The following is a 276578-nucleotide window of genomic DNA, read 5'->3' as shown; positions in this document are numbered from 1 at the left end:
AAGTGTTATTCTTCATAACTTACATAGAGGTCCAGTGTGTGGATGGGCCATAATTAATCATTCTCTAGTGCTGAAAGCATTAGTTATCTATTGCTGCATGAGGGATTACCTTAAAATTTAATGGCTTGACTGAGAGGGGTAAGATTCCTCAAGGGAGGAACAACCTAAGACAGGCACAGTCGCAGGGTGGCCATCAGGTGAGAAATTGGGGATCAACAGAGGTGAGGCTTAGAACCTCACCCACCCTGTTTTGAGAGAAATCTTCTGCATCCGTGGATGTTTTGTTGCCCTTGTCTAGCTTGGATTAATACCTAGTCTATAGGCACACACCTGATCATCTACATTTGCCCTCTTAACAGCACTAAACTATGCTTTTCTACCTTTATCTTGCATCTACCTACCACTTCAGCATTTTATTAAAAATAATAATAATAATAAGGGAGAAATGTGGGATTCACATATAAATCAAGTATAAAAATCAAACGAATATTCATATTTGACCTGATTGTTTATAGTTCATAATGCGTGATCAAAACCGAAAGTTTCTGTGATGACTGCCCTTGTACTGTTCACCATGTAAGAACTTATTCACTATGTAAGAACTTGTTCACCATGTAAGAACTTGTTCGTTATGCTTCAGAAGATTGGAGACTGTTGAGAACTAGGCTTGGGGTTGATTAATGATTGTGCATTGAGTTCCCTATACAGAATTTTATTGTTGTTAACAACCATTTGATCAATAAATATGAGAGATGCCCTCTCAAAAAAAAAAAAAAAAGAATAACCTGGACCAGGTTGAAGAAGAGGCTTGATGCCATGTTCAGGGTAGGAACTGCTGTGTAGTTCACCATTTAGTCACATGTAGCTATTTATATTTAAATTTTAATTAATTAAAATCAAATACAATTAAAAACAATTTAATGGCTTGAACAAAAAATATTAATTAAAATTCCTGTGGCACTGAAATTCAGGAGTGGCTTAGCTGGGTGGTTCTGGCTTAGGGTGGGTGTCTCATGAGGTTGCTTTAAGCTGGCAACCAGTGTTGTAGTCATCCTAAGATTTGGCTGCAGCCAGAGGATCTGCTTCCAAGATGGCAGATTCACATGGCTGTTGGCGGGAAGCCTCAGTTCCTTGTCACGTGGGCCTCTCCATAGGCTGCTTTAATGGCCAAGTCTTGATGACTTGGCAACTGACTTTCCCCAGCACAAGTGATTCCAACGGAGAGCAAGCCACAGTATCATTCATGACCCACCCTAGGAAGTCACTCTGACCAGTTTCACCATATTCTATTCATTAGAAATTGGTCACCAAGTACATCTCACACACAGGAAGGAGAATTACACCTCATGTCTTGAAAGGAGCAGCATAAGAATCATATATTTTAAAACTGCCACACTGGACATTTAAATTGCTCCCAATTTTTTCCTACTGTAAATACCTCTGTGATTATTATCCTTGATGCTAAATCTTTGTGCACATCTCTGATTCTTGTCTTACAATACCTGGTAGTGGAGTTGCTGGGTCAGATTTTGACACATGCTGCAAGGTTGTAACAATTTCCATTCAGGTTATAATGTATCAGAGCTCTTATTTTTCCACACCCACATCGACACTGGGTTTAAAAATTTTTTTTTTCATTGCCAGTGTAATACAAAGAAAGACTTCATTTGCATTTTTTTATTAGTAATGAGGTTACACATTTTGCTGTGACTGGTTGACTTTTTAGAGTGTGAACTATCAGGAGCACCCACCAGTAAGTAATAACCCGGTTTCATTCCTATCTGCATCAAGAACATTTCCCGGCTTTGACACACCTGTCCCAGTTCCCTGGATACTTGTCAACTATCTGAAGTTCAAGACTTAATGTGGTCCTGTCTACCCCTTTACCCTACCTTCTTACAGAAAACAAATCCTTGGGGAAGGAGTTGAGGCAAATAATCAAGGCTGAAGACTGTCCTGTTTTAGACCAGGAGGATTATGGCTCTTAGAAATAGGAGAGGGACGATGACTTGGCTAATCTTTTGAAACTATTTTGGAAATTTTTAAGCACATGAAAAAGTAGAGAGACCAGTCTCTTATACCTCTCATCCAGTCTACCAATACATGGCCAATCTTGTTACAACTATTTCCTCAGCCACTATATACCCTGACTTGCCACTGGATTATTTTAAATCAAATCTCATTACATCATACTATTTTGTCCAAAAATATTGCACTGTTGATTCTAAAACATAAGGACTTAAGAAATATATAACTACAAAATGCCATTTCCACACCTAAAAAAATACTAAAGTATCCCTTTATATCAAGTAGTCAGTCCCTGTTCAATTTCCTTGATTGTTTCACAAACGTTCTTACATAATTGGTCTGTTCTAATCTGGATGCAAACATGGTCATCATATGTCACTTGGCTGTATCTCTTCAGTCTCTTCTAATTTTTAAATTCCCTTTGCCTCTTACATTTCCTTTGCTGTTTATTAAAGTAATTGGTTTGTTCTGTGGGTCTTTCCATAGTCTAGCATTTGATGATTCTGTCCCCATGGTGTCATTTAATATGCTCCTCAGTCCCTTGTATTTCTTAAGAACTGGTAATTAGATCTGGGAATTTGATCAGATTCAGGTGGAATATTTTTTTGCAAGAGTACTGCCTAACTGGAGGCTGATAATGTTTGCCTATTTCTCTTGATGATGTTAAGATTGGTCCACAAATCCAGATGTTGTCTACTGCTTAACATGACCATTAAGTTTTTAATATCAATGACTATTTCTCATTTCTAAAGTTCTGTTTGGTTCTTTATAGAATCTGTATACTCATTTCTTGTCATATCCCATTTTGTTATTGTATCTTTTTCTCCTTTTTCATTAAAATCCAACCCTACATGGACAGACAAATCAATGGACCAGAATAGAAAATTCAGAAATAGACCCAAATAAATCAGGAACTTAATGGATAAAAAGGGTGACATTTCCATCAGAGAAATGCAAATTAAAACCATGAGATATCACCTCACACCAGTAAGGATCGCCACCATCCAAAAGACAAACAACAGATGTTGGCGAGTTTGTGGAGAAAGGGGAACCTCCCTACACTGCTGGTGGGAATGTAAATTAGTTTAACCATTGTGGAAAGCAGTATGGAGGTTCCTCAAAAAACTAAAAATAGAAATACCATTTGACCCAGGAATTCCACTCCTAGGAATTTACCCTAAGAATGCAGCAGCCCAGTTTGAAAAAGACAGATGCACCCCTATGTTTATCGCAGCACTATTCACAATAGCCAAGAAATGGAAGCAACCTAAGTGTCCATCGTAGACGAATGGATAAAGAAGATGTGGTACATATACAGAATGGAATATTATTCAGCCATAAGAAGTAAACAAATCCTACCATTTGCAACAATATGGATGGAGCTAGAGGGTATTATGCTCAGTGAAATAAGCCAGGCGGAAAAAGACAAGTATCAAATGATTTCACTCATCTGTGGAGTATAAGAACAAAGAAAAAAACTGAAGGAGCAAAACAGCAGCAGACTCTCAGAACCCAAGAATGGATAACAGTTGCCAAAGGGAAAGGGACTGGGGAGGATGGGTGGGAAGGGGGGGGATAAGGGGGTGGGGGGGAAGAAAGGGGGCATTATAGCATGTATAATGTTGGGGGGGCACAGGGAGAGCTGTACAACACAGAAGACAAGTAGCGATTCTACAGCATCTCACTATGCTGATGGACAGTGACTATAATGGGGTATGTGGGGGGGGACTCGGTGATGGGGGAGTCTAGTAAACATAATGTGCCTCATGTAATTGTAGATTAATGACACACACAAAAAAAGGGTGACATTTCAAAGCAGTGTAGGAAAGTTGGTTTTTCCCTATATGGTATATCTTAGAAATACACTGCCACATGTGCAAAGAGAACTGTTTAGCCACCTGGGAAAAAAAAATCGGATTCCTGCCACTCAACCCGAAATAAATTTCAGATAGAACAAAGTTTTAAGTGTACAAACAGAAACCTTAGTGTTAGAAGAAAAAATAAGTTTTTTAATATTCTCTGAGTGGAGAAAACCTTTCAAAGTCATAAGGAAGCCATAAAAGAAAGGACTGATAACTACATCATAAAACATCTGCATGCACAAAGGAAAAGTAAAGCCAAGTGTGGAGTCAGGAGATCTGGAAAGTCAGTATCTCAGTTCAGCTGTGCTGCCTCTAAAGCCCTGCTTCTCTGTAATGAGGAAGTTGCCCTCACAAGTTTGGTGAGGATCCAGTGAGAATGGATGCCAAGCACTTTGCTGTCTCTCCGGCATTACAATCGTTAGTGGTTGTGCTCTTGTTTAGAGGCGACTGCATGACTCCTGTAGCCTGGAGTGGGAGTGCATCAGGCAGTGGTTACTCATTACATCAGGAGCCTCTTCCATTAAAGACTTAAAGGACTGTATCCATCATTCTCCAGAAAGGGGCCCCTTTCCCGGGCTGTTTGGTCTAGCCATCGATGAGGCATTTTCCCTCAGGTGAGCCTACCCTCTGGGTAGCATAGGCCACGGTGTGATTTGGGGGTTTCTTTGAAGGCTCCTCACTTCCGAATAGCCTACCTTAACCACCTGCTTCTGGTGTCCCCAAGTCCACCTTACAGAGCCATAATGTGGGTAAAGATACCTTAAGTAAGAAAATACAAACCTAGGAGAAGTAATATATTGAGTGTTGTGAGTTTTAGTTTGTAGGAAATGAGCATTCTGGCAGAGAGCAGATGGAGCATGTGTCATTGCTATACGGGAAGCGTGCTGCCCTGTGGGGTCATCAGATCTGAGTGCTGGTCCCAGTTCTGGCACTGATTTCCTGTGTGACCTTGGAGATGTCACCTTTCTTCCTGGCCTCTTTTTTCCCTCAGGTGGTTGGACTAAATGCTCTATTTTGGCTAACTCATTCATTCTACAAATGTTTGTTGAGTACCTACTGCATTCTAGGTACTGTTGTGATTGCTTGGACACAGCAAAGAACAAACAGACAAAAAGCTCTGCCCTGTAGAACTTACATTTTAGTGGGAGGGGGGACTGTCAATAAACAAGAAATATAATCATTAACTAAATTATGTAATATTTGAAAAGTGTAAGTGACTTAGGAAAACACAAACAGTGTAAGGGATATCAGAGTGCGGGGTGGTTGGAATTTGAAATGATGCTGGGCTACACTGATGAGGTGACATTTGAACAAAGATTTGAAGTTAATGGAGTTAGCTAAGTGGATATCTTGGGAAAGAACATTCCAAAAGAGAGGAAACAGCCAGTGAAAAGGCCCTGAGGCAGGAATATGTTTGACAACCATGCAAAAAGCAAGGATGAGGGCAGAGAGGTAAGAGAATGGATGATGGGAAAGATCACAGAGGGCCTTATAGGCCCCTGCAGACACACATGAGATGCGTCGTTAATCTGCATGAGATGAAGAGCTGTTGGAGGGGGTTGCTTGTTTGTTCTAATACTGTATATCTTACAGCATTTTTAGGTTCATAGCAAAACTGAGCAGCAGGTACAGAGATTTCCTGGGTATTGCTGTCTCCAGACAGTCACAGCCTTTCCATTAACTGTATCCCCCACCAGAGGGTGGGTACATTTGTTACAACCAGTGAACTTACAGTGACACATAATCACCCAGCATCCACAGCTTACCTTAGAGTTCACTCTTGGTGTTGCACATCCTATGGGTTTGGACAAATATATAGTGATGTGAATCCACCATTCTGGTATCACACAAAATATTTTCATGGCCCTAAAAATCCTCAGTGCTGCTGGAGGGTTTTGAGCAGAGCAATGTCGTGTGATCTGCCTTTTGGGAATTCTGAGATCCTACTGAATTTGAGGAAAGAGTTAAATCGGCTCACATGTTGCCCATTTTGACTTCAGGCCTCCTGAATATCCCCAAGGCGGGTATAAAGCTCCCCTGCTTCCTCCTGGCCTCCATCTTTTCGCGCACACCCTGCGCTGGTTAGAATAGGCTGTAGAGTCCCATGCTTCCTCTAGATGGCAGTGCTGCCTCATGCACAAAGGGATACCTCCCTGTTGTGGAGTCAGCCAGCCCTTTCCCTGGAATCCTGTCAGTGATGTCTCTCAAGAACACAGAATCTTCCTATACACTAACAATGAACTAGCAGAAAGACAAATCAGGAAAACAATTCCATTCACGATTGCATCAAAAAGAATAAAATACCTAGGAATAAACCTAACCAACGAAGTGAAAGACCTATACCCTGAAAACTACAAGACACTCTTAAGAGAAATTAAAGAGGACACTAACAAATGGAAACTCATCCCATGCTCTTGGCTAGGAAGAATTAATATTGTCAAAACGGCCTCCTGCCTAAAGCAATCTACAGATTCAATGCAATGCCTATCAAAATACCAATAGCATTCTTCAAAGAGCTGGAACAAATAGTTTTAAAATTCATATGGAAGCACAAAAGACTCCGAATAGTCAAAGCAATCCTGAGAAGGAAGAATAAAGCAGGAGAGATCTCACTACCCAACTTCAAGCTCTACTACAAAGCCCCAGTAATAAAGACAATTTGGTAGTGGCAGAAGAACAGACCCACAGACCAGTGGAACAGAATAGAGAGTCCACAGATTACTCCAAACATATATGGTCAATTAATATATGATAAAGGAGCCATGGACATACAATGGGGAAATGACAGCTTCTTCAACAGATGATGTTGGGAAAACTGGACAGCTACATGTAAAAGAATGAAACTGGATCACCATACACAAAAGTAAACTCGAAATGGATCAAAGACCTGAACATAAGTCATGAAACCATAAAACTCTTAGAAAAACATCTCTTGGACGTAAACATGAGTGACTTCTTCATGAACATATCTCCCTGGGCAAGGGAAACTAAAGCAAAAATGAACAAGTGGGACTACATCAAACTGAAAAGCTTCTGTACAGCAAAGAACACCACCAAGAGAACAAAAAGGCATCCTACAGTATGGGAGAATATATTCATAAATGACAGATCCGATAAAGGGTTGCCATCCAAAATATACAAAGAGCTCATGCACCTCAACAAACAAAAAGCAAATAATCCAATCGAAAAATGGTCAGAGGAGCTGAACAGACAGTTTTCCAAAGAAGAAATTCAGATGACCAACAGACACATGAAAGGATGCTCCACATCGCAATCATCAGAGAAGTGGAAATTAAAACCACAATGAGATATCACCTCACACCAGTGAGGATCACCACTATCCAAAAGACAAACAACAACAAATGTTGGTGAGGATGTGGAGAAAGGGGAACCCTCCTACACTGCTGGTGGGAATGTAAATTAGTTCAACCATTGTGGAAAGTAGTATGGAGGTTCATCAAAAAACTAAAAATAAAAATACCATTTGACCCGGGAATTCCACTCCTAGGAATTTACCCTAAGAATGCAGCAGCCCAGTTTGAAAAAGACAGATGCACCCCTATGTTTATCGCAGCACTATTCACGATAGCCAAGAAATGGAAGCAACCTAAGTGTCCATCATAGATGAATGGATAAAGAAGATGTGGTACATATACAGAATGGAATATTATTCAGCCATAAGAAGTAAACAAATCCTACCATTTGCAACAATACGGATGGAGCTGGAGGGTATTATGCTCAGTGAAATAAGCCAGGCGGAAAAAGACAAGTATCAAATGATTTCACTCATCTGTGGAGTATAAGAACAAAGAAAAAAACTGAAGGAGCAAAACAGCAGCAGACTCTCAGAACCCAAGAATGGATAACAGTTGCCAAAGGGAAAGGGACTGGGGAGGATGGGTGGGAAGGGGGCGGATAAGGGGGTGGGGGGGAAGAAAGGGGGCATTATAGCATGTATAATGTTGGGGGGGCACAGGGAGGGCTATACAACACAGAAGACAAGTAGTGATTCTACAGCATCTCATTACGCTGATGGACAGTGACTATAATGGGGTATGTGGGGGGGACTCGGTGATGGGGGGAGTCTAGTAAACATAATGTTCCTCATGTAATCGTAGATTAATGATAAAAAAATAAAGAAAAGAAAAGAACAGAGAATGTTGGAGGGCCCCAATCACCAGGGACCCCCTCCAGCCTGCTTGCCCTTGCCTGGCAAGTTCTTCCTGCTTTCTCAGGCTCTCAGGGGTCGCCAAGGAAGGCTGACCCCAGGCCCATGGCTTGACACGCTCATCTTGCCACTTCTGGGAGGGAATGGGGTAAGGAATAAAGAAAGGCTGGGGCTGTCCCCATTTCTCCTATTTATGTTTCCCTGTATTTGTTCTTCAAATCTAAATTGATATTCATTTTAACATTTTAAATCTTTGATGATATTTGGTCCTGAATACAAACTGAGGAAGAGAGGAGAAAGGGTCAAACGTGTTCTCGTCCTACCCACTCCAGGGCAGCACTGGGCAGTGCGTGCTGCTGCTTCAGGCAGAGACCTGACTTCCAGTGCTTTTGGAAAATGGTTGGACCTGCTTCCCTTCTTGGACGTAACCACCTTTTCTTTCCAGCTAGAAACAATGTACCATCTTCCTTTCTCCCTCTGCCTCCCTCCCTTTCTCATCTCCCACACATGTCACCAAAAAGTGCCAATTTTACCTTACATAACCTGACAAATTTACCTTCCCCCTTTTATGCACACTTTCATTGCCTTTGTATACCCCAAGGTTAGCAAATACCAAAGGCTAAAAGGGTCAAACAAGTGATATAAATGAGCGCAGAAGGCCAGTATATAAGGCAACATGAAAGGGTGGGGACTGGTGAACTGAGAGTATCAGTGGAACCTAAGAAACTGCTTCTCTGCCCTACCCTGTGTGAAGGCAGGTCCAATTGTGGCCAATTTTTAAGAGCCAGAAATCTGTTGTTGTTTTTAATATGAAATGTACCAAGTTAATATTGGCAATTTATTTTTTTTATTAAGGTATCATTGATATACACTTTATGAAGGTTTCACATGAAAAACATGTGGTTACTGCATTCGCCCATATTATCAAGTCCCCTCATACCCCACTGAAGTCACTGTCCATCAGTGTAGTAAATGGCAATTGATTTTTTTTTTAATGTTTTAAACTACGTATGGCAAACAAAACACATCAGGGGTTTGAATTCAACATGCAGGCTGCCAAATTTTGACCACTGGCCTGAATCATCATCCTAGCTAAGACTTGTGATGTTGTTTCTTCTTTGGTCCCTGCCTCTACCCTCTCATTTCCATCATCTTTGCTCACAGTCTCGGGAGCATTTCCCCAATACCCAAATCACAGCAGCTCATTCATTCCACTGCTTGACATCTGCTCTCCCCACCCGCCAAAAGTTATCCACAAGATCCAGTGCAGTTCAGGCTGGCTGCCAGATTTACCACTCTGACTCCAGGCCCAATCCACTCCACTCCACCTTTGGTACTTCCCCTGGGGCCGCCTCCACGCACCTGCATTCATCCTTTGTAATGCCCACTTACACAGGCATCTCCCCACTAGACTATGATGGTCCTTGACACAAGTGACCACATTTTATTCATCTGTGCATGTGTGGGGCACCTGCTACTCAGAAGGTGGCTGGGAAACATTTTTTAAATGAATTTAAAAAAAGAATGAATGAATGATGACTATTAGTCAAGTAGAACTGTCTTAAGGATGTGTATTTGCTGCCCCATTTAAACATAATTAAGACCTCAGCATTCATTTGATAAAGACAATTTTCTTCTTTCTCTTCACTGGTCCCTATCCCACCAGGTGCAAGGTATGGGACGCAGACAAGCGCTCTGGGACCCCCCACCCCATGCCTGGCAAGCTGGCCTGTGTCCCAGCTGGGTCTTCTTATTGGGAGGCCTCTGGAGTTTCTGGGGCTTCCTTAATCCTCTTTCTCCTGGGTCTTGTTTTCTGCAGAAATGTCCTCAAAGAATCTGTAAAATGGAAGGTCAGAAGCAGTTCTGGTGACATCACGAATAGTAAGAAAATCTCAGTCCACGACATTTGCGAGGTGTGGTAGGGACTGAAAGGAAGAACAACAAAATCTTATCTTACTTCCAACCTACTTATGCCTCCTACTCTTTCTCACAGGAACCCTGTGGGATAGGGAGATGGTATCACCCCAGTTTACAGATGAGGGATCTCACCCAGGCACAGAGTGAGGAACTGGCCCATCCAAAACCTGAGGCAAGTCAGGAGCACAGTGAGGACCAGACCCCACGCTTCCTGACCTCTGGCTTCGGACTTGGATTCTTACCCGCTTGTCTCTCAGGTTTCACGCCCCAGTTCCCAGGACTTTGCTGGACTGTTTGCAAATACCATTGCCATCTTTTTACTTAAGAACTGACTTACATAGTGCCAAAGCAATGCCACTCAGGTTACTTTTGCTGTGATTAACCTTAGCCCATTCATGGTGGGTCCCCCAGATAGTATGTGTTTTCTCATATAACATGTAAAGAACACAACCTCATCTCTAGTGTATCCCAGGAAAAAAGGAAAAAAACTTAACATAAATTCATCCAGACTTTTGATCTAAAGTCCTGTTTATAGACAGAGGAACAAGGTTAAAGGATGCCAAAAGGAAAAAAACAGCAAATGGAATATTCTGCAGAAAAATAGCCTGATCACTTCAACAGGTCGGAGTATAAAAAAGGGGGACTTCTTTAGGATAAAAGAAACATAAAGACATAACCAGACAAAATGCATGGTTTGGGAAAACACTGCAAAATACATCTTTGACTACTCAGAAAATCTGAATATGGAGTATTTACTCCAACAGTTAGAAAAAATGAAAATGTTGACGTGGGAGGTTGACATAATTGAGAAAAGCAAATTCAAATCAAAACCATATATATAACATGATCTCATTTTGGTTAAAATACATGTATTTACATGCATAAATACCATGGAAAGTGCTAGCACAATGATGACAATGTGATGTTTATGTTTTCTTATTTTTGTTTACTTGTATTATCTAATTTTCTATGATATGCTTATGTTTATGGTAATAAAATGTTATTTTAAGAGTTGCATGAGAGCCAACCCTCTTAACTCACCATCCAAGGCTTTTTCCTGTTACACCCTGTCCTGTTCTTCTCCAGCCTGCCCTTCCATTCACCTCCAAGCCCAGCCTTTCTGCTCTTTGCCTCTCACCTCTGCTCACATTTTTCCTCCCACCTCTCTTTTCCTTCCCCTCTCTGTTGCCTGTTCCCTTTCTTTTAAGTCTATCCCAAACTTACCTCCTCCAGACAACCTGTCCTACCCTTTGCCCTGTGGTCTCAGATTGCTCAGTTGTAAAAGGGGGGGGAGTAATAATATTCATCTCACAGGGATGCTGCATCAGGAAGTGAAACTGTGAGATACAGAGCACCCAGTACAGGGAGTGGCTGGCCCAAAAGCCCACAGCTCACTTTCCTCATCTGATTATGGACTGCTTGGCCTAGATCATCTTGATGGGCTGGCCTTCATTCCGTTGTATGTTTTACTTCCTCAATTTAAAGTGTAGGCAACCAGGCCATGGGCCCTCACAGAGCCGGGACAGCGCTCTGGGCCCCAGGAGCTGCCTAACCTGTCCCCTCTGCACCTGATCTGTTCCTACTCGTGCTCTCCTGTTTGGCCCAGCTGCGACTGGTAGACGAGGCCCCACAGGCTGCTGGCCTGCATGAGCCCCAGCTGCCCAACCTTCACAGAAACACCTGGGTCCAAGTTAGGACCGTGCTTTGAGGTCTTAGGCTACCTGGTTTACCTTCATTTTCTCCCCCAGTAGCTAAGCAAGAACAGTGAACTGTGACCCCAGAAGCCAGTTCCAGAAGAGTGAGGAGTGGTGGCACCAACTCCATGCACAGGGGGCACCTTCCTAGGTTCCAGCCTTGGCTGGGACTGAAGGGTCTCTCTTCCCTAAAACCCCAGCCTATGTCCAGGGAGTCAGGCAGCGCGATCATCACAGAGGCCAAAGCCTCTGGGAAGGCCATTCCTAGGCCATCTGGCCAGACTTCCTCCTCTCTGTGGAATGAATGCCTCCCTCAGCCCGCACCCCAGCCAGCACTCAGTGAGCTCCTACAGCTGCTTGGACACCTCCTGGTCCCCACCCATGGCTGCTAGAAATGGTCTCTGCTCTGTTTCTAGTCATATGGGAAAGTGCCTTCATTTTAAATATTAAAGGAAAAATGCCGGATTCAAGACTGTGTGTATCATGAGGCCTCGGCATGGTGGGCTGGGGGCAGGTATACAGAACTCTGAAGGAAACACACCAAAATGTTAATAGTCAAGTCCTCTGGGTGATGTGTGATTTTCTATTTTTCCCCTCTTCTGTTTTATACTTATCTGTACATTTCAAACTTTCTATAATGAGCGTACCTGAGGGAGGGGCATGAAAAATTGAAAATAAGTGGAGAAGAGGAAGGAAAATGAATAGAAAGAGGAACACAGGGACAAAGAGACATGGGAAGGAACGCGTCAGGTGCTGCTGCAAAGCCCCTGCAGGAATCGCGCACCCAGTGGGCATTACCTCTCCCGACGTGGCCCTGGGCTCTTGGCTCCTCCGGCAGGGAGGCCCCACAGTTGGGGGCCTGCATCTCGGACAGCCTCGCCTTCATGCTGCTGAGGTTACCGTGCAGCCCCCAAGCATCGCAGAGCTTGGGCAGATTGTCCTCCTGGCCAGCCATCAAGCAGCTCTCCAAGGTGTCCAAGGGGCAGGACACCACCTGCAATGGGGCCACAGTGTTGAGGAGAGTGTGGAGAAGAGAGGGGGCTACATTCCGGAGGCCCAGCCCTGCCCTTGTTAGAAAACTGCACCTCACTCCTGCCCCGCTAGAAGGATGGCGTAAGACACAGGTGAAGGAGAGGAAGCACCACAGGGACGCCCAGGCCAGGCTGCCAATGGCCCCTTCATGGTTCTTTATGTTGATACAGCCTCCATCTCTTTTTTGGGTTATAGTATCTTATGTATTTGTAGTGAAACAATGGTATTTGTTTTAAAGTCCTTTGCAAAATTAAAATTGAGAGCCTAAAAATATCTTTTGAAATTTTCCTGGCCAGTGAAATCTAGGAATCACTAAAATGGCAGTTCCTCATATTCAGAGGAAGAATCACAGAAATGATCCACCCATTCATGTTCAGAGGAATAAACAGAGGCCCAGAGAGGGAGAGATTCTGGTTAAAGCTGCACAGCTAGATTGGAGGAGGGTGGAGGAAGCAGGGTGGTGTGGTTAGAGCAGGGCTGAGCCATGTTAAGTAAGAATCCAGCGCTTCCCTCCCATTTGCTATGTGGTCTGGGTCACATTACTTTACCTCTCTGTATTTGGCATCTTCATTTACACACTGTGGACAGTAATTCTAATTACCACGTAGGGTTACTTTTGAAGATTTCATGAGGGAACATAAAGTCCCTGGCATGTAGAAATTGTTACCTATGGTGATTATTTTGTGAGTTCGAAGTATGCTCTGTCAACCTCTGGGGGTCCCTGAAATAGTTTTTGACTTTGCAGACCCCCCTGAAAATTGGGATCCACTGAAGGTACAAGAGAGAAACCAATGGATTCAAATGTAACATAATGTGAAAAGTTCATATGAATGAAAAGGCTACATACCGTATGATTTCAACTACATGACATTCTGGAAAAGACAAACTATGGAGACAGTAGAATGGTTGGTGGTTGCCAGGGGCCTTGGAGGGAAGGAGGGAGGCATGAATAGTTGGAGCCCAGAGTTTTTAGGGCAGCAAAACTATTCTGTGTGGTACTACAATGGTGGGTATATGTCATTGTACATTCGTCAATGTGTGGTTCTACAATGGTGGGTATATGTCATTGTACATTCGTCAAAGCATATGGAATGTACAACACAGAGAGTGTACCCTAATATGAACTACAGACATTATTCAGTTAATAATGTATCAATATTGGCTCATCAATGGTAACAAATTACCTACTACAAGAAGTTAGTAATAAGGGAAACAGGAGGGGTTGGCATATGGGAACTCTGTATTTTCCACTCAGTTTTTCTATAAACCTAACACTGTTTTTATAAAAGCCTATTGAAAACGTTCATTAATGTAATTTCAGATTCCATATTGCAAGTAAGTAACGGCCGCTTACTGAATTTTGGTGTGATATCCAAAAAAAAAATCTGCTATTATCTGAAAACGCTAATAAAATACTCCTATTTTTCTAACATAATCTATCTGTATGAGTCTGGGTTTTCTTCATATACTTCAACCAAATCAATATATCCTAAGGGACGGGCTGCAGATGCAGGTTCAAGAGTCCAGCTGTCTTCAATTAAGCCAGACACTGAAGCAATTTGCAAAAATTATGTAAAACAATGCTGCTATTCTCAATAACTTTTTTGTTTTGGAAAATACTATTTCTCATAAAAATATGTTTATGTTAAAATGCAATGGACTTCTTGTTTTTATTTTTAAATGGATTAATAAATACATATTGTGAATATTTTTCTTTAGCTTTAATTTCTAATAGGGCAACTATCAATAGATATAACCTATATAAACAAATGCTTTTGGGGCTTCCCAGAGATTTTTAAGAAGTTAGAAATGACCTGATGCCAAAGCTTTTGAGAATCACTGTTTTGGAACAAAGCCAGGCCAGGCTCTGTCCACAGTGTTTGGAGCCTTCCTCCATGCTGGCTGTGCCCTTCTGCCTGGCCTCAACTGTCCCCACCCATGGCTCCCCAGGGATGTCCCTGCCCCTGCTAACATCAGGGGGTGTGTATGGAGGGTGAATAAATATTGAGAACCTGAAGCTGAGCTTCTGTAGGGAGAGGTAGGGGCAGAGGGGTCTTCCTCAGGCAGCGAGCCATGGGAAGGAGGAGGGGCACTGGTTATATCAGAGGGCCCTTCAGCTCCAGGTGCTCCCCCACCCCCAAATCCAGGAACACACCAGCCAGCCCCAAGCTGGGCCCGGAAGGGGCTCTCCCAAGAGCCTTACCAGAAACTTGGCCAGCTGGTTGCTCTTGGTGTGCTTGTAGAGCCTGCGGAGCTGCTTTGCCTCCAGTTCTGAAAAGAGGGAGACAAATCGCCAGAGCATCCTGCAGGGGAGAAACCCACAGCTGAGGAAGGCAGAGCACAACCCCTCTCCCTCCAGCATTTGTCCTGTGGCGGGCACCCACCCAGGAAGAATGGACCATGCACTGCTGCCTTCTTTGTGTTTTGTTGGAGGCATAAAGAAATGGAGTTTGCCAGGCCTGGAACATCCTGTCCTGGTGATGAGCACCCCCACCACCTGGTAGTTGTTCAATCAGAGGTTATTCTCCTCAGGGTCAGGAGAGCTCTTTGCACTGTGTGGACAGCCACAGTGCATCATTGCTGGAGTGACTAGAGGATCCTGTTCTCTCCACCCCTCTTTACCATGCTCACTTCAGGATCCTGACTCTTTCACAGAAAGATGAAGGACTAGCAGATCTTGACTGAGGTGTGGCCTCAAATCTAGAGGGAGGGGCCCAGGAGTGGATGTGATGGGAAGGGCCAGGAGGCTGCCCTACTTCCTCCAGTGCTTGATTTCCCAGGCTTGGCAGTAGTGCTGCAGAAAGGCACTGATGTGATCCCCTAGGACCACCAGGCTCTGCTTCATGTACTTTAGCTGCTTCTTCTTGGGAACGTCCTTGGGCAGGTGCAACTTTCGCAGGAACTTCTTCAGTGGCCTCAGATATTCTTTACACTGAGGAGGTAACAGGTGAAGTGAGAGGCCATTGGAGAAAAGAAGAGGCAGATGGACAGCCCCAAGGAACCAGCAGGTTGGCTCAGCTGCAGCCCTTGTGGCCTAGGAAGGGGCACACATGTTAGATGAGGAGGTTCTAGTCAACCTCTTACACACTTCCTTCCTGAGAGTGTGGCAAGTGGGGTGGTGAGCTATGGGCTGAGGTCCACCAATTGCTGACCCAGGTCTCCTGACCTGTGTGGAGCAGGGACCTGGGTCCTGAGCTGGCCTGTTACTCACAATTTTGAAGGCATCCTGGCTGAGGCCCATGGCATGGCACACCAGGGAGACTCTAGCAGGGATGGTGCTGAAGCTCTCCTCTAAGTAGGGTACAGCTGCCACCTGTGGGGAGGCAGGGGCAGCGGTTGGCTGGGGGGCTTAGGCTGCTGCTCCTGAAGGGCAGCAGTGCTGGGCAACCACTGGTCCAAATGCCAGTCAAAGTCCTTCTCCATTTTCCCTATGACGTATTCCTTGACCCAGCCCTGAGGTGAGTGAACTCTGGGCAAAGAAACCCATTTTTGAGAATCCCGGCTGAGAAATTCTAGAATGTTCCCCCCAATTTCTTTGATAATAATTATAGCATAGTATACTAACAAATTTTGCAATGCACTTGGTAAACATTCGTTTTATTCTACCATAAATTCTGTGAGGTTAGATATCATTATCCCTTTTTATAGATGAGAACACTGAGGCAGCAAGAGATTTAAGTAACTCCTTGGGAGAATGAGCAGGGATTCATTAACTCATCCACCAAGCAAACATTTATTGAGTATCCACTTCCCAGGCCCACCTCTTTGTATCCCTAACCTTTAGCATCGTGTCATGCTACCTACTGGGTACTCAGAAAAACATGTGATGGTGATGGTAATCACGAGAAGGAAATTTCTGGGGAAAAGTGGAGCAAAAAAGGCTGAAAATTAATGAAGATGGAGTGACCGAAATAATACTTGAAGTCAGAGTGCAGGGTTAGATTGACATGGCTGGGTTTGCACCTGACCTTTTAAAAGACTTTCAGAAAAATGGGCATTAATTCCTGCTTGTGTTCAGGGGAACAAGAAAGATCCAAGCCCAGACCACCCTGAAGGCAGAGACCAAGAAAAAAGATGGGGGTAGATAGAGAGGGTATGGGATACAGGCTTCTCTAGGCCCCCGAGAGAGGGGACTCTAGGTGATCACCTCCTTTAACACACCACCACACCACACAACCATGCACGCACACACACACACACGGGCCCTTGTCTCTTCATAACCAACCAACAGTCACGTCCAGGAATACATGTCCTTGATAAATATCTGAATGAATTCATCTTCTCTTGTTCCTTTAGTCTCTTGCTAACTCACGTACCTCATCATTGTTTTCCTTCTCTTCTTCCTTGACTTTCCTATTCTCTGCTTTCCAAAACCGGCCCTCAGAGACTCTCCTTTTTCCCCTCCCTCACATCCCCAGCCCCCTCACCTTCTCTAGAGGCTCGTCCCCTTCACCCTCTCGCCCATCTGAGGCCTCCATCTCAGTAGGTGCACTGGTGGGCTCCAGAGTGGCACTCCTCATGTCCCCTCAGGCTGCTGACCTGCTGCTTCTGTGACCCAGGTGACCCAGGGACCGGCCGGGTTGGCTCCAGAACGCGGAGGGAAACCGTGGCAGCTGTCACACAGAGCCCTTCCCGACCCACCCGTTCCTAGGGTGGTCGCCGGGCCGTTGCCTGCCAACTGTGAGCTGGACGGGGGGCGTGAAGATGTGTGAGGCAGAGCTGGGACTTTGTCAGAGCCCACGGCCGGTCGGGATGGGCTGTACCCCTTCTCCCAAGAGAACTGTCAGTTGCTGTTGATTTTGAACCCTGGTACGGCTTGTGAGGTAATTTTCTCGCGTGAGTACCATTCAGGCCTCCCCCCGCCCCCCCCCCCCCCCCCCCCCCCCCCCGTTACATCGTGCGCTTCCCGAGACGGCGGACCGGGGTTTGTAACTTTCCTCTCGGGATTTGGGACTAAGGGCTAGAGGGTGCATTGAGAAAATGGAATACAGTAAATCTCCCGAGATAGAGCTCTTCTACCCCCCTGTGGCCTCCAGGAAGTTAATAAGCCAGTTGTGGTGGGTGTTGGATGACGGTATTGGAGGTATTTTTGGGGAGTGGAAGGGTACAAAAATACTAGCCACCGTGTATTATGTCAACCCTCGCAACAGTCTTCCCTGAGGTAGGTACCGGTAGCGATCCCATTCCTTAGAAGAGGAGCCGAGATGCAGAGGCCCGCACGGTGTCCCAGGCCGGCGGCCACTAGGGGGGGTGAGGAAGTTTGGGCCGAACTGCGGTCCTGGAGACCGGGGGCGCCGCTGAGGCGCGCGGGGCCTCCGCGTCCGCTGAGGCGCGGGGGCGGGTCCCAGCCGCCGCCAGGCCCCCAGCGCGGCCCTGGCTGCCCCTCGCGTCCTTCAGCGCGCGCGGCCGGCGACGGCGCTGGGCGGGCGGCCCGCGTCCGCTCCCCGCGCTCGCGCCTGCCGCCCGGAGCGCCGCGGTCCTCGCCTCCGTGTGCTGTGGGCCCGGCGTCCCGTGTTTCCCACCCAGGTTGGCCGTCTTCCTACCCGGCCTTCGCAGGCGCAGGGTCGGGGCGCGGCAGGACGGTTGTGGCTCTGCCTCCAAACGGAAAGGTCTGTTCTCTGAGCATTAATTCAGGATTATTTTGCTACCGTTAAGAAGGATAATTAAATTGGCAAGAGTGAGGAGAAGGAGCTCTCTTATACTCTTCTGCTGGGAATGGGAATTGGTAAACAAGGTAATGCAAAATGTTAACTATGCATTCCCTTTGACACACAAATTATACCTCTGGGAATTTGTGCTAAGGAAAGAAGATGGATGTAGCAGGACTGTTACAATGGTGACAATTTGGAAAAAACTGAAGCGTCATCAATAGGATAAGGTAATTAAACTGTGGTACACCCATACTTAAAAGTACTATGCTGTGAAATACTAAAGTTAAAATTAATGTTTAAAAACACTCTACTACTAAAATAGGAATTATTAGAATACTACTCTATATAATACTAATTAAAATTTTAAACTTAAAATTACTACTCTATATGGAAAACTGTATGGTATTATCTATTTTTCTAAGTATGTATTTATATTTACACAGAAAAAAGTCTTTAAGGATACCTTTCAAAATTTCAAGGGCGACTTTTCACTTTCTTTGCATATTGTCTGCCGTTTTAAAAAAATATGTTTTACATTTACAGTCAGAAAGGGCAGCTATGTTTTTAAAAGTTACTTGTAAGGAATTAAAAACATACAACGCTAAGTTTAAAAACAGCATAAAAGTATTACATTGTAACTCATTACATAAGTGAACAAGAATATGGACCAAGACTGGAAAAAAACAGTAAAAAAAAACAAGGAATTGAATATATATATTCAATTCAAATATACTCTCCTGCCCCAAATAATACCTACAATTCAGAAGGGGGAAAAAAGCGTCAGAACCTCAAGGTTTATCCGTCCCTGCCCATTCCTTCACCCCGCTTCACCCCTTCTTTTCCTTCCCAGAGCCTTCAGCAAGTCCTAGACTCTGGTTGCCTGCCCTATTCCCATAACAGTTTCTTACCAACCTTAGGGAGTAACCTGAAGAGACAGTTGAACCTGTCAGCAGCCAGGAATTAATGGCTCCATATTCAACCATTAACTAAGACAAAACAAAAATCCATTGCCTTTAGGAAACATCCTTCAGAATTCAATTAGTCAGTGTAAAATGACTCTACAGGGCAAGTCAACTCATTCAACAGTTATTCCTCCAATGTTAAATTTGAAAACCCTATGTACCATGTACTTCAGGCAGGTGGGGTGGGGGTGGAGATGGTGGGGGTGTTAATTTGACCACCCTCCACTTTATGCAGGCTGGCATGTTCCTTGATGGGACCAGCCAGTTTCCTTCTCATCATGTCTCAGTCTTATCCCCAGTGCACATGGTAGAGCTCACAAAATTCTTGTTGTGTGCCCTGACTTCAGTGGATAAAGCCACTCCAAGGCCACTAGAGCTTGAATTACTGTGAAAGGCAGAATCTCTTAACACGGGACGGGCTTGAGGGAATCAACAACCCCTTTAAAATTCTTAACTAGCAAATTGCATTTGAGGACCATAGTCTTCATCAGATAATTGAAACATCTGTGGCCTCAAAGAAGTTAGGAACTGATAAGGGTGTGAACCTTCCCAACAGTGGCTTCTCAGATGGGTTTTTATATCTGATTTCATGGAAGCCTCAAATGGAAATAGTGTGAGAAATGCCAGGAAGACTAACGAGTCTGGAGAGAAACAAGTGGAGGAAGAAGGCCTGGGAGTATTAGGACTAACTAACCATATCCCAGACCCAACCCAAGAAACCAGGGACTAAGCAGAAGACCAATGAGATCCTTGACAATGCCCAGTACTTCTGAAGGACTGCATCCCTTGCCAACAGCCTACATCCAGCCCTCACCCAGCGGAAAGGACGCATTCTCCTAATAAAGGATAAGAGCTGTCAGGACAGGGCCTGCAGGTGGGAGGCCTTTCTCTTCCCTATCTGGCAGGACCCAGGCCCATTTCTACGTGCCGGAGCATCTCTTCAGCTCTTCTCCTCTTAAAATAGTTCTCAAAAATGTTTGGTATTTTTTCTTCACTCCTATCTGATATTTACTGTAGTTTTCTATTTAATGGAGGCTTGGTTTAATTTCACTTTTTTTTTTTAGCAATGTTTTAATTTGGGCCTCATGTACTCTAAAAATAACTTGTCAGGCTATCAAAATAACACTGCAGAATGGCATCCTCAGAACTTCAGAGCATGTTTCAAAACAGTTAAATATATGCAAGCTTCTGTGTTCCTGTCAAATTGCTGGGCCTAATGATTTCCACTCATCTGTCTCTGAAAGGTGTTCTTTCCTCAGATGGGATTCAGGCTGATGAGCAGGAGAGGATTGTACTGGCAATGAATATTGAAGCTAGGAAGGATTTTGGAGAGAAAAAAATGTCACCTCCAAATTTGTAACATATTCCCCTCAAAGGTCTTACTCTTGCCTCCTTTCTTCCAGGGCACCCTATTTGTCCTTGCCTTCATGCCTAGATTTGGTGGTGCTGGCGACTAATACCAGGTTTTGCAGACAGAAAAATCATCTCACCTCAGACATGCAGAATCAGAATCTCCCATGAGGGCATGGAATCAGCATTTTGATAGATGTCCCAGGCAATTCTTATCATCAGGCAAACTTGGAAGATGCTGGTATGGTAAGTTGAATTCCACACTGGCCCTTGTTTGAGTCCAGTTGGGTAAATTTTAGACTTTCCAGTGTTGTAGTAGAGCCAGCTCTAACAACAGGCTCACTAGAACTGATTATTATTACATTTTCAGGACTTTTGCCAGCTATTTGTTGAACACAGACATTATTAAATGATACTGCAAGCAGGGACTCAAACAGCTACTTGTGTACTAATGTTCATAGCAGCATTATTCCCAATAGCCAAAAGGTGAAAACAGCCCAAATGTCCATCAATGTAGGAATGGATAAACAAAATGTGGTGTATACATCCAATAGAATTTTATTCAGCCATAATGAAATAAGTCAGGTACAAAAGAACAAGTATTGCATTACTCCACTCATATTAAATATCTAGCATAGGAAAATTTACAGAGACCAAAGATAGAAGTTACTAGTGTCTGGGAGGAAGGAAGAATAGTTATAGAATTTCTGTTTGGGATGATGAAAAAGTTCTGGAAGTAGATAGTGGTGATGCCACTGAATTGTACACGTAAAAATGGTTAAAGTGGTAAATTTTATGTTACGCATATTTTACTACAATAAAAAGTTAAGTAAAAATAAAATATCAACATAATTAAAAAGTTAAATTGGAAAAAATAATAATACTCAAAACTCAACACTTCCTGATTATTTTTCTACCTTTTACAATTATCTTTGCTCTTGAGGTTATTCATGCCTATTGTCTCTTTATGGTGGAAACACTACGTGATGCTGTGCCACTGGGCATTTCTTCCCAGCTCCACATTCAGCAACGTCCTGCTGGTAGCTGGATATTGGCTGCAGTGGGAGTATTTACATAACAGAAATCAAACCCACTACAAATCAGGATCTTCTCCCCACCAAACTGTTTGTTCAGCATTTATGAGCACACCATTGTCTCTAAGCCATAATTTCCTCAGTGATAACAAGGAAGTAACAAAACCTACCTCACAGAGTTTCTTTGAGGATTAAATCAAGATAATTCACTATGTGAGGTAATGGACATTAACTAAACTTATTGTGGTAATCATTTCTCAAAATAGACATATATCAAATCATTATGTTGTACAACTTAGTCAATAAAAAAATAAAATAAAAATTTTAAAGACTGTTCAGGTGAAAGGGCTCATCAGTGTGCCTGCTACATAGTGTTTGACCAGTGTTCTCTTGTACTAGAGACCATGAGCTCCTCTAGGGCAGAATCCTGCTTAAGTTAGTCTTCTATCCTCCAAATCTTGGTTATAGGGGCTCAATACATGTTGAATTGAATAAATTAATGGGTGGAGAGAATGTTATGATCCTAACAGCTAGTACCAGTTACTTTTACTACTTTTACTAATTACTTTTAGGAAAGGAAATGACTTCATAAGCTGCTGGGGCAGATGATGAGATCTGAGGGCAAGGCAGGAATCTTATCACAAAAAGAGATAGCAAAGCTACTTTGAAAGAGAAAACAAGAGGAATTTGGCCTTTGTTTTTGTTTTTGATCTAAAAAAGGATGTCAGAAGGAAGGTTGGGGGGGCACTGCAGAGACAGAAACCAGCAAAATAGATGATGCAGGGCTGGGTCACCATGGAGGTGAGTTGGAGTTTGGGTAGGATGGAGCCTATACTTCCAGTAAGACATCCCTAGGAAAGGGTGGCTGAAAGGATAAATATGGATTATATTAGTTTGCTTTGAGGTATGGGATGCACCTCTTTATTATAACCCCATCATGTCTACTCTACTCAACAGTTTTGAATTTATGTTTGTCTTGCAGTGAGTTGAATGAAGAAAGAAATTGAGCTTTCCTATTTTGAGTCCAGGCTGCCAGTGAGAGAGAAAGGGACAGCAACAAGGTAAGTAAGGTACAGAAGAAAATATGTGGCAGAGGCAAGAGATTCAATCAAAAGGAAACACCATGGTGACAAAAGTTACTGGGAATTTGGAGAAACCTTGAGAAGCAGTTCGGACTTCCATGGTCTATAGATTGGAGATCTGGATACATTTTCTCTAGAATTTAAAGATCTGGAAGATTTCAGCTGTCAGTGGATTACATTTAATTATGTTGAAATTTTTAGAGCTATGTAATGTTCCATTGCTTGACTAGTGAGCATTGTACATTTTGGCCTATTTCTATAGTTCAGAGGATTAGACTTTGAGACAATTCTTTGTCTTTTTGGACTCTAAAGAAAATTCCTAAATCCTGCTGGAATTAGGAATGTTCTGGGTAAATTCATAACATCTAAGGCCCTTATAGTGTCAGATTACCCTGATCTCTTAGGAGATGGTTTTTGATACCCAATAAAATCTGAGCTATCCAAAGAATAAAGTAGGAAAAAGGAATGGTATGAACTTTACAGTGGAGAAGTCTGGTAGACACTACATTACCCTTGTGATGAAGGTCAGCATTATCAGTGATGTCTTGTGGGTATCACGTACCCCCAGATATGATGTGTGATGAGAAAGGCACTACATCTCTGCAGTATTCTTTCACAAAACCCATAACCTCAGTCTATCATGAGAAAAACATCAGACAAGCCCGGACTGGGAGACATGCCACAGGATTTGGCCAGTGCTCCTCAAGATTGTCAAGGTCATGAGAAACAAGGAAAGACCAAGAAATTGTCACAAACTAGAGAAAACTGGGGACATGTGACAACTGATGCAGTGTGGTACTCTGAGTTGGATCCTGGAGCAAAGAGTGCGCGTTAATGAAAAACGGGAAACCCAAGTAAAGCCTGGAGTTTAGATAATACTAATAGTACTAATACTAATACTAATAATATTCATATATGTTAATATTTGTTAATGTATCCTGTTAATAGAATATGTTAACAATGGTGGGAGTAAGGAGTATACAGGAACTCCCTATACAATCCGTGCACTTTTCTGTAAATCTAAAAGTATTTCCAAATAAAAACCTTGTTTTAAAAAAAAATCTGAATTACACAGCCTCTGGTTTGATCAGGGAACCTACATATCCTTATGTTCTGAGCTTTTCTGCTTAAGGAAATATAATTATATGGTATATTTAAGCCACTTGGCAGAATGTCCAAGGAATCCTCATTTATCCCCATTGGCAAAGAAACAATAACACTTTTTCTCTGGGTTCTGCTAGTCCACAAAAAAAAGATGCATTTGGGAACCTGGAATTCTCCCTTAAGCTGTTTGAGTGGCATTAAACCTGGCTTCATTTCCAGGCCTGCACTCTAGGATCAATTATCCATGGCTGCCTCATTGGTGCAACAGTAATATACTGAGATGGAGTGCACCTCAGTACAGAGCTCTGCCCTGAGTAGTTGCATAAGAAAGGAAAACAGATACAAGGGAAAGAAGCAAGCTTGTACCATCTGGAAGGAGTTTATAGTTAATGGAAAGTATCATAACTGCATTGAAAGCCATCAGGTTGTTAAAAGTAGGTGACATCTCCATAAATGCAAAGTCCTGCTTCAGGTTGAATCCAAAGGGTTGTGAGAAGCAGAGCATAGAGGTTGAGAAATGTTAGGCCTGAATGCTTTACTAAAGTAAATAATTTATAGGCCAAATTTGACAGATTGGCAAGGACAGATTAACATTTCTGTCTGTGGAAGGAATAGCGTTGGCAAAGTCATGGAGATGGTGAGAGGGAAAAATTGTGTGAAAGAAAGGGATCACAGATCTCACTAGCTTGACTGAAGTGGAGAAGCCAGATTAGACAGAAGAAATGAGAATGTCAAGGGCAGCATCTTTGGTTTTATCTACAGATAGTGAGCCACATGAGTTAGAGAAGAAAAATGGGCTAGGGAAGAAGAAGGGAACAGAATGAACACTCAAAAGGGCATGGCAACGTGGGGTGTTTGAATTTCTCCACCAGTTGGTTTCAGGGAAAGCAGTTTCTCACCTGTGAAAGAGAGCAAGACTGTGTTTATAGAATTAGCTTGTATACCTTGAACAAAGTAGAGAACTCATTTACCAAATACATACTGAGCACTGGCACTGTGCCAACTACTATGCTAAACCCTGGGGATATAGAAGTGAAGGAAACAGACCCAGTCTCTGCCCTTGGGGAGCTTACTGTCTAATGTCTAAAATTTGGAAATCGTAATTACATAATTATAATTTATAAAGAATTTACTTCAATAAAGTTGATTTTTGAAAACAAAAAAAATCCCATGAAACAGATATACATACCAAAATAATTATTGCTTTTTAAAATTAATCAAATTTGTTTTTTATTGAAATGTAATTGAGATACAACACTATTATTAGTTTCAGGTATGGTTATTGAATTTTATATAGGAGAAACTTCTTCCAGGATATATGATAATCTTGGTCCCTATTAAGGATTTAGCCCTTTGAAGATATTTTTGGTCAGCAGGTCCTCTTGTTATAGCTGTCCTTATACTTGATGTCACACTTGTCACTATAGATACAGATTTCTGGGAGTACTTGACTGTTGTCTTTATCCATCTGTAAAATGGAGATAATAATAACATATACCTCATAGGGCTCTTGTGATTAAATAATTTAATAATGTATGTGAAAGGGCCTAAAACCAGTGTCTGACATGTATGAGCTCAACAAATGGTAGCAATTATTATTAAACTGTTTAAAGTAAGAGGATTTTCCTTGATAGTATGTTTCATAAATGAAGTTTTTGTACATCTTTGGTATGGTTAATACTTTGTAGGTCACAACACTTTCAATGTAGGTCCAAGTATTTCAGAATAATCAACTCTGAATGAATAAAATGATATATGTGATGGCCATGAATAAATTTATTAAGTGAACAGCATGTGCCTTTTAAACTGGGAGTCTTACTAGTATTATTCTTTGTTTGGGAATTGTGATACTGTGACTAAAAAGACCCACTTTCTATTTAAGTGTTCTTTTCAGACTAGAAACATGAGAAGGTTATTTCTCAGCAGCCACTATTTTTAAAGTTGGTACTCTGAGAGTACAGTGGTGGTGCTTCAAGGGAGCTAATCCCAGTCTCTCTTGCTACTAGAAGGCTTCTTCTACAATTTCTCTAAATGCCAAGCCACACTTACAGATGCCTTTAGTGTGGTAGATAACACAAAGACCATTGAAAAGCTGACTTTCAGAACAGCCAAATCTCCTCTCTCAAAGAGGGATCTTTCCCAGATCTTTAAGGAAATCAGATATGGAGTCATGGAGGCTGAAGTGTGGGAGGTGATGGTCTCTTCTTTTAGGCATCTGGGCAAAAGAACTAAAGAGTCTTCTCTCAGCCCCCAAAAGTTATACAAAGGTCAAATTAGGGATTTACCCCTGGAATGAAAAGTATCAAACTATTAATGCTCAGCACCTCTTCCAAGTGCATCACATTTTTACAAACTTTTTACTTGGAAATAATTTCAGGCTTACAGAAAAGTTGCAAAAATAAGAATAGTACAAAGAGTACTCTCATATACTTTACTCAGATTTATATATTGTTAACATTTTAATCAAAGTGTTTTATCATTTGCATTTTCCCTTCCATTCTCTCTCTTTATAGATATATCAAGATATATATATGCACACACAAACATATACATATATGTGTACATACAATACACACACAAAATACACGTATGTATACATAAAATACATACATACATATATATATGTGTGTGTATATATATATATATATATCTTCTATTATATCTCATTCATTGAAACAGTCACAAAGTTCTTCTTAGACTCGAGTGGGGCAAGTTCCCAGAAATGTGTGTGTTATATATGTGTGTACACATATTTTTTTTTCTGAACCATTTAAAAGTGTTTCATATGTCATGTCCCTTCCCCCTAAATAACCTCAGTGTCTATTTAGTAAGAACATATGTTCCTGTCAAGAAATACTGTACAGCATTTGAGCCTCATTCACACCTGGACTTGATTTAGATGATGAGATCCTAGACTCTTAGCTTTAACCTAATGTCAAAATGGGAATTTTGGAGAAAAGGGTGAATGTGTATTGCATAAGGAAGGAATGCAAATTGTTGTCACTAGGGGGCAGACTGTAGCACTGCAATATTTCTGCAAACTGTTTCCTCTCAACTTGAACCTGGACAGAGCTTTGTAACCCCTTCAGTGACTGGAATGCAACAGAAGTGACATTGCATTCTGTCTAAGGTTAGGTCCTAAAAGGCAATACAGCTTAAGCTGCGCCCTCTCTCTCTCTCTCTCTCTCTCTCTCTCTCTGTCTCTCTCTCTTCCCCTTCACCTTTGGAACCTAGTCACAATGTTGTGAGGAAAGAGGAATCACATGTAATGTGTAGTTGTTTCAGCCAACAGCCAGCAACAACTGCCAGGCATGTGAGTGACTATGAGTGAGCCTTCAGAAGATTACAGTTTCTCACTTTCAAGCCATTGCAGATAACACTAAATGAAACAGGTTGGCTCTCTCCATGGAAGCTTGCCCAAAGTGCAGATTTGTGAGCAAAATAAATGTTTCATTGTTTTATGCCACTAAGTTTTGGGGGTAATTTCTTGTGTGGCAGTAATAACCAGTACCACATACAGTAGCATATGTACACTCACTTGTGTAAACAAAGATCTGTCTTCTAAAATGTAATTCCAATTAGTACTGTAGTGTAGTTCAGAAGAATGAAGAAGTAAATTTAAGATCAGTGAAGGATGTGTGTTGATCATTGAGAAAATTTTTATATTAATGTTTGTAATAATACAAGATTGGATGCAATTAATAAATGCAGAGTGACCTATTAACTAGAATTTAACCCTGCCCACTTTTATTTTTGTTCCATTTCCACAGAAACTAGAAGATCTGGGTTACTTTAGGACCCTTTTTTTTTAAAGGTTGCCTATGACACTAGTACATAGTCTGAGCTACTAATGAAGAGAGAGTCTGTCTGGGTGGGGGAAATTTGAAGACCTTTCCCTATGGATTTCTGGGGACAATCTTTGTATCTATTGGCTACTCCCTTAGACTTTTGCATGAATTAATTGGGATATCAGTATTATTTATTAATGTACACAAAAATGTGGGCCTCAGCAATCTCTTTTGAGTGACATTCAAGCTGACGTTCATGCATAGGTAGAAATCTACTATTAATGATCATACTTTAGCCTTAATCATTCTTTTAGAATAAATTTTAAGGGTGTCTAAATTCCCCAGCTCAAAGAAATCACAGCAAAATAGACATCTGACAAAAACCAACTACAATCTTAAAATCTACCTGAAAGCATTCCTCAAATGCTTATAATTCTTACCAAGTGTTAAAAGTGAGAACTATTACCTTGCTAGTTAATAATGGATTCTGATTTTCAGTTGTTTTAATAGCCAGATCTGTTTTGACAAAAGGCATTTCTGATGAGGCAGAGCTTCTTTAGATCTCTGTGCCTTTTTTACACACTTTTCTTTTTTCTTGGCATGCCCTTTCCTCTTCTTTACTTTACTGCCTGCTGGCTCCACCTTCTCAGTCTTCTTGCTAGTTCCTCATCTCAGAACTTTCAATGTCACAAGCCCCAGTTACTTTGGGAGTGGGTCGTGTCCTTAGAGATCTCATCCAATCTCATGACTTTAAATACCATCAGTCTCTAGTAACTTCTCAGTATTTCTCTCCAGCCTGAACCTTTCCTAACTTCAAATATTTAACTACTCAGCATTTTCACTTGAATGTCTAATAGGCATCACAAATGTAATAGGTACAAATCTGAGCTCCTTATGTTGTCCCCCAAACCTACTTCACCTCAATGAATAGCAGTTCCATCCTCCTAGTCACTTAGGCCACCAACTTTAGAGTCATCCTTGCATACTCCCTCAGATATCCCAATGCAATCTATCAATAAATCCTGGTTGAGTCTTCCTTCAAATATTATCCTGGGCCCAACCTCTCACCCGTTTACCCTCCCTGCCTAGCTATCTGCAGTAGCCTAATTTTGGTCTCCCTATGTTTACACTGTCGTCATCTCTTCTCACCCAAGTCCATGTTCAGCCATCAGAGAGATCCTTTTAAAATGTGTGACAGATCTCTTCTCTATTCAGAAACCTGCAGTGGCATCCCATTTTCCAAAAAAAGCTGAAATCTTTAGGGTGAAGCTGCCTCTATCTTCTTCCTTCACTGTTGAAGTCACACTTGCGTCCTCGTGCCTGCCAGGATGTGCTTCCCTCAGTGCCTGGGACGGTTTTCCACAAGGTTTGCTGTATTATCTCCTTCATATTTTTGCTCCTTTCTGACCACTCTTATTTTAAATTTCAACCTTCATCTCAGCACTTCCTGTCTCCTTTCCCTGCAGTTTTTCTTCATAGAACTTACTGACTTACCATTATTTATGTATTTTATTTATTATTTTTATTTTCTCACTAAAACATAAATTTCACAATACCAGGAATTTTTCTTTGTTCAATTCTGTACGTTCATTGCCTAGAGCAATGTCTGCCACAAAGTGGTAGGCACTTTGAATTTATTGAGGGAGTGAATGAATGGCTGATTTCTTACTTATCCTTCAAGATTCCTATTCCCCAGGGCTTCTCTCCCTCCCAACTCCTTGAGTTTAGACTATCCCTCTCCCTACTCTTGGTTCCCACACCATACTATATTTATCTTGATCATAATACTTTCCAACTTTAAAAAAAATTCATCTTTGTATTCCCTAGGATTTAGCACAGTCCCCTGCACACAGAAAATGCTTAATAAACATAAAATGAATTATTTTCAACATTCATATCAAATGTTGAGGCAGTGGGAAGATGTTAAATAGGCATGAGTGAGAAACTTGTCAACTTCCTTTTTTTAATATGAATTTCCTTCCTCTTTCAAAGAAACCCAGATTTGATTCCACCCACCCTCCACGCCCCCTAGAGAGCTAGTAATAGAACACAATTGCCAAAAACATTTTGACCAAATACTATTTTATCGCTTTTGAATCCTTTTGGAAGAAAATATAGGGATTTTTTAAAGATACTAATTGTCTGATCAGTATTACCAAGCAAAAAGCTTTACCTAAACTTAGAATCACAGTTCACATACTATATATCTAGCCTCACCTCCTAACTTCTTTTAAGACTAATGATTTCTTTCTTTCTCACTCCAACTGTAAATCCCCAAGAGTTTTCAAATTATAACTATTAGTTATTAAATACCTATATGTAGGCAAGTACATCTCTGTATCAGAATTTTTGATTATCAAACTTTACATTTTAGAACACTTTTAGGTACACAGCAAAATTGAGAGGAAGATACAGCGATTTCCCATATAGGCTTGTCCCCACACTTGCATTGCCTCACCCATCATAATAATAGTTATTGATCAAAAGCAAGTCCAAAGTCAAGAAAAGGAGGACAGTTAGACAAACACCATACTGTTAATTCATTAAAAGGTGGGAAACAGAATTTAAAAATTGCATTAATAGCCAGGTGAGAAAGAACAGCCTGAACTAAAAATAAAAACAGCTTTGGGCTGCCAAGAGAATGTACATTGCAAGAGACAATAAGATTATAGAATTTAAGAACTGGAAAAAGCCTGACAGCTTAAATTTCTCATCTAGTAGATGAAGAAATTGAAGTCAAAGGTACATAAGTAGAGTTGGCATTTCTCAAGTAGCTAAGAAAGCACATTAGAGTGATAAGCTGGACTTTAGATGACAAAGGTATTTAGAACCTGGATACTGAAGTAAGATATACTCTATCTGTTTAGAGCTGGATCTGTATTATTCTATATTTTAATTGCTGATTAGAACTCAGTTAATGTTCTTATTCTCAAACTTGTAGTTTCTACTTTTCTGGAAAAGACTGGCCTTAGAGTACCATGCAGTTGCCACATTAGAAAGAGTAAGGAAGCTAGAGGAGGACTAAAAAGAAGCTGCTTGATATTTTAGGACCTAACAAGAAAAAGTAGCCCCTGGTGGCACTGTCCATAAGACCCATTCCCTAACCTTCGTAAAGTATTAATTTGAAAGAAACGTAAATATAACTTTATTGCAATTGGGGTGGAGGAGAACACTATGGGAATATTTATAAAGAGTAAACATTTGCTTACAGGTTCAGTATACAGGGGGTAGTATAAATTGTTTGCCAAGCACAGACTGTGATAAGACAAAGAGAACTTCTAAAGTAGGTCTAAGTTATTAAAGTCCTTCACTCTGAATGTTTTACTTCTTTCTTAGTTTCAGCTTAGCTATCTTGTGAGTTGGAGGCTCTCAGGGGATGGGCCCTATTGAAATTTTGCCAATTATAGGCACCTTTTCAAGAATGATAAACAGAAAGGAGAAACATCTTTAATTGCAGAGCAGGGAATGACATCTCTTTAGTCATTCTTCAAGTATTTTGTCTAGGTTTAAAATGAAAATGAATTTCATGTCTGGAATTATGAATTTGTCATAGGTAAAGGGTAATGACAAAAAAAATCAGCTTACTGACTTATTAACATTAGCAAAGATGAAGAGAAATTGGTTTTCTCAGATACTCTTGATTAGAATGTAAATTGATCCAACTTTTTACACCAGCAATTTAGCAATATCTATTAAAACTTAAAGGGTGCATACTCTTAGAATCCATAGTTTCACTTCTGGAAATGCCATCTGCAGATACACTCACACATGTAAAGAAGGATATATGTACTAGGATGTTTATTACAACAACGTTTGTACAGTTGACACTTGAACAATGTGAGGATTAGGGGTGCCAATCCCCCCTCACAGTCAAAAATCCCCATATAAACTTTTGACTCCCCCAAACCTTAATTACAAGTAGCCTACTGTTGACTGGAAGCCTTACCAATAATATAAATAGTTGACTAATGCATATTTTGTATGTTATATGTACTATGTATACTGTACTCTTACAATAACATAAGTTAGAGAAAAGGAAATTTTTTTTGAATTGTTACAAATGTCTAAAAAATTTTCCAATATTTTTATTAAAAAATATCTGCATATAAGTGTACCCACACAATTCAAATCCATGTTGTTCAAGGTCAACTGTAATATTTAAACTTGAATAATCTAATGTTCATGATTAGGTGATGGGTTAATTGTACATTAAGTACACAAAAATTGGCATACTATGTATCTGCTAAAAAGAATATGGGTAGAGCTATATGCTGACATGAAAAAGTCTGGGATATATTACTGAGTGAAAAAATATCCGTATGCAGGTCAGTATGTATACTATGAAAAATGTGTGTACAAAGAGTGTATATATGTATATTTTATATGCATGGGAAATATGGTGGGTGTAGTCACAAAACTTGAAGGATATACACCTCTAGGGAATGAGATTGGGTGAAGCAGGAAATGTGATCTTTTCTTTATATACACTTTTGTACTAATGCAAAAAAGACTTTTTTTTACAATGAGTGTTTACTTTCATTAAAAAATAAAGTGTTTTAGAGTAAATGAAAATGTAATACGAGTGACCACATCCTCATATTGTGTTACAATAAGGTAGCTAGTCCATACTACTAGAAAATCAACTTTCTTATTGTATAGTCACACTTCATACACTGTTGGCTTCACTTTGTGGCCATCTAATTATATGTAAATCAGGTGCTGTTTAACCCCTTCTTTACTGTATCAGTCTTCCTGTCTGTGACCTAAGATTCTTTGACAAGTACTAAAATGACTTTGCCCTATTCCTATGTCATTCCTCTGGGAGTACAAACTAAGGAGCACTGTCATTTAGATTGCCCAACTGCAAGTAGAAATTACATACTAACCTCCCAAGCTTTAAACCTTTGTATGGACAACTCTTTCATAGGCATGTGATCATAGTTAAAGCAATTGCTCCCCAAGTGTAACCTAATGCTTAAAGTCAGGAGGATGGCCAACTCCTCAGTGGATTAAGTGAAATATAATGAAACTGAACAAACTAAATAATAGAATTCCTTTCAGCTTGACAAGTAGACTCTAGATTTTCCACGTCATCAAAATTAACGTCATCAAATTTAATAACATACTGTATCAATTTTAAGTTATAGAGGGATGCTTAACATTTGACTATTACTATGTAATACAAACCAAAAGGCAGGTTTTAATCCCAGTTTAGGGAACATAAAATTCTCATCAGACATAACTACCTGCTTCACTGCCTCCAATAATATGCTTAATTTATCTCAAAGGAGAAATAATATTTATTAGTATGCTATCTCAACCCATACTTTTGAGAAGTATTTAATCCATGGTAATCTCTGTGATGGGGTGAAAATTTTTATGTCCCTAGGGAAGCCAGACCTGACACCAAGGAGGAAATTTTGAAAGTTTCTGTGTGTGTTGGTACTGCTATAAATCTTTTATTATAAAGTTTATATTCTTTTCTTTCCTGAGTATTTTGTAATAATTTACTATTTCTTGAGATAGATTAATTCCAACTCTAGTCCGTTCTTTCAAGTGGGGCAAGCACTACAAAGAGATACAATTGGCTTCCAGTTCCACTGTATATCAAGTGGGTAAATAATCACCAAGCTCTACCTTTTGTACAGCAAGGTTGCCTGTAGTTATTTTTAGGACAGTAATAATGCCTAGGTATGTTGCAATTGAACTCCTGGAGGGTCTTTTCCCCCTGCAGCTGAGTCCTTAAGATTCACTTCCAAATGATTATATGGTCTAACTGCAGGTTGAAGATGACTGAGTTGTTTCGTCTGGAAACTTCTATCTATACCAAACTAATGACCTGGAAATTAAAGGCTTTGAGTACATTCCCAACACCCTTATTCATGGCCTTTCAGTAATCAATCTAATCTCAGGTCTTGAAATTAACTGCCTCACAGCAAACTGGAAAAGGCAGCACTGTGACTAATGCCACGCTGCTGGTCTGGTTGGCCAGGAAAGGTGAGTAGAGAAAGGAAAGAGTATTACCTTCTTTCTCTAGTAGGGCATATCATACATACTGGCTTTAGGAACTAAAATCCTTTTTCTGGCCCTGAATTACCTAACTGGAACATCTGGTCTAATCTAATACAATTGGTCATTTTTCAAAGTTGTTTCCTTATCCAGAAGCTTTATTCTTTGACTTTCACGATGAAGTCTAATGGAAGCAGGCTGAATAGAGTTAAAGAGCAAGGAACTGAATAGCATTCCATTGTATGTATATATCACAATTTATTTATCTATTTATCATTATCTGTGTTGGACACTTGGGTTGCTTCTGTCTTTTGGCTGTTGTGAATAATGTTCTATAAACGTTTGTATAAATATGTATCAGTGCCTGCAATTCTTTTTGGGTATATACTCAAAAGTGGAACTGCTGGATCATTGGTAAATCTGGGAAATTCTGGCATATGCCACATTGTGGATGAACCTCGAGAACATTATGCTAAGTGACATGTTAGTCACAAAAGGAGAAATACTGATTCCATTAGTAAGATACTTAAATGGTGAGTTAAAATGGTAGATTGTATATTTTACCACAACAACTTAAAAATAATATTTAAAAGCAAGGGACTCCCTTATGTCTTGTAACCTTCACATTTCTGGTGGGGAGCAACTCTTGGAGGGAGGGTAAGCCTTTTGCAGAGCAGTTGCCCAAGCATCTGTACAAGAGGCAGGCTCAGAGCGGTCGTGGGGCAGCTGGGCCTGAGGATGCAGGGAATTCTAAAGTCCGCTGGGATAGGGGCATGGGATTAACACGAAAACGAAGACATTCCAAACTTTGTCACAAGGTTCACTTTCCTTAGGGATCTCCCCATAGGATTAAGAACCCTCTCGTCACAGGAAATCCTTGAGTGTCCTTTCTTCTCACAACTCCCTCCCAGTCACAGATTTAACGTTAGTTCTTCGCCTGCGCGTTCCTTTCTCTCAGAAAGCGCAAGCCTCAGACCCCAGGTCCCTAAGATCCCACTACTAGGCCAAGAACGGGACGGGCCACGGCCACACCAACCGACTATTGCTCTGGCCCCAACCGTAAGAGCCAAAACGGGTTAGGCGGCGGGACGGCCCCGAGTGTCCCGGAAATCACCCCCCCTCCGGCCCCAGGAGGGCGGAGGCGCCCAGGCTTCCCAGCATCGGGTTGGCGGGGAGGTGCGGCTGATGCGTTATGCACGGTTGCGGCCCCGCCTCTACGTCCCTGCGCGCGGTTAGCGTGGGGCGGAGCGGAGTGAGTGGCCCCTGGCGGCCATTACCCGGAACAATCCCCTGCCTCGGGTCAGGTGACCCCCGGCGGGGTGGCGGGAGGAGGGCGTGAGGAGAGAAGGGAAGGCGGGGTAGAGAGCGCAGAAGGGCGGAGTAGGAGGGAGGGGCGGGTCAGTCACGTGACTCGGAATGGAGGTGGTGGCGGCGGCCGGGAGGAGCCGCTGGGGCAGAAGCCGCACTTGTTAGTGTTGGGGGAGGAGGGGCGTGGGGGACGCCACCAGTGTCACCCAGGGGCGCCAAGGAGAAGGCGGGACGGGGTTGGGGGCAAGATCAGGCTCCGACACCCGGCCGAGGGGATGAGGGAGCATGGGCGCCAAGGAGTCACGGATCGGATTCCTCAGCTACGAGGAGGCACTGAGGAGAGGTGAGGCGGGGGAGGGGGCTGGGCGAGCTGCTGGGAGGCCGGCGACGGGCTGCCCGGAGGGTGGGCGACCGGGTCGGGGAGGGGCGTGGGGGCGTCTGAAGCGGAAGGGAATGGAGGGCCGGAGATGGGAAAGATTATGGGGGAGAACGGTCGGGTGGGAGCAGTGCTTGGAAATTGGGACCGTTTGGAAAGGGGCGAAGCTTTCCCAGAAAGAGAGGTGTCTGGCGCTGGCAGGGAAATGCCTGTGCTCTTCTGTGGCGTTGTTTTCCTGATGCGTCCAGGGAAGTCCTCTCCTTCTGTTCTTGGGTGGCACCAGCCCTTCCAGCCCCCCTCATCTTTTACTGCCATTTTCTCATCACTCCATGAAAACCTCCAACAGCATCCTAACCTCGTACCTGACAGCCTTGGTTGGAAGGCAGAGGGGAGGCGGCTGCAAAGCTCTTTTCTCTCTGCTGGTAGAAGCTAGAAGCTTCTTCCAGTCTTGGAGTCTCTGCCTTTCCAACGGCCTTTGCCAGTCTCTTGGGGGCTATCACCATCCACTCCTTCCGCCCCCTCACCCTTTGAGCCGCAGGCTGATTAGAACGACCTGAAATTTAGTTGTGTGGGGTGAAATGAGACTGGACAGCTGGTGTTGCCCCAAGACCTTGTCTTTGGTTTCATCTCCTCAGACGTTAGCCAGAGCCTTCCTTTTATTGCACTTGATCCCCAGTTCTCACCCCTCCCTCCCCATAAAATGGCATTCGGAAATCCATCATTCTGATATTGTGTAGCTCCCTTTTGAGACCGGCCTTGCTACCAGTCCTAGCCTGCTGCTTATTGGCTCAGATGCACAGTATGTTGTTCATAGCCCCAACCCCCTACCAGTTACTCTGATACCACTGCCCAAGATCGCTAAAGCACGCGCTACCTGGAAGTGTCTATTGCAGTTTATGGCTGGAATGTGACTTTATTTTTCATATCTGGGATTTGAGTGTATGTATTTATGTATGTGTGTGGGCTTGTATTTCTTTTCTTTGTAAGAAGTGAAAAAACATGAAGTTAGGTGCAGGCATTACTGTTAACAGGTTTCCAAGTCAAGAAACCATCCATGCTCCAGGTGATGGTTCTGGTAGGTAAGGATAGAAAATAAAAATTAGTCACAAAGACAGACATTCAAAATGAGAATTTAGTAGTGAACTCTTGTTCATATGTAGAAAGGAAGGGTTAAGTTCAGTGGGCTCTCACCTGAAAATAGGTACAGAATTAGATGTATTTATTGTAGACTGACTAGAATAACAAAAATATGCTTTCTGTGTCTTTTTTCCTGTGGAACAGTATAATGATTATTCTTATGGACAATCTCGCTTAAACTTTTTTCCTTGTCTGCCTCAATATGAGAAATACTCCAAATTCTTGATGTGTTTCCAGCTCTAGTAGGCTAGTCATTTCCGGGATGCTGTTAAGCCTGACAGGTCTGGCCTCAATTAGGCAATGGCTTACATGGCATGAAAGAGGACATCAGTCAAATTGATTTACAGCTTCAGAGTTCAGAAGTGTTTAGTTTCTTAAGTTTGAGGATGATGTACCTGGCATTAAGGAATTCTGAAATTAAACTTTTATTCCACTCAAGCCTTTCTAATATCAAACTAAGATTTTAGTACCTTTTAAATATAAATAAATAGTTGCTGCAATTTAAACTGCTTTTGACTGAAGGTCTTTGTTCAGTTTGTAATGAAGTGTCTGCCTGTTGAATTTTAAAATGTTTGAAGAGGTAGCAAAATATGTGGTAAACCTTATTTAATTGTTGTTTGAGTGAATTTTTGTTTTATCAGTTTTGCTGCAGAGGAAAATTAAAGCAAAAGAGAAGCAAGTTGATAGCATTTCTAAATGTAAGCCAGGAGCTTTGTTTTAGTGGATAATTCTTTTGAACATGATACTATTTACTCTGTTAAATGTCAGACAACTGTAGGATTTATTTTAGTAAGGTTATAGAAAGAATTTATTAAACTTTTCATAGATAATGGTTTGAGAACTGTTTGGGGGCATGTGAGAAGTCTAAATAGGTACTAAAATCTCCATCAGTTTGTCTTATTTGCTTGTTTAGATTGTATATCTATGTTGGGGGGTACTGGACAAGCACACATAATGTGTGTTATATGAATCACTTTATAAATAAAAAGCCACCTTATAAACTACTGAAATACCCACCCACCGGCTTTGCTTAAAATTATTGAGCACTGAATAATGCCTAGCCATAATTAGGTAGTATTAAAAAATAGTCAATTATATATTGCCACATACAAACATGGCATTGCAGGCAGTTTATCTTGCAGATTGGGGCCTTGGAAATCAAGTGTTGTATTAATGACAGATAACACACACTGAACCTGAATAAAAGGCAGTCTCCTGACTTTTCATTTACATCTCAGAAGCTCTAGAAATTAGGAGGATTGATTTTGCATACCGTTTTAGCTAGTTTGCATGTCAGTTATATAAACATTAATTTTCTGAAAGTATACCTTAAATTTTGTTTTTGAGGGGTAAGTATTAGTGGTAACTTACATTTTTTGCTTGCATTTATCTTTGCTAAATATCTTGAATAGACCACAAATAAGCTTTCTCTTGAAGGCTTGATACTGGCTTAGAATGTATTTATTTATTTACTATTTTTTTGGAGTGTGTATTTTTAAACTTCATGGGTACTGAGAATTTTAGCAGCTGTGTTCTTCAGCTCTTCACTTCTTTATTGCATCTAAGTTTGTGGCTTGTGTATTCCTAAAAATGTATTCCAAATGCTTGGAACATAGCATTAAAAAAACATTGAATGAAAGGTGAGTTGCAGTTTAGAGCATTTAAGAACTTAAAAATCTTCAGTTCTTTTAATTATTTTTTCCTGCTCTCCTCTCCTTTTCATAATTCTGGAAACTGAGAATTATAGTTTTTTTGTTTTTTGTTTTGCAAGAATTGACTGAATTAAAATTGTCCTTAGCTTTTAAATTGTGTTAATAAAATATAATGGGTACATTTCTTCTAATCCCTTTCTTTAAGTAGAATATGGCACTTATATTGGACTAAGTAGCTGGGTGATGAGCTGTAGTATGTCAAAAAGTTATGTTGTGGATTCACATTTTCTAGTGTCTCATTTATTCAGCACATTTTTACTAAGCACCAGCTATGACTTAGGCACTGAAGAAACAAAGATAACTAAGACCTTCCCTCTAGAAGCATAGCCTCAGTCAGTGATCTCCACTGAAATGTACCACCTCAGGGTATATGCAGGACTGACTAAACATGGAGGAGGGAATAAAATATTAGAACTTCTATCCAGAGTTCTATTTTGTATAAGCTTGATAATGGACATAATATTTTCAATAAATAGTACATTAGTATATCATTCATAAATAATTAACATATAGTATGTCAGGTGCTACAATGCTAAAGAAGTGAGTGCTATAGGAATGCAGTGTGTGTGGGTGTATTTGATGGCCTGGAAAGATCCCGAAAATTGTACTCATTTCATAGTATGTGCTTAATAATTATGGGTTAAAAAATTTTATTTTCTAGTCACTTAAAGATGGTTGTGTTAATTAGTGGAGAAATTAACCATGTAATAGTTGAAGAGCCCAGTACTTTTCGTACTTATCTACCAACCCTGATATGCTTTTAGAACATTGACTCTCCAATCAAAATTTTAATTCACCAAGTTTGATAGTATTAATATTAAATTTTCATTAGTAATGTACTACCTGTGATAATATCATATTAACTGGTTTGTCATTGTATAAATGAAAATTGAGTTTCATGGGTAGTGGTTTCTGGGGTGCATTATTTTCTCTTATTAAAGCACTTGTTTGCCTTCATCTAAATTTGTTAAATTTACTGCTGAACTCTCCAGCATTAGTGTGGAATTGCAGGTTTTGTTCAGCGTTTTGCAAGTATACCACCTATACCAGTTATTAGATATAAAGGAAAAAAAAGTGGCAGTTTTAAATCAGTCTGCTTATATGTAGTCACTTAAGTAGTTACAAAGGTGCTGTTTTTCATTATCTCCAGTTTGACAATCAATATGGAGTGTCAGTGACAAGGGAGAGACAAATATGCTAATGAGTCATGGATTTTTGGGGTGGGGGGAATGAAGTGACATCAGTTCATGGTTAATGGCCTCCCATTTACTAAACTGGAGAGCTGTTGTTTGTTTTTTCTTGTTCATTGTTTGTCTTTGTGCATGGTTAGTGAGACTTCACAGTGACACCATTCAGGGTTACTTTCTAGAAATAACGTGTAAGTAACCTAGAGTTCGGAATGTGGCAACCAACCAGTAGCCAGGTGTTTTCTCAGGAGAAAGAGAAGTTTTTAGCACTTGTTTATATGCTAGGTCATAGGAAATGTTAGGGAAGTGATTTACAGGCATATCTTGGAGGTACTGCACCTTTTGTTCCAGACCATTGCAATAAAGCAAATATCGAAATGAAATGTGTTTATAGAGCACAGGCAGAGTAGATATACAATAATTCTTAAATTAGGATTTTTGAAATGGGCAATGAGCATTGGCTCCAACTTAAAGTCACCAGCTGCATTAGCCCGTAACAAGAGAGTCATCCTGTCCTTTGAAACTTTGAAGTCAGACGTTGACTTCTGTCTAGAAATGAAAGTCCTGAATGACATCTTCTTCCAATAGAAAGTCATTTCATCGACATTGAAAATCTGTTGTTTAGCGTAGCTACTTTCATGAATTATCTTAGCTAGATCTTCTGGATAACTTATTGCAGTTTAAACACCAGCACTTCTGCCTGCCTTGCACTTTTTTTTTTTTTGGTATTATTAATGTACAATTACATGAGCAACATTATGGTTACTAGACTCCCCCTGTTATCAAGTCCCCACCACATACCCCATTACAGTCACTGTCCATCAGCATAATAAGATGCTACAGAATCTGCCTTGCACTTTTATGTTACAGAGACAGCATCTTTCCTTAAACTTCATGAATCAGTGTCTGCTAGCTTCAGGAGTTTCTTCAGCAGCTTCCTCACTTCAACCAGCCTTCATAGAATTAGAGGGTTAGGACCTTGCTCTGGTTTAGGCTTTTGACTTAAGGGAATGTTTTCGCTGGTTTGATCTATCCAGACTATTCAAACTTTCTCTATATGAGCAATAAGGCTGTTTCACTTTCTTATCATTCATGTGTTCACTGGAATAGCGCTTTAATTTCCTCCAAGAACTGTTCCTTTCTATTCACAACTTGTTTAAACTGTTTGGTGCAGGAGACCTAGCTTTTGGCTGTTTCAGCTTTGGACATGCCTTCCTCACCAAGTTTAATAATCTGGCTCTTGATTTAAAGTAAGAGATGTGTGACTCTTCTTTTCATATGAACACTTACAGGACATGTAGGATTATCAATTGGCCTTAATTTCAGTATTGTTCTCTTTCAGAAACTAGGGAGGCCCACGAAAGAGAGTGAGAAGGGGAATGGCTAGTAGGTGGAGCTGTTAGAACACACATATTTGTTGATTAAGTTCACTATTGTGTGGGCATGGTTCCCCAAAACAATTAGAATAAATATATCAAAGATCACTGGTCACAGAGCACCATAACAAATATAATGATAGTGGAAAGTTCGAACTTTTGTGAGAATTACCAAAATGTGACACAGACACGAATGAGCAAGTGCTGTTGGAGAACTGATGCCAGTAGACTTGCTTGATGCAGGGTTGGGACAACCTTCAATCTGTTAAACATGCAGTACCTCTGAAGCGTAATGAAATGAGGTATGCCTGTGTTATTCTTGCAATGGCTGTAGAAATTCTGTGTTTGGAGCACTAGAGATTAATGCTGAGAGTTTGGATTAGAAGCTTTAATGTTAAACAGTTGCAGAGGTAGGGGGATTTTATTTATGAATTAAAAGTTGGTGGTTTGATAATGGTAACGGAGAAGACTATGATGGGACTGACAATTCTTTTCATATTGTATCCATAAAGCATGGCTTCTCTTTTTGGGTCTTGTTTGTACTTCTGCTTTTACGTTTTGGCCTTTGTGATATTTGTGTTTAAATCAAGCCACTCCACCTCTTTCTGCATGCTAATAAATTCTCTTGTTCCTCTCATCTGTAAATAAAGAGCTCTTGGAGGTTAGAGGTGGACAGTTAATTACAAAAAAGCCTGATAAAACTAGCTTTTTAATACTTCCTATTTTAGTCAGAGACCTATATATTAGATCTAGCTTCAAAGATGAAGGTCTTCCCTTACGATACCCCATTCTATTAGAGATATAACATTCATTAATATAAAGCTCTCTTTATTTTAGGGAAATCCTAAGTTCATCACTTTCCTGTGAACAAGGTTCAGGAAAATTGATATTTTGAAACCTTGATATAATATGGTTCTTGTAGTCCTTGATACTGGACTGCATTAAAAGCAAAACTGTGCTGAAATGAGGATTTACAGAGGAAGTTCTCCAGCTTCTCTTTCATTTCTATAAAGAAGTTAGATTTTCTCAGCATCTTACCCCTTGCGAAAAAAATCTTTTAAGCTTTGCTATGGTTTCTTGCCTTTTCCTAATGACTTGTGAGTCTAGAGATTCCATTATGAAAGGACCCATCTATTAATGTAGGGTTCCCCTAGTCTTTCTCATGATAGTAAATGGCACCACTATTCAACACAGTTAATAAATCTAAGAATCTATAGACATTCTCAGTTATTCCTTTGATTTCACTGTCTGACTTACCCTCTTTTTCCCAGTTTGAGTCTTTCAACGAGCCCTGTTACTTTGGTATCCAGTCCAGTCTGTTAACTTCTGCTCATCTTCACTGCCTCTACTCCAGTCCTGTTGCTGTCATCTCTTGCTAAGATACCTGTTGTAATCTTTAAATTCAAATAATCCTGTCATTCCTTTCCTCTCAGCCTGTTTTCCTTTCAGCGTCTAAAAGCTATTTTCAAATTTTCATGTCTGGCTCATTCTTCATAACTGAAGTCCCAGCTCTGATGGCCTCAGTGAGGACTTCTCTTATCACCTAATTTGAGGTGATCTTCTGTCACTATTGCACCACTCTGTATAGTTCATTACTGCCTCCGTCATAATAATGTAATTATCATGTTTATTCTCAGGCATGATGTTGAATCCCCAGTGCTAGTATAGGTGCCATGTTTGGTGTACTGTAAGTGTTCAGTAAATATTGGATGGCTGAGAAATGTTTAAATGTATAAATTATGGAGAGATTTGGAGAACTTCCTTAATGTAAGTAAGGTTGCAAGGTAAAGAATGGAGTGCTGACAGGGATTGAGTATACTAAGCAATGTGTCCATCTCAAAATTTTTTTCTTTTATCAACTCTGGGAAATTTTTTGTGCTAAATGTTTGGAATATAGTTAAAAATGTAAGAGCCTGAACTTTAATATGTGATTTTGTCTGTTTGGTTCAAATATTTAAGTTGATACCTAATAATGTAAATTCTTGAATGGCAGCAAGTAATTGTGTTATGAACACTTGAGAATATCTTTTGGTTAAATATAATACTTAATAATTTTGTGCATGAAATGACTTAATATAATAATCTTCATGTACTTTTTATCCGTAATGACAAATACCATCTTACTGCCAAATGTGAGGTTTGAGTTGGAAACTTTTTGCTTAAAGTGTTGTACAGTGTTACTTTGGAAGGTGAGAATAAAATTCACCTCCACATACATTATCTTATTGGTTCTAGATAATCCAGGGATTTTAAACTATAAATTTATGAGTAGTCTTTTTTTGGGGGGGTGGGGGCTAAGATTCTGTTTCTCTTACATTCCATTGTTAATGCTTTTTCCCCCCTTAATCTTTCAGTTTTGATTTTTATCACAGTATGATATGTGCACATAATTTAGAATCAAATGATTCTACAGGGCATGGTTTGAAAACAATAGTACTATTACCCTCCCTCGCCAGTTTTCCTCTACCCATTGGCCAATACTTTTAACACTATAAATTTATTAATTTGGTCTTTATCTTTATATTTTGAAATAATATACTCATATTGCTACTCCTTCCCACTCCCACCCCCAAGTTAGCTCTTTATTACATTGCTACCAATCCCTCAAACATACACATGTGTTCCTCTTTTCCTCTTATTTCCTCATCTTGGTAAATACTTCTTATTTTGGTCAGGTCATTGTTTAGAGTTTATATAATTGGACCTTTATTAGTACTGTTCATAGCCATTTAATATACTAGGATTACTTTTCCTTTCCTTATACATTTGATTTCCTCCAATAATTGCCTTGTGTTTTATTTGCTTAGGTTTCTGTTTACTGTAATTAAACCCCCAAAGTTCCACCCAATTGTTAACTCTGATCCATACATGTTCATATGTATCAGATGTTCATGCAGTTCATCATATTGGAAAAAACTTTTCCTGAGCCTTTTGGCCTGCTCCAGTCTTACCTGTTGCCCCTTGTGCTGAAAGCATAGCTGCCATTCCTTGGATTCTCCTTGACATTATTCAGGAGATTTCCTTCACTGTTATATGTTGGATCCCCTGTATTTTTACCAAGTTATTATTCTGAAGTTCCTAATTATCATTATACTTATTTTGGTCATGTGTGTCTTAATTTAAGCCACAAGGCAGATTTAATGTAGTGATCATTTAGAGATCAGAGTAAGAGGAAGGCTTTGCTCTAGAATGCAATTTTCATGATCAGGTACACTAGACTAAAAGATTTCATAAGGATGGGAACATATTTGTGTTGTTCACTGCTGTATCCCTAGCAGCATTTGTACAGTGCCTGCCACATATTTAGCTAGTCAATACATATTTGTTGAGTGAGTGAATTGTATATCACAGCTGTCTTTTCTAAAAACCAGATTGAACTTTTAGAGGAAACTTGGTTCAGGATAAGTGTGTGTGCTCAGTGTGTGTGTGTCCTGAGGCTTAAAACTCACATTTTTCTATGTGTATCTGTATAAGTGCATCCTTTGCTTTTAAAAAATGTTTAGTTGTATTAAACATGTTACATCATTTTTGGCTCTGTTCTAAAGTTGATTTTGGCGTGTTGGTGAACAGCTGTGGTAGGAAGCTGTGGTGGGTTTAGTACAGTTGTTTAATTAATAAATTTGTTTTAGAGATTCTTTATATGAGCTCCATAAATGAACTCTTTCACTGTATGTTTTATAGATCAGAAGTTATTCTTTGTCAGATATGCTGACTTGAGAATACCTCTTCACAGCTGATTACGGAAGGACAAAGAATTGCTTATTCTTTATGATTTAAAGGTATAATAAGCAATTACCTAATGTTGGAAGCATTTTATATTGTCATATCACTGGTACCATAGAGATTCAAATTGAACTTGACAGAAGACTGCCAAGCAAGTATATTTAAATAATAAAAGAAATAGGACATCACCTGAATGAGCACTTGACACTAAATAACATCTTATATAAAATGTTCCATTTTTAGTAGAGCATATTTTTTGTATTATTTCAGTAGAGTCCGAAATGTAATGTTATTTCTTTTTCCACAGATCTGCTTATGTATTGCATGTCTTAATGATTTACCCACTGGCCCAAGCCAGAAAGCTGGTCATCAGTTGAGACCCTTTCTTTCTTCTGTTCACATTTAATCTATTGTAGTGTTCCTTTGGTGCTGCCTTCTTAATATGTTTCTTCTCTATCTTTAAAGTCATTGCCAGAGGAAGGGCTTTCATCTGTTCCCTGAACTACTAGTCTTCCACCCCTTCAATCCATTCTTTATTTTTCTACTAGAATAATCTTTCTGAAATACACATGTGTTCATTTTACTCAGGTGCCCTTCAGTGGAAGGTACCTATACCTTATGGTTTGAAGTCAGTCTTTTTAGTGTGGGCTAGTTTCTGGGATTTGGTCCCCGCCTGAACATTTAGTGCTTTTGAAAATGTGGCTTCCTAAATCTGGAATGCTGCCCCCCTTTATTACTTATGTAGAGTAAAGTGCATAAATCCTATTGTATACCTTAATGAACTTTTAGGTATGTACCCAGGTAACCACCATGCAAAACCAACATAGAGAACATTTCCAGTACTTCAGTAGGCTACCTTCTGCCGTCTCCCAGTCGATACTGCCCCTCAGAGGTAACCAGTGTTCTGATTTCTATCACTATAGATAAGTTGTGCCTGTTTCTGAGTCTCATATAAATAGAATCTTAACTTTATTTACTTTTCTGTGTATGTTTATGGTGAGCTCATTTTTAAAAATGAGATGTGAATTCATTTTTAAGACCAATTTATAAGCCTTTTTTCTATGAAGTAAATTCCTAAAAATACTACTAGTGCCTTGAAATTAGGGCCAGTGTGTTATTTTTTTTTTTCCAGAAGTGGGTGGCAAGAAGTATGTGCTCATTGACATGCACCTTTCTCCCTGAACTATCTGCCTCATCAGATCCTCATTCATCAAACACCAGCCATCAGGTCCTGTCAGAAGCCTTGCTTGGTATTGCTCTCTCCTTTGCTGCTCTAACGCACTTGTAGTTATCCCACTGCATTCCCACTACTAGTTTAATTGACTGTTTTCCTTTACTTTATATGATTTCTGAAGTCCTTGAGAATAAGATTTCTGGAGCCTAAAAGGTACCTGGCAGGGCTTATTAAAACATTGACTAAAAGAGTGGGACAACTTAGTGCCCTTTGAATTAAAGGAGAAAGCTGACAGAATAAAACTAATAATCTGGTAAATTGTGTTTTTACAGAATAAATTATGGTTGTTTCATGACATTTATGTAAATGTCAAAATGTTTCAGGGATATAAACATTTAAAATTTGGGTTAAAAAGAATGTCTCCTACTCTCAAATTATCTGAATCCATGAAGCACTCAAAAAATGTGGAGGAAAAAGAAAATACAAATTATATGCAAGGACTAGTAAATTTCTAATTTCTGTTATAATTAGCACCTTTGATTAAGTTTGAGTATCTACTTTTTGGAGGTGAGCCTTGGTTTGATTGATCAGAGACACATTTCTCATAAACAGCATATACTTACTGGTGTGAATAGGAAACACAGCAAAGTCATGTCAAAATTTCATGCAATTTCTGGAACCTTTTTTAGCCATATAATTTAAGTGTTGAACAAGCAAGATGAAGCTAGATTATGAAGGGTTCGTTTTCATTTGATTCTACCAAAATGTCTAGATTTTAAGACCTTGCTAAATCTTAGCTTCTTTGGAATATTCCTTGATAATCCAGCACTTACCTTCTGTAAATTGTTTTGGCTCTTACTGTATATCCTTGGTATTTGAATATTTTTATATACATATAGTATTGTTTATATTTATTAACTTAATCTCCACACTAGATTGCAAGTTTCTTGAGGAAGAATCTTTTTTAAAACCACTTTGCTGTGTTTAACAGGTTAGGTGTTCAGCAAATGCTTGATGATGGAAAGGAACTGGATGGTTACAGGCGTTCTTGTCTATATGTGATCGTGATATGATGTTTTTAAAAATAAATTATCTTATTTCATTTTCTTTTAATATATACCTTTTAACTTTCACTTCCATGTCTTCTTCTGAATGTTTAAATAACATGTGGCTCAAACTCCCAGTTTGCAAGTTTTTAGGAAGTGACAGAGTTACAGTTGTAGGTCCAAGAGAACTGCACTGCATTAGCAGTTCTACATGTGTTAGAAGAATTCATTCAAAGATAGACAATTGTGTGATGCATTAGAATTTAGAAGAGTTTGCTCATCTTATATACTTCTGTCTGTCTTGAGGTTTGAAAATGCACCCAAGACATCTACTTCTCATCAGTGCTTCTTGTGATCCTGTCAGGGATAAGCTAAGCTGAAAGGGTGGACTTTTCTGCTTATCTTAGTATCTTGAGTCCTTATACCTGGTATAATAGATGTTTATGCATTTCTCTGTGCAAGTAAAAACACTAGAAGTGGATTTTTCAGCTTTTCAGAGTTTTCACATTTATAAAGTCCTTCACAGTTATCTTCTAATAGTTAAAAAAGTCTATTTTCCTTAACTTACACCAGAGCTAATTTGACATTTTCATTTCTGTAAAACCCTTTCTAAAAACTACACATATATTAATATATATCCTAATCCCAATATATACTCTAATCTTAATACGTGTCCTTATGTTAATACGTAAATATATTTTTTCTCACATATATGAGAAAAAACAAAATTACACTGAGTTATGATTTCTGATTGTAATAGGAATATGGCTTTATGATCAGGATTGTATTTTCAACTATATGTTTTAGGATTGTTGTAAGGGACTTCTGACATATTTCATGTGAGTTTTCATCTGACTGGCACTCAAGTGTGTACATAGATGTTTTTATTTTTGTTTTCTCCTGGATTTAGCAATTTATTATTATGTAAGCTATACATAATATGAAATTTACTGTTTAAACCATATTCATAAGGTACAGCCATCACCAATACCATTTTCAGAACTTGTTCGTCACCCTAAACAGAAACTCTGTATTCATTAGATAAGTTCCTATTCCCTCTTCCCCCAAGTTCCTGGTTACCTTTATTCTACTGAATTTGCCTGTTCGTGGTACCTTGTATAAGTGGAATCGTACAATGTTTATTCTTTCAGTCTTACTTCATTTAGCATATTTTCAAAATATATCCATGTTGTAACATGGAGCAGAATTTCAGTCCTTTTTGTGGCTGAGTAATATGTATATTCCACATTTTGTTTATCCATTCATCTGTTGATAGGCATTTGAATTGTTTTCACCTTTTTGCTGTGTGAATAATGGTGCTGTGAACATTGGATTGATACAAAGATCTGTTTGAGTGCCTGTTTTCAGTTCTTTGGAATATATATATAACTAGGCATGGAATTGCTGGGTCGTAGAGTAACTTGATGTTTAACAGTTTGAGGAATAGTCAAACTGTTCTTTAAAGTGGCTGCACTATTTTACCCACCAATTATGAGGGTTACGATTTTTCCATACCCTGTCTGCACTTGTTATTTGTCTTTCTTAGCCTCCTAATCAGTGTGAAGTAGCAACTCATTGTAGTTTTGATTTGTTTTTCCTTAATGGCTGGTGATGTGGATCATTGTTTCCTGTGCTTGGTCATTTGTATATATTTTTTGTTTATTTTTGGAATTGAGTTGTTTGCTTTTTTGCTGTTCAGTTGTAGGAGTTCTTTATATATTCTGGATATTAATCCCTTATCTGATACATGATTTGCAAATATTTTCTCCCTTTCTTGGGGGTGTTTTTCCCGCTCTTAATAATGGCTTTTGATGCTCAGAAATTTTTAATTTTGATTATGTCAGGTATTTAGTTTTTATTTTTTATTTTGGTATCATTAATCTACAATTACATGAGGAACATTATGTTTACTAAACTCCCCCCTTCACCAAGTCCCTCCACATACCCCATTAGTCACTGTTCATCAGCATAGTAAGATGCTGTAAAATCACTGCTTGTCTTCTCTGTGTTGCACAGCCCTCCCCATGTGCCCCCCCCTGCACACACATTATACATACTAATTGTAAGGCCCCCTTTTTTCTTCCCCCACCTTCTCCCTCCCTTCCCACCCATCCTCCCCAGTCCCTTTCCCTTTGGTAACTGTTAGTCCTTTCTTGGGTTCTGTGATTCTGCTGCTGTTTTGTTCCTTCAGTTTTTCCTTTGTTCTTATACTCCACAGATGAGTGAAATCATTTGGTACTTGTGTTTCTCCGCCTGGCTTATTTCACTGAGCATAATACTCTCTAGCTGGCATCCAAAAGACAACCAACCATAAATGTGGAGAAAGGGGAACCCTCCTACACTGTTTGTGGGAAAATAAATTAGTTCAACCACTGTGGAAGGCAGTATGGAGGTTCCTCCAAAAACTAAAAATAGAAGTACCATTTGACCCAGGAATTCCACTCCTAGGAATTAACCTAAAGAAGACAAGTTCTCAAATTCAAAAAGACATATGTACCTCTATGTTTATCACAGCACTATTTACAATAGTGAAGATATGGAAGCAACAACTTAAGTGTCCATCAGTAGATGAATGGATAAAGAAGAGGTACATACACCAAATGGAATACTCCTCAGCCATAAGAAGAAAATGAATCCTGTTTGTAGCAACGTGGATGCAGCTAGAGGGTAGTATGCTCAGTGAAATAAGCTAGGCAGAGAAAGACAAATACCAAATGATTTCCCTCATTTGTGGAGTATAAGAATGAAGCAAAACTGAAGGAACGAAACAGCAGATTTAGAGACTCCAAGAAGGGACTAGCCATTACCAAATCGGATGGGTGGGGGAGGGAGGGAGGGAGAAGGAGATTGAGGGGTATTATGATTAGTAAACATGGTGTAGAGGTGGTCACAGGGAGGACAGTGTAGCACAGAGAAGACAAGTAGTGACTCGTTGGCATCTTTAGACTATACCGCTGGAGAGTGACTTCAGTGGGGCATGGGGGGCACTTGATAATATGGGTGAGTGTAGTAACCACAATGGAAACCTTCAGAACAGTGTATATATCAGTGATACCTAAATAAAAAAAATTATAAACGTAGTATAACAATATTACAGAAAAATTGTAAAAGGCAGAAAATTCCACTAATGATCCTCTCACTTAACAGGTAATTATTTGCTTTTACTCTTCTTTTGAATAAATGTTTTGTATTCTCTTAACCATAGCACACATGCAATTTTGTATCTTGTTTTTCTGAGTTGTCTATTTTTATCAGTTTCATATATGCATATAGTTTAAAGTGTTAGTTTGTGTATGATTTGTTGAATAAGTAGCAGTTGCCTATTCATCCTTGGCATTTCCCCTTCCCAGAAAGACCACTTTATATTCTTTTCGTTGATCTTTGGTATTTGTTACTGATTTTTTAGTTTTGAGCATTATGTGTTGACTTCCCACTTCTGAGCATGAGAATTTAGCTTTCTTCCCCTACTTCTCCCTTAGCCACTTCCCCTTTCCCTGTCCCTATTACTTCATTCTTCTACTATAGTTACAGTAATTTTGATCAGATATTTAGTGTTTACATTATAACCATGTACTTCCTATTCATAGCTGAAGTTATATAGTAAACTGTGATTAGTTTGCAGCACAATTTTTTGTTTTCTCTAAAACTAATTGTTGTGGTTTTGTTTGTTTAGTATTCTAAGTATTTATCACTAATTCAACCCTACACTCTGTCACTTGCCCAAGTCTCTTCAAGATTATAGATGTCAATTTCTTCTAATGCTTTCTTGTAGCCTTGGGACTGGCTTCAAATTGAACTGGCTGTTCTTTGGGCTGTGCAGTTAACCTGGGAACTCTCTTCAACCTTTATTCTGGGGATTCTCCTGTACTAGATGGTTTGTTACCTCTATCTCCTATCTTCCACTTTCTAGATCTTTCTCTTGTTTTAGTGAATGGAATTTTTGAGAAAGTTAATGTGAGGTGAATTGTATGAGATTCATAAGTCTGAAAATACTTTATATCTGCCCTTATGCTTGACTGAAAGTTTGTCCGAGTTAGAATTTTAAGTTAGAAATCATTTTTCTTCAGATTTTGAAAAAATATTGCTGCATTTTTAGGCTGGCTTCCCAGGTTTCTCTTGAGATATCCAGTGCCATTCTAATTCTTGGACCAGTGTATTTGTTTCTATTTCTGGAAGCTTGTAGGATCTTTATTCAAACCGTTGTGAAATTTCACAGTGATGTTGTTTAGTTTGGCTCTTTTTTCACGAAAGAAGTGAAGTGGGCTTGTAAAAATGGGCTCCTTGAATTTGAAGGCTGATGGGAAATTTAAAAAAATTATATCGTAAATTATTTCCTCCCTCAGATTTTCTTTCTTCTGAAAGTCTTCTGTTTGAGTGTTGGACCTCCTGTACTGATCAGATTTTCTTAACCTTTTTTACTTCTTCATATTTTTACTGCTTTTTGGGAGACCTTTTAACCTCACATTCCAGTCTTTCAATTGATCTTTGTCTTTTTGCTTTATGTTTTTTAATTTTTAAGAGCTCTTAATTTTTTTCTTTATTGAAAATATTCATGTGATAAATTTACATGTGGTAAAATGCACAAATCTTAAGTGTACTCATCAGTGAATTTAAAAATGCATATACCCATGTAACATACACCCCTATTAAGATAGATCTTAAATGTTTAATGAATTTTGACATGTTTTAAACTTACATTATTATCAAATTCAAGTATAGAATATTTCTATCACCCCAGAAAGATCCTTCATTCCTCTTACCAGTCAACCATCCTACCCACCAGAGTCAACTGCTGATCTGATTTCTGTCACCATATATTAGTTTTGTTTGTTCTTGTACTTAATATAAATGTAATCACATAGTATATATCCTATTGTGTCGGACTTTCTTTGCTCAGCATGGCTTCTGAGAGATGTGATAATCATCTATGTTGTTGCTGAGTATTTAACTATATGAATATAACATGATTATTGTAATCTATTCTTCAGTTGGACATTTGAATTTCCTGGTTTTGGCTATTATGAATAAAACTACTTTAAACATTTTTGTGAAAGTCTTCACGCATTTTATGTACCTAGGAGGTAGTGAAATGATTATATCGTAGGGTAAATACATGTTTTACTTTACTAGAAACCACCGAATAGTTTTCAAATGTGGTTATAAATTTTTTTTACTTCAACCAGTTTCAGTTGCTCTAGTTCCTCACCAACACTTCATGTTGTCTTTTTAATTTTAGATGTTCAGATTGGTGGGGAGTAGTATAGTATCTCAGTGTGGTTTTAGTTTGTATTTCCTTGATGATTAATGATGTTGAACACTCTTACTTGTGCACTGGCTATTTGAATGCCTCTTAAGAGCCTTTTTTTGTTACATGGATTTTGCTTACTAGCATCTTGTTCTTTCTTCATCTTTGTTGTGTCTTTTCTCTTTGAGGATATTAATAATACATTTTTTAAAGTTTTTTTCCCTCTCTCTATACACCGTTTCCTCACCTTTTTTCCTGTCTGTATTTTCCTTCTTTCATACGAGAGGCTTTTTGCAGATGCCTAATCAACTTGTTTCTCTGCTCTTAATGCTGATTAGAAATTGTTATGGGGCTTGTTTCTGAGCATTTTCATTGAGAAACCCCCTCTTTCCAACTCCCAAGTCAGTATATTTAAGTATTTACTCAGAAATCTCAAGTCTTCTTTCGGGAGGGTAAAAAATGTGTCTACATTCTCATTCATGTGTTTACTCAGTACCTCTGATTTTAGAATGGGTTATTTAACCTCATTTTTGTCTGGTTTCCAGAGAGATTTTCTGGTGTCCAGAGAAGTATTTCATATCTTCCAGGTAATAAACTTGTAGTCTTTTGTCATTGTTAAGGAGGCTTGATAGTCAGGCTGTGTGGAATGGGGTTCGGGAATCACTGTAATATCACTGCTGCTTAAATAGCTTTGAGCCCAGTAGCGCACCACCCTCCTACACCTTCAAGAGGTGCTCTGGTCCCAGTAATTCTGAGCCTTTATCGGATTTTATGCTGTTCTTTGGCTATTGTTTTTAATGTGCATGATTTTAAAATGTGTATATAGTCAGATTTGCCAGCTGTTGTGTTTTCTATCACTTCTGAAGTTTCACATTTTTACTCTAACATAATGGCTGAAAAAAAATTGATTCTAATTTATGACTTTACTTTTTTTTTTTTTTAATTTACCTGAAATTTATTTTGCAGTATGGTAAAAGCTAAGATCTAAATTTATGTTTTTTTTTTAAGTTGCTAAGCAGCTAATCTAATACGAGCTAGGGAATCATTTCTATCCTCATTTTTAAAAAACCCTTTAAAAATAATTTTATCTGTTTAATTACTACTGTTTTGCCTCATGAATTCTGTTCTACTTATTCCTTAATGTAGTCTTGCATTAGAAACTTGTGTATTGTCTCAGAGAACTTGTATTGCATCTTATGAAGTCTAGACTTCCTTATTTTAAATGATTTTGTTCTGCTTTGGTTGTTTGGGAAGTATTTGTGTACTTTTACTTTTATGTAATAAAACTTAAGAATGTTGCCATCTTGAGGTGGTTTATAAAACCATATATGGTTACCAGGAAATTGCTTACAACTATGAAGTGCTTACTATGTGCAATAAGGAAAGTAAACTCCTAAACTTATTTAATGTTTATTTTTTGATGGCCAGATTCAATTCTTGGTTTTAGCAGTTTTTTGTTTGTTTTTTGTTTTTTTGTTTTTATTAAGGTATTATTGATATGCAATCTTATGCTCAGATTTCACAAGAGCAACATTGTGGTTACTACATTCTCCCTATTATCAAGCCCCCACCATATACTCCTTTACAGTCACTCTCCGTTAGCATAGTAAGCTTCTCTGTGCTATACTTCCTTCCTCGTGCCTCCCCTATATTGTGTGTGCTAATCATAATGCCCCTTAATCCTCTTTTTCCTCCCTTTTCACCAACCCTCCCCAGTTCCTTTCCCTTTGGTAACTGTTAGTCCATTCCTGGCTTCTGTGGCCATCTGTTGTTTTGCTCCTTCAGTTTGTGCTTTGTTGTTACACTCCACAGATGAGTGAAATCATTTGGTACTTGTCTTTCTCCGCCTGGCTTATTTTGCTGAGCATAATACCCTCCAGCTCCATCCATGTTGTTGCAAATGGTAGGGTTTATTTTCTTCTTATGGCTGAATAATATTCCATTGTGTATATGTACCACATCTTCTTTATCCATTCATCTACTGATGGACACTTAGGTTGCTTCCATTTCTTGGCTATTGTAAACAGTGCTGCAATAAACATAGGGGTGCATATGTCTTTTTGAAACTGTGATCCTGTTTTCTTAGGGTAAATTCCTAGGAGTGGAATTCCTGGGTCAAAAGGTATTTCTATTTTGAGCTTTTTGAGGAACCTCCATACTGCTTTCCACAATGGTTGAACTAACTTACATTCCCACCAGCAGTGTAGGAGGGTTCCCCTTTCTCTGCTTCCTCACCAGCATTTGTTGTTGTTTGTCTTTTGGATGTTGGCCATCCTAACTAGTGTGAGGTGATATCTCATTGTGGTTTTAATTTGCATTTCTCTGATAATTAGCGATGTGGAGCATCTTTTCATGTGCCTGTTGGCCATCTGAATTTCTTCTTTGGAGAAGTGTCTGTTCAGCTCCTCTGCCCATTTTTTAATTGGATTATTTGCTTTTTGGTTGTTGAGGTGTGTGAGTTCCCCCTAAATACTGCATGTATTTTGTAGTAGGGAGGATGCAGTTGTGTTTTATGAAACACAGTGAACTTGCCTAGGTAACATTTCTACTTATTGTCAGGAGTTGCATTTCAATTTGTTTGTTTATTGCTTGTTAACATATATGGTTCTTTGAGACGTGGGTTTCTTTTAAAAGTGGGCTTAAATCCACTTTAATAATAGTGTGTTTCCATTTCTGGAAGAAAAGCACAACCATAATTTTTCAACATTAGATATATTAGAATATTTTTAGAATTATAGAAATCAAGAATCAATAGGTGACTTTTATCAATCTAATTTAATTCTATTTGTTTTCCTAAAAGTACATTGAAATACAGAACTATTACTATTAAAAATATGAATTAATTTCTTGTGTCATTTTGCAGCCTATCCTTTGTGAAGCTCTTTTTGGTAGCTTGTCCTAGTTATTCTCTTACATATTTATTCTGTGGCAGTGTTTTTGATATTTTAATAAAATAACATAAGAATTTTATTTTGAAAAATTCATTATCTGAATGAATCCTTATTACTTTGTTTCTTCACAACTTCATAACCACTAGCATGAAATCCCAATGTACAGTAATGAAGAAAGTAATAAAATTTTTGTACATAAGTAGGACAAGAATTCCTTCGGGAAATATCAAGTTGAATGATTACAGGGATGGTAATTCTTTAGTTACCGATTAATTGCCTCAAAAGTTAAATTCAACCTTAAAATACAGTCATTTTTAAAGAAATAACCTCATTTATGAAACTAGATTAACTGAATAGAGTTTGGTTGATTAAAGAAGCTGGAAAACAATGAGCATTTTCCTCATTTAACAAACTAACTTTGACCTGTTGAAGTGACTTTCTTTTCATTTTCTTCATACCATAATCTGATAATGCTTTTGTCTGTTTCTCCCTGAAGTTTATTTAGTATTACAGTAGTAACTTTTTCCCCCATGCTTGTGAGTGAACTGTTAATATGTTTCCATCTATGTCAATAGTTTTATAGTTACCTATCTGTCTGAAAGTTGTGATTGAGATTTAGGATAGAAAAAATATATATCATTGCTGTTAGAAAATCTGAGATCAGAGAACTGGTAAGGAACAATATCTAAAATACTCATGAAAATTAAATATCTATGGACCATGAATCCTTCCTACAAAAATTTGAAGCTGTTAGATTTTATTATAATTTTAATTTAAAAATTTCAGATTAAAACATTTGTCATTAGCAGGTTGATATGCATCTTCTAATTGTAAAGTATTGATAAAACATTCTCGGGAAAATATAAAGCAAGAACTCATTTTAACAGTGTAAATATGCAAATTTCTTTAATTCAGAATTGTCTGCATCTCTTATCCATCGATACAACTTTTTCAGAATTGCTTTTGGTATCTGAAGGAATGATATACAAAGTTTTGTCAGATGTTACATGTTACCATTAAGAGTACTGAAAATGACATTTTTCCTATCACTTATATATCACTAGGTATTAGTGGTTGTCAGAACATCAGTTTCTTTTAAATGATATTTTTTCCCAAATGACAGAATAGAGGCACATAGTGTGTTCTTTTTTACCAGTTTGCCAAGGGTGTTAAAAAATTCCAGTTATTTCCATTCTGTATGGAAAGCAGAAAAATTCTAAATTTCATGAATGTTTTCTTCTGACTAATAAATTGTTTTTTTGTTTCCAGATTTCATTAATCTGTTCTCTTATAAGGTGGTTTTTTTGTAGTGCTTTTCAGCAAAGATATCACTGACATATAAGGATGGGTAGATTCTCAGAGAATTGTAGGAAAATTATCATGATTTCTTAATTAAGAGGCACAAGAAAATAACATAATTTGAATATTATGGGTTTTGCTACTAGTAGTAGAATGTAGGTCTGGCTTTTAATTCTATAGTCATTTGATGATAATGTAAATCTGTGTTTTTGTCAAAGTATAAAATTTGATTTACATGGACTAAGAATGTACTGGAGGTTTGGGCTTTCTTTTCTTTGCAAACATATTAGTGAATAATAAACTTTTGGAAAAGGAGAGGTTTAAGATATGTTGTAAAAGATTGCTTTTGAAGTGAAATAGAATGGAAGTAATAATTTTAAATTCATGGATATTGAATATGATTGGCTTAGCAGGTTTTAGGGGTTGATGGTGAAAGAGAAACATCACTGGTTCTTTAGGGAACCTGAAAACTTAGGTACTTGCATGTGCACCTGCTTGTGTGTGGGCTGGCCTTCTTTCCTTCCTTCATGTCTTTCTGCCTTCTTGCTAACCCGCCCTGGTTGCTTTCTGTCCTTTCCTCTCCTCCTTCTCTCCCCAAAAAACAGAAGAACCAGCAGAGATGTATGTTATCCTTATAAGACTGTAATGAGACTATTTCTAAGAATTTTAAGAGATAGTGTGTGAAAGTGCTTTTAAAGAGTAAAATGCTGTTAGATACAGCATTTATTATTAATCTTACTTTATGGTTAAAGGCACTAAAGATAACCTATCCTTATGTTTTGGTTAGATTTGCAAAGGGATTGGGCCACGTCTTTAGACTAAGTTTCCCCGTGCTTTTGGGGCAAAGACAGGTACTTGGAAACATTTTAATGTAGTTGAACTGATGAGTACCGTATTGCTGATAGCTCAGAAGTTTATGAACCAGGAGAATGATAAATAGCGTGTTTGATTTGAGAAACTGCTGGAAGCAAGTGAATGAACTAGAAAACCTGTCATCAACATATGTTATTTAGTTATTTTGTTATATTATGGAGAATAAAAATGCTAATGAATATATAAGGGCATTCTTTCTTTCTATGACATTTTTAAGGCTCTCTTGCAGTGTTTTAAGTATACAACATTTTCTGGAACCATGAACTAAGTGGTGTCTTTTTTGATTTATGTTCTTTTCTTATGGGCAGTTTCCAAAGACACATTCTTCCTCAGAAATCATTTGAAATTGTTAACTATAAAGTGGCATATTTGGCATATTTCAGAACGTGAGCTGTCATTCTTAATAGAAGAAAACATGTATGTTTCTCCATTTGTGCTCTACATTTATAGTTGTTATTGGTTCACTCACTGACAAAGTAGGTTTGTTGTCCAGCACACAGATGCCATTCTATATTATTTTTTCTTTACATTTTTATGCTTGTTAAAAAAAACTAATAGGAAGGAGGAAGCAGAATTTTTTCTTAAGCTAATTCAGTTTTTTATGCAATGCAGCAAAGCTCAGGGATTCTGGGGAACAGAAGTAGTGGCAGATGGTTCATTCTGATGCTCTGCAAGGATGGGGTGGTTCATTTTGATTACAGACACTGGCAGTCTGTGAAGTGAAGATACGGAGCCACAATCTCTTCTACAGCCTGCATTAACCATGTGTGTTGTGGTAAAGCCAAGAACAACTGTGTATGGACATAGTAGAAGAGATGACTGGATCCACTTAATTTCCACACACTCAGACATAGCAATACTGTCAATATCATATCTTTGAGCACTAAGGCCAAATGGTATATACATTGCCACACCGTTTTCTCCTTTAAAAACAGAGGGTGTGCTCAGGGATGTAAACTGGCTATAATAGGGAGCTAGATTTATACCTTCTCAATAACATGAGAAATGGAGGTTTATTTTCTCCATTATTTAAGTAGCTAGTCTTAGATAAGCTCTACAGGAGAGATTCTTTTAGAAATTTTTGTTTGAATTATAGAGACTATATAAACAACAGTGGATAAAAGGCCATGAGAAACACAGTTGTGGGTATACAAATTGGTAGGAAGTTTGGCAGTATTTATTAAAGCAAGAAATGTGAATGACCTAGTGTTTAATAGAGGAGCACATTGTGAATAATATGTATTTTTCTAAGGAGGCATGTACATGATTTTTTGTGGTATTATATGAAGGAAAAACATGAGCAACAGCCTAAATGTCTAATAATAAGTGAATAGTCTGTAGTACTGTTATGTAATGGAATACAATGAAAAACATGAAAAGATGTGCTCGATTTATATATAGTAAGAGTAAGTTGTATTGTGGTATTTATAGATATGTATAATATGATACCACTTTAAGTTTCTGTGGGTTCTTAATAAAAGCATGAAAAAAGATCTGGAAGGAGACAGGCCAAACATTGATTATTTCTTTTGGAAAGATGAGGGAGTAGGAGGGATCAGGAATAGTGGGAGGAAGTGACCAGGGTTTGGTAGCGGTGATGTCTTTAGCCTTGTCTGTATGTACTATTTAATTTAGAAGATGAATGCATTTATTTATTACTTGTGTAGTAAACTAATTTTTAAAAAAATCCCCCAATACAACTGCTTTATTTTTTGCACATCATTCATCTGTTTATATATATTGTATATTTTTAATAATCTTTGGTTGTTAATTTATTTTACCACAAACATGTTTTCATGTTTCTATGAAGACTTTATTACCATATTTAATAATACTCTTAAGTTATTTCTTTAAACAAAATTCCTGGGAATTAATCACATAACCAAAGGATAAGAACATATCTGGCTTTTCTTAAGTATTGCTATATTGTTTTACAAAAGGATTTTACCAGCATATAATGCTACCAGCAGTGGTGAAGGTACTGCTGACTTCACCACAACCTCATCATTCAAATTTATTTTTTAAAGCATAACACACAGATAAAGGGTTTGAAATCTGTAGGCTGACTCCTCAAGTGAATCCTGCCTCTGCCACCCACTAACTTTGTGACTTTGGGTAAATTATGTAACTTTTGTGCTTCAACTTCCTCATCTGTAAAATGGGAATAACAACAAGATTAAATGAAATAATATTCATAAAACACCTAGAATAGTGCCTGGCATATAAAGTGTTTGAGAAATTAAAAAACAAAAAAGAAAATTTGGAGGAGCTTTGGAATAGACTGTGTTGTATACAGATTGTATCTTACCTGCCTCATTTGATACTTTGGTAATTTTTCTTCCAAAATATGTCCCTGTCATTTGAAGCAAAAAATACATAAATGTATAAATACATAATTTTGAGTATACCTGTTTTTAGTGATAAGGAAGAACATGCATTCATCAAAGATAAGAGATTTTGAGAAATGTCTAAATTATACCTATTCCAGCACTTTTAGATTTAACATACCATCTCTACCATCTGGATTTCATTTAGCAGGTTGTTAAATGAACTTGATTCCAAACTGGATCTTAGGCTAAGGGAGGATATGAGGAGGAAGATACATTTAGTGATAACAAACATCAGTTGCAGGATAATGAAAACATTATTGACCCTTACTGTTTGTGAGTCAGTATTGGTCTAGGTACTGTTTCAATAGTAAGAGGGAGGCTGTTAATGAGAAAATGGATAGGGCATTAATTTGATCATTTAAAAAAATCTAATCTTCATCCAAAAATTTATTAAGTATCAGTAATATTTAAGGTGCTTTGATAGATGTTGGGATACATACAAATAAGGCCATTTCTTTGTTCTCAAAGAGCATAGGGTAGATATGCAATTAAATCAACAGTTACAGTATAAGTTGTATTATTTTAAAGCACTGGAAGTTTGATATTGAGTGATTATAAGGGAAGTCATTCTATAGAAGGGACACCTGACTAGGTTGTGGGGGATGGAAGCATTTAGAATAGGCTTCTAAAAAATAAAGGAGAGATATTAAGCCAAGTCTTGAAACATGTTCCAACTAAATTAATTGGAGATAATAGCCAGAGGACACTGCAAAGATGATGGCAGTGAGCATAATGTGGACAGGGAATGGTAAATAGATTGGAATAGATGGAGCCCTTGTATCTACTTCTGGTTGTAAGGTTTACATTTTACAATTTTTATCTAATTATTGTATGTTAAAACATTTTAGATCTTCTCAATCTAAGTGAAAGATTCTCAAGTCTTGGCAGTTGACATCCTTCCTCCCTAACCTTTTAGCCACAGTGTAAGCTATATTTTCTTAGTTTTTGGTGATGCCCCAGAGGTGGAATTAAACGCCTTGGAAACATCAATATCCTGGTATCATCTAGTTCCTCCAAATTTGATGTATAATAAACTTCTGTAAAACTTGCTGTCATTTTTTATCTAATTCTTAGACATAAAAACTTTTGCTTAGTTTCCTCTTTTCAGAGTGGTCTTTGATACTCTGTACTTGATGTACAGAGTAACATTGCTGTTATTAAACTTTGCCTCTTTTACTGGTATTTGTGCTTTTGAATTTTGCATTATCTACATTTTTCTAGTAGTGTTTCTCATTGTGAGGTTCTGACTTATAACTGATGTTTATGATTGCTTCCTATACATTTTTGTATATTTTGAGTAGCCATTGTCTTTTATATACTATCCTTATTATATTAGATATCCAGATCTAGTCCAGAATTTGTACTTTTCTACTAGATTAATGTATTTAGCACTTACCTTTGCAGCCTACTCGTGCCAACCATAACTTAATCAGCTCTAATTTACTTTTTTAAAATTTTCCTGTCTGTGTCACATTTGTAGAAATTTCTTTGTTTTTAATGTGGGATTTCTGTGTATTACTTTTACTTTTATGTTCAGTTAACTGTTTATTGCTTACCATTCTTTTTCTAATAGATAGTTTGGAAAGTTTGAAGGAACGGTTATTTTGGCTTTTCCTTCAAAATGATATATTTCTACATTTTAGTTCAGAGTCAAAAAACAAAATATTGTGAATGCTTAAAAGAGATTTATGAAAGTGTCATTTTGGTAGACCTGTTCACTATCAAAGATTTGATTTGTACTATTGAGTGATTTTTTTCAATAAATATGTTGGAAAAATTTTTGAAAATTTGTGATAATTTGAAAAAACATTTTCTTATCTCTAGTTTATTCTAAGAGTGTAGTATTACAAAAAAATGTGTTAATCAATTGTGAAAAATGTTTTCTTATCTCTAGTTTAGTTCATTCTAAGAGTACGGTATGTGATAGAACATACAAAAAATGTGTTAATCAATTGTTTGTGTTATTGGTAAGGCTTCTTGCCAACAGTAGTGCTAGTAAAGTTTTTGGGAAGTCAAAAGTTAATATGTGGATTTTTGACTGTGTGTGTGTTGGGGGGTGAGGGTGTTACCACCCCAACCCTGGAGTTGTTAAGGGTCTATAGATTGAGTTTCAACAGTTTAATGGGAATATAAAATTTATTTCTCCATAGAAACAATATAAATGATGATTAGATTCAGAGGGTGGTGGCTTACAGAACTTTAAGTCATTGTTTAATTGAAGTGCTGTACATCTGCAATAATAGAAGTAGTAGAGACATTACTGTGGGAATACTAGATGAAGCACAATAACAATGAAATTGGAAAAGTCATTTAATAATGTTTCTAAATGCTAATGTTTGAAGATATGGAATATCCTTCCCTGCTAGGTCAGCCAGCCCTTTTCAGTTAGATGAAGCCTCGAAGTATTTATCAACTACTATTGGTCACATAGAGGGGTAAGAGTATCCTATCCTTAGGAAATGTTTGTTCATTTGTAGAGATCTGGGGAGTTGTCAGTAAGATGTCATATATTTGTATCTGGGATTTTTCCTATGTATCTGGAATAGGTTTATTAGTTTTTCATGTAAGAATCTACTCTTTTTAATCAGCCTTTGCTCAGTATAATATCTGAGCTTCATCCATGTTGTTACATGTGTCAGTAACTTTTTCCTCTTAATTGCTGAATAGTATTCTGTAGAATTATAATGTTTTTGTTCACTTGTTCATGGGCACTTGGGTCATTCCTAGGTTTTGGCTATTATCAATGAAGTTATTGTGGACATTTTGTATAAGTCTTTTGGGATCAGATGCTCTCATTCCTTAGTTAATTACTGAGGAATGAAATTGCTAGGTCTTAGGATAGATGTACATTTAACTTAATATAAGAAACTGTTAAACTTTGTTCCTTACATTCCCAGTAGTAGTGAGTAAAGAGTTTTAGTTCTTCTATGTCCTTGTCAGCATTTGGTGTTCTCAGCCTTTTAAACTTGTGTAGTGATTTCATTTGCATTTCCTTCATTACTAATGAAATTGAACACATTTTCTAATGTATTAGACATACGGCTATCATCTTTTTTTTTTTTTAGAGCATCAAGTGCTTTTATTTTTATTTATGTATTTTTTTTGAGAGGGTATCTCTCATATTTATTGATCAAATGGTTGTTAACAACAATAAAATTCTGTATAGGGGAGTCAATGCTCAATGCACAATCATTAATCCACCCCAAGCCTAATTCTCGTCAGTCTCCAATCTTCTGAAGCATAATGAACAAGTTCTTACATGGTGAACAAATTCTTACATAGTGAATAAGTTCTTACATGGTGAACAGTACAAGGGCAGTCATCACAGAAACTTTCGGTTTTGATCACGCATTATGAATTATAAACAGTCAGGTCAAATATGAATATTTGTTTGATTTTTATACTTGATTTATATGTGGACCCCACATTTCTCCCTTTATTATTATTATTATTATTATTATTATTATTTTTAATAAAATGCTGAAGTGGTAGGTAGATGCAAGATAAAGGTAGAAAACATAGTTTAGTGTTGTAAGAGAGCAAATGTAGATGATCAGGTGTGTCCCTGTAGACTGTGTGTTAATCCAAGCTAGACAAGGGCATTAAAACATCCACGGATGCAGAAGATTTCTCTCAAAACAGGGAGGGTGAGGTTCTAAGCCTCACCTCTGTTGATCCCCAATTTCTCACCTGATGGCCCCCTGCAACTGTGCCTGTCTTAGGTTGTTCCTCTCTTGAGGAATCTTACCGGTCTCTGGCTAACCAGTCATCTTCCGGGGCCATACAGGGAGATGTAAAGTTGGTAAGTGAGAAAGAAGCCATATTGTTTGAAAAGGTTAGCTTTTTACTTCTTTGCAGATTTATGCCCTGTGGCTTCTATGCCCAGCATTTGTCTTGAGGTATCTTTACCACTTGGAGGAATTATGATACTCGGTAAATTCGGTATGAGGCACGAATTCTATTTAAGGGTTGTAATTAGGAAGGAAGAAGAAAAGCTATAGAGGTAGCAGATGAAAGAAAACATGGGAGGATTGATTATTTCTTTGACATATCTTCTTGTAGAATAACTTAAGCATGTATAGGTTTTAAACTACTAATTAAATTGCGCATACACATTAACATAATAGGAATACAGTTACATAACCAAAGCAGATCTATAATTACCAACCATCTCCAGTGAAGCCAAGAAAACCAGTTAGGCACCCTAGGCATTTGTGAAAATTTGTCTGTGATATGATGGATATTGTCCAACTGTACTTGAACAGTTTGAGAGAAATCAGACAAATTAAAGCAACCCATATGTTCTTTTAACAGTAGATAGTCTGTAGGTGTAAGATTTTGGAGTGCTGCAACTTGCACTTCTCCTAATTCTTGGTTGAGTTCCAACAGTATAGATTCAGTCAAATTTGTTGTTTTACTGAAAGCACAGGCCAGCTTAGATATCTCCTTCTTCATTCCAGTGGCAAGTCCAGGAACTGATGGGATGGATGCAGCTACAACTGTAGCATCACCTGGATCTTTGTCGAGGTTTTTTGATGATCATCTTCTGGTATGACTCTTCCAGAGAGTGCTGATGTTGGAAGTTCTTCTTCATATCGTATCTTAGTTCATTTTCTGGGTAGCCAAATTAGGCTTTGATCCTCTGTATAAACACAAACAGACCCTTTGCCCACACTTTGATATGCCCTTTATACCATTGTGTAGAACTCATTGGAGGTCACCAGACAGGAACTGCTTTTTTTTTTTTTTAAGAGAAAGGAATATTATCAGAAAAGTGTACCTCCATAGCCGATCATCTGACACCCTTTAAGTGATCAAAATTAAGGATATTTAAAGCATGCATTCATCGTTGATTTACAGTTAGTTTTATCCTATCAAGGAGTAATCCCCCTTTTCTTTCTTTCCTTTTTTTTTTATCTTTAATCTACACTTACATGAAGAATATTATGTTTACTAGGCTCTCCCCTATACCAGGTCTCCCCTATAAACCACTTTACAGTAACTGTCCATCAGCATAGCAAAATGTTGTAGAATCACTACTTGTCTTCTCTGTGTTGTACAGCCCTCCCCTTTCTCCCTCCCCCCATGCATGCTAATCTTAATACCCCCTTTCTTCTCCCTCCCCCCTTATCCCTCCCTACCCACCCATCCTCCCCAGTCCCTTTCCCTTTGGTACCTGTTAGTCCATTTTTGGGTTCTGTAATTCCACTGCTGTTTTGTTCCTTCAGTTTTTCCTTTTTTCTTATACTCCACAGATGAGTGAAATCATTTGGTATTTCTCTTTCTCTGCTTGGCTTATTTCACTGAGCATAATACCCTCCAGGTCCATCCATGTTGCTGCAAATGGTAGGATTTGCCCTCTTCTTATGGCTGAGTAGTATTCCATTGTGTATATGTACCACATCTTCTTTATCCATTCATCTACCGATGGACATTTAGGTTGCTTCCAATTCTTGGCTATTGTAAATAGTACTGCAATAAACATAGGGGTGCATCTGTCTTTCTCAAACTTGATTGCTGTGTTCTTAGGGTAAACTCCTAGGAGTGGAATTCCTGGGTCAAATGGTAGGTCTGTTTTGAGCATTTTGATGAACCTTCATACTGCTTTCCACAATGGTTGAACTAATTTACATTCCCACCAATGGCTATCATCTTTTATAAAATGTTCATTTAAGTCTTTTTTTCATAATTCAGTTGGGTTCTCTGACTTTTTAGTATATGCTTTAAAGGAAGGTAAGAAAAGGAGTCTGGTACTTAGAAATCATTCCCTGTGACATAAAGTTGTAGATATTTAGAAGCACTGTAGTTTATACTCTTCATGTAACAAGGACTGTTTTGGTGACTAGAGGTCTTAATATTGGCATTTTAATGATGTCATTTGCTTTTTATATTTTGATGGTTGGAATTCAGAATAGGTAGAAAGCTTATTGTATTTGAACTATAATAATAGACCTTATACTTTGGGTTTACAGGGACAACCATAACCATATGTGCTATTATCTACCACAGAAAAAGTCTGTATGAACGTTGTCATAAGTCTTATAAGCCATTACTTTCGTGGGTAATATTGCTCAGGGATCAAAATCAGTAATTATACTATTAGCATTGTCCTTGATTAGCCAAGTCAGTCTTTTGGCCTCACTTATAAAATTGATAACTTCTTCCCAGCCTTGTGGAGGTACTGTGTAAAACTGTGGTTCTCAGAGACAAGTAGTGTCTCTGTGGCATCTTACCACACTGATGGACAGTGCCTGCAATGGGGCATGGTGGGGGGGGGGGACTCGATAATATGGGTGAATGTAGTAACCACTTTGTTTTTCATGTGAAACCTTCATAAGAGTGTATATCAATAATACCTTAATAAAAAAATTCTATAAAAGAATTGTGGTTCTCAGATATCCTTGAATCTTTTTAGAAAAATAAATACATAATCCAAAAAAATTTTTTTATGTCATCTAATTTCTTTGTACCTTTAAAATACATACAAACCAATTTAAAATCAAAATGAAAGTCTGCTCTGTAGGAATTGATCCCTGTATATTTTTAGAGATTCTAGTTTTTAGAACACGCTAGACCAGTTTCAGAATTTGCTGTTTTGTGTCACTTGATCAAAGGTTATGAATATGCATGAGAATTTAATGCTTCAACTTTGCTTTTTCCCTTCTTACCAGAGAAAAAACTCTAATGACACTATTTAGTCCTAGGTACATTCTGAAACTGGTGGAGTTGTAGTCTGGACAAAGTCACTAAGGCAAAAAAATGCTAGTTGTAGACAGCCTCTTACCATCTAAGATACTTACTCTCATTAATACCTGCAGCAACGTTTGCAAGATCATCTGCTCTAGGTAACCTGCCAGAGAGATGTTTGGCAGGTAAATTCAATTTAGATCATTTCGATCAGGCACATTTATAAATTAATATTGTGTGTAATTCCTTTCCTATATTAGGCATTGTGCTTCTTCTGTGTTTGGAAATTTGTACTTACCCTACTTTGTCTGTGAAAAGCATATTTTCCAGTATTGATTTATCTCTGTGGTTATCCTCTGATTCAGGTGTTGTTAAATTTTCATCCATGGCTTTGGAACCAAACTGTTAAAACTGCAAAACTCCTATATTTTAGCAAAAAATCTGAATACATGACACTGTCTTGGCTTTGTGGTAGAGGTGAAATAGGTAGTTGACCTTTGAACAATGTAGGGGTTAGGAGCACCAACTTCCCTATGCAATTAAAACTCCATATATAACTTCTGACTCCCCCAAAAACGTAACTGCTAATAACCTGCTGTTCACAGGGAAGCCTTACCAGTAACAAATAATCAGTTAACATATTTTGTATGTTATGTGTTATTATGTACTGTATTCTTAACAACTAAATAAGCTAGAGAAAAGAAAATGTTTTTTCAAGCCGTTGCAAATTTCCAAGAAATTCTATTTGCTGAAAAAAATCTGCACACAAGTGGACCTGCATAGAATCAACCTGTGTTGTTCAAGAGTCAAGTGTACTTGATCCCTGCTTTCAAGAGACTTAAAATCTACTTATAGAGATAAGATGTAACCATTATATTTGAATAGAGTTATAGTATAAGGTAGTATGTAATAGGAGTATAGAATACCGTATTGTAGTCTATTGTGAAATATAACCATACATTGAGTAATAATGAGTGCTGAACTTTGTAAAAGTGAAATAAAAAAGCTTACCTTTACCAAAGTGGTTTAAAGTTCATGTACTTCACATATGATTTCTTAAATGTAAATTAAGAGTGTAGTTACAGCTAGAGTTTAAGGAATGCCCATTGTGGGTAAAACTGTAATATTTCCAGAATATCTCACCTGTTTTAGTGCATCTGCATCCTCAGCGGTGGAGAGAAGTATGGAGTTAGTGTATCTGCATATCAATAGGTGTTCCTCAGGGGTGGAGAAAAGTTCATCTCCATATCAGTGGGTAATTACCTGGGCAACAGAGGGCTTATCTGAACCTGAGATGTGAGGGGGAGTGTGGATTTACTTCTGCCAGAGGAGGAAAGAGATGCCCCCAAACTGCAGTTTATAAGCAATAAACAGGTTTTAAACTTTATTTCTCTTTGACTGATTTCAGTTTTAGAGGTATTTTGCCCTGGGATACCTCTCCCCAAATTTACACCCATGGAAATGAAAACATCCATCCTGTGTTGCTGCAGAAAAAGTTTAATTACTGGTATAGACAAAAAATTGTTTAAGAATTTAGAGATGAACATTGTGCTGTTATTTCTTTTATACTGAGTTTTTTTGGTACAGTCATTAAATATATTTTTATTTTCTTTTCAGAGACAGTGAATTCTAATCTCTTCATATGACCCTGCAAAAACCATTTAAATGGCTTATCTATCTAAGTTAGAAAGGAGGAATTGACCTATTTATTATTGGTACTATGGAAATTGTATTAGTCTGCTTGGGCTGCCATAACAAAATTTCATAGACTGGGTGGCTTTAAAAAACAGAACTTTTTTTCTCTCACAATTAAGGGAGCTGAAAAGTCCAAGATCAAGGTTCTGGCAGGATTAGTGTCTGATAATGGCTTTCTTCCTGGCTTGTGGATGGTCACCTACTTGCTGTACTTTCATGTGACCTATCCTGTTTTTGCTTGAAAGGGAGAGCAAGAGAGTGAGCTCTGAAGCTTTCTGGTGTCTCTTATAAGGATGCCAGTCTGATTTTATCTGATCAGAACCCCACCCTGACAACCTCATTTAATCTTAATTACTTCCCAACTCCAAATGCAGCCACACTGGAGGTTAGGATTTCAATTTACGAATTTTGTGGAGATGGGTATATAATTTAATCTATATCATTCTATCCTTGGCTCCCTAAATTAATGTATTCCTTGCATCTAAAATACATCTGTCTATCCCAGTAGCCCCCAAAGTCTTAACTCATTTCAGCATCAACTCTGAAGTCCATAGTCTCATCTAAATATTTAATTCCAGGTCTGGATGAGTCTGGAGATAGATTCATCCTGAGGCAGAATTCTTCGCCAGCCTTGAACCTGTGAAACTAAATAAATTCTGTGCTTCTGAAGGCAGTGGTGGGACAGAAAGCAATAGACATTCTCATTCCAAAAGGAGAAAAATGAGAAAGAAGAAAGACGTGACAAGTCCCAAGAAAGTCCAAAATTAGCAAGACAAAGTCCATTAGATGTTAGGGCTCAAGAATAATCCTCTTTGGTTGATACACTGCTCTCCAAGCCCAGTGGGGAGGCAGCACTCCTATGGCTCTGTGGGGGCAGACTGCCCTGAGGCACTGGGCCATGGATGAGCTTGCTCTAGTGGCTCTGGGTGCCAGCATCCTGGTTCCCCAACCCCAGACCAAGGACGCCTCACCTATTGAAGCTGAGGAGCCAGCCCTGTCCTCTGGACCTGTGATGGGAGAGGCAATCCTGCCATTTCTGAATCACCTGTGGGGTCAGTTTTCCCTTTCCTTGAAGGATAAATGCATGTTTGTAGCTGGATAACTATTGTCCCATCCTGTAGAATCGCAGAAGTCTGACAGCGTTCCTTCATTCTGTCACATTTTTTTCTGTTGTCTTCAATCCCAGCTAGCAGTGTGTCTGCTGGTACAGTCCTATCTTTATTTCTGGCTTCTACTGAGGTGCTTGATGAAATTTGTGGTTTGCATCCATATTAATCTCTTTATTAAATAGTTGTTCAGAAACACCATTAGTGTTCTTTTTAGAAGAAGCTTTACCATTTTTTGCAGAATGGATAGACTGAGAATTTTGCAGATCTTTAAGTTATAGGTCCTTTTTGCTTAATAATTCCTTCAATTTATGTTTCCTCTGAAATTTTACTAAAAGTTTTCAGGAGAAAAGAAGTCTCCTACACTTTGCTTAGATATCTCCTCAACTAAATACCCAATTTCATCACTTGTAAGTTCTATCTTCTACAAAATACTAGAACTTGAACATAATTCAGCCAAGTTCTTTGCCACTTCTTAACAAGAATTGTTTCTCCAGTTTCCAATACTGTATTCCTCATTTATCTGAGGTCTCTTACCAGAGTGGTCTTTAGCATTCATATTCCTAACCATCATTCTGCTCATAATATATTTTTTAAGACAAGAGACTTTTTCTGTAGCTCTCATCTTTCTGAGGTATTAACCAGAATTGCCTTTGATGTCCACATTTCTTCCAACAGCCCCTTCACAGCAATCTTAGGCCTCTTCTAGCATGCACCTCAGAAGTCTACCAGCCTTACCCATTACCCTCTGTCCAATACTTCCGTATTTTTAGGTCTGTTATTGTAGTACCCCACTTCTCAATATCAAATTCTGTATTGGCTTGGGCTGCCATAACAGATACTATAGACTGGGTGGCTTAACAGAAATTTATTTTCTCACAGTTCTGGAGGCTGGAAAGCCACAAGATCAGGGGTTTGGTTTCTGTTGAGGAATCTTAGCTCTCAAATGGCTGCCTTCTCTCTGGATCCTCACATGGCCTTATGTGTGCTTTCGGGGAGGTAGAGGTGGGAGTGCAAGCTCTCTGCTGTTTCTTTTATGGACGTGAGTCCTATCTGCCCCACCCTTATAATAGCATCATTTAACAGTACAGTAGACCCTTGAACAATTCTGGGGGTTAGGACACCAACCCCTCTGTGCAGACAAAATTCCATGAATAACTTTTGACTCCCCAGAAACTTAACTACTAAGAGCCTACCGTTGACCAGAAGCCTTACCTGTAACATAAGTTGATTAATACATATTTTATATGATACATGGTTGTGTACTGTATTCTTAAAGTAAGCTAAAGAAAATGTTTTCAGGTTGTTGCAGATCTCCACAAATTTTTCCACTATATTTACTGAAAAAGCCCATATATAAGTGAACCCTCAGAATTCAAACCTGTGTTGTTCAAGGGTTAGTGATAATTCTTAACTCCAAATGCAGCCACACTGGGGTTTAGAAGTTCAACATGAATTTTGAGAGTGAACCCTTAGTCCATAACAGATTGTAAATACAATGTAAAATATTCATATTCTCCTATATACTTTATCTTCATCAGTGACAATCTTCATCAATGGCATTGACTTCACCTTAGGACCAAGCAGACATCTAGACATCATCATAGATGCTTTTTTTCTTTCTTGTTCCATAGCTAATTATACACTGAATCCTGTTCAGTTAATTTAATATCTCTGAAATCTGCCTTACCTCTCTTTGGAGTTTAGGCCCTCATCTGTTTGTTCTCTGAACTGATGTGATAGCTTCTCAACCAGCCTTTATGTTATGTACATGGCCTTTTTCAGATCTTTTTAACATGTTAACATGTGTTAATATGAATAATATGTTAATATAGTGTGAATGTAAATATGATTGTTACTTCTTCATTTAAACTTAGGAATAGCTTATGGGTCCTTCCATATACTTGCACCTGATACCTTTGTCAGGATTAAGTTTGGATGAATATTAAACAAAAAATAACTTAAATACAGTATAGGGGTTTATTTTTCTTACACATCTGGAGATATGATATCCGGAAATTGTTTGACAAATCCATGGTCATCTAAGCCTCTTCTGTTTCTTTGACCTCACCATCTTTAGTGTATGGCTTATAATTTCAAGTTCATTCACAGTGTAAAGTGGCTGCTGGAGAGGCAGCCATTCCTTCTGAGGTCCAGGTAGGAAGAAGAGAGAAAAGCAGAAGGACATTCTAGCTATCTGGAGTTTTTAAGGAGTCTTCCTGGAGGTCCTTCCTAGCAATTTTGATTACATTTCACTGACCATTTCTCATTGCAAGAGAAACTGGAAAGTACAGTTTTTTTTTATCTAGGAACATTAACACCTTGAATAAGGTTAGGATTTTGTTTATCTGCCAGTTATCATTCCAGCCTCATTTCTTAGAGCTCTGCTTCTTGTACCCTATATTCCATTTATATCAGACTACTCACAGTTCCCTGATTATTCATGCTACTTCATTCTTTCATATGTGTTTTCTTTGCACAAAATACCCTTCTGCCCTTTTTGGCCAGGTGAACCCCACTTTTCAAGGATCAACACCTCTTGGAAGCCTTTCTTAATCACCAGCTCAGAATTAATCATTCCTTATTTGGGGATTCCAATTTAATACCTCCACTTTAACATTTCCTATCTGATATTGCAATTATTTTGGTTGAGTAGTATCTTCTCTACTAAATTTTGAAGTATCAGAATGTGGGGACTATGGCTTATTTATCTTGACTGTGCCTGACACATAGTAGACACTTAACAAATGATGTGTTGCAAAAAATCAGCTAAGTGTATAACTTAAAAATAAGAGGAATATTATTTTTATAGGCCACATGCAATCAGGAACTGCCTCTAGGAACTATTGATAATGAATATGTAGGGTATATAGACTGTAACATTAAAATGATAGAGAAAGTTCTGAAATTCTGGGTGAATGATTTGAAGATACTTACTGCTTAAGACAGTTAAACAGAATTAGTCCTGACAGCTCTGCTGTATGAATAAATTTTTTAAATGGATTTTTTTTTGGGCAGATTATATTTACCCATCCTCTTAAAAATAAATGTATGACAAAGCAGTTACAACTCTTAACTAGCTTTGTTTCATCTTTGATTTTCTTTCCCAGGGACAGTATGTCCATTGCCTTGTTAAGTTGTACTTCATTATAGAAGTCAAGTTGACTGTGGGAAAAGAGAAAACTTTCATTTAAACTTTTAGGAAGAAAGGCTCTAGTTAGACCCTAGAGCTTCAGATCAGGAAGTCACTCAAAGCTAGCCTAATTTTTTTTTATCCTTTTACCTTGAGGTGTATTCTTCCTTTCTGTTCTTTCTTTCTTTTTAGTGTTCGTTAGATCTTAGAAGTTCTTTGTGAAGAAATAGATCACAAAGAAGTAGAAATCTCCTCTCCTCCACTCTTGTTTTCTAAGGCAAGGTCACTCCGAATTTCTGAAATGGTGCTCTTAGATGTAGTACAGATAGGAATCTGATCTCTCTCAGTTGGGTAGCAGGCCACTTGGTTTTGTTCTGTGTCTTCTCTTTGTTGATTCTGTGCCTTTTCTAAGATGTTATGTTGGAAGTTTTAGTTTCTAGTTTAGCTCTACCTTTGACTGGAGGTGATCCTGTGTAATGGTTTAGTATTTCCAAAGGAGAATGGTATGGTTGACTGTTTTTAGGGCCAACTTTTGTAGTAGTACTTCTTTTCTAAGTACCATTTTTTTTTAGTATTTACATGTCTAACTTGCAGAGATTTGTAAATATTTAAAAGATAGAGAATTCTTCAGGTGTCTATGGAAAAAAAGGCAGTGCACATGTAACACTTAGTATCCATGTGCATGGCAGATTATTTTTTCTCAAAAAGTGACTGTGAGTATCTTATCTCACATGTTGCATACAGTATGACTGATGCTTCTCCCATGAGGAGTGGAATTTATGGTTGCTCCTCTTGAATCAGGGCAGGCTTGTGACATAGCAGCAATAGCAGTCTTGTTATTTCAGCTTTTTATTAGGGATACCAGTGAAATACATGTTGATTTCCTTTGCCTCTTTGTCTAATATTTTTCTCTCTAATCTTCCTCTTTTTTAAACCTTGTTAATGTTCTTACTCTCTTTTCCTCTCTTTTCTCAATTCTGTCCTCTTTCTCTTTCCTGAATAATTTTTGGTTTGGCTAGAAGGCGTTTTGGTAAATATTTTTCTACAATGCTAGAGATCTCAAACTGAGGCCCAGTGGCCCCTCTTTTCTGTTATCAGAAAATGAAATGAGGAGGCGTGAGTTTGTATGGGGCCTGATATATGTCTTTCTAGGATTTCTTTTTTAAAATGTAAACTTTTTCAGTGTGGAATATATTGTGTCTATATGAATACTGAGCACTTAATAAAACTCATATTGGATTTAGTTTTTCGGTAGCCTCTAGATTTGAATTTACAATTTAAAAATTTTACACCTTATTTTACTTTCACACTCTCACCAGAATAACTCCTGAGAAAGTAAAAACTCATTAGCATACTTACCACCCTGGGTATTCTTTCCGCTTCTCTTTCCTACTTTTCATTCGTGTAATACCCCCACCATGCATTCCAGCCTCTCAAACTGTCCTCCAAGCATTCCTAACATTAACTGACCTCTGTGCCATTGCTTACCATCTTCTGATACTTGACTTGTTCTTCATATCTCTCTGTCTTGTACTCATTATTGATTTTCTAGCATAAGAACTGCTCTGTTTTTATGAAGCTTTCCTAGATTCCTCCCCTGTAATATCTTCTGTATTCCCATAGCCACTTGCTTATATCCTGAAGACTATTTATTGCATTCTACTTTGTGTTATTATTATGCTTATTATGCGTTAATTTATTTAACAAACATTTGAATCCCTGGGCCCTACTTCTAGAGACCCTGATGTATTCGTTTGAGGTAGAGCTTGGGCATCAGTATTGTTTAAATGCTCCTCAACTGATTCCAGGGTTAAGCCCTAGTGGAATAAAGATAAAAACCTGTGCCTGGCCTGTAATGAACACTCAAATAAATATTTGTTGACAGATTTAAAAATTTTAGAACCAAAGTCCATATTTTATCTTTATATCCCCCATAGAACCCAGCACACTATTGCCAATATAGATAAATATAATAAATGTAACAAATAAGTATACTCATGCTTTGAGTAAGTATCATATGTAGCCCAACCGGTAGCCAGTGAATATGGCAGAAATAACAGATTGAACCTTTGGTCTGTTCATACCAAGTAAGTCCTGACTTGCTTCTATATAATGTTGATAGCAAGATATGTTTTATGAAGGAAAATTTTGTTTGTCATTTTAGGGAATGATAATGACCTTAAAGTGTTTATGAGCGCTCATAGTAATGTGACTCACCTGACTTGGAGTAGGACAGCACTCACGCTCAGATCTAAGGCAGTACTTGGGTGCATTCTTTACAGTGAATGACAATACTCTTCTCTTATCCTTGTCTGTCAGAGCTATAGAAATGCTTTCCTTCTCTTGATACTTCCTTTCTTCCTCTTCTGCTGTCTCCCTTTTCCTTCCTTCCCCTTTGTCCCAGTGTTTGGTGGCAGCTGGGTCTGTTGGGGTGGAAATACTGGTCTATAGGTAAGGGGAAAAGAAGATAGGGGCAGAAAAATTTGTTGTTGTCATTGTTTGCCTGGCTTTTTCCTCCTTTCTCCAGTCCTAATTTTTTAATACTTTCCTCCAGAGTTAGTAGAAAGTAGAAAATGAACAGAGGACACCCTCATTACTGTTAGAAATCCCCTCCTCCCAGACCATTATTTTCCTATCTTTAAGTTAGTCTCTCTCTCTGTCTCTCATTCTCTCTGTCTTTGTGTGTGTGTGTGTGTGTGTGTAGCTCTCTCTCTATACATTCTCAATAAATCCTTATAACATTGCCATGAATTAGGTGCATTATATCTATTTTACAGATAAGTAAGCCACAGCAAAGCAATATTAAGTAACTTGTCCATGTTCTTGGCGGTGTTGGATTTGAACATATGTATGTTTTGTTTGTGCTCTTAACCATTTGGACAGAGGTTGCCAAACCTGACAGTTGGTGGGCCATGTGGAAACTTCATGTTGTTTGAAATTTAAAAAAATTAAGTTGCCAACCCTTAAATTTTAAAGTAGGATTCTTTAATAAAAATGTATGTTCCCAGTTTCCTCATTGCCACATTGCAGCAAATGCCTTGAACATAGGAGCAGCTATGCCTTGTAGAACGTATATGTGCTCTCTGGAGTGCCACATACCCCACCTGGCCCACTTCATCATTTATAACACCCTCCTGGTCCCTCTAGGTATTTGTTTTTGAGCTTTACTCTTTACTACCCTTATATAACAGTAATTCCTATTATGTTTGAACTTATATTGCAGAGCAAAGGAACCAATATTTTTATTCATACAGCTTTTCTTCTAAAGTCAAATCTGAGAATAGTCAGGTTTAAGGAAGATGCCTTATGTTTCTGGCCTTTTGATTTGGAGTTACGCATGTATTTTCATTTATTTAGGTAATATTTATTGGTAGTGGTGGTAAAGATCAGATGTTGTGTGGTTCATAAGAAGTGGAGAGTGTTGAAGAAGCACAGGTTTCTTGTCAGCACCCATTTCCCTGAATATGTAGATTTTCAGTGGCACATAGACTGCCTGGATTGAATTCAGGATCTTCCTCTTAGCTCACAAGAATAGACTGTTCTCTTCACTCTGCTCAGAAAAGCAAATGATGAGAGAGGATGGGAAAATCTGGAATGGGAGGGTGTCCAGGGAGCATAAATTCATTGCTAGCACCATTGTCTATGTCTAAAGGCTGTTCATTGTCCCATCCAGGTGAGGATAATGGCCTTAAACCACATGGAGAATTCCCAAAGTTACCTACTCTCCTTTGAATCACAAGTAACTCAAATCCAGCCACATTAGTCACAGTCAATTGATACAACCTGTAAATCTTATCCCAGAAGACTGTAATTTCTCTTAAAAACATTATTGTAACTGTTGATTAGGTGGTTTATGTTGATAAGTTGCTATATTAGGTTTATTATAGGTCAAATAGGTCTTTAAAATGTCATGCTATAAACAATCGAATGTAAAAATAATCCATAAGGAGATCTTCATAGAAAGTTTATCTGTTAAGTAATCACTTGCTGCACCTAGCTGTCTGTTTTGCTCTAAATTGTGCTTAGTAATGCAGTTTTAGAACAGTCTTTTCCCCTTGTTCAGGCTTTCTTCCTTTGTGTACAACTATGTTTTTTATATTTACTATATTATCATTATTAATTCATGTGTCTGTCTCTTAGCCATGAGTTCCTTGAAGGTAGAGTTGGATGTCTTATTAGTTTTGTGTTCCCATTGCCTAGCATACTGTCTGGGCATTTGATAAGTAGGGGCTTCATAGGTTTTGAATCTTAAATTTTTATTTTGTTGCATTTCACGAGGGTCTTAAGGAAGGATTCTGTTTCAGTGGTGAACCCCATAATCTGTTTTATCTCTGTTCAAGTTAGTATCTGACCTTTCTGTATAATTAATTTTCCTTCTTTTGTGCTACAATCAGAAAATGATTATTAAGTACTTTCTTTTTCTTACCAGATTTTGATAATTGATCTTTTGTTAATTCTCACCCATTGAATATTTAAAAAACAGATGTCTTGAAATCATTTATGCTTTTTGTTGGATGAAATTTGTGTTAAATTCTCTTGAAAATCTCTTGGTTTGATATAAGAAAAGTTTCTCCCTTGGTTTTTTGCCTTTGGTCTTCCCTTGTCTTCTGTTCATACTTCAGGTCTGAGGGGTGATTGTGTTTCTGTCCCTATAGCTTCCAGTAAGGTTCTGGTTGGTTTCCTATGATAGAGTATCACAGGTGTACTTTGAAATGCTTCTCTACTTCTTTAGGTTTGAAGAAAAACCTACAGTAAAACCACCAGTCTTTGAGAGTAATTGGTTAAAGGTGAAATACCTTTTGAAGCTAGTCCCACTGTGGTCAAATGTATCACTTAGTTTACTGTCCCACTCTTTCTTTTGGAGCCCTTCTTCATTTCTAACCTGATCTTGTTCTCTAGGCGGACTGTATAGCTGTCATCCTGGGAATTCCCCCCTCACATTTGTCATGCTGAAGTCGGTCTTGCCAGGATCCCTTTTCTTTCCTTGTTTTCCCCCTCTGTTGTAGGACATTCTCTTGTAGTATGTTGGGAAAAGGTGCAAGAGATTGTTCTTACTTTCTTTTTGTTGTATTTTTATGGTACCCTGTTCTTATTTGGGTGTAGTTTTCTTTTTCTCTAAGAATATTTGGAGGTTTGATAATTTATGCTTCATTCTTCATTGTTTATGTTTGTTTTGGGGTCATATACTTTAGAGAAGAGTTCTCATTTACTCTGTCTAGGTGATACATGTGTCAGGAGAGGGCTGCTAGATGTAAATGCTCACTTAATCTTCACCTTTACCTCATTAGTCCCTCCTGTAGTGCTCAGCTACATCTGATATTTCTATTTATGTAGCCTTTCTGTCCTAGTTCCTCCAGAGAATGTATCTCTGGTCTTCTAATAGATATTTACATGTAAAAAGTTGATGTGAAAATCGTGGTTGTGTGTGCGAGTAGGTGGTACATTGGTGCCTGACTGCATCATGCTGCAAGTTTAGACCTGAGAGTCTTAATGACTCTTTGTATAGATGTTAAACCAATCTTCCTTTAGCCCCCATCTTTTGCCCCAGTGTCTTTTGTGGTAATTGGTACCATCAGTTCCTGATCCTTTTTTGGGTGCTGTGGACAAAGTAGTTACTTTGCCTCATTTTCAGGTTTCTCAACTGGTAGTACTTAGATTTCAACCTTGTTTGGTTGGCTTTAGGGCACCATTCCTCCAGATGCTTAATATTCCCCAGAAGAATTTGACATCATCTTGGGTCCTCAGTATTCTCTTCTGTTCTTTTCGTCCATACGAGTTTATATCTTTTTTTTTATTCTGGTTGCAATTTTAGTCTAGAGAAGTCTAGAGAGAGAAGAGATGAAATTACTTTTTAAAAAATAAAACTAAAATAAATACACTGTTAGGTTTTTCTACCTTGCAGTTTTATTAGGCTTGATTGTAATCTATTTTCCAGCTGCACAGATTTTTATTTTTCAAGTCTTCAAAGCTTCATCTGTACAAAAGAACACTTTTAAGTACTCCTTGTCTACAAATTAATCTATTGTTAGTCTGTTTATTTTAAATAAATATAAATAGTTTATTGTTAGTATACCTGGACCTGTGGCAATACTTTAGTGCCTGATACTCTGTTTTAAGGATATATAATAACTTACGGAATCTGTCCTCTATTGGTGGACAGTGTTTGCTTCTTATAAATGCTTTAAAAACTTCTACGTACATTATCATGTTATAAGTGAAAAGATTTATTGGTCATCATACTGCTGTTTTTTAAACATATCACCAGTCCTTCAAATAATCTATAATCAACAATGTATAAGATTGTCATTTTATATCCCAATGATTGATTTTCTTGTCTCCACTGGACTACGAACATTTGAATTTGTTAGTGAAGACATTAATGAAAATTAGGCATCTTGAAGAAATATGTAGTCTAGTAGCTGAATTAATTTCTCCATTGCTATAATTTGTGAGAAGAGCTTTGGTCTGTTTTTCACTTTTGCATTCTAAAAAGGGAAAAAAAACAGTAGTATATTGGGGATGTTAATGAGCCCAGTTTTTAATAACTTAAGCATCTTGTATTCACACTTTACTCTAGCTGCTTATTCAAGTATTAGTTCTGTTTTATCATTGCCCTACATGTGTTGAACCCATGAACTTTCCCTCCTTACTACAAACACTTATTGAATGATAATCTGTGAACCAGGCGCTCTTCAGTCATTATCTTGCTTGTCCTTTCTGTCTTAAGACTGTTGACTCGTCCCTTTTTCTTGTCCTTTGGAGACCATACTCTTGTGTTTCCTAAATATTCCTTATCAGTCTTCTTTGAGTATTTTTTCTTTCTCTGCAGACACTGTAAACATTAGTTTCTTCCAGTTTTGTCTCCTTTTGTCTCCATCTCACTTTGCTTCTTATTCATGGTTTTAACTACCAGCTATTTTTTTCTTGGTATCATTAATCTACAATTACATGAAAGACATTATGTTTACTAGGCTCCCCCCTTCACCAAGTCCCCCCCGACATACCCCTTCACAGTCACTGTCTATCAGCGTAGTAAGATGCTATAAAATCACTACTTGTCTTCTCTGTGTTGCACAGCGCTCCCCGTGCCCCCCCCCCACTATGCATGCTAATCATAATGCCCCCTTTCTTTTTTCCCGCCCTTATCCGTCCCTTCCCACCCATCCTCCCTAGTCCCTTTCCCTTTGGTAACTGTTAGTCCATTCTTGGGTTCTGTGCTCCTGCTGCTGTTTTGTTCCTTCAGTTTTCCTTTTTTTCTTATACTCCACATATGAGTGAAATCATTTGGTACTTGTCTTTCTCTGCCTGGCTTATTTCACTGAGCATCATACCTGCTAGCTCCATCCATGTTGTTGCAAATGGTAGGATCTGTTTTTTTCTTGTAGCTGAGTAATATTCCATTGTGTATATGTACCACATCTTCTTTATCCATTCATCTACTGATGGACACTTCGGTTGCTTCCATATCTTGGCTATTGTAAATAGTGCAGTGATAAACAGAGGGGTGCATCTGTCTATTTCAACCTGGAGTGCTGCATTCTTAGGGTAAATTCCTAGAAGTGGAATTCCTGGGTCAAATGGTAAGTCTATTTTGAGCATTTTGAGGAACCTCTATACTGCTTTCCACAATGGTTGAACTAATTTACATTCCCACCAGCAGTGTAGGAGGGTTCCCCTTTCTCCACAACCTCACCAACATTTGTTGTTGTTTGTCTTTCGGATGGTAGCCATCCTTACTGGTGTGAGGTGATATCTCATTGTGGTTTTAATTTGCATTTCTCTGATGACAAGCGATGTGGAGCATCTTTTTATGTGTCTGTTGGCCATCTGAATTTCTTCTTTAGAGAACTGTCTATTCAGCTCCTCTGCCCATTTTTTAATTGGATTATTTGCTTTTTGTTTGTTGAGGCGTGTGAGCTCTTTATATATTTTGGATGTCAATCCTTTATCGGATCTGTCATTTATGAATATATTCTCCCATACTGCAGAATACCTTTTTGTTCTATTGATGGTGTCCTTTCCTGTACAGAAGCTTTTCAGCTTGAAAAGCTTGTTCATTTTTGCTTTTGTTTCCCTTGCCTGGGGAGATATGTTGAAGAAGAGGTCACTCATGTTTATGTCTAAGAGATTTTTGCCTATGTTTCTTTATAAGAGTTTTATGGTTTCATGACTTACGTTCAAGTCTTTGATCCATTTTGAATTTACTTCTGTGTATGGGGTTAGACAGTGATCCAGTTTCATTCTCTTACATGTAGCTGTCCAGTTTTGCCAGCACCATCTGTTGAAGAGACTGTCATTTCCCCATTGTATGTCCATGGCTCCTTTATCGAATATTAGTTGACCATATATGTTTGGGTTAATGTTTGGAGTCTTTGTTCTGTTCCATTGGTCTGTGGCTCTGTTCTTGTGCCAATACCAAATTGTCTTGATTACTGTGGCTTTGTAGTAGAGCTTGAAGTTGGGGAGTGGGATCCCCCCCCCACTTTATTCTTCGTTCTCAGAATTGCTTTCGCTATTCAAGGTCTTTGGTGTTTCCATATGAATTTTTGAACTATTTGTTCCAGTTCATTGAAGAATGCTGTTGGTAATTTGATAGGGACTGCATCGAATTTGTATATTGTTTTGGGCAGGATGGCCATTTTAATGATATTAATTCTTCCTAGCCAGGAGGATGGGATGAGTTTCCATTTATTAGTGTCCTCTTTAATTTCTCTTAAGAGTATCTTATAGTTTTCAGGGAATAGGTCTTTCACTTCCTTGGTTAAATTTATTCCTAGGTATTTTATTCTTTTTGATGCTATTGTGAATGGAATTGTTTTCCTGATTTCTCTTTCTATTAGTTCATTGTTAGTGTATAGGAAAGCCACAGATTTCTGTGTGTTAATTTTATATCCTGCAACTTTGCTGAATTCTGGTATTAGTTCTAGTAATTTTGAAGTGGAGTCTTTAGGATTTTTTAAGTACAATATCATGTCATCTGCAAATAGTGACAGTTTGACTTCTTCTTTACCATCTGGATGCCTTGTATTTCTTTGTTTTGTCTAATTGCTGTGGCTAGGACCTCCAGTACTATGTTGAATAACAGTGGGGAGAGTGGGCATCCCTGTCTTGTTCCCGATCTCAGAGGAAAAGCTTTCAGATTCTCACTGTTCAGTATGATGTTGGCTGTGGGTTTATCATATATGGCCTTTATTATGTTGAGGTAACTGCCCTCTGTGCCCATTTTGTTGAGAGTTTTTACCATGAATGGATGTTCAATTTTGTCGAATGCTTTTTCAGCATCTATGGAGATGATCATGTGGTTTTTGTCCTTCTTTTTGTTGATGTGGTGGATGATGTTGAAGGATTTTCGAATGTTGTACCATCCTTGCATCCCTGGGATGAATCCCACTTGGTCATGGTGTATGATCCTTTTGATGTATTTTTGAATTTGGTTTGCTAATATTTTGTTGAGTATTTTTGCATGTATGCTCATCAGGGATATTGGTCTGTAGTTTCCTTTTTTGGTGGGGTCTTTGCCTGGTTTTGGTATTAGGGTGATGTTGGCTTCATAGAATGAGTTTGGGAGTATTCCCTCCTCTTCTATTTTTCAGAAAACTTTAAGGAAAATGGGTATGATGTCTTCTCTGTTATGTCTGATAAAATTCTGAGGTAAATCCATCTGCCCGGGGGTTTTGTTCTTGGGTAGTATTTTAATTACCGCTTCAATATCTTTGCTGGTAATTAGTTTGTTTAGATTTTGTGTTTCTTCCTTGGTCATTCTTGGAATGTTGTATTTTTCTGGGAAGTTGTCCATTTCTTCTAGGTTTTCCTGTCTTAGCATATAGGTTTTCATAGTAGTCTCTAATAATTCTTTGTATTTCTGTTGAGTCCGTCGTGATGTTTCCATTCTCATTTCTGATTCTATTGATGTGTGTTGATTCTCTTTTTCTCTTAATAAGTCTGGCTAGAGGCTTATCTATTTTGTTTATTTTCCTGAAGAACCAGCTCTTGGTTTCATTGATTCTTTTCTATTGTTTTATTCTTCTCAATTTTATTTATTTCTTCTCTGATCTTTAGTATGTCTCTCCTGCTGACTTTAGGCCTCATTTTGTTCTTTTTCCAATTTTGATAATTGTGACATTAGACTATTCATTTGGAATTGTTCTTCCTTCTTTAAATACGCCTGGATTGCTGCATTCTTTCCTCTTAGGACTGCTGTTGCTGCATCCCACCTGTGGCTTTATGTTGTTGTTATTTATTTCCATATATTGTTGGATCTCCATTTTCATTTGGTCATTGATTATTTAGGAGCATGTTGTTAAGCCTTCATGTGTTTGTGAGCCTTTTTGCTTTCTTTGTACAATTTATTTCTAGTTTTATACCTTTGTGGTTTGAAAAGTTGGTTGATTCGATTTCAATCTTTTTGAATTTACTGAGGCTCTTTTTGTGGCCTAGTATGTGGTCTATTCTGGAGAATGTTCCATGTGCACTTGAGAAGAATGTGTATCCTGTTGCTTTTGGATGTAGAGTTCTATAGATGTCTATTAGGTCTATCTGTTCTAGTGTGTTGTTCAGTGCCTCTGTGTCCTTACTTATTTTCTGTCTGGAGGATCTGTCCTTTGGAGCGAGTGGTGTGTTGAAGTCTCCTAGAATGAATGCATTGCATTCTATTTCCTCCGTTAATTCTGTTAGTATTTGTTTCACATATGTTTGAGCTCCTGTATTGGTTGCATATATATTTATAATGGTTATATCCTCTTGTTGGCTTGACCCCTTTATCATTTTATAATGTCCTTCTTTATCTCTTGTTACTTTCTTTGTTTTGAAGTCTATTTTGTATGATACTATTACTGCAACACCTGCTTTTTTCTCCTTGTTGTATGCATGAAATATCTTTTTCTATCCCTTGACTTTTAGTCTGTGCATGTCTTTGGGTTTGAGATGAGTCTCTTGTAAGCAGCATATAGATGCGTCTTGTTTTTTTATCCATTCTATTACTCTGTGTCTTTTCATTGGTGCATTCAGTCCATTTACAATTAGGGTGATTATTGAATGATATGTACTTATTGCCATTGCAGGCTTTAGTTTTGTGGTTATGAAAGGTTTAAGGGTAGCTTCTTTACTATCTAACTGTCTAATTAACTCACTTATTGCGCTGTTATAAACATAGTCTGATGATTCTTTATTTCTCTCCCTTCTTATTCTTCCTCCTTCATTCTTTATATGTTGGGTGTTTTATTCTGTGCATTTTGTGTTTCCTTTAACTGCTTTTGTGGGTAGTTCATTTTATTTTTTGCCTTTAGTTAGTATTTGATTGTTCCGCTTTCTTTGCTGTGATTTTATTTTCTCTGGTGACATCTGTTTAGCCTTAGGGGTGCTTCCATCTAGAGCAGTCCCTGTAAAATACCCTGTAGAGGTGGTTTGTGGAAGGCAAATTCTCTCAACTTTTGCTTGTCTGGGAATTGTTTATTCCCTCCTTTGTATTTAAATGATAATCGTGCTGAATACAGTATCCTTGGTTCAAGGGCTTTCTGTTTCATTGCATTAAATATATCATGCCATTCTCTTCTGGCCTGTAAGGTTTCTGTTGAGAAGTCTGATGATAGCCTGATGGGTTTTCCTTTGTAGGTGATCTTTTTTCTCCCTCTGGCTGCCTTTACTACTCTGTCCTTGTCTTTGATCTTTGCCATTTTAATTATTATGTGTCTTGGTGTTGTCCTCCTTGGTTCCCTTGTGCTGGTAGTTCTGTGTGCTTCTGTGGTCTGAGAGACTATTTCCTCCCCCAGGTTGGGGAAGTTTTCAGCAATTATTTCTTCGAAGACAGTTTCCATCCCTTTTTCTCTCTCTTCTTCGTCTGGTACCCCTATAATGCGGATATTGTTCCTTTTGGATTGGTCACACAGTTCTCTTAATATTCTTTCATTCCTGGAGATCCTTTTTTCTCTCTCTGTGTCAGCTTCTCTCCATTTGTGTTCTCTGATTTCTATTCCATTAACAGCCTCTTGCACCTCGTCCATTCTGCTTTTAAGTCCTTCCAGAGATTGTTTTATTTCTGTATTCTCCCTCCTTAGTTCTTACATATTTCTCTGCAAGTCCATCAGCATGTTCATGACCTTTATTTTGAGTTCTTTTTCAGGAATAATTGTTAAATCTACCTCCCCAGATTCCTTCTCAGGAGAGGATGTCGAAGGTGTCTGGGTTAGCCTGGTCTGGATCAAATTTTTTTGCCTTTTCATGTTAATAGATGCAGTGGTATGCTATTGACTCGTCTGTCAGCTGGGAGAGCCAAGACCTTTTCCATTTGCTCCTGTCCTTTCTTTACTGGGACAACTGCGACCCCTATCGCCTTGTGTTGGGCAATTGCGTGTAGACTGGTTCTGTTTCTTGCCCACCTGCTATGGAGGAAGCTCTATGGCTGTGGGCGTGGCCAGCCTCAGGCTGCTACTCTGCTGTGGCGGGGCGCCGGAGTGGGAACAGACTTTCGGGGGGCTGTTTATCACTGTGAAGGGTCTCAGAGCTGCTGCCTAGGGGGTTAGGCCACTCGTAGTTCCCCAGGATTTCCAGCTGCTGGGCTAAGTGTCCCGGGACACTTCTGTCCAACTGTGGGGTCCCTGTCCCTTTAAGACTTTCAAAAAGCACTTGCTTTTCTTTTGTTCCAGGGGCGCCAACTGCGGGGACCTTCTCACAGGTCTTACTGTCCTGTTTCCCTAGTATCCAACACCCCACGCCTAGGTGCGGATGGTAGGGCTGGCTATTTAGCAGTCCTTGGCTCCCTCTCCCTCCCCGATCTGACTCCTCTCCTCCCACCAGGAGATGGGGTGAGGGGCACTCCGGTCCCACCAGGCCAGGGCTTGTATCTTACCCCCTTTGTGAGGTGCTGGGTTCTTGCGGGTGTGGATGTCGTCTGGCTGTTGTCGTGTATCTTCTGGTCTCTCTTTTAGGGATAGTTGTATTTGTTGTATTTTCAAAAATATATATGTTTTTGGGAGGAGATTCCCACTGTCGTACTCATGCCCCCATGTTGGCTCCAGCAGCTAATTTTCTTATGACTCCTATTAAACCTCTTCTAAGCATTACACTCATAATTGCAAAAACCTAATAAATCACCACAAAATTCCTCATATTCAAAATATCCTTACCAGAATTTATCATCTTTTCTTCCTCATTTTATCTTTTTTCTTAACATTTTCTTTCTACATGATACCACCATCCTTCAAGTTTCCCAGAATGGAATCCTGGGTATTCTAGATTTCTTCTTTCAGTCAAGCTTCAAGTTCTACTGACTTTTCTTCTACCAATTTGTTTTCTTTTACTTTTTCTTCTATTCCTTTCCTTTTTTAAATTAAAATATCGCTGATATACAATCTTATAAAGGTTTCCTGTGAACAGGATTGTGGTTTCAACTTTTACCTATATTATCAAGTCCTCACTCCCCACCCATTGCAGTCACTATCTATCAGTATAGTAAGATGCTATCAAGTCATTACTTGTTTTTTCCATGCTGTACTGCCTTCTGCATGATCTTCCTATATTGTGATTGTGAATGATACTGCCCCTTAATTACCTTCTCCCTCCCCACCCACCCTTCCCAACTCCTCCCCTTTGGGAACCACTAGTCCCTTCTGGAGTCTGTGGATCTGCTGCTATTTTGTTCATTCAGTTTTGTTTTGTTTTTATGCTCCACAAATGAGAGATGTCATTTGGCACTTGTCTGACTCTGCCTGGCTTATTTCACTGAGCATAATACCCTCTAGCTCTATCCGTGTTGCTGCAAATGTTAGGATTTCTTTTTATGTCTGAATAGTCTTCCATTGTGTATACGTACCACCTTTTCATTATCCATTCATCTATTAGTGGACACTTAGGTTGCTTCCATATCTTGGCTATAGTAAATAGTGCAGCGATAAACATAGGAGAACATCTGTCTTTGAATTGGAGAGCTTGTTTTCTTTTGGTAAATTCCTAGGAGTGGAATTACTGGGTCAAATGGTGTTTCTATTTTTAGTTTTTTAAGGAACCTCCATATTGCTTTTTATAGTGGTTGAACTAATTTACATTCCCACCAATAGTGTAGGAGGTCTCTCCTCTCTCTGTATCCTCATCAGCATTTGTTGTTTCTTGTCTTTTGGATGGATGGTGGCCATCCTAACTAGTGTGAGGTGGTGTCTTATTATGGTTTGAATTTGTGTTTCCCTGATTATTAGCCATGTGGAGCATCTTTTCATGTGCCTGTTGATCATACAGATTTCTTCTTTGGAGAAGTGTCTGTTCATAAATTCCATCTATTTTTTAAATCAGGTTATTTGTTTTCTGTGTGTTAAAGGTGTATGAATGCTTTACATATTTTTGGTGTTAACCCTTATTGGATAAATCATTTAAGAATATACTCTCCTATATTGTAGGGTGCCTTTTTGTTTTGCTGATGGTATCCTTTGCTGTACAGAAGCCTTTTAGTTTGATGAGTCCCACTTGTTCATTTTTTATTTTGTTTCCCTTGCCTGAGGAGACATGTTCAGGAAAAAGTTGTGCATGTTTATATTCAAAAGATTTTTGCCTATGTTGTCTTGTAAGAGTTTTATGGTTTCATGACTTACATTCAGGTCTTTGATCCATTTCGAGTTTACTTTTGTGTGTGTAATTAGACAGTAGTCCAGTTTCATTCTCTTACATGTAGCTGTCCCATTTTGCCAGCACCAGTTTGTTGAAGAGGCTGTTATTTCCCCATTGTGTATTGATGGCTCCTTTATTGTATGTAAATTGACCATATATGCATGGGTTTACATCCGGGCTCTCTATTTTGTTCCATTCATCTATAGGTCTGTTCTTCTGCCAGTACCAAATTTTTTTGATTACTGTGGCTTTGTAGTAGAGCTTGAAGTTGGGGAGCGTAATCACCCTGCTTTATTCTTCCTTCTGAGGATTGCTTTGACTATTTGGGGTCTTTTGTTGTTCTATTTTAGCACTGAATTTTAGAACTACAGTTCTGTTGGTTTTTGATAGGAATTTATTGGATCTGTACACTGCTCTAGGCAGGATGGCCATTCTGACAATATTATTTCTTCCTATCCATGAGCATGGGATGTATTTCCATTTATTGTTGTCTTCTTTAATTTCTCTCATGAGTTCCTTGTAGTTTTCAGAGTACAGGTCTTTCATGTCTTTGGTTAGGTTTATTCCTAGATATCTTTTTCTTTTTTTTTCATTAAGATATTATTAATATACACTCTTATGAAGGTTTCACATGAAAAAACAATGTGGTTACTACATTCACCCCTGTTATCATGTCCCCCCATACCCCATTGAAGTCACTGCCCATCAGTGTAGTAAGATGCCACAGAGTCACTATTTGCCTTCTCTGTGCTACACTGTCTTCCCCATGATCCCCCCCACACCATGTGTGCCAATCATAACACCCCTGAATCCCTTTCTCCCTCCCTTCCCCCTCCCCCTCCCCCACCCCTCCCCTTTGGTAACTGCTAGTCCCTTCTTGGAGTCTGTGAGTCTGTTGCTGTTTTGTTCCTTCAGTTTTGCTTCATTGTGATACTCCACAAATGAGGGAAATCATTTGGTACTTCTCTTTCTCCACCTGGCTTATTTCACTGAGCATAATACCTCCAGCTCCATCCATGTTGTTGAAAATTGCCTAATTTGTTTCTTATGGCTAAGTAGTATTCCACTGTGTATATGTACCACATCTTCTTTATGCATTTATCCACTGATGGACACTTAAGTTGCTTCAGTATCTTAGCTATTGTAAATAGTGCTGCAATAAACATAGGGGTGCATATGTCTTTTTGAATCTGTGATCCTGTTTTCTTTGGGTAAATTCCTAGGAGTGGAGTTCCTGGGTCAAATGCTATTTCTATTTTTAGTTTTTTGAGGAACCTCCATATTGCTTTCCACAATGGTTGAATTAGCTTACATTCCCATCAGCAGTGTAGGAGGTTTCCCTTTTCTCCACATCCTCACCAGCATTTGTTGTTCTTAGTCTTTTTGATACTGGCCATTTTAACTGGTGCGAGGTGATATCTCATTGTGGTTTTTATTTGCATTTCCCTTATAATTAGTGATGTGGAGCATCTTTTCATGTGCCTGTTGGCCATCTGAATTTCTCCTTTGGAGAAGTGTCTGTTCCTCTGCCCATTTTTTAATCAGGTTATTTGCTTTTTGGGTGCTAAGGTATGTGAGTTCTTTATATATTTTGGATGTTAACCCCTTGTCAGATATGTCATTTACAAATATATTCTCCCATACTGTATGATGCCTTTTTGTTCTGTTGATGGTGTCCTTTGCTGTACAGTAGCTTTTAAGTTTGACGTAGTCCCATGTGTTCATTTTTGCTTTTGTTTCCTTTGCTCGAGGAGTTGCATTCAGAAAACAGTTGTTCATTTTTATATTCAGGAGATTTTTGCCAATGTTATCTTCTAAGAGTTTTATGATTTCATGACTTACATGCAGGTCTTTGATCCATTTTGAGTTTACCCTTGTGTATAGGGTTACACAATAATCCAATTTCATTCTCTTGTATGTAGCTGTCCAGTTTTGCCAACACCAGTTGTTGAAGAGGCTATCCTTTCCCCATTGTATGTCCATGGCTCCTTTATCGTATATTAATTGACCATATATACTTGGGTTTATATCTGGGCTCTGGAGTCTGTTCCATGGGTCTGTTCTTGTGCCAGTACAAATATTCTTGATTACTGTGGCTTTGTAGTAGAGCTTGAAGTCTGGGAGCATACTTCCCCCAGCTTTATTCTTCCTTCTCAGGATTGCTTTGGCTATTCAGGGTCTTTTGTGGTTCCATATGAATTTTATAATTATTTTCTCTAGTTTGTTGAAGAATGCTGTTGGTATTTTGATAGGAATTGCATTGAATCTGTAGATTGCTTTAGGCCAGATGGCCATTTTGACAATGTTAATTCTTCCTATCCATGAGCATGGGATGTGTTTCCATTTATTAGTATCTTCTTTAATTTCTCTTAAGAGCGTCTTGTAGTTTTCAGTATATAGGTCATTCATTCACTTCCTTGGTTAGGTTTATTCCTAGGTGTTTTTTTTCTCTTTAAAGCAACTGTGAATGGAATTGTTTTTCTGATTTCTCTTTCTGTTAGTTTATCATTAGTGTATAGGAGTGCAACAGATTTCTGTGTATTAATTTTGTATTCTGCAAATTTGCTGAATTCAGATATTAGATCTAGTAGTTTTGGAGTAGATTCTTTAGGTTTTTATGTACAATATCATGTCATCTGCAAACAGTGACAGTTTGACTTCTTCCTTACCACTCTGGATGCCTTTTATTTCTTTGTGTTGTCTGATTATTGTGGCTGGGACCTCCAGTACTATGTTGAGTGGAAGTAGTGAGTGTAGCCATCCTTGTCTTGTTCCCAATCTTAGTGGAAAAGTTTTTAACTTTTTGCTGTTAAGTATGATGTTCGCTGTGGGTTTGTTGTATATGGCCTTTATTATGTTGAGGTACTTAACTCCATAGCCATTTTGTTGAGAGTTTTTATCATGAATAGATGTTGAATTTTGTCAAATGCTTTTCAGCTTGTATTGAGATGCTTATGTAACTTTTGTCCCTTTTGTTGATGTAATGTATGATGTTTTTCTAATATTGTACCATATTTGCATCCCTGGAATAAATCCCACTTGTTTATGATGGATGATCTTTTTGAGGTATTTTTGAATATGGTTTGGTAATATTTTGTTGAGAATTTGTGTATCTATGTCCATGAGGGATATTGGTCCATAATTTTCTTTTTTTGTGGTGTCTTTGCCTGGTTTTGGTATTTGAGTGATGCTGGCCTCATAAAATGAGTTTGGAAGTACTTGCTTCACTTCTACTTTTTTGAAAACTTTAAGGAGGATGAGTATTAGGTCTTTTTTAAATGTTTGATAAAACTCAGCTGTGAAGCCCTCTGTACCAGGTATATTGTTCTTAGGTAGTGTTTTGATTACCAGTTTGAGTCAATTTCTTTGCTAGTAATTGGTCTGTTCAGATTTTCTGTGTTTTCCTGGGTCAGTCTTGGAAGATTGTATTTTTCTAGGAAATTGTCCATTTCTTCTAGGTTATCCAGGTTGTTGGCATATAATTTTTCATAGTATTCTCTAATAGTTTTTTGTATTTCCATTGTGTCTGTAGTGATTTTTCCTTTTTCAGTTATGATTCTGTTTATGAGTGAATACTCTCTTTTTTTCTTGATAAGTCTGGTTAGGGGTTTACCTGTTTTGCTTATTTTCTGAATGAACCAGTTCATAGTTTCATTGATTCTTTCTACTATTCTTGTCAATTTTGTTTATTTCTGCTCTGATATTTTTATGTTCCTCCTTCTACTGACTTTGGGCCTCATTTCTTCTTCTTTTTCTAGTTTCATTAATTGTGAGTTTAGACTGTTCATTTGGGATTGTTCTTCTTACTTGAGTTAAGCCTGTATTGGTATATACTTTCCTCTTAGAATTGCCTTCGCTGTATCCAACAGGTTTTGGGCTGTTGAATTGTTTTCATTTGTCTCCATATATTGCTTGATCTGTTTTAATTTGGTCGTTGATCCATTGGTTATTTAAGAGCCTGTTGTTAAGCCTCCGTGTGTTTTTGGGCTTTTTTGTTTTCTTTGCATAATTTAGTTTCATACCTTTTTGGTCTTAGAGGCTGGTTGGCACAATTTCAATCTTTTTGTGTTAACTGAAGCTCTTTTTGCGTTACAGTATGTGATCTAATCTGGAAAACATTCTGTGTACACTTGAGAATAATGTTTATCCTGCTGCTTTTGGGTGGAGTGTTCTATAGATGTCTGTTAGGTCCGTCTGTTCTAATGCACTGTTCAGTGCCTCTGTCTCCTTACTTACTTTCTGTCTGGTTGATCTGTGTTTTGGAGTGAGTGGTGTGTTGAAGTCTCCCAAAATGAATGCATTGCATTCTATTTACCCCCTGCAATTCTGTTAGTTTTTGTTTCACATATTGAGGTGCTCTAATATTGGGTGTGTAGCTATTTATAAAGGTTATCCGTTTGTTGGATTGACCCCTTTATCATTATGTAATGTCCTTCTTTGTCTCTCATTACTTTCTTTGTTTTGAGATCTATTTTGTCTGATATAAGTACTGCAACTCCTGCTTTTTTCTCCCTATTAGTTGCATGAAATATCTTTTCCATCCCTTCCCTTTTAGTCTGTGTATGTCTTTGGGTTTGAAGTAAGTCTCTTGTAGTCATCTTATAGATGGGTCCTGCTTTTTTATCCATTCTGTAACTCTTTGTCTTCTGATTGGTGTATTCAGACCATTTACATTTAGGGTTTGTACCTATTGATGTGTTTGTATTGCCATTGTAGTCGTTAGATTTATGGTTACCGAAGATTTCAAGGGCAACTTCCTTAGTATCTAACAGTCTGTCTTAAGTCACTTATTACACAACTTCAAACACAATCTAAAGATCTTTTTCCACTTCTTCCTCCACTTTTTATATACTAAGTGTCATATTGTGTAGTCTTTGTATATCCCTTGACTAACTTCGTGAGTAGTTGATTTAATTTTGTATTTGCTTAGTAATTAATTGGTCTACTTCCTTTTCTGTGGTTTTATTTTTTCTGGTGACAGCTATTTAGCTGTAGGAGCACTTTCACCTACAGCAGTCCCTTTAAGGTACACTGTGGTGATGGTTTGTTGGTGAATTCCCTCAACTTTTGCTCATCTGGAAATTGTTTAATCCCTGTTTCAAATTTAAATAATAATCTTGCTGGGTAGAGTTTGGAGACTCTTGTTTCATGCCACTCCCTCTGGCCTGTAAGGTTTCTTCTGAGCAGTCTGCTTATAGCTGGATTGGGTTTCCTTTAAAGTGATCTCTTTTGTCTCTCCAGCTGTTTTCTCTTGTCCTTGATTTTTGCCATTTTAATTATTATATGTCTTGATGTTATCTTCCTAAGTTTCTTCTGTTGGGAGATCTCTGCACTTCCATGACCTGAGAGACTATTTCCTTTCCCAGACTGGGGAAGTTTTCAGCAGTTACATCCTCAAAGAGACTTTCTCTCCCTTTGTCTCTCTCTTCTTCTTCTGGAACCCCCATAATGTGAATATTGTTCTGTTTGGATTGGTCACACAGGTTTTTTATTCTTTATTCCTAGAGATCCTTTTTTTTCTTTGTGCCTCAGCTTCTTTGTTTTCTTGTTCTCTGGTTTCTATTTCATTTACCATCTCCTCTACTTCATCTACTTTTAAATCCCTCCATTCTATGTTTCATTTCAGGTACTGTATTTTTCAAAATTTATATATCTTTGTTGAAGTCCTCCCTGAGACCTTGAATATTTTTCTGTATCTCTGTGAGCATATTTATGACTTTTATTTTAAAAGAAGATTGGTGATTTCAGTAATCACTGAATCATAAGCCTTCTTTCTGGCATTTTTTCTTGCAATTTTGTTTGATCCTTTGCCACTTCATTTTTTTTTTTAGCATTTCTTATGTGTAGGTGGCTCCCTCTATTGCCCAGAAACTCAGTTTCTTATTGGCAGCCCCAACTGTCAGCAAGCAGTGGGTGTATTGTTTTGCCTTGTTTGTAGTGAGCTGGGTAAGCTGTCAGCTGATTGTGTGAGCTGGAAAAATACTTCCTGGAGCTGCCTTGCACCTGCATCAATGGCAGGGGTCTCAGGTGAGCGGAACCAGTGCCTACCCAGGAGGAAAGAACTTGGCTGAGAGGGTTTCCTTCCTTCCTGGCTGCAACGACCTGCCTCCACTGCCAAGTCCAGTGGACTGTGTGTGCATGGAGGACCCTCTGTGCTACACCCCTGTAGCTACTGTGGGTGGGACCACCCTCTGGCTGGCGTTGCATGATGGCAGGACTGCAGGTGAGGAGGATTGGTGCCTGCTGGAAGGAAGGTGCAGCAGGCTGTGTACCACAGTGGGGATCCTCATGGCTGCGTTGCCCACCATGGGGATGGAGCGTCTGAAGCTCCTGAGAGTTCCCAATCTGATGGGCTGAGTGTGCTGGAAAGATTTTGTCCATGTGCTCTTTCTCCTGAGCATGGAATTTGTGTGATCTTTGCCCCTTTAGTGTCCCTCTTACTGCTGGGTAGTCCTTCAAACTGCCCACCTTTCTTTTGTCCCTGGGGGGCCAGTTGTGCATACCTGTTCTCCAGAAGTGGCTGTAATCTCAGTCCCTCAGAGTATTCCACCCCTCTTCGCTTTCCAACCCCTCTTATCTCCAGAGCACCATGTGATGTGGGTACGTGCTCCCGGAGCATATCTCCAGGACTGGGTGTTCAGCAGTCCTGGGCTTCTACTCCCTCCCCTCTCTGTTCCTCTTCCCCCACCTGTGGGCTGGGGTGGGAGGAGGGCTTGGGTTCCACAGGACTGTGGCTTTACCACTTTACCCTTTTCTGTGTGGTCTTCTCTTCTTCCCCAGATGTAGACAGTCTGTTCTGCAGTCTTCAGGTCACTTTTTCAGGATTGTATTTGCTGTATTTTCATTTTTTACCTGGTTTTGGGAGGTTTTTGTCTCATTTCTCACACTGCCATCTTTTTCCCCTTTCTACTCCTTTTTTCTTGTACTAGCAGCTTACTTTTTGCTTCTAGGTTTATTCCTTTCTCTATACTACTGGTGGAATTAATTACCTGAATTGTATCTGACTATGTTTCCTGTTCTCTTTTGCCTGTATCTAACTATGCCTTCTGCAGTGCAGAATTTCTTTGTCTTGGTCAGTGATTGCCTCTCCAGGGTTATCATTTTCTATTCTCTGTCTTGTATATTTTGTTCTGTAAGCATACAGCTCTCCATATGCTCTATACATCAGTGTACTTTGAAAAAAACTATGGTCTTCGCTGGGTGTATCCTTTTTTCCCTTTTGCTTGGATTAGCCTTAAAATTTTATGTCATCATCTTCTGCCCAAAAGTGTTCTCTTTCTCCAGCACAGACTGAAAGTACCATTTCTGTGGCTCCCTCATGATCATTGAACTGACTTCATAATATTAAAGAGTATTTATTTTTCTGCACTTGTGGACAGAGACTGTTCTATTCAGTGAAAAAGAAAACTCTTCAATGCCCAAAATAAAGTAATGGCTTAGTAATTTTCAGAAGAAAATAACAATATAAATAAATAAAACTGATAATGTACACCTACAAATTTTAGGTTGTTAGAATCATTTCTTTAAAGATTACTTTCTTTGTAAATGATGACAAAAATCTAAGCTAAACTTGGGAGCTATCCTCAGTATGGATAGGCACATGCTCAAGTACAAGTAATTTAATTTTTTATCCCAAAGGAAATGAGTGCATTGCTGCTGAAAACATATAAAATGCCAAAATCTAATGCCATTTAGCTTACCTGCTAATTTGAAGTACTTGTGAGCTCCTTTTTGCCCCTGGCTAAAATTTTTAGCGTAATTTGATGTTTTGTTATTTGAAAATAGTGGGTCAAGAGTTTGTATATTCATTTTCTATATTAGATTTGAAAATATTAGAATTATGACAAAATATCTTTGGGCTTGTTTTACTTACCTAGAAAGAGAAGTAATATTTGCCAATTTTTATTAAGAACTGTGTTAAAAAAAATGGAAGGATTATGAGAGAATTCTTTTTTTCTACTGGTTTCTTACCCAGTGTCTATTTCTGAATTGCAGTTACAGATGTAGAGCTGAAACGACTGAAAGATGCCTTCAAGAGGACCTGTGGCCTGTCATATTACATGAGCCAGCACTGCTTCATCAGGGAAGTGCTTGGAGATGGAGTCCCTCCAAAAGTTGCTGAGGTAATCTTTATGTTCTAGGTTTCCTTTGAGATAGTTATCTACCAGCCTTAAATACTTGAGAGGCCTCCTTGTCTTAACAGATTTAATCTTCTCTACAATTATAAATCTTGTTGAGTAAGTAAACAGGTCTTGTCTTAGATGTCAATATGGTAGTGTTCTTAGAGGCCAAATAGGAGTAATGCAGAGGTACAATTCTGCTTCTTTTGTACTTCTGAGCTTTAATAGTCACTGATTATAATCATGGGACCATTATTTGTATGACTGGCTTCTTATTCTTTTTAAACATCATTCTGACATATAGTTTTTATGTTGGGAGTATCTTTTATAAATACTGTGTGAAAGAAAATGTTTCCATATAGTAAACCTAATTAAATTAATTCTATAAAAATGTTGTGAATGAAGCAGTAGTTCATTGGAACTAGTAAAGGCTTAATTTAATTTTTACTAAAATTTTTAGGTAGAGATAAAATGTGCTAAGCTGATATAAATATTCCCTTTCTGTAACTAAAAAGTTTTCTCTATTTAGGTATGTTGAAGGATATGCGTTATGTCATTTCTAAATGTGAAATGAGAATAAAATTAACAAAACAGTGAAAATTATAATAGGAATTTTAAGCTTAGTGTATTACACAGAATCTTAATTCACTCTTGGCAATTAGTGAAAATTTCTATTTTTAACCTGGGTTGTAAGCTTTTGAAGCTTGTGGTTTACAAATAGTTTTCATTTGTTGTTTTTTGTGTGTGTGTTTCACTTTTTTTTGGGTGGGGATTTATGTTACAATAATTCTTTTATATGTATTCTTGGGTAAAATTAAGTATTCTTGTTCTGCCATTATTTCAGATTTTTAACAGGGTTAGCTTTTCCCTAATGCTACAGTTAACTCTTGAACAATGTTGGGGGAGTTAGAATTGATGGCCCCTGAACAGTTGAAAACCCATGTATAACTTTTGACTCCCCAGAAACTTAACTAATAGCCTACTCTTGATCACAGAAGCCTTATCAATAACATAAACAGTTGATGAACATACTATATTCTTACAATAAAGTAAGCTAGAGAAAAGACGATGTTTTTTCAAATTGTCACAAATCTCCAAAAAAATTTCCAATGTATTTTTTGAAAAAAAATTCTGTATATAAGTGGACCTGTTCAAACCAGTGTTGTTCAAGGGTCAACTGTATTTATTGGGTTCTCTATTTCAGTATGAATTCATCTTCCTATTTTCTTTTAATCTTTTTGTCCTAACTGCTAGTATAATATAAAAATTTGAAATTTAGACTTTTCATTTTAGGATATAACTAGCAATTTAATAAGATACTGTAAGTTGTCAGTGAGAGGAAGGGATTTAAACTGAGTCCATAGTAATTAATACAAGATGCTTCTAAATTCTGATATATGACTTCAGCCTTTCTCTCTCTTCAGTTCCTTACTTAAAGGCAGAATTGTTTTATGCTCAGTGTAATTCATACTGCTGGGAAAAACTGAAGTCAGAATATCTGACTCATCTCTTCGTATCATATATAAAGATTTATACATGTATATCTGTATACCTATAAACAGATAACCATTTGGGTCCTTGTCCAGTTTTTAATTGGTTGTTTATCTTTTTATTTTGAGTTGTAAGAGTTCTTATGCTAGATACAATTCCCTTATAAGACAATTTACAGATATATTCTCCCATTTGGTAGGCTGTTTTTTCACTTTCTTGGTGGTCCTGTTTGAACACAAAACTTTTAAGTAAAGATAAAGTCCTATTTTCCTGTTTACCCTTTTATCACTTGTGTTTTCAGTGTTGTATCTAATAAATCACTGTCTAATCCAAAGTCATAAAGATTTATTCTCATGTTTTCATCTAAGAGTTTTAGCTCTTAAATTTAGGTTTCATCCATTCTGTGTTAATTTTTGTGTATGGTGTCAGGAGTCCAACTTTACTCTACTGCAAATAGTTCTCCAGTTGTCCTAGCACCATTCGTTAAAAAGACTATTCTTTCTCCATTGAATTGTCTTGTCACTCTTGTTGAAAATCAGCTGACCATAGTGAGCATAAGATTTTATTTCTGGATTCTCAGTTCTAGTCCATTTATTTCTGTGTCTGCCCTTGTGTCAGTATAACAGTGCCTTGCTTACTCCAACTTTGTGTAAGTTTTGAAATCAGTAAGTGTCATTCCTCCAACTTTTTTACCTGTTTTTAAGTTGTTCTGTCTATTTTGGATCCCTTGCATTTATAAATGAATTTTAGGATCAGCATGTCAATTTCTACAAAAAAGGCAGCTGGGATTTCGATAGGGATTGCATTAACTCTATAGAGTGAATTCGGCAGTATTGCCATTTTTATAATACTTAAGTCTTCTGATTCATGAAATTAGAATGTCTTCCATTTGTTTAGATTTTTAATTTCTTTCAGTTATGTTTTACATAGTTTTCAGTGACTAAGTCAGATGTCCATCAACTGAACAAAGTATAGTATATTCATACAATGTAATATTTTTGTTAATAAAAACGGTTTTCTGAGTGTTCAGATGAATCTTCAAAACATGAAGTCAAAGATGCTGAACACAAAGACCACATACTTTTTTATTCATTTATATGAAATGGCCAGAATAGCCAAGTCTATAGAGACAGAAACTAGATTAGTGTCACTTTGTTAAAATTTTAGCAGATTTTTTTTCTTACTTGATTTATGTGGCAGCTGTGTCTTCCTCTCATGCTGTGCTATTAGACAATACACGTGTACTATGTTTTGGAGGCATCTGCCCTTCCTGGGATGTCAGGTTACTTGTTTGCCCTGTGATCTCAGCTCTCTGATGCGCTCAGAAAATATTGTAATATGATAGTTTATCTGACTTTGTCTCATTTTTTAGGGTAGGAGTGACACTCTTTCAGGCTTTGTACATCTAAGGTGCAAGTGAAACTCACTGCAGCATCATTTTTATGTGATTATTTCATAAATTTCATTTCACCCAAAACTGTTCCAAAGCTCTCGTCTGTCCTTTGGACTAAGTCATTACTAGCCAAATTAATTAAAGTAATTATTTTACACGAATGATCATAGCTTTAATTGTGAAATCCACAATGTTAGTTTAAAGTTTCAGTTTCATTGTAGTTAACACTATTTTTGTGTAAACTCTTGTATACTATTAAGCACAAATAAAAATTTTGTAAATGCTTGCAGTAATTAATGATGATGAACTTCTTTTGCCTAATTATTTACTGACCTAGGCTGAGTGAAGATGGGTACTCTTAGCATGTGGGTATTGAATAGTACAAATAATATGTTTGTATATAGTGTAAAGTATTATGAAGAACTATTTCTATCCTTAATTAATTTCTGGTATTTTCTTATGTAAGGGATTTTATAGTTCCTCATACAGTAATCTCAAAGGATGAGTGAACTCCATTAAGCTCACTTCTGGAACAGTTTCAACATTGATATAAAATGAGCTCATGACTTCCTTCAGGCATCTCTCCAACACAGGCAGGGCAGTAGGTAGACTTCATTAGCTTTTGTGTGTATTTGGAAGAGGAAGAGAATTCATGAGTCTAACTCATTCTTGAAGAATATAAAATTTTGGAAAGAAAAATGGTACATTTTAAATAAAATGGGAGTATAGAAGTGGGTGGTGGTTTTGAAACTTGACTTTAGTTTTAGTGTGTAATACTCAGAATGGAGGTTCTGTATTCTACAGCTACAGGGAAATCAAGTTAAATGATGGGATTTATAAACAATATGACTAGGTGCAAAGCTAAGGAAGTAATCATTCCACTGTATATTGCCCTTGTGAGATCTTTCTTAAAATTCTCTGAAGAGCTTGGGCCTTAAGTCTGGGTGGAGAGGGTCACCAATTCTTGGTGAGATTTTGAAATTAATGTTTTGAGCCACAATAGCATGATTTTAATGTCAATATCTCTATAAATGAGCCACAGGAACCATTTAAGCTGCCAGTTGTGGGTGGAGAGAAAACTTTATTCCCTAATCAGTGTTTTTCTTTATAATAGAAATAATAACATATATTTCAAGAGCAAGCAAAGGTATTTTTGCAATCTTAGTGCAAAAGGATGATGAACTTAAGACAGTAACTTTAGTCCTTAATATATTAATTAAGGAAGCAATGTAAATTTCTAAATTATTTTCTAGAAGAGAGTAGTTATATGTGTTTAGAGCAAAAGAGGGATTTATCTAGGATTGAACTGAATTCACATGTTTTACCTTCCCTGAAGACTTGCTATGATAAATTCCAAGAGGGAGGCTATTTTGGATGAGGAAAACTCATGGCAGCTTACAATTTTTAGAACTTAAACATCAATTTCATTAATTCATTGTTTCTAGGATAGATGAATGTAATTAATATTTTGATGCAATTCTGATCTTGCTTATAATAGTAACTATTATTTGAATTAAGTATTAAATGAATAGAATTTGAGGGGATTGAGAAAACAAGGTCAAAACAATGTAAATGGAAAGTAAATGAAAAATGTGTTCTACTTGAAATTGGACTTTTCTGAGCCAAGGCCACTAACCCATAATAATCCAGCTTTTATATTTTCTTTAGGGTATTGCCTTTACCCTAACCTCTGTGTCCCCAAAGAAATGGAATGCCAAAGCATTTCCATGTAGTATTAATTTATAATCATTTCCTGTTATTTTCTCATTCACTTAAAAGTGGTTGCCCATTTACAAAATCTGCTTGGTAAGTGAATTTATAGTAACTACTCATTAACTATTTCTTTTAACTGGAAAATCTAAATCTTTATCCAGGATTGATTTCAATTATGGGTGACTGGCTAGCATAGTAATATTACTCCATCTTCCTCAACAAAGCTGCCTCTGACAGTTTTAGCCCACACTATTTTTCTCCATCCCTAAACTGTTACAAAATTAAAGCCTGCTTCTGTACTACCTGGCACTAACATTTTATTAGATAATGGCTTGTTCACTAACTGTTGGTTTAATTCTTGTCATTCAACTAAGTTATGATTCTTGATGGACAGAATTTATGACTTTTAAAAAATATGGCCTAGTGGATATAAAGTAAGCTTAGGAAATATAGGCAATAATATCATAACTTTGTATGGTGACAGATGGCAACTACACTTATCCTGGTGAACATTTTGTGATGTACATAATTTTCAAATTACTGTGCTGTACACCTGAAACTAATACAGTGTTACATGTCAACTACATTTGAAATATGAATAAAATAATAAAAATGAAAATATACCCCAGGGTGTTGTACATAGACTATAACCTTAGTATTTAATTTATTAATCCTCTTGCTTTTTGTTTTTTTAGTAATTATATTTCATAAAAATTCTATTACAAAAATAACCAGGACAATGACCAGGAAACCATACTCCAGAAGTAAATTAGTTTTGCTAACTTTGCAATCTTTGAGCATTTAACCTTTTCCAAATTAGAGAGAATGTACATTTTAAGCAAAAACAATCTTAGAGCCTAAAGTATTTTCAGATATAGTGAGTGACCTATATATGTGACAACAAATAGCTGATGAATAGGATATTTTTCCAGTAGTGTTGGCAAATTGGCGCTGAAGTATTCATATTGCATTTAGAGGCCCCTTGGGACTAGGAACATGGATTTACTAGATATTCTAAGTTTAGGGGGATTGATTATGGAGTAATGGTTTATGTTTGTTTTCTAGTGTTGATGTTACTTGATCTCTATTACTGATCACATCACTTTATGTTGGACTTACTAACATGGATAACAGTTTTCTTGACACCTGAAGTCTTTGATTGTTAGCTCTTGATGCTACTGACCATTGACTGTTACAATATAATGAATAACTAATGTGCTTATATCAACTAGAGAAAAGCAGCTAACATTTTCATTTGTTACAGTAAATCTTTTTTTTTCCCCAAACTTCGTTTATTTTTTATTAAGGTATTATTGATAGACATTCTTATGAAGGTTTCACATGAAAAAATGTGGTTACTACATTCACACATATTATCAAGTCCCCACCCATACCCCAATGCAGGCACTGTCCGTCAGTGTAGTAAGATGCCACAGATTCACTATTTGCCTTCTCTGTGCTACACTGTTTTCCCTGTGATCCCCCACACCATGTGAACTAAACATAATACTCCTCAGTCCCCTTCTTCCACCCTCCCACACCCCTCCCCTTTGGTAACCACTAGTTCCTTCTTGGGGTCTCTGAGTCTGCTGCTATTTTGTTCCTTGAGTTTTACTTCGTCGCTATACTCCACAAATGAGGGAATTCATTTGGAACTTGTCCTTCTCTGCCTGACTTATTTCACTGAGCATAATATCCTCCATCTCCATACATGTTGTTGCAAATGGTAGGATTTGTTTCTTTCTTATGGCTGAATAGTATTTCATTGTGTATATGTACCACTTCTTTATCCATTCACCTATTGATGGGTACTTTGGTTGCTTCCATATCTTGGCTATTGTAAATAGTGCTGTGGTAAACATAGGGGTGCATATGTGTTTCTGAATCTGAGAAACTTGTATTCTTTGGGTAAATTCCAGGAGTGGAATTCCTGGGTCAAATGGTATTTCTATTTTGAGTTTTTTTTGAGGGCCCTCCATACTGCTTTCCACAATGGTTGAACTAATTTACATCCCCACCAGCAGTCTTGGAGGGTTCCCCTTTCTCTGCATCCTCACCAGCATTTGTTGCTCTTAGTCTTTTGAATGCTGGCCATCCTAAGTGGTGTGAGGTGATATCTCATTGTGGTTTTTATTTGCATTTCCCTGATAGTGATGTGGAGCATCTTTTCATGTGTCTGTTGGTCATCTGAATTTCTTCTTTGAAGAATTGTCTGCTCATATCCTGCACCCATTTTTTTTTTTTTTATTTTCTTTAGTTTTTATTTAGAAATAATGCCAAACAAAAAGAAAAGTTGCAAGAATAAGAACAGTACATAGGAAATCCAGGGAGACTTTACCCATATATTTTGCCTCATTTGCTTTATTAAAACCCACAATCTATACAGTAAGTCCTTTTATACCCACTTACTAGACATGATGGTTCTCCACAGTGTGTGTTTATCTTAACTGCAATAAGCAATAAACCCAGCTTATTCAACCACAAGTGTGATCCTGGTGGCCTTTGGCTGGAGAGAATTGACAGAAATTGATGTTCCACCAAGACTCTGCTGAAGCCTTCCCACCTTGGTTAAGACCCTCAACTCAATAATCCTGTGCACATCTGAGAGCCCCCGTGTCTCTACCTGCACATATTAAATTGAGCTCTGATATTTCACTGAAGCCCTTCAGTTTTTTGTTTTCAAAGGAATAAGGTCTGTTGGGATTTTTTTTTTTTTTTACTTAACCAGTTTTGTATTGTTCTCTGGCAAAATTATTTTGTTGCTAACACCTGCTTCAGCTGGCCAAGCATTTTGAGTGCTGTCTGTCTACAAGAGGAAAACTCTATAGAGAGAGGATCTAACTTTCGTCCATCTCCTTGCAGAGGGAACATAATTAGCTTTTCATAAAAATAATCTCACCTTTGTAGGGAAAGGCAATGTAATATGTTCATCTTTGAGAAGGCCTGGAGGGCTAAGGAGTTCAAAGGTCTCCACAGACCAGCTTGCAAACTCTGAACTTTTCCTTGGGTCACCTTTACAAACCTTATAAGGACTTCCCCCTCAAGTCTTGTCTTTGTTTTCCTGAGAACTGCTCTGTTTAATTTTGTCTGTATCAAAATGCGAGATTCTGTTCAGCTCTGGATTAGCAATGATTGGCCTTTGCCAAGTTCCAGAGACACAAACTCAGCTAAGTACCATCCTTATGAACCATTCCATTCTCAGGGGTGTTTCTCAATATAAAACTGTGCCTCATCCAGGCTCAAAACCTGCTGCCTTCATGTCTTCTCTTGTATGCTAACTTGTACATTTAACTTTCTAACTAGCACAATTTCACCAGGGACAGTTTGGAATGCAGTGGCCAATCTGGGGAAATTTTAACATGAACAATGTGTCTCAGAGAAATAACAAAAATACAAAAGAAGAAACCTTCTTTTTTTTTTTTTTTTTTTTGAGAGGGCATCTCTCATATTTATTGATCAAATGGTTGTTAACAACAATAAAATTCAGTATAGGGGGGGTCAATGCTCAATGTACAATCATTAATCCATCTCAAGCCTAATTCTCGTCAGTCTCCAATCTTCTGAAGCATAACGAACAAGTTCTTACATGGTGAACGAATTCTTACAGAGTGAATAAATTCTTACATGGTGAACAGTACAAGGGCATTCATCACAGAAACTTTCGGTTTTGATCATGCAATATGACCTATAAACCATCAGGTCAAATATGAATATTCATTTGATTTTTGTACTTGATTTATATGTTGATCCCACATTTCTCCTATTATTATTATTATTTTTATTTTTAATAAAATGCTGAAGTGGTAGGTAGATGCAAGATAAAGGTAGAAAACATAGTTTAGTGCTGTAAGAAGGCAAATGTAGATGATCAGATGATCAGGTGTGTGCCTATGGACTAAGTATTAATCCAGGCTAGACAAGGGCAGCAAGACATCCACGGATGCAGAAGATTTCTCTCAAAGCAGGGGGCGTGAGGTTCTGAGCCTCACCTCTGTTGATCCCCAAATTCTCACCTGATGGCCCCCCTGCGACTGTGCCTGTCTTAGGTTGTTCCTCCCTTGAGGAATCTTACCCGTCTCTGGCTAACCAGTCATCTTCCGGGGCCATACAGGGAAATGTAAAGTTGGTAAGTGAGAGAGAAGCCATATTGTTTGCAAAGGTTAGCTTTTTACTTCTTTGCAGATTTATGCCCTGTGGCTTCTATGCCCAGCACTTGTCTCGAGGTATCTTTACCACCTGGAGGAATTATGATACTCGGTAAATTCGATATGAGGCACGAATTCTATTTAAGGTTTGTAATTAGGAAGGAAGAAGAAAAGCTATAGATGTAGCATATGAAGGAAACTTGGGAGGATTGATTATTTCTTTGACATATCTTCTTGTATAGTACCTTAAGTATGTATAGGTTTTAAACTACTAACTAATTTGCACACACATATTAACATAATAGGAATACGGTGACATAAACAAAGCAAATCTATAATTACCAGCCATCTCCAGTGAAGCCAAGAAAACCGTTTAGGCACCCTAGGCATTTGTGAAAATTTATCTATGATATGATGGATATTTTCCAACTGTACTTGAACCATCAGACAAATTAAAGCAGCCCATTTCTGGGATCTGTTCACATCCCATATGTTCTTTTAACCATAGATAGTCTATAGTCATGAGATTTTGGGGTGCTACAACTTGCACCCCTCCCAACTCCTGGTTGAGTTCCAACAGTACAGATCCAGTCAAATTCGTTGTCTCACTGTATGCACATGCCAGCCTAGACATCTCCCTCCTCCTTCTTATGGCAAGTCCATGCACCCATTTTTTAATCGGTTTATTTGCTTTTTGGGTGTTGAGGCGTATGAGTTCTTTATATATTTTGGATGTTAACCCCTTGTCAGATATGTCATTTACAAGTATATTCTCCCATACCGTATCTTTGATCCATTTTGAGTTTACCTTTGTGTATGGGGACAGACAAGAGTTTCATTCTCTTGCATTATCTGTCCAGTTTTGCCAACACCACTTGTTGAAGAGGCTAACAATTTATTCTTTAACAATAAAGTGACTTGACAGGATAGTAATTATGTAAATATGATGAATTTCTGTCTCTTAAACATCTTAAAATTACTAGTCTTATTTTCATAAAACTTGCTAAATCTGGGGAGAGAGGACTTAAATAATAAACCATTTTATATTATGTCCATTAATTCTCCTCCAGTGAGTCTCTGGGGGACTCCAAAGAGATAGGCATCATACAGAGTATCTCATACTGAGTTTCAAGAATTCTAGTGACTACTACTATACTATGTGCATTAATTCTCCTCCAGTGAGTCTCTGGGGGACTCCAAAGAGATAGGCATCTTACAGAGTATCTCATACTGAGTTTCAAGAATTCTAGTGACTACTACAAGTAGTATGGGAAAAAACAAATGGTGTCAAATATGAACTCCTAAATCAAGTTGCAAGGGGAGATGGTCTGAAATGCAGGCTTTGATTTGTGACAGATTTGTGTATCATTGGGAGATGTATCACTACTTTCCCCTGCTAAAACTCATAGTCACTAAACATACTAGTTTTACTTTTCTTTAATGTGAAATAATTTCAAAGGTAGACATTGAAAGGATTGATGGCAGCTGACCTTTGTCATTAGGGACCCAGGCCCCATTTGATCAAACAGCCTTTCAGAAACACACCCACTGACTTCTGGTTACCCGTAGTTGCAAGAAATTCTGGAAAACATAAATTTAATCACAAACATCAGTATCTTGGAAAAAATTGGGGTTCTACACTAAAGAAGAAAAGAAAAATGGATATTGTGTAGACAGCCAACAGTTTCTGCCACAAGCTAGCTATATCATACAAACTGTATTATGATCCAGGGTGAATAGCAACCTGAATTTATTTAAATAGGTTAGGCAGTATTGTGGAGGCAAGTAATTCTTATATGATGAAAATTTTATTTAATAAAATTGCTTTTCAAAAAGTATATGGAATAAATGTTTTAGGTACATTTAAATTGAATTACAATGCTCTTTTGTCTTCAGTTGCTCTGTATTTCATGTTTTATAGCCTGTGAAATATTATTTATTAATTAACTTAAAAGAAATAGGTAGTGTGTGCTCATGGCACACCATTAAAAACTTATAGAAGTGTTTCTAGAGAAAAGTAAGTCTTCTCCATTTTATCTCCACTATCTAGAGTCCTTCCCCAGCAGCAACCAGTTGCCTATTTTGAAAATAAAGGTATAAAATTATTTTTTTTATCACAGTGATACATGCACATAGTCAAAGCAGAATCAGAAAGAGCTAGTGAAAAGCAAGGGTGCTTGTCCCCACCTTCTTCAGTCTTAGGCCAGTTCCAGAGGCAACAACTATCTAGTAATACCTTCTGGTATATTTTTGCATTTTTTAAATAGTGTTCTTACTGCTATTTCTTGGTGAATTTTAGAGATCATCTTTGTTTACTAGTTGCAGAAGATACTTAGTTTTTTTACTTCTCTCCACATCTTCCCAGCACAATTACATCAGAATTTTTTATTAAATCAGTATTTGTTATTTACTGTATTATAACTCTAAATATTCCCTGCAACACATGTACTATGATTTAGTTTTCTGTCTTACTCAGTTTGTTGGTTTTTTCCCCCCTGGAATTAACAATTGCCTTATTTTTTCATTTGCTTAGTTTTCATACCTGTGGCTAAATCATCCCATACCTTTCAATAGCTTTTTAGTATAATTTTCTGTGAAATAAAGGTTAATTTTTTACATTGATCTTTTCAGTATATTTTTAGATTAAATATTTTAGTTTTAATAGATAATATATACATGTCATATATCTATGTATGTCCATCCCTATCTATCTGTATATAGACTGTCATTCTATCCTCTAATATTCCATACTTTTTTATGCTTTTTGACCTTTTTTGTCCCAACTGTGGAAAAAAAAAAAAAAAAGACTGATGCAAGGTTTAATTCGTGAGTTTTTTTATTTGCTGTTGAAGTGATCTGGACATCAAGACAGAAATATAGGAGGTGAATTAAGGGTGAATTTTAATAACATTATTTGCATGTTGTTAAATTACCATTAATAACAACCATGGGAAAATACTAGGTATAAAATTCTATCTGTATAAGCCAGTTGACCTCAGAGGAAGGAGAAATCAGGTTTAATAATCTTTTTTTTCTTGCCTCCTGTGAAAGAAGCCCAGATACTCTTTCTAAAATAAAGTTCATAGAATCTCTGAAAATGTATTTTCACTTTTTACAGATTATGGCTAGAGTTTAGCTTTTTAAATAGCTTATAATTTTTTAAGCCAATTTATAGTTGGTATTACGCATGGAAAATAGTAGTAGTCAAAATAATTTGCTTAAGTTATTTTATGTATGGGTGGTGATTTTAATAGTATTCTAACTGAGTAATAATTTCTTCATTAATTTTCAAATGACAGAAGCCGTAGAAGTGTTTTGACATTTATGTAGAAAATAGTCCTGGCTTATAGTAACTCACATTAGATACATTCTGAACTATTTTTCCCATCGTCATTCTTTCTTGTTAGATTTGACTTTCAAAAACTTCAGATGAAGAATAAAAGGGCTTATAGGGTCGTCAGAAAAATGTGTTAAATCAGCTTGGCTGTATATATATATATATATATCAGATCTTTGCTTTAGATGAAATAGTGATGTTCTTTTTTCCTAACAGTTTTCTAATTATTGGGATATAATAAATGCTATTCAGTTCACCCATTCAAAGTATCCAGGTGATGGCTTTTAGTTTGTTCACAGAGTTGTGCAACCATCATCACAATCAATTTCTTCATCCCCAAAGGAAACCTTATACCCTTGTTACCTCTTTTCTCTCCATCCCCTCCTCCACCAGTTCTAGGCTAATAAACTAATTTACTTTCTGTCTTTATAGTTTTATCTATTCTGGACATTTCATATAAATGGAGTAATATATAGTCTTCTGTGACTGGCTTCCTTGACTTTGATGAATCTTGAAGACGTTATATTCTATATTGCAGCATGTATCAGTCCCCCATTCCTTTTTATTGGTGAATAATATTCCATTGTATGGGTATATCACATTTTGTTTGTTCATTCATCGATTGATGGGTATTTGAATTTTTTCTATTTTTTAACTGTGATAAATAATGGTGCTATGAACATTCATGTGCATTTGTATAGGCTATGGGCTTTCTCTTGGGTATATATCTTGGATGTATTTCTCATTTCTTGGAAGGTAAATCCTAATTTCTGGGTCATATGGTAACTCCATGTTTAACCTTTTGAGGAACTGCCAGACTGTTTTCCGAAGTGGCTGCACTGTTTTACATTACCACTGCCAGTGTATGAGGGTTCCAGTTTCTCTACATCCGTGCCAACCTCGTTATTGTATGTTTTGATTCTAGACATCCTAATGGGTGTGAAGTGGTATCTCATTGTAGTTTTGATATGCATTTCCCTGAATAGTGATATCCTGAAATAAAGTTTTGAATTTTCAAAAAAGAGTATTTGAAAATAATTTCCAACTGTTGAGGTTATATTAATGGGTCTGAAATGTACAGAAAAGGTTTATACATTTTGTGGTGTACATGTGTATGGCACTTTGTGTTTGTCTTGGCTCAAGCCATTACAGGGCACTAAAAAATTTGACATTTCTGTATTTCAGCAATAAATGTTTTAAAAGATTTAAAGTAATAATCATTAATCAATTTTTAATGTTGATGTAAGGATTTAATCTATATTTTATATGGTGACTTTAGTAATACAACTCCAGGTAGAGAACCTGGGGACTACCTCCTCATTTTTGAACCCCAAGTAAATTACTTTTGATGTTTTCCAATCTTGATCCTTTTCTGAAATTAAATCTTTTTAAAATCCATTTTTTAATAGTATCTATTTAGCTACTAATTTTGTATAAATTTTTTATTTGCTAATACAGAGAATCAAGATGAAATGCCATTGAATTTTAAGTCACATACAACATGTGTTTTCTTGTTTTAAAATGTAATACTAAATTCATCTCTAAGAACAATTAAAAAATATTTTACATTTTTCTATGTCTTTAGAAAGAGGGAACACAGTAAGCAAAATAGACATACAAGTACACACATACACACATAGAATTTGAAATTATAACTCTTGATTTTAGGGAAAAAATAACCCAATTCTGTAAAGACAAATTTCCATTATGCATAAAGTAAGAGATCTGTGGAAGGAATCTAGTCACATAATTTCTACCATTGTTTTTCTTTTCTTAAGTTGAGGCATATTCAACAAAATGCACAAATCTTAATATGCAGCTTGATGAATTTGACATATGTATATACTCATGAAACCATTACACAGATAAAGATATTGGATGATCTCACTGATTTTTTTCCCCCTTCCACTGTCTCAACCCCAGGAAGCCCTATGGCAGCCTTATGGCATCCCTATGGCATATGACAGTTTGTTCTCTGTCTATGAGTCTATTTCTGTTTTGTTTGTTTTAGATTCCACATATATTTGTATTTGTCTTTCTCTGACCTATTTTACTAAGTATAACACCCTCTAGGTCCATCCATGGTATCGCAGATGGCAAGATTTCCTTCTTTTTTATGGCTGAGTAATCCTGTATGTATGTGGATGTGTGTGGTATATGTGTGTGCGTGCATCACATCTTTTTAGTGAACTCATCTATCAATGGACATTTTAGGTTGCCTCCATATTTTGTTTACTGTAAATAATGCCTCCGTAAACATAGGAGTGCATGTATCTTTTTCAATTAATGATTTTGTTTTCTTTGGGTAAATTTTCAGAAGTAGAATTACTGAGCCATATGGTAGTCCTGTTTTTAGTTTTTTGAGAAACCTCCATACTACTTTCCATAGTGGCTATACCAGTTTACAGTCCCACTAGCAGTGTACCAGGGTTCCCTTTTCTCCACATCCTTGCCTATATTTCTTATGTCTTGTCTTGTTGGTATTAGCCATTCCAACTGGTAAGGGGTAGTATTTTATTGTGGTTTTGATTTACATTTTCCTGATGATTAGTGATGTTGAAAATCATTTTCTGTTGGCCTTTTGTATGTCTTCTCTGGAAAAATGTTCAGGTCCACTTCCCATTTTTTTAAAAAGTCAATGTGACTTTTTATTTTTTATTTTAGTATCATTAATCTACAATTACATGAGGAACATTATGTTTACTAGACTCCCCCCTTCACCAAGGCCCCCAGTCATACCCCATTAGTCACTGTCCATCAGCATAGTAAGATGCTGTAAAATCACTACTTGTCTTTTCTGTGTTGCACAGTCCCCCCCCCCCCCACATTATACATGCTAATCGTAAGGTCCCCTTTCTTCTTCCCCCACCTTCTCCCTCCCTTCCTTTGGTAACTGTTAGTCCATTCTTGGGTTCTGTGATTCTGCTGCTGTTTTGTTCCTTCAGTTTTTCCTTTGTTCATATATTCCACATATGAGTGAAATCATTTGGTACTTACCGTTCTCCGCCTGCCTTATTTCACTGAGCATAATACCCTCTAGTTCCATCCATGTTGTTGCAAATGGTAGGATTTGTTTTCTTCTTATGGCTCAATAATATCCCATTCTGTATATGTACCACATCTTCTTTATCCATTTATCTATTGATGGACACTTAGGTTGCTTCCATTTCTTGGCTATTGTAAATAGTGCTGCAATAAACATAGGGGAGCATCTGTCTTTTTCAACCTGGAGTGCTGCATTCTTAGGGTAAATTGCTAGAAGTGGAATTCCTGGGTCAAATGGGATTTCTATTTTGAGCTTTTTGAGGAACCTCCATACTGCTTTCCACAATGGTTGAACTAATTTGCATTCCCACCAGCAGTGTAGGAGGGTTCCCCTTTCTCCACAACCTCACCAACATTTGTTGTTTGTCTTTTGGATGGTGGCAATCCTTACTGGTGTGAGGTGATATCTCATCGTGGTTTTAATTTGCATTTCTCTGATGACAAGCGATGTGGAGCATCTTTTCATGTGTCTGTTGGCCATCTGAATTTCTTCTTTAGAGAACTGTCTGTTCAGCTCCTTTGCCCATTTTTTAATTGGATTATTTGGTTTTTGTTTGTTGAGGTGCATGAGCTCTTTATATATTTTGGATGTCAAGCCTTTATCGGATCTGTCATTTACGAATATATTCTCCCATACTGTAGGATACCTTTTTGTTCTATTGATGGTGTCCTTTGCTGTACAGAACCTTTTCAGCTTGATATAGTCCCACTTGTTCATTTTTGCCTTTGTTTCCCATGCCTGGGGAGATATGTTCATGAAGAAGTCACTCATATTTATGTCCAGGAGATTTCTGCCTATGTGTTTTTCTAAGAGTTTTATGGTTTCATGACGTCCATTCAGGTCTTTGATCCATTATGAATTTACTTTTGTGTGTGGGGTTAGACAGTGATCCAGTTTCATTCTCTTACATGTAGCTGTCCAGTTTTGCCAGCACCATCTGTTGAAGAGACTGTCATTTCCCCATTGTATGTCCATGGCTCCTTTATCGAATATTAATTGACCATATATGTTTGGGTTAATGTTTGGAGTCTCTGTTCTGTTCCATTGGTCTGTGGCTCTGTTCTTGTGCCAGTACCAAATTGTCTTGATTACTGTGGCTTTGTAGTAGAGCTTGAAGTTGGGGAGTGGGATCCCCCCCACTTTATTCTTCGTTCTCAGGATTGCTTTGGCTATTCAGGGTCTTTGGTGTTTCCATATGAATTTTTGAACTATTTGTTCCAGTTCGTTGAAGAATGTTGTTGGTAATTTGATAGGGAGTGCATCAAATCTGTATATTGCTTTGGGCAGGTTGGCCATTTTGCCAATATTAATTCTTCCTAGCCAAGAGCATGGGATAAGTTTCCATTTGTTAGTGTCCTCTTTAATTTCTCTTAAGAGTGTCTTATAGTTTTCAGGGTATAGGTCTTTCACTTCCTTGATAAGGTTTATTCCTAAGTATTTTATTCTTTTTGATGAAATTGTGAATGGAATTGTTTTCCTGATTTCTCTTTCTATTGGTTTATTCTTAGTGTATAGGAAAGCCACAGATTTGTGTGTGTTAATTTTGTATCCTGCATTTTTGCTGTATTTCGATATCAGTTCTAGTAGTTTTGGAGTGGAGTCTTTTGTGTTTTTTATGTACAATATCATGTCATCTGCAAATAGTGACAGTTTGACTTCTTCTTTACCATCTGGATGCCTTGTATTTCTTTGTTTTGTCTGATTGCCATGGCTAGGACCTCCAGTACTATGTTGAATAACAGTGGGGAGAGTGGGCATCCCTGTCTTGTTCCTGATCTCAGAGGAAAAGCTTTCAGCTTCTCACTGTTCAGTATGATGTTGGCTGTGGGTTTATCATATATGGCTTTTATTATGTTGAGGTACCTGCCCTCTATACCCATTTTGTTGAGAGTTTTTAATCATGAATGGATGTTGAATTTTGTCCAATGCTTTTTCAGCATCTATGACGATGATCATGTGGTTTTTGTCCTTCTTTTTGTTGATGTGGTGGATGATGTTGAAGGATTTTCGAATGTTGTACCATCCTTGCATCTCTGGGATGAATCCCACTTGGTCATGGTGTATGATCCTTTTGATGTATTTTTGAATTTGGTTTGCTAATATTTTGTTGAGTATTTTTGCATGTATGCTCATCAGGGATATTGGTCTGTAGTTTCCTTTTTTGGTGGGGTCTTTGCCTGGTTTTGGTATTAGGGTGATGTTGGCTTCATAGAATGAGTTTGGGAGTATTCCCTCCTCTTCTATTTTTCAGAAAACTTTAAGGAAAATGGGTATGATGTCTTCTCTGTTATGTCTGATAAAATTCTGAGGTAAATCCATCTGCCCTGGGGGTTTTGTTCTTGGGTAGTTTTTTGATTACCACTTCAATATCTTTGCTGGTAATTGGTTTGTTTAGATTTTGTGTTTCTTCCTTGGTCATTCTTGGAATGTTGTATTTTCTGGGAAGTTGTCCATTTCTTCTAGGTTTTCCAGTTTCTTAGCATATAGGTTTTCATAGTAGTCTCTAATAATTCTTTGTATTTCTGTTGAGTCCGTCGTGATGTTTCTCTTCTCGTTTCTGATTCTGTTGATGTGTGTTGATTCTCTTTTTCTCTTAATAAGTCTGGCTAGAGGCTTATCTATTTTGTTTATTTTCTCAAAGAACCAGCTCTTGGTTTCATTGATTCTTTTCTATTGTTTTATTCTTCTCAATTTTATTTATTTCTTCTCTGATCTTTAGTATGTCTCTCCTTCTGCTGACTTTAGGCCTCATTTTGTTCTTTTTCCAATTTTGATAATTGTGACATTAGACTATTCATTTGGAATTGTTCTTCCTTCTTTAAATATGCCTGGATTGCTGCATACTTTCCTCTTAAGACTGCTTTTGCTGCATCCCACTTGTGGCTTTATGTTGTTGTTGTCATTTATTTCCATATATTGCTGGATCTCCATTTTAATTTCGTCATTGTTTATTTAGGAGCATGATGTAAGCCTCCATGTGTTTGTGAGCCTTTTTGCTTTCTTTGTACAATTTATTTCTAGTTTTATACCTTTGTGGTTTGAAAAGTTGGTTGATTCGATTTCAATCTTTTTGAATTTACTGAGGCTCTTTTTGTGGCCTAGTATGTGGTCTATTCTGGAGAATGTTCCATGTGCACTTGAGAAGAATGTGTATCCTGTTGCTTTTGGATGTAGAGTTCTATAGATGTCTATTAGGTCTATCTGTTCTAGTGTGTTGTTCAGTGCCTCTGTGTCCTTACTTATTTTCTGTCTGGAGGATCTGTCCTTTGGAGCGAGTGGTGTGTTGAAGTCTCCTAGAATGAATGCATTGCATTCTATTTCCTCCGTTAATTCTGTTAGTATTTGTTTCACATATGTTTGTGCTCTTGTGTTGGGTGTGTATGTATTTATAATGGTTATATCCTCTTGTTGGCTTGACCCCTTTATCATTTTATAATGTCCTTTATCTCTTGTTACTTTCTTTGTTTTGAAGTCTATTTTGTATGATACTATTACTGCAACACCTGCTTTTTTCTCCTTGTTGTATGCATGAAATATCTTTTTCTATCCCTTGACTTTTAGTCTGTGCATGTCTTTGGGTTTGAGATGAGTCTCTTGTAAGCAGCATATAGATGGGTCTTGTTTTTTTATCCATTCTATTACTCTGTGTCTTTTCATTGGTGCATTCAGTCCATTTACAATTAGGGTGATTATTGAATGATATGTACTTATTGCCATTGCAGGCTTTAGTTTTGTGGTTATGAAAGGTTCAAGGGTAGCTTCTTTACTATCTAACCGTCTAATTAACTCACTTATTGCACTGTGATAAACATAGTCTGATGATTCTTTATTTCTCTCCCTTCTTATTCTTCCTCCTTCATTCTTTATATGTTGGGTGTTTTATTCTGTGCATTTTGTGTTTCCTTTAACTGCTTTTGTGGGTAGTTCATTTTATTTTTTGCCTTTAGTTAGTATTTGATTGTTCCGCTTTCTTTGCTGTGATTTTATTTTCTCTGGTGACATCTGTTTAGCCTTAGGGGTGCTTCCATCTAGAGCAGTCCCTGTAAAATACCCTGTAGAGGTGGTTTGTGGAAGGCAAATTCTCTCAACTTTTGCTTGTCTGGGAATTGTTTATTCCCTCCTTTGTATTTAAATGATAATCGTGCTGAATACAGTATCCTTGGTTCAAGGGCTTTCTGTTTCATTGCATTAAATACATCATGCCATTCTCTTCTGGCCTGTAAGGTTTCTGTTGAGCAGTCTGATGATAGCCTGATGGGTTTTCCCTTGTAGGTGATCTTTTTTCTCTCTCTGGCTGCCTTTACTACTCTGTCCTTGTCTTTGATCTTTGCCATTTTAATTATTATGTGTCTTGGTGTTGTCCTCCTTGGTTCCCTTGTGCTGGTAGTTCTGTGTGCTTCTGTGGTCTGAGAGACTATTTCCTCCCCCAGGTTGGGGAAGTTTTCAGCAATTATTTCTTCGAAGACAGTTTCCATCCCTTTTTCTCTCTCTTCTTCGTCTGGTACCCCTATAATGCGGATATTGTTCCTTTTGGATTGGTCACACAGTTCTCTTAATATCCTTTCATTCCTGGAGATCCTTTTTTCTCTCTCTGTGTCAGCTTCTCTCCATTCGTGTTCTCTGATTTCTATTCCATTAACAGCCTCTTGCACCTCGTCCATTCTGCTTTTAAGTCCTTCCAGAGATTGTTTTATTTCTGTATTCTCCCTCCTTAGTTCTTACATATTTCTCTGCAAGTCCATCAGCATTTTCATGACCTTTATTTTGAGTTCTTTTTCAGGAAGATTGGTTAAATCTCTCCCCCCAGGTTTCCTCTCAGGGGAGGATGTCTGGGTTATTCTGGTCTGGATCAAATTCTTCTGCCTTTTCATGGCAGTAGAGGTAGTCGTGGCCAGTTGGCATGTGTTTGTATGTCAGCTGGGTGAACCAAGTCCCTTTCCACTTGCTCCTGGCCTTCCTTTCCTGGGAGAACGGCAACCCCTTGCAGCTTGTGCTGGGCAGTTGTTCCCAGATGGGGTCTCTGATTCTTGCCTGGGCCACTGTGGAGTGAAGCTCTGCGGTTGCTGTGGGTGTGGCTGATTTCAGGCTGCTGCTCTGCTATGGCAGGCTGCACCAGAGGGGGAACAGGTGGGAGGCTGTTTATCACCATGAGGGGCCTCAGAGCCATGCTGCCGCCCAGGGTGTTATGCCACCCATAGTTCCCTGGGATTCCCAGCTTCTGGGCTGAGCATGCCAGGTTGCATCTGAACCGTGAGGTTCCTGTCCCTTTAAGACTTTCAAAAAGCACTCGCTTTATTTTTGTCCCAGAGGCACCAGCTGCGGGAACCCACTTGCAGGTTTTACTGTTACGTTTCCTTAGATTCCAGCAGACCCTGCACTATATGTCTGCGCTCCCAGTGCAGATGACTAGGGCTGGGTATTTAGCAGTCCTGGGCTCCCTCTCCCTCCCTGCTCCGACTCCTCTCCCGCTGCCTGGAGCTGGGGTTCGGAGGCGCTCAGGTCCCGCCGCCTGCAGCTTGTATCTTACCCTCTTTGTGAGTCCCTGGTTTCTCACAGGTGTAGATGTAGCCTGGCTGTTGTCCTTTATCTTCTCTTCTCTCTTTTAGGAATAGTTGTATTTGTTGTATTTTCAAAAATATATATGTTTTTGGGAGGAGATTTCCACTGCCCTACTCATGCCACCATCTTGGCTCCTCTTTTCCTGTTTTGTTTTTAGATTCCACATATAAGTGAAGTCATATGGTATTTATTTTTCTCCAACTGGACTAGTTCACTTAATGTAATACACTGTAGGTTTATCTATGTTGTTATGAATGGCAAGGTTTCTTTCTTTTTCATGGCTAAATAATACTCCATTGTATATATGTACCATGACTTCTTTAACCATTCATCTATTGATGGACACTTTTGTTGTTTCCATATCTTGGCTATTGTAAATAATGCAGCAATAAACATAGAGGTGCATGTATCTTTTCAAATTAAAGATTTTGTTTTCCTCAGGTAATTTCTTAGAAGTAGAATGACTGGGTCATATGATATTTCTATTTTTAGTTTTTGGAGGACCCTCCATACTGCTTCCCACAGTGGCTGTACAATTTACATTCTTACCAGCAGTGTAGGAGGGTTTCCCTTTTCTGCACATCCTTGCTGACACTTGTTGTTTCTTGTCTTTTTTTGTTAGTGGCCATTCTAACTGGTGTAAGATGGTAGCTCATTTGGTTTTGTTTTGCATTTTTTGATGGTTGGCAATGTGGAGCATCTTTTCATTTGCTTGTTGGCTGTCTGTATGTTTTCTTTGGAAACGTTTCTTTTTAGGTCCTTAGCTAATTTTTTTAATTAGGTTGTTTGATTTTTTTTGGTGTTGCATTGTATGAGTTCTTTATATATTTTAGATGTTATCCCCTTATCAGATAAATCATTTACAAATATATTCTCCCGTACTGTAGGTTGCCTTTTTTGTTTTGTTGATGGTGTCGTTTGCTGTACAGAAGCTTTTTAGTTTGATGTAATCCCACTTGTTTATTTTTACTTTTGTTTCCCTTGCCAGAAAAGTTTGCTCATGCTTACTTAATTCAAGAGATTTTTGCCTGTTATATTTGACATATAACATTGTGTAAATTTAAGGTCTTCAACATGTTAACTTGATATATTTATATATTGTTAACATTATTGTTGTATTTCTGAACCTTCAGCTAGAGAATGTTGATCTTTAAAATCAAAGGATGTGTATGAGTTTTATAGAGGTTAAGGGAAATTGTATAATTGCTCAAAATTCTTCTTACATTATTGAGGCTACCAAAATAAAGAGGGACCTTTATCTTATTATATTATTGGGTCTCTTATAATCAGATATGAGAGGACCTTTATCTACTTGGACCTTGATAAGGACTCCAAAGAAAAAGAATAAATAAATATTCAGTGTATGAGCCTGTGATATATATTCATAGAATAGATACAGTATATTCTTGGATGAGTGAGATAACAAAGTGTATAAGAGGAAGAGGGAGAAACTTAACATCATTTCACTAAAGTTTACCAGGGCCTTCTTTGGGAATGGAGACAGATTTTTTAAAGATGATATCAGCCTCAAATTCCTCAACAGTGGAAATACCTAAGGTTGGCTTTATCATTTTCTCCTAGGTGATTTACTGTTCCTTTGGTGGAACATCGAAAGGACTACACTTCAATAATTTAATAGTTGGACTTGTCCTTCTTACAAGAGGCAGAGATGAAGAGAAAGCAAAATGTAAGTACTTTTATTATCTCAAAATGGTTAGACTTCATTTGTGTGCAGAATAGTTTACCTCGAAATTCTAATGACAGGCAAAGGGTTTGAATTGATATTTCTCCAAAGAAGATATGCAAGTGGCCAATAAGCACTTGAAAAACTGCTCAATATAATTATTTATTAGGGAAATATAGATTAAAATTACAATGAGATACTACTTCATACCCAGTAGGATGGCTAATATAGAAAAGATAATAATCAGTGTTGGGTTATAATAATCAGTAATGGTGTGGAAAAGTTGAAGCCCCCATACATTCATTGTTGCTGGGAGTATTAACTATTGCCTCCATTTTGGAAAACTGTTAGGCAGTTCCTTAAACATCATGTTATACAATGATCAGCAGTTCCACTTCTAGGTATGTCCCCAAGAAAATTGAAAACATATATTCATTAAAAGAAGAACATGTACAGGAAATGTTCATAACAGCATTGTTCATAATAGTCACAAAACGGAAATAACCCTAATGTGCGTCAAGAGGTGCATTCAACATAAACAAAATGTGATATATTCATGCAGTAGACTGTTACTTGATAACAAAAAGGAATTAAGTACTGACACATGCATGGATGAACTAAAACATTATGCCAAGTAATAAATGTCAGACAAAATAGGCCACATATTATATAATTTTTTTCATTTATATGTAATGTCCAGATTAGGCATATCCACAGAGAGAGAGTAGATTAGTGATTGCCAGAGGCTAGGGGGAGAAACAAATAGAGAGTGACCTTTATGAATACGGGATTTCTTTTGGGGATGAAAGTGTTCTGTTATTAGATAGTGGTGATGATTGTATGACCTTGTAGCTGTACTAAAAAACCACTACATTTAAAATTTTTAAAGGGTGAATTTTATGGAGTGCAGTGTATCTTAATAAAGTGGTTGTTTTTTTAAAAATTCTGATGACAGAATTATCTGCCTGTTCGTGCTTTACTTCACAAATGGAACCAAAAGTTCACTTGCTTGATAGTATTTTATAAAAATTCTTGGTACAAGATTAAATTCTTTTACTTTTAGCTTCAGAAATTAATTTTACTAGGTAAATTATCTGAGGCCAGAAGAGGGTGGCACCTCATTCATGACCTTTAAATTCTACTAAGCAGGGAAGTGCTATAATGAGAGGGCATCATTTACCCACTAATCATGAAAGAGAAGATAACCATAGTTGATCATTGTCCATCTGTATTTCCTAGGATATGCATTTATACAGTAATTTTTCCATTCATTTATTTGTAATGTCTTCTGTTCCCTCATCATTTTCTTTGAGCTCCCCCACAAATGTACTCTCTTCTCTTGATCTTCCCAAAGATAAATATGCTCTTACCAAAAGTATTAGTAAGCAATGTAAATTTTGTTGAAAAATTTCCAGGAAAGGAAAAGAAGTAAATGTTTTGTTACACAGAATATAACATTTTGCTCCCAAAATGCCTAAATTTCTACTCTTGGCCACTGGATGCTGGGTCCTCTTCTCTTCCTTCCTTTACTAACTTGCCTTCTGACTGCTTCTTCTGAATCACTCAGAATCTTCCTTAATTCCTGAATTTAGATGTTCAAAGTCCTTTCCTTTTTGTAGTTTTATTGACATATAATTGAAATACAATAAGATACATACATATAAACTATGTGTTTTGATATGTTTTGAGACATGTATATATCCACATTATCACATTCAAGGTAAGTACGAACATATCCATAAACCCAGTTTTATGTATGGGAATTAAACTGTGATTCTGGTTTTTTCAAATTAGTATCCCTCTAGGAATAAACACATAGTCTGGCTCCAGGCAGCCAGTAGTTCAAAATAGCAATTTTTGGGGTGGTAAATGTAAAGATACTTAAGATTTTTCTTCATTTTTATTATACAATTGTCTTAGTTTCTTGGGGCTGCATTAGCAAAGTACCATAAACTGGGTAGCTTAAAAAAAATTATTATCTCACAATTCTGGAGGCTGGAAGTCACAAATTAAGATGAGCAGACCTTGTTTCCTCTGAAACCTGTAGGAAGAATTCTTCCTTCTTCCTAACTTGTAGTTGTGGCTATCAGTCTTCGGTGTTCCTTGGATTGCAGCTGCATCACTCCAGTCTCTGCCCATCTCATCACATGGCTTTCTTCCAACTGTGTCTTTTCTTCTCTTATCATCAGTCACATTGGATTAGGGCCTACCCCAGTGACCTCATCTTGACCTGAGTAGGTCTATAAAAACCCTGTTCCAGATAAGGTTATATTCACAGGTACTGGGGTTAGGACTTCAGCACATTTTGGGGAGCTACCATCCAAAACAGATAGTCAGAAAATACTTCCAGCAAATACTTCCCAGAAGGGAATCAGCCTTGGGATGTAGAAGGGCAGGCAGTGGAACCTGCTGGGCCTTGAGAGGGACGGACTGTCTCTTCTATCTATTCACAGGTATCTGGATGTTAAAATTTCAACTTATCTCTTTGGGGGATGCTGTTCAACCTGTAACAGTAATATTTCAAACATACATATAATATGTACCTCCACCCAGCTTTATCATCTCTTAACATTGTGTCATATTTGTCCTAGGTTTTGTTTTTTGGAAAAGAAAATATTACAGCCAGGGTGAGGCTCTCCCTCTACTTTCCATGGTCCCATCCCCATTCTTCCCTTCAAAGAGTAGCCACTCACTTGAATTAGGTGATCTTTCCATTCTCATGAGGGTCTTTATATATCTTTATGACATTTTTGTATCATAAATAATAAACATATCTTCAACTGTTTTGTGTATTTTAAATTGTTTTATGGGTACAGTTAGAGATTATTTTGCAATTTCCTTTACCCTGAATATTTTTTTATATTTAACCATCTTGAAATACTTAGTTCTTTTATTCTGCTACTTAGTATTCAACTTTTATGTGTAACTCAGTTTAGCCATATTCTTGTTCATAAACATTTATCTTTTTCTCTCTAGATTTTGCTATTACGAACAGTACTCCAGTGAACGTAGTTTTACCTCACGTACATAGGAGAATTTCTCAAGGGTGGTAGTGGAGTTCCTTAGAAGTTCAATTTCTACCATACATCTTCACCTTGACTAGATTTTGGCAAGTTGCTTTCCAAAGTGGTTGCAGTAATTTATACTCACATAAATAGTATATAAGAGTTGTTGTTTCTCCCAATATTTTTTTAGTACTTTGTATAGTCACACTTAAACATTTCTGCACATTCGGTGTGTTTAAGAAGATGCCTAATTCCTGGGTTTCTTAAATTTTAATTTTAATTTTTTGAGGAATAAATTAAGTTACATATTTGTAAAGTGCTTAGCACTAGTTAATCATTCAGTAGTTGTTACCCTTGTCTTCCCTTCCTATCTCTACCAGGGTGTGTGTGTGTCTATTTTAAATGTTGGAATACATTTTATTAGAAAGGATTATATCAATTTATCAAGGCACAGAACAGGTAAGTTATGGGATAAAGCAAGCACTGTTCAAACTACTGTTGGTAGTTTTCACAAAGAAATAAAACACTAATTCTCCAAGTCTCATGTTTTAAATTACAGTGTACTTAATGTTAGTTTCATACTTTAAAAATTCTGCATACATTTATAATTGATAGTAAAGGAGTTAATGTTTTAACAATGCTTTTTTAAAAGTCAGAACAATGGTAATTTTTCTCTTTAAGATTGCTCTGCACAATCTACACTTCTGTGGCCATGGGTAAGTCCTGTACTATCACTCAGAGCCAACACTGTCTGTACTCTAGCTTTTCAATTCCACCACCAGGTCATGTCTCAGGGCCGCCTTCTTTAGGCCACCTCATACCTCCTCCTTGGTGGACCCTGTAGACCTTGTTATCATGGGTTCAATCTGACCTTGAAATCCCCATTTCAAGCAGGTTATTCTCATCCAATCATTTCTTATCCTTCAGCTCACCACCCTTCCACCAGGGTATATTTAATCTATAGTAAGATTAATTTGTTGTTTCTTTCTCCTAGACATTTTTAGTCTTTTTGCAAGCGAATCTGGGAGCTATGTTATACGGGAAGAAATGGAAAGAATGCTCCATGTGGTGGATGGTAAAGTCCCAGATACACTCAGGAAATGTTTCTCAGAGGTATATTTAAAGATTTACATTTCATCCCAGTTGACAGAGTATTGACTTTTAGTTGTCTAATGAATTTAATTATAACATATAGATGTTTATGTGCAGCATATTTTTGACATTTTTTAATTTAATTGTTCATGTTTCAGCTATTTATATGCTGTGCTCAAAAGTCCATGACATTTACTGCTGCTGTATTTGTGAATCTGGAAATTTCCAATTCTACTTTAAAGGCAACTGTCTGTACTTATGGTATAATGAGACACACTGTCACATTCTTACAGCAGTATATACAGGTGATCCTGGAGGAACCTAACCATCATTCACTTTGTAGCACTGCTGCTTTTCTTCATGGACATACAGGTGTATCATTATTTGGCCTGAGCCATTCTGTGATCTCTACGACCCATCAAGGCCTATTTTATCATTTATTTTGCTTACCTGATTTTCACAGTGAAATATTTGTGTTTTGAAAATTTGTCATTTTTTTGTTTTCAGAAATAATGTATCTCCATTGTACAAAACTTAAACAATAGAAAAATGTCTATCTTTAATAGAGAAAATTCTTTTTTTTCTTTTCAGAGGTCAGCTAATTTGGGAAAAGTCGCTAGAGATGGTGGAGTAAAACTCTTAGAAACTCTTTTAGTAAAATTCTTTTCTGCAGCACTCAGTGCTGTATGATTTCTTATGGGTGGCTCTTTGACCTACTTGCTTTCACCAATGACAGTCCTTCACTGCTTTTGGTCTATTCAGGGAGTTTTTATTCAGTTTAATATAGTCATCTTCCTAATTATATAGACATTGTCAATACTCCATCCATATGCATATATCTGGTTCTAATATCCTTTGGGTTCTGTTAGGTTTCCTGGACCCAATTCCAGTGTGTGTGTGTTGCAGGGGTAGGGGGGTCTTCCCCCTACCCCTATAGGCAATTCTTGAACACTAGTATGGTGTCTGAGAATTCAACTCAACCAATTCTGACACTCTATACCTGGAGACAGCACTCAATTAAGGGCTCAGTCCTGCAAGACAGCAACCCCCCACCCTTTCCTGTAACACCACTTGCCCTAGATGCCAGTCACAAGCCCCAGGCTGTTACTACCTGTCCTTCTGACCAACTACCTACAGATTGGAGGTTCTCACAACTTTCTCCTTAGGTTCAATTAATTTTCTGGAGTGGCTCACAGAACTCAGAACAACACTTACCTTTATCAGTTTACTAAAGAATACTATAAAGGATACAAGTGAACAGCAAGATGGATAGATACATAGGGCAAGGTCCGGAATAGAGGAGCTTCTATCCTCCTGGAGTTTGGCCCTTGGCTCAGAGGCATGGGGAAGCTTCTTTTTCCCCAATGTGGAAGCTCTCTCAGACAGGGAAAATGCGAAGGGGCAAAGGGGCAAAATGCCGTTCTCATGGGTTTTTATGAAGCCTTCATTGCATAGTCATGATTGACTCAAGTCACTGACCATTGGTTGACCCACTCTGCTGCCCCTCCTGCCTCTCCCCTACCTGGAGATTGGGGGCTGTGGGCTGAAAGTTCCCACCCTCTAATCACATACTGGTCCTCCTGGCAGCCAGCACCTGCCCTTGATGGGGTCCAAAAGTCTTCTCATTAACACAAGATACCCATTTCTGAATCATTTTCAGGAACAGAGAATTTAGACCAAATATATCTGAGAAATACATTTTGGTCATCTAAATGATGAAATATATATTCCATATAAAGCATTATATCACAGACTCTGGCCTTTGACTTCCTATGTGATAGCACCTGGAAATTTCCCTTTCTTTCATTTGAGCTTAGCTGTGCAGTTTTTGGCATTGGTTAGGGTGTTACAATTTACTCAGAATTTCTAAGTGTTTGATGCAAAGGATTGGCCTCCTGCATTTTTGGTTCTGACATATTGAGTAGAAGTTACTGTGATAGTATTTCATTGCTATCAATTCAAGCTAGGCTGTGGGTTTCTTTTTTCGTCCAATAACAAACGTATACTTATCAGAAAAAAAAAGGTGATCTAATCTTTGCAGGCTAATTAACAGGATTTTTTAAAGATGTCGTATGTGTTAATACTGTGCTCATTTAGGGGGAGAATTTTTTTTCATTTTAATAAGGTTTATGCAGACACTCCTACTTTATAGATAGGAATTAAATGTGGTTAGCTACCTAGTTCTCTAAAATTTAGGCACAATAGCGGGTGCATATATTAGATAATAATTAATGCTGTAGGGAAAAATAAAGTATAATAAGGGAGATAAGTGGTGATAGGGAGGAGGTGGGGCATTTTGTTGTACAGGGTACTCAGGAAAGGCTTGTCAGATAAAGTGACACTTGAACCAAAAATTTAAAGGAAGTGAGAGAGAAAACCACAAATATCTGGGGGAAGGACTCTCCATAAGGCACTTTACATAAGAGAATACAGCAAAGGCCCTGAGGCAGGATTATGCTAGACATGTCTGAAAAAACAAAGAAGCCAATTTAGCTGGAATGGAATGAGCAAGAGAGTCATAGAAAATGAAGTTACAGAGGTTGGGGGAGAGGTGGGATGGAGTGGGGAGATTATATATGGCTATAGAGGACAGTGTGAATTCTTTGACTTCACCCTAAGTGAGATGGAAACCACTAGAGGGTTTTGAACAGAGGGCTTTTTTGTTTTTAATATGATCATTTTGGCTTTTATGTAGAGGATGGGCTGAATAGGATCAATTGAGTCATTTGAATGATCCAGATAAAAGGTGATGGTCATTTAGATCATGGTGTAGCAGTGAGATGATGGTAAGTCTTTAGATTCTGCATTTATTGTGAAGGTGGAGTTGACAGGATCTTTTCCTGTATTGATTATGGACTGTGACAGAAAGATAAGATGATTAAGAAGAGGATATTTGGCCTGATACAGTAAATGAGTGTAGTTGCTGTTAACTGAGATGGCTAAGACTACTGGAGAGGGTGGATTGAGGTTTTGATATCAATCGAGGTTTAAGACAATAATTAAGTTTAAATATCAGACATTCAAGTAGAGTTGTCAGTTATGCTTTTTGATGTGTAAATTGGAATTGAGGAGAACAGATGTGTTGGCTTAGAGTTCAGGATGAGATCGCCTAGGAGCGAATTTAGAAGATGGATTGGAAGACTGAGTCTCATATTCCAATGTTTAAAGATTGGCAAGATGAAGAGGAATCACAAAGGAGCCTAAGAAATAGACCATGTGGTGAACCAAAAGAGAATGATTGTCCTGGAAGACAAGTGATTAAAAAGTTTCCAGAGGAAGGAGTGTTTAACTGTTTCAAATAAACAGAAAAGTCAAGCGAGTTGATCTTTGATCACTGAGAAATGATCATTAAATTTGGCAACATGATTGTAGGTAGGTCCTGAGGAGTTCAAAAATCACTGGAGTCAGGATACTATAAGGAGTATGATGGTAAGAGGAAATTCTGATAGGAAGATAGATGCTTAAAATGGCATTTATGGGAAGGGGAACAGTTGTTACAATAAAAATATCAAAGAACTATGGTAGTAAATGGATGGATTAGAGTTGTATGAGGGACAAGATTTTTAGCAGAAAAAGATCAAAGAAATGAGAGACCACAATTTTGGAATACTTACATATATGGGTATTTAAATCATTAGATTTGAGACTGATAAGAAGTAACACCGAAAATGGGCTAATTTTATCTGGTTCACCTATTTGATGTATTTATCTGCTATAATTTCTGAATAATGTGTCTCATGATTCTATCCAGACCCTTGCTTTTCAATTTACCATGTTTCAGTATTGGTTTACTTTATATTAGAATAGGCCTATTCAGGCCTATAACAATGCTTTTTGTTGTTTATTCCACTTCTTATATAAACCCCAAAACCATGAAGAGAAGCATCTTAGCTAAAAGATATGGACCTCGCACCCAGATTTAAGTGACATGCAATGTGTCTCAGCCTTTTCTATCCTAGGCTTTTTATTATCCTTGACAGGTGAAGTTATAAAGGAAATCCACATAGAGTTTTATTGTTTTTTTCTTAATATTTTTTTTTTGGTTGTTGATTCTTAAAGTGGAAATTCATATTTTATATTCTTCAAAGATCTATCAGCTTCAGGAATCTATTTTTAAGTGCCTTTTACAGTATTGGAAATTTCTTTTCTAGACTTTTATGACAGCTTATAAAAGGAGACTTTCCCTTTGCTGCTTTTTAGAAGACATCCATGTCTCAAAAACATAAAATGTTAGATTTGACAGATGGAATTTTGGTGCTACAAGTTATATGGAGTGATTAATGGACAGGTAGATTTAAGAGGTTAGTTTATATCTCACTAAGTTGGCCAGGTAGTGTGGTTATATAGCTTAGGCACAAAGACTTTAGAGCCTGGACTACCTGGGTTCGTTTCTAACTCTGCCACTGTTTAATCTTGGACAGATAACTCAACTTTTTGGTGCCTCAGTTTTCTCATGTATAAAATGGGAATGATAATAGTATCTCCTATAGAAGGTTTTTTTTCAGATTAAATTATAAAAAGTTTACAGAAGTGTTTACGGCTTTGTTTAATAAGAAATATTAACTATATTGAAGGTGGTAGAAGCGCCTATTACAATTGATAGCTTTTTTCCCTTCCTTAGTGATACATGAAAGGTGTGTCTTATGATATCATAGCTTCACCGAAACCATTGAAACTACTGTTTCACTGAATCAAACATGCCATCAATTAAAAGGTGCACCTTTATGTGTTATAAAGAAAGAAAAAGCTGCCAGTTACAATTGAAGGATACTATTGATTTTAAGACTTATTCCAATGTCAGAGATGTTAAAATATGTAAAAATTTGCATCAGCTTGTGGAATTTATACTGCCAAACCTCTCTCTAGACCAAACATGGGGTAAAGAAAGAATATGGGTATTATCCCTAATCTCTAAACATGTTAGCAATGTCCTCACATGCCCCCAGAGCAAATCTAAATGCCATATTCTTCCATTCAGAAAAGAAAGACTGTCAGTGTTGTCTTGATTGTTTGGATTACACTGTTAAATGTTCTAAAACTACTAGGCTAGCATTTTGCTGTACTTGATAGAATGTTATCAGACAATATAGAAATTATTTCTGCCATGTCTCTTTTAGATTATTAATTATTTGTATCCCTTAATGTCTCTATCAGGATTAGAGCTGCTAGGCTTCTCAATGTCATTCTGCATTGTATTTCCGTGTTGACTGCTTCTCTCTTTTTCTGATAGAAACATTTGGCCCTTACTCAACCTACGTTCTCTTGTCTTCTGGACGAGAGATTTTCCTGCACAACCGTGTTATGTTCTTTATTAGCATGGATACTTTTTTTCTTCAGAGATTTAACAAGACAAATACTTGGAAGAAAGCAAAGAAATAGAAATCTGCTTTTTTCTTTTTGAATTCTAGCTGACTTATGAATACGTGTTTTCAGTTATGGCACTCTGGAGGAGGACCCTTAGATAGTTGTTTTTAATTTGCCAGTGAAATTTAAAAAGACATTTTTGTTCCATGCATATTTAATTAATTCTGACAGATTGAGATGCTAAAGAAGGGGGATAAGGCAAGTGAAAAATTGGCTTCATTAAATATTGAATGAAATTCAGTTTACTGATTTCAGGGTATACCCTAGCAAATAAAATGTGATTTATTATTAGTACTAGTGCACTGCTTTAATGAATTGATGAAATAATTTGCAATTCGTATATACATTTTATGCAAATAGAAACACAGCTTATAGTGTTAGTTAGATAATCCTTTCTTTGTATATAGAAAGGTAAATGTCAAGTAATTGCAAATTTCAAGTTGTGCAAATTCTAAGCATGACACCTTAAAATTTGACTAAACCTACGTTTTCTTGTTTAAATTTTAGGGTGAAAAGGTAAACTATGAAAAGTTTAGAAATTGGCTTCTTCTAAACAAAGATGCTTTTACCTTCTCTCGTTGGCTACTGTCTGGAGGTGTGTATGTGACCCTCACTGATGATAGTGATACTCCCACTTTCTACCAAACTCTGGCTGGAGTCACACATTGTAAGTAATGACATTTTATTGTTTTCTGCCCACTTTTTAATACAATTACCTGGTAATATGAGAATATACCTATAAAGGAGAAATGTATGGTCAGTCAGTGTTTTTATTCTCTTCCAACGCCTAATAAAATTAAGTGCTGGAGCATTGAGTACATAGGTGAAAAGAAAAACTTTTATTTTGTCTACTCACTACTACTTTTGTATTCCAAATGTTGGTTTTTCCCCACACCAAGAAATTTCCCAGTGCACTGCAGATACTAACTATGCATCCTACAATTCAGTTCAGTTCTGACACTCTCTACCTGGGGTTGGCTCCAAACCCACAGATTTAGGGCTTGGTCCCATAAGACTATCCTTCTGTCCCTCCACTTCAAATGCCAATCAGAAGTCCAGGTTGTCACCTGTGCTTCTGACCAACCATCTATAAATTAGAAGTTTCCAGATCCCCTCCTTGGGTTTGATAATTTGCTAGAAATGCTCACACGAACTGAGGGAAACAATTACATTTACTGATTTATTCCATAATAAAGGACATATGGAAGGATACAGGTGGACAGCGAGTAAATAGATACTTGGGATGAGGTCTTAAGGGGTCCCAGGCATAAGAGCTTTTGTCCCTGCAGGTGGCATGTGCTAATCCTTCTGACATGTGGATGTGTTCACCAGTCTGGAAGCTCTCTAAACCCCATATTTTGGGGATTTCTATCAAGGTGTCATCATATAGGCATGATTAGTTAATTTTCAGCTCTTGCCTCTCCAGACAATGGAGAGTGGGACTGAAAGCTCCACGTTTCTCCTTATGGCTTGGTCTTTTTGGTGACCAGCCCCTATCCAGGACTCTATCAAGAGTCACCTCAGGCATTAGGACAAAAGACTGATATCACCCAAGAAATTACAAGAGATTTAGGAGCTCTTTGTCAGAAACTCCTATCACTCGGAATTTTACAAGAGTTTAAGTCAAAGACCAGATATTAGCAGGAACTGGGACTAGAGACAGGTTTCTTATTATTTCACAATAGCCTCTACTAATTGTCCTTAACCAAGCTGTAGTAGTTTTCTAGGGCTGCTGTAACAAATTTATAAACTGAAAGACAGAAATATATTCTCACAGTTTTGGAAGCTGAAGTCAAGGTGTTAACAGAGTCGTGCTCCTTCTGAAGGTTCTAGGGAAGAATCCTTCCTTGCCTCTTCCAGCTTCTGGTGACTCCAGACTTTGCTTGATTTAAGGCAGCATAACTCCAATCTCTGCTTCCATCTTTACATGACCTCTGTTTGTGTCTTTCAGTTCTTTTAAGGACAGCAGTTATTGAATTTAGGGCCCAGCCTAAATTCAGGATGATTTAACCTTAAGAGCCTTAATTAATTACATCTGCAAAGACCCTGTCAATAAATAAGATTACATTCTGAGGTTCTAGGAGATAGTGAATTTTTGAGGGACACTATTCAGTCCACCACTATACAGGCCTGTTTAACTTCTACTGTCCTTTCCTGTAGTTACAGAAATGTACCTACACTCAGCTTTTGCTCATGCTACATTTAAACACTGGAATGCCTTTCCCTATAAATCCTAGTCATCTTTGAAGACTTAAATCACACGTCCCTTTATTTTTATGGTAGCTTTTCTTGCCTTCCTGTGAAAAATCATCTCTTCTTCCTCAGAATTCTTGTAACACGTTTTTTTATACCCTTCTTGAATGAACTTACCACTTTCATCCTTGTATTATAATTATAGCATTCTATTTATTTATGTATGTCATCACTTAAATCATAGAAAATCTGTATTATTCTGTCTTTACCTCTGTGTTGAGCCTAAATAAGTATTTGTTAACTGAATAGAGGATCTTGGGTGTCAACAGTTATTTTGTATGTGCTTTTTTTCTTTTTTATTATTCTGTTATCATTAATTTACAATTACATGAAGAATATGTTTACTAAGCTCCCCCCTTCACCAAGTCCCCCTCATAAACCACAAACCCCATTACTGTCATTCAGCATGGTAAGATGTTCTGGAATCACTACTTGTCTTCTCTGTGTTGCACAGCCCTCCCCATTCCCTCCCCAACATTATACATTCTAATCGTAATAGCCCCTTTCTTCTTCCCTGCCATTATCCCTCTCTACCCTCCCATTCTCCCCAGTCCCTTCCCCTTTGGTAGCTATTAGTCCATTTTTGGGTTCTGTGATTCTGCTGCTGTTTTGTTCCTTTAGTTTTTCTTTGTTCTTATACTCCACATGTGAGTGAAGTCATTTGGTATTTGTCTTTCTCCGCTTGGCTTATTTCACTGAGCATAATACCCTCTAGCTCCACCCATGTTGTTGCAAACGATAGGATTTGTTTTCTTCTTATGACTGAATAATATTCCATTGCGTATATGTACCACATCTTCTTTATCCATTCATCTACTGATGGACACTTAGGTTGCTTCCATTTCTTGGCTATTGTAAATAGTGCTACGATAAACATTAGGGGTGCATCTGTCTCTTCCAAACTGGGCTGCTGCATCCTTAGGGTAAATTCCTAGAAGTGGAATTCCTGGGTCAAATGGTAAGTCTATTTTGAGCATTTTGAGGAACCTCCATACTGCTTTCCACAATGGTTGAACCAATTTACATTCCCACCAGCAGTGTAGGAGGGTTCCCCTTTCTCCACAACCTCGCCAATATTTGTTGTTGTTTGTCTTTTGGATGGTAGCCATCCTTACTGGTGTGAGGTGATATCTCATTGTGGTTTTAATTTGCATTTCTCTTATAACTAGCGATGTGGAGCATCTTTTCATGTGTCTGTTGGCCATCTGAATTTCTTCTTTAGAGAACTGTCTGTTCAGCTCCTTTGCCCATTTTTTAATTGGATTATTTGCTTTCTGTTTGTTGAGGTGTGTGAGCTCTTTATATATTTTGGATGTCAAGCCTTTATCGGATCTGTCATTTACAAATATGTTCGCCCATACTGTAGGGTACCTTTTTGTTCTATTGGTGGTTTCCTTTGCTATACAAAAGCTTTTCAGCTTGATGTAGTCCCACTTGTTCATTTTTGCTTTTGTTTTTCTTGCCCGGGGAGATATGTTCATGAAGAAGTTGCTAATATTTATGTCCAAGAGATTTTTGCCAATTATTTTTTTCTAAGAGTTTTATGGTTTCATGACTTCCATTCAGGTCTTTGATCCATTTCGAATTTACTTTTGTGTACGGGGTTAGACAGTGATCCAGTTTCATTCTCTTACATGTAGCTGTCCAGTTTTGCCAGCACCATCCATTGAAGAGACTGTCATTTCCCCATTGTATGTCCATGGCCCATTTATCGAATATTAGTTGACCATATATGTTTGGGTTAATGTTTGGAGTCTCTATTCTGTTCCATTCGTCTGTGGCTCTTTTCTTGTGCCAGTACCAAATTGTCTTGATTACTGTGGCTTTGTAGTAGAGCTTGAAGTTGGGGAGTGAGATCCCCCCCACTTTATTCTTCCTTCTCAGGATTGCTTTAGCTATTTGGGGTCTTTGGTGTTTCCATATGAATTTTTGAACTATTTGTTCCAGTTCATTGAAGAATGCTGTTGGTAATTTGATAGGGATTGCATTGAATCTGTATATTGCTTTGGGCAGGATGGCCATTTTGATGATATTAATTCTTCTTAGCCAAGAGTGTGGGATGAATTTCCATTTGTTAGTGTCCTCTTTAATTTCTCTTAAGAATGTCTTATAGTTTTCAGGGTATAGGTCTTTCACTTCTTTGGTTAGGTTTATTCCTAAGTATTTTAGTTTTTTTTATGCAATTGTGAATGGAATTGTTTTCTTGATTTCTCTTTCTATTGGTTCATTGTTAGTGTATAGGAGAGCCACAGATTTCTATGTGTTAATTTTGTATCCTGTAACTGCTGTATTCCGATATCAGTTCTAGTAGTTTTGGAGTGGAGTCTTCTGTGTTTTTTATGTACAATATCATGTCATCTGCAAACAGTGACAGTTTGATTTCTTCTTTACCAATCTGCATTCCTTGTATTTCTTTGTTTTCTCTAATTGCCAATGCTAGGATCTCCACTACTATGTTAAATAACAGTGGGGAGAGTGGGCATCCTTGTCTTGTTCCCGATCTCAGACGAAAAGCTTTCAGCTTTTCATTGTTCAGTATGATGTTAGCTGTGGGTTTATCTATATGGCCTTTATTATGTTGAGGTACTTGCCCTCTATACCCATTTTGCTGAGAGTTTTTATCATGAATGGATGTTGAATTTTGTCAAATGCTTTTTCAGCATCTATGGAGATGATCATGTGGTTTTTGTCCTTCTTTTTGTTTGTGTGGTGGATGATGTTGATGGGTTTTTGAATGTTGTACCATCCTTGCATCCCTGGGATGAATCCCACTTGGTTGTGGTGTATGATCGTTTTCATATATTTTTTAATTTGGTTTGCTAATATTTTGTTGAGTATTTTGGCATCTACATTCATCAGGGATATTGGTCTGTAATTTTCTTTTTTGTTGGGGTCTTTGCCTGGTTTTGGTATTAGGGTGATGTTGGCTTCATAGAATGAGTTTGGGAGTATTCCCTCCTGTTCTATTTTTTGGAAAACTTTAAGGAGAATGGGTATTATCTCTTCTCTGTATGTCTGATAAAATTCCGGGGTAAATTCATCTGGCTCGGGGGTTTTGTTCTTGGGAAGTTTTTTGATTACTGCTTCCATTTCTTCGCTTGTAATTGGTTTGTTTAACTTTTGTGTTTCTTCCTTGGTCAGTCTTGGAATGTTGTATTTTTCTAGGAAGTTGTCCATTTCTTCTAGGTTTTCCAGCTTATTAGCATATAGGTTTTCATAGTAGTCTTTAATAATTCTTTGTATTTCTCTGGAGTCTGTCGTATTTTTCCATTCTCGTTTCTGATTCTGTTGATGTGTGTTGATTCTCTTTATCTCTTAATAAGTCTGGCTAGAGGCTTATCTATTTTATTTTCTCAAAGAACCAGCTCTTGGTTTCATTAATTTTTTCTATTGTTTTATTCTCCTCAATTTTATTTATTTCTTCTCTGATCTTTATTATGTCCCTCCTTCTACTGACTTTATGCCTCATTTGTTCTTCTTTTTCCAGGTTCAATAATTGTGATGTTAGACTATTCATTTGAGATTGTTCTTCCTTCTTTAAGTATGCCTGGATTGCTATATACTTTCCTCTTAAGACTGCTTTCACTGTGTCCCACAGAAGTTGGGGCTTTGTGTTGTTGTCATTTGTTTCCATATATCCCTTGATCTCTATTTTAATTTGTTTGTTGATCCATTGATTATTTAGGAGCATATTGTTAAGTCTCCATGTGTTTGTGAGCCTTTTTGTTTTCTTTGTACAATTTATTTCTAGTTTGATACCTTTGTAGTCTGAAAAGTTGGTTGGTAGAATTTCAATCTTTTTTAATTTACTGAGGCTCTTTTTGTGGCCTAGTATGTGGTCTATTCTGGAGAATGTTCCATGTGCACTCGAGAAGAATGTTTATCCTGTTGCTTTTGGATGTAGAGTTCTATAGATGTCTATTAGGTCCATCTGTTCTAGTGTGTTGTTCAATGCCTCCATGTCCTTACTTATTTTCCATCTGGTGGATCTATCCTTTGGAGTGAGTGGCATGTTGAAGTCTCCTAAAATGAATGCATTGCGTTTTATTTCCTCCTTTAGTTCTGTTAGTATTTGTTTCACATATTCTGGTGTTCCTGTGTTGGGTGCATATATATTTATAATGGTTATATCCTCTTGTTGGACTGAGCCCTTTATCATTATGTAATGTCCTTCTTTATCTCTTGTTACTTTCTTTGTTTTGAAGTCTATTTTGTCTGATATTAGTACTGCAACATCTGCTTTTTTTCCCTGTTGTTTGCATGAAATATGTTTTTCCATCCCTTGACTTTTAGTCTGTGCATGTGTTTGGGTTTGAGGTGAGTCTCTTGTAAGCAGCATATAGATGGGTCTTGCTTTTTTATCCATTCTATTACTCTGTGTCTTTTGATTGGTGCATTCAGTCCATTTACATTTAGGGTGATTATTGAGAGATATGTACTTATTGCCATTGCAGGCTTTAGAATTGTGGTTACCAAAGGTTCAAGGTTAGCTTCTTTAGTATTTTACTGTCTAACTTAACTCGCTTATTGAGCTGTTATAAACACTGTCTGGTGATTCTTTATTTCTCTCCCTTTTTATTCCTCCTCCTCCATTCTTTATATGTTGGTTGTTTTATTCTGTGGTCTTCTGTGTTTCCTTTAACTGCTTTTGTGGGTAGCTGATTTTATTTTTTGTCTTTAGTTAGTATTTGGTTGATCTGCTTTCTTTGGTGTGATTTTATTTTTCGTGGTGACATCTATTTAGTCTTAGGAGTGCTCCTATCTAGAGCAGTCCCTCTAAAATACCCTGTAGAAGTGGTTTGTGGGAGGCAAATTCCCTCAGCTTTTGCTTGTCTGGTAATTGTTTAATTCCTCCTTCATATTTAAATGATAATCGTGCTGGATACAGTATTCTTGGTTCAAGGCCCTTCTGTTTCATTGCATTAAATATATCATGCCATTCTCTTCTGGCCTGTAAGGTTTCTGTCTGATGATAGCCTGGTGGGTTTTCCTTTGTAGGTGACCTTTTTCCTCTCTCTAGCTGCCTTTGCTACTCTGTCCTTGTCCTTGATCTTTGCCATTTTAATTATTATGTGCCTTGGTGTTGTTCTCCTTGGGTCCCTTCTGTTGGGAGTTCTGTATACTTCTGTGGTCTGATCGATTATTTCCTCCCCCAGTTTGGGGGAGTTTTCAGCCATTATTTCTTCAAGGACACTTTGTATCCCTTTTTCTCTCTCTTGTTCTTCTGGTACCCCTATAATGTGGATATTGTTCCTTTTGGATTGGTCACACAGTTCTCTTAATATTGTTTCATTCCTTGAGATCCTTTTATCTCTCTCTCTGTCAGCTTCTACGTATTCCTATTCTCTGGTTTCTATTCCATCAATGGCCTGTAGCATCTTATCCATTCTGCTTATAAATCCTGCCAGAGATTGTTTCATTTCTGTAATCTCCCTCTGGATGTCATCCCTTAGGTCTTGCATATTTCTCTGCACCTCCGTCAGCATGGTTATGACCTTTATTTTGAATTCTTTTTCTGGAAGATTGGTTAGGTCTATCTCCTCAGGGGTTGACTCTGATTTTGGTCTGTAACCAATTCTTCTATCTTTTCATGGTGATAGAGGTAATTGTGCGGAACTGGCACGTGTCGGCTGGGAGAATGTCCCTTCTTGCTGGTTTTTGGCCTCCCTCTTCTGGGAGAAGAATGACCTCTATGGGCTTGTGTTGGGCAGGTGCATGCAGATGGGGCCTCTGATTCTTGCCCGGCTGCTGTGGAGTTTAGTTCCGTGGTTGCTGTGGGCGTGGCCTGCCTCAGGCTGCTGCTCCAATATGGCGGAGCCACATCGGAGGGGAAACAGCCGGGAGGCTGTTTATCTCCATGAGGGGCCTCCAAGCAGCGCTGTTGCCCAAGGGGTTAGGGCACCCGGAGTTCCCTGAGATTCCTTGCTGCTGGGCTAAGTGTCCCGGGATGCTTCCGTCCAGCGGTGGGGTCACTGTCCCTTTAAGACTTTCAAAAAGCAGTCGCTTTTCTTTGTTCCAGGGGTGCCGGCTTGGGGACTCACTCACAGGTCTTACTGTCCTGTTTCCCTAGTAACCAGCATACCACGCACTGTGTGTCTGTGCTCTGGTGCGGTTGTCTAGGGCTGGGTATTCAGCAGTCCTGGGCTCCCTCTCCCTCCCCGCTCTTTCTTCTCTCCTGCCGGGAGCTGGGGGGAGGGGCGCTCGGTTCCGCCAGGCAGTCGCTGGGTTCTCACAGGCACTGGGTTCTCGCAGGTGTGGATGTGGTCTGGCTGTTGTCCTGTGTGTTCTGGTCTTTCTTTTGGGAAGAGTTGTAGTTGTTGTATTTTCAAAAATATATATGGTTTTGGGAGGAGATTTCCGCTGCTCTACTCACGCTGCCATCTTGGCTCTGCCTCATATGTGTTGTTTTATATAGCTTATGACTTGGTCCCCAACCGCCCACCAGTGTTCATTGCATTGTTACCCAAGTTCTGAGTAATACATTCTGGCATAAACAGACAACAAACTTGATTCTGCTACTTTCAGCGCCCTTGTCTTTATTTTTGACAGGAGAGCTTTTTAAAAAAAATAACTTTGCTTAAAAAAGTTAGGGAAGTTTTTTGATAGAGAAAGAAGATGTGCCACATACACACAATGGAACATTACTCAGCCATAAAAAGAAAAGAAATCCTGCATTTGCAACAACATGGCTGGATCTAGAGAGTATTATGCTTAACGAGATAAGCCAGGAGGAGAAAGACAAATACCATATGATTTCACTTATTTGTGGAATATAAAAGCAAAACAGAAGGAACAAAACAGCAGTGGATTCATAGACACTGAGAAATGACTAGTGGTTACCAAGTGGGATGGTTTGAGTGGGTGTTGGGGGAAAGGGAGGGGATAAAGAGGCAAAATAATTCACAATCACAATATAAGTTGATCACAGGGACTGTTAAACTACAGTGATGTACATTTGAAACCAACATAAGATTGTGTATTAATGATACTTTAATACAAAAAATTTGTAAATCTTTATACTTGCTATAAATTCAAACATTCATATTTAAGCTGTCAGTCTTACGGATATTCTGAGCTTCTGCTTTCATTTGTGATTATAGGGTGATTTTTTTTCTGTTAATATTAACTAAGGGTGACTACTTTTCTTGAATGACTTATGTTAAGGAAAAAATTATTGTGACACTTGTTAAAATGGTAAGGAAGACTTTATTCAAGACTTTTGCAGCAGTGTATTGCAATAGGGGAGAGAGATTGGTCTTAATCCCAGATATAACAAGGAGAAGCTGGGATCTATAACCAAGGAACAAAGGAGGTGAGTGAAGGGAAAATAACTAAGAGGAGAGATGTCCAGTGTAGGTAGATAACTTCATAGGATTCTTTGGTAAGAGTGGGCTGAGCAGGCTAAAAACAGCATGGGGGCCAAGATTGGGGCCTGGTTGAAAAAAGGGCTCAGGAGCAGAACTAAAGTTTGGTCAGGGAAAGAATCTGTCAGTTGCTTAAAATTAAATTTGTTCTGACATGCTTTGCAAGTGCTGCTTATTGCTTGTTTTTGAAAGTACTGTATTTATATATAAAAAGTTGCAATTTACTTAAATTTAAGGTCAAAATATTCAAAATGTCATCCCATTATATGGCTCCATTTTTATTTTAAAATGATCTTTTCTATTTATATTTTTATCAGTTGGGAAGATTTTTGGATTTTTAGTAGTATCTGAATACTACAGTGCCTTTGCCTTGTTAAAAAATATTGACATGTGTACATCATTTCACCTGTAATAATAACCCTCTAATTTCTAGACTTGAGTGGTTGTTTCTTAGGGTCATTGTACCTATTAATATCTCTGTAGTGTTTCAGCACTATTGACTTTTCAGTTTTCTTCAAATTCTCTTCTTTGGTTTTTGGGACATTATAGTTTCCTGGTTTTTTATTATTTCCATTAAGTTTTCTTCACTTTTTCCATCTACTTTTTAAAGGTAAGTTATTTTTCATGGATTGGCCTTTCACTCTTTTTTATTTTTGGATGGTATGTACATTTGCTTCATTACAGCCATTTCCATTGCTTCACCTATCCCTCATATCTTTGCTGGTGATACCTAGATGAAGATTTCTGGTCCTGAGTTACCTGTCAAACTGTATATTCATTATAATAAATTATTCCTGGATATTGTTTTAAAAAAATTCATCTGAGTAAAATTGAAGTTCAAATTGGCTTTATTCACTGATTCCTGAATTAGGAACCATCCCATCTAGGAAACAGAAAGGAACTCTGAGGAGCTGTACAAAATGGAAGGCTTTTATAAGCAGGAGAGAGCAGAAAAAAGAAATTTCTAACACAGCATGCATTGTTTCAGGCAGGGTCACCGCCCGTTGGGGGAGGGGGCCAAGGTCAGTCAAGCACATAACCTCACTAGTACTGATAAGGTAATTCAGGTCAACTGGTTAAAGGTCACATTCTGGGAGAGGCTGCAACTACAATTAGATTAAATATTAAATCTTGATTTTTTGACATGGGGCTCTGCACAAGTGACTATTTTAAACTGTTATTTCTTTTTTAATAATTATATATATTCTAAAATCTTAATCTCATATGTAAAACCAATTTCATCTTTCCTTTCGTCAACCCATCAAGGTTAAAAAAGCAAACAACATGGGCTTCCTCTCTATAGTGTCTTTGGTTAATAGTATTTGTAATTCCAGTCATCTAATTTGAGATTACCTTTGACTTTTCCTTATCAAGCTTCACATGAGAGCCTATCAATCTTAACTTATTTATACATCTTGTGTCTTTCCTGTTATTATATACAACATATATATCTGATATATGCAAGTTATATATCTTGGGGCTTTCTTTCCTATTTCATAGTAGTTTTCCTTGTTTATCTGACTACATGTTAATTACAGGGAAGAATGATGGAAAAGTTTGGTTTTTTAGTTTACATTTAAAAACTCTTCATCTTACTGCTCATAAACCTTTGAGGATTCTTTGTTTTCTGTAGAACAGTTTAAACTCCTAAGCATGGGTCTGAACTCTCTTAGTTTCCTATTCTTAATTTTCCGTACCTATTTCTCCTCATGTATGTTCTCTGTTTCAACTAAAGAGTCAGTATTTCGTGCCTATACCATGAACTTTTATAGCTGCGCTATAACCATCATTCCTAATACTCCTTCATTCAGGATTGCATTCCATCATTCAGCTCTTGACAACTGAAGTGCTTCTTTGTCATCAAAGCTCAACTTAGATGCTACTCCTTTTGTCCTGCCTTATCTGTTTTTTCTTCAGTTTGAGTTTTTTTTCCATTTGTATTCCTGCACACTTTACATTTCAGTTAATGTGGTTAAGATGCCTTTTGTCTTACTTAAGAGTCAGTTGGAAATGGCTTTATTTTCTCCCAGAAGTTACATGTCCCTTGAGGACAAGGCTTGTGTCCTGTTCATCTTTGAGTTTTTCTTGGTACAAGGGACTTGATGCATATTATTGGACTAAACTGTATTGAACATTTTCAGCCACTAAAAGTCTACATCGAAGTACTGATCTAAACATTTGATTTCCCCAGGGGGGTATGTGTTGGTTTAGGATTGCAGGACTAAACCCACACCAGAAGGACCAAGATAGATCATCATGTTTGAATAAGGTTTAACAACTTCAGAAAATGTAAGTGTGAATTACGATATTTATAAATTTAGGGAATTGATGAAGGTTCCAAAGTTGTTGTTCTAAGCTCTCCCTTCTGAAACTTTTGATTAGATAAATGCTGTCATCAGCCTCCTTCAAGTACAAGAGAATTATCCATCTGAACTAATTATTTTATCTATTCCTATAACTCACCCACTGATTTCCCTTATGGACAAAGAAATAAGTTGGTAGTGTAAGATAAATTCCAATAAACTCTAACCAAAATAAGCAGGTGAAGAGAGGCAACAAAGGGCCAGGTAGTTTATTTGAGTGCAACTCCTGGGTAATGTTCCGCAGTCTGGGTTTTACAGGCCGGGAAAGTCACACCGGTCAGGGAGGTTGGGGCTTATTAGGAATTAGGAGGGGGAGGAGTGGGCAAGCTATCCTAGGGGGCATGGAGAGGTATGATTGGCTAACAGTGACCTAATAGACAACTAGAAACTTTTCTTCCTTCCAAGAGGGAGGAGGCTGACATCTGGGTCTTAGTTGGCACATCAGAAGGATGGAATTCAGGAAGAGCTGTCCCCTTTCCATATAAGGCACAGACCTTGGAGTCTGGTCTGTTCTCCCCCTATGGCATCTCTCTGTTCTGTTTGCATATCCTTGTTTTTCCTTCCTCCAGCCTAACATTCCAGCCTTTTGGTCATAATGAGCGACGACTCGATCTGGCTACTTCCAGCTGACACGGGGTGTCGTGGGGGTTTGAGGCTGGTATTAGGCCTAAGGAGGGGGTTCAGTGGGAAGAGGTGCATAACGGTGAAGTAACATCTGGTTGGTGGCGACCTGGGTCATCTGGGTTAGCTGCTGTTGGAGGAACCTGAGGACATAAGGGGCAACTAAGAGTAAACCACAAACTGTTATTAAGGTGCTCAGCAGGGGCATTAGCCAGGCCATTATGGGGGACTGGAATTCTGGATCGAGTTTACATCTCAATGACTAGTATTGGGATTTAGTATAGATAAGACTGCATTATGTAAACAATACTTTTATCTAAAATTACCCTCATTTTTATTAGAAGTAGCCAGATTAAGAAAATAATTAACAGTTGGCTTGATTATTTGCATAAGTGCAGCAAGAAGAGTAATTGATTATATAGGCTCTTTTAAATATGCTTTGCTGGAACTTTTTAAAAGAAATTTCAGATTGGACTTTTAAAGGCTTCTTGAGGCCAGAAAGCCAAGCCAGACTTGCCATCAGGTTGTGCCTGCAATACCTGTACATTTGGGTGAATTCCTCTCTTCTCTGAGGTTCTCAAGACATTCCTGAGGTTCCTGCACCTGCCAGGCACTGACCTTCCTTACTCACCTGGTAAGGCTGCTGGGAACTCTGTAAGCAAGGTACCAGGCCAGTTCTTCCAAGGGGCTTTGTTGGCTTTATAAAGTCAATCTTAGTTCCTTAAAGCTGTCTGTTCATATCTGAGTTTACACACATGTCTCTCAGGTATAACGTTCCAGTCAAAGCCTTGGTAATATAACCAGTGTTTTTAATTGGTCCTCTTACAAGGAAAGCAGATTCTTACTGAACTTGTGCAAATAAACATACTGCCATGAAATATAAAAATAGTCACTGAGAGTTTTTAAATTTTGGAGGGATCAGGTAGAAAGAAAGATAAAGTTTCAATTCTGCTTATAAAGGCAGTCATTTACTAAACTGTTGTCAGCTTAAGAGAAAAAGCTTAAAACACTTTATCAACAACATTTGAAACAAAAAGCCACAAAATCATCTTCTTTAGTTTACTTAATCCTATGTAAACTAGTTCTGCTGAAATCTAGTTCTTTACTAGCTTAAGAGTAATAAAACAGTGACTATAAATAATAAAAGACTTACAAATGACAATGGTTAAAGATTTGATGAGAGGTTACTGTAAGGCAGTTGACATAAGGAAATTCTGATATTTCTGTAACACAAAACATTTAGTAACAAAGTTTAGCATTATTCTTTTTGACAATGCCTTCTAGGTAATTAAGCAGGTAATTATATATTAGATAAGTAAGCTAAATTAGCCAAATACTTTCTCCAATGAGAAAAAGTTCTTCTGACATGTTCCAGGGGCCCTCTGGAAAATATCAGAGTTAACTAGAGGTAAAAGCACCTTTTTGAATTTGATTTTGGGAAGCTGTTAAAAGTTTTAAGGTACTTGCTTAAATAGGATTATAGGTTGCTATGAAGCAATACTTATTTAACCAGAATGACGACAAAATACCTCAAAGGCAAATAAAGAAGGTTACACAGTTGTTAGCAAACTTTAGCTTTTAGTCCTTTTAATATTAAGATCTCATTTTCTTAAATACTCTGACAACTCATTGAGACTTTAAGCATGAGAAACTGCTTTGATAAAGCAATTAGAGAACTTTTTGCAATTTTTCAATATTAAGAGCAGACTAACAGTTAAGAAAACTTTGTCTTTTTAACTGAAAACAAAATTCTAATTTTGCTGTGTGCTTTATACCAAGACTCATTTGCTTTAATTTTATATAGCATGACGGTATTAAATTATTCTACAAACTTTCTACAACCTTTTTGACATTTAGATTTCTCCCTCTAAATAAACAGCTGTACTTTAGAGCAAAGTTGCTTTCTTCTATCAAAAGATACATTCTTTAGCATGCAGAAATGTTTTCCTTATTACTTTAATTAGTTTTAATTAGAACTTAAAATTTTTATGTACCTTAATTTTTAGTGAACACTGAGAAGTAGGCTATTATAAACTGTTACACTAGCATTCTTTGGATTGACAAATTTATGAACATTTTATAATTTCTGTTAACTATGAGCTTTACAACATAGTCTCTCACTAAGCACAGAGTATATCTTTTTAACTTAGCAAAACTTTAAGGTTTTAGGTTACCACAAAGATTTCTAGGCTGTAGATAGATACACACTGTAACACACAATTAAAAAGGTGTTCACTTGCCACACTTATTTAGTTCACTCATTTGTAACAACTATGCTAGATTACTTACAAGACCTTTACTGAATATTAGACAAAGCCAGCCTTTAAGCATTTTATTCTTAAAAGATTTAGCAGATAACATTGACTTACATAACCTTAGGTAAACTTAGGCAGCTGATAACCACAAGGACATGCCCGCCTCAGCCAAACTCAAATTAGCATTAATGCTTAACATTTTTTATCAGATTTTCTGGAAGTTTTAGAATGCCCGATTTTCACAAGCGCTTGTTTTTAAATCAATTTTTATTAATACTGTCTGGAGATAGGAAAATATTTTTCATCCATACACCTAGACACACAAACATACAAACTGAGATACGATTACAGTCAGCAACACTCCCCACACAAAAACATATACACAGACAAGCTGATATAAAGACTTGAGTCACTGATATCCAATTGCTTTCCCTCTCCTCAGCTTCTTGTCTGTGGCTTCTGGAACCAGATGGTGGGAGGAACGTGTTCCAGTGGGGGAAGAGGGCGGTGAAGGCAGAAGGAAAGGGGGAGGGGATGGTGCAGCCACTGGAAGAGGAGAGCAGGACAACAGCATGGTTGAGAATGTAGGACTTTAAGATGATGGCAACACGTGTGAAGACTTAAAGATGGTGGTGGAGAGATGGGGAGGGGATTGCGAGCTGAGGGAGACAGGTGACTGAGGTCTTCTGGCGAATCTGAAAAGGAAGAAGGACTGAACAGAGTAAGAGGCTGACAATCTTTAACTGGAGATCAGGCTAGGAGACCCTGGGTCGTTGAACACTTAACATAAAAGTCTGGGCAGGAGTGCAAAGTCCAAAAATCCTGCACATGTGGAATCTCACTCTACTCTCTGCTCCAGTGGCAATAATTAATCAAGTTGGCGAGGAGGCTAAAATTGAAAGTTTCCTCAGGGGGCCAGCGAGATTGATTGTCCAAGGGATACTGAGGCCCTGCCTCAGAGCAAAGAAAGACTAGCTTCCATTTGCGAATTTCGCAGGACAAATATAGAGTAGCCAAATTAGAAATGAGACACCGCAGTGGGGTCTGAGCCTCTGCTTTTGAGGGTTGGTTCCCCATGTCTGTGCCACTTCCCAACTAATCCCACTGAGAGGAGCACCCAGTGTCCCAAGTGCACCAAGTCAGGAGAGACGTCCTGGGAGCCTGGGTGAGGGATGTCTCCCCCACCGCAGGGCCCAGGGTGGGCCGGATGCCCGCAGATATCCTGGGGCCTGGGGTAGGGACGTCTCCCATACCACAGGGCCAGGGGAGGGCCGGATGCCCACAGAGGGTAGGCCGAACTTCTTTTTTCTCCTTAGGAAAATAGGTATAATGATAGATATTACCTCATTGGTGTGTTGTAAGTTGAAAAATACCTCTAAAAACCGAAACAAGTAGATGTCCTACCTGGATGTACGTACGATTTCTAATGGACCAGGTGAAATGGAGTTAGAAGGGAAACAGACCAGGGGAAACTGAGGGACTCACTGAAAAATAGTCCATGCAGCAGAGAGCAGGCTGAGGTCCTGGGTCAGGAGGTGGCAGGGCCACTGGTGGCCAGTCGGGGTCCCACGCTCACGCTTCTTCCTGGGTTTCAGCACCAAATGTAAGATAAATTCCAATAAATTCTAACCAAAATAAGCAGGCGAAGAGAGGCAATAAAGGGCCAGGTAGTTTATTTGAGTGCAACTCCTGGGTGATGTTCCATGGTCTGGGTATTACAGGCCGGGGAAGTCACACCCGGTCAGGGAGGTGGGGGCTTATAGGGGATTAGGAGGGGGAGGAGTGGGCAAGCTATCCTAGGGGACATGGAGAGGTATGATTGGCTTAAGGTGACATAATAGACAACTAGAAACTTTTTTTCCTTTCAAGAGGGAGGAGGCTGACATCCGAGTCTTAGTTGGCACATCAGAAGGATGGAATTTAGGAAGAGCTGTCCCCTTTCCAAATAAGGCATGAGGGTCTGGTCTGTTCTCCCCCTGTGGCATCTCTCTGTTCTGTTGGCATGTCCTTGTTTTTCCTTCCTCCAGCCTGACAGGTAGTATGTGGTAAAAGAAGAAATACTGTGCTTTCAATTTTCTCATGTATGACATTTAAAATTACTGGCATCTTAGTTGAATTTTATTATATCTTTGGTTGTTATAAGAGGAATAACTCAAAATAAAAAATGAGGCAACTATAAGGCCACTATGGTAAATTAGTAGTTGCCAGCCTTTATTGAGCACTAGAAATATTTGGAGGGGGTATTAAAAGTGTAGGTTACTTGTTTTATCTTCAAAGATTTTCACACAGTGGGCCCTAGGACTCTACTTTAATAGATATCCAGGGTAATTCTAAACTAGATGGACAGTGAACTATGTGTTGAGAAATACTGATAACAATGTTTAGGAGTTCCTAAGACTGATTCAAGTACTTTGTTGTTCCAGCCACTTATTATTCATGTAGCCATGGGAAATTTAATCTCTGAACTTCTTTTTTCTCCTTAGGAAAATAGGTATAATGATAGATATTACCTCATTGGTGTGTTGTAAGTTGAAAAATACCTCTAAAAACCGAAATCAATCGAAGGGAGAAATAAAGTTTAAAATCCATTTATTGCTTAGAAACTGCAGTCTGGCCCATCTCTCTCCTGCTCCAACAGCAGCAAAACCAGCATTTCCCTCACCTCTCAGGTACAGATAAGCCCCTCCTGTTGCCCAGGTAATTACCCCTTGATATGGAGGTGAACTTCTCTCCACCACTGAGAAATTATGCAAATCAACTAAAGCCATACTTCTCTCCACCCTTGAGCTTATGTTGATATGCAAATATACTAAAACCAGGCGAGATATTCTGGAAATACTAGAATTTTACCCACAGTAGGGGAGGAAAATTTTTTCCTCTACCCATCTTAGGCCCTTTAAATTAGACTGAAAAAGACTGATAATAAGAGAAACACATAAGTTTTACTAAAATTATGTGTGCATGGGAGCATTCAGTGATGAGTAATTCAAATGGGTGGTTAGAACTTGAGCTTATATAGCATCTTAGCCAAGTGTAAATCCGGGGAGAGGAAGTCCTAGGGCAAAATACCTCTAAAATCCAAAATCAAAGGGGGAAATAAAGTGTAAGACCCATTTATTACTCCCAAACTTTAGTCCCAGGCCGTCTTTCTCCTCTGCTCTGGACGAAGCCAGCAAGCAAGCAAGCAAGTCCCCTCCCCTTAACCTCTCAGGTTCAGACATGTCCTCGGTTGCCCGGTAATGAGCCATTGAGATGGAAATGAACTTCTCTCTACCCCTGAGGATATGCAAATGCACTAAAGCCAGATATACAAATGTACTAAAGCCAGGTGAAGTATTCTAGAAATGTTACAGTTTTACCCACACCAAGAATGATAATTATGTAGAGAAATGCCAAAACAAAGGAAAAGGACTTGAGCTTCTAGGGGTGGCAGGTTGTGGGAAGGCAAGTATATGGAGAAACTAATGGTAGATAGGGCTGATTAATGAGATATGTTATGTAGATTCAGGCCTGTGGTGCCATCTCCAGGTTGATAAAGGATCTAGAGTTATCTCTTGACGATTAACTTCTGTCCTTCCTGGTAGAGGGACAGGGAAGACATCTTGACAAATTAGGCAAATAGGGGGAGGAAAGATGCAAGTTTTTCTTCTATTCCTGGGTTTCAGCACCAAATGTAAGATAAATTCCAATAAATTCTAACCAAAATAAGCAGACGAAGAGAGGCAATAAAGGGCCAGGTAGTTTATTTGAGTGCAACTCCTGGGTGATGTTCCATGGTCTGGGTATTACAGGCCGGGGAAGTCACACCCGGTCAGGGAGGTGGGGGCTTATAGGGGATTAGGAGGGGGCAAATTTTGTCTTCTCAGTTGTCTTCAACTCAAAATAATCCCTGTGCTAAAGTGGCATATATATTGTGTTATCCTTCAGGAGTACATAAGATAATACCTTTTAGAAAGGACTCAGCTCTGTGCCTGATACAGAATTTTTATTTTAATTAAAGTATTTTTAATATACAATCTTATGAAGGTTTCACATGAACAGCATTGTGGTTTCAACATTCACCGATATTATCAAGTCTTCACCCCCTTCCCCACCATTGCAGTCGCTGTCAGCATAGTAAGATGCTACAGAGTCATTACTTGTCTTCTCTGTGTTGTACTGCCTTCCCCATGACCTACCTATATTGTGATTGTGAATTATTGTGCCCCTTATTTCCCTTCTCCCTCTCCACCCACTCACCCCAGCCCCTCCCTGCCCACTCTCCCTAGCCCCTCCTCTTTGGTAACCACTAGACCCTTCTGTTGTCTCTGAGTCTACTGCTGTTTTGTTCTGTCAGTTTTGCTTAGTTTTAATATTCCACACATGAGTGAAGTCATTTGGTACTTGTCTTTCACCGCCTGGCTTATTTCATTGAGCATAATACCCTCTAGCTCCATCCATGTTGTTGTAAATGGTAAGATTTCTTTCTTCTTATGGCTGAATAATATATATAGAGAGAGTTTTTTTTAAATGAATGTGTGTCTTCTTGTATTAGTGAATACCTGGCTTGTAAATGTCAGTGAACTTCACCTCACTGTCTTGGAGAGTAATTCTTTTGGGAGCAAGCAGTTTTGTAATCGAGGGCTGTAGATTAGTACAAAATTAACTTTTCCACATCTGTGGAAAGAAAGTTTTTCTTACCAGTTTATTTTACAATTGATAAAAATAAAGAATGAAAACAAACTAGTGCAACAGACAATTTAATTGCTAGTGGGTCTAGCAAATACCTACTTTCTGAGTAGGCCGTACTATGAAAACATTATTGTAAGATAAATTTTAACCGAAATAAGCAGGTGACAAGAAGCAACAAAGGGCCAGGCAGTTTATTTGAGTGCAATTCCCAGGTGATGTTCCCCAGTCTGGCTATCACAGGCCAGGGAAGTCACACCCAGGAGGGGAGGCGGGGAGTTTTTAAGAGAATAGGGAAGGGAGGGGGAAGTGGGCTGCCCTAGGGGTATGTGAGGAATTTTTTATTGGTTCAGGATTGGGTGATGGACAGCCAGAGGTCTCCTCCTTCCAGATGGAGGGGGTCTGCATCCGGCATTTGTCGGCACGTCATGGGACTGGAATCTAGGAAGAGCCGTTTGTTCCTTCCCCATACGGCACAGAGCTACTTGGCACTGTCTCTGCTCCACCTGCACTGTCTTCGCCCTTCCCTCCAGTGCCTCCTGCCTTACAATTATCATGAAGTCAGAATTACTACTAAATTTCTTATGGAAATTCTGACATAGGCAGGTTTATATTCTGTTGGCTACAATTTATAATACTGCCTATAAATTCTCAGCTTCTGGCTAAGCAGTTCATTACTGGCATCTTTGCAGGCTCTTCACTCAAAGAATATTTGGTACATTAAAATTTTCAAATAATGTATCTTGAATGTGGAAATATAAGAACAGAGAATGTTATTAACTGATTTATAACTAGACAGAAAATACTCATTTTAAGGCATGAGTGACTCCATTTAAGTTTGTGTAATAAGCCAAGGTATGTAGGAAATAAAAAGGAATTACAGGTTTTTACTTGTAAATAACATTTATGTTAGAGTGAAGATGCCTTTAATTACATTTTCACATATAATTATAAAGTAAATTTGAAGTCACAGTAAGTTGAACATACTGACATATTTAATCAAATCTTACTCTTTTTTATGTAAATCACAAATGAAACTGGGGAGCTATTTGTATTCAATGCAGAGTTAGAATAATTAACTGATTTGGTTTACACATGATTTTAGATTTTCTTATAGCAAGTACATTGTTCAGAACTACAAATTCAAAACTATTGTTACTTTGCCCTTTATTGAAAATTTTAAAAACTGAATTTTAGCTCTGAAAATTAGTCCAGAGTTCATTTTTATGCTTGAGTAGATCTTAGTCAAATTTTTATCAAGACTGTTATAGTTTTCTGCCATCATTTACTATTTAAATACCTAAGATTAGACCTGAGAAGGATCAAGATGGTGGAGTAGGAAGATCCTGAGCTCACCTTCTCCCATAGACACATGAAAATACTACATACAGAACAACTCTCTCTGAGAACAACCAGAAGACTAGCCGAACAGCTCTTCCACAATTACAGAAATAAAGAAAAGGCCACATCAAGACTGGTAGGAGGCGCAAAGATGTGGTGTAGTCAGGACCCACACCCCTGGCATGGCGACCCACAAATGGGAGAGATACCACAAATGCAGAGGTACTACCTGAGGTCAAGGGGTTCAAGCCCCACATGGGCATGCCCACCTTGGGGACCTGCACCAGGAAGATGAACCCTTATAATGTTTGGCTTTGAAAATCCACAAGGCTTAACTCTGAGAGAGCCATAGGGTTATAGGAAACCAAGACTCTTCTCGTAAAGGACCCATGCACAAACTCACTCCGAGATCCAGCACAGAGACAGGAATTTGAAAAGCACCTGGACTGTATGTGAAAGATTTATTGACTAGTTTTAGGGTATGTGCTAGAGGGGTAGGGATTTGTGGGAACTTTCTCTGGGAATGGAAGTACTAGTGGGCACCATTTTTCTTACGCCCCTCCCTAACTAGCCCAGCACTGTTATGTGCCATTTTTGATACTTTTCATCTACCTTGCTAGCACTACTCACCTGACCTCAGCATTCCTATTCTTCTCAACCCTCCCACCCTGACAGATAACCCCATCAAAGCTGCTTCTGCCCATCCACACATAGTAGGTGGCCTCAGCTGGGACCAGTGCCCCTGTAGAGCAGCTCCCTTCTCACTGCACCTGACAGGTGGCTTCAGCTGTGTCTGCCCCTGTCCCCCATCTCCTGAAAAGCACTTCCTGCTCTCGGGGAGAGGACTCCAGCCTTACCCACCAATGTGCTCATTATAGCCATGGCTGGGCCTCTCACCCAGCTATGCTAGTGGCCAGCCCTGCCCACCAGTGTGCTTGGATCAGTCATGGCCCAGCCACAACAGGAGGGTACATGCAGGCCGCACAAGGCATATGCCTGGAACACCTGATCTGGTGACAGGGAATTGCACTTTTGGGCCCCACAGGTCCCATTCTGCTAAAGATCACTCTTTCAAGACAGGGGATGTAGGTGATCTACCTAATGCATAGAAACAAACAGAGCCAGGCAACTTGAGAGGAAACATAGGAATATGATTCAAATGAAAGGACAAGACAGGACCTCAGAAAAAGAACCAAAAATGGAGGTGAGCAATCTACCTGATAAAGAGTTTAAAGAAACACCAAAAAAAAAGAACAAAAAATCTGATTTAAAAATTAGCAGCAAGAGAAAAGCAAGTAGTTGCATACAGGGGAACCCCTTTAATGGTATCAGTTGATTTTTCAGCAGGAACTTTGCAAGCCAGAAGGGAATTGCATAATATATTCAAAGTGCTGACAGGATAATATCTACAACCAAGAATACCTGACAAGGTCATCCTTCAGCTTTGAAGGAGAGATAAAGAGTTTTAAAGAAAAAAGTTACAGGACTTTATCACCTCTAAACCAGCCTAATAAAACATGTTTAAAGGCACTCCTTTAAGGAAAAGGAAAGGCAGTAACTAATAGTGAGAAAATTATGAAAGAAAAAAATCTCACTGGCAAAAGCAAACATATAGTAAAGGTAGTGGATCAACCAATTATAAAGCTAGAAGATTAAAAAGCAAAAGTAGCAAAATGGGCTCTATTTACAATAATGAGTTAAGGGATATACAAAAAGATGCAAAATGATGTCAAAGAAGTTAAAATGTTGGGGAGAATAAAAATGTAGTGCTTTTTCAAGTATGTTCAGACTTAAATAGCCAACTGTCAACTTAAAATAGATTGCTAGGTACGTAAGGTATATATATGAACCTCATGGTAACCACAAACCAAAAACTTCATGTTACACAAAAACTTAAGGGAAAGGAATCCAAACATAACACTGAAGAAAATCATCTAATAACAAGTGAAGAGAGCAGGAGAAAGGTAGTGGAAACAGTTAAGATAATGACAATAAGTATGTAACTTATCAATAATTACTTTAAATGTAAATGGACTAACTGCTCTAATCAAATGACATAGGGTGACTGAAAGGATTTTTAAAAACACCTATCTGTATGCTGCTTACATGAGACACTAAAGACATGTACGATCTGCAAGTGAAGGGATGCAAAAAGATACTCCATGCAAGTGGAAGGAAAAAGAAAACTGGCATACCAATATTATATTGGACAAAATAGATTTTACAACAAAGGCTATAATGAGACAAAGGAAGGATATTACTTAATGATAATGGGATCAGTCCAACAAGAGGATATAACAATTTTGGATATCTGTACACCAAACATAGGAGCACCTAAATATATAAAGCAAACATTAACAGAAATTAAGTAAGAAATTGACAGTAATACAATAGTATTAGGGGACTTTTAACACCCCAATTACATAAATGGATAAAATATCCATACAGAAAATCGATAAGGAAATATTAGGTTTAAACAGCACATTAGACCAAGTGGACTTAAAGGTATATATAGAACATCCCAGACAAAAACAGCACATGGAACATACTGTAGAATATATAATATTCTAGACCTTACACAAGTCTCAATAAGCTTAAGAAGAGTCAAATCATATCAAACATCTTTTTGACCACAGTGGTATGAAACTAGGAATCAATTTCAAAAAGAATGATAAAACACAGGTTGAACAACATGCTACTAATAAACAACCAGTGGGTCAACAAAGAAATCAAAGAAATAAAAAATAACTTGAGACTAATGAAAATGAAAATACAGCATTCTAAAATATATGGGATGCAGCAAAAGCAGTTTGAAGAGAGAAGTTTATAGAGATTACTACAATTATACACCATCAAATTAGACAACCTAGAAGAAGTGGAATAATTCCTAGAAACACAATCTTCTAAGGCTGAATCTGGAAGAAGTAAAAAATCTGAAGAGATCAGTTACTAGTAATAAAATAGAACTGGTAATCAAAAAACTGAAAACAAACAAAAGTCCAACCAGACCACTTCTCAGGTGAATTATACCAAACATTTAAAGAAGAATTAATACCCATCCTTCTCAAACTATTCCAAAAAACTGAGGCAGGAGGAGCACTTCCAAATTCATTCTATAAAGCCAGCATTACCTTGATACAAAAATCAGATGTAGGCACTAAGAAAAAAGAAAATTACAAACCAGTAACCCTTATGAACATACACAAAAATCCTGAACAGAATATTGGTAAACAAAATCCAACAATACATTAAAAAGATAATACATCATGATCAAGTAGGATTTATTACAGGGATACAGGGATGGTTCAGTATCAAAGTGATACACCATATTAACAAAATAAAGGGTAAAAAATCATGCAGTCATCCTATAAATGAAGAGAAAGCATTACAAAATTCAAAATCCATTCATGGTAAAAACTTTCAGCAAAGTTGGTACAGGGACAATATATTTCCAACATAATAAAGTCCATATATGACAAAGCTACAGATAACATAATTCAGTGGTGAAAAGTTGAAAGGTTTTCCTCTAAGATCCAGACAGGGATGCCCATTCTTGCCACTTTTATTCAACATTGTACTGGAAATCCTAGCTACAGCAGTCAGACAAAGAAAAGAAAGAAAAGGCATCCAGATTGATAAAGAAGAAGAGAAACTTTCACTATTTGCAGATGACATGATGCTGTATATAGAAACCCTACAGATTCCACTAATATAACTAATAAAATAATTCAATAATGTTGCAGGATACAACATTAATATTTAGAAATCTGTTGCCTTTCTATATACTAATAATGAACTATCAGAAAGAGAAATTAAGAGAACAATCTGTTCACAATTGCATCAAAAAAGAAGAAAATGCCAAGGAATAAATTTAAGGAGGTAAAAACCTATACTCTGAAAAATATAACATTGATGAAAAAAGTGAAGATAACACAATTAATAACGATTTACCATATTCACTGATTGGAAGAATTAACAATGTTAAAATGTCCTTTGGAGGAGTTAACAATATTAAAATGGTCATACTGTACAAAACAATCTCCAGATTCAATGCAATTCCTATCAAAATACCAATGACATTTTTCACAGAACTAGAACAAATAATCCTAAAATTTGCATGGAACTACAAAAGACCAAACTGCATTTACCCAAAACAGTTTTGAGAAAACACAGAGCTGAAGGTATTACATTCCTGACTTCAAATTATATTGCAAAGTTACAGTAATCAAAACAATCTATATATATATAGTACTGGCACAAAAACACATGATCAGTGGAACAGAGAAGAGACCCCAAGAATAAACCTGTGCTAGTATGGTCAGTTAATATACAGCAAAGGAGACAAAAATATATAAGTGGAAAAGGCAGTCTCTTGAATAAATGATGAGAAAACAGAGCTATGTGCGAAAGAATGAAACTGGATCATTTTCTTATGCCATGTACAAAAAATAAAATCAAAATGGAATACAGACCTAAATGAAAGAGCTGAAACCATAAATTTCCCAGAAGAAAACAAATAAAAACTCGTGGACTTACCAACATTTTTTTTCTGGCTATGTCTTTCCAGATAAGGGCAACAAAAGCAATAAAAAACAATTGAGACTTTAGGAAACTAAAAAGCCTTTGCACAGCGAAGGAAATCATCAAAACAAAAAGGCAACCTACTGAGTGGGAGAAGATATTTGTAAATGATACTCCAATATGGAGTTATTATCCAAAAAAATATAAAGAACCCTTATAACTCAACACCAAAAACAAAAAACCCACCAGTCTGACTAAAAAATCAGATACTTTTTCCAAAGAAGATATACAGAGGGCCAACAGATGCATGAAAAGATGCTCAACAGCACTAGTAACCAGGGAGATGCTAACCAGAACATCTAAGATATATTGCCCCTCATCATTCCAAATAGCTAGCGTTAAAGAGAGAAGAAGTAGCAAGCATTGAAAGGGATGTGGAGAAAAGAGAACTATTGTGTGTACGGTGGTGAAAATGTAAATTGGTACAACCACTATGGAAAACAGTATAGAGGTTCCTCAAAAATTAAAAATAAAACTACCACATGATCCAGCAATTCCACTTCTACATATTTATCTGAAGAAAGAGAAAACACCAATTCAGAAAAACGACATTCACCCCTATGTTCACTGCAACACTATTTACAATAATCAAGATGTGAAAGCAACCAAAGTATCCATCAATACATGAATGGATAAAGAAGATATGGTGCACATGTATATAAACAATGGACTATTACTCAGCCATAGAAAAGAATGAAATCTTGCCATAGAAAAGAATGTGACAAAATGGATGGGCCTAGAGGTAATTATGCCAAGTGAAATAAATCAGAGAAAGACAAATATCCTATGATGTTGCTTGTATGTAGAATGCAAAAAGCAAGACAAATGAACGAACAACAGAAACAGACTCATGAACACACAGAACTGGTGGTTGCAAGAGGAAAAGGGAATTGCGGGAAATAGGTGGAGCAGATTAAGCAGTACAAACGTCCAGTTACAAAATAAATAAATCATGGAGATATAAAGTACAGCATGGGGGTGAGTGGGGTGGGAAGAGCTGAAAGTGTGAGAAGTGAGGCAAAATTTTCCTCCCAAAACCATGTAAAACATGAAAATACAGAGAATACAACTAATCCTGAAAGAGCAACCAGAAGACTGCAGAACAGACTGTCTACATTTGGGGACAAAAGAAGATCTCATGGAAAAGGGTAAAGACACAAAGCCGTGATCTGGTGGGACCCAAGCCCACCCCCTGCCCCAGTCCACAGACAGGAGGAAGAGAAACAGAGCAGGGAGAGAGTAGTAGCCCAGAACTGCTAAACACCCAGCCCTGGAGATCTGGTCTAGGAGCATGAAGCCACATTAAATGGTGCTCTGGAGATTAGCAGGGTTGGACAGCAAAGGCAAGCAGAATACTTAAGAGAGACTGAGTTTCCAGCCACTTGTGGTGAGCAGGTACACACAACAGGCCCCTCTGGGACAAAAGAAAGGCAAGCACTTTGAAAGCCTTTCCAACAGTGAGAGGGGTGCTGAAGAGGGAAAGATTACACAGAGCTCACTGCTCAGGAGAAAGGGCAGGTGGACAAAACCTTCCTGGCACATGGAGCCCAGCAGGTTGGAAACTCTCAGGAGATTCAGGTGCTCCATACCCCTGGATGGCAAGGCTGCCCTGAGGCCCCCCACTGCAGTATGCAACCTGCTGCTCCTTATTCCTGTCAGATACTGGTCGTGCACACCTGCTGCCCCTGCCATCATGCAAGGGCAGCCAGAGGGTGGCCCCACCTATGGCAGCTACAGGGTCATAGCCCAGAGGCTCCTCCTTGTGCACTTGGCCCACTGGACCTGGCAGTGGAGGTAGGTGCTACAGCTTGGAAGGCAGGAAAGAGTTCTTTCCTCCTGTGAAGGTACCAGTTCCCCTTTCCTGTGACCCCCACCATTGATACAGGTCCTTGGTAACTCCAGAGAGTAGAGCTTCTGGGTAATGCCTACACAAAGTTATTATTCCATAGAAATCACTTAAAAAATGAAATGGCAAAATAATTTTGTCAAACAAAAATACAGGAAAAGATGCCAGAAAGAGGACTAAGTGAAACTGAAATCATCAGGCTTCTTGATAAAGATTTCAAAATAAAAATCATAAACATACTCATGGAGCTACAGAAAAATATTCAAGATCTCAGGGAGGACTGTGAGAAAAAGAGAGAATCTTTGAAAAATATAGTACCAGAAATGAAACATACAGTGGAGTGATTTTAAAGTAGATTAGATGAGATAGAGGAGATGGTAAATAAAGTAGAAATGAGAGAACAGGAAAATGAAGCTGAGTCACAGGGAGGAAAAAGGATCTCTAGGAATGAAAGAATAATAAGAGAACTGTGCGACCAAGCCACAAACAAAACAATATTGCATTATAGTGGTACCAGAGGAAGAAGAGAAAGACAAAGGGATTATAGCAGTACTAGAAGAGACAAAGAGACAGAAAGTCTCTGTGAGGAAATAATTGCTGGAAACCTCCCCAGTCTGGGGAAGTAAATAGTCTCTCAGGTCACGGAACTGCAGAGATCTCCCAACAGAAGGTTACCCTAGGAAGACAACACCAAGACATATAATGATTAAAATGGCAAAGATCAAGGACAAGGAGATAGTACTGAAAGCAGCCAGAGAGGGGAAAAAGTTCACTTACAAAGGAAACTCCATCAGACTATCAATCAGCAGTCTCCTCAGCAGAAACCTTACAGGGACAGAAGGGAGTGGCATGATATATTTAATGCAATGAAACAGAAGGGCCTCCAACCAAGAGTACTCTACCCAGCAAGATTATCATTTAACTTTGAAGCAGGGATTACACAGTTTACAGATAAGCAAAAGTTGAGGAAATTTCCCACCCACAAACTGTCTCTACAGTGTATTTTAAAGGGAATGCTTTAGATGGAAGTGCTCCTAAGCTAAGTACCTGTGACCAGAGAAAAATACCACAGTAAAGGAAGTAAAACAATTAATTACTAAGCAAATACAAAAATAAATCAACTACTCACAAAGTTAGTCAAAGGATATATAAAGAGTGCAGAGTGTGACACCTAATATATAAATAGTAGACAAGGAAGAAGAAGGGGGACAAAAACCCTTTAGATTGTGTTTGAAGTAGCTTAATAAGAAAGTTAGGATAGACTATTAGATACTAAGAAGCTGTCCTTGAAACATTTTGTAACCACAAATCTAAAGCCTACAATGGCAATATGTATATATAGTTAAAAACCCTAAATGTAAATGGACTGAATACACCAATGAAAAGACACAGTTACAGAATGGATTAAAAAAAAAACATCTATATGCTGCCTACAAGACACTCACTTCAAACCCAAAGACATACAAAGACTAAAAGTGAAGAGATGGAAAAAGATATTTCATGCAAATAATAGGGAAAAAAAGCAGGAGTAGCTGTGCTTATATCACACAAAATAGATTTGAAAACAAAGAAAGTAACAGAAAAAGAAGGATATTACAAAATGATAAAGGGGTCAGTACAACAAGAAGATATAACCATTAAAAATATCTGTGCACCCAATGTAGGAGCCCCTACATATATGAAACGAATACTAACAGAATTAAAGTGGGGAAATAGAGTGCAATGCACTCATTTTAGGAGACTTCAACACACCACTCACTCCAAAGGATAGATCAACCAGACAGAAAATAAGTGTGGACACAGAGGCACTGAACAACACATTAGAACAGATGGACCTAACAGATATCTACAGAAGTCTACACCAAAAAGGAGCAGGATACATATTCTTCTCAAGTGTAAGTGGGACATTTTCCAGAATACTTTTCATAATGGGCCACAAAAAGAGCCTCAATAAATTAAAAAAGAGTGGAATCGTGCCAACCAACCTTTCAGATCACAAAGGTATGAAATTAGAAATAAACTATGCAAAGAAAGCAAAAAGGCCCACAAATACATGGAGACTTAACAACATACTCCTGAGTAATCAATGGATCAATGACCAAATTAAAACAGATCAAGCAATATATGGAGACAGATGAAAATGACAACTCAACAGCCAAAAACAAGTGGGATGCAGTGAATGCAATTCTAACAGGAAAGTATATATAGCATCACAGGCTTACATCAAGAAAGAACGATCCCAAATGAACTGTAGACTCACAATTAATAAAACTAGAAAAAGAACAAATGAGGACCAAAGTCAGTAGAAAGACAGATATAAAAAAGATCAGAGCAGAAATAAATAAATTTGAAAAGAATAAAACAGTAGAAAGGATCAATGAAACTAGGAGCTGGTTCTTTCAGAAAATAAGCAGAACAGAGTAATCAAGAAAAGTGAGTGTTCACAAATAAACAGAATCCGAACTGAAAAAGGAAAAATCACTACAGACACCACAGAAATACAAAGCATTATTAGAGAATACTATGAAAAATTATATGCAAAAAAACTGGATAACCTAGAAGAAATGGATGACTTCCTAGAAAAATACAACCTTCCAAGATGACCCAAACAGAAACAGAAAATCTGAACAGACCAATTACCAGAAATTAAATCAAATTGGTAATCACAAACCTACCTAAGAACAATATACCTGGACCAGATGGCTTCACATCTGGTCCAGCTGAGTTTTATCAAACATTTAAAGACCTAATTTCCAACCTCCTTAAAGTTTTCCAAAAAGTAGAAGAGGAGAGAATACTTCCAAACTCATTCTATGAGGCCAGCATCACTCTAATACCAAAACCAGGCAAAGACAACACAAAAAAAGAAAATTACAAACCAGTATCCCTGATGAACATAGATACAAAAGTCCTCAACATAATATTAGCAAACCATATTCAAAAATACCTCAAAGAAATTATCCATCATGACCAAGTGGAATTTATTCCAGAGATGCAAGGATAGTACAACATTAGAAAGTCCATCATCCACGACATCAACAAAACGGACAAAAACCACATGATCATCTCCATAGATGCTGAAAAATCATTCGACAAAATTCAATATCCATTCATGATAAAAACTCTAAACATAATGTGTATAGAGGGCAAGTACCTCAACATAATAAAGGCTATATATGACAAACCCACAGAAAACATCATACTCAACAGTGAAGAACTGAAAGCTTTTCCTCTAAGATCAGGAGTAAGAGAAATATACCCACGCTCACCACTTTTATTCAACAAAGTACTGGATGTCCAAGCCATAACAATCAGACAAAACAAAGAAATAAAAAACATCCAGATTGCTAAGGAAGAAGTTAAATTGTCACTATTTACAGATGACATGCTATTACACATAAAAACCCCTAAAAAATTCACATCAAACATAGTAGAAATAATAAAGGAATTCTGCAAAGTTGCAGGATAAAAAGTTAATACACAGAAATCTGTGTCATTCCTATGTACTAGCAATGAATTAGCAGAAAGAGAAGTCAGGAAGACACCTCCATTTACAATTACATCAAGAAGAATGAAATACCTAGGAATAAACCTAACCAAGAACGTGGAAGACTTATACTCTGAAAGCTACAAGACATGCATGAGAAAAATTAAAGAAGAAGACATGAACAAATGTAAATAAATCCTGTGCTCATGGATAGGAAGAATTAATACTATCAAAATGGCCATGTTGTCTAAAACAATCTATGGATTCAATGCAGTCTCTCTCAAAGTACCAATAGCATTCTTCTACCTAAATAGAAAAAATAGTTCTAAAATTCACATGGAAACACAAAAGACCCCAAATAGCCAAAGCAATCCTGAGAAGGAAGAGCAAAGCTGCAGTATTATGCTCCCTGACTTCAAGCTCTACTACAAAGCCATAGTAATCAAAACAATTTGGTACAGGCACAAGAACAGACCCAAAGATCAATGGAACAGAGTAGCAAGGCCAGATATAACCTACATATATATGACCAATTAATTAATATATGACAAAGGAGCCATGGATATACAGTGGGGAAAATATACCCTCTTCAACAAACAGTGTTGGCAAAACTGGACAGCCACATGTAAAAGAATGAAACTGGAATATTGCCTAACTCCATACACAAAAGTAAACTTGAGATAGATTAAAGACCTGAATGTAAGTCATGAAACCATAAAACTCTTGGAAAAAAACATAGGCAAAAATCTCTTGAATATAAACATGAACAAATTTTTCCTGAACACATCTTGGGCAAGGAAAACAAAGGCAAAAATGAAAAAATGGGACTACGTCAAACTAAAAAGCTTCTATACATCAAATGACACCATCAGCACAACAAAAAGGTATCCTACAATATGGAATAATACATTCATAAATGACTTATCTGATAAGGGGTTAACATTGAAAATAGATAAAGAATTCATATGCCTCAACACCCAAAAAACAAATAACCTGAAAAAAAAATGGGCAGAGGACACTTCTCCAAAGAAGAAATTTGAATGGCCAAGAAGCACATGAAAAGATGTTTCCACATGGCTAATCATCAGGGACATGCAAATTAAAACCACAATGAGATTTCCCATCACACCAGCTAGGATGGCCAACATTCAAAAGACAAGAAACAGCAAATGCTGGTAAGGATGTGGAGAAAAGGGAACACTCCTACACTGTTTGTGGGAATGTAGAGTAGTTCAATTATTGTGGAAAGCAATATGGATGGTCCTCATAAAGCTAAAAATAGAAATACATTCCTCTCCTAGGAATTTACCCAAAGAAAACAATATCCCTGATTCAAAAAGACATATGCACCCCTATGTTTATCACAGCACTATTTATAATAGCCAAGATATGAAAGCAACCTTAGTTCCATCAGTAGATGAATGGATAAAGAAGATGTTTTACATATACACAGTGGAATATTAGTCAGCCATAAAAAGAAAACAAATCCTTCCATTTGTAACAACATGGTTGGGGCTAGAGGATATCATGTTCAGTGAAATAAGCCAGGCAGAGAAAGACAAGTACCAAATGATTTCACTCATTTGTGGAGTGTAACAATGAAGCAAAATGAAGGAACAAAACAGCAGAAGACACAGAGACTCCAAGAAGGGGTTAGTAGTTACCAAATGGAAGGAGTGGGATGGGTGGTGGGGAGGGAGGGAGAAGGGGATTGAGGGGTATTGTAATTAGTGATCACAATACAGGTAGGTCACAGAAGGGCAGTATAGTATGGAGAAGACAAGTAATGACTCTACAGCATCTTACTACACTGATAGACAGTGACTTCAGTGGGGTGGGGGGGTCGATTTGGTAATTTGGGTGAATGTTAAAACCACAATGTTGCTCATGTGAAACCTTCATAAGATTGTATATCAATGATATCTTAATTTAAAAAAATACAGCATATGGTATATAGTCAGTAATACTGTCATAGCTTTGTATGATGACACTAAGTAGACTTGAGGTAGTAATAATTTCATGAAGTAAATGTACACCTGAAACTAATACTGTATGTCAACTACTTCAATTTTAAAAGAAATAGATACATATGATTAGATTTCTTTAAATTTTCTTTTTTAGTTAAGACTAGTTAGTATTCTTAATGACAAGTTACTCTTTTTTTTCTGAAAAAAGTTTTTGAAATTTTTTACTTTTATTAAGGTATCATTGATATACAGTCTTATGCTCTGGTTTCACATGAGCAACATTGTGGTTACTACATTCCCCCTATTATCAAGTCCCCACCACATACCCCATTACAGTCACTGTCCATCAGCATAGTAAGATACTATAGAGTCACTACTTGTCTATTCTGTGGTATACTTCCTTCCCTGGGCCCCCCTATACTATGTGTGCTAATCATGATGCCCCCTAATCCCCTTATCCCTCCCTTCCCATCCACCCTCCCCGGTACCTTTCCCTTTAGTAACTGTTAGTCCATTATTGGGTTCTGTGCATCTGATTCTGTTTTGTTCCTTCAGTTTTTGCTTTGTTGTTAAGCTCCACAGGTGGGTGAAATAATTTGATACTTATCTTTCTCTGCCTGACTTATTTCACTGAGCATAATACCCTCTAGTTCCATCCATGTTGTTGCAAATGGTAGGATTTGTTTTCTTCTTATGGCTGAATAATATTCCATTGTGTGTATGTACCACTTCTTCTTTATCCATTCATCTACCCGATGGACACTTAGGTTGCTTCCATAACTTGGCTGTTGTAAATAGTGCTGCAGTAAACATAGCCGTGCATATGTCTTTTTGAATCTGTGATCCTATTTTCTTAGGCTAAATTCCTTTGAGTGGAATTCCTGGGTCAAACGGTATTTGTATTTTTAGTTTTTTGAGGACCCTCCATACTGCTTTCCACAATGGTTGAACTAGTTTGCATTCCCACCACCAGTGTAGGAGGGTTCCCCTTACTCCACATCCTCACCAGCATTTGTTGTTGTTTGTCTTTTCTATGTTGGCCTCCTAACTGGTGTGAGATGATATCTCATTGTGGTTTTTTTTTAATTAAGTTCTAATTTTTTTTTAGATACTATTTTTTTTTGTTTTACTATCATTAATATACAATCACATGAGCAACATTGTGTTTACTAGACTTCCCCCATTATCAAGACCCCACTACATACCCCATTACAGTCACTGTCCATCATTGTAGTAAGATGCTATAGAGTCACTACTTGTCTTCTCTGTGCTATACTGCCTTTCCCGTATGCCCCCGACGTTATGTGTGCTAATTGTAATGCCCCTTATTCCCCTTCTCCTTCCCTTCCCAACCACCCTCCCTAGTCCCTTTCCTTTTGGTAACTGTTAGTCCTTTTTAGGTTCTGTGAGTCTGCTGTTGTTTTGTTCCATCAGTTTTTGCTGTGTTCTCATGCTCCACAAATGAGTGAAATCATTTGGTACTTGTCTTTCTCTGCCTGGCTTATTTCGCTGAGCATAATACCCTCTAGCACCATCCATGTTGTTGCAAATGGTTTGTTTTCTTCTTATGGCTGAATAATATTCCATTGTATATATGTACCACATCTTCTTTATCAATTCATCTACTGATAGACACTTTCATTTCTTGGCTGTTGTAAATTGTGCTGTGATAAACATATGGGTTCATATGTCTTTCTGAAACTGGGATCCTGCATTCTTAGGGTAAATTGCTTGGAGTGGAATTCCTGGGTCAAATGGTATTTCTATTTTTAGTTTTTTGAGAAACCTCCATACTGCTTTTCACAATGTTGAACTAGTTTACATTCCCATCAGCACTGTAGGAGGGTTCTCCTTTCTCTGCATCCTCTCCAGCATTTGCTGTTCCTAGTCTTTTCTGTGTTGACCATCGTAACTGATGTGAGGTGATTCCTCATTGTGGTTTTAATTTCCTTTCTCTGATGATTAGCGATGTGGAGCATCTTTCCATGTGCCTGTTGGCCATTCAAATTTCTTTGGAGAATTGTCTGTTCATATACTCCTCCCATTTTTTAATAGGGTTGTTTGCTTTTGGGTGTTGAGGCATGTGAGTTATTTATATATTTTGGATGTTAACCCTTATCAGATATATCATTTATAAATATATTCTCCCATACTGTAGGATGCCTTTTTATTCTGCTGATAGTGTCCTTTGTTATACAGAGGCTTTTTGGCATGATGTCATCCCATTTATTCATTTTTTATCTTATTTCCCTTGCCCGAGTAGATGCATTCAGGAAAAAGTCACTCATGTTTATATTTAAGAGATTTTTGCCTATATTTTCTTCTAAGAGTTTTATAATTTCACGACTTACATTCAGGTCTTTAATCCATTTCAAGTTTACTTTTGTGTGTGGAATTAGACAGTAATCCAGTATCATTCTCTTACATGTTGTTGTCCACTTTCGCCAACACCAGTTGTTGAAGAGACTGTCGTTTCCCCATTAGTATATCCATGACTCCTTTATCATGTATTAATTGAGCATATATACTTGAGTTAACATCTGAACTCTATTCTGTTCCACCCATCTGTAGTCTGTTCTTGTGCAAGGACCAAATTGTCATCATTAGTATGGCTTTGTAGTGGAGCTTGAAATTGATGAGCATAATCCCCCCTGCTTTATTCTTCTTTCTCAGGATTGCTTTGGCTATTAGCTATCTTTTGTGGTTCCATATGAATTTTAGAACTATTTGTTACAGTTCATTGAAGAATGCTGTCAGTCTTTTGAAAGGGATTGCATTGAACCCATGGATTGCTTTAGGCAGGATGGCCATTTTGACAATATTAATTCTTCCTACCCAAGAGCATGGGATGAATTTCCATTTATTATCAATCTGTTCAATTTTCTCAAGTGCCTTGTAGTTTTCAGGGTATAGGTCTTTCACTTCCTTGGTTAGGTTTATTCCTAGGTATTTTATTCTTTTTAATGTGATTGTGAATAGAATTGTTTTCCTCATTTTTCTTTCTGCTAATTCATTGTTAGTGTATAGGAATGCAACAGATTTCTGCATATTCATTTTGTATCCTGTAACTTTGCTGTATTCAGATATTAGTTGTAGTAATTTTGGATTGGATTTTTTAGGGTTTTTTATGTACAATATAATGTCATCTGCAAACAGTGACAGTTTAACTTCTTCCTTACCAATCTAGATGCCTTTTATGTCTTTGAGTTGTCTGATTTCCTTGGCTAGGACCTCCAGAACTGTGTTGAATAAAAGTGGGGAAAGTGGGCATCCTTGTCTTGTTCCCGATCTTAGAGGAAACGTTTTCAGCTTTTCACTGTTATGTCTGATGGTGGCTGTGGGTTTGTCATATTTGGCCTTTATTATGTTGAGGTACTTACCCTCTATACCCATTTTGTTAAGAGTTTTTATCATGAATGAATGGTGAATTTTGTCAAATGCTTTTTCAGCATCTATGAAGATGATTATGTGACTTTTGTCCTTTTTATTGATATAGTGAGTGATGTTGATGGATTTTTGAATGTTGTACCATCCTTGCATCCCTGGGATGAATCCCACTTGATCATGATGTTTGATCCTCTTGATGTATTTTTTTATTCTTTTTGCTAATATTTTGTTGAGTATTTTTTCATCTATGTTCATCAGGGATATTTGTCAGTAATTTTCTTTTTTTGTGGTGTCTTTGCCTGATTTTGGTATTAGAGTGTTACTCACTTCATAGAATGAGTTTGGAAGTATTCCCTCCTCTTCTACTTTTTGGAAATCTTTAAGGAGAATGGGTATTATGTCTTCTATAAATGTCTGATAAAATGCAGCAGTGAGCCATCTAGTCCACGGGTTTTGTTCTTGATTAGTTTTTTGACTGTCAATTCAATTTTCTTGCTGGTAATTGATCTGTTCAGATTTTCTGCTTCTTTCTTGGTCAGTTTTGGAATGTTGTATTTTCTAGAAAGTTGTCCATTTATTCTAGGTTATGCAGTTTGTTAGCATGTAATTTTTCATAGTATTCTCTCATAATTCTTTGTGTTTCAGTTTTCTCTGTAGTGATTTTTCCTTTCTCATTTCTGATTCTCTTTATGTGTATAGATCCTCTTTTTTTCTTAATAAGTCTGGCTTGGATTTTATCTATTTTGTGTGTTTTCTCAAAGAACCAGCTCTTGGTTTCACTAATTTTTTCTGTTGTTCTATTCTTCTCAATTTTATTTGTTTTTCTCTGATCTTCATATTGTCCCTTGTACTAACTTTGGGCCTCATTAGTTCTTCTTTTTCCAGTTTCAATAATTGTGAATTCAGAACTTTTTTGGGGATTTTTCTTTCTTTAAATAGGCTCAGATTGCTATATATTTTCCTCTTATAACTGCCTTTGCTGCATCCAGAGAATTTGGGGTGTTGAGCTGTTATTTTAATTTGTCTCCATATATTGCTTGATCTCTGTTTTTATTTGGTCATTGATCCATTGATTATTTAGGAGCATGTTGTTAAGCCTCCATGTGTTTGTGAGCCATTTTGTTTTCTTTGTACAATTTATTTCTAGTTTCATACCTTTGTGATCTGAAAAGTTGGTTGATACAATTGCAGTATTTTTTAATTTCCTGAGGCTCTTTTTTTGGCATAGCATGTGATCTATTCTGGAAAATGTTCCACGTGCACTTGAGAAGAATGTGTATCCTGCTGCTTTTGGTGGAGTGTTCTGTAGATGTCTGTTACATCCATCTGTTCTAGTGTGTTGTTCAGTGTCTTTTTTCTCCTTACTTATTTTCTGTCTGCTTGATATGTCCTTTGGGATGAGTGGTGTGTTGAAGTCTCCTAAAATGAATGCATTGCTTTCTATTTCCCCCTTCAATTCTATTAGTTTTTGTTTCACATATGTAGGTGCTCCTGTGTTGGGTGCATAGATATTTATAGTGGTTATATCGTCTTGTTGGACTGACCCCTTTATCATTATGTAATGTCCTTTCTTTTCTCTTGTTACTTTCTTTGTTTTGAAGTCTATTTTGTCTTATACAAGTCCTGGAACACCTGCTTTTTTCTCTGTATTGTTTGCATGAAATATCTTTTTCCTTCCCTTCACTTTTTGTCTGTGCATGTCTTTGGGTTTGAAATGAGTCTCATGTAAGTAGCATATAGTTGGGTCTTGCTTTTTTATCCATTCTGTAACTGTGTGTCTTTTGATTGGTGCATTTAGTCCATTTACATTTAGGGTGATTGTTGATAGATATGTTCTTACTGCCATTACAGGATTTGGGTTCGTGGTTACTGAAGGTTCAATGGCATCTTCTTTACTATCTGGCAGTCTACCTTACATCACCTATTACGCTATTATAAACATAGTCTGAAGAATCTTTTTTCTCTCCCTTTTTTTTCTTCCTCCTCCACTCTTTATATGTCATGTGTCATATTCTATACTCTTTGTGTATCCCTTAACTGACTTCATGGGTAGCTGATTTAATTTTGTATTTGATTAGTATTTAGTTGGTCTACTTCCTTTGTTGCAGTTTTATTTTCTCTGGTGACAGCTATTGAGTCTTAGACACACCTCCATCTAGAGCATTCCTTTTAAAATACATTATAGAGGTGGTTTCTGGGAAGTAAATTCCCTCAACTTTTGCTTATCTGGTAATTGTTTAATCCCTCCTTCAAATTTAAATGGTAATCTTGCTGGGTAGAGCATTGTTGGTTCTAGGCCCTTCTGTTTCATTGCATTGAATACATCATGCCACTCCCTTCTGGCCTGTAAGGTTTCTGCTGAGAAGTCTAATGATAGCCTGATGAATTTTCCTTTGTAGGTGATCTGACAAGTTATCTTTTAAAGTGATTTGTACTAGATGGATGGATATATAGAATATTTAATAGTGCTGCTGAATACTTTGATGGTGTTTAGAGTCAGCAAACATGTATAGAGAGCATGAACATGTTCTGTATAATTAAATGTTTGATATAGGTTGATACAGGTACATTCTTTCTTTGATATCTGAGAATATTCTTCTTTCTAAGACCAGACCCTCATCATTTTGCTTTTTCCTGTAATACCTTTTCCATCCATTTTGTTCATGATTAATTGGCAGCACATAGTGTCAGAGCTGGAGACACAGAGTATAAACTTAAAATGTAAGTTGTTTTCATCTGTTTTTCACAAATTTGGATCTGCGTATCCCATCCCTTACTATTGTACATGTATCATCCTAGAAAGATATTGTCTGGCAGCTCTGTTCTAGAGTTTGTAGGCTCATCCTTTAGAGGCTAACCTTTGAAATGTCTACATTGTGACAGAACTCCCTGCTGGTTCTAGGTTGAACTGTCATCTTTAATACCTCTGTTTTTGTCTCTCACTGCTAAGTAAAGTTCTTTCTTGCTTTTTTGTTCTTTCATCTTGTGTCCTTGGCATTAGTCTTCCTGTAGGTTATCCTTTCCTTGTTTTTTAATTAGAATAGAACAGAACAGTTGTTTTGTTTTCATTTTTGTATTTCTGCCCTGTTACCTGTCTTTCCTCCAGACTTTTACATGGGTTCTTTCTTTTGTCTCTGCTTCTGATATACTTCTTATGCCATAATATCTTCTTACCCGTTTTTTCCTCCTCATCAACCCTTAGGTATTCTGCATGTACTTTTTTAAATGTCACAACATCTAGGGCCTAGCTGCTTATGTGCTCCCTGACAACCCTGTGTCTGTTCCTTCATTGCACTTTCTGCCCTAGATTAAAATGATCTGCTTTTACTTCTATTAAGTATTCTCAATTTTGTTTTTGGTCACAATCATATCTGCAGTTTTTAACACAATGTGACTCATATAGTATTGTGTGTTTTCTTAATGTTTGCAGAATACTTAATGATCCTTGACTATAGTTCCTGTGTTTGTTTTTCAAGAATACTTTACCCTGTGTTCCAATTTTACTACATGCAGATTGAGCACTTACTAGGGAGGCACTATTCTCTGTACATTTTCTCTTTTAATCCCTGTGCTTATTTCTGAGGTTCATTTTGTCCCCATTATAAGAATTAGGAAACCAAGGCTTCAAGACTTTAGAGACTTTTAGGTTTAAAGATGGTTTATTGACACACAGTCATTGTATTCCTCAGTCTTTTGTGAGTAGCTTGTAATTGCAGGTAAAAGGAATTGGTAATGTGGTAGTTGTGGTTTTGGTGAGCCATCTTTTTCAGACTTGCTTCAGACATTCTTGCTCTTTTTTCCCCTTGGGATATTTACAAATGATTATTTTTTATTTCTCCTTAATAATTAATTTCATTTGATCCAGGGAAGATCACTGAATGATTGCCTACTTACTAATAGTGAAGTAGTTAATAGAAGAACGATGATTTTAAGAACTGTTTTGAGAACTAATTTAGAATTATTTTTCCTAATGTTGTTCATATTTTCAGAGAATTTAGCTGTAGGATTTGGAAGAAAATACGTGTACCTATTCTTTCCTTGTGCACATGTTTTCAAATAACTAAGAAAGAGGTTTAGAATTTCCCTAAAAAGTATCGTAAGAGTAAATAAATCTACTAACCCAGTGATTTCTTCTTAGTAGTAAAATCTGGATTCTGTGATAATTAATGTAGTATTTTGGGCTATTTTTAGGGCTATAGAGCTCATTTTCATTATCTTTCTTTTCATATCTAACTCAAATTAATTTTCTCTTCTTAGCATTTATTACCTCAACCAAGAAAACATATAATATTATAGCCCCTTGCCACATTTAAGCTGGCAGTGTTAAAACCTTCTTTCAATAAGAAAAAGAAGGTACTTTGGTGATTCTTCTTAGAACCACAAACCCCTCTTAAATCTGCATGTACCTCCTTCATTATCCTCTTAACTGGTAGTTAATGATGTAAGGCTTACAGCCATTTTAAGTAGATCTTAGGAGGTCATTGCTTTTGCGAACAGGTTGTTTCCTCAAAAATGTTGAAGAACTGTGTTACTGTCTGAAAATACTTGGATATTTTGCCTGGCTTTTTAAAATGAGAATCCAGTTCTGGCATCAAAGAGCTATTCCTGCAGCTTAGAGCTCCGGTAAGGTGGGAGTTGATTAGCATTGGCCCAAGGTGCAGGCCAAGAACTATTTAGAATGTTGGAATATGGTATGCTGCTGTTCTGAATCAGAAAAAATTATACCTATAGGTGGGTGATAAATTCATTCCTATTTAGCTGTTAAAGTTTTGGTATTGATTAATAAATTGCAATTCTTGTAATTACTGCAATTATTAATTCTAGCATCTTTAAATGAAAGTGAAGTTAGTTGTCTTCCCTCTGCCCAGCAGTTCAAGGTGCCAATTCATGTGAAATGTTTGGGTAGTAATAAAATAATATATATGATTTACTTTAGCTTGCCTTTGGCAAAACCTTGATTAATGAATTGTAGTCTAAACCAAAATATGAAGAGATCACATAAGCTTAAAAGGAAGGTCTAAAACATGTCTTTAATTGGTGACTTTTACTACCAATCTGATCATTTTTGCATTTTAAATAAGTTCTACTTGTCTTTCCACATTTCTGCTTCAGCAAAGAAATTGTGTAGAATAAATTTGGAAGGCAGTTGGTATGATTTTTCTGTGTTCTAATTTAGTTTATTATATAAACAATCATCAGTACTTATTGAGCACCCATTATGTACTCATTACCTAGAAGTATAGAAATAAGAAAATAATTTCTGTCAAGGCTACTACCTATCTTGGTTGGTTCAGGGTCAAATTTTTTATATGCAGATCTACTTGGAGAAAGTTTAGAATTTGAGAAGGCTATTTCTCTGGAGGAACAAAAAGGGTTTCTCTTTCTTCCTTCTTTCCTTCTTTTCTTTCTGTCTTTCTTCCTTTTATGTCATAAATGGAGCGAACAGACAACTTATTTAGGTAAAGGAGACAGTAATGCTATCTCAATTTATGTATCAGACTCCTGGGATTACTCTTCCTATTGCTAAAATTTTTAAATACTCCTTTTAAATAAATTCAGTTATCTGAGTATTTGAAGTAGATACTTCCATTTTAAAAAATGAAAGCTACATGCTTATGTAGAAGTTAATGTATTTTTTAAATTAGTTGCAGTTCTGAAGTAATTTGGTCCTTTGCAAAGGTTGATTCAGCATGAGGTTACAGTGTAGTAACAAATGTACCACATTTGCTACTTGCTTAGAAAAGATAAAATATGTGAAAAAAATTGTCATTACTGCATGAAAATTTTCTTTCTTGTATTATAGTCTTTCCTGATGATTTTGCTATAGAATTTATAAAATGAATTTGGCCTATGGATTATTTAAAATTATGAACCTAAAATTTTGTGTTATTTGAGAAATCCTACAATGGTATAGATGATAGATTAAAAGCATTGGAATAATCTTCTCAAATAACCCAGGTAGCATTCAATTAAATACATGTACTATCATGATTACAGTTATATGGAAACATACAATTATATTTTTTTCTTTTTTCTGTTTTTGATTACCTAACTTTTAAATATTTTTCATACTACAAAATATATTGCTAGCCTAATAAAAACTAGTAATGCAAATTTAAATTATAATTAGTATTGTTAGTGTTTCCATTTTTTAACTTCTTAAGATATGTTATAATCTTGTCACTCAGTTTTTTATAATTACTTTCAGTTCATTAATAATTAATTAGTCCCCTCTAAATGCCAAAAGTGTAAAGTAATCTTGTTGTCCCTTTTGGAAGCCCTGTTCATAAGTTTTGTGGATCATTAAGAGGACTAATCAAACAAGAACTCTCTAGGACAGCATTCCTTGTAAAATGGAGACTAGGTAGAATCAGTGTACTTGACCCCAAGTACATATTGTTGTCCTTTTTGGTTGTCAGCTGTGGCAGATGTAATCATTCCTATGAACTTTTCCTTCTAATTCAGAATAAATTAGAACAGTGTCTCTCTGAAAATCTCAATTTCTCTATCTACTGATGGTTGGTAATGTGTACAAAATGTATATTCCCACCACAGGATTCTTTTTTTCATTTTTATATTTGCTTTCAAAAGAGTTTCACTCTTAGGTCCTTTGAGTAAAAACCACTCTTTTAGGTTTTAGTCATAATGAGCATCAAGGTAGAGTAAGGAATAAGAAGGAAAGATAGAGAAACATCAGCTTTAAGTCCTAGGGGCCCCTTGAAGATCAAGCAAAATGAATATAACTTCAATTAAAGTTTTTGAAGGTAGTAGAATGTATGTTTTCATTTATTTGCCACTTCTTATGACTCTAGTAGTTGTACATATACAAGGCAGATACACATACAGATTTGACAACCTTAATTATCTTCTGGCAAGGAAAAAAGTTTTCCCCCAAATTTTTACTTAAACTACTAAGGAATAAAATAAGAGTGAATTCTTTGAAGGCAGCGGAAATTTAGAAAGCATTGTTTTTGTCTTCCCAGGTCACTTGTCAGTTATTGGAGGACTAAGTTCACTACTGATATCAATCTGTATCTTTTATCATAGTTAACATTATCCTGAAGATGTGTGTGTGTATGTGTTAGGAGCTCAACAAATAATTCTTATTTGCCTATTAAAAAAATATTGAGTGCCTACAACATACCAGGTATTTAAGTGTTAGACTATAGCAATGACAAAATAGACCATAAAACCTGCCCTCAAAGGGCGTATGTTCTAATTGGAGGAAACAACTGATAAATAAAACAGATAAGTAAATTAGTTTTTGTTAAGTGTGAACATTTTATAGCTATTACTGTTTCAAATATTTTGTGCCCACCCTTTCTGAGACCCCAATAGCACATGTGTTGTACCATTTGATATTGTCTTGTAGGTCACTGGCATTCTAATCATTTTTTTGCCCTTTCTTCTCCTTATGATATTGCTCAGTTTTCAAATTTACTGATCTCTGTAGTTTTTAATCTGCTGTTAAATTCTCCAGTGAATGTTTTTAAATTTCAAATATTCTTCATCTCTAGTAGTTCCTTTTTGTACTTTTAGTTTCTATTTCTTTCCTCAATATAGTCATGGTTTTCCTTAAATCCTTGAGATATTTATAGTAGATGTTTTAAAAGCCTTTTCTGCTAATTCCATCATAGAAATCTGTTATTTCTATGGCTTTTTCTGTTGACTTATTTTTATCCTAGTTTTGGGTCAATTTTTCTTGTTTGTTTCTTTTCTTTTCTTTTTGTATGCTAGATACTGTGAACATTATATGGCTAATTGGATTCTGTTGTCTTCCTTTAGAAGAAGTTTGTTTTGTTTTGTTTGATATTTTCAAAGATTTTTTTTAAAACCTTTGTTGGGCAAGTCTGAAGTAGCCTTTACTCTAGAGTTAGTGTTTCCCCTACTAGTTAAGTGTGACCCTCTGAGTCTATGAATGCTTCCAATGTTCCTCCTGCTTGGGTTCCTCATACATTGACAATGTCTGGAAAGTGACTGTGGGCAGCAAGCCAGGACAGTGGAAGGGTTTACTGTGTTTGCTTTCTAAATATTACTTTAGTTCCTTGGAGGAAAAAAAAAAGCTCCTTGGAGGAAAAAAAAAAGCACATGTAAAATCTAACCATGACCATGTTTGGAGCTTATCAGTGATTTTTTAATATAACCTTCGATGAATGAGGAAAGAAAGATGGTCATGTTTTCATGGTGCTCCTATTATCTATCGCACTGGAAATCCTACTCTGCCTCCTCTGTTATTTATTGACTTTGTTACTTATAATATTTTTTATCATCTTTCATTTATTTAAAAAATATTGACTATGTAAGTAGTTGCCATATTGACAGGATGGAATCAGACATGGATCCTGCTATTAGGATGTTTACAGTGTAGCTAGGAGAGAATACGTATATAGAATCTTTAAATCTAAGACAGAGATTAAAAATTAAGAAAAATGAGTACAGATAAAAGTGGTGTGGGAAGCCAAAAAGACATGTCTCAGTTATTTACAGTTTTATATGTTAGATTTAAGCAGCCTACTTAATGGGAAACTCCAAAACAAAAATTATGATTTTTAAAGCCTCTTTTATGTTAATGTAAGTTTAGTTTTCATTCCATTTTAGATAAAATGTATTTGTCTTCAAAGTTTTGTCTTATGTGATGATTATTTTCTAGCAACTGAATTAGGAAATTAAAGTGCTTTGGAAGTTACATTAGAATGAACTAAATGCCCAGAACAGAAGTCTGAGGTTTTATAGACTTGTTTGATTTAACTCTCAGTGGAGGAATCAGACATCATTGATCTGGAGAAACGCTACTGGTTGCTGAAAGCTCAGTCCCGGACTGGACGATTTGATTTAGAGACTTTTGGCCCATTGGTTTCACCACCTATTCATCCATCTCTATGTGAAGGTAAGAGTCATTCTATATTCTACAAATGTTCTTAGGTAAACACACCTGAGCCCATCTCTTATTTCTAACCACTACATCTTAACTCTTAAAGAGTGTAATGTAAGAGGTATGCAGGTTTCTTGCAAATAGTATAGTGGAAAAAAACTGAAATGGGAATTAAGATTATAGTCTTGAGCTTCCTATTCTACCTATGAACTTGTATAAATCAGTTTAGCTCTCTGCACCTGAATATTCTCATGAGTTTGACCAAGTCAGTGGTTTTGAAGCTGAACCTAAGGCGCCTCAGTGAGGCAATGAGACGCCTCCAGTGAAGTGTGTCAGCAGCTGTTGCAGGGAATAAGGTGGTGGCCACTAAGTGGACAGAGCTCCTGGTTTCCACACTAATCCCACCTCTTTCTCAGCTCGAGTGCCTCTACTTTTGCTTTTTCATGAGAAGGTTCCACTGCTGTCTCACCTCCTCCCCTGAAAAAAAGAGATTAAAAAACCAGAAACCACTGGACTAGACCATCTTTGAGATCCCTGCTAGCCCTGAATTTCTCATTGCTGTAACTTTTTTTTTTTAATTAGGAATACAAAGAGTAATTGTAAGTGATACCACAAAAACCATATTAGCAATCTGACTACTTGGGTTCTATGTCTGGTTCTGACCTTTTTAAACTTACTTCTGGCAAATCACTTAACCCCTTCTGAGCTTTAGTTTTATATTCTTTAAACTGAGGGCTCAGAATTAGATTCTTGAAATAAAGACTGTATTCTTCAGATTCCTAGAGTACTTCAGATATACTTATTAGGAGAGCCAGAGTAGATAGGGGTTTGGGCTTCCACCTTTTTCAACAGCACAGTTGTAATTTACCTGTTTTTAATTAGATTGATAAATCATTTCATTTGAAAAAATTATTTCTAAATTTTACAAAAGTTTGAAAACGACAGGGATTATAAATTCCCTTTAATTTCTGAAACTTAAAATATTCATTTATGAAAGATTATGTAGTACAAAGAAGACTAGAGTTTCTTTCTTTTGTAGTAAAAGTGCTTTATGGGAGCTTATTATTAACACCACAGTATATTTTTGAGTATATATTTCAACTTTTCTCATTCCTTTTCCTTTTCAGTCTTTCTAAGTAAGGATAATTGTAATTTCGGACCTTTTTTCCCACAGTTCTTAGTTTTTTTAAATTAATCTTTACTTTTTATATCTTATAGTCATTTTTAGCTGTTAGAATTGACATAAGATAGAGACTTATAGACAAACATAACCAAACACTAAATGTTAGTAATGTACTTTCTGTTACAATCTTAAGTTTTAGTTATAATTATACTAGGGAAAAAAACAAATGCTTCCTCAGACAGTGGAAAGTACAGATAAACATTTTTCTTTCTTTCTTTCTTTCTTTTTGTTAAATTTGGCCAGTTTGGGGGAAAGAGTCATTTCTCTTTCATAAATATGTCATTATTAACATTAGGAAGTTTGTTGACTCTGTTTATGGTGTTTTTTTCCTATTTTACAGGTTTGTTTAATGCTTTTGATGAAAATCGTGACAATCACATAGATTTCAAGGAGATATCCTGTGGATTATCAGCCTGTTGCAGGGGTCCCTTGGCTGAAAGACAAAAATGTAAGTGTGTTAAACATTGCCACAAAATTTGCAGACCGTGCAGAAAAAAAGTTAGCGTTCATCCATGTGCATTGAAGTTTGAATTTACATTACTGTCACATTGGCAAATAACAGCCTTATGTTGAAGTTTTACTGAGGTGAATCTAAGGATTCAGTTGTCTGTTCTTTTTTACTAGAAAGTAGTTTTAGATCTTTGTTATTAATAATTGGGTTGATTTTCCTGATGAACTTGCAGTTCATGATAAATGAACTACAGGTCATAAATATATCTGAAAATGTTTAGAAAATATTTTCAATAATCTATGTGGAGAATTCTATGTCTTGCATAATCTGAAGTACAACTCAGTTTCTGTCACTTGTGTACATTAATATTTAATTAGAAAAATGAAATTTATTATCAAAACAGTTTTATTAAATACTAAAATGTTCTTTTTAACCTAGCTAAAATGTTATTATAGCATTATTTATAAGTATAAGTATATTACATTATTAAATCTTAACCATATTTGAGAAAATGCAGCAGTTTACATTTAATTGGGACCTAATTCTAATATATTTACTAGGGTCATTATCTCTGTGTCTTTCTAAAATACAACTGCACAAATGTTGCCTCTTTTGGGTGTGCTATTTATATTTTGATCAACTGTAGTAATATTGTACTATGATGCACTCAGTTGATTTAATAGCATAATTATTATGGGAATATATGAAATAGATAATTATTTAACTTTAGAAATTCAATTTTTTTTTTCTTACCTGATGATACTCCATGACTCTAACCTGGCTTTATGATAGATTTTTTTTTCCCCCATGAAAGTCCTACTAAGAAGGAGGCTGAAATCTCTGCTTTTCAATTTAGTTTAATAATTGCCCCCAATTTTTTTTTTTTCTATTTTGCTGGTGGACTAATGGAAGTTAACAAACTAAGATTCATTTGTTTGGAGTTAATTAGCAAAGTACTGATATTTCTAGTTCTTAGCATTTGTATACAAACTTCATTGGAGAATTGAAATTGTTCTTTGGCAAAAAATAGGGCATGCATTAATTACTTTGGAGAGGAAGAGTGGAAGCTGACTATGTGCCAGCTTGTTATTCGTTCATGTAGGTGGGATATTTTCAGCAATATAAGAATCAGCTCTACAGTGCTCAGTTTTAAATATGAGAAATTAATTCAAGGGTTTGAATTATCTCCTCAAAACCTGTGAGGTATTGTAATATTTATTGTATAGTAACTTGGCTGCCTTTTTTTTTCTACTTCGCAAGGAATTTAGGTGAAACGCCTTTTTTTTTCTACTTCGCAAGGAATTTAGGTGAAACATAGGGCTCCCCAACCTGGGCAATGATTTAGAGGAAGAGATTTATGAAGTGAGTGTATAAAGTAAGTTCAGAGGTCAGTAGTGACATGATAGCCTGCTCCAGATGAGAACTTAATCCAGAGTATACTTGCTTGACAAATTTAGTAATTTTAATAGGACTGCTTCTAGCAAAATGTATTATACTTCAGAATATAAAAGTAATTTCCCTCCTTAAGAGTTTCTTGTCTTTAGTTTGCTTTAAGGTGTTTGATATTGACCGTGATGGAGTTCTCTCCAGGGTTGAACTTAGAGACATGGTCATTGCACTTTTAGAGGTCTGGAAGGACAACCGCACTGATGATATTCCAGTAAGTTCTAGTTGTGTACATCTTGTGGACTGTAAACTTCTAATAGGAAAATGGAGTGGAGAATTTTTCTAAAAAGAGAAAAGGATGTGTTATTACTTCTAGTTGCTGTATTATGCTACTCAAAATAAGTGTAAAATTGGAAAGAGAATTTGCTAATAAAATTTAATAGAACTTACTGTGTAAAGTAGGAGTGAAACTACAGGAAAATTGTCTCATTTTTAAAGCAAATATAAGAATATATTTATATATTGGTAATTTAAAAAATAATTGATCAAAATATAGTATACTTTGGCCGCTGAATAATAAAAATGATGTCTTTTCTAATTATTCCTTTGAATTTCTGATTTTAAAGGAGTTACATATGGATCTATCTGACATTGTAGAAAGCATATTGAATGCACGTGACACCACAAAGGTGAGTCTAGCTAGGATTAGTTTATCCTTTTCTAAAAATACCATGTACTCTGAATTAGAATATATAGTTTAAATATATAGTTGAATCTTTTCTGAATCATTCCCACCAAGTGCTTATTTGGACCTGTGGCTATACCTCCTAGTTGTCTCTAAAGAGAGCCCATTCCAGCTTTAAACAACTCCATTAAGTGTTTTATGACTGTATTTTATAAGCTATGCCTTTTGTAAAAATTAAGTAGACACAGCCCTTGTCATCTCTAGCTTATAATCTTTATTTCTCCCATTTTAATAAGTTTTGGTAAAGCTAAAGAAGCCACACATGAAAGAATACATATTGTATGATTCCATTTATAAGAAATATAAGAATAGAGGCAAAACTAGCAAATAGTGGTAAGTGTTTGAATAGTGATTTCAGGCATGGGTGGATTAACTGGGAAGGACCATAGGATAGCTGGGGTGACAAAAATGATCTTTTATCTCAATTTGGAGGTAATACATATATTCCTTTAAAAACTTTTTCTTTAATAGTGTTGGCAGGGGCCTCTCCTGAGTTCTTTAGTAGCAGCCAGAATAAGCTCATCATAGCAATAAACATGTACTTTACAAAGAAAAATATCCTTGCAGTTTTTTAGTTTGACAGCATTTATTAGTAAGGATACTATACTTACTACAGGTTTACACCTGTAGCTTGCATTACTGAGATGTTTCTGTATCCCTGTGAAATTGAAAATAATTCACATATGTGAAGCACATTTGAGTTAATTTGAGCTTTTCCTGTCAAACATTGGCATGTACCAAATAGCAGATTGGTAGCTCATAGGCCACGGTGGTGTTACAGAAGTTTAGAAAAAATAAGTAACATCTTTTTTTTTCTTTCTTCAGTCACAATTCCAGAAGGAATCATCAGTCTTATTAACTGATACTCCATAGAAATGAGTTTTATAAGGCATGAGCTTTGTTTGGCAATATAGGCAGCCTTTTCCTTTCATTCACCTCTCTCTTCCATAAACTAAGGTGTGCACTTCTATTTGGTATGTTTAAGAACAGAAACATGGAAGAGTTTGTTAGAGAATGCCTTATGTAGAGATATACTTTCTAACTGTTTCTAGTCCTTCTAAGTGTTTGATAAATATGTAGCTATTGTCTAGTTTTAAGTAAGGAGTTTCTACTTCTGGTTCTACTGTGAACATTAAAAGATAATAATGTTGACAGACTAAGGTAATTTATCTGTTCTATTTCCATGTAGCCATGATAATGAAATAGTAACAGTTTAGAATAAAACTTGAACTTTTCAACCAAACCTGTTAACCATATTCAGTGGTTAGATTTTGCTAATATTCCTCATTAATTTTTACCTTTAGATTGGTATTAATGTACTCAAATTGAAGTTATATCATGAAAGCTAATGTAACTATAATCACAGTACTCCTTATATATGGTTAATATAAAGTGAAAAGAGGATATATTAATATCATTACATTAAAAAACAATGTTATTTATCTAGGACCATTAGAGAGTCATTGAACACATGCAGTAAGAAACATTTGGTTATATATTTGCCTGACATGAAAAAATATATTTATATATTGAGGACATTCTTGACTCTATAGCATCTTCCTATGCTGATGGACAGTGATTGCAGTGGGGTGGGGTACTTGAAAATATGGGTGAATGTAGAAACCACAATGTTGCTCATGTAAAACCTTCATAAGATTGTATATCAATGATACCTTAATTTAAAAAAAAATGAGGACATTCTTATCATGAGATTTTTTTGAATATTGTTTCTCTTTCAGATGGGACATCTTACTCTAGAAGACTATCAGATCTGGAGTGTGAAAAATGTTCTTGCCAATGAATTTTTGAATCTCCTTTTCCAGGTATGTTTAAGGTAAATGACAGGTATAGAGAGTAGTAATACCAGTAGTTCTACATGGACCATTATGTAGTAGTTATTGCATATAGGCTGCAAAACTATATATTACAAGAAGAACTACATTATCTTGTATACCAACCTGAAAGATGGTGAGCTAGAGCATGAGTGCTATAAAGTTTCTCAAAGTCATGACATGGGAGATAGGAAAGTCAAATATAACTTACTATGTTTATTTATAGTAGCATAACTCACAACAGACCAGCATATAGATACATACATAATGATTTAAATTGCAAAAATCATCATAATTTACTATTTTTCTTCACTTCCTAAACAGAGGGATAGGTCATAAGTATGTAGCTGTTAATTTTTCAAAGTATATAGTCTCTCCAGTTAGGAGATTATCTTAGCTGTAAGGCTGTTTCTAAATTTTTTTATTCTTTAGAAGGTCCAAGAAAGATTGAGGGAGAAGAAGTAAAGAAAAGCTGCCAGAATGAACATTAAGTTATAGAGCATGCCGGATTTTAACTATTTTCCTAGTTAAAGTAGTTCTCTTGCTGCAATTAAAAAAAATAATTTAGTTTTCATTTTTCATAGTTCTTCATAAATATTTAACTTGATTTAATAGTGGTATTATAGAGTTTCCTTATTTCATTTTCCTTTCTTTGTAAAAGCACTCCTCTGAAGGTCAGAAAGGTTTGGTATTTTTATTGATATGGATTATTGGTATTTTGCAACGGATCATCCACTGTAAATAAAGAATAACTTGTCTGTGCCATGGCTGTATTGAAATAAATGGAGATTGATCCTGACAGCTATAGACTAATTGTTGTATATTTAAAATATATACAATCTGATAAAAACAATCATGTAACATCCATTTAAATCAGTCAGTTGCTCCACTATCACTTACAATTTTCAGCAGGAATTTAAGTTGATGGCTTTATAAATATGTACAAAAATAATATAAATCACTATAAACAGAAATGACATGTTGGTAATAATGAAAATTGATCAACTGTTTTTATCTCATTTAAAATAATATCCTCAACTACCTTATTTCATAATTGTATAAACATTTTAATCACTGAGGTTTGTGTCTGAGTCATTGTGCAGCTCTCACATAGGACAGCATTTTGATTTTTTTGTATTGCCTCTCCTATTTTCTCATTCTTAAGAATTTGCCATGGTACTGTTTTTTTCTATAACTATAAACAAGTGTATGCTTGAGATTTGCTTTTGTGTGTATGTGTTGCTCACATTGTATTATGGAAATCTGGAAAATATTTTCAATAGAATATACATCTACCTACTACCTAAATTTTAACATTACATTTACTATACTTTATTCCATATTCAGAAACACTTTTAAAACTATATGTTCACTTAATATATGAATAAGCAGGCTGTTATGCCAAGTAGTTTTATTTTCTGTGTCTTAAAGTTGGTAGTTATCTGGTAAGTTCAATGATAAAAGCTTGAATTACACTCTTATTTTCTTTGCCAAGATCCTCCTCTTGGCTATTTTGGATATTTAAGTGTAACATATATAAGTGTCAATAGAATTAGAAAACCATTCCTGTATCTTTATTTTCAATCCTTTTATATAAACTCTGTGACAGATATTTTGCAGAGAAAGCATGCTAAATCAGGGTCTTCTTTCCTGTATGTTTGTCAAAAAATATCAAATGTTCAAGAGTGTGGTAGGCAATGCCCCCCACCCCCCGCAAAAAAAAAAAAAATCCATGCTGTAATCCCTGGAAACTGGGAATATATTATTTTACATGGTAAAAAGGACTTTACAGATGTATCAGGTTATGATTCTGAGACAGGGTGATTAGCCTGGATTATCCAGATGGGTCCAGTCTAATCACGTGAGACCTAAAGTGGAGAACCTTTCCTACCCTCCCATTATCCCCAGTCTCTTTCTCTTTGGTAACTGTTAGTCCATTCTTGGGTTCTGTGATTCTGTTGCTGTTTTGTTCCTTCCGTTTTTCTTTTGTTCTTATACTCCACAGATGAGTGAAATCATTTGGTATTTGTTTTTCTCCACTTGGCTTATTTCACTGAGCATAATACCTCTAGCTCCATCCATGTTGTTGCAAATGGTAGGATTTGTTTTCTTCTTATGGCTGAATAATATCCATTGTGTATATGTACCACATCTTCTTTATCCATTCACCTACTGATGGACACTTAGGTTGCTTCCATTTCTTGGCTATTGTAAATAGTGCTGCGATAAACATAAGGATGCATCTTTCTTTTTCAAACTGGAGTGCTGCATCCTTAGGGCTAATTCCTAGAAGTGGAATTCCTGGGTCAAATGGTAAGTCTATTTTGAGCATTTTGATGAACCTCCATATTGCTTTCCACAATGGTTGAACTAATTTACATTCCCACCAGCAGTGTAGGAGGGTTCCCCTTTCTCCACAACCTCGCCAACATTTGTTATTGTTTGTCTTTTGGATGGTAGCCATCCTTACTGGTGTGAGGTGATATCTCATTGTGGTTTTAATTTGCAGTTCTCCGATAACTAGCGATGTGGAGCATCTTTTCATGTGTCTGTTGGCCGTCTGAATTTCTTCTTTGGAGAACTGTCTGTTCAGCTCCTCTGCCCATTTTTTAATTGGATTATTTGCTTTTTGTTTGTTGAGGTGCGTGATCTCTTTATATATTTTGGATGTCAAGCCTTTATCGGATCTGTCATTTAAGAATATATTCTCCCATACTGTAGGGTACCTTTTTGTTCTATTGCTGTACAGAAGCTTTTCAGCTTGATATAGTCCCACTTGTTCATTTTTGCTTTTGTTTTCCTTGCCCGGGGAGATATGTTCATGAAGAAGTTGCTCATGTTTATGTACAAGAGATTTTTGCCTATGTTTTTTTCTAAGAGTTTTATGGTTTCATGACTTACATTCAGGTCTTTGATCCATTTTGAATTTACTTTTGTGTATGGGGTTAGACGGTGATCCAGTTTCATTCTCTTACATGTAGCTGTCCAGTTTTGCCAGCACCATCTGTTGAAGAGACTATCATTTCCCCATTGTATGTCCATGGCTCCTTTATCGAATATTAATTGACCATATATGTTTGGGTTAATGTTTGGAGTCTCTATTCTGTTCCATTGGTCTTTGGCTCTGTTCTTGTGCCAGTACCAAATTGTCTTGATTACTATGGCTTTGTAGTAGAGCTTGAAGTTGGGGAGTGAGATCCCCCCCCCTTTATTCTTCTTTCTCAGGATTGCTTTGGCTATTCAGGGTCTTGGGTGTTTCCATATGAATTTTTGAACTATTTGTTCCAGTTCGTTGAAGAATGTTGTTGGTAATTTGATAGGGATTGCATCAAATCTGTATATTGCTTTGGGCAGGATGGCCATTTTGACTATATTAATTCTTCCTAGCCAAGAGCATGGGATGAGTTTCCATTTGTTAGTGTCCTCTTTAATTTCTCTTAAGAGTGTCTTATAGTTTTCAGGGTATAGGTCTTTCACTTCTTTGGTTAAGTTTATTCCTAGGTATTTTATTCTTTTTGATGCAATTGTGAATGGAATTGTTTTCCTGATTTCTCTTTCTGTTGGTTCATTGTTAGTGTATAGGAAAGCCACAGATTTGTGTGTGTTAATTTTGTATCCTACAACTTTGCTGTATTTCGATATGAGTTCTAGTAGTTTTGGAGTGGAGTCCTTAGGATTTTTTATGTACAATATCATGTCATCTGCAAATAGTGACAGTTTAACTTCTTTTTTACCATCTGGATTCCTTGTATTTCTTTGTTTTGTCTAATTGCCATGGCTAGGACCTCCAGTACTATGTTAAATAACAGTGGGGAGAGTGGGCATCCCTGTCTTGTTCCCGATCTCAAAGGAAAAGCTTTCAGCTTCTCGCTGTTCAGTATGATGTTGGCTGTGGGTTTATCATATATGGCCTTTATTATGTTGAGGTACTTGCCCTCTATACCCATTTTGCTGAGAGTTTTTATCATGAATGGATGTTGAATTTTGTCGAATGCTTTTTCAGCATGTATGGAGATGATCAGCATCAATTTTGCCAAACAATTCTGATGTGGCAAAAAATTCTTAAACAGGATACAGAAAGCATTAATGATAAAAGAAACATTTTTAAGTTGGACTTCAGTAAAATTTAAAATTCTTTTATCAAGAGATAGCATTAATAAAGTGAAAAGATAAGCCACACAGTGGGAGAAGATATTTGCAATACCTGCAGTGGTACAAAAGACTTGTACCTATGGGATAAAAAGAACAAACATCAGTGAGAAAAAAGCAGAACCTCAATATAAAAATGTGCAAAAAAACTTGAGCAAGTGCTTCACAAAAGAGGATATCCAGGTAGCAAAAAATATTATGAAAAGGGGCTAACCTCTTTAGTCATTATGGAAATAAATATTAAAAAACATGCTTGAAATACCATTAGACATACCCCAAAGGGTTATTTTTTGAGTGATATATAAAGTATTGGTGAGGATGACAAGCAGCTGGAACTCTACACTTTTCCAGTGGGAATGTAAATTGTTACAAATACTTTGGAAATAGTTTGTCACTGTTTATGAAAGTTGAGCATAGGCAGACCCAGCAAGTATACTCCCTGTGTGTGCCCTACAGAAACTTGCATGTATGAACACCAACAAACATCCAAGGAAGTTCTTATAATCACTATTTGTAATATCCCAAAACAGAAAATGACCTATCGAATACCTGTCAGTAAATCAATACATAAACAATAAATAAATTGTGTCCCACGTGTACAATGGTATGTTTTAGAGCAATGAAAGTAAATATACTAGTGCTACACACAACATGGATGAAACGTAACATTGAGTGGAAATACTATACCAAAAATTTCATAAGCATACAAAACCAATCCATGGTGATAAAATTAAAGAATGAATACATCAAAGTGGTGCAGTGGTGTCTGGGAAGAATCCCAAAGTGGGAGGTGGCAATGTTCTATTTTTTGATTGGGTGAAGGTTATTTAGGTATATTTACTTTATGAACATTCATTGAACTGTCCTTAACACTTGTTCACTTTTAAGCATATATATTATATTTTTCTGTTTTTTTCAGTTTGCTTGCAAAAACCAGGTATCAAAAGCCCAAGTATCAAAATCCATCAATATGAGAACAGATAAAAATAAATGATGGCATATGCAAACAGTGGAATACTACTCAGTAATAAAAAGAATGAATTACTGATCATGAATAATCCTCAAAAATATAATTTGTGTGTTTCATTGTTACATAAATGTTGCCTCAAAACAGTAAAAAAAACCGAACAGATATTGAACTCTCTAGTTAATATATTAGGCATGCTGATTTACAGAGAGCTGTATTAGTATTTATAATTTACTTTGAAATACATCCAAAAATTAAGATGGATTAATGGACGAATTCAGAAATAAATGCAAGTACAATAAAATGTTAATGTTGGAATATAGGATGGGTATGACATGTTCAGTATAAAATTCTTCAAACTTCTGTATGTTTGAAAAGTTCCATGATAAAATGTTGAAAAAACCATATATTTAAACAATAATAATATTGGGAGAAGGCAAAAATATTAAAGAGAAAATGAACCCTAAAATGCATACTTAGCATTAGTGGCCATAATTTTCTCCTAGAGCTTTTTAAATTAAAATGCCAATGTTATCTTTCATCTCCTATGTCCTCTTCATTGACCCTTCTTCACCTTTCTCTCCAGTGTTATGATATGCTCTTCAAATTTTAGGAAAGAAAATAATATTCTTGGGAAATATTAAAATATATAGTATTAATGAAATATTCTGAAAAGGGATTTTGTTTCTCTTTTCCTGTGTCACATGGAAATTTGGAAGTTGGCTTCTATTGAAATGGTTTGTGTAAAAAAAAACAGGTAAAGTTTAAAGTTTGAATTTGCTCAAGTGAATCAATGATAATTTGTCACTCGACAGCTGTTGCTAATACAGATTCCCATCTAGAAAGTGGATCTCATGCAGAGAGTGAAATATACAACCCAGTCACTAGCACCAGTCAATAAAATTTAGTTTGCTACTTTTTTCTATAGGTATGTCACATAGTTCTGGGGTTAAGACCAGCTACTCCAGAAGAGGAAGGACAAATTATTAGGTAAGTTTGTAGATTGAATGTGTGTATTTTTCATTATGTAGTTGAACTTTCTAACACCTGAAATATATTGTTACTACATAACAAAATGGTACTATTTTAATGGAATCATTGCAGTAACATCCTGTTTCTTTGGAATACTTACATATTTAAATATTTTTATTAAAGTAACTTCTGAACTAAGGGATTGGATTAATTTAGAAAGCAAATTCTATTTAACATTAAAATTGCACTGAGTACTGAATTTAATTTTTTGAAATAAAAGATATAAGATAAAAGCATTTTTTTATTGTACAAGAATTATAAAGTAGAACTAAGCAAAAAGAAACAAAAAATGACCATCATCTATATTTATACTTAATTGCTATCGACATTTTTTCAGCTTTATTTAGATATAATTGACAGGTAAAATTGTAAGATATTTCATGTGTACAATGTGATGATGATTTGATACATATATGCTTTGTGAAAGGATTCCCACTGTTGATTAACATGTCCATCACCATCACCTCACATACACCTTTTATTTATTTAAAAATATGGAAGAGACATGAATAGACATTTATCCAAACATGTGTAAATGAATGACTAATATGCCCATAAAACCCAGCAGCATCTTTAGGGAAGGCAAATTAAAACACAATGAAAGGACTGATTTCAGTGAAAATGGTGTAGTAGGTAGCTCTAAGAGCATGTCTCTCCACAGAAACATTGAAAAATACAGGAGAAACTGTCAAAATAAATTTTGTTAGAATTCTTGAAAGGAGTCAAAGGTTTATAGCAATCAAGTGAATGCTGAAAAAGAAGAAAAGCCAACTTAAAAACAGTAAGAATGCTTTATGGCATTTATATTTACCCCTGCCTGGTTCACTGTCAGTCTTGAAGATGGCAGCCTGTGTTTCTAGTTTAAGTATCTATTCCCTGGTTTCAGGTGGGACAGAGCATACCTTACTCATAAAGATCTGTGTTTGTTCTAACCTGTTTGGGTTTACTTGAAGAACTGACACAAGTAGCTCAACTCTGTTACCCCTGTCTGAGAACTTTACCAGGCTGGAAAAGCAGTGGGCGTTCTTCAAAAATATGGTAAGGCAAATGAACAAACTGCAGCCACCTGGGGCAAAATATTACACTTCAGCCATACAACAGAATGCCAGAAGTCTAGGAGGGAAAGGGAGATGATTTTGCTTAGAGAACTCAAGCATTCAAAAGTATACTTGTATCTAGGGAATTTAGAAAGCCTTGCACATACTCATGGCAAGATGCACATTCAGAATAAACTTGAGAACATACCCATATTTACACCACTGGCTAATCTCTAGAATAAGGGCATGCAGGAAATGAAGGCTAAGGCGGATGTAAACAGCCTGACTAAGCATTGAAGAGTTCCCTAGCACAGAGCCATTCTTCAAAGACAAGAGAGGTTTTTGTTTCCTCTTTATCCTTTTCCTCCCACCCCCATCTCCACCCTCTTCCTTCTCCTTTTTGCTTTTCTTCCTCTCCTCTTCCTCCTCCTACCCCCTCTTCTCTCTCTCTAGCCCAGCCACCATCTCCTCTCTCTCCCTCCTCCTATCCCTGTGATTCAGAGAAATCTGTCAAAATACTAGCTGAGCACAGTGAAATGAAGAGAGAATTCAAGACCACACATAACAAAGAATACAGACTTAACAAAGAACAGTTCAGAAATGTCACTAAGCAATTTCAGCATGCAACAAAAGCAAACCTGGAGGAGTAGAGGGAAATCTGATTTCCAAAGTTACCATATTATATATTCAAAAGGTCTAGTTTTCAGCAAATATTATAAAACATGCAAAAAGGAAAAAGGAATGGCCCATTTACAGAAGATAGTAACAGAAAACTGCCTCTGAGGAAGTACAGACATTGGGCTTAGTAGACAAAGATTTTAAATCAGCTATTTTAATTATGTTCAAAGAGCTACTGGAAACTATGAACAAAGAGGTAAAATACACCAGGAGAATGATATATGAACAAATAGATGAATAACATCAACAAAGAGAGTTTTTTTTTTTTAAGTATGAAAAGGTACCAAGCACAGCTTATGGAGCTGGAAAGTACAATAACTGAAATGAAAAATTCACTAGAGGGGTGTATTACCTCTAGTACCAGGAGACCTGTGGGATAGCAGCAAGCATACCAACATACACATGATGGGACTGCCTCTCAGAAGAAGAGGAGGAGAAAAATGGCAGAATATTTGAAGAAATAAAGGCCCCAAACTTCCCAAACTTGATAGAAGATGTGAACTTAAACATCCAGAAATCCCATTAAACTCCAAGAAAGATAAACTCTAAGAGATCCACACCAAGATACATTATAATCAAATTGTCAGAACCCAGATAGAATTTTAAATGCAGCAAGGGAGAAAATACTGATCATATACAATGGATACTTAATAAGAGTTAACAGTGCTTTTCTCATCAGAAACCTTGGAATCCAAAAGTGATTGGAATTAAAGTGCTAAAAGAAAAAAAAGGACTGTAACAAAGAATTCTTTATGCAGCAAAAACATTTCTTCAGGAGTGATTTTGATTTTGAAATGGATTTTGATACTGGGACACCAAAAGCATGAGCAGCCAAATTAAAAATAGATAAATTTGACTTCATCAAAATGTAAAACTTCTGTGCATTCAAGGACATTGTCAAAATAAAAAGACTACAGAATGGGAAAAAATAATTGTAAACCATAGCTCTAATAAGTGTCAAGTAACCAAAATATATAAAGAACTCCTACAGCTCACCAACACAACAGACAAAAAACTCAAAAAATGGGCAAGGGACTTGACATTTCTCCAGAGAGGGTGTACAAATGGTGCGTCATCAAGCACATGAAGAAATACTCAAAATCATTAGTCATTGAGGAATGCAACTCAAAACCACAATGAAATTCCACTTCACATCTACAGGATGTTTGTAATTTAAAAAATGGATAATAAATTTGTAAGGATATGGAGAAACTGAGACCCTCATATATTGCTGGTGGAAATGTAGAGTGGTATAGCTGCTATGGAAAACTATCTGGTAGTCCCTCAACATGGAATTAACCACTTGTAGATATATACTCAAAAGAATTGAAAACAGGGACTCAGATACTTGTACACAGATGTTCATAGTGGCACTATTCACAATAGCCAAGAGGTGGGAACATCCTAAATATCTATAAGCGAATGAATAGATAAACAAATGTGGCGTGTGTATTATTTAAAAAGGAATGATGTACTGATACATCGTGAGCGTGCAACAAAAGGTCACATCTTTTATGATTTCCATATGAAATATCCACAATAGGTAAATCCATAGATACGGAAAGCAGATTGGTGATTGCTAAATGCAGGGAGAAGGGAATAATAGAGAATAACTGCCTAATGTATAACTGCTTAGTTGAGACTTATGAAAATGTTTTGGAGAAATTCACATAACATAAAATTAACCATTTTAAAGTGTAAAATTCAGTGGCATTAGTACATTCAAAATGTGCCACCACCACATTATGTGAATTTCTCCTCAATAAAAATGCTATTTTAAAAGTCACAATGTGATGCCATTTCACACCTTCTAGGACATTTATGATAGAAAATACAAACAATAACAAGTGTTGGCAAGAATATGGAGAAACTGAAACCATCATACATTACTGATGGGAATGTTAAATGCCTCCTTTGGAAAACAGTTTGCCAGTTTCAAGTGATCAGATTTTAGATGGGCAAACAAAACATGGTATATACATACCTGTGTACTATCAGTAATAAAAAAGAACAGACTAATGATATCTTCTATAACATAGATGAACCTCAAAGTCATTATGCTATAAGGAAGAGAGACCAGATATAACAGACTACATGTTACAGAATTCCATTTATAAGGAATCTTTAGGAAAGGACAATTTGTAAGAGATAACTACTGGTTTCCGAGGCTGAGGGTGGTAACACAGGTTGACTAAAAATGGACACAGGGTATCTTTTTGGGGTAATTGAAATGTTCTAAAATTGGATTGTGGGGATGTTTGTATATGTCTGTATATTTAACAGAATCATGGAATTGTACACTTAATTCTGGTAAATTTTACTTTATGCAACTATTCCTTAATAAGGCTGTTTTTAAAACATCAGTATGAGACTTGATAGTGTTGGTATGCCTCCTGAAATTAGCTTAAGAGTGTTTCACAAATTGAAATTGTGACTATCTCCTGGGTATATCTGTTTCATGTTTTTCATGTATAAAAACTTCTAATGATAATTTGTGGGTATTTGGTCATGTCTTTCACACACCATTTGGTGTACTAAATTTCTCTTGTATGTACAGAGGCTGGTTAGAACGAGAGAGCAGGTATGGTCTGCAACCAGGACACAATTGGTTTATCATCTCCATGCAGTGGTGGCAGCAGTGGAAAGAATATGTCAAATACGTGAGTAAGAGTCCTGTTAATTGACATTTTTCATACAATTTTCAACTCCATCAAACTTTGTGTGACTACTGGCCGGTAGTAAAGTGCTCCAAACCTAGATAAAGATTTGAAGGAGAAATTAATGAATGCCTATGTGATACTTGCTGTGGACCAGGCTCTGTGCTTAAACTTCCACATCAATTTCCTCCCTTGCAACAACTCTCGGGAAGGTAATACTGGACATGGGGGTGCATATATGCACCTCACATATCTCATTTGATTTTCATAGTATCCCTGTGAGGAAATGGTATTACACTCATTTTACCTGTGAGGAACCTACGGCTGAGATTAAAGACAACTGAATATCGTGCTAAGGGTGGCAGTTCTGGAAACAAATCCAAGGGACTGACTTTAAAACCAGTGGTGTCTCAGCTTACATTATTTTTATTTGTTCACCTTTTTCATCAAAATTCTGTTCAGGAAAGTTAATTTCAGAACATTAGAGCTCAATTTCTAAATGAAAATCTGCTATTATTCTTAATAGTTAAAAAATTCTCATTAGTGAATATTGTAGTCTTTTTTAAAACATAAAAAGCTTTTTCAAAATTAGGAAATTATAAAGAATAATGCCAGAAATTAAAGTTCACCATTCATGGAGAGCAGGTTGATATATATACTGATTGACAGTTGCCAAATGATCATTAACCAAAATCCTGATAATTTTATTCATATTTTTCTTATATGTCCTTTTCTGTCATTGTTTATCAGAATATTGGTAGACTGTTTACATTATCTACCTCATTATTCTGCCGGGTTCTCTTTCCCTTTAGCAGAGTTTAGTAATGTTTTCACATGTAAAATACACTAATTGGAAAAAGTAGGCTTTGGTATCACCTAAGGAGTAAAAGTAGGCAAATTACTTCAAACCTTGTAGGCAAATGATGATGGTGATTATAGGTATAAAATGAGAACATTGGGGTAAAGCATCACAGTCTATTTTGAAAGGCTTTTTGGTCTTTATATTCTTAGTTTGGCCTTAGAATGAATGGTTACTAATGTCTTACTGGCTACAGACTAAAATATTATTTAGCTTTGGTTTTAAAGTTATTACTTCTTGTTCCTTATAGGAACATGATAGAGGTCTTGCTCTTAGCAGTACATCTCTTATAAACAGACGGAAGTGCACTGCTGAGAACATGAATCTAGTTCTTGCCTGCTCCAACCCTTCTATTCATTAAAAGAATTAGTGGAGGGGTAGTAAGGTGGGGGTAGAAGTCTACACTGAAGTGTCATATTCATCTCCCCACTCTGGCATTCTGTATTACTGTCTAGTAGTGCCTGTCAAATGCAGACTTTAAAGTCTACTTTAAAACGGAGACTGCCAAACTGTTGTGAGAAACCTGGGAAGAAAGTATCAGTTCATATGGAGGGAAAGGTAATAGAGACTAGGGCAACTTATTTAATAAGGAGGGAAAAAATGTAAATGAAATTACAGCCGTCCTTTCTGAACATACCTATTAATTAGGAAAGTGTTCTTTACTAAATAAAGAACAACTTCTTTTAAATGCAAGTAAGTTTTTTAAAAAGTAACATTCTGAGCTTTGATTTCCCTATCTGTAAAGTGACAGTAATAATTGTGACCTCCCTTAGAGGGTGTTACAAGGATTAAAGACTTGGTATGTCTTAAGTGTTTTAGAATATCTGGCACATAGTAAGTATAAGTACTCAATAAATATTAGCTAATATTATAAGAATCCATTATAGGATAATGCTAGTGAATTTATAATTCTGTGTTAAAGAGTCCTGTTTCTGCTACTTGCTGTGCAATTTGAATAAGTTACGTATTCTTTCTTTACCTCAGTTTCCTCATACAAACAACAGGATTAATAACAATATCTATTTCAATAGTGTTATAAAAATGCACATGAGTTAATATAGATGAAGCACTTAGCCCCATTACTGGCAAGTAAAAACCCTATATAAAGTTAGGTAGTAATATTAGTAAGACTAGCAGTAGTTATAGCAACAGTAGCAGTAGTAATTAGTGATTTAAATTTACTTTTTAATATGTATGGCAACTTTAACAAATGCCCTGCTTAAAAAAGAATAAATGGGTGTTACTATCATATTGGATAATTTGATCTTACTCTGGATTTAGTCTGTCTACCTAAGATGTTAGTTAGCTTTTGTTAATGTCTGTCTCTTTGCAAAATGGCATGTTTGCATATGTGAATTACTAAATGTCTGTGAGGGCACACTGTATCTTTTAGATAGTAGCATGCTTAAAAGAGACAGGCCAAGGAAGGAGGAAAAATTAGCAGTCCTTCTCCAGAAGTGGTTTACCTCAGATTCACTATTATCCACGTGAGCTTGAATACCTAGTCTACTCATGGGATCTTGCTGATCTGTTTCCTCTTTAATGATCCAAGTGTTTTACTACTATATGATATCTCCTTTTGTGAAAATGAAACAGAGAGAAATGGGTGAAATATTTTCTGTTTATCAGTGTAGTATATATGATAATCTTTCCTCCTAAACTAAAGGAACTAAAAGGAAGCAGCTATTACTACTCAGATTTTACTGTTTAGTTATCATGTAACTTTAGAGCCAGAAATAAGCACTTCTATTCTCTAAAGTTATACACAAAGCTTCTGAAGTCCCTTTAGGTTTTTTAATTGCCCAAACTTATATTAGGTAATTAGTTAATTACCTGATCTAGATCTCTAAAGCTCAGGTCTCTTGATTCCTACCTTAGTACTTTTCCCCTTGTTCCATACTGCCCTCTGTTTTTCCAAAACAAGCATGGTACACTTATAAAATATAAAATTGGAATAACTATGAGTTATCTAAGATAATACTTGTAGTACACATATATATATATGGTAAAATGAAGGGGATTGTAAAATGAAGTAGCATCACCACTGATAGAGAAGAAAATGAATCCTGCCCCTTACTTTTTTTTATTATTATTTTTTAAGTATTATTGATAAACACTTTTATGAAGGATTCACAAGAAAACAATGTGGTTATTGCATTCACCCTTATTATCAAGTCCCCCCACATATCCCATTGCAGTCACTGTCCATCAGTGTCGTAAGATGCCACAGAGTCACCATTTCTCTTCTCTGAGCTACACTGTCTTTCCTGTGACCCCACAAACACCATATGCACCAATCATGATACCCCACAATCCCCTTTGCACTCCCTCCCCATCCGCCCTACCCCCCTTTTGTAACCACTAGACCCTTCTTGGAGCCTGTGGGTCTGCTTGCTCTTTTGTTCCTTTAGTTTTGCTTCATTGTTATACTCCACAAATGAGGGAAATCATTTGGTATTTGTCTTTCTCTGCCTGTTTTATTTCACTGAGCATAATACCCTCTAGCTCCATCCATGTTGTTACAAGTGGTAAGATTTGTTTCTTTCTTATGACTGAATAGTATTCCATTGTGTATATGTACCACATCTTTATCCATTCATCTACTGATGGACACTTCGGTTGCTTCCATATCTTGGCTATTGTAAATAGTGCTATGATAAACATAGGGATGCGTATGTCTTTTTGAATCTGAGAACTTGTTTTCTTTGGGTAAATTCATCAGAGTGGAATTCCCGGGTCAAATGATACTTCTATTTTTAGTTTTTTGAGGAACCTCCATATTGCTTTCCACAATGGTTGAACTAGTTTACATTCCCACCAGCAGTGTAGGAGGGTTCCCCTTTCGCCACACCATCACCAGAATTTGTTATTCCTAGTCTTTTCTTTGTTGGCCATCCTAACTGGTGTGAGGTGGGATCTCATTGTGGTTTTAATTTGCGCTTCCCTGATAATAAGCGATGGAAAGCATGTTTTCATGTGCCTGTTGGTCATCTGAATTTCTTCTTTGGAGAAGTGTCTGTTCATATCCTCCACCCATTTTTTAATAGGGTTATTTGGTTTTGGGTGTTGAGGCATGTGAGTTATTTATATATTTTGGATGTTAACCCCTTGTCAGATGTATCATTTACAAACATGTAACATATCATTTACAAAAATCCATACTATAGAATGCCTTTTTGTTCTGCTGATTGTGTCCTTTGCTGTACAGAAGCTTTTTAGCATGATGTAGTCCCATTTGTTCATTTTTTATCATGTTTCCCTTGCCCAAGGAGATCCGTTCACGAAAAAGTTGCTCATGTTTATATTCAAGAGATTTTTGCCTATGTTTTCTTCTAAGAGTTTTATAGTTTCATGACTTACATTCAGGTCTTTGATCCATTTCGAGTTTACTTGTGTGTACAGGGTTAGACAATAGTCCAATTTCATTCTCTTGCATGTATCTGTCCAGTTTTGCCAACAACATTTGTACAAGAAGCTGTCATTTCTCCATTGTATATCCATGGCTCCTTTATCATATATTAATTGACTATATATGCTTGGGTTTGTATCTGGGCTCTTTAGTCTGTTCCGTTGGTCTATGGGTCTTTTCTTGTGCCAGTACCAAATTGTCTTGATTACTGTGGCTTTGTAGTAGAGCTTGAAGTCTGGGAGCGTAATCCTCCCAGCTTTCTTCTTCCTTCTCAGGATTGCTTTGCCTGTTTGGGGTCTTTTGTGGTTCCATATGAATTTTAGAACTATTTGCTCTAGTTCATTGAAGAATGCCATTGATATTTTGATAGGGATTGCATTGAATCTGTAGATTGCTTTAGGAAGGATGGCCATTTTGACAATATTAATTCTTCCTATCCATGAGCATGGGATGTGTTTCCATTTATTGGTATCTTTAATTTCTCTCGTGAGTGTCTTGTAGTTTTCAGAGTATATATAGGTCTTTCACTTCTTTGGTTAGGTTTATTCCTAGGTATTTATTCTTTTTGATGCAGTTGTAAATGGAATTGTTTCATCATTAGTGTATAGGAATGCCATAGATTTCTGTGTATTAATTTTGTATCTGACAACTTTGCTGAATTTGGGTATTAGATCTAGTAGTTTTGGAGTGGATTCTTTAGAGTTTTTTATGTACAGTATCATGCCATCTGCAAACAGGAACAGTTTAACCTCTTCCTTGCCAGTCTGGATGCCCTTTATTTCTTTGTGTTTTCTGATTACTGTGGCAAGGACATCCAGAACTATATTGAATAAAAGTGGGGAGAGTGTTCCCAATCTTAAAGGAAAAGCTTTCATATTCCCACTGTTAAGTATGATGTTGGCTGCAGGTATTCATATGTGACCTTTACTATGTTGAGGTACTTGACCTCTATAACCATTGAGAGTTTTTATCATGAACAGATATTGAATTTTGTTGAATGCTTTTTCAGCATCCATGGAGATGATCATGTGGTTTTTGTTCTTTTTGTTGATGTGCTGGATGATGTTGATGGATTTTTGAGTGTTGTACCATCCTTGCATTCCTGGGATAAATCCTACTTGATCATGATGGTTGATCTTTTTGATGTATTTTCGAATTCGGTTTGCTAATATTTGATTGAGTGTTTTTACATCTATGCTCATCAGGGATATTGTTCTGTAATTTTCTTTTTTTGTGGTGTCTTTGCCTGGTTTTGGTATTAGAGTGATGCTGACCTCATAGAATGATTTTGAGAGTATTCTCTCCTCTTCTACTTTTTGGAAAACTTTAAGGAGGATGGGTATTAGGTCTTCACTAAATGTTTGATAAAATTCAGCACTGAAACCAGCTGGTCCAGGCGGTTTGTTCCTAGGTAGTTTTTTGATTACCAATTCAATTTTATTTTGTTGCTGGTAATTGGTCTATTCGGATTTTCTGTTTCTTCCTGGGTCAGTCTTGGAAGGTTGTATTTTTCTAGAAAGTTGTCCATTTCTTCTAGGTTATCCAAATTGTCAGCATGTCGTTTTTCATAGTATTCTCTCATACTTCTTTGTATTTCTGTGCTGTTCATCATGATTTTTCCTTTCTCCTTTCTGATTCTATTGATGTGTGAAGACTCTCTTTTTTTCTTGATAAGTCTGGCTAGGGGTTTATCCATTTTGTTTACTTTCTCAAAAAACCAGCTCCTGCTTTCATTGATTCTGTTGTTTTATTCTTCTCAATTTTATTTATTTATGCTCTCATCTTTATTGTGTCCCTCCTTCTCCTAACTTTGGGCCTCATTTGTTCTTCTTTTTCTAGTTTCCTTAATTGTGAGTTTAGGCTGTTCATTTGGAATTGATTTTCTTTCCTGAGGTAGGCTTCTATTGCAGTATACTTCCCTCTTAGCACAACCTTTCTTGCATCCCACAGATTTTGCAGTGTTGAATTATTGTTAGCTTTTATCTCCATATATTGCTTGATCTCAGTTTTTATTTGGTCATTGATCCATAGATTGTTTGGGAGCATGTTATTAAGAATCCATGTGTTTGTGGGATTTTTCATTTTCTTTGTGTAATTTATTTCCAGTTTCATACCTTTGTGGTCTGAGAAGCTGGTTGGTACAATTTCAGTCTTTTTTAATTTACTGAGGCTCTTTCTGTGGCCTAGTATGTGATCTGTTCTTGAAAGTATTCCATGTGCACTTGAAAAGAATGTGTTCTCTTCTAATGTGTTGTTCAGTGCCTCAGTCTACCTACGTATTTTCTGTCTGGTTGACCTGTCCTTTGGAGTGCGTGCAGTATTGAAGTATCCTAAAATGAATGCAGGCATCTATTTCCCCCTTCAATTCTGTTAGCATTTGTTTCACATATGTAGGTCCTTTTTATTGGGCACATAGATATTTATAATGGTTATATCCTCTTTTTGGACTGACCCCTTTATCATTATGTAATGTTTTTCTTTGTCCGTTATGACTTTGTTTTGGAGTCTGTTTTGTCTGATACAAGTACTGCAACTCCTTCTTTTTTCTTCCTATTAATTGCATGAAATATCTTTTTCCATCTGTTTACTTACAGTCTGTGTATGTCTTTGGTTTTGAAGTGAGTCTCTAGTAATTAGCAGATAGACAGGTCTTGTTTTTTTATCCAGTCAGTGACTCTAAGTGTTTTGATTGGTACATTTAGACCATTTACACTTAAGGTGATTATCGATAGGTATGTATTTATTGCCATTGCAGGCTTTAGATCTGTGGTTACCAAAGGTTCAAGGGTAATTCCCTTACTATCTAACAGTCTAATTTAACTCACTTAGTATGGTATTTACAAGAACAACGTAAAGGCTTTTTTTTCCCCTCCTTTTTCTTCCTCCTCCATTCTTTTATATATTAGATATCATATTCTGTACTCCTTGTCCATCCCTTGATTGACTTTGGAAGTAGTTGATGTAATTTTGCATCTGCTTGGTAATTAATTGTTCTACTTTTTTTGCTGTGGTTTTATTTCTGCTGGTGACAGCTATTTAGCCTTAGGAACACTTATATGTATAGCAGTCCCTCCAAAATACACTGTAGAGGTGGGTTCTAGGAGGTAAATTCTCTCAGCTTTTGCTTATCTGAAAATTGTTTAATCCCTCCTTCAAATTTAAATGATATTGCTGGATAACGTAATCTTGGTTCCAGGCCCTTCTGCTTCATTGCATTAAATACATCATGCCACTCCCTTTTGACCTGTAAGGTTTCTGCTAAAAAGTCTGATGATAGCCTGATGGGCTTTCCTTTGTGTGTAATCTTATATCTCTCTCTGGCTGCTTTTAGTATTCTGTCCTTATCCTTGATTTTTGCCATTTTAATTACTATATCTCTTGGTGTTGTCTTCCCTGGGTCCCTTGTGTTGGGAGATCTGTGCACATCCATGGCCTGAGAGACTATCTCCTTCCCCAAATTGGGGAAGTTTTCAGCAATTACCTTCTCAAAGATACTTACTGTCCCTTTTTCTCTCTCTTCTTCTTCTGCTACCCCTATAATGCAAATATTGTTCCATTTGGATTGGTCACATAGTTCTCTCAATATTCTTTCTTTCCTAGAGATCCTTTTTTCTCTCTGTGTCTCAGCTTCTCTGTACTCCTCTAATTTCTGTTACATTTACCATTTCTTCTAGTACATCAAATCTGCTTTTAAATCCCTCCATTGTGTGTTTTATTTCAGATGTAAAATTTCTTAATGATTGAATCTCCATCCTAAATTCATCCCTGAGTTCTTGAGTATTTTTCTGTACCTCCATGAGCATGTTTATGATTTTTATTTTGAACTTTCTAGAAGATGGGTGAGTTCAGTTTCACTTGGGTTTTTTTCTGGTGATTGTGAGATTTTAGTTTGAACCAGGTTCCTTTGACATTTCACATTTGTATGTGGCGCCCTCTATTGCCCAGAAGCTCTAGTCTCTGGAGCTGCTCAGCCCCTGGAGTGATGTCAGGGATCACAGGGGAACAGTTCTCGTGCCTGGAGGGAGGAAAGAGCTGTGTCTGCTTCCCAGCTGCGGTGCTTGTCTTCATTGTTAGAACCATTTGCCCAAGCACACAGGTGTTAGCCTCTGTGTTTTGCATTTGTAGCTGCTGTAGACGGGGCCTCCCTCTGGCTGGCCTGACACCAGGTCAGGGACTGACAGTTTGCAAGCCAGTACCGGTAGGCAAGGAGGAAAACACAGCGGGCTGTGTATCACATTGGGGGCCTTTCAGAGCTGAGTAGCCAACCAGGGTGATGGAGCACATGAAGCTCCTCAAAGTTCCCAACCTGCTAGGCAGAGCACACCCAGACAACCTTGTCCACCTATCCCTTCTCCCTATGTGCAATCCCTGCCCCTTCAACAGCCCTCTCACTGCTAGGAAGCCTCTCAGACAACCCACCTTTCCTTTGCCCCAGAGCAGCCAGATGTGGATCCCTGTCCTCCACAAACGGCTGGAATCTCAGTCTTTTCCAAGTATTCTGCCTGTCTTAGCTTTTCAACCCCACTAATCTCCAGAGCACCATGCAATGTAGGTTTGTGCTCCCAAAGCAAATCTTCAGGACTGGGTGTTCAGCAGTCCTATACATCCACCCCCTCCCTCTCCATTTCTCTTCCTCCCGCCAGTGAGCTTGGGTGGGCGAAGGGCTTGGGTCCTGCCAGATCAGGGCTTTGGTACGTGTTTCGTGAGGTCTGCTCTGTTCTCCAGTTGTAAGCAGTCTGGCGCAGCCTTCTTACCTGTTGCTCTTTTAGGATTAGTTGTCTTAACTATAGTTTCATATTATATGTAGTTTTAGGAGGAGTTCTCTGTCTCTCCTCCCATGCCACCATCTTTGATCACCTTTTCCTGCCCCTTATTTTGGAATTTCCAAACCATTCAGAGGACTCAGAAGGAATCATAAAATCCTCAAAATAGCCACATTACCCTTTTAGGAATCATTGACTTGAAGAAAGTGAGGAAATTTCTCACTGTGGTTGCAATTCTACCTATCTAGATACTTATCTTCCTGAAAACACTAATAGGATGGTTTCTAATAGTTCCTGACCCAGAAGTCAGTAAGAACAAAACAAAATCTTTTCATGTTTAGGGAAAAAAACTTCCCAAGGCAACTGGAAACAGGACATTCAAAAAGAGCCAGGGACTACAATATATGACCATTATTGGTTTGTTCAACATACAAAAGGACAGTAGTGATAAAATTGGTTGATTAAAAATGTTGACTATTCATTGAAAGGCAAGACGGGTGGAATCAACAGCAAGAAAAATAGGGCAGAGAAGGAGAAGAAGAAAGAACTTAGAAGCAGTGACAGTTTCAGGCAGTGCTGTATACTGAGAACAATAGAAAAGATTAGAAAAGAAAGCCAAAGGCAAGAAAAGAGCTTTCTGATTTGAAACATTGGAAAAGAAGTGAAGAAATTTTCCAAGTCTAAAGGGTGTCATTCACTGTGCCATGTTAAAAGAATATGGTATGGTCTGCAGTCTCTGAGGGACAAAGATTGCAGCCTCTAATAATCTATTAAAACCATTCTGTTGTTAAATTATTGTAAAACAATCTAAGATTTAATGCCTAGTGATACTGTTACCCTCTTTTTCTTGCCAGTGATAGCTATAGATTCAGCCTATAGACTAAGCTGTTCAGAATAAGAAATCTTTTAAGAACAGTTGTGTGTAAATTTTCCTTAGAAACATTGGCTCCTTACAAGATTACCAAACTTACTAAAACATTTAAAATACAAGATTTTGTATAACAACAAACAAAACTGAAGGAACAAAACAGCAGCAGACTCACAGACTACAAGAAGGGACTAGTGGTTACCAAAGGGTAAGGGGGTTGGGAGGATGGGTAGGGAAGGAGGGAGAAGGGGGTTAAGGGGCATTATGATTAGCACACATAATGTAGGGGGTGCACAGGGAAGAAAGTATAACACAGAGAATCCAAATAGTGATTCTATAGCATCTTACTATACTGATGGACAGTGACTGCAATGTGGTTTGTATGTAGGGGGACTTGATAATATGGGTGAATGAAGTAACCACAATGTTGCTCATGTGAAACTTTCATAAGATTGTATATCAATGATATATTAATAAAAAATATACAAGACTCTGTTCAGAGTGCTAAACTCAGAGGAAAATTTGAAGAAAATTTTTAAGGTGGGATTAAGGAGACCTAATCTTCCTCAGTCTTTATTACTACAAATGGTGTAAAAGTAATTTATAGTGCATAAACTTGATATAAATGGAATAGAGAAGTGAATATCAATTTTAAAAGGAGGTGCCTGTCAAGTATGTGATATTTATGCCGACACCACTTAAGTTCAAGAACACTTATGCAAGAATAAAGTGTCTGGAGGATAACATTGACCGGGGAGAGCCTTAAATTATTCAGAAAATCAATCTTTCGAAAAAGCTATTCTTTCCTACTCCATCTTTCTGGGAAAACTGCAAATGACCCAAAAGTTCATTAAAATCTAAGTCTTTTTCTAAAAAGCAAGTTACAGAACAAATAATAGGTTCAATAAGAAATCAGATACTATACTCTCAGCATTTGTAGCACTTTATGAAAACAAAAATGTAAGACTATAATCCTTATCAGGACAATGGTTATCAATTCTGACTGCATAGTAGCATCACAGACAGCTTTAAAAAAAAAGACATGCGTGACCCTGAATAGCCAAAGCAACCCTGAGAAGGAAGAATAAAGCAGGGTGGCATCTTGCTTCCCAACTTCAAGCTCTACTACAAAGCCACAGTAATCAACACAATTTAGTACTGGCACAACAACAGACTCGTTGACCAGTGGATCAGAATAGAGAGTCCAGATACTAACCCAAACATATATGGTCAATTAATATGTGATAAAGGAGCCATGGACATACAATGGGGAAATGACAGCCTCTTCAACAACTGGTGTTGGCAAAATTGGACAGCTACATGCAAGACAATGAAACTGGATTACTGCCTAACTCCATATACAGAAGTAAACTCGAAATGGATCAAAGACCTGCATGTAAGTCATGAAATCATAAAAGTCTTAGAAGAAAGCATAGGCAAAACTCTCTTGGACATAAACATGAGCAACTTCTTCATGAACATGTCTCCTCGGGCAAGGGAAACAAACAAAAGCAAAAATGAACAAGTGGGACTATATCAAACTAAAAAGCTTCTGTACAGCAAAGGACACCATCAGTAGAACAAAAAGGCAACCTACAGTATGGAAGAATATATTCATAAATGACATATCCAATAAGGGATTGACATCCAAAATATATAAAGAGTTCACGCACCTTGACAAACAAAAAGCAAATAATCAAATTTTAAAAATGGGCAGAGGAGCTGAACAGACACTTCTCCAGAGAAGAAATTCAGATGGCCAACACACACATGAAAAGATGCTCCACATCACTAATCATCAGAGAAATCCAAATTAAAACCACAATGAGATATCACCTAACACCAGTTAGGATGGCCACCATCCAAAAGATAAACAACAACAAATGTTGGTGAGGATGTGGAGAAAGGGGAACCCTCCTACACTGCTGGTGGGAAGGCAAATTAGTTCAACCATTGTGGAAAGCAGTGTGGAGGTTCCTCAAAAAACTCAAAACAGACATACCATTTGACCCAGGAATTCCACTCCTAGGAATTTACCCTACGATTGCAGGAGCCCAGTTTGAAAAAGATATATGCACCCCTATGTTTATCGCAGCACCATTTACAATAGCCAAGAAATGGAAGCAACCTAAGTGTCTATCAGTAGATGAATGGATAAAGAAGATGTAGTACATATACACAATGTAGTATTATTCATCCATAAGAAGAAAACAAATCCTACCACTTGCAACAACATGGATGGAGCTAGAGGGTATTATACTCAGTGAAATAAGCCAGGTGGAGAAAGACAAGTATCAAATTTCGCTCATCTGTAGAGTATAAGAACAAAGCAAAAACTGAAGGAACAAAACAGGAGCAGATGCACAGAGCCCAAGAATGGACTAACAGTTACCAAAGGGAAAGGGACTGGGGAGGATAGGTGAGAAGGGAGGGATAAGGGGGAAAAGGGGACATTACAATTAGCACACATAATGTAGGCAGGGAGGGGGGACACGGGGAAGGCATAACAACACAGAGTAGACAAGTCATGATTCTATAGCATCTTACTATGCTGATGGACAGTGAATGTAATGGGGTATGTGGTGGGGACTTGATAATGGGGGGAATCTAGTAACCATAATGTTGCTCATGTAATTGTATATTAATGATAGAAAAATGAAAAAGGAAATGACTCACAATAATCAGCCAGAAAAAAAAAAAAAGACATGCCTCTGTTCCAGGCCAGATCAAATAGATCAGAAAGCATAACTGAAGAAAAAGGTTGAATTAATTTAAATAATATCATTTTTGTTTACTGAAAATTTCTTTGAAACTTCCTCTAAATTTATGGCACTTTTATTGATATGGACTCAATGTCAGAAAAGCTCTGAGAAGATCAATACTATCACTAAAAAATTGCTATGTGAAATCTGCAAGCTGAAGTCCAAACACAAGATTAATAATATAAACTATTTGAGTCTAATTTATATTTCTACTTTTCTTGGCCACAGGTCAGTTTGGTTTGCTTGTTCCATTGTCTGTACAACTTTTACTACTATAGTGAATAGTCCAATTTACTTATGGCACAAAATCCATATTTGATATAGATTCCCAGTTGTTAGTAATTTGTGTGCTACGGTCACCATTTTTGTCATATAACACCCATAGTATTATTTGCTTAATATGTTTATATAAGTAACTTTACCATTATTATGTAAATAAATGTTTTAAAAGTAAACTTCTTACTACTATATTAAATAGGAAATCAGTGTCACAATCCAGAAATAGAAGGTCAAAATAAAAATAAATTCAGTGAAATAAAATACATAATTAAATTCCAGCTAAATAGTGCTGCCTTTGGAAGACTCTGATGTTCAGGCCTATATTCTCTGTTAAAAAGAGAAATTAAGCAAATGTTACACTACCATTTCAAGAATTAGACCAGCACTTTAGTACCAAACTGAGACTCTTTCCTTGAAGTAGTCAGGATTGAAAGTGAATTGAATGGAGAATAAGTTTTTCATTGTGAACTAGGGTTATTTAATATCCCAAAAGGTCTGACACTTTTCCCATATGTTAAGAAAGTTAATTGACAGAAGATGCTAGTATTTGGGTTTGTAATAAATGTGAACCTATGTGCTTCTGAATTGTTTGAAATGTTAACTATAAAGCTATCTTCCTATTTTTAAGTTTTAATCCAGAAAGTTAATTGGTATATGGATAGAAACATAGGTTTTATTCTCACTCTTCTTGCCACTCTTTCAATGCAGACACTGGGATTTCTTCAGAACTGGCTTCTGAAGCATCTAAAAATTGATTCACCTGATTTACCGTTCAAAGAGGGGAAAACGTCTAATAAAATGTTGATGCAATGTCTCCCTGTTTTGGCCAAAATTAGGAATGCTGTAATTCCATTAAAAGAAATTAAAGCATCCTCTATGCTATTGCAGTGCTGGGACTTGGAATTTGTCTTTTAAATTTCGTGTTTTTCTTAGGTTTCAGTACAGTGCCTTCTAGACTATCCATTAATCAGTTTTTCTACTAAGATTCAATTCTACACATGTTGTTGTCTATCTCTGGTTACTCCCGTTAGTCTTCCTCTTTACGCTCTCAGTTAACAAATATCCTGATTTTTTTTAAAACACTCACAGATACACATTCTCATAGCACTTTCTCTCCTGCTTCTCCTCAACTCTTACCTCTCTTTTTTCACTGCTAAATTTAGTGGAAAATAGTTTGATGTTAGCAATCTCTGTTTCTGATACTCTACAATCTCCTGATTTTTCTCTGATCATTCAGAGTCAGTGTCCTTCCCAGATTCTGTCATTACCTATCCTTTAAATAGTTTTTTCTACTTATTCTACATATACCATTTTTTGTGCTTCAGGAAATCTATTGAGTTGCAGATTTTTATTTCCAACCTCTTTCTCTCTCCTGAGCATAATACTGAAATGTTCAGGTATCTCAAACCAGAAAATCCCAGAACTATCTTACTCACTATTATAACTTAATAATAAATAACTTATTAATTACTTATGAAGGTGTTAATTTCTAGTCTAAGCCAGCACCTCATGTTCTACTTCGGCATTATCTTTGCCCCTCTTTTATACATGGTTAGTTGTCAGATTTTTTCACCTTCTACATCTTATTTCTGGATCTAGTTTTATGGTTTAGTACCACATCATCCTTTGCCTGAATTATTGAGGGAGTCTTCCAACCTGGGTCCTGATTTTCAGTTTCTACGTCCAGTTCTTTCTACCCAGGAGAATTATTTTTAAAAGGAAATTTGGGTTGTGCTATTCCTCTGTTTAAAAGATTCTCACAGAAAAATCCTATCAATATAACATGAAGTAAAAGAAAAAGAAACAATATCTTGTGTTTATAATGTGATAACTATTTAACAACTGGAATGATAGTTCGCATTTACTAACTTCCAGGCACTTTCATGTAATCTTCGCAACATTTGTGAAGTAGATACTAATATTATTCTTATTGTTAGTCATGAATGAATAAACTGAGACTTAGAGGTTTATTTTTTGTGAAAGGTCATATAGCTGGTGAGTCAGAGCCATGCTCTTAGTTCTAACTAAATCTTCCATACTACTTATTTTTACATGTTACATGCTTTCAGTCACAAAAAATAAAAGAATCATGTGAAAATGTCAACTATAGTTAATGTCAAATGATGGAATGTGAGTACTTGTGATGTTTATTTCCTTCATATTTTTCTGTATTTTCTACAGTGACAATATAATATTTAATAATAAAAAAATAAGTTACTTAATTTTTAATATTAAAAAAGGGCTTCCACCCACAGAACTCACAACACAAGGGACCCAAGAAGAACAACACCAAGACATATAATAATTTAAATGGCAAAGATCAAAGACAAGGACAGAGTATTAAAGGCAGCCAGAGAGAGAGAGAAAAGGTCACTTACAAAGGAAAACCCATCAGGCTATCATTAGACTTCTCAACAGAAACCTTACAGGCCAGAAGAGAATGGCATGATATATTTAATGCAATGAAACAGAAAGGCCTTGAACCAAAAATACTGTATGCAGCATGATTATCATTCAGATATGAAGGGGGGATTAAACAATTCCCAGACAAGCAAAAGTTGAGGGAATTTGCCTCCCACAAACCACCTCTACAGGATATTTTAAAGGGACTGCTCTAGATGGAAGTACTCCTGAGGCTAAATAGATGTCCACAGAGAAAATAAAATCACAAGAAAGAAAGCAGACCAACCAAATATTAACTAAAAGCAAAAAATAAAATCAACTACTCACAAAAGCAGTCAAATGAAACACAAAAGAGTATAGAATAAAACACCTAACATATAAAGAGTGGAGGAGGAGGAATAAGAAGGGAGAGAAATAAGAATCATCAAACTATGTTTATAATAGCTTAATAAGAGTGTAAAGTTAGATGGTTAAATAATAAAGAAGCTACCCTTGAAACTTTGGTAACCACGAATCTAAAGCCTACAATGGCAATAAGGACATATCTTTCAATAATCACTCTAAATGTAAATGGACTGAATGCACCAATCAAAAGACACAGAGTAATAGAATGGATAAAAAAAGCAAGACCCATCTATATGCTGCTTACAAGAGACACACCACAAACCCAAAGACATACACAGACTAAAAGTAAAGGGATGGAAAAAGATATTTCATGCAAACAATAGGGAGCAAAAAGCAGGTGTTGCTGTACTTGTAAAAGACAAAATAGACTTCAAAACAAAGAAAGTAACAAGAGATAAAGAAGGACATTATAAAATGATAAAGGGGTCAAGCCAACAAGAGGATATAACCATTATAAATATATATGCAACCAATACAGGAGCTCAAACATATGTGAAACAAATACTAACAGAATTAGCGGAGGAAATAGAATGCAATGCATTCATTCTAGAAAACTTCAACACACCACTCGCTCCAAAGGACAGATCCTCCAGACAGAAAATAAGTAAGGACATAGAGGCACTGAACAACACACTAGAACAGATAGACCTAATAGACATCTATAGAACTCTACATCCAAAAGCAACAGGATACACATTCTTCTCAAGTGCACATGGAACATTCTCCAGAACAGACCACATACTAAGCCACAAAAAGAGCCTCAGTAAATTCAAAAAGATTGAAATCGAATCAACCAACTTTTCAAACCACAAAGGTATAAAACTAGAAATAAATTGTACAAAGAAAGCAAAAAGGCTCACAAACACATGGAGGCTTAACAACATGCTCATGCTCCTAAATAATCAGTGGATCAATGATCAAATGAAAACAGAGACCAAGCAATACATGGAGACAAATGACAACAACAGCACAAAGCCCCAACTTCTGTGGGACGCAGCAAAGGCAGTTCTAAGAGGAAAGGATATAGCAATCTAGGCCTATTTAAAGAAGGAAGAACAATCCCAAATGAATAGTCCAAAGTCACAATTATTGAAACTGGAAGAAGAAGAACAAATGAGGCCCAAAATCAGCAGAAGGAAGGACATAATAAAATCAGAGAAGAAATAAATAAAATTGAGGAGAATAAAACAATAGAAAAAATCAATGAAACCAAGAGCTGGTTCTTTGAGAAAATAAACAAAATAAATAAGCCACTAGCCAGACATATTAAGAGAAAAAGAGAATCTACACACATCAACAGAATCAGAAATGAGAAAGGAAAAATCACGACGGACCCCACAGAAATACAAAAAATTATTAGAGAATACTATGAGAATCTATATGCTAAAATGCTGGAACACCTAGAAGAAATAGACAACTTCCTAGAAAAATATGACCTTCCAAGGCTGACCAAGGAAGAAACAAAATCTAAACAGACCAGTTACCAGCAAAGAAATTGAATCAGTAATCAAAAAACTACCCAAGAACAAAACCCCAGGCCAGATGGACTCACTGCTGAATTTTATCAGACATACAGAAGACATAATACCCATTCTCCTTAACATTTTTCAAAAAATACAGGAGGGAATACTTCCAAACTCATTCTATGAAGTGAGCAACACTCTAATACCAAAACCAGGCAAAGACACCACATAAAAAGAAAATTACAGACCAAATATCCCTGATGAACATAGATGCAAAAATACTCAACAAAATATTAGCAAACCAAATTAAAAAATACAACAAGAGGATCATAGACCATGATCAAGTGGGATTCATCTCAGAGATGCAAGGATGGTACAACATTCGAAAATCCATCAACATCATCCACCACATAAACAAAAAGGACAAAAATCACATGATCATCTCCATAGACGCTGCAAAAGCATTTGACAAAATTCAACATCCATTCATGATAAAAACTCTCAGCAAAATGGGTATAGAGGGCACATACCTCAACATTATAAAGGCCATATATGAAAAACCCACAACCAACATCATACTGAACAATGAGGAGCTGAAAGCATTTCCTCTAAGATCAGGAACAAGACAGGGATGCCCACTCTCCCCACTGTTATTCAACATAGTACTGGAGGTCCTAGCCACAGCAATTAGACAAAACAAAGAAGTACAAGGAATCCAGATTGGTAAAGAAGAAGTTAAACTGTCCCTGTTTGCAGATGACATGATATTGTACATAAAAAACCCTAAAGACTCCACTCCAGAACTACTAGAACTAATATCTGAATTCAGCAAAGTTTCAGGATACAAAATTAATACACAGAAATCTGTTGCTTTCCTATACACTAATGATGAACTAGCAGAAAGAGAAATCAGGAAAACACTTCCACTCACAATTGCATCAAAAAGAATAAAATACCTAGGAATAAACCTAACCAAGGAAGTGAAAAATTTATACCCTGAAAACTATAAGACACTCATGAGAGAAATTAAAAAGGACACTAACAAATGGAAACTCATCCCATGCTCTTGGCTAGGAAGAATTAAATTATCAAAATGGCCATCCTGCCTAAAGCAGTCTACAGATTCAATGCAATCCCTATCAAAATACCAACAGCATTCTTCAGTGAACTAGAGCAAATAGTTTCAAAATTCATATGGAACCACAAAAGACCCCGAATAGCCAAAGCAATCCTGAGAAGGAAGAATAAAGCTGGGGGGATTTTGCTCCCCAACTTCAACCTCTACCACAAAGCCACAGTAATCAAGACAGTTTGGTAGAAGAACAGACTCACCAACCAGTGGAACAGAATAGAGAGACCAGATATTAACCCAAACATATATGATCAATTAATATATGATAAAGGAGCCATGGACATACAATGGGGAAATGACAGCCTCTTCAACAAGTTGTTCACAAAACTGGACAGCTGCATGTAAGAGAATGAAACTGAATCACTGTCTAATCCCATACACAAAAGTAATTTCGAAATCGATCAAAGATCTGAATGTAAGTCATGAAACCATAAAACTCTTAGAAAAAAAATAGACTAAAATCTCTTGGACATAAACATGAGCTACTTCTTCATGAACATATCTCCCCAGGCAAGGGAAACAAAAGCAAAAATGAACAAGTGGGAGTATATCAAGCTGAAAAGCTTCTGTACAGCAAAGGACACCACCAATAGAACAAAAAGGCATCCTACAGTGTCTGGGAGGGTATATTCATAAATGACAGATCTGAGAAAGGGTTGACATCCAAAATATATAATGAGCTCACACACCTCAACAAACAAAAAAAGCCAATAATCCAATAAAAAATGGTCGGAGGAGCTGAACAAACAGTTCTCCGAAGAAGAAATTCAGATGGCCAACAGACACATGAAAAGATGCTCCACATCACTAGTCATCAGAGAAATGCAAATTAAAACCACAATAAGATATCACTTCACACCAGTAAGGATCGCCACCATCCAGAAGACAAACAACAAATGTTGACGAGGATGTGGAGAAAGGGGAACCCTCCTACACTGCTGGTGGGAATGTAAATTAGTTCAACCATTGTGGAATGCAGTATGGAGGTTCATCAAAATGCTCAAAACAGACTTACCATTTGACCCAGGAATTCCACTCCTAGGAATTTACCCTAAGAATGCAGCATCCCAGTTTGAAAAAGACAGATGCACCCCTATGTTTATCACAGCACTATTTACAATTGCCAAGAAATGGAAGCAACCGAAGTGTCCATCAGTAGATGAATGGATAAAGAAGATGTGGTACATATACACAATGGAATATTATTCAGCCATAAGAAGAAAACAAATCCTGCCATTTGCAACAACATGGATAGAGCTAGAGGGTATTATGCTCAGTGAAATAAGCCAGGTGGAGAAAGACAAGTATGAAATGATTTCACTCATCTGTGAAATATAAGAACAAAGCAAAAAGCAAAGGAGCAAAACAGCAGAAGACTCACAGAACCCAAGAATGGACTGACAGTTACCAAAGGGAAAGGGACTGGGGAGGATGTGTGGGTAGGGAGGGATAAGGGGGGGAGAAGAAAGGGGGTATTATGATTAGCATGCAGAATGGGGGGGATGGGAGAAAGGGGAGGGCTGTACAACACAGAGAAGACAAGTAGTGATTCTACAACATTTTGCTATGCTGATGGACAGTGACTGTAAAGGGGTTTGTGGGGTGTCCTGGTATAGGGGAGAGCCTAGTAAACATAATATTCTTTATGTAATTGTAGATTAATGATTAAAAAAAAGGAAAGAAAAGGGGGAGTACTCCCTGATAGGATAAAACTAACTTTAAATCAATGATTAATGCATGCTTTAAATATCCTTAATTTTGATCATTTAAAGGGTGTCAGATGATCAGCTATGGAAATACATTTTTCTAATAATATTCCTTTCTCTTAAAAAAAAAAAAAAAGCAGTTCCTGTGTGGTGATCTCCAATAAGTTCTTCACAATGGTATAAAGGGCATATCAAAGTGTGGGCAAAGGGTTTTTTGTGTTTATACAGAGGATCAAAGCCTAATTTGGCTACCCAGAAAGCAAATTAAGATATGATATGAAGAAGAACTTCCAACATCAACATTCTCTGGAAGAGTCTTTCCAGAAGATGATCATGAAAAACTTCAACAAAAATCCTGGTGTTGTTGCAGTTGCAGCTGCATTCATCCCGCATTCATCCCACCGGTTCCTGGACTTGCCATTGGAATGAAGAAGGAGATATCTAAGCTGACCTGTGCATACAGTAAAACAACAAATTTGACTGGATCTATGCTGTCGGAACTCAACCAAGAATTAGGAGAAGTGCAAGTTGCAGCGCTCCAAAATCTTGCGACTATGGACTATCTACTGTTAAAAGAACTTATGGAATGTGAACAGTCCCCAGGAATGTGTTGTTTTAATTTGTCTGATTTTTCTCAAACTATTCAAATTCAGTTAGACAATATCCGTCATATCATTGATAAGTTTTCACAAATGCCTAGGGTGCCTAACTGGTTTTCTTGGTTTCACTGGAGATGGCTGGTAATTGTAGGTCTGCTTTGGTTATGTAGCTGTATCCCTATTATGTTAATGTATGTGTGCAATTTAATTAGTAGTTTAAAACCTGTACATGCTTATGTTACTCTACAAGAAGATATGTCAAAGAAATAATCAATCTTCCCATGTTTTCTTCAGTCTGCTACTTCTATAGCTTTTCTTCTTCCTTCCTAATTACAACCCTTAAGTAGAATTCGTGCCTCATATCGAAATTACCAAGTATCATAATTCCTCCAAGTGGTAAAGATACCCCAAGACAAATGCTGGACATAGAAGCCACAGGGCATAAACCTGCAAAGAAGTAAAAAGCTAACCTTTTCAAACAATATTGCTTCTCTCTCACTTACCAACTTTACATTTCCCTGTATGGCCCCGGAAGATGACTGGTTAGCCAGAGACGGGTAAGATTCCTCAAGGGAGGAACAACCTAAGACAGGCACTGTCGCAGGGGGGCCATCAGGTGAGAAATTGGGGATCAACAGGTGAGGCTTAGAACCTCACCCCCCTGTTTTGAGAGAAATCTTCTGCATCCGTGGATGTTTTGTTGCCCTTGTCTAGCTTGGATTAATACTAAGTCTATAGGCACACACCTGATCATCTACATTTGCCCTCTTACAGCACTAAACTATGTTTTCTACCTTTATCTTGCATCTACCTACCACTTCAGCATTTTATTAAAAATAAATAATAATAATAATAATAAGGGAGAAATGTGGGATTCACATATAAATCAAGTATAAAAATCAAACGAATATTCATATTTGACCTGATTGTTTATAGTTCATAATGCGTGATCAAAACCGAAAGTTTCTGTGATGACTGCCCTTGCACTGTTCACCGTGTAAGAATTTGTTCACCATGTAAGAACTTGTTCGTTATGCTTCAGAAGATTGGAGACTGTGGGAATTAGGCTTGGGGTTGATTAATGACTGTGCATTGAGTCCCCTATACAGAATTTTATTGTTGTTAACAACCATTTGATCAATAAATATGAGAGATGCCCTCTCAAAAAAAAAAAAAAATATATATATATATATATATAGTTACTAATGCTGAACATACCTATACTCCTGAGTCCAATTTATCATAATCAAGAATTTTTCTTTTAATAAATTATGATTAATTTCTTTAAAAAAAAAAAAAGAAATACCATTTGACCCAGGAATTCCACTCCTAGGAATTTACCCTAAGAATGCAGCACTCCAGTTTGAAAAAGACAGATGCACCCCTGTGTTTATCGCAGCACTATTTACAATAGCCAAGAAATGGAAGCAACCGAAGTGTCCATCAGTAGATGAATGGATAAAGAAGATGTGGTACATATGCACAATGGAATATTATTCAGCGATAAGAAAACAAATCCTACCATTTGCAACAACATGGATGGAGCTAGAGGGTATTATGCTCAGTGAAATAAGCCAGATGGAGAAAGACAAGTATCAAATGATTTCACTCATCTGTGAAGTATAAAAACAAAGCAAAAAGCAAAGGGGCAAAACAGCAGAAGACTCACAGAACCCAAGAATGGACTGACAATTACCAAAGGGAAAGGGACTGAGGATGATGGGTGAGAAGGGAGAGATAAGGGGGGGGGGGGGAAGGGGGACATTATTATTAGCATATGTAATGTGGCGGGGGACAGGTAGGGCTGTACAACACAGAGAAGACAAATAGTGAATCTACAACGTCTTACTATGCTGATGAACAGTGAGTGTAATGGGGTATGTTAGGGGAACTTGGTGATAGGGGGAGTCTAGTAAACATAATGTTCCTCATGTAATTGTAGATTAATATAAAAATAATAAAAAGAAAGAATAATTATCACCTTTCATCATCAAAAAAATAAAATGTTGCGCGTAATATGTGTCCACTTTTTTGAAATTACAAATCACATTATCTAGCATTAACTAAGCTTTCCTTCAGAAAATGGACACATGGCTTAAACAGAGGCCTGCAAACAAGCAGGAGATTAAAGAAAAAAAGAAAGAGCTTCCATAGTTTCCAATTTTTGACATAATGAAATCTAAATAAAGTCAAAATTACTTTATGTTGCATGGAGTCCTGTGCAGTCTGTTCCTGGTCTGCCTTACCAATGTTATTTATACACACTTTTCCCCTTTGAGAAAATAAATTTTAGTTCATTAAAATGTTTTTAAAGGACTATAGCCAACCACAAGAGAATTAGGAACAGTAGATATTTTAGGATTCAGTTTGAAGGCTTCATAGTTGTCAGCTTATTAAATTTTACCTCTTAACCTCTGATTTCATGATTTTTAGGATGCCAGCCCCATTGTAATTGAGCCATCATCTGTTCTGAATGGAAAATACTCATTTGGAACAGCGGTACATCCTATAGAGCAGAATGAAGATAGAATCGGAGGAGGCAGCCTCAGTTATGTGAATGCCACAGAAGAGAAATTTTCAGACAACATTTCTACTGCATCTGAAGCCTCAGAAACCGCTGGCAGCGGTAAGCACGATATTTCCCTTGAGGTTTACTCAGGGTCAGTTCTTAAAGGAGTATACTTTGTCAGGGAGTGTACTTGGTGGAGTTTTGGCGTCAGGTTTCCCTTCAGAGGAGTAAGTTTTGAATGAAATGGTCAATTATAAGATTCTTGAAGGTATTTGTAGCTTTACAAAGAGAAGCTCTTCTCTGTAAATTCCATGTTCATTTATCTCTCAATCTGAAAAGATCTTCACTGTTTTCATTGATTAAGCCATATCTTTTCATATTGTTTTCAAATTATTTTGTCAATAAATTTAGATTTGGGAAAGCAGTGTTTCACACAATCTAATCTTCCATCATGAGGGCTCTCCCTAACCATAACCATCCCTTCATTAGATTAAATGCATCCTCATACAAGATTCTACAGACATTTTGGGCCAGAATTAGGGGATTATTTTATTAAAATATTGAGAAAGAATTCATAATGCTTCCCATAATTCCCTTCAGTTCTGAGTACCTACCAAAAACTAGTGGTTCTGCACTTAAGAGGAAAGTGCTCTGATGTTTTTGCAGCTCAACAGAGTTGAGTTGATCACTGTTACTGTGCTCATACTGTAGCAGGACTCTCAATCTTACTCTGTTAGTTATTTCATCTTTTGAGATGGTTTCTCCTTTTCTGTGGAAGGGAATGGACAAATAGGACAGAGCTAGCATTTTCTTTACACAGCTGTTTGTAGAATCTACTGCTTCTCTTTCCCCATCAGACATTACAAAGGTCATCAGCATTCTCTCTGTGATTGGCTTTAACACAAAAATTATTCCTTTAACCTCTCTAAGGTCCTTTTGGGTATGTGCTCACTATAACCTGTTTTATCCACAGGCTGAGCAATGCCACAAATACAAGATTCAAAGTGATTGATGGCTAGAATGTTCACCTGAAATTAACATGTATTTGAAAGATGAAATACCTTAGAATACCATTGAAGTTCACACTCATAAGTCATCATCAATCATGTTTCTGTGTATATGTTTCTGTTGTAACATTCATGCCTTTCTTTCAAATAGATTTACTAGGAAATACCTTCTTCCCTCCAGCACTCTTCTGTTGGGAATTCTTGTTTTAATTCCTTTGCTTTGGTTTAGAGAATTATTTTCATTGTCATCTACCAAAAACATTTGGAATGTGTTTGCAGGTGGAAGAGAAGAATTAAGAGAGACTATGTGAGAGCCCAGCTATGTGGCCATACTTCTGCCTTTCCTAGCAGAGAACATACTAATTCTTGTTGTATATTATTAGATATTCTAGGAGGCTAGCCAAATGTTCATTTGGTAACAATTTTTAGAGCTGTTATTCTCCTAGTATTATGCTAGGTATTGTCCAGTAAGGAATATATATGTATTTTCTATCTTCTACAGATTTATCAGAATCTGACACTATACTGATAATGCCAACACAATAATAGCATTAACCTAATACATGGACACTATTTTCAATCCTATTATGTACAATAACCAAAAATAAAGAGATTCCATCCTCTTTTTCCTTACAGGCTTTCTGTATTCTGCCACACCAGGGGCAGATACGTGCTTTGCTCGACAACATAACACTTCTGACAATAATAACCAGTGTGTGCTAGGAGCCAATGGGAATATATTATTACACCTCAATCCTCAGAAACCAGGGGCTATTGATAACCAGCCACTAGTAACTCAAGAGCCAGTAAAGGTAAGTAATTTGACATCTACTTAAAATCATTCTCTTTCAAATTGCTAATAAATTAATTCTTGAAGTTTTAGCACATAGCAAAACATTAGAGGTTCATTTAATTAACCTGTTGTAGATGGATAGAACATAGTACACTTCGCATAATACGCTTCTGTGAGAATATTTATGGTGTAGTATTTGCAGTGTAGTGATCCTTGGAAATGATGTTCTTAGGAGAGCTACTGTGAAAATGTAGTTTCACATGTATATAGATTTTTTTCCAAAAATAGTGTTTTCTGTCACTGAAAGTAATTAGACATCTACTTAAAATCATTCTCTTTCAAGTTGCTAATAAATTAATCCTAGAGGTTTTAGCACATAGCAAAACATTAGAGGTTCATTTAATTAACCTGTTCTGGATGGATAGAATATAGTACACTTCGCATAGTACGCTTCTGTGAGAATATTTATGGTGTAGTACTTGCAGTGTAGTGATCCTTGGAAATGATATTCTTACCTAGGAAAGCTACTATGAAAATGTAGTTTCACATGTTTATGGAATTTTTTTTCCAAAAATAGTATTCTCTGTTAGTTGAAAGAAATCTGAATAACAGTCTTATTGTTTCAAATGCTCCAATGATTTTTTTCAAATAGGTTGCCTTGAGTTCCCCTTCTTAAATAATTTATTTCAAAAGTTAAAATTTTTTAAATTCATTTTTTTCCACTAACATGAAACTGAGTAGTGACATATGTGTTTATTCTCCTGTGTCTAGGTTTTGTTAAAACATGAGATTGTAATATAAAAAATCAACATTTGCATTCCATTCTTTTTAAGGCTACATCATTAACACTAGAAGGAGGACGATTAAAACGAACCCCTCAGCTGATTCATGGACGAGATTATGAAATGGTCCCAGAACCTGTGTGGAGAGCACTTTATCATTGGTATGGAGCAAACCTGGCCCTACCTAGACCTGTAAGTATAGCCAGTAGTACTTCTATAAGAAGTAGTCACAAGTGGGATCTACTATTACTTTTCTATATGAACCTCACTATCCACAAATTGGTTCTTACCTGTGGTAGCACAGTACTCAGTATCTGTTCAAATTAGTTCCTTCACATTTATTCATCTATTACACATTTATTGAGCACTGTATTAGGTACCAACCATACAATGATGTGCCTGTGGAAGTGGGTGGCTTATATGGAGTGGAGTGAATAGTCACTGGATAGTCAAAGAATTATGAGGCTAGACTATTAAATAAGTCATCCACAGAAATGCAGATATTAAGATAATACAGGACTTAGGCTACAGCAGAAATCTGAGAACCAGTGCCAAAAAGTTCAGTGAATGTAGGGGAAGTGGTGCAGTAGTTAATTCTGAAACTGTTACTCCCATTAACCACACAGGCATCCAGTAAGATATCAGGCTCATCTTGTAGCAATTGGTGGATTTTTGTGGTTTGTCTTTTTGATTGAGGGACATAAAAAAAGATCACAACATATAACTAGAATCCAAAGCTAGTGTATTCTGATTGTTGCCATTACTAGGTTGAGTCATTTAGAGCATAAATAAAATGCTCTAAAATAATTTAAAAGACTCAGACTATGTAATATCAAAATATTAGTGAGTTGACCGTAGAACATCATTCATTGTGCTTATGTAGTAAATAGCTGGACTCATTACCCTGAGTAGACTTTACATCACTGATGCAATAAAATATAAGAAGATTCTTTTGGTATATCAGGGAACACTCTCCCTTATATAATATCCAAGCTAGAACTTACACCAGGAATATTTTTGAATAGATGAGATACAGTAAGTTAGATCACTTCTGCAATAAAGCCTTAGCCTGTTATTTTGATATTGATTTTGAGTTAATGATTATGTTTATTAAAAGTTGTGTTTAAGTCAGAATTGGGAATATAGGGTTATTATTTGTTGACTTCAAGCAGTTCCTACTATATTTGGCATCAGGACTCATAAATAGACACATACAAATGTGAGTATACATAGAAACATGTGCATAGATATTCTTTATTTCTTGGGGGATGGGCAGTCCTTGCATTAGTAACCTCATTTCTGGGACTTTCTTGCGCTATCATAATATTCTGTATCTATAGGCAAAATGTTGTGATAATTGTTTTGATTTACTTATAGTTTGATGTTTTAGAGCCTGCCTGGATTCAGATTACCAGTGTTCTAACATCTAAGTCTTAGTTTCTTTATCTATAAAATATAGATAACAGTAATATCTATCTCATTAGAGTTGTTTTGACAAATAATACATATGATTAGGACAGCATCTGATTTATAGTAAGTGGTTGCTCCTATCATCATCATAAGTATAGTTACAAAATGGGTTTTTTAGAGTCTCACAAAAGATTCTTTTTGATGTCAAATAATAAAGTAAGCTATAATTTTACTAGAGTAAAGCTTCATTTGCTGGCTTGACAGTGTCCTTTCATCTCTAAATATAAATTTACCTGTTTTCAGGGTAAATTGCTACAAAAACATTGAAAATATGGTGTTCCCACTTAAAGAACACCAAATATATTTGCCATGGCAAGGTTAAAAGTGAATGCTTTTACCTCCATACTTACATAAGCCATACCATTTCTTAAAAAAATAGCTTTAATGTAATTGCAGATTAATGATACCAAAAAAAAAAAAAGGTCGAGATAAATGTAGGAAATAAAAAATGGGGACATTTTTAACTCCAAAATAAAAACCATACAAAAATGGAACTATATAGTACCTTATGTAAATACTTGATACGGACTTACCAAATTTATCACATAACTACACTGAAAGACAGAGCAGGGAAAATCATATTTTTGTTGGGTGCACACAATAGGTAATGCCTCCTTTTTCATAGTGGAAAATGAATACTTAATACCAAAAACTGAAAAAAGAATCACAAGACGGCAGGATAGACATATTTACAGAGGGAATTGGGAATTCTTTTTAAAGGTATAGGCCTTGTAAAACTATTCTTAATTCACATGTATTGATTTGATTAAAAATTAAAATGATTAGGCTAACCATAATAAGAACAGAAACAGAATGCATATTTTCCAAGTCAGATGAGGGGAGTATGAAAATAAAAACCCATCATTCAATGCAATAGAATGCAGATATGATAGATACCTGCACTGCTGAGTTGGTGAATGAATATGGTGAGTTCAGCTCAATACCCAGCCCAGTGTCTACTGTGCCTTCCTGTATTTCAGAAGCTGAAAGGCTACAACTGCATTTCCTAGATATTATTATAGCTAGGATCCTGGATGCAATTTTGGCTCTTAAAATCAAATTTTCTCTCTGGTTTGGTAAGGTGGAAGTGAAGCAGGGCCTGTGTGCGTGCTGTGTCTGTTGGTGAGGCAGGTTGTGGAGGGATCTGATTTTTCTGCAGTGGCTTCTTATCATGACACTAGCTACGTGGTTCAGGAGCAGCAGCTTTCCAACTCAGTCTGTGGCTTCCAGGTTGTCAGAAGAGGCAGTGGCTCCTTTGGTGGCCTGGCTTTGCACCACAGCTCACAATCATTCCTGAACATTCAACCTGGAGAGCTGCTTCAGCCCTCCAAATAAGTCCTTAAATCATTTTATACCCTATAATAAATCCTTTTGTACTTAAACAAAAAATAGCTTTATTTAATCTGCACATGTTATACATGTTCAGTGATAACAAATTAGGCAATATGGAAAACACAAAGAAGAAAATAGAAAGTCATGCAATATCCTGCTGCTTAAGAGATAAGTACTGTAGATCAGATTAAAGATGGCAGAATATGATGGCATCCGCCTATAAATACATAAGGGAGGAAAATATAGCAAATGCAACTAGAACTGAAAACAACCTGAAGACTGCAGAACAGACCCCCTACACCTGAGGAAGAAGAGAAGACCACACAGAGAAGGGTGAGGCAGCAAAGCTGAGGTCAAGGAGGACCCAAGCCCTCCCCCAACACCAGCCTACACAGAGGAGCGGAGAGTGGGGAGGGGATAGGAGCCCTGAAGGGCTGCACATCTGGCCCTGGAGATCTGCTCCAGGAGCATGAGCCCACATTACACTGGGTTCTAGTGATCAGTGGGGCTGGACACCAGGGACAATCAGAATGCTTTAGGAGGCTGAGACTCCAGCCAGTGTGGACGGCAGGCACATCCCAGCAGTTTGAAAGACTTGCCAGCCGTGGGAGGGGTACCAGAGGTGATAAAGGTTGGGCAGAACTCTCTCTTCAGGAGAACAGGCAGATGGAGGATACCTCCCAACCCTTACCCCAACAGATTGGGAAATCTCAGGAGCTCCAGACACTCCATCCCCCTTGCTGATAATGTAACCTCAAGGTACTCCCTGCATGCTGCTGGGACCCAACCCACTTGGCCCAGCAGCATCATCAGACCTTGCTGCCTGGCAGGTGGAGGGAGACTCTCCCAGCTTGCTTGGCTCCATTTCAGCCCAATCAGAGAGGTGCTATAGGAGCCAACCCCAAGAGCTTCTTTCTCTCTGAGCAGTGACCAAATCCATTGCTCTGTGTCCAGCTGGGGCACATTGGTCTGCCCACCCCATTAGCTCTGCAGCCCCACCATTGCTGCAGGACAGGCACAGGGTAGCCCCGCCCACAGTAAGCTAAACAGAGATTCCTGAGCTAAGACTTCGATCCCAGACTTAGACCACTATAGTGGAAGCCAGATAGAAAGGTGTACCACCCACACCATGCCAACAACTGAGACCCCCACAAAACAGAACCAGGCATTATAGAGTAAAGAATCTTGAGATTCTGGGCACCATAGCACACCTTCATAAAGCTATTATTCTTTAGACCAGAAAGCATAGCAGAGACATCTAATACAAAGGAAGAAACACAGAATCCCTGACAAAATGAGCAGGCAGAGGAATTTGATACAATCAAAACTACAAGACAGAACCCCAGAAAGAGGGCTAGATGAAGCAGAGATCACCAATCTTCCTGATAAAGATTTCAAAATAAACGTTGTAAACATGTTCACCGATTTATAGAAAAGTATTCAAGATCTCAGGGAGGACGTCAACAAAGAGATAGAAAACCTGAAAAAGATGCAGATGACATGATATTGTACATAAAAAACCCTAAAGGCTCCACTCCGAAACTACTACAGCTAATATTGGAATTCAGCAAACTTGCAGGATACAAAATTAACACACAGAAATCTGTGGCTGTCCTATACACTAAAAATAAACTAATAGAAAGAGAAATCAGGAAGACAACTCCATTCACATCAGCATCAAAAAGAATAAAATACCTAGGAATACACCTAACCAAGGAAGTGAAAGACCTATACCCTGAAAACTATAAGACACTCTTAAGAGAAATTAAAGAGGACACTAACAAATGGAAACTCATCCCATGCTCCTGGCTAGGAAGAATTAATATCGTCAAAATGGCCATGCTGCCCAAAGCAGTATACAGATTTGATGCAATCCCTATCAAATTACCAACAACATTCTTCAACGAACTGGAACAAATAGTTCAAAAATTCATATGGAAACACCAAAGACCCCGAATAGCCAAAGCAATCCTGAAAAAGAAGAATAAAGTAGGGGGGATCTCACTCCACAACTTCAAGCTCTACTACAAAGCCATAGTAATCAAGACAATTTGGTACTGGCACAAGAACAGAGCCACAGACCAGTGGAACAGATTAGAGACCTCAGAAATTAACCCAAACATATATGGTCAATTAATATTTGATAAAGGAGCCATGGACATACAATGGCAAAATAACAGTCTCTTCAACAGATGGTGCTGGCAAAACTGGACAGCTACATGTAGGAGAATGAAAATGAACCATTGTCTAACCCCATATACAAAGGTAAACTCAAAATGGATCAAAGACCTGAATGTAAGTCATGAAACCATTAAACTCTTGGAAAAAAACATAGGCAAAAACCTCTTAGACATAAACATGAGTGACCTCTTCTTGAACATATCTCCCCGGGCAAGGAAAACAGCAGCAAAAATGAACAAGTGGGACTACATTAAGCTGAAAAGCTTCTGTACAGCGAAAGACACCATCAATAGAACAAAAAGGAACCCTACAGTATGGGAGAATATATTTGAAAATGACAGATCCGATAAAGGCTTGACGTCCAGAATATATAAAGAGCTCACACGCCTCAACAAACAAAAAACAAATAACCCAATTAAAAAATGGGCAGAGGAACTGAACAGACAGTTCTCCAAAAAAGAAATACAGATGGCCAAGAGACACATGAAAAGATGCTCCACATCGCTAATTATCAGAGAAATGCAAATTAAAACTACAATGAGGTATCACCTCACACCAGTAAGGATAGCTGCCATCCAAAAGACAAACAACAACAAATGTTGGCGAGGCTGTGGAGAAAGGGGAACCCTCCTACACTGCTGGTGGGAATGTAAATTAGTTCAACCATTGTGGAAAGCAGTATGGAGGTGCATCAAAATGCTGAAAACAGACCTACCATTTGACCCAGGAATTCCACTCCTAGGAATTTACCCTAAGAACGCAGCAATCAAGTTTGAGAAAGACAGATGCACCCCTATGTTGATCGCAGCACTATTTACAATAGCCAAGAATTGGAAGCAACCTAAATGTCCATCGGTAGATGAATGGATAAAGAAGATGTACAAATACACAATGGAATACTACTCAGCCATAAGAAGTGGAAAAATCCAACCATTTGCAGCAACATGGATGGAGCTGGAGAGTATTATGCTCAGTGAAATAAGCCAAGCGGAGAAAGAGAAATACCAAATGATTTCACTCATCTGAGGAGTATAGGAACAAAGGAAAAACTGAAGGAACAAAACAGCAGCGGAATTACAGAACCCAAAAATGGACTAACAGGTACCAAAGGGAAAGGAACTGGGGAGGATGGGTGGGCAGGGAGGGATAAGGAGAGGGAAGAAGAAGGGGGATATTAAGATTAGCATGCATGGGGGGGAGGGAGAAAGGGGAGGGTGGGCTGCACAACACAGAGAGGACAAGTAGTGATTCTACAACATTTTGCTAAGCTGATGGACAGTAACCGTAATGTGGTTGTTAGGGGGGACCTGATATAGGGGAGAGCATAGTAAACATAGTATTCTTCATGTAAGTGTAGATTAAAAATTAAAAAAAAAAAAAAAGAAAGAAAGAAAGAAAAGGGGGATTACTCCTTGACAGGATAAAACTATTAATAAATCAAAGATCAACGCATGCTTTAAATATCCTTAATGTTGATCACTTAAAGGGTGTCAGATGATCAGCTATGGAGGTACTCTTTTCTGATAATATTCCTTTCTCTTAATTAAAAAAAAAAAAAAAAGCAGTTACTGTGTGCTGACCTCCAATGAGTTCTGCACAGTGGTATAGAGGGCATGTCAAAGTGTGGGCAAAGGGTCTGTTTGTTTCTATGCAGAAGATCAAGGCCTAGCTTGGATACCCAGAAAATGAACTAAGATACAATATGTGGAGGAGCTTCCGGCATCAGCACTCTCTGGAGGACTTGTGCCGGGGATGATTATCAAAAAGCCTCCACAGGTATCCGGACGATGCTGCGGTTGTGGCTGCATCCAGCCCACCGTCTCCTGGACTTGCCATAGGAATGAGGAAGGAGACGTCTAGGCTGGCATGTGCATACAGTGAGACAATGAATTTGACCGGATCTGTACTGTTGGAACTCAACCAGGAGTTGTGAGGAGTGCAAGTTGTAGCACTCCAAAATCTCATGACTATAGACTATCTATGGTTAAAAGAACATATGGGATGTGAACAGATCCCAGAAATGGGCTGCTTTAATTTGTCTGATTTCTCTCAGACTGTTCAAGTACAGTTGGACAATATCCATCATATCATAGAAAATTTTTCACAAATGCCTAGGGTGCCTAAATGGTTTTCTTGGCTTCACTGGAGATGGATGGTAATTATAGATTTGCTTTGTTTATGTCACCATATTCCTATTATGTTAATATGTGTGTGCAAATTAGTTAGTAGTTTAAAACCTATACATACTTAAGGTACTCTACAAGAAGATATGTCAAAGAAATAATCAATCCTCCCATGTTTCCTTCATATGCTACATCTATAGCTTTTCTTCTTCCTTCCTAATTACAACCCTTAAATAGAATTCGTGCCTCATATCGAATTTACCGAGTATCATAATTCCTCCAGGTGGTAAAGATACCTCGAGACAAGTGCTGGGCATAGAAGCCACAGGGCATAAATCTGCAAAGAAGTAAAAAGCTAACCTTTGCAAACAATATGGCTTCTCTCTCACTTACCAACTCTACATTTCCCTGTATGGCCCCGGAAGATGACTGGTTAGCCAGAGACGGGTAAGATTCCTCAAGGGAGGAACAACCTAAGACAGGCACAGTCGCAGGGGGGCCATCAGGTGAGAATTTGGGGATCAACAGAGGTGAGGCTCAGAACCTCACCCCCCCTGCTTTGAGAGAAATCTTCTGCATCCATGGGTGTCTTGCTGCCCTTGTCTAGCCTGGATGAATACTTAGTCCATAGGCACACACCTGATCATCTGATTATCTACATTTGCCCTCTTACAGCACTAAACTATGTTTTCTACCTTTATCTTGCATCTACCTACCACTTCAGCATTTTATTAAAAATAAAAATAATAATAGGAGAAATGTGGGATCAACATATAAATCAAGTACAAAAATCAAATGAATATTCATATTTGACCTGATTGTTAATAGGTCATAATGCATGATCAAAACCGAAAGTTTCTGTGATGAATGCCCTTGTACTGTTCACCATGTAAGAATTTATTCACTATGTAAGAATTCGTTCACCATGTAAGAACTTGTTCGTTATGCTTCAGAAGATTGGAGACTGACGAGAATTAGGCTTGAGATGGATTAATGATTGTACATTGAGCGTTGACCCCCCTATACTGAATTTTATTGTTGTTAACAACCATTTGATCAATAAATATGAGAGATGCCCTCTCAAAAAAAAAAAATGGGCAGAGGAACTGAACAGACAGTTCTCCAAAAAAGAAATACAGATGGCCAACAGACACATGAAAAGATGCTCCACATCGCTAATTATCAGAGAAATGCAAATTAAAACTACAATGAAGTATCACCTCACACCAGTAAGGATGGCTGCCATACAAAAGACAAACAACAACAAATGTTGGCAAGGCTGTGGAGAAAGGGGAACCCTCCTACATTGCTGGTGGGAATGTAAATTAGTTCAACCATGTGGAAAGCAGTATGGAGGTTCCTCAAAATGCTCAAAATAGAAATACCATTTGACCCAGGAATTCCACTCCTAAGAATTTACCCTAAGAATGCAGGAGCCCAGTCTCAAAAAGACATATGCACCCCTATGTTTATCACAGCACTATTTACAATAGCCAGGATATGGAAGCAACCGAAGTGTCCGTCAGTAGATGAATGGATAAAGAAGATGTGGTACATATACACAATGGAATATTACTCAGCTAGAAGAAAAAAACAGATCCTACCATTTGCATCAACATGGATGGAGCTAGAGGGTATTATGCTCAGTGAAATAAGCCAGGTGGAGAAAGACAAGTACCAAATGATTTCACTCATATGTGGAGTATAAGAACAAAAGAAAACTGAAGGAACAAAACAGCAGCAGAAGCACAGAACCCAAGAATGGACTAACAGTTACCAAAGGGAAAGGGACTGGGGAAGACAGGTGGGAAGGGAGGGATAAGGGCAGGAAAAAAGAAAGGGGGCATTACGATTAACATGTATAGTGTGGGGCAGGCACAGGGAGGGCTGTGCAACACAGAGAAGACAAGTAGTGATTTTACAGCATCTTACTATGTTGATGGACAGTGACTGTGAACGGGTATGTGGGGGGGGACTTGGTGAAGGGGGGAGCCTAGTAAACATAATGTCCTTCGTGTAATTGTAGATTAATAATACCAAAATAAAATTAATTTAAAAAAAAAGAAAAGAAAACCTGAAAAAGAGCCATACAAAGCTGAAGAATACACTATCTGAAATGAAACACACAATGGAGGAATTTAAAAGTAGATTAGATCATGTAGAGAAAAGGCAGTAAAGGAAATAGAAATTAGAGAACAGGTGAACAAAAAAGCTGTGGGATAGAGGGAAAAAAGTATCTCTAGGAATGAAAGAACGATAGGAGAGGTATGTGACCAATCCAGACAAAGCAATATTCACATAATGTGGGTACCAGAGGGAGAAGAGAAAGACAAAGGGATAGAAAGTCTCTTTAAGGAAATGTTGAAAACTTCCCTAGTCAAGAAAGGAAATAGACACGCAGGTCATGGAAGCACAGAGATCCCCTGACAAAAGGAACCCAAGCAAGACAACACCAAGACATATGATAATTAAATGGCAAAGATCAAGGATAAGGAGAGAGTGTTGAAAGCAGCCCGTGAGAGTAAAGATTACTTATAAAGGAAATCCCATCAGCAAACTTTTCAACAAAAATTCTTAAGGCCATAAGGGATTGGCATGATATATTTTATGTACTGAAACAGAAGGACCTCCAACCAAGAATCTTCTACCTGGCAAGAGATTATCATTTAAATTTGAATCAGGGATTAAAGAATTTCTATATAAACAAAAGTTTAAAGAATTTGTCACCACTAAGACAGTCTTACATAAGTTAAAGGGATTGCTGTAGATGGAAATGACCCTAAGAATAAATAGCTTTCACCAATGAAAATAAACCCACAGTAAAAGTAGTAGACCAACTAATTACCAAGTAGTATTAAATTAAAACAAAACAATCAAAATCAACTATACATAAAATCAGTGATGGGATACACAAAAAGTACAGATTATAACACTTAATGTGAAAAATATGAAGGAGGAAGATGAAAAAGGGGGAAAAAGTACCTTTAGATTGTGTTTGAAATAGAGTAATCAGCACTTTAAGACAGACTATTATATAGTAAGGAAGCTATCCTTGAGCTTTTGGTAACTACAAAACTAAAGCCTACAATAAATACACACAATAAATAAATAAATTTTAAAAAGAGAGAGAAATTCAATTACACCACTAAAGAAAACCATCAATAACAAAAGAATATAAGAGACAAAGAAAGAAAAGGAGAGGAGATACAAAAAAACAGAAGAAAACAATAAAATGACAATAAGTACATTATCTATCAATAATCACCTTAAATGTAGAGGATCTGAATGCATAAATCAAAAGACAGAGAGAGGCAGATGGATAAAAAAGCAAGACCCATCTATATGCTGCGTACAAGAGACTCATTTCAGATCCAAAGACATACACAGACTGAAAGTGAAAGGATAAAAAAATATATTACATGCAAATAATACAGAGTAGAAAGCAGGAGTAGCAGTACTTACATTAGACAAAATTGATTTCAAAACAAAGAAAGAGACAAGAACATTACATAATAATAAATGGAACAGGCCAACATAAGGATATAACCATTATAAATATCTATGCACCCAACATAGGAGGACCTAAATATATAAAACAAATACTAACAGAACTGAAAAGAGAAATAGACTGCAACACATTCATTCTAGGAGACTTTAACACATCATTCACAACAATAGATCAACCAGACAGAAAATAAGGAAACAGAGGCACTGAACACTACATTAGATCAAATGTACTGAACAGACATATACAGAACACTCCACCCAAAAGCAGCAGGATACACATTTTTCTCAAGTGTACATGGAATGTTCTTCAGAATAGATACATGCTAGGCAACCAGAAAAGCCTTAATAAATTCAAATGATTGAAATTGTATCAAGCAGCTTCTCAGACCACAGTGGTATGAAACTAGAAATCAATTACACAGAGAAAAGAAAAAGACAAACACATGGAGGCTAAACAACAAGCTTTTAAATAATCAATGGATCAATGAACAAATTAAAACAGAAATCAAGCAATACATGGAGACAAATGAAAACAAAAACAGCACAGCCCCGTATCTGTGGGATGTGGCAAAGCCACTTCTAAGAGGAAAGTACATAGCAATACAGGCTTACCTCAAGAAAAAACAGCAAACCCAAATAAGCAGTCTAAAATCACAATTAAAGATACTAGGAAAAGAACAAACAAAACCAAAAGTCAGTAGAAGGAGGGACATAATAAAGATCAGAGTAGAAATAAAAAAAGTAGAGAAGAATAAAACAATAGAAAAAACAATAAAACCAGGAGCTGGTCTTTTGAGAAGATAAACAGAATAGATAAACCCCTAGCCAGACTTACCAAGAAAAAAGAGTGTACACACATAAGCAGAATAAGAAACAAGGGATAATTACAGTGGATACTGCTGAAAACAAAGAATTATTAGAGAATACTATGAAAAATTATATGCTAACAGGAGGATTAAAGATGGCAGCATGAGAGGTGAGACAGAGGCTTCCTCCTAAAACCGCATATAATATGAAAATATAATTAATACAACTACTACTGAAAAAGCACCAGGAAAGAGAACTGCGCCACACTGCATCCACCTGGAGAAAAGAGCAGACCTCACATAACAGGGTAACATACCAAAGCTGTGGCCCAGCAGGACCCAAGCCCTTCCCCCACCCCAGCTCACTGGCGGAAGGGAGAGAAGCTGAGTGGGAAGGGACTGGAGGCCTGAGATTGCTGAATACCTAACTCCAGAGATCTGCTCTGGGAACACAAACCTACATACATTTCATGGTGCTTTCATGATACTCTCGTGATTATGGGGTTGGAAAACTTAAGACAGGCAGAATTCCTGGAGAGACTGAGATTCCAGCTGCTTGTGGAAAGCAGGGATCCATATCTGGCTGCTCTGGGACAAAAGCTTATACCTGTGTGCTCAGCGCATTGGTTCAGGCAGTGGAGAGAGGCATAGCAGCCAAGAAGCAGGAAACAGCTCTTTCCTCCCCCCAGGCACCAGTACAATCCCCTGTGACCCCCAACATTGCTTCAGGAGCTGAGCAGCTCCAGAGAGAAGAGCTTCTGGACACTAGAGGGGGTTATATACAAATATGAAATGCCAAAGGAACCTGGTTCAGAGTAAAATTAATATAACTCCTGAGAAAAATGACATGGACCTCATGACTCTTCCTGAAAGGAAGTTCAAAATAAAAATCATTAACATGCTCATGGAGGTATGGAAAGATATCCAAGAACTCAGGAATGAATTCCTGTTGGAGATCCAATCATTGAAGAACACAATGGAGGGAATTAAAAGCAGATTAGATACAGTGAAGGAGACGATAAATGAAATAGAAACTAGAAGAGGAATACAAAGAAGCTGAAGCACAGAGAGAAAAAGGGATCTCTAAGAATGAAAGAATATTGAGAGAACTGTGTGACCAATCCAAACGGAACAATATTCACATTATAGGGGTACCAGAAGAAGAAGAAGAAGAGAGAGAAAGGGATAGAAAGTGTCTTTGAGGAGGTAATTGCTGAAAACTTCCCCAATCTGGGGAAGGAGATAGTCTCTCAGGCCATGGATGTGCACAGATCTCCCAACACAAGGGACCCAGGAAAGACAACACCAAGAGATATAGTAATTAAAATGGCAAAAATCAAGGATAAGGACAGAATGCTAAAAGCAGCCAGAGAGAGATATAAGATCACATACAAAGGAAAGCCCATCAGGCTATCATCAGGCTTCTCAGCAGAAACCTTACAGGCCAGAAGGGAGTGGCATGATGTATTTAATGCAATGAAGCAGAAGGGCCTGGAACCAAGATTATGTTATCCAGCAATATTATCATTTAAATTTGAAGGAGGGATTAAACAATTTCCAGATAAGCAAAAGCTGAGAGAATTTACCTCCCAGAACCCACCTCTACAGTGTATTTTGGAGGGACTGCTATAGATGGAAGTGTTCCTAAAGTTTAATAGCTGTCGCCAGAGGTAATAAAACCACAGTAAAGAAAGTAGAACAGCTAATTACTAAGCAAATGCAAAATTTAATTAACTATCCCCAAAGTCAATCAAGGGATAGACAAAGAGTATATAATATGATACCTAATATATAAAGAATGGATAAGGAAGAAAAAGGAGGAGACAAAGAAAATAACCTTTAGATTGTGTTTGTAATAGCATATTAAGTGAGTTAAGTTACACTCTTAGATAGTAAGGAACTTAACCTTGAACCTTTGGTAACCACAAATCTAAAGTCGAAGTACATACCTATCAATAATCACCCTAAATGTAAATGGACTGAATGCACCAATCAAAAGACATAGAGTCACTGAATGGATTAAAAAACAAGACTCATCTATATGCTGCCTACAAGAGACTCACTTTATATCCAAAGACATACACAGACTAAAAGTGAAGGGATGGAAAAAGATATTTCATGCAACTAATAGAGAGAAAAAAGCAGGAGTTGCAGTACTTGTATCAGACAAAATAGACTTCAAAACAAAGAAAGTGAAAAGAGACAAAGAAAGACATTACATAATGATAAAGGGGTCAATCCAACAAGAAGATATAACCATTATAAATATCTCTGCCTCCAACACAGGAGCACCCAATATGTGAAACAAATACTAACTGAATTAAAAGGGGAAATAGAATGCAATGCATTCATTCTAGGAGACTTCAACACTCCACTCATTCCAAAGGACAGATCCACCAGACATAAAATAAGTAAGGACACAGAGGCACTGAACAACACATTAGAACAGATGGACATCTACAGAACTCTATACCCAAAAGCAGCAGAATACACATTCTTCTCAAGTACACATGGAACATTTTCAAGAATAGATCATCTAGGCCACAAAAAGAGCCTCAGTAAATTCAAAAAGACTGAAAGTGTACCAACCAGCTTCTCAGACCACAAAGGTATGAAACTAGAAATAAATTATGCAAAGAAAATGAAAAATCCCACAAACACATGGAGGCTTCACAACATGCTCCTAAATAACCAATGGATCAATGACCAAATAAAAACAGAGATCAAGCAATATATGAAGACAAATGACAACAATTCAGCACTGTAAAATCTGTGGAACACTGCCAAGGCTGTGCTAAGAGGAAAGTGTATTGCAATTACAGGCCTACCTCAGGAAAGAAGAACAATCCCATATAAGCAATCTAAACTCAAAATTAATGAGACTAGAAAAAGAACAACAAATGAGGCCCAAAGTCAGTAGAAGGTGGGACATAATAAAGATTAGAGCAGAAAGAAATAAAACTGAGAAGAGTAAAACAATAGAAAGAATCAATGAAAGCAAGAGCTGGTTCTTCAAGAAAATAAACAAAATAGATAAACCCCTAGCTGAGCTTGCCAAGAAAAAAAGAAAGTCTACACACATAAACAGAATCAGAAATGAGAAAGGAAAAATCATTACGGATACCACAAAAATACAAAGAATTATTAGAGAATACTATGAAAAATTATATGCCAACAAACTGGAAAACCTAGAAGAAATGGACAACCTTCTAGAAAAATACAACCTTCTAAGACTGACCAAGGAAGAAACAGAAAATCTGAACAGACCAATTACCAGCAACGAAATTGAACTCGTAATGAAAAACCTACGTAAGAGCAAAATCCCTCGACCAGATGGCTTTACCGCTGAATTTTATCAAACATTTAGTGAAGACCTAATACACATTCTCCTTAAAGTTTTCTAAAGAGTAGAAGAAGAGGGAATACTTCCAAACTCATTCTATGAGGCCCGCATCACTCTAATACCAAAACCAGGCAAAGACACCACATAAAAAGAAAATTACAGACCAATATCCCTGATGAACGTAGATGCAAAAATACTAAACAAAATATTAACAAACCAAATTCAAAAATACATCAAGAAGATCATACACCATGATCAAGTAGGATTTATTCCAGGGATGCAAGGATGGTACAGCATTTGAAAATCCATCAGCGTTATCCACCATGTCAACAAAAAGGACAGAAACCACATGATCATCTCCATATATGCTGAAAAACCATGTGACAAAATTCAACATCCATTCATGATAAAAATTCTCAACAAAATGTATATAGGAGACAAGTACCTCAACATAATAAAGGCCATATATGAAAAACCCACAGCCAACATCACACTTAACAATGAGAAGCTGAAAGCTTTTCCTTTAAGATCGGGAACAAGACAAGGATGGACACCCTTCCCACCTCTATTCAACATAGTTCTGGAGGTCCAAGTCACAGCAATCAGACAACACAAAGAAATAAAAGGCATACAGATTGGCAAAGAAGAAATTAAACTGCCCCTGTTTGCAGATGACATGATATTGTACATAACAAACCCTAAAGAATCCACTCCAAAACTACTAGATCTAATATCTGAATTCAGAAAAGTTGCAGGATACAAAACTAATACACAGAAATTTGTGTCATTCCTATACATAACAATGAACTAGCAGAGAGAGAAATCAGGAAAACAATTCCATTTACAATTGCATCAAAAAGAATAAAATACCTAGGAATAAAAACCTAACCAAGGAAGTGAAAGAGCTATACTCTGAAAACTACAAGACACTCATGAGAGAAATTAAAGAAGACACCCATAAATGGAAACACATCCCATGCTCATGGATAGGAAGAATTAATATTGTCAAAATGGCCATCCTGCCTAAAGCAATCTATAGATTCAATGCAATTCCTATCAAAATAGCAACAGCATTCTTCAACAAACTGGAGAACATCGTTCTAAAATTCATATGGAACCACAAAATACCTTGAATAGCCAAAGCAATTCTGAGAAGGAAGAATAAAGCTGGGGGTTTATGCTCCCCAACTTCAAGCTCTACTACAAAGCCACAGTAAACAAGACCATTTGGTACTGGCACAAGAATAGACCCACAAACCAATGGAACAGACTAGAGAGCCCAGATATAAACCCAACCATATATGGTCAATTAATATATGATAAAGGAGCCGTGGACATACAGTGTGGAAACACAACAACATGTCCGGTGTTGGCAAAACAGGACAGCTACATGCAAGAGAATGAAACTGGATTATTGTTTAGCCCTATACACAAAAGTAAACTCGAAATGGATTAAAGACTTGAATGTAAGTCATGAAATCATAAAACTCTTCGAAGACAACATAGGCAAACCTCTGAATATAAGCATGAGCAACTTCTTCCTGAACGCATCTCCTCGAGCAAGGGGAACAAAAGCACAAATGAACTCATGGGACTACATCAAACTAAAAGGTTACTGTATGGCAAAGGAGACCATGAACAGAACAGAAAGGCATCCTACAGTATGGGAGAATATATTTGTAAATGACATATCTGACAAGGGGTTAACATCCAAAATATATAAAGAACTTACACACCTCGACACCCAAAAAGCAAATAACCGGATTAACAAATGTGCAGAGGATATGAAGAGACAGTTCTCCAAAGAAGAAATTCAGATAGCCAACAAGCACATGAAAAGATGCTCCATATGCTAATCAACAGGAAAATGCAAATCAAAACCATGAAATTTCACATCAGCTCACACCAGTTAGGATGGCCAACATCCAAAAGAGAAGAAACAACAAATGTTGGCAAGGATGCAAAGGGGGAACCCTCCTACACTGTTGGTGGAAATGTTAACTAGTTAAACCATTGTGGAAAGCAGTATGGAGGTTCCTCAAAAAGCTAAAAATAGAAATACCATTTGACCCAGGAATTCCACTCCTAAGAATTTATCTGAAGAAACAAGATCCCTGATTCAAAATATATGCACCCCTATGTTCATTGCAGCACTGAATAGCCAAGATGTGGAAGCAACCTAAGTGTCCATCAGTAGATTACTGGGTAATGAAGAGGTGGTACATATACACAATGGAATATTATTCAGCCATAAAAAGAAAATCCTGCCATTTGCAACACCATGGTTTGAACTAGAGGGTATTATGCTCAGTTATTGGTGAAATATAAAAATAAAGCAAAACAGGAAGAACAGCATTAGGCTCATAGACACTGAGAAGTGACTAGTGCTTACCAAGACGGAGTGCAGTTGGCGGAGGGATGGGGAGGGCGACTGCTGAACCAATGTGATGTACATTTGATTTTTAAAAAAAGGTAAATACTATTAACCTTTTGGTGTGTACATTTCCAAACATTCCTCTGTGCCTATTCATATACATATATAGATATGTGTGGGTAATTTTATCAAATTGAAGCATATTATACCTGATGTTTTATAATCTGTTGTGTTCAACCTAATGTAGATGCTATGGATATCTTTTTAGGTTAATAAATTTACACCTATACCATTATTTCTAATAATTGCATAATGTTTCCTTGTACACATTATATATATACACACATGGATATGTACATAAATTATAATTCATTAAACAGTTACCTACTGATGGACATTTAGTTTGCCTCTAACTTTCAGTTGTTCCAAACAATTTTCTGATGAATATTCTCTTTCCAAACATGTGATTATCTCTTTAAGGTAAATTCCTGTTAATGGGATTCCATCTGTTGTTAGTTGTCATTGAAGTTAGCAAGTTCATAGAGAATAATTAAAATGTAAATAAATATGTATGTATGTGCATGTATGTATAAGAGTTTGTTAATCTGTAATTTGCTCATAAAATCACTTGTTATCTTGGAAAGCAAAATAGATATAATAAAAATTTCTTCACTATCAGTTCAGATTTTGCCAGTCGTATGTTTTTATTTATTCTCGCAACTACAGGTGCTGAATTACCAATCTTCCATAAAACCACACTTAAACTGAAAGTACAAGGAATTATGGTTGGCTTTGCAGCTCTCAGTGCCTGTCGAGAAGTAAACAGACCACTTTGTTTTCTTCCAGTGGTCTTGGACAAAAGTGTCAGGGAGAAAGCTCCTTTTACTGCTTACCATTTAAATGGCATTTGAAAAAGCTCCCAGATGGAGCTATTTGAGTGCCATACTATACCAAATCAGAATGTGCAGAATACTTAAAGGCCTACAGGTTGGGTTTGTGGCATTTTTACTTGGTTTCTTACTGCCCTGTCTTGATATTTAAGAAGTGCTGTGTTGCAGAAGACATTGATGAGTAGGGCAAAGGGAGACAGTGTAGCCTGATCACTTGAGACTATTAAAAATTCTGTAGGGTTTAATGTTTTAAAGCATTTGAGTGTTAATCGTACTATCCTTTTAGAATACTAAATTGAGAATGTGCTACTCTCAAAACTCTTAAAGCAGTATTTGATAATGAAATATTTTCCTGTGCCTTTGGGTTGGCAAGCAGGTTATTAGAGGGAGTTATAGAAAAATCCTGTTACAATAATGTAAATTTCAGGTTTGTACATTCAATTTAGTTTTTTTAATCATAAACAAAAAATATATTGAGCAAATGAGTTACACAGTGGAACATAAATTTTTGTATGAAAATATTTTATCCTACTAATACAAGAAATAAAATTTTAAGTAATTTTATAATACTGTTTATATGTATTAAAGAAATGGTGTTTTTAAATGATATCTAATGGTAAGGTTTTATCAAAGTAGTACATTCATACATTTCTGGGTATATTATAAATTGCTACCCTCTGGCAATGTGACTTACATAGTTAATGACATGAATTGAATACTTCCATACTTTTTGACTTGTAGCTCCAGTTGTAAGAATTTATCTTTGGAAGACTATCTTTTATATCTATAAAATATGTAAAAATGAAAAGATTTATAGTCTGGGTACAGTAAATTTGGTAATATTTAAGATTTTTGCCTCAATTTTGACGTTACTTACTTTTAAATGAAAGACGAGAGAATAACTACCAGTAATTCTAATCTTGGGAGGTGGATTTAGGAGCAGGATTCTGAAAATATTTAAACCCACTTAATTTTAATCTATAAATTTCTGAAATCTAACTGAAATAATAGGTAATGAACTTGTTGAACATTTTAAAAATAAATCAGAAGCTGGATAAAAATGGCAAGTTATGTTTCTCCTTTTATAGTGATCACTTTTATGTCTTCTATAACAACAGGTGATCAAGAATAGCAAGACAGAAATTCCAGAGCTGGAATTATTTCCTCGTTATCTTCTCTTCCTGAGACAGCAGCCTGCCACTCGGACACAGCAGTCTAACATCTGGGTGAATATGGGTATGATGAGCCTGAGAATGTTTCCTCAGCATTTACCAAGAGGTAACTTAAGAATGCAGCAAGAATACCATGCATTTCCTTAAAAAATAAAAATCAAAAACCAAGTTGCTCAAAGTCTGGTGCCACTGTGCTATTAATACACATTCCCTTCTGCTTTCATACAGAATCAGTAAATCACTTGTGGGGCTTAGATCTATGGTCATGCACAAGACTAGATAGGGTAGAGGCAATATCTCAGCAGCAAACTGAGAAGAATTGTTCCCTTTTCTGGTTTGTAAACATATAAAAATAATAAATAGAAATAGATCTTGCATACTTTGAAAACTAGCCTTTGTAAATTATTTGCTTGACCTAAGGGTCTACCAGTCAATAACTGGTCTTTTCAACACCAGTCAAATTTCTAAGAAGTAATTTCTTTGTCAATATTATCTTTTTTGTGTGTTTTTTGGTGTTTCAGTGGTCTTTTTTGACCAAATATAACAACATTTCTCATGCTAGGTCCAAAGAGCCTTTACAAGAGCCAGAAATTGCAAAGCAGAGGATGTATATTACTTAAATGAAAGTAACACATCTACTTTGAAAAACATCAAGCCTATCAAAGTGACTACAGATAAGCTCTCATTTTAATGTATTACATGCAAAAAGTTCCTCTGATCCTGTATGAGGTTAAATTTTATTGATTGTAGGACCTGCTCTATGTTTTTGCCTTGCAAATATTTGAAATTGTTTCTTCAAAAATAATGACTTCATCCATATACGCAGTCACAGACTCCATGTTAATAATGCCGTAATGTTATTATAATTAATATAACTTAGCATGTAAGAACTACCCATGAACCCAAATCAACCCTGGAAGTACCATCCCTCCTTTAAAATAGGGTTAGTTTTATGTCTTTCTTAAAGTTTATGTTCAGGTAATACAAGGAGATTCTTACACATACTGTATCTTCAATTCTCTTCAAAAGATAACATGAGAGGCAAGATGTGTTGTACTTTTAGTAAATGTTCTTTATTAATTCTTGTGCTGATCCTAGATTTTTGCTGCTTCTATAAATTCCAATACATTTTTTGGTGCTATTCAAAAGCCCAGAATTAAGTATAATAAGTGGCTGCCTGCTTAATGAGCTATGCTATAAAAAAACTGTTTAGAATTCATATTTCTTATGTGGCTTAGGACAATGAAATCGACTTGGATACTACACTTGCAAATGCTTCTAAATCTTAGAACTGGATAGTTGGTTATGCTCCAAATTCATTCTTAATTTGAAATTTTATTCCTTACTAATTAGTTCTGAAATCAATCATTGATTTTTTGAAGTTTGTAAAAAATATGCTTTCTTGCTGTAATCTTATAACTAATCCTCTGATGTATAATTGGAGAAATTTGCTCTTTTGTTTTCTTTTTGGGATTATCTTTTGCTTGCTGATAGTAAAAAATTTGCTTTGTGTTTAAAAATTGATCATAGTTGGGTTTTGTTCTGACATAACATAGTTTTCATGTTTCCCATTGCTCAATTTATTACAACTGTTTACTGTATTAGGTTCTTGTATTCCTCTTGAAGTGACAGGTATACAAACCTTGCCTCAGTTACAACAACTTAAATGTAGCCTTTTTCACAGACAAGACTACCAGAATCATTGTTTTTTAAGTAATTTCTCAGCCTATTTTAAGTGTGTGAATTCTTTTTGGAAGCTCTAAAGAAGCAGATAATGCCAGTACTTTTCTCTACTTTGTTTAGTATGTGAAGACTCAGAGTACATTTAATAGGAGGAAAAAAGCTAAGTCATCACTGAATGGGTAGAAAACTACCTGGAATGTATAATTGTACCCTAGATGGGTTATATTGATATGTTAAGTTTATTTTTATTTTGGGTTGCTCAATAAATTCTAACCTCCTTTAGGCAGAGATGACCCTAAAGCTATAGCTTTTGTCTAGCTTTTTGGCTGAATACTTAACCAGGGTTTAGCATATTGTTTTAGCAACCTATCTTTAATTTACATAATCTCTTGTCATTTCATCTCCTCTCCTTTTAATTGTACTTGATACATTCTTCCTTTACTCTTCATTCTTTCCCCTTATTGTCACTCTCTCTCTTTCTACCTTGAACCCTTCAGGAAATAAAGGTCATGTCTCCTGTCATCTAAATGATTCTTTTCTCCCCTCCTACCTTTCAGTAGGGCAATTTTGGGAGCATGGGAACTTCTTGGTTTCACTGCAATGTCTGTTTGGCCATGTAGAATTTATGCCTACTTAGAATTTTAAGTAAATTTTTCCTGTGTGATTGTACTGATGTACCAGGAAATTAGGCTGCTTAATGACTGAGTGATGGGATTAGTAATTCAAAGACCGTTTGTTTTAAGAAAATACATCAGGTAAATCCAGTTATCCATCTGTGGAATTCAAATCCAATCCCATTTTATCTTCCCCATTCTTACATGGAGTTTTGATTTTTACTATTGAATGTGCCAGAGCTGAGGACAGAGAAGATACCAGTACCTATTGCTGATGTTTGCCATTCTTCTTGGGATCCAAATAATGCCAGTTATTTGGGCTTCCATAATTTTTTCCCTCTTTTGAGTGGAAGTCCAGAGTTAAGGCTTTGGATTCACTCTAAGATACTTCAGTCTCTTGTCTTCATTTTAAAGCTTCTTAATTAATAAAATTATTAAACCTGTAATTCTCTTTTCTCATCATTATTTCCTAAAACAGTATGTTTCCCATTGCTGAGGGGGTGCTTTTTTTTTTAACATCTGCCTTTTCCTTATTATGATTACTACGACCATAGGAAATGTACCTTCTCCGAATGCACCATTAAAGCGGATTTTAGCCTATACAGGCTGTTTCAGTCGAATGCAGACCATCAAGGAAATTCACGAATATCTATCTCAGAGACTGCGCATCAAAGAGGAAGATATGCGCCTGTGGCTATACAACAGTGAGGTAAGCATGATCTCAGAGTCATGAAAGTCCTGATTAAGTGTTAAATCCATATTTCATGAGTATGGGATTTTGTCTATAGTAATTATGCTGAAAGACATGTCTGGGATCTCAATGAAAACTTCAACTTTTAAAGTACTGTATACATACATGTAAAATTGGTCACCTGAAATACATAACAACAGTTCATCATCATGAGCCGTACCATTTTTAAAAGGTGATTGTTAGAAAGTAACAGCAAATATCTCCATTTTTTTTTAACCTAGATAGTTTATGGATTTAAGGTAATTTATTTACACGTTAAAAAATCCAAACAATGCAAAAGTATATAGGGAAAATTCTTCCTTCCTGTCCTCTGACCTTTATTTTCCACTCTTCTGTAAGGCATTTATTAATTGCTTATATGGTCTTCCTAACACATGTAATATATTTTTAGACTTTACTCCTAAATTGGATCCTAAGTAGTTTAACCAGTTCTCTATTCCCTAGTTGCTTCTTTCTTACATTATCATTTGATCACCATTGAGAGGCAGTATGGTAATATTTTTACTAGCACAGCCCCTGGAGCCATGGTGCCAGGAGTTGAATTCTGGCTCTGCCACTTGTTAGTTGTATAACCCAGGGCAAGGCATTTAATTCTGTCTCAGGGTTCTCATGACTAAATGGGGAAGTATCTCCCATAGGTTAGTTGTAAGGATTAAATGAATTAATTTTGTGAGTACTTCAGACAGGGTGAACATAAACAAAAATGTATAGTTCTACTGAATGACATTTTGGTTTTACATTTTTGATTCCTAGTAAGTAATCAAGTTCCATCTTGATCACAAGTACATTTACTGAATTACATACCAGGTACTGAAGAACATTTCTGTAAGCTCTTTGGAAAATCTAAATCTCGGTGAATTTTATGTGATAAGTCTACTTCTGGTCTCCCCAAAATTCTATATAACTCTGTTTTAGAGATAACAGAGTATATGTTAATAAAGTATAGAGTGCTTTCCCTCCTTTTACAAATTTAAATTACATATTTCTGAACAACTACAGTATACCACATATCACATGAGTTATATAATAACATTTTTAATTGTCACTTTGATTTCTGTATTTGTTTCGAGTTTAGTCATGAAATTAACAAAATTATTTCTCCACTTCATACACAGAATTACCTTACTCTTCTGGATGATGAGGATCATAGATTGGAATATTTGAAAATCCAGGATGAGCAGCACCTGGTAATCGAAGGTACAAGATAGAAGCATACATCCTATTAGCTTTTTAGGGAAAAAATCTAAAGATTTAGTTACTCAGTAATAATCCATTTTATAATTGTTCCAACTTTTATTTGATCATTATATTCCTTATAATAAAGAAACCCATTAAACCCATATGTAATCCTATATACTATTTAGATTGCTTTAGCAGAAAAATATGTCTACATTCATTGGCTGGCAAGGGGTGGAAGTGGTGGGTGGAAGCAAGTGAATTCAATTTTAAGTTTACAAAGTATCTTAAAATTTCCAAGCTGCCTCTTTGAGTTTGAGTTAAAACTAACTTTTACACAATGGCACAGGCTTTGTAATCAACACTTTTCACTCACCCACAAAGCTTACTTGTGTATTCACACAGAATTAGTACCTGCCTGCACATATCATTGAAAACTTAAAGTATGTCTTTTCCCATCAGTGTGCGTGGAAACATTGCTAGCTGCCTTTGTGTTAAAATGAATAGAATACTCTGACTGTTGTCACAATTTTAAAAAGAATTGTAATGGTTCTAATGTATTAATTTAAGAGCTTTAATTACCTCTAGAGGTGGTTGAGTATAATTTTAGTTCAGGTAGGTGATTGAGGGAATAGCTTACCAATTAATTCTAAGCAAGTGACTATAAAGTCTCCACTATAAAGAGTTAAAATGGTCTTAGAGTCAGTTACTATAATTAATTTGGTGGGGGGTTGTTTTTGTTTTTGTTTTGTTTTTTCCCCTAATTTTTGATTAAGAAGTAAGAACTTGTTAGTTTTTTAAACAGAAGTAGTTGAATGGGTATGATTTGAACGGTTAAGAAATTAATACATTCCTATCTCTGTCTTCCCAGTTAGAAACAAAGATATGAGTTGGCCTGAGGAAATGTCCTTTATAGCAAACAGTAGTAAAATAGATAGACACAAGGGTAAGTCTCTAGCATATTATTTTCAATTTAAAGAGATAATCTTAAATTATTTTTTTCCTTCTTTCATCTATTAAAATGTTAACAAACCTTTTGACTTCCCAGTTCAACAGTGATTAGGCAACCTTTTATTTTTATTTTTCCTGAGGCATCAGATTTCTTTCTAACCTTGTAATTAAATGATTTATATTATTTAAGACATAATACTGGGAGAGAATTGTTTGAATTCTAAAAACCTATCATAACAATTAAAGAGAATCATTGATGTAGATTACATATGAGTGTGGATTATGATGATTGCCAGTGATACTAATTGAAAAACCTCTACTTTAGCATTGCAAAACCAGAAAGAGAAATATTAGTTGGTGTTAGCTGTTGAAAAGACGTATAAAAATTGTTGCATTGAATACAAGTAACTGTTTGATCTGTAACATCTTACTACAGGTAGTAAGGCTTTGTTTCTCATATTATTTGTTCCAGTTCCCACCGAAAAGGGAGCCACAGGTCTTAGTAACCTGGGAAATACATGCTTCATGAACTCAAGCATCCAGTGCGTTAGTAACACACAGCCACTGACCCAGTATTTTATCTCAGGGAGACATCTTTATGAACTCAACAGGTAATCTTTCTTTGGCCTCTTTTTGTAATTTTTATATAAACAAGAATCACCTAACTCTCCTCTTTCTCCACCTTGGGGGAGAAATAATGAGAAAAGTCTTATCTCATTTGCCCTGTATAATATGAAATAAGGCCAAGGTTACTTACTTTAAAAAGATATTTTGGTATGAAAAAATAGGTGCTGGGCATTTCAGTACCCATGTAATTGTGATGTATGAAAAAATAGGTGCTGGGCATTTTAGTACCCATGTAATCTTTGGCAACAAATTTTCCTCTCAAAATTCTAGGACAAATCCCATTGGGATGAAGGGGCATATGGCTAAATGCTATGGGGATTTAGTACAGGAGCTTTGGAGTGGAACTCAGAAGAATGTTGCTCCATTAAAGCTTCGGGTAAGCAGGTTAAAATAATATAAAAGTATATAAGGCTTAAGTAGTTGTTTAAGTAATTATTTTTCTCTACATGTTTTTTATGTTTAGCTCTTTAGTTTTAGTTTAATGTTTTTGGATCCTTTTCTAGGAATAAACAAAATGTCAAGTACCTATATAAAGGCAAAATACTGCTATAGATGTAGTGGGTAGGAAAAGATCAAAAGCAGTATAAATTTTATGTCATTCATTTCACTAATTTATCAAATATCTTACTTGCATATGTAGTAAATCTTTTGTTAGTCCTCCACTATCAGGAGTATTTATTCTAACAGAGCTCTGAGTCTACTTAATGATACTCAATACATTTTTAACATTGCTAAGATAATTAGCTCTACCTGTAAAATTTTAAAAAGTAGTAGAAAGAATGTAATTAATGGATATAAATTTTACATTAATATTATATGTTGTGAAGTTAGGATTATTTTTTATCTTTAAAGACAACACAAAAACTTTTTAGGTTAAAAATAATAATCATAATTATAATTGCTAAAAATCTAACTACTTAACCAGGTACTACCCTAATTACTTTACATGTATTAACTCATTTAATCTTCTAACTGGCCCTATAATGTAAAGCAATGTTATTCCTATTTTATGGTTCAGGAAACAAAAACTCAGAGCAGTTAAATAGCTAGATCAAGATTGCAAGTTAGTTTGTAAGTCCTGTCAGTTAAACATAAGGCTATTTTGCCTCTAATAAAAAGTTAGAATTTAACAAGACTAGAAAAGTTAACAGTAAAAGAAACATTGTAACAGGAAATCTTTCTGTCTTAACCGTCTTAAATAATGTCTTTGTAATATGATACTGTCTTTGCTTATATGATACTGAACTGGGAAGCAGTATTGGCCAAAATACTTTTTTTTTTGGTTATTTGGAATTAAGATTAGAAGCACTTCATGATTGTCCAAATATATTTGCTAAAATAGAGATATACTATTATACTATACATAATACTATTCTATTTACTAGAGACATAATATTGTGCTCTTTACCAGCTTTTTACCTTCTTATAATGCCTCTGATGAGAATTATAGGGCATGTTCATTCCAAATATTGTGGGATAGAAATAATGAGTTTGATTCCTCTTATATTTATAGTGGACCATAGCAAAATATGCTCCCAGGTTTAATGGGTTCCAGCAACAAGACTCCCAAGAACTTCTGGCTTTTCTCTTGGATGGTCTTCATGAAGATCTCAACCGAGTCCATGAGAAGCCGTATGTGGAACTGAAGGACAGCGATGGGCGACCAGACTGGGAAGTAGCTGCAGAGGTTTGTCAATTTGAGTTTCTAATGTAAGCAATAGATAAAATGTTCTCTCCACAAATGTGTATTTCACAACTGAAGTGCTAACTAAACTATTCTGTGATCAGAATTTTACTGTGGAAGTGAAGTAATTTATATTTCTCTGCTTAATTCTTGTGCAGTAATGCCAAAACAAAGCATCTTTAAAGAAAATAGAAAAATGTTGCCATTTAAACAATGCAGACTTTTGAGAGAGGATGTAGAATAATTATTCGGTACAACTTAAAGGATCTCCATTGCTAAAGTAATGTGTACAGCAATCAATAGGCATGTTTTATATGCTTTTTAATGGGCGAAGAACTTTAATATTCATCATTGTTACCATGATTATAACAAAGAAAAAATAGGGTTTTCCACCTGAATTTAATGTCTTATTGGTTGAGCAGAAAGACTAACATTCTATTCAATAACTGGTTTTCTCCAGTATCTCAGTAAGTAATACATTTTAAATTATATATCTGAATTGTAAATTTTAGGCAGAAGCTTTTATATTTTAACTGAGAAAAAGGATTATATTCTTGACATTTTTAAATCCAGTGTTTTTAACCAGTTTCTTTGAATTTGTGTAGAAATATTTATCTTTTAAATTTTGGGGAAAAAAAAGTTCTCTTATCTTTTTCCTTGTTAGGCCTGGGACAATCATCTGAGAAGGAATAAATCAATTGTTGTGGATTTGTTCCATGGGCAGCTGAGGTCCCAAGTTAAATGCAAGACATGTGGGCATATAAGTGTCCGATTTGACCCTTTCAATTTTTTGTCTTTACCACTACCAATGGACAGTTATATGCACTTAGAAATAACAGGTAGGTCAGAAAATTCTGAAAAATTATTTAACTCCATTGTCTTTTACCTCATTTAAGCAGCCTGAATTTTTAAGTACAGTTGACCTTTGAACAACATGATTTGAACCATGGTAGGTTCCCTTACACACAAGTTTTTTTTCAGTAAATATATTAGACAATTTTTTGGAGATTTGTGACAGTTTGGAAGGATATTTTCTTATCTCTAGCTTACTTCATTGTAACAATACTATATATAATACATACAGCATACAGGATACGTGTTCATGTTATTGGTGAGACTTCAGTCAACAGTAGGCTATTAGTAGTTGTTTTTTTGTATCCAAAGTTACATGCAGATATTCAACTGTATTGGGTTAGGGGGGTCAGCATCCCTACCCCACGCCATTGTTCAAGGGTCAACTGTATAGTCATTTATTCATAATGAATTCTCATAAAGATTGGTAGTCAGCATGTTATAATCTAGCAGTCTAATTTCAGGCATGATTTGAGTTTTGCAAGACTTGGAATGTGGGTCCATTTTTGTGCCCATTGATTCCTCTGTTAGTTTCAAACATGCCAGAAACTCTCTCTAAAATCTTGCGAAGTGTGAACACATAGATGTTCACACTTCTATATAATATGAACATCCAAAAGAATTATTTCAATCAATGGTATCCCCTAAGTATACCATCTGTTGTAGAGTTTACATATTAAATAAAAATTCTAGCCTGAAATCGTTGCTGTTTCCAAGTGTCTCTCTCTCTCTCTCTCTCTCTCTCTCTCTCTCTCTCTCTCTTTCTCTCTTTCACACACACACAAACACATACAGTGTAAAGCTTTCAATAAACCTCCATTTTACTGATAAAAGATCTTTTTTCTTTACTAGTTATTAGGTTGGATGGTACTACCCCTATACGATATGGACTAAGACTAAATATGGATGAGAAGTACACAGGTTTAAAAAAACAGCTGAGTGATCTCTGTGGACTTAAATCAGAACAAATCCTTCTTGCAGAAGTACATGGTTCCAACATAAAGGTAGTATTCACTATTTCTAGGAAACCCTTGATTCTATCCTTTAAAAATCATAGTTTTCTCAACTATGTAAAATGGCCAAGGGAGATGTTAAAATACAACAAAAACTAAACAAAAATGTTGTCGTTTTCCATCTCAGAAACTTAAAAGGGTTGTCTTCAGAATAAAGGAGTGATAATGGTGTTGTTATTTTTAAAGAAGGGAAATATGTAAGCTCAAGGCTCCCTACATGGAGTTACCAAGCTGTGTCACTACAAATATAGGTTTCCCCTAGTGACTGTTGCTGCCATACTTGACAGCTCCTCTGCATTACCACTGTCAATGGAATTATTCCTGGGTTAAAGTACTGTACTGTATTTTTAGAAGTGTGCTTTTAGTATTTTTTTAACACACTAGGAAGTTAGAGAGTAAAGACAAATTGACACAAAACAGTTCTTCCTGCATACGAGTGGAGAAACAAGCTATTTAGTAAATACACTGCCTACCCTAAATTGAGCTCCTACCATTGGTATTGTTTATATTCATCTTTCGAGTTTCTGAACAAACTCCTACCTCTTCGATATATTTCTCATATGTAATGCAAAGGTGAGATCTCTTTTGAGGGTTTATAATTTAGATGCTTGAAATGAAGGACAAAAAACTAAGTCAATTAATTATATACAACATCCTTCCTTTGGAAAGGGATAACAGTTTTGTCACTGAGATTAGTTTTCAATTAGTTTATCAAGCTTTCTTTCATCTTTTAGTTATTTGAGAAAAACCATTCAGTCTCCTTGTTTGTTTTACTGATGAAATAATCTAAGAAATTGCTTCAAATAGTATCACAGATGATTTTCCATTTAATCTGAAAATCTCCTGCCTCTCATCTTGCCACTTTTTCTGTAGAATTTCCCTCAGGACAACCAAAAAGTACGACTCTCAGTGAGTGGATTTTTGTGTGCATTTGAAATTCCCATCCCTGGATCTCCAATTTCAGCTTCTAGTCCAATACAGACAGGTAAGACAGAACTAGAGTTCCTTCTCATGATTTCAGTCTTAAATATTGGTCTAAGGATTGTCATTCTTTTTATGTTTGTTTGGGCTAAGGGTATTAGAAAAATAGAATTTTGGATCCTAAAGGAAACCTTGATGATCATTTGGCTCAAATTCCTCATTTTATAGATGAAGAACCTAAAATTCAGAGGAACTAAGTGATTAAATTAGATAGATAGTTGTTAGTAAATCTACCACTAGAATTAAGACCTCTTTTAAAACTATTTTATCTAATATTAACATGGCAACAGATGGTATAAGAAGAATATACTATCAGAAAAACAAAACAATGAATATAACTATAAAAGAATCTAGTTTATCTAATGTTACCTGTGATTTAATATGGTCATCCAATGAATCTTTCTGACTACTAATATAGTTTGTCATTCTTCTTTATACTGCTGATACCTAGGTTCATTCCCCAATTACAAAAGGTTTCAGAGAGAATGAGACTCCTCTCATAGACACTTAATAGATAAGTACTAATGGTGGATTGGTGAATGATTTAATAATGCTTTTCTGTTTAGATAATTACTGTCCAACAGAACTCTGCAATGATGGAAATTTTCTATAATCTTTGCCATCCATTACAGTGTCCACTGGTCATATGGACTATTGAGCACTTGAAATGTGGCTAGTGAGGCCAAATCTAAAACTACTCTAAAAAAATCTGTCTTGGGACTTCAGTCTTAACACTTTTTTAGGGGAATGGAGAAATCAGTTTTTAGAGGAAAGGAAAAAGAAAACAAGTGGTAGAATGCATGCCAGAACATGGTACAGATAAAGGATTTTGGCAAAAATTCTGTTTACACTTCCCAGCAGTTACTCTTGCTTTATCATTTAGTCATAAGTTTGAGTTATAGAAGTAAAATATGAAATTAAAATCTTCCAAACAATCTAGAATTATTATTTGAACTATGATTTCTCCCTGTCCTTTATTAAAAGAGACTGTCAGAGGTCTGCGTGCCCATGATATTTAAGAAAAGAGCAAAGATAAAGGCACCATAAGCTTATATTGCTGTACTTATCTTTGTAGATTTCTCCTCTTCCCCATCTACAAATGGGATGTTCACCCTAACCACCAGTGGGGACCTGCCACGACCAATATTCATTCCCAATGGAATGCCAAACACTGTTGTGCCATGTGGGGCTGAGAAGAACTTCACAAATGGAATGATGAATGGTCATATGCCATGTCTTCCTGACAATCCCTTTATGGGCTACATCATTGCGGTCCACCGAAAAATGGTTAGTTTAAAAGTTAGGCAAGTTAACTGCTAGTTTTGCCAGTGTCATTTGTGAAACAGCCATTTTCTACCTTTGCAACATCTTCATTGTGTTCACTGTCAATATGTTATGTATGCTATTGTAAGTGATTGGTGCCAGGATTTATCTTACGTGATAGTCTATGTATAAAGTGATATTCCTTATTCATATATTAAGCAGCAACAGGTTAGCCAGTGCTTCTGAATACTACCTTCTCTAAAGTTTATGTCTCTTACATGTTCATGTAGGCATGTACATCTTTTTCTCTGCCTTGTAAGCACGAATGCCTTTGGAGAAGGTTTTGTTCGTGAGAAGCAAGAATGTTCTTGGGCAGGACAAGTTGTTTCCTAGGATTGCTGTAACAAATTACCATAAACTTGGTGGCTTAAGAAAACAGAAATTAATTTTTTCACAGTCACAGAGGCCAGAAATCTGAAATCAGGGTGTCAAAAGAGCTTCAAAGGCTTTAGGGAAGAATCCTTCCTTCCTTTTCCAGCTTCACAGGCATTCCTTAGCTAGTGGCTGCATAACTCCAACATCTGCCTCCCTTTTCACATGGCCTTCTTCTTCCCTGCTTCTCACTGATGAGAATATTTGTCATTGGATTTAGGGGCCATACAGATAATCCAGGATGATTTTACCTAAAAATCCTCCACTTTATTACCTATATATAAACTGGTTTTGCCAAATAAGGTCACAGTCACAAATTCTGTAGGTTAGGATGTAGACATATCTTTTGGGAAGGCCATCATCCAATGTACAAAAATCAAGTACCTAGAAATGAACTTTAGAAAAAAATACGCAAGGCATCTATATAGAAAATAATAAAAACATTATTGATAAAAATTAAAGAAGACTCAAATATTTGAAGGAATAGACCATACTCATGGATTAAAAGACTCAATATTTCAAAGATACCAGCATTAGGCAAACTGATCTACAGATTCAGTGCATAATCCAATAACAGTGCTAATTCTATGTATGCTTATGTGCATATAAATTGATAAGTTAATTCTAACATGTGGAAGTACAAAGCACCAAAATAACTAAGAGTTATTGAAGAACAAAATGTGAGGAAGGAATTGAGATACCAGATAGTGTGATTTATTTTATAAAATGATGATACTTAAGATACTGTGATATTGGCATGAGAAAAGACAAATAGACCAATGAAACTGAATAGAGAGCCCAGGAACAGGTTCATACACATATGAACACTTAACTTATAACAGAGATGGCATTGGAGAGCAGTGAGAGAAAGACAGTTTTCTCAGTAAATGGTGCTGGGATAATTGGATATCCATTTGAAATTTGACATATACTGCTTAACCACACAAAAATAAATTCCAAGTGGAGTATAGAACATCAAAGTAAAACAGTAAAACAGACCCTGGAAGATAATACATCCATGACCTTGGTGTGGGGAAAGCCTGCTTAAACAGGATACAGAAAGCACTAACCATAAAGGAAAAGATTGATAAATGGGACATCATTAAAATTTAAAATGTTAGTTCTATCAAAAGATACCATTAAAAGAGCAAAAAGGCAAGCCTCAGAGTAGAAAATGTTTTCAACTCATAAAACCAACAAAAGGGGTCAATCCAGAAAACATTAGGAGCTCCTATAAGTCATTAAGGGAAAAACAATTCAATAAAAAATGGTTAATATTTAAGTAGGCACTTCATAAAAAGAAAATCCCAAGTAGCCAGAAACCATACAAAGAAAATGCAATTAGAACAACCTATGTTATCACTGCGAATCCACCAGTGTAAGCTAAGTGAATAGCTAAGATTAAACAGGTTGACAGTGTTGGTAAGGATAACTGAGTGAACTCTCATAAACTGCTGATAAGAGTGTAAATTAACTACTTTGGAAATAGTTTTCTAGTTAAAGATAATCTATTCCCCTCTTAAGTAGCCAGCAAACAGATATGTGTACCAGGAGATACATACAAAAATATTCATTGTAGCATTATCTCTAATAGCCCAGAGCTGAAAACACAAAATGAAAACATTGTATATACATTAGTACTAGAAAGGATAAGGAAGATGAGACATAGTCACATAATAGAATATTATACGGCAATGGAAATGAATGGATTTATAGTTACAACAAACATAAATGAATCTCATAAACATGTGGGAAAGAAGTCATACACAAAATAAATAGAAAGTATATGATTCTATTTATAAATAACTTGAAAAACAGGGAAAATGAAATTTACTGTTTGTTTATTACATAAGATGTAAAACTATTAAAAAGGAAGTGACTACCATAAATCGAGAAAAACTGTGTTACCCTTAGAAGAAGGGAAGAATTTGTAATTGGGAGGAAGCAGAAAGGAGGATTTGGGAGTGCTGGCCATATTCTGATTCTTGACCTGACTGGTGACTACACAGGTGTTTGCCTTGTGATGATTCTTTAAGATGTATTTTTCCCCACCTTTGAATTAGTAACTCTTGACTTAAGAATGAGTTTTGACCATTTGGACAATGTTCTGTGGGCCATGCTGTAAACAGGATTGTATAAGCAGACAGCATAGAGAATTAAGGGATACATTTGTGACTTGTAATTATCTTTAAGCACAGCTGTAACTGATTCCATCAAAATAATAAAAATTAGGTGTTTATTAGGTTAAAATAACTGGGTGATTCATGTATTTCCCCATGTCTTTTTTTATCAAGCATTATCAGATCATATATTAAGAACTCTGATGTATTTCCTTTTCTCTTTCTTAGAAAACAACTCTCATCAATTGTCATATACATATTATATTACAGAAAGTGCTTAGTAAGTGCTAAAGCATTATATAGTACAGGTTTCTGTAATTATAGACCATAAAGTCACATTGTTAGCTCTAAATTTTCACCTCCTAACCAGTCCCTATTTGTAGTTTTCTTCATGATCTAACCAGCTATTTTTGGGAATGCCTAAAATTGATTTTACATCTGCTTGTCCCAAATCAACTCCGTTTTCCTATTATTTCTGGGAAAGGCAACACCATTCTTCTATGCTAAAGACTAAAGCCTGGAAGAGTTCTTAGATATTTTTTTCCCTTTTCTTTTAAAGCCCTATATTCAATATATTACTATGCCCTTTAATTTCTTCTTTCAAAATACTACTTGAATTTACCATTACTTCTTCATTTCAATGCCACCTTCTTCTTCCTGACCCTTTTTTATCTCAATTGAATTACTTTAAAAGTAGTTAGTTTTTCTTCTACTCCCTTCCACAAGATAGAAAAAGAAGAGGAATAAGGCAAGACAACACAGGCAAGAATATTGAGAGAATAAAGGAAGAAGTAGAAAAACAGTGTATTGACACAACTAAAGGACAAGTCAGTTAAAGAAAAAATAGAGAAAGAAGTGGTTACTTGTGCCAGAGAGGTCGAAAAGAATGAGAACTGGAAAGTTTGGCAGTCTAACCAAGTAAAGAAATAGGGCAAGAATTTTTCACAGTTAGATCAAGGAGATTTTTTAGAAAAGAGAAAAAGTTGTTAGGAGAGGACAACAGGAAAATTTGTGCAGTAAAGCTGGGAGCATTATCCTATCAAGAATTGAGTGGGTATGGGCCCTAGGATACTAAGAATTACCTTCAAGAGGATGAAAATTGTGTGTGTTTAGAAGAGATACACTAAGGAGAGTAGAGGAGAGAGGTTGTTACTTAAATCTCATTTATTTAGTAAAATAAGTCATCAGATAAGAGTTGGAATGGAAGAAAGAATCTAAAAACTTAGATTCGTTCTTCTCTCCTTAATCTTTAAGTTTTTAGATTCTTAAAAAGTAATTGTTCTAAACTTTGTCCACATTTCTGTGTGTCTTATGACAATACTGACACATGAAAGAGGGCCTTAAAGTCATCTGTTTAGCTAAAGTTTAAAGAATAACAGCAAAATAAAATGAGAATCTGAAATAAAAGTTTTTTCATTTAGAAACTAGCTAACCCTTAGTGAGTTAATAAGTTGTTGATTTTGCTTCTCTAACTACTACTTAAAGTCCAAACTTAATTAAATGTCCAGGTGCTCAGCAGCTCTTATGAGTACTTCTGAACTTCCTTATCAACCTTTCTATTACACTAAACTTCTGGGGATTTTTTGTTTTTGTGATTAGTTTTTTTTTTTTATTAAGGTATCGTTGATATACAATCTTACGAAGTGAAGCTTTCACAGGAGCAACATGGTGGTTACTACATTACATTCACCCATATTATTGAATCCCCTCCTACACCCCATTGCACTCATTGTCCATCAGCTTAGTAAGATTCTATAGAGTCACTACTTGTCTTCTCTGTGCTATACTGTCTACCCTGTGACCCCCCTACATTATGTGTGCTAATCATAATGACCCTTAATCCCCTTCTCCCTCCCTCCCCACCTGCCTCCCCTAACCCCTGCCCTTTGGTAACCACTAGTCCCTTCTTGGAGTCTGTGAGTCTGCTGCTTAAACTTCTGTTTTATTAAGCAACCATTTCTATCCTAATTCTGTGCAGTATCTTTATATTAAGGAATAGCATGAAAATCTTAATATACCAAAAATAAATATTTTTAAAGTTTACCTTTTATTCTTTCATGTAATTAAAAAATAGAAAAGACTAAGGTTACTTCACTTTTAGGAAGGTGGGTAAGTCATTACAAAATTAAATGACTGGATTTCACAAGTTTCCAAAAGTTTGGAAATTGCTGCTCTAATGACAGCTATCAATGGCTTATTAGAAAATTGCATTTTGAGAGTGTTTTGTTTACTGGCATACTTTATAATATAACGGGTTTTAATTGCTTCAAAGCCTTCAGCTGTGAAACTATTACTAGTTTTTATATATGATCCAGTGTGTGAGAGAAGAGTTTATCAGAGTAAATACTTTGAAAATATTAAATGTCAAAAACCCAAGTGTGATAGACAGCAACTCTGAAATAGGCAGTACCTCAGCCTTTCAGTGACACCAATTTAAATAACCATTCTCTTCATATTAATAAAAGTTGGTTCTATAAATAAAAAGTGTGATAGTGACTATTTTGAAAATGGTAGTGATGCTTGTTATTGGCAGTCTTAGACTGCAAGGGTGGAATCAGAGGCCTATCTTCTCAGCTCTCTCTTCTCTTGTTTGTACACATAGATGAGGACAGAACTGTATTTCCTGTCATCTCAGAAGAATCGCCCCAGCCTTTTTGGAATGCCACTGATTGTGCCATGTACTGTGCATACTCGGAAGAAAGACCTGTATGATGCGGTTTGGATTCAAGTATCTCGATTAGCCAGCCCACTTCCACCTCAGGAAGCTAGTAACCATGCTCAAGATTGGTAAGTTCAGGGGATCAGCCTAGATCTGTAGTTTCCAAACTCCAGAAGAAGAATATGTATGAATTCTGTGTGGCTTATAGGACCCATTCCATGTCAGATTAATCATTCATTGAAGAACCATCCAGAGAACATATAATTCAACCATATGGTCTTATCTTTTGAGTAAGAGAGACTTTTAGCTTCCTTTCAACACCTAGACATTCTAGTGTCTGATAATCTGTTCATTATCTAATCTCTTATCTAAAGTCCTCCTGCTAATGCTTTAAATGCTTCGGGTAATATCCTTGATTTCTGTTATTGTAAATAGAGTGTGAATTCACCAGGAAGTTTGTATCAACTGAACCCTCTGAAATTCATAATGGGAGCAATAGTGTGCATAGTTATACATGAACTCTGAAAAACTCATGCCAAAGAAATGATTTGGTTGGATTATTTCCATACTGTGTCATTTTAACGTAGAATCATTTCATAAGTCTAGGTAAAGAAAATAAACACCTGTTTTCTTTCCATTCCTCTTTCTGCTATTCCGTTGGATTAGTGAATGTATTTACTTTTAAGAGTTGTTGGGATTGTGATGGCCTTATTTATAGTTCATCTTAATTACTGATCATTTTCTTATTGTGCAAGTGAGAAGTCTGCTTCTGTGTTAACTGAGTAAAGAGTTCTTTGCTAATAGGTTATTTGCTAGGGTACAGGTCTTTTGATGATTAGGATAAGGCTTATGGTAAATTAATCTTAAAGGAAAACTGCAAATAATACAAAAGCAAGTTAGTTGAGGATTGTTGTGTTTAGTAAAAATGACAATAGGGCAAGATTAAATTTTAAGTGAAAGTCTGATTGATTTAAAGAGCTTCCAGATGAGGGCTTTTCCCAGGGCATGCTAATGAATTGGATATGGACTAGGAGAGAAAGAGGAATCCAAGCTATGTTTTTAGCCTGAGCAATTGTTTGTCAATGGTGGTACCATTTAATGAAATGAGGAATACCAGAGAAGGTGTAGGTTTTAGCGAGATGACAGAAATCAAGTTAAATTCAAGATGTGTGTTACACTTTCAAGTGGGAAATAGACTTAAGTATCCTTTGCTGGCGATGTCATCAACAAACAGTTGACATTTAAAACCTTTAGACCAGATGATATGTACAGAATAAGAGTTAGAGAAGATGCCCAAGATCTAATTCCTGATGCATTCCAACATTTAGAGGTTGAAAATGGAAGAAGAGGCAACAAAGGAGACTGAGAAGTAATCAGTGATATAAGAAGAAAATCAGGAATGAGATGTGTCCCATAAGTTAAGTGAAGGAAATGTTTGAAGGATTCATTAGTTTCAAATGATACAATAAGAGGATTGGGCATTGATGACTGGATTTGATTTTTTTTTTTAAAGGCAAAAACTGGAAACCTTTGGTGACCTGTGCAAAAGCTGTGTTAGTGGAGTGATGGAGATGAAGGCATGGAGGTTAGAGTAGGTTAAAGAGAAAAATAGTCCTGCAGACATTAAAAAGATAGGGCTTACATTTAGAGAGAGCACACTGAAGTATGTATGGATGAAAAGGATAAAAGGTCTCTGCTTTTCTTCAAGTGATTCGAGTGGATCACAATAACCACGAGGTGGAAACAACCCAAATGTCTATCAACAGATGAATAGACAAGCAAAATGTGACATATCCATATCGTGGAGTATTGCTGAGCCATAAAAAGGAATGAGGTTCTCATACATACTGCAACATGGATGAGCCTTGAAAACAGTATACTAAGTGAATAAGCCAGAAGGACAAATATTGTTATGATTCCACTTTCATGAGGTATCTCAAACAGGCAAATTCATAGGCAAACTGTAAATTAGAGGTTATCAGGGTCTTGGAGGAGTAGAGAAGGGAAGTTATTATTATTTAATGTGTACATATTTTCTCTTTGGGAAGGTGAACAAGTTTTGGAGATGGATAGTGGTGATGGTTGCCTAACATTGTGAATGTACTTAGTGCCACTGAATTGATACAAAAAATGGTTAAATGGTAGATTTTATGTATATTTCACCATGATTTTTTTTAATGGGATAGGAGAATCTAGTGGATTTAGGAAAGAGTATAGCTAAAGTGAGAGTGGCCAAGAATTAATGATTATTATAGTTTGGTGGTGAACACTTGGGGGTTCATTGTACAATTCTGTATTTCTGTGATTGCTTATGTGAGTGAATTTGAAAATTTATATTAAATGAACAAATTGCTGGAATCACAGATCTATACAAAGGATGATTATTTTCAGGGACAGTGGATAAGGAGAAAAGTGAGAATTTAAGGGCAATTAGAAGTTTCTCTTGGGTCAAAGAATTGTTAGAGAAGTGATACATGACTAAATGATTCAAGAAGACAAGAAATGGTTGTTGCAAAGTATGATATTTGGAATTGAGATTTTTTTGGAGGTGGTAAAGTCCTTATGGTTTCATTACTTTCAGCAGCCATGTAATAGCCACTCCCAATTGCCAAATGAGCCATGAAATATACAGCTCATATGTTAATATTATTTGCATTGCCTCTTATGGGGACAAGGATGAATACATTTTTTAAAAGTTGGAGGATTCACAAAGTTATCTTGCAGTTAAAAATCATTACTCTAAAAATGTCTGTTGCTTATAGCTTTGAAAAGTTAGGAAAAGGGGTTCCTAGCATGCACCACATCAAGTATTCTTATTAAAGAACACTCCTAAATATGGATAGTTAACTCCTCTAAAAATGATTACAACCTCTCATCCTTCTGTGGTGTGTCAGTGTTCTTGTCATAGAAACATCTAATTATTTTGGCTTCAGGTGAATTTAATCTTCTAATGTAATTAGAGCTGAAGATATTTAGTGTTTGATTTCATGATAAGCTTATCTTATAAAATTTGTGTGGGCCACCTGGACTGTCTCAGAGACATCTGGCAGTCTACAGTGTCTACTCTTTTGGAAGCAGGGATACATGGAAGCCCTGAATGTGGTTGACAAATGCCCCTTCCTACGGTTACTTCAAGAAAAGATGAAAAAGAGTTGAGAGCTCAAATCAGAAATGATTCTTACACTGTTTGGTTTACGTTCTGTTTCAGTGATGACAGTATGGGCTATCAGTATCCATTCACTCTCCGAGTTGTGCAGAAAGATGGGAACTCCTGCGCGTGGTGCCCATGGTATAGGTAAAGTGACCTTTTGCAAAAGAAAAATTTTAACAGAATTGCAGCTTCAGATATACCTTTTTCATAAGGTTTCCAGTTTTCAGAAGTAATAGTAAATAATGAGAAGCTTGAAGTAAACTGGAATTGTACTCTTCCTTGGGAGGCCTGTAGCTAAGTTTTGCTTTTGAGACTTGGTTGGTTTTGTAAACTCTCTGATCCTCATCAAATTCATAGTTGAAGATAACATGCATTACTCTATACCTTCTGTTCCTTAAATATAAATCAGTTTAACAATCCTGAGCCCAGTAGAACATCATCTACTTACTAGACCTTGCTTGGAAGTCTGTTTCTTATTTTTAGAAAAGTTATGGAGATTGACTGTTTAGTGTTGTTCCAGCTTAGAAAATGCTGAATACTGAAGTGAGCCTTCAGAGACCGTAATAAACTTAGTAAACTGAGCTCTGAAATAGGCATTGGAATCATGGCTTTGTCATGGTCCCTTCTTCTGTAAATTTTTTATATACATTTATTTAATGTGCTATTTTACAAACAAGGAAATATTATACCAGATAAATTGTCCTACCTCAGAGTATTAAATAGCTAAATTTAGAATGTCTTTAGAGGTGTACTGCCACAAATATCCAATTCCCATATTATTTATTTGCCATGAAGTCCATATACAATATACATAGATTAACAAATTGTTATCAAGTGCACTGAAAAACCAAAGACTTGAGAAGTGATAAGCATGATTCTTTGAAATAATAATTATTGATACATATTCATGAATTTATCAGTCGAAGTTAGAAGTATGACAAGTTGTAAAGCCCAAGAAGGGAAATAGAGAAGTATAAAGGAATATTTCTCATAAAGAAAATTTGGAATTCTTCATAATTATTCCTTCATCAGTAGACATTTTTCCCCCATTTAGATTTTGCAGAGGCTGTAAAATTGATTGTGGGGAAGACAGAGCTTTCATTGGAAATGCCTATATTGCTGTGGATTGGGACCCCACAGCTCTTCATCTCCGCTATCAAACTTCACAGGAAAGGGTAAGTACTCAGGACCACCATAAGATGGTGATTTTTAAATGTAAAATTTTTCCCAGTTAACTGTATCATGAATTTTGTTTTATGCAATTTAAATATTTCCAGAAAAACATTCATAGGCATTCTCTGTTGGGACTTAATATATTGACATGGTTACATGGATATTTCAGTTTTCCCACTTCTACACTTAATTATATTGAGGCAGTAAATTTCAGAAATACTACTAATAAGTAAATTTGAAACAAAAGTCTGGGTGTAGAGAAGAACAATCCCATATGAACAGTCTAAACTCACAATTAACGAAACTAGAAAAAGAAGAACAAATGAGGCCCAAAGTCAATAGAAGGGATGTAATAAAGATTAGAGCAGAAATAAATAAAATCAAGAATAAAACAATAGAAAGAATCAAAGAGAGCAGGAGCTGGTTCTTCAAGAAAATAAACGAAATAGATAAACCCCTAGCCAGACTTATTAAGAAAAAAACAGAGTCTACACACAAACAGAATCAGAAATGAGAAAGGAAAAATCATGATGGACACCACAGAAATACAAAGAATTGTGAGAGAATACTATGAAAAATTATATGTTAACAAACTGGATAACCTAGAAGAAATGGACAACTTTCTAGAAAAATACAACCTTCCAAGGCTGACCCAGGAAGAAACAAAAAAACTGAACAGACCAATTACCAGCAACGAAATTGAACTGGTAATCAAAAAACTACCTAAGAACAAACCACCTGGACCAGATGGTTTCACTGCTGAATTTTATCAAACATTTAGAGAAAACCTAATACCCATCCTCCTTAAAGTTTTCCAAAAAAATAGAAGAGGAGGGAATAATTCCAAACTCATTCTACTAGGCCAGCATCACTCTAATACCAAAACCAGGCAAAGACACCACAAAAAAAGAAAATTACAGACCAATATCCCTGATGAACATAGATAGTAAAAATATTCAACAGAATACTAGCAAACCGAATTCAAAAATACATGAAAAAGATCATCCATTATGTTCAATTAAGATTTATTCCAAGGATGCAAGGATGGTACAACACTTGAAAATCCATCAACATCATCCAGCACATCAACAAAAAGGACAAAAACCACATGATCATCTCCATATATGCTGAAAAAGCATTCAACAAAAATTCATGATAAAAATCCTAAACAAACTGGGTATAGAGGGAAAGAACCTCAACATAATAAAAGCTGCATATGATAGACCCACAGCCAACATCATACTTAACAGCGAGAGGCTGAAAGCTTCTCCTTTAAGACCGGGAACAAGACAAAGATGCCCACTCTCACCACTTTTATTCAACATAGTTCTGGAGGTCCTAGCCACAGCACTCACACAACACAAAGAAATAAAAGGCATCTAGATTGGCAAGGAAGAAGTTAAACTGTCACTGTTTGCAGATGACATGATTTTGTACATAAAAAACTGTAAAGATTCCACTCTAAAACTACTAGATCTAGTATCTGAATTCAGCAAAGTTACAGGATATAAAATTAATACACAAAAACCTGTGGCATTTCTATACACTAATGATGAACTAGCAGCAAGAGATAACAGGAAAACAATTCCATTCACAATTGCATCAAAAAGAATAAAATACCTAGGAATAAACCTAACCAAGAAGTGAAAGACCTATGCTCTGAAAGCTACAAGACACTCATGAGAGAAATTAAAGAAGATACAAATAAATGGAAACATATCCCATGCTCTCATGGATAGAAGAATTCATATTGTCAAAATGGCCATCCTGCCTAAAGCAATCTACAGATTCAATGCAATCCCTATCAAAATACCAACAGCATTCTTCAATAAACAAAAGCAAATAGTTCTAAAATTCATATGGAACCACAAAAGACCCCAAATAGTCAAAGCAATCCTGAGAAGGAAGAAGAAAGCTGGGGGGATTATGCTCCCTGACTTCAAGCTCTACTGCAAAGCCACAGTAATCAAGACAATTTGGTACTGGCACAAGAATAGACCCACAGACCAATGGAACAGACTAGAGAGCCCAGATATAAACCCAAGCATATATGGTCAATTAATATACAATAGAGGAGCCATGGATATACAATGGGGAAATGAAAGCCTCTTTAACAACTGGTGTTGGCGAATTGGACAGCTAGATGCAAGAGAATGAAACTGGATTATTGTCTAACCCCATACACGAAAGTAACCTCGAAATGGATCAAAGACCTGAATGTAAGTCATGAAATCATAAAACTCTTAGAAGAAAACATGGGCAAAAATTTCTTAAATATAAACATGAGCAGCTCTTTCCTGTACACATCTCCTCAGGCAAGGGAAACAAAATAAAAAATGAACAAATGGGACTACATCATGCTAAAAAGTTTCTGTACAGCAAAGGACACCATCAGCAGAACAAAAAGGCATCCTACAGTATGGGAGAATATGTTTGTAAATGGCATATCTGACAAGGGGTTAACATCCAAAATATATAAAGAACTTACATGCCTCAATACCCAAAAGCAAATAACCCAATTAAAAAATGGGTGGAGGATATGAACAGACACTTCTCCAAAGAAGAAATTCAGATGGCCAACAGGCACATGAAAAGATGCTCCACATCACTAGTCATCAGAGAAATGCAAATTAAAACCACAATGAGCTCACACAAGTTAGGATGGCCAACATCCAAAAGACTAGGAACAACAGATGCTGGGGAGGATGCGGAGAAAGGGGAACCCTCCTACACTGCTGGTGGGAATGTAAATTACTCAACCATTGTGGAAAGCAATATGGAGGTTCCTCAAAAAACTAAAAATAGAAATACCATTTGACCCAGGAATTCCACTCCTAGGAATTTACCCTAAGAATGCAGCAGCCCAGTTTGAAAAAGACATAGGTATCCCTATGTTTATCCGCAGCACTATTTACAATAGCCAAGAAATAGAAGCAAACTAAGTGTCCATCCGTAGATGAATGGATAAAGAAGATGTGATACATATACACAATGGAATACTATTCAGCCATAGGAAGGAAACAAATCCTACCATTTGCAACAACATGGATGGAACTAGAGGGTATTATGCTCAGTGAAATTAGCCAGGTGGAGAAATACAAGTATCAGATTATTTCACCTATCTGTGGAGTATAAGAACAAAGCAAAAACTGAAGGAACAAAACAGCAGCAGACTCACAGAACCCAAGAATTGACTAATAGTTACCAAAGGAAAAGGGACTTGGGGAGGGTGGGTGGGAGGGGAGAGAGAAGGAGAATAAGGGATAATATGATTAGCACACATAACATAGGGGGGCAGGCATGGAGAAGGCAGTATAGCACAGAGAAGACAAGTAGTGACTCTATAGCATCTTACTATGCTGATGGACAGTGACTGTAATGGGGTATGTGGTGGGGACTTAATAATGGGGGGAATCTAGTAACCACAAAGTTGCTCATGTGATTTTATATTAATGATACCAAAAAAAAAGTCTGGGTATAAAGAAGATGCATTTTCTTGCCATGACATACCAAGCAATAAATACATCTCTGCCTATTTATTGATTATTATTGACACTGCAGCTTATGGTAACCACTATTACTTAACATAAGTGCATCCCAGGACTATAGCTACTTAATGGGCTTAGTGATCAGGAAAATTAGGGGAAAGATTGAAGATTTCATGGCTGGGCACCTAAAAGTACAACCCAATGACTATTCTTTGCACTTAGCATTCCTCTATTACTGAGAGCAGGTTTTAAATGTTGAAAATGTTTCTTCAAAAAGAATACAAATGTCCATACCTAAAAATTTGCCTAATATTGTTTAAAGGGTTGATTGACTTAGATAGCTTGTGGGTAGAGATACAAAGAATCTGATAGAGAGCAACAGAATCAAAGGAGCATTTTTAGTCACATAAATTGTAGTGACCCATGTGTTTATGTGTCTCTTGATGGAAATTTCCTTCACTGTTTCTTAAGTCATTCACTTTTCTGTCTCTCTGTGCTGTTGAGGAGTGGGGAAATTACCAATTTCAAACCTAGTTCCCTGTTTGGATCCCTAAATATACCCCCACACATCTCGAGGATCCTGGCAGCTCTCACTAGCCGAGTATGAGTATAATTTGTTGTATATTTGCTAAATGAAAGATCACTGGGCTAAAGAAAGCTGAAGAGAAATTGATACTCTAGCAGATCATGCTCACTGTAGCAAGGTAATTCAATAACCTCAGCCATCCTTCATTTAAAGAGGGAAATTATAGCAACTGATAGATTCTCTGTCAGCACAAAATCTGACAGGACATTGTGACAAGACACTCCTGTGAAAGATGAAAATTATTTAGCTCTAAACCTCATTCCCCTTTTAACAAGCCCAGTGTTCAATCTGAAAAGCTGTGGAGGACATCCTGCTTATAGGAAGAAGGGCCTACATGACCTGTTCAGTCTCACCCGTCTTCCATTTTTAGTAATCCTGTTAGGATACCATGGAAACCAACTTGCTCTTGAGATAATCCTGCCTTGCTAAGAAGTGGGGCCACATGACTAATTTCTTCCTACGTAATTTCTCTTCCTGTGTGTGGCTTCTGCATGTGCTTGGAGACTCACGTTAACAGAGGAGAGAACTTGATTCAAAATTGAGACTATAGCTCATATGTTTTGTTTTTTATGCCAGGAATTTCCCTTCTAGGAATTTTACCTAAGGAGATACTCTGTAATTCACTGACATATCTTCACCATGGCATTTTTTAGAATAACAAAAAATTAGAAACAACTTATAGTTGCCTCACATTAGAGAAATACTTAAATGAAGTGTGATAATTGGATAGAATATTGTATAATTATTAAAAATGATGACTACCAGGAGTTTTTATTGACACATATGGGAAGATACATAAATTATCATATTAAGTTTTTTTAAAAGCAAGATATAAAATTGCATGTACTGAAAAATCTATTCAATATAAAAAAATGCCATTTAGGAAAAGGACAGAACAAAATCTGCCAATATTTTTACAGTGTTTGCCTTTGAATTGGCAATATAAAAGTTTCTCTGCCTTTTTTACATTTTTCACTGCTTTCCAAAATTTCTATATGAATGTTTTATTTGGTAAGCAGAAAAAAATAGAGAGACAATTGTTCTTATTCTTTTTATTTTCGCCCTGTTTGGACCTCACATTCCTCAACAGAAAATTAAAGTAGATCTTGGATCTCCGTATTTTTCTATAGCCTTACCGTGTGTAAAAGCTACTGTTTCATTCCTTATGTTTTGTGTTAAGGGTGAGTTTTCAAACAAATTAGAAAAAAAAGGTGGTGATAAGTAATTTAGACTACTTAAATAAAAGTAGAGGATCTGGGAATGGATCCCTAAAGGTAAAGGGAATATTTGTCATTTAGGGAAATTTTATTGATAAATAAAAATTGTCAGTCCACAAATGTTTTTTATCAGTCTTTTTCCCTGTCTCCTAATTCTGTAGCCTGTATGTTCCATAGAAAATATAGTCAATAAAAAATCAGCATTCTTTACTAGCTTACCTGCAATTTGTGGTCAGCCATAAAGCATCCCTAGTAGCAATAGAGATAATATTTAACTGACTACAAGAAAAGAGACACTGCTGTGTTTGATACACCTCTTTTTGACAGATTTTCCTTTCTGAAAAGAAAGCTTTTCCTTAAGGTCCCCTTTTTAAATGAATTCACTTGAAATGGATGGTGATGCAATGCCAAAACCCTTAGTTGTGTGATCAACCCCAACTTTGATAGTTTATAAAAGCATTTGACAGCCTGTGACTCAGCCATCCTCTCATGTAGGGAACAGGTCACACCTGAAAACCTGTTCTAAACTGAATGTCCTAAAGTGTGCTATTTATTATCTAGCAGCCCAGTGTTCTCATCATAAGTTGAGGGAAATTGCCCCAGGCAAAACTAACTCACCTCTGGAAGGGAGGAGTGATAAGGAAAGTGATGAACATGTGTGTGAACTTTGCCAGAAAAAGAGACATTTGTTGTTGAACTTGTTGTCCAGGCCTCACCCTGAGACTAAAAGTTCCCTGTGTGAAGTCTCCTGGTAGCATTTGTAGTCCTAATGCTATGCCTCACCCACCATGGTTCTTGATGGCTTATTGAGTGGCAACCAAGAATTGGAGAGGGAAAAATCCTTCTTTTCCTGCTGCATTCTAGGGCCTTCCTTTTTTCCCTCCTCCTGATCCCACACCACTTTCAACACACATCCTCACACATCTACCCCACCCTGCTCTCTCTCCTTTCTTACACTTACCTCTTTCTTGCTCCAAAGTCTAGCATGCTGATTAACAGAACCACAGAGGTTTAGGCAGGTATTAGGGATTTTCTCAACAAAATCTGACTTTTTTTAACCTGCTGTTCCTTTTATTGCCACCTCAGATTAAAAGGCCCCATGAGGCAGGAGACAGACACACACGTGGTATTCTGATAACTCTGTTTCATGGCACCAATATGTACATGAGTTGTCATTTATGGAGTACAACAACAAAGCAAACAAAACTGAAGGAACAAAACAGCAGCAGACTTAACACACTCCAAGAAGGAACTAGCAGTTACCAAAGGGAAGGGGTTGGGGATGATGGGTGGAGAGGGAGGGAGAAAGGGATTAAGGGGCATTGTGATTAGCACACCTAATGTAGGCGGCTCACAGGGAAGGCGGTACAGCATGGAGAAAACATGTAGTGACTTCATAGCATCTTATTATGCTGATGGACAGTGACTGCACTGGGGTCGTGGTGGGGGGGACTTGGAATATGGGTGAATGTTATAAAAATCTTCATAAGATTGTATATCGATACCTTAATAAAAAATAAAAATATGTAAATGAGTGTGTCCTGTGGGGTTTAACACTGTGGTGTATTGTCTTCTAACGGTGAATTTTTCAGTTCCCTTTCTTGTGTAATCCAGATCTGGCATCTGTGTTCCAAGGACACTATTTCTCCTGCTCTCTGTAAAGCCTGTGACATACCAACAATGTTCTGTCTTTCTGATTAAATAACAAATAGCCTAATCTCAACACACCTTGCTCACATATAAGCTAATTTAGGGTTTCAAAATTGTAAAATAGACAATTCCTGGTTTGTTTTTGGTTTTTGTCATTTTGAAGCATTAAGAAATTTTTCAAGAAAAGCTGTGGTCATATAAACAGAAATTTGACCTAGGCTATTATTGGTGTGGTGTTCATGAATAAATGTGGAGAGGTTGTATTTGCTCAAACACTAGTTTGGGTTGTATTTTCTTCTTCCTCACGTAGAATATAAAGAGGGTGAGTCATCTAGAGGATGATAGATGTTTCCTAGACCATTTTTAACTCCCTTCCATCCTTTCCTCCAACCCTCCCATTGCCTCCACCTGTAGGTTGTAGATGAGCACGAGAGTGTGGAACAGAGTAGACGAGCACAAGCTGAGCCCATCAACCTGGACAGCTGTCTCCGTGCTTTCACCAGTGAGGAGGAGCTAGGGGAGAATGAGATGTACTATTGCTCCAAGTGTAAGACCCACTGCCTGGCAACCAAGAAACTGGATCTCTGGAGGCTTCCTCCCATTCTGGTATGTTATAGTCTACCTCTGAGAGAGCAGGAGTCTTGCCTAAAGGAGAAGTCAGGAACAAATAAGTCTTGTTCTTTTTCAAGAATAAGATTCTCCTTGCACAATGTTTCAAAACACTTCTTGTGTAAGGTTTTTATGTTGCACACAGATTAATTAGCCTAGTTCCTGCTAGATATTTGCTAGTTCCTGATCCTAAAGACCATATAGCCTAAAAGGAGAGATCATGTAGGCCAGTAATTGCATTTTCATGCAATACGTGGGAAGCACCACTAGTACAACCTGGTGAATTTAAACTTCTAGCACTGAGGGGAGAAAGCTTCAGGCTTACCCTCAGTGGACGCCAGAAAGGCAACTGAGCCTGAATCTCCAATCAGTGTTTGGTCACATGGCCACACACACTGCCGGAGTTACATGTATGTACACAAGTGCACTGAGGCTTATGTGTTCTTTTAGATTTGATTTACTACTTCTGCTTTCTCCCTTCATGGATTAGGAGACTCTCCTGTTACTTGTCAGGAGAGTCTGAAGTGATGAGTCTTGCTGTTCATTTAAGAAAGCTTTTTCCTTAAAGGTGAATGTATCACATCAGATGTAACTGTAAGACACTGGTATATTTTAACCAGACCTTGTGTGCATTTTCTTTTTATTCATGTCTTCTTTCTACTGCTCTGTGAGAATATGACTATAGGTTTCTTTCCTTAGACCAGAACCACTTCTCAGGGAAGGGGGCACAAGAAAGCAATAGCATTGGTTAGCTAGCTCCAGATATGGGAATCAAAGGAAGGGAAGAAGAGGGCAGGAGTAAGCCTAGGGACAGGTAGATGGGAAGGGGGAAAGGTTTTTTTAAATTTAGGTATAGTTAACATGGAATTAAATGCATGGATTTTAAATGCCTAATTTGATACGTTTTGACAATTCCATATGCTCATATAACCATCGTGTAAAACATGTGCATAAAGGCATTTATAAAAGTATGTTTTTGAGGTCTTTAAAGAATAATGAAGAGTAAATATGATGTCAAGAGCTTGATAGGCTTCTACTGGATCCACATACCAGCATGCTCCTTAGGAAGGGATACTGTGTAAACAGTAAATTGTTAAGCATTTAGGTGGAGATAGCCATCCAAAAGTCTGTCCCTGCACGAGAGAGCATAACACTCCATAGGACTAGAACTCATTGCTCTTAGAAAGGAGAAGAGAACCCTGAAAGGGGGAAAGGAGATTCTTAGGCTCTTCAGGATGGTGAAACTCCCTGATAGCATCCAAAGGATATAGTAAGATAGGAGAGGCCTCCTTTTGGAGCTTGGGTAAGTTTCATCTGTAAAAAAAAACTCCTCCGTTTTTACTTTTCTATTTTTTATACTGAGGTACACACAATAAAATGCACCAATCTTAGTGTACAGCTTGATGAATTTTGATTTGTGTATACATTCATATAGCCATCACCCAAGTCAAGATCAAACATTCTCACTAATTTTTTTCCCCTTCACGTATTTCACCTACTCCCCAACCCCCTTCCCTATAGTAACTACCAATCTGTCCACTAAGTCTATTTGTGTTTTGTTTTGTTTTTTAGATTTGATATATAAGTAAAATCATATGGTATTTGTCCTTCTCTTCGGACTTATTTCATTTAGCATAATACCCTGTAGGTCCGTCCATTTTATTGCAGATGGCAAGATTTCATTCTTTTTATGGTTGATTAATATTTCATGGTATATATACCCTGTATCTCTTTTATCCATACTTCAGCCAATGGACACTTGAGTTGCTTCCATTTATACACTGTTTTAAGTAATGCCGCAGTAAACATGAAAGTGCACATATCTTTTTGAATTAGTGACTTTGTTTTCTTTGAGTAAATTCTCAGAAATGGAATTGCTGGGTCGTATATGGTATTTCTATTTTCAATTTTTGAGAAACATCCATACAGCTTTGCATAGTGGCTCTACCACTTTGCAATCCCACCATCAATGTAGAGAGTTCCCTTTTTTCCACATCCTCACCAACACTTGTTATTCCTTGTCTTGTTTCTATTAGCTATTCTGATGGGTATGAGGTAGTATCTTGTTGTGGTTTTGCATTTCCCTGATGATTAATGATGTTGAGCATCTTTACATGTGCCTGTTGGCCATCTGTATATCTTTGGAAAATGTCTATTTAGGTCCTCTGCTCGTTTTTTAATCAGATTATTTGTCTTTTTAGTGTTGAGTTATATGAGTTCTTTATATATTTTGGATTTAAGCCCCCTACCGGATATATCATTTGCCAACATATTCTCCTATACAGAGGGTTGCCTTTTCATTTGGTTGATGGTTTCTTTGGCTGTGCAGGAGCTTTTTAGTTTAATGTAGTTCCACTTGTTTATTTTTACTTTTGTTTCCCTTGCCTGGGGAAATATATCCAAAAAAAGTTAACTAATGGCCATCTTAAAGAGTTTACTTCCTTTTTTCTTCTAGGGGTTTTATGGTTTTGGGTCTTATATTTAGGTCTTTAATCCATTTTTTGAGTTTACTTTTATTTATGGTGTAAGACAGTGATCCAGTTTCATTCTCTTACATGTAGCTTCCAGTTTTGTCAACACCAGTTATTGAAGAGGCTGTTGTTTCCCTGTTGTATATTCATTTCTCCTTTATCATATATTAATTGACCATATATGTGTGGCTTTGTATCTGGGCTCTCTATTATGTTCCATTGATTTATGTATCTGTTCTTATGCCAGTACCATACTGTTTTGATTACTATAGCTTTGTAGTATAAAATGCCTCCATTTTTCTTCAGAATATTCAGTATAGTCACCTATCCTCATGAGTGTATTTGTGAGTGGATCTTTTACGCTATTGGAGAGAGAGAGGTAAAGGTCAGTATGGGTCTCATCCCCAGAAAGCAGAGGAGGACATGCAAATACAGATTCTAGGATGCTGAAGACATTTGGGAGAGTTGTGGATATACACAGGCTATGAAATTAGAGGATTACCATGTTAGCCATATATCTAAGTACAGTGGCCCCACTGATAGCTCTGATATATGATAAAATAAATTCGTTTTGAAAAAAAGTAATGTTATACTTGAACATTCACATGTATTAGACCTTTTTTTTTGGTAAATTTTCAGAACCTTTAATGCAAGTGTTTTCTACCTTTTCTTCTCCAGATTATTCACCTTAAACGATTTCAATTTGTAAATGGTCGATGGATAAAATCACAGAAAATTGTTAAATTTCCTCGTGAAAGTTTTGACCCCAGTGCTTTTTTGGTACCAAGAGACCCAGCTCTCTGTCACCATAAACCACTCACACCCCAGGGGGATGATGTCTCTGAGGCCAGAGTTCCAGCAGGAGAGGTGAAGAAGGTGGATGCTCAGAACTCAGCTGAGGAAGAGGACATGCTCCTGAGGAAGAGCCCATCCTCACTCAGTGCAAACATCATCAATAGCCCTAAAGGTAAGGAGGCCAGGGGGACCTCGTGCATCCCAGACATCATCCAGACTGGGGCTTTCCTAGGACGCTGGGGGCTGCATGTTACCTTCTGTCTTCCACTCTGGACTAAAAAAGCTTTGGTGAGGTGGAAGTAACCTATCTGGAATCATACCTGTGTAGATCTGAGCTACATGACTTTTAGCAATCTATTTTCTCATTCATAAAAAGGAGATAATACTAAGTTCACAAAGTGTGAGGATTTGATACATCAAGAGTGAACCACTTTCACTTTCATAATGCCTGACACGTGGCAATCATGATAGTTGTAATTTTGTTCCCTTACAACAAAGGTTCTCCAAGTGTGGTCTGAGAACCCCTAGAGAGTCTCTGAGACCCTTTCAGTAGGGCTGGAAGATTAGAACTGTTTTCATTTAGTTCTTATTCTGTCACAACTGTGCAGAGGAATCAGAGCCAACATGATGTGATGATATCGCCAGTGAAATACATGCTCATTTGTTACATTTTTTTTCTCAGTTCTAATTTTTAATGTTATAAATATTGATAGATAGATATATATACTCATGAATTTTTTTTAATTCCTCAGTTTTAATTTCTAATGTGATAAATATTGATAGATGTAACCCACATAAACAAAATTTCCTTAACAATTTCTTTAAGGGTCTTTAAGGAGGTGGGGGTGCTGAGTCCTGCTACCTTAGGATTATTGTGGGTGATAGAGTTCCCAATACCGTGGCTAGCAATAGTAAGTGCTTCTAATTGGTGATCATATTTTTCATCTAAGGATGTATTTATATTTATAAAATTCCTTGCTCTAATAACATTATTTTCAATCTGACCTAATAGTACCTTTCTGCTATTTTCTAAATTCCTACACAATACTTTATGTTTTTAAGACATAGCTGCCTGGAGGGGCTTGGCATTGAGGAAAACAAGAATATAACTTACTGGCTCCATAACAGGAATAAAGAGTAACCAGTCAGAATGCTCCTGTCTTTACTTTAATGTATACATTTGTGAAGTTGGCTTCAAAGTTTGCATTTGATGATTTAACTTATGGCATTTGGATTTATGAATATTTTCCTTCTCTCTCTTTCACAGGTTCACCTTCTTCATCAAGAAAAAATGGAACCAGCTGTCCCTCCAGCAAAAGCAGCAGCCCTAACAGCAGCCCTCGGACTTTAGGGAGGAGCAAAGGGAGGCTCCGGCTACCCCAGATCGGGAGCAAAAATAAACTATCAAGTAGTAAGGAAAACTTGGAGGCCAGCAAAGAGAATGGTGCTGGGCAAGTTTGTGAGCTGGCTGATGCCTTGAGTCGAGGGCACATGCTAGGGGGCAGTCAGCCTGAGCTGGTCACCCCTCAGGACCACGAAGTAGCTTTGGCCAATGGATTCCTTTATGAGCATGAGGCATGTAGCAATGGCTACAGCAATGGTCAGCTTGAAAACCACAGTGAAGAAGACAGCACTGATGACCAAAGAGAAGATACTCATGTTAAGCCTATTTATAATCTATATGCAATTTCGGTAAGTGGTTTGCTATATGGTTTTCAGAATGATCTGCACTTTTTCGTGGTTTGTTCATTCATTCATTCATTCATTCATCAGCTTTTCAGGGCCTGCTTATTTGGTAGGCATTGAACTCAGTGATAGGCAGAGTAGCAGTAGACAGTCTTCTGGGTAGAATCCAAGATACAATGTACTGCAGGGGATAGTCATGGAATTATTGTAACTGGTCACAGATTCAAGTCAGTCACAATTGTGTGTTCCTAAGGATTTTTTGCTTTCTAAAAAATAATTACAACCATAAAATGGTTAAGATTTAGAGCTTTTGAATTTTGCTTCTTGTTTTGTTCTTAAGAAGAGGTAGATGGTGCCAAAACATTCTTTCTTAACCTGATCAGTGTTTTTCTGACAGATCCTAGGACTATGCCCTACCCAGAATACTGATAACTACTAACATATCTCCACTTCTTTTTTACAGTGCCATTCAGGAATTCTGGGCGGGGGCCATTATGTCACTTATGCCAAAAACCCAAATAGCAAGTGGTACTGTTACAATGACAGCAGCTGTAAGGTAAATATCCCCAATCTTTGAACAAAAGAAACAACAGATTTGGGAGACTGTTGAAAGTGTGGATTTTTTCCTGAATGAGAAAATAATATTTCTGCTAGAATCAGTGCATAAATAAATGCCTTCATTTAGTTCCAGCAGGAGAGGTGAAGAATAGCCAGTCAGAATGCTCCTGTCTTTACTTAAATGTATACATTTGTGAAGTTGGCTTCAAAGTTTGCATTTGATGGTTAAAGGAACAAAAGTGATATGCAGAGTAGAGAATGAAAACATGAGTGTGAGAAAAAAGTTAATGGTTAATGAGAAAAAGTTCTTAAACTTTTGAGCTGTTAGGATTTGAGGTTGTTTGTTTTGTTTCATTTGCCATTCTTTTGATTTACCTTTGGTCAGAATATATTCCCCAAAACAAGCATTGAAAATAATAGGGTTCATTTCAGGGGCAGGTATGAGACAGCCAAATATTAAGCTGATTGGAAACAATCAGGTTTAGTAATTAAAGAGGGTTGGTGCTCCCTTCCCTGGTAAGGATTAAGAGCGAGCATAATAATGACTTTTTTGTTAAAGGCTTTTCTTGCCCTTTCAGGAACTTCACCCTGATGAAATTGACACCGACTCTGCCTACATTCTTTTCTATGAGCAACAGCAGATAGACTATGCACAATTTCTGCCAAAGATCGATGGCAAAAAGATGGCAGACACAAGCAGCATGGATGAAGACTTTGAGTCCGATTACAAAAAGTACTGTGTGTTACAGTGAAGCTACCACTCTGGCTACTAGACAGGCTGGTGGTGAGGGGGATGACTCCCTGTAGCTGACATTTGGCAAAAGCATCGCTGAAAGGCAAGCTAAATGTAGTTATTTTATCCTGTGGCCCTGAAGCACAAAATAAAAATCCTAATTAAAATAGCAGTTAACATAACAGTAGTGATAATTTTGTTTGGAAGTGTCTCACACAAGTTCTCTGGTAGAGAACTTTCAGGCAGAGCGCACCATTAGCCTGTAAACAAAAGGGTTTGGCACCAGCCACTTGGGACCAAATAAGAAATTGTGCTTGTCCAGATAGGAACAAATATGTAGTGAGTGTAGAGTTTACCAATAATCAGAACAAAATACTAAGAATCTCCTTGGAGTCAAAGTAAAACAAAAAATCGTAGTGTTGTCTGGAGACGACATGATATGCTACCTCCTTTTACCTGAAGTTCTATTCCATTATATTGGCAAGACGGAGAAAACAAGATCCTGAAGGTGTGCAAAGGATTCCTACAGTGTGGATGCAGACTTCTTGATTAATTTTTTAAACCATTTTCCCACTCCTCCTATGCCTTTCTTGCTTTTTGTTTTTTGCTGTTGTGTTTGTGTTTGAGACACAACCAGTCATTGATGGCAGAGGCGTATATAAATGGTCAATCTTAAGAGCTGTGTGCCTTCTCCTTGGGGTCTTGGTTGAGAGACCCTGTAGGGAAAAAAAAAGCATTCCAGGCAATCCAGCTAACGTGGCCCTACGGATAGAGGCCTCTTACTGTGTGGATGCCTCAGGCATCCTCTGAATGCATTCCCTCCTCCCCCACTGCGAGGTGTGGTAGGGTGGTTGCCAGTATTTGCACCATCTTCACATGCACATGTTGCACAAAGAACTTCTGAGAAGGAAAATGACATCAGCGCCAGATGGTGTTTTACAACTAGTGGTTGTTGGTTCTTTGTTTCTTTGTTTTGCACTTTAAAAAAAGAATACATGCAAATGAACTTTTCCAAACTTGCTCATTATTTGATGGCTGTAAGGGCTATAAATTACCTTGAAATGGGTTATTGTCCCCCATCATATTAAATTAAAAAAAGAAAAACATCCCAAGCATTAATGGTATATTTTTAATGAAATTGGTGGTTTTAGGGAGTAAACTTCTGTTTTCTTTGCATATCTTATTTTGCCCCCCCAAAAGTTATATTTCTTTGCTCACTTCACTTTTTCCTCCAATAATTCAAGACTGGAACAAAAGTATAAATGTTATTTATTTCAGGCAGCATTTTTTTTTCCTATGTTCTTTTTAAATATATGTTTGAAGTAAATATATCACTTTTTTTTTTCAATCTTTTTTTATTCATCTGGATCCTGGAATTGTCGGGCTCCATTACCCTTCCTTCCTTCCTCATAGATAGTAGGTAATTAAGCATTTGTGTTATGATACCTGAGGCTGGTTATTACCCAGTTCTTCTCAGAGCATTTGGGAAGATTGTCTTAAATGGCTGCCTAACTTGAAACCCTCTTCAGAAGAAGACGGTAATTGTAAGGAGGAAGGAATGGCCTAAGTGGTATAATATGATGAAGTCAGATAAATGCAGACTTCATAGTTTCATAATTTTCAGTATATAAAATCTGTCCATTCTTACCTGGACAAGTTCCATGAAAAAGTGGAAGATTTTAAATAATTTCCTTACAGATGTTTTATTTAATCAGGTAGCACAATCTACTAATGTTGTTTGATCTGTGTTTGTTATATTGGTTGTAATTAATTTTTTTAAATTCATGATTAGAAAATTTATTAAATTAACTATTAACTACATTCACCTTGTAAATTACTGTATAAAACTTGACAATGCACTGACTTTAGAGAGATGTTGATGTATATAAATAGAGTGTAAATAAAATAGTGTGGATGTACTGAAATATGAACTGTATAAAAAAAGTATTGGTAATTGTATATGGAGTGTACTTGTTTATCTGTAACTATTATCCAAATTAAATACTGTGGATGCATCTCTGTGTTGTTTTTCCTCTATACAAGTAAACAGAAAAAAAGTCAAATTCTTCAGCCTTTCTCTCTGTGACGTTTTAATTCTCTTACTTGAATAATACCTACCTGACTTACAGAGTAGATGTTCCATCTCTGAGAAAATGGGAACTGTGATGAAGGTAGAACAAGATTACCTGCAGTGATCAGGTGAGTTGACAAACTTGTCTCACATCCCTGCTAGGCAATTATTTTGTAAGGCATTGAAGGGGAAGAAGGGTAGAGAGCTGGTGATGAACTGAGAATAGATGAAGGAGGTCATACCATAGTTTACAGGCAAATTAGGAGATAAGAAGAGGAAGACTTCTCATTGGTAAAATGACTTGAAATGATCCTAGGTTTCTAGCGGGTGTGAGAAGCCAGGGATGTCCCTGACTGTGTCTGTGGAAGTCTCCAAAGAAGTTGGCAATGTTGAGAAGAGTCGAAGGTTTAGAGCTGTGGGTCCTTCACCTTCAGCCTCTGTTTGTTTACCTTTAAAATGTAAATACCTTCCTCTCAGGCTTACATTGTAAATGAAGTATATAAATTCCTGCCTCAGTTTCTTGGTAAATGCTTAATGAGTGTGAAATTAACACCCATGAGATTCAATCCTGTTTTGCCAAGAGGTTTTTTACTCCCTTGGTATATACTGACACTAAAAGAATTTAATACCTCTCCACTCACAGTCTCTAAAAACAGGAAATACACATTAAAATTGTATAGAATGAAATGTGTTGAATCAGCAGCAGTAGTAGTCATGAAAAACGAAGCACATCTCCTAAAATGCCAGTCTATGTCTCTAGCTTTTTCAAAGACAACCTTGTAAAGGACCAGCTTAAGGAGATGAGCAAGCATCTTGTTTCTGGCTCCAGAATGAACCTGTAAGTTGAGAGGCCTTCAGCCCCAACCTTCTCTGCCTGAAGGTAGCAATTCCACAGGGAATCTCATCACCACTTGGTGGCATTGCTCACTGCAGTTTCCTTTCTTAATTGCAGACACCATTGAAATTGAGCAAGTAAATGTATTGCCACATTTCCCCCAACTATTTTAAAGGTTAAATGTAGAGTTTTACTAGCCAGAATCTGTAGGTTAAAGAACAGAGAGCCCAGTTTTCCTTGATGATGTACCAGCGGGCTCCTTAGTTTTGAAATCACAAAGTCAGAAATGCACACACACACACACACCTCTATGATCAGAGACTCATGAAAGACAGAGCAATAAAAAGAGGCTTGTCTTTGGGTTTACCAAACTTCCTGAACAAATGGGAAGTGAGAGGGGTAAATAAGAGTGAAAAGTTGCAAACTCGGAGGCATATAGGGACCAAGTTGGAAACAAAACGTAAAAGAAGCAGATCTAGCTGTGAATGAGAATGGGGAGTAGCTGGGCCTATGGTGAGTTCTAGGGCACACATCCATCTAAAGTCTCCGTTCCATTGTTACCATGCAGGAATGTGGGCTCCAGTGCTACCAAATCTCTCTTCCCCTTCTAAGGAGAAACCAGAAATCCAGAAATAATTTAGAAATGTAGGCAATTAATTTTGTTTAGATGTTAAACATTGTACAGTCCAAATAAAACCTATCTGCAAGCCAGTTATAAGACACCAGTTTATGCCCTCTGGTAAGTCGAAAGGTCATGGATTTTGAGCCCATTAAGACAAAGGTCAGATTCTAGCTTGGCTGTTAAAACAGATGTGAACTAAAACTAGTCCCTTAGACACAGATTTCTCATGCCAATGAGAATACCACTCTAATTCAGAAAGTTACTGTAAGGAATAGATACTGAATGTAAATAGGCACAGAGCCTGACACCTATTAGGTACTCAGTATAATATAACAGTAATGTTACGGTTGAGTGAATTACCAAGCTGGAAGCATACTGCATGTTCTAGGTACAGAGCTCTGTGCTAGGTTCTCTGAGGAGCAGTTCCCAACCTGGCAATTCAGCAGCAGCATAGAATCAACTATGAGCTTGTTAAATGCCCCTTCCAGGGCCCCACCCATCATTGTCCTGTTACACCTGTGTTCTGTGCCTATCTACACCCAGGTTTATGAGATCATCTCCCTTGCTTCCAAAAATCTGCATTCTAATAAGTTCAGGAGAGATTGTTTTGCAGCCAGTTTGCACTGGTCTGCAGATTGGTCATTTATGGACACCACAGCTCCAAGGAATGAGTCATTACTTTCAGTTTAATTAGGGAAAGATGACGGGCATATGCATACATGTAGGAGGAGTGATAGTAATTAACCAAAGCTCCCTAGATACGATTGAATCTGATGAAGTGCTGACTGCAGACATTAGACTGTAGGCTGTTCATAGAGTACTTAGGGAAAACCAAATGGGAAAGGGAAGTGAGCTGCACCATGAAGCAAGATGAGGATTTTATTGTCAGGAGCATGCAGAATAGCGTTCTAGACAGACAAGCAGAGGTGGTGCATTGCAGAGACCTGCTTGAGCTTAGCTGAAGGTGAAATGAGAAGAATAGTAGGGGGGAATAAGTGGACAAAAGTCTGCTGTGAAGGCCTCTGACTGTCAGACCAGTCTGTTAAGTGTTTCACATTGCCAAGTACTTTGGTATGGTTGCAAAACATTTTCATCTGGGTTACATAAGTACACACTAATCTATTTTAGACCATTTTATTATAAACAAGTTTCTGTTTGCTGTAATTTAGCTTTGCTTTCTCTTTTTCATACATTCAGTCCATTTTTGCTTCAATTTCTCTTGATAATGAACTTCGGGCAATACCAGAAGGCCTAGAAGAACGCAGATGACTACTTGGCTTTAAGTGCTCTGAGAAGAGAAAAGTAAGTGGAAGAAAAAGCAAAAAAGAGTCAGCCAGGAGGTGGGAGAAAAACTAGAAAGGCTTTGGAAAGGGAGAAGGCACGCCAGGGAGATGGGCTGGGGGAGGCATCCGAGGCTCGCGGGGGCCTCGGGCACGCTTCTTCAGTTCACAGAAGGACGTGCTGCTGCTGATGGCTAAACACCTGGGGCTCACTGGGATGATGCACTGTGTAGCGGGAAGAGGACATCCACACTGCAGTTCAGCAGGAGCCTCCCAGGATGGGTCAGGAGATGCCTAAGGTGATCAGACTGCTATAGCCCCAAGTGCAGGTGAGTCATCTTACTGGCACCACAGAAAGCAATGAACTAGAAATCTATTCTACAGTGTTTGCTCTGCTCCTTGCACAATTGTATCACCTTGAGCAGGTCACTTGTTTTCTTCTCAGCTCCCTTTGTGAGTAAGGAAGGAGTTACGTTAAGTCAGTGGTCTTCAGCTTTTACTTTGAAACAACATTAGGCCTGGCCCTTTCTTCAAACTATGTTTTATCTGAAGGACCCATACAATAGTTTACGCAACCAGGTTGGAGTTGTTCAGGTTGAAGTGGGTGGGGGATGGGGTTCGGCTTGAGCAACCCGTGAGGGCTAGAGCGGATGTCCACTGAGGCACCTTTGACCTGAGATTCAGAAAATGATGATACAGTGCTGCTGCAGCACCGGAGGAGCTCCCAGAGAACTATCCCAGCAACGAGAAATTCTCATTTGGTCTGCTGGAAAGCGTGGTGGCAGCGGGGTGGACCTTTCTGAAGCCATTTTGCTGTTCTCAGTACATCTGGGCAGGGAGGAGAAGCCAGCCAACTAGAATGAAGACCAGTCAATCCCTCCTTTGCAAAGGCCACAGGTAAGTGCCTGGAGCGCCTGTGGCTGGGTGTCTGCAGGGAGCCAGCCCCAAAGCCTCTGGCCTCCCCTTGTGCCAGCTGGAGAGTTACTGCTGCTGCTCCTCGTTTGCCAAGCTCCCTGTAGCTTGGAGCTGTAAATAAACAGCTTTGGGAGAGATGGGAAAGGGAGAGGGCAGAGTTTATCACTCATACATCAGATGTTTATTGAGTACCTATCATATGGCATAACGGAGTGTCCTGTGCTTGGAACTGGAAGAAACGATGGAGAGGATGCTTGGACATTGAATGGACATACACTATTTGTCAGACCTCATGCTATTCATGTTCTAGCCTTTATCTAACGCTTACCACAGCTCTTTAAGGGCTGCATTCTCATCCCTTCTTGTAGATGAAGAAACAGACTCAAAATTAGGTCTCTTGCCCAAGTTGTCACACAGATGCATTGGTTCTGAGGTAGATTCAAACCCAGGCTCATCTGGCTGCTTCCGTACCACCCACTTCCCCCTGAACTAGAGTCTGTAATCCACCACTTAGCATCTTGAGAAGATAGCCAATCACTGTGAACCCCAGTGGCCTGTCTGTGACAAGGGAGGAGGGTCTTGATGACCCTGACTACCTTATAGTGTTGTGATAAGCATTGAATGTGAAACCCTTTTAAACCTGATCACACTTATGCAAACGTGAAGTGTTGTTGTTACAGAAGAAGTGGGTGTCCTGCAGGCAGCCTCCTCCCCATCCTCCTGGAAGATGAAGAAGTCAGAGGAGCAAATAACCATGCAGTAACTCAACTGGAACAGACATCCTAGGTTCTCACCTCTGGCTGCCCAGGAGCCGGACTGAGGATGGAAGGGGGCTGTAGAAGGGGAGGTGGGACAGGCAGGGAGAAAAAAGGGACTCTGGGTCAGGTCAAGACCTTTAGTTACAAACTGGACGTTGAAGTGCCTGGTAGTATCTTAGGGATTTAACAGGGATGTGATAGTTCCAGAGGCAGAATGGGAAAGACAGGGACAGCTCTTCAGGGGAGGGCAGCCACCAGCCACAGCAGCCAAGAGATTCCTTTGTTCCCCACTGGCCCTCTGCCAGACTGGGCTACCTGACGATGCTTGGCCCACCGAGGACAGTGCCTCCTCCCATTAAGCTGGGCCTTTTCCTTCCTGGCCTTTCCTGGGGAGGGAGGGAGAACAATTGAGCCTAACCGTTTGTACCCAGGTGTTTGCACCTGTAAGCACGGACTCTAAACCAAATACCACATGTCCCTCCAGCCACCACAGCATGCCCATCACAGCTGCCTTCCATTCAGTCCTGGCTGTGCTGAGCCCTGGAGGGAGCCCATTATCTTCCCCACCCAGTTATAAGTCCAGCTTTGGTTTTCTCATCTCTCCCCTTCCATAATAACGGAAATGCTAGGCCTCATCCAGAACTCATACCAGTATCCCCCGTTTCCAAAAGTTTGAGTGACAACACTTTGCTTTTACCAAAGACCTATGTTAGTACAGTAATGGCTTTTTCGTAAAAGTGAAAATACTCTTTGCATTTCTTTGGGTTAATGGTACTAACGTAGCTCTTTCCTAAAAGCCACGTGGCATATTACAAACTTCTGAAAGGAGAGGAGGAGGGAGGATGCTCTGCTTTACTCCACATCAGCTTACATAAGGTTTCAGAGGAACACTGTATTTTTGGATGGCAGGAAAAATGTGTATGTCAAAAAAGAAAGAGGGAGAAAGGGGAGGAAGTTGGGAAGGAAAAGAAAGAGGAAGGAAGGAGGAGAAAAGGGAAGAAAGAGAAAACATGCCTAGTTTCAGCTCTGGGGAAATACCCGGTATAAATTTGGAGGACAACCTAAACTGTAACTGGTCTGAAAAAGAATGTTGAAGTCAAAGACCTGTGGCACTGCCCAGGTAATCCCCCTCCCAAAGTGGCAGCATGGGGGCCACGCCTGGCGAAGGCTTGGATGAAACATTTCCTCTGTGATCCTGTTTGCACTGATAGTTTGTTGGAAACCATTTCCTCATCTAGAGCACTCCCTGAACTTGAACCATTACCAAATTCCATGCAGCAGGATGTGTGAATCAGCTCTGTGCCCACTCTGCTGGCCTGGCCATCACAGCCTCGGGCTCACTGAAACGTCATTCACTGCAAGGACACAGGTTTCATTGGGCCACACACACACACACACACACACACACCCCTCGAAGCCCCACTCTCCCTCTCCATATTGATGGCACCTCCAGAGGTATTTCAAATGTGCCTTAAACTAGTCCTTTCAGCTACCACGTGCTGAGCTCTGGGCAGGAGCAGCCAATCTTCTGGGTCCGCACCGTACCACCGCTGCCTCCCCCAGGCATCCCTGCCAGACTGGGCACCAGGGTTGGAATTGCTTACTGGTCCCTTATCCTCCACCAGAGTGTCCCCAAAGTACAGCTGCTTGCGTCCCACCATCAATGTTGGTGTTTCAGTGAAATTGCTTTTCTCTTGTGTGCTTCCATTCCCTTTATCACCCCAAGTGAATCCTGGAGGCTAACTGATAGATGCTACTCCAGACTCCTGGCCTCTCCTCGCCTTTGACTCTGAAGCTTCACGTGGACCCAGCCCGTCACACCTGCCAGGAGGTGGCTCTGGCAACACAGCCAGACAAGGCCACCCCGTCATGCTCCAAGCAGCTCCTCACATGGCTGAAGCCCCCAGCTGCACAGGAGCCCACTGTTGAAACTAGAATTAAACCCTGTTTGACCCGCAGCCCCATGGAGATTGTGACCAGGCCAGGCCTACAGAATGAAAGGGCAAAGTCACTTTGGGCCCAAGGACTGGGAAGCAAATTCCCTGAGGATGACACACGTGACATGGGGAGCAGTAAAAAGCCAAGGATCAAGCACCCTATTTGCCCAGGCTTCACATGTGGAAGAAGCTGTTCAAACTATACATAACAAAACAGACTGATTGTGTCAGTGGCTAGAGGAAAGTCAGCACAAATAGAGCTTGGAAAACACACTTATCTCTCAGGATCGCCTGATAGGCAAGGTAAACATTTAGTCCCGGCCCTGGAATGGTGCCTGCTAGCTCTGTGCTTTGCTTCATTTTCCCCTTTATTCATTCATCTTGCTGCCTGCCCCCCTCTGTGTGGCCAGCCCTGGCCTGGCGCTTCATCCCCTGGTATAACTCTCTAGTCTCCCTCAGAGGGGCTCAGTGGGGGAGCAGGAGGAGAGCAGAGACTGAGAAGCTTCACAGAGGAGTCACTTCTCAGCTGGGTTTTCACTGCTGTGTACACCTCATGAGAACCACAAGGGGTGGGGTCGAAGCTCATTCTAAAGAGAAA

At 37.1% G+C, this 276578-nt stretch overlaps 2 protein-coding genes and 1 long non-coding RNA gene across 9 annotated transcripts; 2 read left to right on the top strand and 1 right to left on the bottom strand.

Moving 5' to 3' along the window:
- Positions 1-9598: 9598 nt before the first annotated feature.
- CHCT1 (CHD1 helical C-terminal domain containing 1) lies at positions 9599-18055 on the bottom strand. Of its 3 annotated transcripts, none has more exons than XM_073235296.1 (7): positions 17825-18055; positions 17129-17386; positions 15913-16014; positions 15458-15633; positions 14905-15004; positions 12468-12663; positions 9599-9894 (listed from the first exon to the last, which is right to left on the bottom strand). In XM_073235296.1, the coding sequence occupies exons 2-7, from the start codon at positions 17219-17221 to the stop codon at positions 9809-9811; spliced, it is 753 nt and encodes a 250-aa protein (XP_073091397.1). In that variant the 5' UTR covers positions 17222-17386; positions 17825-18055; the 3' UTR covers positions 9599-9808. The 3 variants fall into 3 exon arrangements, with proteins under 3 accessions (XP_073091397.1, XP_073091396.1, XP_017505750.3); XM_073235295.1 differs by having other exon boundaries at positions 17871-18055; XM_017650261.3 differs by lacking the exon at positions 17825-18055 and having other exon boundaries at positions 17129-17537.
- A 22-nt stretch (positions 18056-18077) lies between these two features.
- Positions 18078-23863, top strand: LOC108390928 (uncharacterized). Its single transcript, XR_001851635.3, has 3 exons — positions 18078-18310; positions 20718-20910; positions 22681-23863. It is a non-coding gene; the product is annotated as an uncharacterized lncRNA (long non-coding RNA).
- An 11283-nt stretch (positions 23864-35146) lies between these two features.
- Positions 35147-269577, top strand: USP32 (ubiquitin specific peptidase 32). Of its 5 annotated transcripts, none has more exons than XM_073235293.1 (34): positions 35147-35332; positions 94627-94754; positions 117017-117122; positions 121119-121237; positions 127088-127247; positions 171469-171600; positions 173109-173216; positions 174764-174879; positions 175232-175294; positions 177090-177173; positions 183227-183288; positions 187603-187705; positions 210784-210976; positions 212503-212678; positions 213493-213633; positions 232586-232745; positions 235491-235645; positions 236803-236884; positions 237735-237809; positions 238287-238425; positions 238712-238817; positions 239955-240128; positions 240790-240964; positions 241830-241981; positions 242864-242975; positions 244047-244258; positions 249389-249573; positions 252654-252740; positions 253651-253771; positions 261125-261316; positions 264469-264757; positions 265853-266277; positions 266735-266827; positions 267408-269577. In XM_073235293.1, the coding sequence occupies exons 1-34, from the start codon at positions 35275-35277 to the stop codon at positions 267579-267581; spliced, it is 4857 nt and encodes a 1618-aa protein (XP_073091394.1). In that variant the 5' UTR covers positions 35147-35274; the 3' UTR covers positions 267582-269577. The 5 variants fall into 5 exon arrangements, with proteins under 5 accessions (XP_073091394.1, XP_073091395.1, XP_073091392.1 ...); XM_073235294.1 differs by lacking the exon at positions 35147-35332 and adding an exon at positions 63947-63967; XM_073235291.1 differs by lacking the exon at positions 35147-35332 and adding an exon at positions 67743-68852.
- Positions 269578-276578: the final 7001 nt, after the last annotated feature.

The sequence above is a fragment of the Manis javanica genome, chromosome 4 (assembly GCF_040802235.1).
Source record: "Manis javanica isolate MJ-LG chromosome 4, MJ_LKY, whole genome shotgun sequence".
Classification (NCBI taxonomy): domain Eukaryota; kingdom Metazoa; phylum Chordata; class Mammalia; order Pholidota; family Manidae; genus Manis; species Manis javanica.
The sequence above is the reverse complement of the archived record's forward strand: the minus strand, read 5'-3'. Positions and strand labels throughout refer to the sequence as shown.

Excerpts from the sequence above, each read along its gene's own strand:
- CHCT1 (XM_073235296.1), bottom strand. The coding sequence starts at position 17,221 with ATGAGGAGTGCCACTCTGGAGCCCACCAGTGCACCTACTGAGATGGAG. Across the intron at positions 12,664-14,904 it reads ACCAGCTGGCCAAGTTTCTG|GTGGTGTCCTGCCCCTTGGA; the intron begins GTAAGGCTCTTG and ends GCCCCATTGCAG. Across the intron at positions 9,895-12,467 it reads CCAGGGCCACGTCGGGAGAG|ATTCTTTGAGGACATTTCTG; the intron begins GTAATGCCCACT and ends TCCATTTTACAG.
- USP32 (XM_073235291.1), top strand. The coding sequence starts at position 68,660 with ATGGCTCTGTGGGGGCAGACTGCCCTGAGGCACTGGGCCATGGATGAG. Across the intron at positions 68,853-94,626 it reads ATTTCTGAATCACCTGTGGG|TTACAGATGTAGAGCTGAAA; the intron begins GTCAGTTTTCCC and ends TCTGAATTGCAG. Across the intron at positions 236,885-237,734 it reads GCAGCACCTGGTAATCGAAG|TTAGAAACAAAGATATGAGT; the intron begins GTACAAGATAGA and ends CTGTCTTCCCAG.